Here is a 247,752-nt window from a genome sequence, read left to right on the forward strand (position 1 = left end):
TCCTTAGTATTTTTGAACTGAAACAAACAGTAAAAAACAAGGGCTTGGCCAATTTAACACTTTGGAGGTATTTTCTAGTTGGCATTCCACTTTTTCTTTTTCACAGGCCAAGAAACACAAGAGCTTTAAAGAGCCAATGGCTTCTTGCCAAAGAAAACTCAGTTGGTCTTAGATTGGAAAAAAAAAAAAAAAGAAAAGAAAAAAAATTAGAAGTGAACTTATTGTTTGTTTTTTAGGAACTGGCAGGGCTAATGACTCTGGAAGTGCCATGGGATTTGATGCGAGTGCGGAAAAGACTTAGAAAATATTCAGCAAGTTCATTTAGGCTCCTTTCATGCTTCTCAAATCCTGAGGCTTCTTTATTGCTGCTTTATGTCAATTTGACACTGCTTGATTTCAGCGCTGCTCTCGATTTTACTGTGATGGCATTACCGTGCTCCGTGTGGAGGGGGTCCTGCACTGATCACATCTGTAACATCCCGTGTAATCTGCGTTGGCTTTAGGTGATTGAATTAAAGCTTCTGGATTCGGGTGACCCCATCTGGGCATAGGAAGTTGAGGCCAGGCTGACATTACCCATGTGCGAAGCCGCAGGCGTATCATGTAAGTGAAGAGATTTTGTGATTAGCCATGAATGCATTGTGTTCCCTCCTGGAGAACGGCCGTTGGAGAGGGAATATAGCCTAGGCTTTTGAAGCTGCTGCACATCAGCTTTAGCTGGAAGGATTCCTCTCGTTAGAAAGGTGAGAGTAACTTTTCCCTCTATGTTCCTGTGCTTAGCTGCCCCATGGAGCAATGTCCCTGCAGGTTCAGGCTGTGACAGTGATGCTGCTGGAACCCCTTAGCAGCCCTGCATCCTGCTCTCAGTTCTTCCCTTTCGCTCCAGTGCCCTGTCCTCCCTCCGTCCCTCCTGTCCTGGGGGAGCTGGCTTCCCCCCAGTGCCTCTCCTTCCAGGCTGGCAAGCCCTCCTCCATCTTCTCCCTCTGCTCCTCCACCCCTCCGGTCCACACAAGCCTCGGCTCTGTTTGTGCCCACATTAGCATTTCTGCTGACTGCAAGGATTGGTTTAATTTCATGGGTGTCATTTCCTTCAAGAAATCTCTCTCTGAGCAGCAGCCCGACGAATGCCTGATAAAACATATTTTCCTACGGTAATGATTTTATGGACCCATAAGTCATGAATTTATTATGATCTCAGCCCCTGCTGCTGATTGCTGTAAAATGCAAAGTAATTAACAGCAAGCGGTAGCAGCTATTCCCACCTGGTAGCGTGTTCTTGGGTACGTTGATGGGTTTGATTAAAGTAATGGCTAAAGTGTACAGCCCGGCTGTAAAATATTAGCATGATTAATGCAGTATCCTAAATAAGAAACAAAACTAATGGGCATGGTTTAAGGAATTAAATATATATATATATTCCTCTCCCTCCCTCTAGCTATTGTTCTGGCTCATTTATGCTTTCTTTTCTGTTAAATAATGTATGGGCTTGAGGACCAGGGGGCAGGCTGGAGATGCATATTGCAGTTTCATAACATCTTAAGTGCTTGTGTTAATTTTTCACTCCTCCCTTCTCTTCCCCCTCAACCTGCCATCTCCCATCGGATAGGGGCAAAAAGATAATCAAGTTTCCTGAACTTGGCCTGAAGTCAGATGTGATCGGATTTGGATTGCAGACAGCCTGGGGAAGTGGCTTGGAGGCAGCTTGGAGGGTTGGACTTGGTTTCTGGCTTCGCAGAAGAGAAACCCTGACGCTGTGTTCGTGTTCCCATGGCTGGGGGTGATCTCCAGCCTGTCTCAGCAGCCTGCAGCCCCGAAGTTTTTCGCACATGAAGAATAACCACGTCTGTCCAGGAGCTGCAGTGCTTCTGCTGATAAAGGAATGCTTTTTCTTTCCTTTTTCTGAGCAGCTTAAAAAAGCAGTGGCTGGATATGGGTGAAAAATTAGCAAAAATAAGACTCGATATAAAGTAACCCGTGTCAGATTTTTCCCCACCCCCTGCTCCCAAAACCATGATAAATTTGATTTCTGGCATTTTTCAACGAGAAAGATCAGAAATTACTTGGGTTTGGGGATGAGAAAAAAAAATACAAAATAGGCTTTTTTTTCCTCCATGCCAAACGCCTAGAAAAATTTATTGGAAATGGAAAAAATACCTGATTGCAAAAAAAAAAAAGGCTTTTTTGACCTACACTTTTTGATCAGCTCTTCTCTTCCAATTTCTAAAGATGCATACACCAATGTCATCTAATTCCCTCTGATCTGCCTCTAAGTTTTCAGGTGTATTGATCTGCTCTAGTTTATGAAGCTACTGACTATTGGAAAGAAGAGTTTATAAATAACTACAGAGAAACGAGCTTCCATATCACAGGGGTTCCAGGTGTGGTGCTTTTGTTTATCACACAACACACATTTTTTTTTTTTTGGAACCTTTCTTAACCAGGAGATTGCAAAAGGGGAGCTCAGCATGCCAATGTCACTGAGAATTGTTGTGTTGTATTGTACTGTGCAAAAGACGCTTTCTCCCTCTTGGGATGGAGAGGTTTCTGGGTTTCTTTTTATAGATAAAATATAAACTCGGTAGTAGTTCTGCTAGTAAATACAAGTAGCCCCAAGCTCCAGAATATGTCTTGTTGGTCCCTCCAGTAATTTGACAAAGTATTCGTCCAGCAACCCTCTGAAAGGACAACATGAACAATTTTGTCGGTCCTTCAGTATCTGAAATCGTTGCGGCAAGGGGATGCTGGGCTCTGTCAATGACTGCGTGGTGGCCAGCTCTCTGCCAGTGTTGGCATGGGGTTTAGACATCTCACCCATGTTCACTGGTGGTCAAACCCAGGAATCAGACATGTTACCAGGAGGGTGAGAATGAAGTCCTCTCTGAAATTTCTACCACTGGACTTGTGATTACCTTCTCTTGGGAAGGCTATAGGAAACCTCAAAAAGTTACAGACCGTGATCAAAGGTACAGGGGAGCTTCCACGCAAGGAGAGATGAATCAAATCGAGATGTGTTGGTTGAATAGAGAGGCAGCTGGGAGAGGGGTGTGTTCAAGCCACGTACAGTCCGGAGTGGAGTAGAAGAGATGGCACAGGTGATTGTTTGCAGTGTCTTGTGATTCAGGTTCTGAGGGTTACCCAGTGAACTTATTAGGCAGAAGGTTTAAAGAAAATGAAGGGAAATCCATTTTTCTGAAGTGCATAATTACATAGGTTTTTCATTGCCACGTGCTGCTGTGGAGTCCAAAAGAGGAGAATAGATGTGAAGTGGGACTAGATAGTTGTGGAAGACAAATCCCTGGGGATGCTGAATGTAATGAAAGGGTTTGCAGCAAGAGGGCAAGATATCCCATTGCTCTTTTGCTTCCTCCCTTCTCCCCTTGGCAAGACTGTGGCCATGTGCCTATGCCCACTCTATCCTCTTAGCCTCTGAGTCCCTGTCTCAAGACGAGCGCTGGAGGATGTAATTGCTGTGGTTCAACTGACAGCACTTTCTGTCCTGAAGTGTGGATCTCCCCAGAGTCTTCTTCCACCACATAAGACCTTGTGTACTGGATGAGAAAGCACAGGGCAGGTGATGAAGGAAGGGTGATGATGCTGAACTACATCACGGTTCTCACCAGAAACATCTGGGCTCCCAGAGCTGGAGGACAGCACAAACCCATGAGGCTGAGGCAGACGGTAGCCTCGAGAGGTAAGAGCCAAACGTGTGAATCTCATCCCAGCTATGAGGTATGTTAGTGCCACAGCAAACACTGGCGTGTGAGGATGGCGGGTGATGGCTGGGCAAGGGAAGGCAGATCCTTTTCATCTCTCGTTTAGGTGCTGTTTGAGTCGGCCGCCTCAGTCAGGCAGCGTGGCTGCAGGGTCATATTTGGAAGGCTTTCTCAGCGGTGCACACATGTTAATGATGTTTGAGGAGTAGTTTCTGTGGGAGACCTGGGAGCCAGGCAGCTCTGCATATCAGCCCATTAGTATTTTTAAAAGAAAACCTCCATCCTGCAGGAACTGCTTCGGCCTCTGGAGACGTGCCAGAACCATATCCCAGACTGCACCGCATCTGCTTCTCCTGTTAGATCTTTCCCTCTCTCCTTTTATCCATCCCTTTTCCTTCCCTCCTGGCTAGAGCTTTCTATTGCTATTCTAGCCAAACCACACTTCAGCTATTGCCTTCTGTGCTTCTCTTGCCTGGAAGTTTGTACAAGGATAGGTTGGTGTTTTTTTATTTATTTTTTGCTCTCCTTTCTCCTTCTAGAGCTAATCACCCTGGTGAAATTGAGCTGTAATTCAGTTGGCAGTGGTCAGATTGAACTGAACGTATGGGCTCCAGCACATACCCAGATTCTTGCATCAATAAAAATGAACACAGACAGCCGCAAAGCGAAAGAGATACTGCATGGCCTTGTTTAAAACACATTCGCGCAAAAGCGTGAGCAACCTGAACAAAAGCTCTTTTGAGGTGGGTGAAAGAAGTTGTTATTGGGCTTGATGTGCGCAGCAAGAGGGGGAGACCGTGTTTCCCTACCTCCTCCCCCTGCCATCTGCAGCCGTGCAGCAGGTAGAGGAGATTGCATTTGGTGGGGAGGATTTATAGCTGTCATGAGTCAGTCAGAGTGTCAGGGTAAATCAAGCCTGACGTTTTTAACATCTTCCCCACACAAAGGAGGGGCAAGGGGGAACAGAGGAAGCAATTGTAATTTTATGTCTATATCCTGCTCAACTAATCAAGGTGAGCAAGAGACATGCCAGCCAGAGGAGATTTTCCTCTCGTTAGTTTGATCGTTTCTTTGCTTTGGCTTTTCCTTTCCTTTCCTTTCCTGGACTACTATAGCAATCTCCTCTGTGGAGGAAGAAAGATCCAGCTGATGAGTGCTAGAGGCTTGTAGACAAATGTTTCTTGCTCCTCTAGACTGTCTCCTGTAGTGTGTCTTTAATCAGGTAAGTGAAAACTCAGGGAAAAAGACGTTTTGGCAGAGGTTTGACTACCTTTGGCCTGCCTCCTATCTCCTCATCCTATTCAGACACCACACCTACTGCTAGCCCTGAGATGGCAGTGCTGTGGTGTACCGTATCCTCTCCTGGTCCCCTCCTACCCCTCTCAGGAGCACCTTGCTCAGGTTGGACAGGCCTACAGGTTGAGCTATGGAGCGAAGGAGTACCTACATCATGAGGGGAATCTAATTCCGGGGAATTTCCAGCAGCAGTGTGGTTTAGGAGTTGTGCTTGGTATGCCTCTTGTCTTGCCTCAGGCATATGCTGCTGCGACGCCTCCCTGTGCCTCTTACCTTGCTGCCAGCGCAGGCTGCCTCCGCTCAGCCCAGGTAGGCTAATTCCTTCTGGTGAGTAAGGAGAGGCAGGGAGGCAAAATACATACATGAATAGGTGCCTGTTCCTCACCCTTCCTATGCCACAGTCCAGAACACTGGTGTACCATATCGAGAGCATCTTGGTTTGAGTACTGGGATTAGCAGGGTGCTCTGCCTTTTGCTAGAAGTGAAGATCCAGTAGACTGGAATGGCTCGTGGCGGTGGAAAGGCTTGTGCCTCAGGGAAGGATGGTGGCTTCAATGTCTTCTAGCCCATGGCACGGGGTGTCCCAAAGGAGAGTGAGGCACAGCACGCACAGTTCGGAGCTGCAGCTGTTGAGCAACATTAAAAGCTGCATGCTGGGTCCAGGTGCCATCAATGCAGGGTAGCATCATTAAAATTCTTTGTGTGCACAAAAGTGGGCTAAGTCATCGGCAGAGGGCAGGGAGCCTCTGAGCTCCGTGGGCTCGTGCTGATTTACACCAGCTGGGGAACTGGGCCAAATCTGTCTCATTCAGTGAATGATCATTCAATTTTTTTCTCCGCTACCAAGCCCTTAAACAAAAGCCAATTGAAATCAATGGGAGACTTTTATCATTTCAGGGTTATAGGCCTAAAAAATTGGATGCTTGGGGAAAAAGCAGGCAGAGGAAGAGAAAGGGAAGAAGGAATAAATGCAGCTGTAACATTATGGCTTACAACGTAAACAGATGGGAGCGAGAAATGCTTTAGTTACGATTCTCCAGCAGCCACTATTCAGTAAAGCCGTACATGGAAATGTGTACATTGAAGAGCATGCTTCGTTATGTAAACTGCTCTATGGGCGCAAAGGGAGCCCATCCCTCTGTGAATCCTTTTTCTGCATGTCCTATTTCTGTATGTGATTAAGTTCTCTGCTCATCCATTGCATTTAGGGTTCTTATTAGTGGTAAGCATATGCTCCATGGGGTGCCTGTTACGCACAGAAATGCAGGTAGAAGTGCTGCCTTCTGCTCCCAGAAACCAACAGGACGTTTTTGCAATAGCTGGAAGAGGGGGATGTTAGTATCTTGTCCAGCCTCTGGCTGTATTTTGATAAAATCCTTTGTCCAATGACTGCAAAATATTTTGCGACTATGGCAGGGTAAATCCCCTTCAGACAGGTATTATCTGGCCTATTTTTACAGCTGAGAATTTGCAGCCTTCAGAGCCATCTAGGCGATGGCACTGTCTTCACCTTGTGATCTCCTCGGCTGAATGAATATGTCAGGATTGGTCCTTGCAAATCCAGCCCCAGTTCGAACACAGCCCTGCAGTACATCTGGGTACAGTTAGATCCTTCCTACCTCAGCCTCCCCATCCGTATAACAGGTATGACAATCATCCTTTCCCCCGGGTAAACATTTCATTATGCGATGCTGCTGAAGTACCTCGGAGGGGAGAAGACCTACAGATAAGCCTGCATTCTCATTTTGGCTATATTTGTGTGCGTGTTTTCTGCTTTAACTGCCGTTCTCTTGCTTTGCCTGCTCATTAGTTCTGCCTGAGTGCAGGACCTCTCCAAAAAATGCAGCATTGGCAGTGGGCATGAATTCTTAACGACTCCTGTCTCTAATGACAGAAACCGGGGCCAGGCAGTCAATTTGCTTGCTGAGAGCCAGAGAGGCAGACTAGACCGTAGCTCTGTGCCGCTTTTTCTCATCATGGGGTGAGTTTGCGAAATCACAGGACCATCTGCAAAAATACGCTCAGGTGTTGGCCTGCTTCTTGTGCTGCAAGGAGAATCGCTTGGGATGACAGATGAAAAGAGATGCCTCTCAGGCTGTGGAAGGTGTTGAATTTGTTTTTAAAGCTCGCTCTGGCCTCCCGCTGCAGATTTTGGCTTTTGAGCCAAAACTGGAAATCCCGAGCCTGACTTGTCCAGTGCCCTGTTGTGCTGTCCAGCTTTAATGTACAGGGAAAATATTAAACTGGTAAAAAACCCCAAACAAAACAGCACAGCGATCAACTTAAAGAAGAAAATGCCAAGGGTTCCACTGTACCGAACAGGAGAAGGACTTCTCTTAATGAGAGGCTTAAAAGTTATTTTTAGTAATGTTTTTGTTGTCTTTCATTTCTATTCTGTACTTGTATTCAAAGATTCCTTGACTTTTGGCAAATGCTTTTTTTTTCGTGTGTCAGCATTTCTTTTCACAGACTCTTTATATTTATTGAAAAACAGAAGGAAGTCTTGGCAAGTTAGAATAGGCGGGAAGGGAAGGGCAGGTGAATCCTCCCTGGGTGGCATTCTTTGTTTTATTTAATGGCAGGAGTAAGAAAGAAAGAAAGAAGAAAAAAAACCATTCAAAGTCTTGACAGTTCTTTAATTTTTGAGTCTTAAAAGCCAACCCAGAGAAAATGACAGTTTTGGTGGTGGCGGTGGTGAAATTCTGACTTTTCATTTTGGTGGATTCCTGCTGAAATGTCATTTGGTGGAATTGTTTTGTTTCTGATGAAATCTCAGTACAGACTGAGAAAATTTCAAGTCGATTCTGGGCTGCCCACTCCCTCCTAGAGCTGTGGTTATTTCTTTCAATTTGTCCTTGTTTCTCCTTTCCAGCTCCATCTTTGCTGATGCCTTTTTCCCACTCCTACTCCTGTTCCGCTAAAATTGCCACCACCAAGACAGTTAAACTGGCCACGAGGCATTTCCTTCATGGATGGACTAGTTGGGGTTGAGATCTTTGTGATTCCCAGAGCTACTGGCTCGGGCTGGCAGAGTTGCCTCTGTTTCACACGTTGTCGCTGGAAAGGTTTCATTGTTCATTGCTCTGCGTACCTCCCTCCACTTCTTGTATACAGAAAGGAAGATTCTGGCACTAGGATATTCCATGTGGCCCATGGAAGTCAGTCAGGGAGGCTGGATCTCTGCCTGTGTTGACTGGAGAGCCATTCTGGCTTTGCAATAACTGAAGTTCAGCTTCCCTGCTAGCTTTCTGTTCCTCTCTAGCTCAGATCCACTTAAATAAGTAAATAGATTAAAATGGTGGAAGCCACTTGGGGAATCTTCAGAACCACAAGCTGATCTTGGATTTGGAGGAAAGGGAAAACTGGGAGGTGTCTTGTCCAGGGGTATACACTTGGGGCTTTGCTGTCCCAGTCCCTTCTGTGTCCATGGGCCCAGGGAAATGAACTGGTGTTCAGCCTAGTTCTGATAGACAAGCGCTTGCTGAAACACCAGAATTTTGCATCTCTGCTAGTAGTCTTGGCAGAGTAGTCTGAAAATCAAAATACCTCTGGGGTCTGGAGATTTCTTCAGAGCTCCGGGGGAGCTTTTACGTGAAGCCTGTGACCTGACTTGGAGATGTGACCTGCCCATCCCTGGCCCAGAATGATCTAACAGAAATGTGGAGCCACCAGCTTTGTGGCACCTCGATGCTTTAGACTGTGACTGAGGAACGTGATGCCTGGAGGTGCTCTTTTGCTATGACTTTCCTTTTGCATGTGGGGCTGAGCCACAGGTGGAAAGTACCTGGCTGTATCCTTTCCTGGAGCCACAGACCACCTTTGGCAGCATCCCACCCAAAAGGGTGAGGTATGGCTGTAGCTCCTGGAGGAGCTTCCAAAGCTACCTCAGCCCATGGCTGAGGCAGCCTTATGGCTCCTTTAGGCTCAGGTTGAAGATCACTTAAACCAACTCCACTCTAATAAGTGTCGAGCTGCCCTGTCCAGTGAGCAGCAGAGAGGACACTGCTGGGAGGAGAAGGCGGAAGCAAGAGGCTTAGAGAAGATGCTCAGCCACCCTTGGCTGAAGTGTTTGAGATCACGTTAGAAGTGGCTGCGGTCTGGCCAAGGTGCAGTGCATTCCTGACAGGATCCACAGGTCCAACTCTGGGATGAAATACCCAGTATCCATTTGTAACAAGGTTTTTGGGGCTCTCTGCTCTGTCTTGTTGGCAGGCAGTTCCCTTCTTGTCTATGTACTTCCAGCCTGGGGAGAAGGCGTGTTGATTCCACATTCCACTTGTTCTTGAGGGCGGCTTTTGAAATCCTGTCATAATTATTCACGAGCTGTGATTGGAGCCCACGCTCAGAAACACTATTTGCATCCAGGGAGGATCTGATTATAATTGTCGCAGGGAAGTTTGTTTGAGACAGATTCTGTGTCAGCTTGAAATTTCTTGATGATGCTCCCTGGGCAGGAGAACTGTGCAGGCACAAGGTCCAAAGAAGGGTAATGAAAAGGACTGGGACTGTCAGGTTTGGGTATGGAAATTGCTTTTTCTTCAGAGAAGATGGATGTGGTAGGACTGCTTAGCTGAAGAAAGAGCAGAGCGGTAGAAACTAGATTTATCTGAGGGATCTTCAGGGTACCACTGTCTTCTCCACCGTAAAGACTTGAGAAAGGTGCATGTTTTGTTCAGGATGGTTGATTTAAATCACCCATTTTAATCATGATTTAAATCAACAAGCAGGAAATCTTGATTTAAAAAACACATTTTAATCTGTATTTTAAAGTTCATTTCCTAATGAAACATAGTTTCTCATTGGTTGGCATAATTTGGTACTATTTTTGGCAAAGCAAAAGGGGACGCGACACCCATACATATTTATTGGTGCGACTGTATAGTTTAACTTATATATCTATTCAGATCTGGAAGTTTTACATCTTTTTATTACATTGGAGAAAAGGAAAACATGTAATTTTTGATTTATTAGATACAGCTTCTTTTTTTTTTTTTTTTTTTTACACTTGTCTCAAGCTATATGAGGACAAAAATTAAAATGCAATTAAAAATGCATGAAGAAAGCATTTTGAAAGTTTGTTGTTGGTATCACGGAGCAGAGGGCTGGAATGAACCTCTGCAGATAATCTACTCTGTATGTTGGCATTGAGGCAAGATCAATTACACCTTTCCCCTCCGCACAGGTGTTTATTTAATCTTTCTGTAGATTTCTCCGGTGAAAAATTCTGCAACTTCCCCGGTATCTGTTCTAGTGAGAGAGGTTTGTTGGCGGTTTTTGTTTTTTTTTTTTTAATGTCTAAACTTAAGCTTTCTTAACTCAAAGTTAAATTATTTCTTCTTCTCCTGCCGCTGAACACAGAGAACAATTGACTGCTGTCTTAATAACCTGCTAGCTACTGGAAGATTGTTATGCCTTTGTGCCTTAGTCTGGGGTTTTTTTTTTTGTTTTTGTTTTTTTTCCTCCCCTCCCTAGGCTGAATGAACCTAGTTCATTTAACCTTTCCTTACCAGTTCTTCTTCCTAAAGCTGTGATGGTTTTATTTCTTCTCCTCTGGACCGCCTCCTGCTTTTTCATCTCATTCTGCATCTGCAGTGAAATGACTTTGTGGATGCTTCAAAAGGAGAAATCGCTTGCTGTGACATGTAGGCAAACTGTGGAACTCATTGCTACGGGATACTGTGGATGCTAAATATTAAATGGGTTTGGAAAGCGTTTTAAACAAAATAATGAAAGATGTTCCTGAGCTGTGTGTTGCTAGAAGGTCGTGTGAGGCTGGAATAAGCAAGACAGAGGGAGGAGGTGTAAAATGCTACCGCTCAGTCCTATAGCTTCATTGCTGGTTTTGGGGTGCCACTAGTCCCATGGGGGTCATGCTGCCTCCGGTGCACTGCTCTGCATTCGTCCCATGCAGTTGTGACATATCGGGAGCCCATCCCACTGCTCTGTTTTGGAGAAGTGCTGGGACATGCTTGTGTCTTCCTCCCGGAGCTCCTCTTTCCAGCCTTGCCAGCTTGTGCCCTCCAAGTAGCTGTAAAAATGGAGTCTGGCTCTGACTCCCCAGTCAGAGCCTCAGAAAACCTGGATGGCAGCAGGGGATGTATGAGTTTGCTGGGATTTACATGTTAACCAGAGGCTGTTGGCGTAGTGTTCTGCTCTTTCCTGTGGCAAATCCACCGCCCTGTGTGGGGTGGTGGTGGTAACTTTGCTGGAGCACCACGGTGGTTAATGCTATCCCAGGCAGGCTGTGCTAGTGCTGTAAACAGCCGTCGGGAAGCAAAATCTCTGTGTTCCCCAGAATGTACTGGATTCAACAGCTCTCCTTTTATCTGTTCAGAAAGTGCTGAAGTGTTTCTAGCCGCTCTTCAAAAGCAATTCTGCACTGCCCAGAGGGGGCTGTAATTCACGTGGGGAGCCAGGAGAAAATGATGCTACTCATCTCAGCAGAAGTGTGTAAACCACTTAACTTCTGGCTTCAGCTCCTGAGTGAGATTTAAAGGTAAGGATGAGAATGTGGTTACAAAGAATCTGTGGGTCACCAGCAAGGTAAAGGTACACTGAGAAGCCGTCCCTTTTGGAAAGACAAGGTTTGAGGAGAGCACCGCTTAGTCTTGTAGCATCTTCAAGGGCGTTCAAAAACGGCAATTGCAGTCTTTGGCTTTCCTGTTTGCTGAGACCTCATGATGCTCTGTGATTTTCATGAGAGTGCCCTGTTACTGAAGGTCTTTAGAGAACAGTCCCTCTTTGCTCCTGTCTTGTTCTTGGGCTTCCAAATCCCCCCCCTTTTTTTTTTCCAGCTCATCTTGCGGAGCACTATCTAGAAAGATCCTGCCTGGGTTTAACCCTGCCGAGGCTACTGGAGCGCAGCACTGATGGGGTAGGTCCACCGTCCCTTGGGTGAGAATGAGGCAACGTCAACATCTATGGGGAGAGCTGCGGTGTGGCTGCTGGTGGGCTGAGGATGAGCAAAGCAAAAAAGTTGCTTGTCATCTCCCAGTGATGCTTCCAAGAGGCGGATGGGTCTGGGAGAGGCTCATCACGGGTGCTGCATCCCTTGTAGCTCTTGAAAAATATTTTCACTAATTGATGTCTTTGTTTCAAGAAATAATAAAGCTGGGCAGCTTGCAAGCCGCGGGCTTGTGCTTGCCTTCTCCCTGGTGTTGATGTGCTTGGCAGCATCTTTGCTTTTGCTGAAGGAGTGTGGATTTGGTTTTAACTCTTGCTGCTCTATGAAAGTAGAGAGCATGCAGAGAAAAAATAGGTTTGCATTTTGCAGGTAGGCAGGGGATGGGCACCAAGACCCACTGCTTTTCTTTAATCTTGGGTGCTGAAGGTGATCAGAGCTTTTTATACAGACCTTTATCTGTTGGCAGCTTAATTAACTAATGGTCCCAGAAAGCTCTTACAGAACAATTGATTTTATCCACTTCAGCATCGTTATCTCTGTCCTATTGGCACCCAGGCAGTTGCACAGCTGGTTCTTGCTTGGTGAAAGCTGGGCATTGCTTCCTTTCCCGACCCTGTTTTTTATCTGTAGGGTTTTGGATTAGAGATTTAGCTTTAGAGAGAATAAAATCCTCTCTGTCTGTAGCTGTTTGGGGAACACGTGGCTGCAGCTGTAACAGCCTTAGAGTATGAATGGCACAGGGCAAGGAAAACACGATCAGTATTGTTTCATTGCTGCCTTGCCTCACTGTCTCTGCTCCACACCTGACCTGAGGACACACGTGAGAACAATACGAGATGTTCAGCCCCTTGTAATGCTGTGTCTTTTCTTTGCCTCTGGCCTGAACCTAGGTCTTTTGGTTGCTAGTTCTTGCAATTTTACTGGTAGCCCTCCTGGTGATACATGTCATGTTGAACTCTTGTGTCGTGGGAGCATGTGACAGAGAGAATCATAGCCCTTATTTTAATAAAACTTAATTCCCCTGTCTTCATAAAAATATCTATGTAAGAAGACACAGCTGAGCCCTCAGGTCTAGCTATGAGAAGGTAGAGGGAAGATCTCCCCCCGGGGTGTGTATGTGTATGTATTTAAGTGCTTTCCCAGTGCAGAGATGTGAACTCCTGGGCTCGTTGGATTTGCTGAGACTGCTGCAGTGGGAGTTGCTGGGGTGAACTGGGGTTGGAAGAGAGCTGAAGTTGGCCGGGGGGGGTGGGGGGTGGCGGGAATAAATAAATAAATACCCGAGTCATCCTCCAACTTCATACTAGGTTGGGGTTTGCATCTTTTTTTGCCAAGGGTAGAAGAAATTCATAATGGCAGCTACAGCCAGAGCAAACAGCTTTAACACGTGATAGAGGTCCTCCCCTCTCCCATCCCTCCAGCTTCTGCAGACACCTGCTCATTCCCCCTTCCACCCACCCAGCACAGAGCCCACCATTAACCCAGTGGCTCGTCACCTAGCCAGTTAAGCACATCCACCTCTGATGCCTCCATCTGTCCCCCTGCCCTTCCTACAGCATCTGTGACCCAATAGGTATCATGGCAGACTTCTTTCTGGAGCTAAACGCAATTGGGTCAGCCCCTCATGCGTGTGATACTCTGTAGAAGAGGGAACTACTTCTCTTTTTAATAAAAAAGTGATAAAATACACCAGCACACATGGTGGCATCTCCATACAGATGAGTTGATGGTTCCTCAGGCCTGGAAGTGAGCTGAACCATCCCCTCTGCCCCCACAGACCTTGGGGCAATCAGGGTTGACTTTCTTACATGGTGTAGTACCTTAGTGGATCCTTCTGGGCTGCTGGTGGTTGGGGGGGATGCTGTTGCTTCGTTTGAAACCCAGAAAGGGTCATTAAATCAACCAGTTTGGCTTCCTGCATGCTTAAGTGAGAGGGCCCCAGAAAGGTAATGGGCCGCTCTTGTGGGCAACAGCTCATCTTTGAGATTTATGGAGAAATGGTGCTTTGAAAAGGCCCCATTTCTTAGTCTCTCCTGCTGTTCTCTAGCTAAGGCTGAGCCTTGCTGTTAATAAGAGAAATGCAGACATCTCTTCACAGTAAAGGAAAAGATAAAACCCCTTTGCTTTCCTTCCCCTCTTGTCAGGAGCACCCTGCTGTTCCCCTCTGCTTTCTTCCCGTCTCACGAACGGAGTGGATTCTGTCTCTCAGTTGTGCTCCTCCCTAGAGAACTGGTTGTTGAGCATGTCCATGCAGCCATACTGTATCCCTTCAGTTGGCTTTTAATAGCAAGCAGGAAGAAAAGTGCAATGGTCTGGGAGAAAAGCAGTTTGGAAGACCTGGGGTTAAGTCTCTGTTGTGCTTTGGATTTACTGTATAGCCTTGGAAAAGTCACTTCTGTGCATCTGCTCCCTACCTGTAAGTGCAGCCTCTGCCTGCATCAACGTGGTCTGGTTGACTTCTTTAGTATTAAACGGTAGTCATGTGTTGCTTTTAACCATATTCCATCCACGGAGGAAAGTATGCGGGTGTTGGAACAAGGGTCACTTTGAAGCTGAGCCTCAGACATTTGTGTTTCTCAGGTGCTTTCAGTAATATGACCTATGCTTTATGTTCCAGGCTGGAAATACTGCAAAAGGCTATTCTGAGCCCTGCTAGCTTTAATTGAGATCCAGGCTCCTACCAGTCCTTGCAAAATGAGCCTGACACCTTGCACTCTGTTGTTCTAGTGAAAATGTATTTCTTAAGCTTTTTGGCTGTGCTTTGGGTAGGCATTTGTGGTCAGAGTTGTGCATAATCTCCATTACCAAAAGCATGGGGGCTCCGGCTCTGCAGGACTTGTCAGATGTGTGTGTCAGTTCTGCTTTCATTTTCTGCTCTGGGAAATCACTGGCCGTGCGAGAATCTCCCATGAGAAAATGCTTGGTTAAAAACTCGAAGGGACACTTTATGGCGAGCCCATGGGAGAATCCATTTCCCGAGTCTCCTCCTGTCTGCAGGGGCTATTAGGAGATTCATTTATTCTGCCTGAAGCCTGCAGGTTTATAAGCACTGGTTCTTTTCTTCAGCTGAGTTGAAAGGAACAACTTCCATCTGATTTCCTTTGGGACTGGAGCTGGCTGTCTCTATTCCTCAGTTCAGGACTGTAGTAGTGGGGAGAAGAGGGGAGGGTGGAAAGCCGGGAGCGCACCGAGAGGGTCTTGGTTGGTGCTGGACTAGGAAAACCTGCATCATGGTGAGGATGAGTAGCAAATCTTGTGATTACACGCCCAGTAAAACTTGTGCTGCTGCAGCAGCAGTTTCCTGCCAGAAGGATTAGCTCCGTTAGAGCTCTTGCTGCAGCATCCCTGGTGTAGGTGGGTGGATGAGGAAAGGGCTGAGGACATGATTTGTCTCTTGGGCTTAAGCTGAACTACTTGGCTTTGGAAGGGGGTGAAGGGGCAGTTTTCCTGGGCTGGCGCAACACTCAGAAGAACATGCTGGCATTTCTGGGGCCTCTGAATGCCACCAGTATGTTGAAGACTGCTTTGGGCTTGTTACTGAGAGATGCTATCACAAGGAAACCCACAGTGTTTGAGAGTTTGCAGAGCTCGATGCAGATCTGAGGCTGGAAAAAACAGGTGGGCTGGCTTCTCTTTCCAGTGTTTTTTTTTTTCCTGTGCCATACTCATGAAGATTGAAATACTCCTCTGGGACCTGTTCAGGTCTGAGGCTTCTCAGTCACTCTGTAGCTGGTGGGGTCACTTCCACCCTGCAGAATGGATTGAAAGGCTTTTCACTGGAGCTCATCGCCCTCCTGCACATGGATCAAAGGGTTGTGCTCCTTGGCGTGTGAGACAGAATGACGGCAGTTGCTGTGAGAGAGCAGGAAATCATCTCCAGAAAGCCGTCCGGAAAGCCTTGAATTTGGGTACAAGCCTCAGGTTTATAGGAACATAAAAGGAATCATGGAAACTAAATATGGGTCAGAGCCCCTGCTCATAGAAAAATCGGAGGGATCGCAGAGTTACCCTAATTTCTCTGCCTTTGGGTTTGCTGTACTGGTTTCAAACCTGCCTGGGATCCCAGGCTCTGAAGGAGTCCCTGGGATCCGTATGAGGAAGGAGTTTTCTGGGGAAGGCAGTAGGCGAAAGACCTCATCTAAGTGCCTGTTCTGTGAAGGTCACGTGCTGCTGAGTCGTGTGTGAGATGCTGCTGGCTGTGGTGTTCCTGTTGAGCCCCGAGGGAGGTCAGGTACCTGGAGAGGAATGAAGAGCTTCGCATGCATTATTTACATAGAACTTAAACTTTTCTTCCCTCTGCTCCCTTATCTAGAGGATTACCCTGTGTGGCTCTGCATGCCTTCCTGGGCCCTTAACAAGGATTCAGCTGCTCTGCAGTCCTCAGCTTCATCACCAGGAAGCTTCTTCACCTAGCTGCTGCCAGCATGCTTTTGGCGACCCTGGGTGTCCCGTCAGCTGTTACAGGCCATTAAAGGATTTGTTTCTTGGTGTATGAAAAGGCTTAATTCAATTCTCATTCTCTCCTGGCATTCCTCGGAGGTGAGTGCGTCCCCTCAGCATGAATCCTCCAATGCTGCTAATTGACTTGAAAGTAGCTCGTGTCTCCTTGGAAATGTCACCCAGCCCTTTTCAAGTGCAATTCCAGGCAATCAGGATCAATATGTTTCTTCAGCTAAGGGTATTAGCACATGACTGACAGTGCTGCGGCATTAGCTTATTCCTATGGACTTCCAGATGCTCATTTTTTTTCCCTGTCTCAGCTCCAGTCCCAGTAAGGGGGGACAGATCTTGGAGTGGAGCCATCCCCTGAGCTGTGGTTGTTCATGGAGCGCCGTCGGTGCTGGCTCTCCCATGCCTGCCCCAAATCTATAGGGTGCTCTCGTCTCCGAGGCAAAATCAAACTGCATCACCCCATCCACGTGCTCATCGCATCATGGCCTTGAGATGTTTCGGAAAGGCAGGGGCTGAATTTTTCTGCCCGTGTTAATCAGTGCATCGTTTTCGTTTGATATAAGAAAAGGTGTCAGCATATTTTTGCAGTACCTTTGCACAGAGAATACTGTCAGTGTAATTATCTTTCCTCAGATCTTGTGCTGCTGGGGAGGCTGCAGTCCACAGCAGAGGACTTCCCCTGCTTTCCTCATCATGTAGTGATGCTGGGGTAGTCCTGGTGCCCAAAACATTTTGATTTTTCATTAGATCCTATAGTAAGTATATATTCTCCTGCTTTCTTGCCTCAGAAATATTTGTGATTTTGTCTTCCCAGCAGCCCTGTGAGGAAGGGGGGTGCTGTTCTCTCTGCTTAGAGGTAAGGGGGTGGAAGTACTGGGAAATTAATTTAGAGGAACTCACAAAAGTACTTGAGGCAGTGCTTCTGTGAGTGAATTTGATCTGGGCCCAGGTGCCCTCTGCCTTTCTTGCATCCCTCTCTAATAAGCCTGCCACAGCTGATGCACCCGCACTGCTCCTCTGGAGAGACCTCACATCCCTTTTGCACCCCAGCTGTGCCTCTTTCCTTGGGAAGCAGAGGGGACCTCGCCCCCAGTTTGGGTGACACCAGCTCAGGGGACTTAGGAGCAACAATCCAGAAGCAGATCAATGAATATTTGAGCTTCTCAAAGGAAGAAATTGAGATGCTGAGGAACCAAGAGCCATATCCTAAGCAGATGATGTTTCTCAGACACTATTCTTCTGGGTGCCTGCCACCCTGCCTTGCAGCTAGTGGTGCTCCCAGCTCTCAAGAAAAGCTGCTTCCCGGCATCGGTACATTAATGTTGCAAGGAAAAACCCCCTGAAGTTAGCTCCCAAGCAGCAAATATTAACATAAAGAGGAACAAGGTGTGCTGCACTGTGGTACTGGGGAAACTTTGAGGGCTTCTTTACCGTGCTGTGAATTCAAGTGTCTCCCTTGCAGGGCTGGTGAAGGCATGTTATCTGCCACTGCCTGGGATTTGTAACGGCTATTGAGGCAGAGTTGGGGAATCTGTGTCAGGGAGCTGCTGAGAGCATGTTCCCAAAAGGCACATCAAGAAATAAACAAGAAAGCCTGGGAGTTTTCATCCCTGAGGCTGCCTGGGTACCTGCAGGTGCCCCTGGCTGAATTTTGTGTCCTGAAATTAGTCAGGAAGGAGTTAATGTGTGTGCCCTGTGAGACAGTCAGAACAAGTGCATCCGAAACTCCAGCAATCAGAGGCAAGCAACAATTACTAACGCCTCGGCATTTAATGTGGCAGATCGCTTACGCCCCCAGTTATATTGTGTGTTCAATTCCAGAGCACTCGGAGTTGTCAATCAGTAGGTCCATAGATCATGGCGACCTTAGCATCATGTCAAGGGGCTTCACTCCATCAGGGATAATGAACATCTCCCACCGGTTTCTTCTCATCAGTCATTTGAGATCCAGAAGTTCATCATGCAAATGACAAACAATGTTAATTTTCTGCAAATAATTCCTCCAGATGTCCATGGGATTCCAGCACTCCTTGCCCAGAACAGTAAAATATGTTTGTCTTCCTCCCTATAATTCATCACCAGGCCCACAAATCTCCCCAAAGTCTCTATAAACAAAGCGGGAGGCAGAGCACAGAGGATAATAGTTCACTGCAGATGTGTCTCGCAGTCTCTCTGTGATGCACGTGGGGAAGGGAGTGGTGGAAGAGGTCAAGAAGTTTCTTCTCAGGTGGGCTGACTTTGGCTGCACTTAGTCTTGCAAATACAGTGAGGGTGATGGTCTGAGCCGAGCTTCGCACAAACAAGTCGGTGTGGGAGGAGAAACTGGGGAGGAATATTTATGGGCTTAAAATTTAGGTCTGGCATGCAGGAATGGCTAGATCTGGAGTGAAACCTGCTGCAAACGTTGTCTTTGTCACTAGGGGACTCTCCATCGGATGGTTAGGCTTTATCATGGATCTGTATCGAGCTGTGTTTTCTGAGGAGTACCCAGGCAAATAGGCAGAATTTGGTTTCCCAAGTATCTCTTGGCTCCCTGAACTCCAGATCCAGTCAAAAATATACGAAGAGCTCAAATACAGGGAGGTTTGGGCCACAGAGCACAGAAGACGTTTTGCCTTGAATAAATTTGAAGGTAAGATTCAGGAACTGGCTCCAAGCAATGTATCTGGAATCGAGCAGGCCCACAATGAGGCAGGCAACAAAGTGGCTGTATTTTTCACTCGCGCAAGAGGTCAACAGGCAGCCAGGACGCAACTCCAAGGAGGATGGCGTGCAAATCCTGGGCTCCAGCCCATGTTCCGAGGAAGGTAAAGTTCAGGAGAGCCTGGGGGCACCCCCGTTTGCCTTAGGCTTGAAAAGCTTCTGTACCTGTGATTTATTTGGTTTGATGTATAACAATATTTAACTTGGTTGGATACAGATAGATATACGTATTGTTTTATTTGGTTGGACATGGACAAAACCATGGACATGCCCAAATGCTTTCTCCTCTGGCTACTGAGAGCACCCAGCTGTGTGCTCATGCCTTGTGTTAGCACCCATGAAGCTGTGAGTCAGCCTGGAGGCTCGGTCTTCAGTTACAGCGTGGAAGTGGCCTGGCCTGGAGACGGGACTGGCTCGGCACGGGTGAACAGTGGAGCCAGCAGCTCAAAGCAAGGCTTGCACGTGCCGGAGGAGAGAGAGCACCTGAGCCTCCGTGGGAGGTCCTGCGAGGGCACGAGGAACCTTGCCGATGGCACAGCGAGCAGCGTGCAGTGGGTGAGTCACTTAGCAGAGTACAGCTTGGAACGCTCTTGGAGCATCCTCTTGACTTCAGCAGGGCTTTGCTTTGACAGGTAGGTATTGCTGCTCTGCTCTTCCTGATCTCTTTGCCACAACCCTAGCAGGCCCAGCTTTGATGTGGCTTTTTCCTCTCCATTCCCCGCCACTCCTGCCAGCCCTCAAAGCACGCGCCTGCTCTCTCCCTTGTTGGCCTTTTCACACTGGAAGGGCTTTTAAAGGTCCCTCTAAGCAGCAGCTGCTGTGTGGCTTTTTGGGTTTTTTTGGTGTTTTTTATGATGAGCTGGAAATTAATTTCTTTTTCACTGGCATTGGACTATCTGTTCCCCGTGTCACAGTGCAAAATGAGCTCGTAACTCTCTTGACTGCCTCGTGGCTGAGTTATAGGGTCTTCTGTAGCATAGCCCAAAGGGTTTAATTTAACTGTGGATGTTTTGAAGAAAGCAGTGGAGATCTGACAGCTGTCTAGTGCTTTTGCTGTCTGTACACTTGGAAAGTTTTTTCGTAATGTTTGACTGAAAGGTTCCTTGTTTTAAATCAAGCTTAGAATTTACTGTCCTTTCCACAGGTAGGGAAGAGTGGTTTGGTTTTTTTCCCCTTTCCTTTTTCGCTTTTCTGAAGACGGTAACCATGTCTCCGTCCTCTCTAGACCAAGCATCGCAAATGCTTTCCATCTCTCCTTGCCAGCCATCTCCTATAGATTTCCAGTCACTGTTGTCTGCCTCCTTTGGACTGTCTCCAATTGCTCATACTGTCTTGGAGATCAGCATCCCAAACTGGACAACATGTTCCAGCTGAGATCTTAACAGTGCAGGAGGCATGTGAGCACGATTTGGATCGCCTACGCATGACATCCATTTTGTGCTTTGATCCTGGTTGCCCTTGGCATGATCTTGAGCCTGGTTTGGGGCAAGTGGGGTGAAGTGTTTCAGTTACTGTCTAGCCCACCTGTTGTTGTCTCCTTGTCACTACACACAGACACTAATAAGACCATCTGTTGTAGGAACCTGTGTCGTGGATCGGGGATGCTTGGGTGAGCTAATATGAAAGGACAAAAGACGCGGTCTGCTTGCAGGAGCTGAAGCTCGTTAACCCCCCCTGCAGATGCTCCTCCATATAGGCTCCTTCATGAGACTATTTACAGGGTGGTTTAATGTGCCTATTAATATGCAACCTGTGTTGAGTCCCATCTTAGCTGATTTGCCGTAGCTTTCCCAAGTGTCTGCTTGCAGCTGGATCAATGCCATGTGGGTTGCTTGTCTGCAAGTCTAGAGACTGGAGGAGCCACCGGTGACTTGGATCTAAACCCCCTGAAGGGTTTGGGATTAGTCCCTGGGCATGACACCAGGGCCTTTGCAGCCTGTTTAGTGTTCCCTCTGTATGGGAAGGAACCGGTAGGGTTGTGTCCACTGGAGCAGTCTTTGACTCCCAGAGCTGTGGAGGAGCCATGGGGAAAGAGACAAAGTCCTTGCTCTTCCCTCATCCCTAGCTCTGCCTTTTTGTAATTTCTCCTTACAACCATCAGCTGACTCGTGTTGTTTTTTTTAATGCCTAGTTTGGTTTTGGTCCTCTTAATGGTAATAACATCTTAATGACACTGTCCCGTGGCATTGTTCCTAGCAGGGAAGCATCTAATCCTATAGTATTTACTTAGTTCAATGGGTCACTGGTTTTACTGGACTTGCGTGAAGGACGTGATATGGATCCAAGTGCAGTTCAGGGGCTGGGCTATGTCTTGGGCTTTTGCAAGTGATTCTGTTTCCTCCAGCTTGACTTTGGGGTGTGGAGAACAAAGCTGAGATACCTGGTTGTGAAACAGGATGGCAGTGACAGCCGTGAGCAGGGGAGGGTTTGATCCCAGCCTGCCTGCTTGCAAAGCTAGCCCAGCTGGAGGCAGAAGGGAGGGCAGGTCCAGCCAGCAGCTGGAAAAGATGAGTAGGAGTCCTCAACCTCCTGAGGGAAGGAGGGACTGAGATCCTCCAGTTGTTCTCCTCCTCCTGTTCAGGACTGGGCCCAAACTAGAGCGTGGTTCTGACAAACCCTGAAGGCCTTACGGCACTCTAGCAGCAAGGATGGAAATGCAGATTTGTTGTGATGCACTGGCGCAACTCCTCAGGTGCTGCTTGTGTGAGCACCAGATGTGCTGCCTTTGATGTAACCTCTGCTTCGGTGGAAATGACCAAAGAAGAACCTGCAAAATCCCTAATGTTTCTCAGGAGTTTACCCCCAGATGTGAAAATAAATGCGTGTAACTGGCTTGTCTGACCTTTAACAGAGTGTTTTAGGTAATCATCTGTTTCTGGCTTCACGTGGATGCTGTTTGCACTCCAAATACTGACAAGCTCTGTGGGACAGCCCCATCTCCACCTCAAGCTCATCTCCTGGAGTCAGGCGATTAGATGAGACTCTCTTTCATCTAAGTGCTTTTTTTATCTTTCTGATTTGCAGAGGGACGCTGGCAGATAGCATCTTTAAAGGTAAGGAAAATGGAGCCAACATTTTGTGTTTCAGAAATCTCATTATTTTCCAACTAATATGCTGATTTTGGATGCTGGGCTTTGCCAGTGACACAAGGGTCATTGCTGAACAAAGCAGAAGCAGGTCCCTCCTGAAGAAGCCTGCGCAGGTAAAATAGGCATTTTCTATGGGTGGAAAACATGAATTATCTGGGTCATGTCAAGGAGTGAGGCACTGTGGGTAATTTCCCTTCGACTCTGACTTGATGGTAGCTTTCACAGGAGGAAAAAGTGTGTTTTAAGAACTTACTTGATACTGATCTGTCCGGAGTGCTTTTCCCAGGCTGGATTTGGGGAGGGATTATCTCAGATTTTCATTTAGTTCTGAAATCCTGCGTATTGGTTTTATAAACTAAAACCTCTTCGCAGCAGGTTACTGCTTCTGTCTTGTTGTTTTAGCTTGATGCATAGGAAGGAATTTAAATTTTCTGGACGGACGGGGCCCGTACCTCACCAGGGTAAACTGGTATCGTTCAAATATTTAAAGGCAGGTGCATCAATACTGGCAGCTGAGGATCTGGCTGGCTTTGATTAAAATCTGATCAAGATTACTCAGCCTTACCAAGGGACTCAGATTACCAGTCTATAAAAAGAAGAGGAGAGGACATTAAATATAAAAATAATCCAATGAAGGACACGAAGCTAAACTCATTGCAAATTGAACAATAATGAAAACATCCTCCTTAAACAGGTGGAGGGCAGCAGGGCTTGCAGGTGAGCACTGGGCTTGGAGCTACGGCTCAGGCAGAAATATTGCTGTCGGGTTTCTTGTGGCTGTGGCCTTGTCTTTTAAAAGCAATTTTTTTTTTTTTTTTTTCAAAGGAGAGCCTTGCTCATTAGAAAATCCCCAAGGAAGTATTGCGGGAGGAGATGTGGGTGACAAATCCTTTGGAAAATCCTTGTCTCTGCTTCCTCAGGAGGCCTGGGCTAGTGCCAAATCTCACTAGCAAAGAGGCGATTGAAGCTGAGGAACAGAAAATCAACTCTTACGGATTTCAAGATGTGAAATGTGCGTTTGTCTTTAGGGTTTCTTAGAGTGGTTGAACTTCAGCTCTCCCCTTCCATCACAGTATGTTTTCCCCTTGGTTCTTCATTCTTTTTTAAATATAAAGCATATTTAAGGAATACTATTATGCCATGTGATCAGACTTTATGGCTGACGACTGCTAGGGACACTGCAGCAAGCCCTTTGCTTGCTGAGTGGTCAGCAGTGGTGGCCTTTTCCAGGAGTCTGTCAAACCACTCGGCACTTGTCTAGCTTTCCCAAGATTCCTTACACATGCGGTCCCTAAACTGGGTGAAATCTGGTCTTCCCTGTGCTGCTTTGAGGTAGCTGTGTAGCTGCTGGTAGGGTAGGTAGACCCCCAAACCCTACTGAGGGCAGCAGATGTCTGTCTCCTCTTTGTGGAGCACACTGGCTTGCTCAGTGGGCTGCCTTGGATGGGAAGTACATCCCTTGCTGTTCCCCGTTGGAGACATGTGGAAGGAGATCTGTGGGGACTGCAGGGCTCGTGAGCAGTGTGTCCTTTTGTATCCAAGACAGGCAACGCTGAACAAGATGCATGGTGAGCTAGCTGGTCTGGGAGTCCTCTGGGGTGACTGGGAGATGCTTTGACTATGTGAGAGGACTCTGGAAGCCTGGAGAGTGAGACTGAGCAGACTTAAAAATACTGGTGGCTTAAACTGATGCATCTTAAGATGCCAGAGGAAAGGCAAGGGGCTGGTTGTGGGACCTCCTGGGCAATTATATACATGAATGGTCAGCGATATCGCCTGAATGCACCAGCAGCCTGTCCAGCTTTCTTTACTCGGAATTAGGGTCAGATGAGGATAAGATTGTGTTTTAATAAATATTTGCTAGCAAGAGCTTTCCCTTTCCCCCTCCCCCCTAATATTGTTAATTTTCCTTGCAGTAACACGTGCATTGTTCAGCTTCTGTTGCTCCATGTGTCGTGCTCCGTTACTCGATCTCACTCGCAGCCGCAGAGCGGGGGGAACGCTGCCAAGGCTTTTTCTGGGAATTTGCTCTGGTCCTGCTACTTCCCTGGGTGTGCTCAACTGATGTGTTTTATCTGCAGGGGAATAAAATGCTCAACTGTCAGCTTCTGAACGGACTATCAGAGACTAAGGCAGGGACCAGCTGCTCCTTCCTCTCTGTGCGTGGGTGCCCACATACACATCATGGCCATGGCAAGTTTGGGGTGGTGACTTTTTGGGAGAGAAAAAAGTTGCTAAGCAGTAAATGTGACCTTCTTGCCCTATTTTAAAAGATGTGAGACTTTGCTTAAACAGCCTTAAGATAAAGGTGCTTCCCCCACCTCAGTCCTTTCCCGGGTACAAAAATGGGGGCTACAAGCAGCTGTGATACCCTGTGGAAGGGCACCCCATTCTCTGTCTGAGATGCAGTTGTATTTTCACTTGGGCTGGGTGTGAAGAGCGTTTAAAAACATGGTTAATTGAAATGCATTGGTGAACTTTTAAAACACCTGCTTGCTTGTTGGAGACACGATTACACTTGCCCAGACTAAACCGCTGCAGGAAAGGTGGGGATGCAGTGCTCTCTGTGGCTGGCTGGGCTGTTCCTTTGTTAGCATGGGGCTGGATTTCTGATGACTCAGAAGGGAGCTCAGCTGCCTCTCGGTTATTTGCAGATCTGAAGATCAGTGATACTGTGGTTACGAAGCAGGACTCTGAGCATTGCATTGAGCAGAACAGGGACCAAAAGCCACCTCAGTCTCAAAGTGCGTAGAAAAACAAGCAGCTGAGGGTTCCCAAGTGTCAGGTTTGCACAGGGCACTCGCAGCCAAGTCCTAGAAAAATAATAAAATGGATGCTAGATATGGGATTGTTGCTGCTTGCCTCAATTTCTTTCAGGCCATGGGAGAGAGCAGGGGGAATTAAACATGTGAAGCTTCTGTTTGAACCATCTGAAATAGGTAGGAATAAGAGATTAATATTGTGCAAAAACAGGGGCTTGACTACCTGCAGGAGCTGGTGATACTGAGTATCTTATACTTTCTGCTTTGTAAATCTTTCATCGTGTGGAATCTTCTATCAAATACCTTTGTACCTAAAGCCTGAGGAATATTTGACGGGAAAGCCCCTTTTCTTGTGGGACATGCCTGCGAGCCTTTTCTACTGTCTAACAACAACTGCAGAGCTCTTGGCCACCAGAGCGGGCCAGAGTTACACTGGCACAGGACTGGTAAGCAGTGGTCACTAGTTTGAGTTGCTCCATGACCCCCTATGCCTGCAGCACCCAGGGTTGCAGAGCCTGTGTGCGCTCACTCACGATGTTGAACCTCAGCTCTGGGTGCTGTAGGTATCTCCAGGCCATGCTTTGAGCTCTGCAACTATCTTTGACCCTCTGTCCTCCCTGGGTTTCCTCTCTGAGGTCTCTAAGAGGTGGACAGGTCAGATGCCCACACCCAGCTGTAACACCCTTCCTTCTTGCCTTTCGTTTGCTTCCCTGAGAAAACAGCTTTAATGTGGTTTTGGCTCCTTTCTTGCCCACCCCTAATAACTTTCCGGCCTGATGGCTGATTGCAGCTGTACGTGCCAGAGATTTTAAAGATAACGAGTTCCTACCAGCTTGATATAAGTAGAGGGCCAGGGAGAAGACTTCATCTTTGCCCCTCTCTGCCAAGGGAGTTCAATCCTTATCAGTCCAAGAGCATCTGTGTGTGAGAGAGCAAGGAAGAAAGAGATGTTGTGAATGCCTGTGGGGAAAACTGCTTGGAGCCGGTATCCTACCGCACCCTGGAGAATCCCTCCGTGATGTGTAACTCCATGGGAAATGGAAGTATTGCTGGCCCTGCTACAGGCTGAGCACTGTGTGAGACTTTCTGTTGCTTGCTTTCACCGCAGCCTTTCATCGGAGGCTGGAAGCAGCGATGTGTGTGGTATTGCTGGCCTGACTCGGAGCAGAATGCTCAGGAACAGGAGCCTGGCACTGAAGCAGAGGGTTGCAGCCTGCTTCCCAGGGGGATGTGGCTGTTTTAGGCTCTGGCTGGTTGTCGGGGCAGCTTTCCCCTGCAACAGCACTTGCTTTTTCTGTGCAATAGCTACCGTTTCTAGGGTGGTTCTCTGGCTCATCACCCAGCTCCTTTCCTGCCCTCTTTGGCTTCTGCAGAAAGCTGTTTAATCAAGGGTGTATCAAAATCCATCTGTCTACACTGGTGTCAACAACTTAGCTTCAGGGACATTTTAAATAATTTTCTTTCCACGCTTTATAATGGATTTCATTGCTGAGGGGATGGAGAGCAGGGCAGAAAAGGTATTTTAATTACATCTGTTTGTGGCATCTTGCAGGCTTGCCCTGTCGGTTGCTCCGGCACGGCACGGCACCATTTAGAGTCCACTTTTGCCAGCGCAGTCGTGTTAGCTGGGGGTTTACTGATCACAGAGGAAAATACTGATATTTTACTCCTGACATCACCTTGGGGCTGTGCCTTCTTTCTCTGCCTTGCTTTTGTGGCATCAGCTTCTTCCACGTTAGAGGATTCCAGTCCTTCCATATCATGTCACTTAGAAGCAGGAAAACACAGTCACCTGCCCTATAGTGTGGGACTCGTATATGGGCAGAGCAGAGGTGCTTTCCTTGCTCTTACGAGAACCGGCCTTACTGCAAGGGAAGTGTTCCTTGGAACGCTTTCCCTAGCTCACATCTTGGTTTCACAGCCTGACAACATAAAAACAGCTTCCCTTTTTCTCATTTAAGCAGGGGAAGAATGAAACTCTGTCTCCAGCCAGACTGTTTGGTGGAAGAAGGAGGGAGTGAGACAGGGGAAGCTGTTGGTCTTGCTGTGCTGAAACACCCTGACCAGACCCATGAGGCTGGATCAGCACGTGCAGTTAAGTCCTGGGACAGGCAGGAGGGCGGCAGGTGCACTACAGCACGTGTTTGGAAGCGCCTGCTCACCAAAGAAGAGGAACTCCAGCTGGGTGTGCATTGAAATGCCAATAACTATTGTACCTTTACATGGCTTCAGGTGTATTTTCACCAGCGCTAAGGGCTAGTGGTATCTGCAATGCTGCCTGCACGTTTTCTGGAGCATTCAGCCGGGAGCAGCTCCCAGTGCCCATACTCTGACCCATCTCCTTTTCAAACTGTTTAGCACGCAAGAGGCAGAAGCTGTTCAAATCTGGCCTGGGGTTTGGAAGAAGGAGAGTCCAATGAGGAGGAGGGCAGGTAATTTTTTTTCTGTGACTGATAATATGTGTTTCCATTCTTGCAAAAGCTTTTGGTTCTGATTTAATAGGAAACTTAATCCTCCATATCGACAATTTTTCAATGTTGGAATGTGTTTGTGTTCCTAACAGCACTCATCTGTGTCATTTCCTCCTCTTAATAGATATAACCTCAGCTGCAGATTAGCGAAGTGTTTTGTTTGTGATTCCTAGGTGCTCTACACTTGATGCATTGTCTTCCTACAGACGCAGGGCAAACTCTGCTCCTCCCTTCTGGCTTGGGTTGCAATGATGGATTAAGTAGGTAAGTAATAGAGTGGTAATGAGATAACCACTGACATCAAGCATTAACGTGGGAATAAATGAAGTTACCATCCAGAACTAATGGCCTGAACTATCACTGGGTTGTAATTAATGAATGTGGTGGCTGAGATTTACAAGGATATTTTAGGATGCTGCCTGCATGCAGCTTTGGGTTTTATGGCTTGGTTGGAGAGAAATCAGTTAATGCCAAGAACTTAATGAATGGGCAGAAGCTGTTCTTTGTCAGTTTGTAGTGCCCCTTTCGTGCAAGAGGCTAGACTGGCACATGTGGAGTATCTGCCTTTTCTTTACTTCAGCGGGTGGAAGAAGTTAGGATGCTGTGGCCTCTGACTAACTCTTTAGTGCCTAGTAGAGGTGTTGCAAGGTATCTTGAAGGTCTTGTTTCTTCTGTTTTATTAGGGCAGGGTAGCAGGTGTCTTGGTGGAAACAGTACATTTGAAATGAACCCTCACAGCAGGCTGACAAGCTTGTTTCTACATAGAGGAGACTGTGGGTGGTGGGGATTCTCCAGCCAGGACCTCTGAACTGTGCGATGACAAGCTGCCCTGTTCTGTCCCATGAAGGTAGGGAATCTAGTTCCTGCTTCAGGTCTTCTCCTCCCTGCAGCAGTGGCTCCATCACCTGCATGTCACCCCCTCCCTCGCCCTGCGGTATCACTGTGGTGTCCCGTGTGGTCCGATGGCTGCCTGCACCCAGCGTGTGAGCCTCCTGGAGCAGGAGTGGAGATGTCCAAGCTGCATACGTGCAGTGTGCCCAAGCTCAAGGGGCCTTGTCTGGAGAGGTATCCCTCGCTCCTCACATCGCTTACTACACATGTGACCCTGCTAAACACTTCTCAGATGTGTGAATAACACTTTTTGTGGTGGTTGCTAGGCTCTTGCAGAAAACACAGCAGAGCAGTCAAAATTCTTCATGTTAATTAGAAGGAATACTCCAGCCATCTCACTGCTGCCTTCCTCATCTTTCCATGGCAACACTCTCGCTACAGCAGCCCAGGTGCTTGTGGTTGGATATAGTGGGATTTTTTGAGTCCTCTGTCTTCCAAATTGCCCCTTGGAGCATGGAAGGAACATCTGTATGTTTAAAGTATGGGCATCATGTGATACATCAAATAGCTTCCCTTGGTGTAACCATATTCCTTTTTTATGCTGTCAGGGACAGAAAACTTTGGAAACGTGCCTGAATCAAACCCTTGCAATTTCTTTGGTGGGAAGAGCTGTTGCCCTGTTTTTTTAATGGGAGAGAAAGGCGCTGAAAGAATCCTGAGTGTTTCTCTTCCTTCCCATTGGCCTGAGCCATCACACTTTCCTGTGAGCTGGAGAAAGAAGAGGGATCACAGGTCACAGCATCTGGTGAGCAACGGAAAGGACAATCTTTATTTCTCCTGCAGAGCCCAGCCTGGATGGAGCTGTGATGTCTCCTGAAAGAAGCCAAAGATGGTGGCTGGAAGGAGCTGGAGGTGAGAAGAGGGAGAGTGGACAGGAGAGGGAAAGCTCAGGCATTGCATCGTCCTCACCTCTGCTCCCTGCTGCGAAGGAAGGTGTGCGGGACACGTGAGACAGCACAAGTGGGGCCACTGCCTGCTGGGCGATGCTCAGCTCCCGGCAAGGGATGCGGTGTGCATCGCAGAGCAGAGGGCTGGCGTGGAGGCCAAGGTATTCTCTCTTCCTGCTCCCCACCTCTCCGAAACATTCTCCCTGTGTATTCTGGCACTGTTATTTCTTTCAGGACCTGTTGTACAGGCATTTTGAATGATTCTGGGGGAAAATGAGGCTCAGATGTCCAGTGATGAACCCAGCCCAAAGCTGCTCAGACACGGGGTTGCCGCTTTGCCTGGAATCGTTACGTTTCCTTGGCTCAGGCTCGGTAGTTCCCTTCGGAGCTGAACAGGAGGAAGAAATTTCCACCTGCTGGATCAGCGCAAACCAAGACCCAAACTGAACAAAGAAAGGACAGTGTGTTCAGGGATATGTAAATCCTCCTCCCCCAGCTTTGGGAAGTTTATTGCCCTCAACAAAGTACACAGTGTGGCTGTCATTCCTGAGGAGCCCAGGTGGGCCGTTATGTGACAAGGGAAAATTACCCAGGCTGTTCTGCAGAAGGCAAGTGAGCAGGAATTTTCCTCTGACCGGTTCAGGACAAAGTTAATGTAGGGGAAGCCATTAAAATTAATGCTGGTAAACAAGAATAAAAACCAGCAGGGTTGTAACAAAATTTGGACCAGATTGGGTTTCCCAGCTGTCGTGCTGCACGCCATCTTAAAGGCAGCAGGCGGAGGGAGTGGGAAAGCCGAGCTCAGAAAGCTTTTGTTGGAGGGGGCTGTGAGGTAGTGTTGGGGACGTCTGGGCTCTGGTGGCACCAGCTTTGTGGTCCAGTCTTTTTCTGGGAAGCAGTGATGCCGTTTTGTGTGATGGTCATTACGTTTTGTATCTATTCACCTAATGGTTACCTGCTCTCCTCCAGAGGCTGCCCTCAACGTTCAAGCCCTGCTCCTGGCCCCTGGGAACGTGCCCGCGTGCGGCTGCTGGCTGCCGGTGTTTTGTGTGAGGATCTCTGGGAGCATACCCTGGGCTGTGACTCGCGCCAAGGAGCTGATCCTGAGGTCAGCAGGGAAAGGTGCAAAGGGGCACGGGGATTCCCCTCTCCGTTTCATCTGCCCCAGTGTGAATGGGAGCACGCTCAGGCTGGGCAGAGTGAGGGTTACTGGGGACATCGGTCCTCTGTACTGGGAGGAAGGCTCAGGTTTGTTGCCTTGCCTCGTCCTGGTGGTGGGTATGGGCTAAATGGGACCCGGAGCATCCCAGGGAAAATACCTTGGCACAGGAGCTGTGTGTTACTGCAGTTTTCTAAATAAATGGCTTTTTCCAACCCCACACATACTAACATAAGCCAGTCAACTTCTCCAAACCTCCTAGCACCAGGTAGTCATCTGACTTGATGCTTTTGAATAGGTCAAACCTAGTATAACCAAACCAAAATTTCTAGCCCTGGAATTGAAGTAATGGCTCATATTTTCAAGTGACCACTGATTTGATGGTGGTGGCAAGAAGGGAGAGGTCCAAAAGCAGTTAGCTGCTTTCTTGCAGTGCCTGAGAGACCTGGATAGTATGATTGAAAAGAAAGAAGGCAACAGCCTCATCTCTGAGCACAGCCATCTTCAGCACAGAGGAGCAATGTCAATGCCAACAGCTATAGAAAACTCCTGTCAGTGTAAACAGCAGCAGAAAGATCCTCTGGTTCCTCAAGAGGCATCATATACCTTGTATCTCCCTAGTGAGGCTGTGTTTGCTCAGATGTCAGTGGTTTTGATGGCCCTGACCTGGATGGTCAGGTTTTGCCGGATGGGTTCAGTGCTGGTGGATTCCCGGTGCAGCAACTTGCAAAACGAAGCTGCTGAGGTAAAGGTCTGTGGTACCTCCAGCCAAGTGCAGGGAACTAGGGCTGGATGTCTGAAGTCTTCCTCATCAAAGAGATGAAGAAAAGTCTGGGCAGGTCAAGACTAATGCTGGAATGGAAGGCAGCGTGGAGAGAGGCCCAACACACAAGTCTTCCTTTGGAACCCTCATCCCTGGGGGAATCCGCAGGCTGTCTCTATGGGGAGACATCAGCCCTTTTCTCCACTCAGCTGGCAGGTTGCTGTCTCAGAGGTGCTGTAGGTGAAGTGGGCAGAGATGGAGAGATTGCTTTTGTTTTTTGTGAGGCATCACCAAAGAATCAAGGTGACAGAATTATTTTTGTGGAAGTGACTATGAAATATTTTTTCATTTTGATTATTTGAAAACTGAAACTGTTCATGGGTTTTAAAATTCATGTCCCCTCCGGGTTGCTTTGTTTTGTTTTGTTTCTTATTCCCTCCGCCTTGCTCCTCAGAGGGAACCATCCAAACCTACACAGTGTGTTATTTCTTGAGGAAATGCAATCGTTTGCCAGTCAAACCTAAGCTGCAAGTGCTTCTGGTGATTAATTTGTCTGAGAAATTTAAAAAAGCTTAGATGGAACAGAAACCATGCTGGTTCAGGGAGAGCTTTCTTGTGTTTGAAGACCCACTTGAGTGGGGGAGTTGTTTCAAAAGCTTTTTATTTGAAAAAGAAAATTTTTATAGGCTTTGTTTGGGAGTCTTGGGCTCCAGCCATTCTTCTGTTGCAGCTTCTTGTAGGATACCAAGATCTGGAGCCTGGCCATCCTGGTTCCAGCTTCCCATGCCTGCCTCGTTGCACTGCATTGCTTCACTCTCTCACAGAGTCCTACGTCTGGAGTCCTTTGCTCTCTAGAGACATCACTTCTGCAGACTGGGATGGAGGTGATGCCGTCTTTGCCTTGACTATACTTTGTACCAAGTCTTCCTGAAGAACGAGGGTCATATGGGTGCAGAGCTGTGTCTCTCAAGTGCAGCAGGGACCTCCTGCTATCGCACAGTGAGGGGTCCAAGTCCCCCTATAACGTTCATCATTGTAGTCTGCTCAAGCTCCTCACCACCAAGAACCTCTTTCTGAGGTTTCCCAACATCCAGCAAGGTTCAGGGCCAGGCACCAGAAAGGCCGATTCAGTAGTAACCACCACAAAGTCCCCTGCAGAATCTCTCCTTTGACCTTTGGTTTCCCTGTCTATAAAACAAGAATGTTTTAATGGTGGTGTGCTCTTGGAAACATGGCTTTCTTTTCCTTCATACGACAAGGACTTGTGGAAAACCACCAGGCAATGACTGAAATCAGATGAGCTGATCTGCCACATCCCAAGAATAATCCTGGGTTTCAGGGCTATTATCTCCATGGATGGCCCAGAGAGCTAGCTTGATTTTGGAGGCAACATGCCCCATGGAAACAGGACTGTGCTGGAGAGGCTTGGGCAACGGGGATGCTTCACGTGGGACGGGAGCCGTGGCAAGTGCCTGTGGGTTTGGAAATAGAGCAAGAAGGGGGCCGGATAGAGGAGCCTACCTACTCCTGTTGCTGACTGCTCTGTGAGCTGCTGGCTCTGCTGCCTGGCGCCGGCCAGATCCACAGCGTAACTGCTCATCTCCAGTTCCTGCCTCCTCTGTGCCCCACGTGCTGCTTCTCCTATAAATAGCCCGGCGGGAAGCAGAGCACAGAGCCACCGCAGATGGCCCCCAGTTCCACGTGCAGTCGGGTGTGAGATCCCAGACAGGGGCTGTCAATTCCTTGCCTTGAGCCACCCATGAAACCTCATTAAAAATGGTGTCCTCTTCCTTAACCCCCGTCACCCTCCGTTCCCACTTCAACTTGCCTGCATTCAAGCACCCTTATTAAACATGCACTTCTAAGCAAGGAGCGCTGACTTTCCCTTAATTGAGGCATAATAATTAGAGCATTAACACATTAGGAGGGTGAGACAGCATGTTTAGCTTTTGTGATTAATTATCTGAGGATTGTAATAAGTTGTTAAGACATTAATTACTCTGGCATGTTTATTGCTCTTTATTGCAGAACAGACACTTGGTAGCAGCAAGTGTGGGTTCGTCTGGAAATACAGCGAGAAGCGGGCTGGAGGAGGGAGCCCACCTACTCATCCACGGAACAGGGAGCTGCTGGTGGTGGGGACATCTTCCTGGGTGGACCTTGGTGACCAACTAGGTTTATTTTACGTCCATCTCCAGGAGGCCGCAGATGGATAGAAAAGGTATCTGAGTCCCTTAGGACAATCTAGGATTTGGAAGGTCCTTTCTGATCTTTTCACCTAGATTTTTCTCCTCTTTCAAATGAAGTGCTTCCCTCCTGATGGTTTGAGCTCCTCCTCGTTTGCATTTTTGCATTTCCAAGTCTGGTCAGTGCGGCTCAGTCTCTGTTTGGAGCTTACCAGGAAAGTTGTCTGTAATAAAGACAGGCTGAAGTTCAGCATGTCAGCAGGGGTCAAGAAATGAACCAGGGCTCCAGTGCCCTCCCTTACCCCTCCACTGGATAAATTTTCTTCTGGAGAATTGGGACTTAGGTTAGGGAGGGGTGTTGCTCCAGTGGCAGGAGAGGTTTGGGCTGCCATAGCCTGCTCTTTACACCACAAGCTGCTCTGTGGCCCCTAGACAACTCCACGCTGGTGGGTCACATTGGGTCTAATGGCAAAATTCAGGCCTGGAGCGTGGGTAGGTCTTGTATGCTCCTGAAATTCTGAAATAGAAAAAGCAGCCAAATCAGTAGGAGGACATGGTGGGCCTGTTCCCAGCCTTCTGCTGTTCCCCTGAAATATGCATGGTGCCAGACCCTCCTTGCCCTAGCCTCCCTCTGCAGTTATCTGGGCAGGGGACAGCACAGGAGACATGCTGGCAGCCCCACCTACTGTCATGGATAAATCTGGGAAGGTGATGAAAGACAAGAAGGTGGGGAAGCTGCGGGTGTGGTACGTTGATACAGATTTCCTTTGGGACCCCTTGGACCTGATGTTCCTGGTTTTCTAGGCTGTCGCTTTGTCCTGTTACTGCAACACATGCTGTCTTGGGACAGCAGCTGATGGATGCAAGGGGCAAGGAGGGGGTCTTCTCTGTTGCCTTTTGTTAGAGTTAAAACACGTAGTGACAGTCTTTGCCTCCCAGGACTGACCCAGTGGTCTCTTTCCCCGTGGCTTCCACCAGCTTGAGCACCCGGTGTCACTGTCACTTGGTTGTCTGGGTGGCTGGGGAGGAAAAACCCCTTCCCTGTGTACAGGCTGGGATCCGTCTTGTGTCAGCTGAAGGCAATCTGCTGCCTTCAGCCCTCTGAAGCCCCTGCCTGCCTCTCACTCGCACAGCCTGGATTTGGCATTTGCTGTCAGGTACCTGCTTTCGGCATTCAGAGTATGGAAAGTGTCAGCCCAGCATTTCCCACTCAGCTCCTAGGGACAAAGCAGGTCATGACTTATGTGTTTTATCATTAAAAAGATAATTTCCTTTAGATGTGTGCAATAAGACAATGGCACTGACCTGTGATCTTGGCATTGTGCAGAATTAATGGTTTCCCTTTGCAGGTAATAAGCAGCAAATGTACACATTTTGGGGATATCTGAGTTGGCTTTTTTTTTTTTTCCCTTTTAAGACTGCTGTCGTCTTAGGCCAGACTTAATTAGCAGACCTCATTATTTCCTGAAATGTAACTTGACTTCCATTGAATGAGAATTGTTCAGTGGATGGGGAGCAGCAGAGCGGTGCTGCAATATTCATATTGTTTTAATTGCAACATTAACATTTCATGCCGCTCTTGGCATACTTTCATGTGCGGCCCTTTAGCTCAATGCAACACTGAAAGGTTGGATCAGAACGATTAGGATAGAGTGACTGGATTTCTGGATTTTCTTTTTTTTTTTTTTTTTTTTTAATGAACGCAAGCCTGGATTCAATCCCTATTACTCCTTTTGTGGGGCAGAGCAGGGAGTCAAGCACCCCTGAAGTGTAAATCCTTTTTTTGGAATAAAAGATGTGCTGTAGTGCATGTTTAAATTCTCTTTTTGTAGAGCTGAAGCCCCGCAGGTACGAGCGATATGTGATCCACCAGGCTGATGGCACCTCCTGGGACTTGACCTTTACCGGGTGAATCAGAGAAGTCCTAAAATGCGTCTGGCCAGCTGAGCCAGTGTCACGTTATGAGCTGGAGGGAAAAAGACTATTTCCCACTTCTCAGTTACTTCCAGGGCTCTGGAATGCCTGAGGCTGGAAATGACACGGTAAACAGATAATGACTGGGTCAGTGCAGATCCTAAATGAGCACAGGGATTATACCCTGCCCTGTCCCCAGAATGCGGTGTCAGAAAACACTGAAGTGCTGGGCTCAGCCTCAGCAAGCGCCGCTCCCCTTCGCTGCCTTGCTGTGCACCATTCTGTGCCATACGCTTGCCGCTATTCGTTCCAGTACCAGAGAGTGGTGATGAGTGACGGGAGTTCCTGTCGAGGGCAACTCCAGGTTTCACCCTGGAACAGCCCAATGAGGGTCTCCTAATCGGGTCACTGAAAGGAGGTGAGGAAGGAAGACCAGCCAGCAACTCTAGTAAATGGCTTCTTGGTGTTGCTCTCCAGAAGCTGTATCACACTGCACGATGTGGGCACTGTTTGATTGTCTTTAAAGGAGAACCAAGAGGCTGTTGTGTCCCCTTCAGCCTTTAGGAGGAAGAGGAAGGATCACTGGGGCTTCCTCTGTCCTGCCGGGGGAAGGCTGAGCTTTGCACCCATCCTGCTGCTTGCCAGCCCTGTGCTGGCACCAGCTTGCAGGTCTGTGCTGAGCTGGTGAGTGGCTCTGGTCTGCAGCGAGGACCTGTGTGCAGAGGAAGAGGCCCCCTCTCACTCACAATAACAAGTACCACTAATCAGTCAACCTGCTAATGAGTAGCTTGATGTCTAAGTGATGCTGCTGTGAGCTCCCTGGACTCTGGGCTGCCTTCCTGGTGGTTGCTGGCAGCAGCCCGTGGATGAAACATCTGGCTGGAAGGTGAAATCTCTGTGTGGTGCAAAGGCAATGGGAGGGTTGTGGGGGTGAGGGAGCTGCTCTGCCCATCAGTGCTTCCCCTCGGAGCTGGGCATGTCTCTTCCATGTCAGGGAATGTCTGAACTCATCCGCAAGCCTGAGATGGCAATTCATGCTGGACACGCAGTGGGACCTCAGCTTGGTCACGGGAAGAATGGCAAGGGAAGAGCACACAGCCTGTTTCCAAGGGCTTTCCCAAAGGCTAATGTGCCATCTTGGCTGGCTGGCTCTCCTATCAGCCAAGCAGGCTTGAAACCTTCTCCCAGTAGGACTGTGTGCAGTGGGTACATAGCTTGGGTTTGGGTTCTCTGGTGTCTAGTAAGCTGCTTGTGCTGAATGGAGCATCTCCCTTTAACGGGATATTTATAGCATCTCTCTTTCCCCCACGCAGATTGTCTGATGTCTAATAAGGGATGATACACTACAGTTGGGAAGGTGCTAATAATGTCTCTCCTCTGTTTGACAGTCTGTTTGCATGAAATTTATAGACTCTGACTGTCTCCAAGACCTCTGTCTGTCAGATCGGGTTGAAATCTGTTCGCGGTGTCAGAAGTTGCTGGGGAGTGGGCAGAGGACAGACTGATGCAGCGGGACTACATATGCTTTGCACTTAGGAAATTAGGCTGAAAACGTGCCCTGCTCTGTTTCCTGCAGATCTCGGGGGGGCAGTTGTGGCTCAGATCACCAAATTGTGAGTTTGGGAAAGCAAGCTGGTTGTGTGGGAGGAAGGCGATGAGCTCAGGGACTATCTGGGAGACCAAGTGCTCTGCCCCCAGCTGCCTTGTGCGGGCTGCTATGCTGCGGGCGCTTCAGGCACGTTCGAGCTGCCTGGGGTGACAAGCGCCAGTGCAGAGCGTGGCCTCTTGTGGAAAACAGCCCCTGAGGACAATAAACGAGCCAGCCCAGAGCTCCTGGCTGGTGTGAAGAATTGCCCGGCTAAAGGATAATGAATGCCACGGCAGGAGACAGAGCATTTCTCTGAGGCCATTCATCCCCTTTATCACCCCGCTAACAAGCCCCAGAGCAGCTTCAGAGAGACTTCTCCGGAGCAGCACCATCCCTCAGCTGTGCTGATGGCTGGGTGCTGGGGTCAGGAGTATGTCGGGTGGCAGGAGCGCTTAGCTGGAGCCACAGCCCACCCCCCACATACCAGCCCCGAGTTTGGGTGCCAGCGGCAGGGACTGTGCAGTGGCTCTGGCTTTGCTGGCGTGGAGGTCATGCCCTCCTTCGGGCCGTGTGTGGTGCCACCTGAGAGAAACAGACATAGAAGCCAAGCATCCATCTTTTTTAAACTACTTTTGGGCAGCAAGAGCCCTGCAGCACCCTTAGCAGGATTGCTAGATCCTGACTCCCAGCTTGTCTAAGGTTTAAGATTTATAAGATTTATACAAGACCCAACAGGAGTCTGGGGCCGCTGGCACGGAGGTGAGTTGGTTCTGCTTCACTTGCAGCACAGCTGAGTCTGTGCATGAGTCTTATGCGAGGAGGAGAGGGCAGGAGTGATGTGCTCTTCACAAGAGCTAATAAAAGCTAATTCATCCCTTTGCTCCGAGACAGTAGGAAGCATTAGCGGCTGGCTGAGTGCCTCCTCCACTGCGGCAGCGTGCTGGGTGCCTCCGCCTTCCCTGGCTGGGAGCAAAGCATGTCCTCCCGTGGAGGCGAAGGCGGCTCAGTCAGCAAGAGCTGCGCCATCTGCGACTGTCTCAACAGGCAGCCCATGGTGCTATCTGTAGCTGGCATCCCTCCTGGGGAGAAAAACTGGCCAGATAACCTGGGCAGGTGAGGCTGGGAACGAGGATGATGGGCATCCCTTGGACAATCACCCACGCTAGGATTCAGCTCTGAGCGAGTACCTTCGCCCCAGGGCAAAGCTCCTGGGAGCAGAGTGTAGCACTGTCCCTGGTCTGACTGGGCTACAGGAGGCCCCCAGATTGTGGCCGTTTGTGCCCAGATAGGCTGGAATACCTTCAGAAGCACCCTGTGTGCTCACTGGTGCACTGTGTGTGCAGGTACGTGCTGTGCTGCCCAGCATGCTCACCTGCCGGAGCGGTTTGTGTCTGGGGCACAGTGCACAGTGGGTGAGCATTAAGTAGAGCTGATTGCCAGTAATTGGAAGATTTTTCTTTTTCCTCCTGTTTTCTTCATTTCTCCTCCTCCTCCAGGTTTAGCTGTAGGAGGATGCATTTTGTGTGGTTTATGGTAAGCATCCCACATCCAGTGCCGGTGGCAGGCAGGGCATGGGAGAAGGGAGGGAGAGGGGGAGGAGGAGAAGAGAAAGCAAACAAGGAGAGCCTGTGTTGCGTTTGGGAGTCCTCAACTAATGCTGGTGATTTGGTAGAGGCAAAGAAGGAAGAGAAAAGCTGCAAAGCTTTGCAGGTGGAGGGTGCAGAGAGTGCCATGATGGGTAATTGGGTTGTTCCAGCAAGGGCAGAAACAGCAGGAGAGCAAACAGCTGGCAGGGTTGGTTTGGAGTGTGTTTGCAGAGCAGTGGCTCTGGAGCAGAGGAGGGAGATTGGTGTGACATGGAGCCAGGCGTCCCCTTGAGTGTGAGCAGCACAGCAGCAAGAGGATTATCATCCTAATTTTTTCTCTCCGTTCTTAGTTGGTAGGTCTCTAGGCATTTAAAAGGAAGCTAATACCGCAGATTGGAAAACTTCACACCTCAGGGCTTCAGAGATTAGCTCAGAGCCAGCCCAAGGAGCCAAGGCCACCGCCTGTGAGTGCTGAGCCCCCGTCTCATGCTGTCCTCCTGGTCCCAAACAGGCTGCGCTGCGGACCTTGGCCTTTCTCCCAGGCCCATACGCTGGCCAGACTGATGCTGGGGAGCTCGTTGGAGGCCAGTCATGTCCCATAGGGTGGTGGCAGGACACGTTGCCTCCTGTGGCCACATGTGAGCAGCTGGACTGCTTCTGGGAGGCACGCACCATGGCAGGTGAAATGGCCCTTCGAAGCGGGGTTGAATTTACAGGGGTGTGCTCTGGTCCCAGGCTGGGAGGTCTGGCGCCTGCCGTGACCTCTCTCTGCGTTACGGGAGGAGTTCACTTACAATCTAGAAACATCTGGTGCTTTTTCTTCTTTTCCCAGCACCATTAAATGTCGAGTTGAAGGGAAACACAATACATCACCTTCTTCATGGGCTGCCATTCAGCCAAGAGTAGCAGAGATTAGCCTTCAATCACACGGGGGCTGGAGCTGAAGGAAACCTTCCCAAAGACACACTGGAGAAACATTTTCATTAGCGGAGGAGAATCTGACAGAGCTGAAGTGCCCCTTCAACCTCAGCTGCCGGACCTCTCCCCTGCCTGGCGTTAACAGGATAAGGAGATGCTAACTGAGGAGCTGGTGCCAGCTGCAACACTTTAAGTGCTGTCTGCATCCAGATGTGAGAAACAGCTGTGACAGCAAAGCTTTTATAGCCTGGTGGGAGTGGCTCTGGTTTTTCTCCTGCCTGTCCATGAGCACTCACTGCTGAAAGCAAGCTGGTGCTCTCCATGCTGTCAGTTGAATGGAGGATGTGGGTGTGCTAGATTTCAAGCCACTTACCTGAATGGGTACCCTAGCCAGAAAAAGATGTGCTTGGGTGACGAGATCCATAGGTCCAAGAGGCTCTGCCTCCTGCAATAAGTTTTGCAAATTTAACAGGGCTGCCTCTCTGGTAGTGGAGGCTTTAACTGCTTCGAGGAGAACTGTTCCACAGCCCACTGTTGCAGGCATCTGCTCTTAGTCAGCATCCCTCCAGGGCAGTCTCGATGCCCAGGATTCGCTTCTGCTATTGATGCCTCCTTTTCGTGGGAGAAACACACCCTGCACCCCAGCTGGGTGCCTGGCACAGATCTGTCTGTCCGAGTTACTGGGAATTAACCAGTAGCATCCCTGCAGTGGCGTCTGCCATCCCCCACCTCGCCTCCCTGGGGCTGGCAGTGCTCCTGACAGAGGCAGGCTCTGTCTCTTTCACTCACAGCTGAAGGATGCCTTGCCTGGTCCTATCTCCCAGGTTGGAGGGAAATCGTTTTAATTTGTGTGGCACACTCCTTTAGGGGGTGGGGCGGTGGGGGAAAAAAACCCAACAGAAACTGGCCATTCTGGGTATTTTTAGCTCTTTGCAAAAGACCACTAACATCTCTTTCTCTCTCCCTTTTTTTTTGTTTTGTTTTGTTTAACTCCCTGAAGACTGTCTGCTCTTTGGGGCTGCCTTCGATACTGCATCATTAGCATCACATCTCTGCAGTGAAGGTAAGCCAGTGCTCAGCACTCCCCAGGACTCTGACTCACAGGGAGACTCATCTCCTCTCCTTGCTCTCTGGGTGCCCAGCCCTCTGAGAAGAGACTCCCTGGCTGGGAGGGTGACGGGCTTAGAGATGTTCACATGTCCTGGGATGGGTTTTATCAGGAAAGGAATTTGAGCTTCCTGAGATGGAGGTGACACAGCCTGGCAGTAGGGCGTTGGTTTGGGACACAAAATTGGGTGGCTTCTGGTTTTGGAGCGTTCTCACAGTATGGTACCTCTCATTTCCCCCCTCCTCCCTTTCAGAATTGAGAACAGTCAAAATTAGAGGAAAACCTGGCTCCTGAGCATTTTTCCCCTCCGGTCCCTTCACCTGGCTTGTTTTTCTTGTTCTCCTACAATTTCAGCTGGCTGAGTTTCAGTGCCAGCCTATTGAAAGGAAAGGCACGTGCTAGCTTATGGAGGGAGAGAGACCCGAGACAGGATAAATCTGGAGGCAATGAGATTGGGGGGAGGCAAGTCAGCTGCTCTGACACTTTTATTATGGAGCCAGGCTGCTTGGGAATGAATCTTTGTTGAAGCATGTGTTGCTGGATGACATTTCTACCAGGTCTCGGCAGTAACCTTCGCCAAGCCTCACTGCCCAGCCCTGCGTTCGCCTGTTCCTGAGACGAGGGGAGCAATTGTCAGCTGGAAATGCCACAGGCAGCAGGGCTCGATGGTGCTCGATGTACCTCTGATGAGTCTGAAAGCACCTGGACTTTGGCACCGCAAACTCTTCAGGCTTTGGTGACTTCAGCTTACAGATACATATGTTGTTTTGCAAAGGAGGTGTTGGCTTCTGCATGTGTTTCTCATTTCAGAAATGGCAAGGATACAGCAGAGACCAAAATGAAATCCTCCTTATTGTCCAGAAGGATGGATAACTGCAAGGAAAGATTATTCCACAGCGCTGGAAAAAGAAGATCTACTTTCTCAGTGGTGAGGTACTGGCTCTGCTTCATACAGAGGCTGGAAGCCAGGGGAGATTTTGGGTTACAAAGAGGGCTGGGCAGCGTTTGCTGCCCTCCCTGCTCCATTCCTGTATCACTGTCAGCTTAGATTCCATATCAAGAGGGTGATGTTGTGGCTGGCGGCGACAATAGCAGAATGTCACTGGCGGAGGTGAAATCTTTCCCTCCATGAAGGTACTTTTTCCTTTCCCTTCCCCATGGCTTACACCAAGAGCCGCTGGCTCCCAGTGCCAAGCGGGACATGTACACGTGCTTCTCAAGGGACAGGGTATACTGTCCTGAGCATCACTTCTCTTGCTGCGTCGGCAAGCCGTTCTGTGTCATCGATGCCTCTTTGTGCGGTGACCTGGCACAGAGGGAAACCCCTCGTTACTGTCTGAGATAAACCGGGAGCATTGGGAGCTGCCGTGTCTGCCATCACGGCAGCATTGCACAGAGCGGCCCTTTGCCATGCTGGTGCTCTTGTGCCAGCGGGAGGTCTGCCAGGGGTGTCCCTTCAGAGGCCCAGGGGCCATCTGTGCTCTTCAGGGGCCAGGCCTGAACTAAGGCAGGGTCCGAGGGGCAGGCAAACGTGCTGATGGCTCCTATTCTCTGCAGGCTGTCTCTCACCTCCTCTGAACAGGAGCTAATCTTGTAGAAGAGCGCCTGTGCCCACACCCTTCCAGCAGCTCCTCTGCCAGCCTGCTGTCCTCAAGGGCTGGTTCAGCAAAGCCTTAGTGCTGTTCTGGGTCCAGCTTTCATTTTCCAGCGGGTTACGGAGGAAAGAATGAAGGTAGCTGCCGCTGCCAGGCCATGCTAGAAAACAGAGGCAGGGGAGACAGGCCTCTGTGCACTTAAAGATCCAAGAGCTTAATCTGAATCTGGTTCTCTATTAGACCTGATCCTGTCTTGCATCTTTTCCAGCTGATGCCTGAGCCTGTCTTTGGCTTGGTGTTTGTTTTTTTTTTTTTTCTCCTTTCCCCCTTTTTTCCTCACCTTATGAAAAATGGCTTTGCCATCTGCATCTGTCAGGAGTCCGCTGAGCTGGGTGTACGGCTCAGTGAATATACAAATGTGTGGTTGGATCACGGCCCTCCCTGACAGGCCAGAGATGAATACCAAACGTGCAGGGAGAAGAGTGCGTTCCCTTCCTCTGCTGCTGCCGCCTCTGATGGTTGTTTTTCTTATCCCAAGGAGGCGTAAGAATCGCCTTTGGGAGCAGTGCTTCCTTCTGCTCCTGTTCCGCCTTGCCAAGGATCAGTTCTCTGCCATCCGTCATCAGATGAGTCCTCTCCTTGCTCTCACATCTCAGCTGCTGATGGGAATGCCAGGGAAGGGGTAACTGGTTTACCCTGATTGATTTTTCCTACCACCTTCTTCCCTCTCCCTTTTGCATTCCACCACCTAGGCCGGTTACAAGGCCATCAGCAGGCTGGGGCTTGAGGACACTTGCCTTTGCTTGCTGGTCCAGGTGCTTTTTAAGAGAGATAAGGATGAGGTAGAGGGGAGGGGATTGTTCAGCTTTACCCATGTGGCTTAAAATGTAATTTTGAATGGGAGTGTTCAGCAGCGTCATGCATGACTCCACGTAAGATGTGCTGAGAGCACCCAAGCACTCCTGCATGCCTGGGCTTCACGGTGGCCCCTTTCCCTGCTGTAGGTGACCAGCGTGGTGGGGCTCTGCAAGGAGGAATGCTCCAGCTGTGAGATCAGCAGTTGCCGTCACTCTGCAGGCTCACTCAGGTACCCAAAGGGAGCTGACAACCTGCCTTGACCCCTGTGGATTTGCTCAGCTCCTCCTGCTTCTTGGATTTCTGCAGTCTGGTACGTGAGCTGCTTCTCTGGCCTTGATGTACTAAGCAGCTTTCAGCCAGGTGGGCTCAGAGGAGCGGGCAAGCAGAAAATGCAATGAGTCTCTCCATGCTCGTGCCACAGCTATCTGGTCAAGGAGGGGAAGTTTCAGGGAGGGCATACCCCTGCTTTGGCAGAAGGAGGTAGCAGGCAGCTTGAGCTGAGCTGGTTTTTTGACAAGCAGATGGATGTTCAGCAGGGGCCCAAGAAAACCCTTTTGCTTCAGGCTAGCTGTGCGCCCTCCAAACCACAGCATTGTGCTGATGCGAAAAAAAGCATCGCTCCGTTGACGCTCAGCCTGAATTACCTCTTCCGGCACCTGATTCAGGACTCGGCGACTGTCCCCTCCAGCCACCGGCTCCCAGCAGGAGCCTGTTGCAAGCCTGCAACCAGGCAAGGATGCAGCAGGAGCTGGTGAGCAGTGAGGAAGGCGAGTGATAGCAGATTCCTCTGGTGTCTCCACACCGCGGGGCTCTTGGCGAGTGAGCGCTCGGCTGCTTTGAAAGCTCTTAGTGCTCCTGCAGGTGGGAGCCAATTTGTCTGCTTTCCTGCCCAGGTGCCATCTGCTTGTAGGATTGCCTGCACGGTGGATGAGCGCGACGGGGATGGCAAAGGGAAGGGGCTGCTGGGGTGGGAGAGATGAGCGTAAAACTTTGCCTGGGTAACTTCAGCACTTCTGGCTGCCGTTGGGCCCCCTCCCCTGCATCGCGGCGGGGAAATCACAGCCTGTCATTTGCTGTTCCTGGAGTGTGATGGGGAGCTGAGGCACCGCTAATAGCAAGTTATCATTTTAATGCTAATTTCCTACCCTTAGCTCAGGCTGGGGGAGGCTCAGCCTGGGCGAAGGGAAACCGTTAGCAGATGGAGAAGCGGGGGCATGTGTGGGGATTGTTCTGCACCCCCAGAAGGGACTTCCAGCGGTCAGATGATTAACCACCACTGGGAAAACTGGTAGGCAGGTGCTGAGGTCAGTCATGTGGATAAGGGAGGGGAGCAGGGAGAGGGATGCTTTTTTCCAAATTTCTTGTAGGGATTTCTCTAGTGCTTTAGTCTTTGGCTTGAATTTGGTCTTTGCTGCTTGTTGCCAGCCATCAGTCCAGTGTGACCCAGGGGATACTCGGGCGCTGGCTGGGCTGCAGCTGGTGGCGTGGTTGCCCTTTTAACAGAGGAGCCGAGCAGGGGTGGGTTTAGCTACTGCCTTTTTGTGAGGAGCTCCCCAGTTCAGGAGCCTGGACATATGTGCTGGGCAATGGGCTTCAAAGCAGGGTAATTTTGAAGCCATTCTTGAGATACCCAAGAGCAAAAAAAAAACCAACTTACCTTTTTGCCATGGGAACAAGGTCTGCTGCCCCAAGCTGGAGAGCTGGCAGGAGAAACCAGTGGCTGAGTTTGGGGTCAGAGAGGAAACTGAACCATTTCCCAACCCTTCCCAGAGGTGGGAATTCCCACATCCAACCTCCTGTTCAGTCTCCTCTAGCCATGCTCACCAAGTGGAAGAGCCTGTGCTGCTCCCCAGGCTGGTGTAGTTGCCTGGGAGCTTCTGGGGAGTTTGAAGAGAGGTGACTGGTTGCAGTAGGAGTGTGGGGCTTGTTTGGGATTGTGTTGGCAGGAGTCAGGGAGGTTCTTCTACCATTTCTAGACCTGCTTGGACACCTTAGGACTAAAGGGACATGAGCTCAGATGCTGTGCCCGTCTGGGAAGAAACTGGTTGCCTGCTGCTGAGGGACAGCGTTGTTTTAAGGTAAGGGCCCAGTAGTCTCCTGGTCTGTGGTGTGACACATCTCCTGAAGACCCACCAGCCTGTGCTGATCTAGACCATTGGCTTCATAATTTCCTCTGAAAGGAATATGTGGATTTTTAAAAAACCCTTTCAAGACCATTTTAAAACTCTTTTGGCATCTGGTAGAGAGGCAATGGAGCGACAAAAGCAGCCATGATAAAGGGAAGGAAAACCAGCAACTGGTTAAATGGTGAAGGGATGGGAAGCCAGGAGGGGACCATCCTGCCAGCAGGACACTAAGGCAAGGCTGTGTTAGCAGAGCAGCATTGCTCGCTGTGGTTACCAACTATCAGATTGTGGGGTGGAGCATGACTCACTTTTTAAAGGAGTTATTTCCATCTGAAAAAATGGCTCCTATCTTTCTTAGAGCCTCTCCCCTGCCTTGAGTGAGGAGAGAAAGGAGAAAGCAAAGGGCTCCTTTTTCTTAGCTGAGGAGAATCAAACAAACTTTCCTGCGAGTAGCTCAGCAAGGAAATCAGTGCCTTACGTTTTGCCAAGAATAATACAGCCAAGTAGTGTGTGTGTGGGGGGGGAATAATATAAATTGTGTTGCTTTTCCCAGTTCAACACTCTGAATAATGAGCCTGCGAGCCAGAGGGAGAGCTCCCGGGAGAGGCGCCTGTGTTGCAGAAGGACACAACAGGTGTCTCGGATGGGCCAATATCTGAAGCGATTTCTCTCTAATTTTCTACATCAGTGAGAACACAGCACGGTGCCATCAATCATAGTCAACCTCCCCTCGGAAAGCCACCTCCTGCCTCACCGTACTGCAGCGTCCCCTCTCCTCTTCTGCCCCTGGTTGGGGGACCACAGGTGTCCTGGCCAGCAGTGCCTGGCAGGCGTCTTCTCTCCCGGGGTGGAGGGTTCTTTTTTGTTGTGTTTGACCCTGCTTGCGTTTCTGCCGTTCTCCTTCCTCCACCCCTGGCACGTATTCCTAGCCAGTGCTTTACTTCCAGGCTGTATCTCCCCTTCCTGGAGTCAGAAAAGGCCAAATACCCCTTTTATCCACAATGAGGAGAAGGTGTGGAGCTGCTTCTCCTGGGAGAAGCACTTCTCCTGCTGGAGGAGTGATGGGGGGTGGTTTTGGTGCCTGTACTGCTCATCTGGGGACGGGTCGGTTGGGCTTTACAGTTCCCCTGAGGCTGCTCCTGCAAGTAGTGACCATCAAGGCATGTTCTGGGATTGCTGGTGCCTGGCTTCTTCACCCCAGCCCCAGCTCTGGGCGTGGAACACCAAAGAGAGCCATCTTTCGTGTTGGACCGGTGGTGCGATGCAGCAGCTCTCGGTCTCTTGGTTTCTCCTTTTGTGAAGTCCTCTGCTCCTTCCAGGCCTGGCCATTTTTCCAGCTGGCCCAGGGGCACCACTTTGGCAGCAGTACTGGTGGTGGATGTCCTCCTGAGCAGGCCCGGGCCAGATGCGCTCTGCAGCTGGCCAGAAGGCTGGTGGGCCGTGGATCTGCGCTCGTGGCTTGCTCTTCTACTGGAGCATGGACATAGCTGATGGATTTAATGGCTCTTGCTTCTTCATCTCTCATGTGCTAGACTGGGTGCTCTTGTTCAATTGTGGTGGCTCTTGAACTTACCAAAACCTGGCTAACTGATGCCAGCTGTCATGACACAAAAGTGGTTTGCAAGTCCCGTTTCTGGCTCCGTGGGTTCAAGCACCAGCTAGAACCAAGAACGGTGCTTCTTTCTTGAGCAGAGCCCTAGACAGAAGCATCTTCTGAATAAAGCCATGCGTTGCCACCTGCCTCTCAGCCTCTTAAACTGGCTTCTGAGAGCTGCCAAGGATGCTTTCCTTGGATCCTTGGAAACCTCTCTTTCAGGCACGGTTTCCTGCATGTTTCAACCCTGCTCTGGTGCTGTGGAGCTGTTGCTGTCTTCTGTAATAGCTACTTTGTTTGCTTCCTGATTGCCTGCCCTTTCTGTAACGAGCTGTAATTCATCCTGGTTTATACGGTGCTCGGAGATACCTGGAGCAGGGAAGGTGTACCATTAAACCACCTTCTAGGCTGCTCTCTGGGCCAGGGTTGCTGATCTTCTGGAGATGTAAAACTGGGGGGACAAGGGGGACTGGATTGAAACGGGGAATAATTACCTAGCAGGGTAAAAGGGGCTGACTGGGCTGGAAGCTACTGGGAGCTGACACACAGGTGCAGATGAATGGCTATGGCAGGCAGGCAGGGCAGAGGGATGAAAGTCGATTTTTTAAAGCGTCTGCTTTCCCCTCTTCCTCTGCTTTATAACCTGTTTTTATAGAGACTGTATGAGGAACACATTTTTTTATTAGCAGCTTGGGAGTGGAGAGTAATAAAGATTAATTTTTTTAAATAATTCCTTGCATTATCTTTTAATTTCCTGTGGCAGGGTTTGACTTTTAAATCTCAAACAGAGTGAACTGCTAACGTGCTCATCAGTTTGGAAGCAGCAGCCAAAGGAGCTCGTGACTCAGTGAAGGTGGGAGAGGTCCGAGTTGAGCCTGGAGTCCTGGCCTCTCCGGGGCTGGCCACAGTCCATCCCCTGGCCAAAAGGATCTGTTCAGGTCTGCAGTGCCGGGCTGGATCTCCGTCTCAGGAGATCTAATCCATACTGCAGCTCATAGTGTCCATCTTGCTTCCTTCTGCTGATGGTAATGATGAAGGTCCCCGGTGGAGGAAGGAGGGAAATGTGATGGTCCTGCTGTGGGCGATGCATCCTTGCTGGCCTCCGCCCAGGACAGCGTGTGCTGCTGGGACCTGTGCTGAGCTGCGCGGGGCGGTGGGCCTGGGGGTCCTCCAGACCAGCTGGGATCCTTGGTGGTCTTGCTGGCATTCAGGGGGAGGTGGCTGCAGGACTGGTGGGGGAGGATTAGGAAGAAGTAACAAGGGAGCTGCTGGAGGAGAAGGGGGTGAGGTGAGAGAGAAGAGTGACAACACTTGTGACAGAAGAGGGCTCTCTGCCCCCTGCATCAACACTCTCCGTGAGCACAGAAGAACTGATGCTCTGCTGGGCTTTAGTCTACTCAAAGGACTGGCTGACAGTGGAGCTGGACTACCTTCACCGACCCAGGGGAGCTCTCACATGCCCCGTACCCATAGCCACGGTAGCACTGAATGTGGGCAGAAGTGGTGTCCAGCACGCAGACGCCCCAGCCCCAGCTTGCTTTGACCACTGACGACCTTTCCATAGCTTGTTCTTTTTCATATGGCCGTGCTGGCCACTCGAGTTTGCTCTGAACTGGTCTCTCTGGAGAGCAAGTGGTGGAGGCAGAGAGCGGCCGTTACGGAGAGGCAGCCGGTGTGGGCACGAGCGTTTTGGCTCACGCAGGTATGAAAGCAGCTGTAGCTCAAGTGCCTGGTGTGGGCTTTGGGAAGGCAGGGGGGGAAGCTGAGTGAAGAGGGGAGCACAGTGGCAGTATTGAAAAGTGTCCTGAAAAGGCATTTTACTGGATTACCTCACTCCTGTGTTGGAATCGGGACTGGGATGAGGGTACTTGGAGATGTCTGGGGATGGGGAAGAGCCAAATGGTGCGTGAGGAGCGCTGTGACCCAGACAGCTCCTGGCTCCCTCTGACAGATGCCATCTGGAGCAGGCTTAGTGCGTGCCTGGGCGTCTGTGCTTGTCCTGGTTCTGGCAGCCTTCTGATGGCCAGCTCCGCTGAGCCGGTGTGAGAAGACTGTGCTCCCCCTCCTCAGAGTGCTTCTCTCCATGGTTGGAAGGCCACCTCTGCATCATGGTCGAGGGGTTCCAGGCTTGATCCAGCCTCGCTTCTGCTCTCCCACATCTCCCCTTGCTGGTGGGGAGAGGAGCACACCTCAGCCCACCCCCAGCTGTGAAGGTTGGCTGTCCCATGCCAGGTCATCTGGGTTTGCTGGCATTTTGCAGGGCAAAGCTGTCCCTGGCGAGGTCTGGGTCTGTGGGCACAGTGCAGATCTTGGTCTGCTTTTGGAGGCTGTGCGCTGCCTGGCACCAAGCGTCCTGCTCGCAGCAATACGTGTGGTTTGGGTTCTGGGCTCGTATTTTGGCAGCAGGCTGGGATCTTGTCCTGCTGGCCTGGCTTCATCTGACTGGATCCTCTGGTATCCAAGGGAGCGACAGAAAGCTTCGGTGTGTGTGGCTTGTGCATGTTTTGGGTGGGAAAACACATTCCTCAGTGCTCTCTTTGGATTCTCCATTTATTTCAAGTCTTGGACAAAGAAAGGACCATGCCCTCTGCCAGGAGAAGATGACAGAAGTGCCTTATGGATGTTCCTGATCTCAGGAGGGAAACCGAGGCACCAAGAGGTGGTTTGATGCCTGTACCACTAGCACCTTGGTCACACCTGCATCCATCCCTCTGTGCACGGCTGCCAGCCCCGTGTCCCGACATGCTACGAATGAGCACAGCTTCGAGTTGTGTTTCTCGGCCAAAAGAAGCATCATTTGCTAAAGTTATCAGGCGTCAGGAAAACCGAGGGGGCAGTTCCTGATTGTCAATATCTGTCCAAAAGCCGAAACCTCTCCTGTTGTGGTGGGTTCTTTTTTAGCTTCTGAAGTCTCAGAGAAAGATGGAAATAAAAAGCAGCAGGGAGAGAGCTGTTAAAAAGCTTAAAGCTGTCACAAGGCATTGGTTAGTTTATGTGCAGTGAAGTATACAAACAAGTTTTCAGCTTGTTGGTTGGAGCCAAAGAGCGTGTGTGTGGGGGGTTGTGTGATAAATATGTTTTATAGGTCTTTTATGGGATTTTTTAAAATGGCTGTCCCAATAAATTATTTACCAGGGTAATAAAAGATCAAGGAAATTGTTCCAACGGTATCGCTGAGCATCTAAATCCCAAGCTTTTACTGGGGGGGAAGGACCCTCTGAATTCCTGTGGCCTTATAAAAGATGGTCCAGGTGTAGTGCTCCTGGAGGCCGGGTCCCCAGCCAGCCCCAGTACTCAGCGTATCTCCAGGAGGTCCCGGAGGCTTGACACTGCTTTTCAGCCCCTCAGCATCTCCTCCTGGAGATGGATAGCATTTCCCTCCACTCCTGGCTCTCACAGCTGCAAATCTCTTGATAGTCTCTGAATATTTAAGTTTCCAAAAGGTCTCAGAAGCATAATGGTCCTTCCTGGTGTGAAATGGTGGGTAGAAATCACTTAGAAAGCAGCAAGGGGTTTGGAGAATGGCCTGAGCCCCTGCAGTACAGGCTGGAAAGGCTGCCCCATAGTCCTGCAGGTAATGGGGACCTCCTCCCACCGCAGACGTCTGGATGGGGACGTTTCTCCTTGCTTGGTATCAACCGCTGCGCAAGGGAAGGGCCGGGTTCTGCTCGCTGCTGGCCTGGCCTGCGTGGCAGACAAGCCCAAAATAGTCCTTGCAGAGGTGAAATAAAAAGTTCTGGCGTTCCAGCCGCAGAGTCTATAAATACATCTTTTGGGGCATGGGACCAGGCTTTAAGAAGTTCAGTCGCTCTCCTGCTTCTCCCAAGGGGACAGAGGAAGGAGAAGGCTGGGGGTCCTACTAAGGATCCCTGCCTCAGGACAGGGCAAATACTTTGGCTGCATCCCAGACTTTTTATAGTAGGCAGAATTAGGTTTAACCCCTGGTAGGGTTTAAAAGACATCCAGTTGTTAATGCGGTGGCTTTTGTAACGACTCTGGCTGAGAAAGATGCATCCCTGTGTGGTAAGCTGGTCATAAATAAATTCAGACAGGATTTTAGAAGCAATTTCTGAGGCTTGAAAGAGATCATTCTGGAGTGGCCTTCAAAAGGAATGGTGGGTGGGAAGGGACAGCCACTGTTTCAAGGTAGCTCTCAATATTCACGGGAAGGATTATTCACTGGGAGCCTTTGCAGAGGGGAGAGTTTTTGGGTATCTGATGTGTTGAAGGGAGGCTAGATTGATCTTTGTTTGTGCTGTCTTTAGCTTATGTTAACCCCACGCCTCAAGGTGTCTGCTGGCCTCTGCAGGGTCCAGGGAAGAATCCTTGCCTCCATCCATGTCTAATTTGGCTCCTGGGTTTGGTGGTGGTCCTGGCTCTCTCTGAGGTCGTGGAGAGAGGCCACATCTGGGGACAGGGAGCAGTTTTCCTGGTCAGCCAACAAGGAGCACAGGGCTTTATTTGGCTTCCTTTGGGTGCCTGCAGGCTTCCTCAGATCTTAGAATTTTCTGAAATATTTCCTCTGCTGTTACAAGGCAGTAGGAAATTCATGAAGCCACTGATCTTCCTCATTTGCTTCCCATGCTGTGTTACAGTGGTGGCTTTTGGACTTTCCTTGGTCCGGTCCTGCAGCCTTGGGGCATGGCTGTATCTCCAGCCTCTTTGGTCTAACAGAAGCGCTGGGATGGAGATCCTGGGCAGCTCCTGGATGTCCTGAGCTGTCCTTCTGAGCCGTCCTAAGCCTGGGGAGAGGGCAGGCGGCAAAAAGGGGGCTTGTTCCTCTTATCTGGGAGCTGGGCCAGCAGGAACAGCCCCATAGCATCCTCTCCTTTGGCTGGTGGCTACTAAAATTTTGGGGCACGTTGGATGCACCCTAGAAATATCGGCGCTGGTACCCACCTCTGCAGTGCGTCCCCGGTGAGTGGGCTAAGCCGGGCTCAGAGCTCAAAGCCCATGAACCATTAAGGTTCTAGTCTGGGGAAGGTTTAAACTAGAGTTGTGTGTTTTAATGGGTGGTGTTTGCTGGTGTGGTTTGGCTTTTAGGCTGGTGGCTGGGGACTAGGTTTCAGAGCAGGCTTTCCGTTGCAGGGAGCAGAGGCCGGTACGGCGTCTGATGTTTGGCTTTAAAGAAAAAAGGATACATCTCCTCATGTCCCTCTTATTAATTGTCAACGTGTCTTGCCAGTTTGGGAATGGATGCCATAAATTTACATGAGGGTTGAGCCAGCATGGGGCAGGCGACAGAAGCCCAGATGATGTGTGTAGGCCAGGCTTAACGTCTCTTCCCGCTCGCTCCAGACTGTGCAGCACGACTCCAGTGACTTCAGTGGCATTTCCTCCTGGCTTGCCTTCTCCTGATGAGAATTGGACTGCATGTAATTGAAAAGGATGGGGCACCTGCCAGCAGACTGTGAGCCACGTTCCCTTGGCAGCTTGAGATTGTTGGTGGAGGACAGAGGAGACAGGCTGGGGCAGACACCTGCGTCGGGGGGGAGGCGAGCCTCAGCATCACAGGGATCCCAAATCCATCTCCATCTGAAGCTCTCTGGATGCGGCTCCCTGTTGCACAGCGGTTGCCCATGCCCAGAGGGGGACTGATGTCTCCAGCTGCTGTTGCATGAGTAATAATTTGCTTTCGTTCGTGATCTCGCCCTCGCTGGCACCAGGACAGAAATGTGAATAACTGCTCCTCTGAGCAGCTTTCCTTTTCTGAACCAAGGACTTGATCTTGAAAAGCATTCTGTGATCTGGCCGGCTGTCGCTGACCCTGGGCTTCGCAGCACCGTATCTCCCTGCCTGAGCATCAGTCAAGAGAAGCTGAGGGAGGTAAAAGGCTCCCGGGGTTTGTGCTGTCCCGAACACTAACGAGAGCGTGGCGTACACAGACGGTACAGCAGGCCTTGGTGTAAGGCCAATGATCAAGATGCGAGGGCATTGTAAATCCGGCACCTACAAAGATGCGGGAAGCAAAGCAGGGCAGGATCTGCATTTCAAAGAGCGTTGTTTCTGTAACGGCACCCGCACGGGGAGCAGATGTGCCTGCCTGCCGCCAAGGCAGAGGGATGAAGCTGTTTGAACTACGGTCTCAGGGAGCCCACAACCACCAGCTTCACGTTCAGGGCACGGTTAAAGGAAAGCTTCGTAACCCCGCACTAATTGCATGGTGCTGAGCCTAGGAGGTGGTGCCTGCTGGGCACGCCTCTGCCTAACACGGGCTGCATCAGATGGAGATGTCTTGAAACCAGGCTTTGCTTTCAAGTGTACAAGGTCCCTCACCACTTGGCTACTAATGCCAGAAACATTTCTGCTGCTGAATTGATGCTGGCCATGCCAGTGCTAGGAGATCCCCTTAGGGAGAGCCAGCTCCTACCTCTAAAAGCCTGCGACCCAGGCAGGAGAGACAGCTGTGGGAGCAGGAGGTGAAAGAAGATCCAGTGGTGATGAAATGATTTGGTTTTGTCTTCCAGTTGTAGCAGGGATTGAGTCGGAAGCGAGTGGACAGAGCCAGGGCTCTAGCCTGGGCACGGTCACCGGATGAGGTGGGCCCCCTTCACTGCATGTGGCTTCTTTAAAAAAAACACACGGGGTTGCTTTGGCTGTCAGCTGTGGTTGTTTTCTTTTTTTTTTCTTCTTTTTTTTTTTTCTTTCTCCTGTTGGTAATTTCTGGAAGGAGAAATTCTAGAAGGTGTGTAGTTTTGGGCAGCATGGCACAATTTCGATTTCTCTGTCTTGGCCAAATCTGTGGGAGATGGAGCATCTCCCCAGTGCCACTGGCTGCCACTACGCTCCCAGGGCAACTGTTTTGCTGGAGGAAGAGGGAGCATCAGCAAATCCTCATTTCTGAGTGACTCCAGCCTGCCCTGTCTGGCAAGGGGTTGTGACAGGTTCAGTTTGCCGATGTCCCAGGGTGGTGGATGAGCACACCTCTGCATTCCTTGGCAGGCCTGCCGACATCTAGACCCTCCGAGCTGAGACCAGGAGCAGGATCCTGATGCCTGGCTTGCATTGAGACCTTGCACGCCTCAAAAGGGCTGGGAGGAGGGGCAGTTGTAAGGGGAGATGCTTCTAGGAAGCAAAACAAGATAGTGCAAGGTGGTGGCTGGACATAGCAAGGAAGACAGCTTAATGCCCCCCTGGTTCACCAAACTGAGTGGGGAGCAAGGATGGCTTTTATGAATGAAACTGCTCTGTGTTTGTCCAGGTCAGTCACATGTCCTGGTCACCACTGTGCACTTATTTACACCTCAGAGGGCACCGTCAGGCCAAAATTAAAAAAACCAAACAAACAAACAAAAAGAAAGAAGCAAAATCCCATCTGTGCCACTCAAAACGCCTCAGTTCACTCGGGCTGTAGTCCAGAAAAGCACTTAAGCATGCGTGAACACCCCCCCGGGCGGCAGCGTGCGGCGGAGGCTTTGCTGTCCCCGTCAGGAGCCAGGCATCACGGCGAGGAGCCAGGTAGGACCTTGCTCTTGACCCCTGCCTTTGCAGCATCCTCAGGAGATGCTCGTCAAGGCAGACCCTCTTGGCGATTCCTGATCTGATTGCGGCTGAGCCTAGGCTGGGAAGTCACTGTGGTTTTACTTTTGTTCCTTAATTGAGTGACCTTGCCGGTGAGAAATGGAAACCTTCCTGGAAACAAGGACTTGCTCCTTCCTGCTGGGATGACTGGAGGCCTGCAGGATGTCACCCTGAGGCAGGACATCTTTTCTCAGACAAACAGGTACTTTGGGGTCGCTGGGATGTAGAAGTGAAGCCCTTTGGCGGCGGGTCTGACCTTAAGCCAGTCTCACTTTCAAGACTGCATCCATGAAGTCTTGCTTCTGGACCAGTGGAGACCTCAAGCCCAGTTGCCAGCACTGGGGTGGCTGTGGGACCTGTGTGAAGCTCTCCTGGGAGCACCAGAGCCCGCCTTTGGGGTTCCCCTCCAGAAACGCCCACATCAGCAGGAGGGTGGTGGGGTGGGATGGGCTTCTCCTACGGCTCAGTGGATTCCTACAGAGAGCAGAAGGATGGTGAGCAGCCCCCCATGGCTGAGACCAGAGCTGGACCCAACACAGAGATCTTAAAGGTCTTTTGCAACCTAAACAATTCTATGATTCTGTGGTCACCACCATTGCCAGGCTGCTCTGGTCTGCTGCGACAGGGCATGTGGCTGAGGACTGCCCCGGCCACCACCACCACCATGGAGACCTAGTGGATCCTACCTCACGCCGGCTGCTGGCATGCAGGGCATCACATCATCGGCACGCAATTTTGCATTTGCTGTTTTACAAACCTTGGCTGGGTCATTAACGGAGGAAGGAAATAAAAAAGCAAGGGCTCCAAATGGATCCCAGAGGGATTCCCTGTAGCAATTAGCTTTATACTTGAAAACATATTTCCAGTCTTTACTGCCTACTCTCTGTATTTGAAATAATTTTCTACCCAATAAACCTTAGTAGCCCCCAAACATAATTTTAGCGATGCATTAATTAACGACAAGGCGACCCAATGGTTCAAAAGCTGAGCAAAACCCAACGCATATATTAGGCAGCGAGGCAGTATTTTTGGGATGCTTCCTGGGGCACCGCGCGATGCAAGTGCTTTATGTTGGATGTCACCTAAGGCTTGGCTGGCCGGAGCAGAGGGCTGTCTGGGATCTCAGCTGCTGGCAGGCACCTTCCACATGGGACAACCGCACTGGATTTTGGGATGTACTTCTTTCTCTTGCAGAGCTCTTGTCTGTTTTGCAGTCCCTCGTAAAGAATGATTTTGGATATCTCTTAGGCTTGGGAAGGTCTCTAAACCTGACCCCCACCCCCCCCCCCACCCCCCCCCCAGCCCTTAATGTTCCTGGTGCCTTGTGGCTGGGAGTTTCAGGGGTTAGACACGGGCGATATATACTTTGCGCTGCTGTGCGATCGCCCGCCTTCCCTTTGCTTTGATTCACGTCCCCGTGGGTGCATTAACCAGCAGGGCTAGCTGGAAATCCCTGGTGACTCCCTACCCACAGCTCCCCTGGCAGTAATTCATGCCGGAGGGAAGCACAAGCCTTGCGTGCCCGGTTGCTTCTGAGGTGCGAGCCACTTGGTCAGAGCCTGTGACAGCTCCTGGGCTGGGGAAGGCATCAGGCCAAGGGGGAATATGGACTCAGCGTGCTGTGCAGAGCTGGTGCATGTAGAGACAGGCTCCCCCGAGCCCAGTTAACCCAGTCCCAGGTCCCTCTGGGACCCACTCCCATCCAGCTTCTGCAGAATGTGGGCATGAGGAGGTTGGATCTGCTCATCGCAGGGCTTTACACCCGCAGGTCTGGAGCTGGCTGTGGGCTGGTGGAGGATGATGCACTGGTGTGATGCCTTCATCGGGTCTCAGCTGGCCACCAGGGAGATGGCCAGCTACTAGACCACAGTGACCATGACGGTGGGGACGCTGCTTGGCCGCCAGCATTGTGGAGGCCACGGTGGAGGCACCGGGAGCACCGATCCGGTGCCGCCCAGTCTCTGTATGCAGGGTAAGCTTGTAATCTCCTGCTTAAAAGATGGGAGGTAGCATTACAAGCCGCTGCCTCTGCCGGGGTTTTCAGCTATCGTGGGCTCATCCTGCTTTATCTGTTGCATGTGAAATATCCCATGTAAAGCTACGCAAAGCTGCAAAGCTACCGTAATCCTTCCTAAAGCCACCCTGCCCTTCTGTGCGAATATTATATTAGATGATATGCTTATTAAACTCGCTCAGCAGAAGTTTTACTTCCAGCCGGTGGTGATAGTCTTGAAATGCCATTAAGGTAATAATTATATCACGTTGTCCTTGATCCAGATCTTGGCTGGTAATTGTTCACGCCTGCTGCCAGCTATTTGAGTAATAGTAGGTGCAAGGGGAGGGTTGTGGCATAGCAGGTGGTGTGATCAACTGGCACCTTGGGTGGCAAGCTGGGTAATGTGCTGGGGGTGGGAGACCTGTGCTGGCTCCTTGGGGACGTTTTGTCACTGCTCTTTGCTGTTACGCTAGTCCCGGTCGGAGCATTGTTCCCAGGCCACCTCAGAGCTCCTCTAGCTTCTCCACTAGAATGATCTGGAACAGGGGGAGAAGGCATAGGGCTGTGTGGAGGTGGGACCTGGGACACCTCTCTGGCTCTCACGCTCTGGTGGAGGACCACTCCTGCCCACATATGAATCAGTGCCTCTGGCTGGGGTTGGGTGATGGATGGCAGGTTCCCCGTCCTGCCCTCACACTTCTGGGTTGTCCCCATGCCCTGGAGATTATGATGGTGCAATTTAATACCTTCATAAAGTACTTTAAGTTCTGCTGCCAGACTATGATGAACTTCATGAAACTTCATGCTCAGAGGAGGAGAAAGGGAAGGGAGGTCTTTGAAATGAGACTGCTGTGACTCATTCTTAATATTGATCTGGGTCCCTCTGGTTTGCCCAGTGTATGAAAAGCAGCTGGTTGGCCAAACCCCTGTGCTGGAGGTAAGAGACAGAGCCATGGATGCCTCTTTGCTCCTGGCTCCACTCAGATGGAAGGCTGAATTAACTTCAGTCATTCCTATGAAGTTTGTATGTTGTATAGAACTTATTTGTGTCAATTCCATGTAAATCCTTGGGCGGGGTTGTGTGTGTGTGTGTGTGTGTGGTGGAATGATGCAATTTAAAATTTAGCAAAATTGCCATAGGTGATTATTTTGTGAGTCCAGTGAACTCTATTTATCCTCCAGTCAGATGTAAGCCCGCTGCCTATCATTCATCCCGCCCCGCTCTGCCGCAGCCCTACCGAGATGATCTGTTTATCTGTAAGCCCCGTGAGCCTACAGCGCGTTGGTTCCTGGGTTATAATTGGATTTAGGAGAGATGAAAGCTTCCCCTCACTTTGGTGGTATCGAGTAAGAGCAGAGCACAACCTGACATCCTGGTCCAATGGGATTTGTAAGGCTAAAGAATCCAAAGACTTGTTGAGGTGTCTCCCTGGACTGCAATGGCCCTTCTACCAAAGAAATCGGTTCCGATTTTGCATGAAATGAGATTTCTCGGAGTGACTTGGGTTGCCAGCCCCAGCCGGAGCAGGAGGCATCCTCCTTGCTCAGGGAGATACCAGGGAGCCTGCCAGGCTGCTGGGTAGCTTGGAGAGGGATCCCGCCTCTCCTTGAACACACGTGGAGTGGAGGAAGCTGTGTGGCAGAGCCCTGGTGCGTTGCAGAGGAGGTTGGGGCTCTTCAGTGTTAAGAAGGAGCCCCAGGAGGACATGGCAACCCAACCTGGCTGTACCCCTCCTTTCAAAGATGGGATTGGAGTCTTTTCCCAGAAGCTTGTTCAGAGCAGCGCTCCAACAAGGCTGGGTCCTGCTTCTGTGCTGTCTCGGAGCTGATGTCAGAGCATGGACGTGATCCCAACCACTATAAAGTCAATAAAGATCCTAGTCTCCTTGCTCGGAACTGGATCAGGAAATGAGATGCTGACCAGGGGGTTTAATGCCCCTTTTGAGAGGGTAAACCAGGAGTGACGACAAGCCAGGAGAATTCCTTATGGCTGCGGGAGGAGGTAGCACTTCATTCCAGAGGTCAGTGTGAAATGCTGCACACCTGTTAGCTGGTAGGAGCCTCTCTAGTCTATGGCAGAAGAAAATGAGCTAGTAATCAATTCCCAAAGGCAGCTGGCTGGGTGGCCACTGAGATCATTTAGAGGGCAGCTAGACCACCTTCCAGGTCCTCAAGCCTCTCTAGCACTGGTGGCTACGCAGCAGGTAAGGATGTCTAACCCCGTTGGCAAGGCCAGGTGGAAATGGTGGCACATGTCTCTAGAAACCTCTAGATGTGCCCCAGCTCAGCCAAAAGAATTAGGTTTGGGATCTTCCTGCCTTTGCCGATGTGTCCTCCTGCCTCCAAGGCTGAGCCATCGGCTGAAGGCGATTACACAGAGGTGAACAGATGGACGTGCCACGGCCCCGCACTCCAGTGTTGGCCATCCCGTCCCCTGAGTTCAGCTTCCCACCTCTCTGAACCTCTGGAGAGCAAGGAGCAAGCTGCTGGCGGGCATCTGCCATCAGTCGTGGGTGCGGGAGGATCAGCTGGCTTAGCATGACACTGATGTAAATTTAAATCCTTCTTTTGCTCTCTCTGCTAGCAGCCCTGTATTTTCAGGAAGAAAGAGAATGGGAAACAACTTTTTTAATGAAGTAGAGCATTTAAATTCTCTTTATATTTAGTCCTATCTGGAGCTCTTTACCCAAATGAAGCAGAAAGCATTTACAGCTGTATTTTCCATCACACCAACCAAGGAATATATTCATTTGCAGTAACATGGCACTCAATGAAGTGGAAAATAAGCTCCCAAAATTGCTCTTGCTATGAAATGGTCTCAATGACTAGGAAAAGCCTGTCTGGATTCCACTGACCAGTCACTTCGGTTATGATAAAAATTAATTTGGTCAGACACCTGAGCTGGGGCAGAGTAGATGCTTGGCCCTGAGATAGCTTTGTCCGGGATCAGGCTTGGGGTGCCTCCTCCACCGCAGCTCCTGCCACCCCTGCTCTTGGCTTTGCTTGCCCAGGAGACCTGGCTGAGACACCAGTGCCAGGGCTGGCCATCGGCGGCACACGGATGCACGGCAGCTGACGCTCCATGCGTCCTGCTCCACATCTGCCACACGGCCGTCGGAGGGGACCGTGCCAGCACTGTGGCAGGGCTGGCCCAAGGTTGGTGGCAGCATCGACGCCCGTGGCCACCACGCACAGGCCAGACGTACAGGATTCCCCGTGAGCGGCAGGCTACGAGCAGAGCAGATGTAAATGGGTTCCTCCTTCCCTCTGCAGCGACCCGAGGAGGACGTGAGCGGAGTGTTAAGCAGGTACCAACTGAACACCAGCAGAGAGTTCTGCTAATTGCTTGTGATGTCTCGTCCAACTCCATCGGCACAAGCAACAATTGCTACTGGAAATGCAATTAATAATTAAGCACTCGATGCTGGCAGGTGTCAGCAGGAATCCGCGGGGCCTGGCATCCCCCGCGCTGACACCTCCCTCTGCCTGCATGGGAGCAGGCAGCGCCGGGCAGGATGCAGCCCTTTGCTGCCTGGATCAATACTGGGTAGGACGCTGATTTATGCCTTGAAGAAATAACTTGCTGGTGGTACTTCCACAGCGTGGACCATGGCTGCCTGCTGGTGGGGCTTTGGGCAGGGGGACGGGGGCCCAGCACCGCCTGCCCAGCCATTGGGACTGGTGCACAGTCCCCATCAGCATTGCAGTGGTGCTTTCCCAGCTCAATCAATCCCTGCCAGGGATGTTCTGCAGGTGTTTTCCATTCTCGCTGTACAGACGGAGTGACTTTGGGTGGAAACGGCTCGGCAGTGCTTCTCTACAGTGTCAAAGACTGGGAGTGTGTCCCCACCAGGGAGGGTGCAGCCACCACAGGGGTGACCAGGGTGTCTGGGCAGCAGGTGGCTCAACGGTGATGCTCTGTCATCAGAAAAGGAGGGCGCTGGCTCTGTCTCTGGCCAGTGTGTCCTCCAGCCAGGGACCATGGCACTCAGTGGAGCCATCCCAGTCCTGGCTAGCAGAAAGCAGCACCCTGATGCATTGAAATGTCTTGCTGAGATGTCCTGGCTTACTGCACCATTGGGACCCCCCTGCACCCCCACTTGCAGGCACAGCCAGCATCGCTTTCATTTGCAGCTCTGGCTGCTGCTTGTGATGACTTACAGCCTTCTTCAAGCTGGCGTTTGTTTTTAATTACATTTTGCCTCTGAAGATGGGCTGCTTTGCTGGTTTGGTTTTCCCCCCACCCCCCGCTCTTGTTTTTCTTTTCCCTTTTAAAGACCAACAGAGTTTAGGCTCTTTGAGAAATAGCTTCAGCTTTTAGGAAGGTGCAGAGCCTTTTCCCTGGGTAGCAAAGTGTTGATTTCCTACCACAGGGCTGAGTGATGGTGATTCCCTTATTAAACTGCACTTAGAGGCTGTGACTGTCAGGCAGGGACGGAGAGCTTCTCCGATAAGTTGGAGCTATTCATTATTAAATTATCTCCATTCACTTGAACATCTCATTTTCATTGAATTAGATGAAAAGTGCTCTAAGGCAGCTGCTGCGGCTGCTTGGAGGCTGCCAGGAGCAGCCTGCAAATATCACTGCTGGCCTTTCCTCCTGCGCTGGCTGCATTTGACCCTTTCCAAGGGGTGGATGGACCTTGCAGCTGGTGTAGATCTGCTAGAGGTAGCTGGGGAGTCGCACCAGCTGATGGCCTGACCTTGGAGACCCGGACTCACCACTCTGAGAGCTGCAGCTGCGGGGGATCAGCCTCACTGGGGAATGAGGTAGTGTGGCCCCAGGGCTGATCTCTGCCAACTTGGGAAGGGTGACCAAGGGGCCTGTCCCCAGTAACTGGGGCTGGTGTCACTGCTGGGGGGGTCTGCCCTAGTATTGCAAAGGTTGTATGTCCTGTTGTGGGGGGCTGCGACTGGGCTGGGCTGAGTTACGCTTTAAGCTTGGCTTAAAGGACCCGCCAGGGCATCTGAGGTCGCCTGAGGTGCCCAGGGAGCTGTGCTGGTGGCACAGCAAGAAGCAGGCAAGTAGCACAGGGTTGGCGGCAGGGACCTGGGCCTGAAGTGCAGGCAGCAGCGTGCTGGCTTTGCCTGCGCCCAAGGGAAGAGATAGTGCGTGGCGTGGGGGTTCATCACCTCCGTCACAGCAAAATGGATGCAGGAGCTGCCTGAGGCTGAGCAGGTCTCAGCCTGTCTAGAGGGGCTGCATCTTGGTGGCAGGTTGTCCAGTCATCTTACCAACAGCAACAACCCCGTCCTTTGCAAACCCAAGAGCTTTCTCATCCCACCACCACTCTTCCCCCACTTTCACCCCTTTTTGTCACTCCCTTTCTTGGGCAGCGTGATCACAGTCCGGGCATAAGGGCATGGCTCGCACCTAAACGTGAAACCAGCCAGACTCTGGATGCTCTGGAGAAACACCAGTGCTGGCACCGGCTCCCTGCCTGCCTGTCCCTGCAGATGGCTTTACCCCTGCTCCTACTGCCCCCTCCCTGCCTGGGCAGCAGCACGTCCCCCCTCGGGGCAGCCATCGGCTGCATCAGGCCCAGCTTTAGCCCTCAATTGCAGATGAGCTGGTTTGAGTCCTGGTGGTTATTTTTGTGGGAGGATGCCATCTGGCTGCCTGATCTCTCCGCTTTCACCTTGGCATGAGTAGCTGGCACCCAGCCCCATCGCTCGGCACCAAGCCAGGGGGCTGCTGTCTGAGCTTGCCAGCCTGCAGCTCTTCAAGGGGTTTTGTGAAGCCTGGGCCGGTTTAAAGCTGCCCTCTAGGAATGGGAGACTTTTGTCTCGAGGCAAAAGACCTTGGACATGGCACACTGTGCCCAAGCATCGTTGATCTCTGTCCCAGTCGTATGCAAAGCTGCATCTTTCCCTAGGAGAGCTCAGAAGTAGGACATCTGGCTGCTGCTGTCCCCAACATCGCAGGAGCAGGCAGCATCCCTCTCACCTATGGCAGCCTCCAACCTCACCGCTCGGGGAAAATCCCTTTGCTTTGCTGCCCTGGGCCCCATCAAGCCCTTTGCACCCCCTACCCACAGCTACCATCTTCTTCCCGGCGAGGAACCACTGGCCCCTTGGACGAGCTCCTCAACAACTGTTGCTTTTCCTCGCCAGTAAATCTCACCCGAAGAAGCCGCTTTGATCAATGCACTTGGATTTCAGCCTTCAGCCTTGATCAAGGCAGGGGGAGGGACGAGAGCGAGTACTCCCAGGCTCTTTGGGGACAGTCTAGAAAACGAAGCTCATTCTCCAAGAAAAACCTGCTTCAAAGTAAGAGGCGGTGCTGTCAGAATAAGAGTGAACCAGGCAGGCAGAGGAGAAGGAGGAGGAGGACAAGGCTACTGGGTTGGGGTTGGCAGGGCCCCAGCTGGGCTAGGCCAGGTGTGGGTCCAGTGGTGATGGTGGCATTGCTGTGGGGCTGGAGCTGCTGCTGGGTGAGGGCAGGAAACCATAGCTTGGGAGGTGCAATGGGGAGGGGGGCCCTACACCTCCCCCCCCACCATGCTTGATTCTGCTGAAAACCTGGTTTTCTTTATGCCTGAGCTTTGTGGCTCTCCCACCTTCCCCAGCCCTGGGGGCCTGGTGTTGAGAAAGTTTTCTGAACTGAGAAGGGGCTCTGTTTGCTTCCTGGGGTCACTGGTTTCCTCCCAATCTTTAACTGGTGGGGACGGTGCTGGGAGGTCGGGTTTTACAGACCTGAGGACAGCTCTGGGATGGGAGCAGAGAGGACAATGACATCTTGTTGTTTCTCCTTGCCAGCCACTGTCTGACCGTCTCAGCCGTAAAAGCTCTTTGCATTGGATGAAGGGATGCGTAGACACCGCTCTAGGTTTGATCAGATCAGCGCTTCTGACTAATGGTAATTAATGGCCGGGAGGAGACCTCCGGGAGCTTGGCGCTCCTGTTCCCCCTGGGGTGCATGCGGGAATCCTGCATCAGCAGCTCCAGCAGGAACCCCTCCCCTGCGGGCTGCATTGCCTGGGAGGGGAGAGGTGCAGAACCTGGGGGTCCCTGTGAACAGGGGAAATCACCCTCCAGCACTGACCTTCCCCACTCCGGCAATCCTCCCTTCCTGCTCCCGCTGCCCCTTCTCCTGCTGCTTTCCTCAGGTGCACACACATGCACCTCCGCCTTTCCTTTCGGCTACACGTGGTAGGCAGGAAAAGCAGCCAGCCAGATGTGTTTTTCATAGCTCCCAAGCCAGGCATAACTAAACATTTACATTTATTACCAATTAGAGGGGAAACAGACTGTAGTTTTATGTACTGTATGTGTCTGGATATAATTCAGTTTGTGACCTTACTTATGCTCCCCCCGCCCCACCCCAGCAACTAAATCTCTCTTGGTTAGGAGCAAACCCCTGGAAAGCAGCCGTGGCACCGGATCCCATCCCAACATCCCATCTCCCTGCGATTAGGAGATGACGTGGGGGCTGTAGCAGCTCCTGGCGCTTGGTGGGCACTGGCCACTTTGCAAGCAGCTGCAGAAAGCCTGTGCGGGGGTTTGCTCCTGGATGATGCCGAGCATGCCCACCCAGGGGCAGGGAGTGCCATGGTGCCGGCTTCCAGCAGGAGCCGTGTCCATCAGCCCATTACGGATTTGCACTCAGTGCTGCTGTCAATTCACGGCTGGCCAGCGCCTGAAGCCCGCGGCTCCTGAGCCAGCGTCACAGCAGCTTTTTAGCGATGTTTGAGCCGACAGCAAAACCCAAATAAATCCATAACCAGGCTTCAGGCCTCGCTGAGAGCAGAAGAGGTGGAATAAAAAGGGCATGGTGGTGGTGGTGCTGGCCCAAGCTGTTACCAGCATGGTCACGAAGGGGCTGATGTCCGAACGAGGACCGGGCACTGCCTGGCGATGGTGTGGCCCCAGGGTGGTCACCACGGAGCGGTGCCATTGCACTGCTGCTTGCTCATCTCTGCGAGGCCAGCAGCTCACCCAGCGCTGCCTGAAGCCACAGGAGCTCAGGACAGCATGTGACCAGCTAGCCTTGGACCAATGGAGGGACTCCCAGTCATGTGGGGATGAGGACTTACTGGTTCTCTGGGGAGACAGGGGTTGCTACATTGGTTCACTAGCTCTCGATCCTGCCTCTGGGCAATGGTTAAACTGCAAAGAAAAAAAATCTCTGTCCCCTTCTTCAGGCCACCATCCACTTGACAGGAGAAGAAGGGAGAAATGTGCGGTGAGAGCAGGGCACGTTGGACAATGGTGTTCTTTAAACAAGGTTGTCCCACATCCACCCTGATGCTGGGAACGTGCCCACCCCATGCCACCCCCGCAGCAGCCCAGCTGGGATGCAGGATGCTGCAGCCACTGACTGACCCCGCTCAGCCTGCCCCTGCCTCCCCCACCCTCCCCTCAGCTCCTGGCAGGTACCACAGCCATCAAGCCAAGCTGCAACATCCTGATGCCTTCCTTGCTCCTGCTTTTTTTCCCAAGAGGGTGCCCTGAACTCTCTGGCAATCATGTCTGAAGCTCACCTCTGGCTGTGCTGCTTGGATCGCTGCACCCACCTCTGCTGTTGCTCAGGCAACAACCTCTGGGTTGGATGCAGGTTTTTATTTCCCTCCTCCCTCCAGGATGCTGCTGCTGGGGAAGCAGCCCAGATGTGGAGGGGAAGCCACAGGCGATGCCACACAGTGGCTGCGCGCATCCCTCCAGCTGCTGCTGGGAACACCAGGGGGGATTTATTCCATCGTGGCGGGGCTTTAGAAATACAATATTTTATTAGAACCCTATTAAGCTGTTCAAACAGGTGATTAAGAGAAGGGTGATGTTGTGGCACAGGGTGGCAGCAGATGCAAATAGAAGCAAGGTGGGGCCGGATTTCCAACCTGAGCAGGGAGAGACATGGCCTGGCACGGCCGGAGGGCCAAGGCCAGCCCTGTGAGGCCAAGGCAAGGAACAAAAACAGCTGAGAGGCTGGACGCAGGTATGATGGGCTGCAGTATTTAGGCAGAGCTATTGGAGAGTGGAAGGGATCAGCCCTGATGTGGAAACGGTCCGACCCAACCTCAGTCCGTGGAGGACCTGTGGCTCGTTGCCCATCTCATGGGGGTGAAGCATCATCCTGCTTTCATTTAGGGAGGAGGCATGAAGTATGGGTAGGACCGCGGGTGCCACCAGCCTTTGGTCCCTTGTGGAAAGGAGCCGACACGGGATGAGGCTGCCTTGGGGAGCCTTTATCCAGCAAAGGCTGGAGAGGAGCAAGATGGCAGGTGTAGCATCTACAGCTTCATGCATGGATTTGTTCTATCATCCTGCTAATCAGTAAATGCAGGTGATCGTTCAGCTGGAGAGCTGGGTTTAGGATTGAAAAATAATATTTTTTTTATTCCTTCCCCTCTCCCTTAACTTTGCTGGAGCATGACAGGGTGGGAGCTCTTGGCAGCTGGGATATTAAATGTTTTTCCACATGGTCTCTTGATTATTAATGGATTTTAGTACTTGACAAAGTAGAAATTAGGAGATAAAAGCTATTAGAACCTAATTTGGATAATCACTGATTCTGTTCCCCCAGGAGCCTTTCTGAGAGCATTGCTCCCAATGCCACTGCCAAGGCTCAGGAGAGAAGGAAATCTCTGTTTAACTGAGCTTCGGGGGCTTCGGGGGAGCCCCTGATTTACAGCAGAAGAGGAGATGGCTTGGATGGAGCAGGCACGATCCGAACATCGCTCTTCTCCCAGCAGCCTCCAGGGATTTATAGGATTTCACATCCCTGGACACTATTTGGGGTGGTTTATATGCTGTATTTTTTTTTTACTGTTGTGTCAGTGAAACAACCCTAGAAACTAGTTTGGGAAAACAACTTGGGAGATAAATCCTCAGTGGCAGGGGCTCTTCCAGTGATGAAGTGGGCTACGGGTGGAGAAATTGGTCCCTGAGACCCTTTTCTCCTTCAATTCCCGTCTCCCTGAGTGGATTGATAATGCCAGGGGCAAGGAAAGGGCAAGGAACCATCGTGGGGAATTGTATTAAGAGAAAAGCGGGAAGGTGGCAACTGATGTAGTAACCACCGCTGGTTTCATGGCAGATCGGCTGGGAGGGTTTGTGCATCCTCATACGGAGCAGAGGCTGCCTGTAGGCTGGGAGAGCTCTTTTAAGAATAATTTGACTGATCTCTCTCCTTCTTTCTTTCCATCCAGTTGGTCTCTGCTCCCGGCACGCATAGTAGGAACAAAAGATCTGTCTCACAGCTTTGTCTGGGTTTTGGGTTGTTTTTTTTTTCTTCTTTTTTTTTTTTTTTTTCCCCACAGAGCTTTGTCCTCCAGGGAGATCCCTCCAAAATTCACCAACCATCTCAACCTCAGTCCAGGAGCAGAGCCACGATGTCCCCTGGGAACCCTGTCCCGGGGGCAGCGGGGCTGGGGGGGCTTCAGGGTCCAGCTCAATGAGGTAAGTCCTGCAGCCAGGCTCCTGGCCATTAATCAGCGGTGGCCCTGGCCCCAGCACTGCTGATTTACGCTGGCTGTGGTGGCACCCCGGGGCAGGGCACGTGTATTTAATGGACGGGGGTACCGCTGCTGGCAGCAGCAGCTCCCAGCCCTGAGCTCAGGGCGGAGAAAGCAATTTGCCGTCGGCATCCCTGCTCCCCTGCATGTTTCTCCACCTGCAGAACGGGATGCTGTGAAGATATTTTATTTGATGGTGTCTAAAGAGGTCTTCAGGTTCTCCTTCAGAGCCGGGAGCAGCTGGAGGGCACTTGAGGAGGTCAAGGGCTGGTGCAGGTGGTGGGGCTGGGTGCTAATGGGTGGGTGAGGTTATGCTTCTCCATCTTTGCTTAAGGAGGAGTCAGTGGGGAGGGAAGAAGGGAGATGAGGAACTTAGACTGGAGCCTCCCAAGGTCCCCACCAGCTTGAGTCATCCCAGGTCCTCACCAAGCTCCTGGGGGGGCCACAGGAGGGTGGCTGGGACCTCTCCCGCATGCCTGGGCTGGCAGCAATCTGTCCCCCTTCTTCAGAGGCTGCAGCAGGAGGCTGAGGAGGAAAAGGAGGAGGGAGGAAGAAGCTGAGGTCATCATCATTTCAAGAGCCTGTTAATTGTTCCCCCATGCTCCCTAAGAAGTGGCCATTTACTGCAGGCCTTGTAAATCCTCTCCGGAGAGGGAATGCCACGGAGCACGGCATGGGAGGATGAGAGCCCTCGATAGCTTTGAAAGTGCAGAGAGATGGAGCAGAGAGGAAAAACCCAGCTCACCGTCAGCGAAGGGAGAAAATAGACCAAAACAGAGAGAAACTGAAAATGTGCTGAAGCAGCTGATGACAACCCAAACAGCAGGAGAAGGCTCCTGCCTGCCAATTAACGAGGCTCTGGTGCTAATTTGCCACCTTGACTGCACTTCTGAGCTTGTCAGGAGAAGGAGGGAAAAAAAAAAAAAAAAAGACAAAGCTAAAAAAGAGACAGCGAGGTTTTGGTCGCCTCTAGGCTGTGCAGATGTCACTGGGCTTTGGAGAGGTGGGGGAAGCAAGGGACACGCGTGGTGAGCCCCCCTCCCAAGCCTGGGGTGGGAAGAGAACAATGACGGGTCTCTGTGGGCTTGTGCTAGCAGAGCAGCTCCAGGCCACGGCACTAGCTGACCTGGGGATCCTGGCTTTCCAGGGATCGCCTGTCACAGCCTGCTTGTTTGCAGGAGCATCTCCGGTACCTGTGGCAAAACTCCGTTCTAAGGGAGAAGCTGGAGCAGCCCCGTGCTGGGGCGGAGAGGTCCGCAGGCAGCTTGCCATCGCCTGCCTCCCCCAGAAATGCTGTCAAACAGCAAAACAGCTCTGTTGGCAGCTGCCTGGCGGTTATGTGCGGCTAACGAAGCCGGAGGAGCCCTGAGCAACACGCTCAGCGTGAAGCCTCCTGCCAAGCAACATGTCTGCTTTCTACTTCTTGCCCGCCCTGCAGCCCAAACCAAGAAGGCAGAGACCACGGGGATGAATTTCAAGCAAAATCTGCACCAGTGTGCCGTTCATGTGGAAAGAAAAGGAGAACCTGCCAGCACGGCGTGTTACCTGGAGCCTCCCCTGCACCCCCTCCTCCCCCGGGGATGTTTTATCCCCTGTGCATCCCATTCTCTTGGCAGGTAAAAGGGGGGAAACTGAGGCACGCTGGAGCAGGGCTGCAGGCAAGGATGCAGACTTAGCCCCATGGCCTCTGTCCGTCTTGGCTTTTTGTGTCAAAACTGTCCTTGCTATTTTGGCGCAGCCTGAGGTGGAGATGCTCTCGGCCATGAGGCCAAAGGCACCACCTCATGGCATGCAGGGCTGGCGAGTCAGCAGGTGCTATGGAAAATGGGTGAAAAGACAGGAGGAGAAGAAGAGTGCAGGTGAGATAGCTGGAGCTGTGAGCTGTTCGGTTCAGGTGTAGCCGATCACAGCCCGTCACCAGCTGTCTTGGGGCTGGGAGAGGGAGGTGGGACCAACCCACACCTGGAAGCCATGAGCCAGGATGCTGGTAGGCAGAGAGCACTGTGGATAATCCTGTCCTGCTGCCAGGGCTTGGGGCAAAACAGCCCAGCCTTTCCCCAGCCTCCTTTTCCCTGGCAGAGCTGCTAAACAAACGTGTCCGGAGGGAGCTGGAGTGTCTGCGATGAAGCGAGTGAGGAGCTCAGCTCGTTATTTAAGAGGCAGCTTTCTGGCTTTCATGCTGCGGAGAATATTGTATAAATGCAGGGGCTTGCAAGCCAACGCCCAGGTAAGGATAACCCCAAACGTACTTTTAAAACCTCATGGGTTTGACTGGGAGCTCCCAGGTCAGGGTGGCACACTGGCTTTTGGCATCCAGAGGCCAGATGCTGCCAGTGCCGGGTGGCAGCGCATCTCCAGCCAGCCCCGCTGGTGCTGGTCTTTGCAGGGGAAAGTGCTGCAAGGTAATCAAATGCTGACCTCCATTATTAACCTCGTCTTCTTAATCACCTCCATCGAGTGCCTTAATTGCTGAAGAGGGACAGGAGGACCTGGCTGCTTCTACCTGGGATTAACATGCAGCCTGGCAGTCCCCTCCCTTGGGGGGAGCACACTGCTGCTGCCACCTGTCCTGTAACTCGCCCACTTACCCCCAAAAAGGGTGGAAATGGTTCTCTCCCCAGATAAGCAATTTATCAGCGAAATTCAGGGAACCGCTCCCACCTTTTCCTCCACTCGGTTAAAAAGGTGATGCAGCCCCCCGGGGCGGGGAGGGTTCAGCATCACTTTTGCTCCTTGTCTGCTGGCACCCGTGTTGCCCGACGGTGGATAGTGTGCTTTGCTGGGAAGATGCCGTGCCAGCTGCTGGGCTGGGAATGTCACACACGGCCTCATTCCTGACGGGAATCAGCGACTGGGGCCAAACTCAGTGCTTTTGGGCAATACACAACGAAATCTGGATCTGGGGGGGGGGGGGGGGGGGGAGTGTTGCAGGGCAGGGAGTCTGCCAGCCTGAGGGGCAACCACTGAGGATGCAAAGTTGATGATGCATCCCTCCAGCTGCCTACCTGCCCCTTTTTACCTTTTTTTTTTTTTTTTTGCATTAAATTTAAAGTGGACAACCTCCATCTGCCTATGTCCCCCACATATGGGACTGTTATGCTCAGAGCATCACCTGCCTGCCCCTGGAGCCAGCACTGAGGCACAGAAACCTGGGCCTGGGGTCAGTCCCCCGCCAGTGGAAGCTGCTCCACCATATCTTGGTGGCTCCTCGAGATGCTGCCAGATGTCCCAACAGCTCTTGCATTCCCGTTCAGGTGGCTTTAGGATGTGTGACTGGTTCAGGGTGCTGAAAAGCATGGTAGGAAATGCTTGGTCCAGAGGAGGCAGAGGATGGAGCTGAGGAACATTACCCCGATGCATGGCCCACGTGACAGTGAGGACGAGAAGTGATGTGGTGACCCAGAGAGATGCATAGCAGAAGCTGAAATGGTCTTTCTAGCTGTGAAGCCTGCGGCTGGCCATCCCGCCTGTATCCTCCTCAACCCCAGGCAGATGTCTGCCGGCTTCCCCCAGGGAGCAGAGAAGATGTCTTTGACTTCTCGTTTCCTCCGGGTGTGTTTAATTGCCCGATTATTTTTTTTCCTTTAGGACAAGGGAGGAGATGTGGGCAGAGGAAGACAGATGTATGGAAAAAGAGAAGTCCGGGTGACAGGTTGAGGCATGCTATAACCACAATAGCTAGCCTGATGGATTGATAGATTAGACAGGGAATATAAATAGCAATCATGGTTTATCTACTCCTGTTTTATTTTTCTCTCACCTATCTCTTTATCTCTCCCGGTGTTATTTTCCTCCCGCTTATCTCTTTATCTGTCCAGCCCGAGAATGGAGGAGAGGGGGGGACAGGCGGGTGGCATAAGCGGGATGGATGAGTTTGGGTTACCACCGCTTTTGCAGCACCCAAGCAGGCAAGTTTTGCCAGCCAGGGAGAATTAGGAGGCGGACTCAGATCTACACACAGATATGCTTTTTCCGCTCTCCCCTTTTCCCTGCCCATCCCCTCTGCCTGCACCTCCTGCTTTGGGGATGCTGTGGGTCGGAGGGTCGGCTCCTTCCTCTCTTTACCCTGTTCTCTGCCAAGAAACGAGGGCAGCTGCCGAAGCAGTGAGCTCTGCTTGTCTGGATGCCCAGTGTTCCCATCCGACAGCTGGGCAGTGCCGCTGCTTGATATGCTGGTCAGGCACCCACCGAGCACAGCAGCAGCAGCAGGGAAGGAGGGAGGGGAGCCACACAGCGAGGGAAAAGCCAGGGCCAGGGATGACAGTAACTGTTCTCTTTGGGCTTTTTTTTTGGGTTTTTTTGTTTGTTTTTTAATCTCAGTTGGTTTTGGTTGCTCTTTTGCTCAAAAAAGGCATTTTTTTAAAAAATATATTAAACAGATACATTTTACTAAGATGTCTCTTGGCTGGAGCCACTGACAAGAAATGACACTTCCCCAAATAAATAGGCTTAAAAAAACCCCTCCCAAACAAAACAAATAAATACATAAATAAAACTTTTTTTTTCCTTTTTCTTTCTTTCATTTTAGGTTTGTGGGGTTTTTTTTGCAAGGAATTGCGGCCCAGAGGTCTCCGCCGGTGTCCGTGATGGCAGCGTCCACAGGGCAGGTCCTTCCCACACAAGGGTTGACAATGCCTCGGTACCGCAGCAGGTGCGAGATGCTCATGGAGAGGCTCCAAGGGAAAATCTGCCAGATCTCGGGGGCCTGCAGGGTGGTCCCCCTGGCGCCGTGTGTGACGGCACAGCTGCAGGAAGGATCGTGGGGGGTGTGAAAGTGAAGGCGCCGGTAGAAACCTCTCTTAAAAAGACTACAAAAGTTGGGGCGCTGAGCAGGCAGCCACTGGAGGATCCTTGTGGCAGGTTGGGCATCTGCTCCTGTAGGACCACCAGTTGCCTCTGGCTGAGCCACATCACCCCCGCCCATCAGCACATCCCTTCAACCACTGACGGGGTGGCCGTGCTGGCATTGTCGCCACACTCGGAGCCAGTCTGCGGTGCCTGAGCCATCCCTCCTCCATAGTCCCGCTGGTGTCCTCCATCCGCTCGAGCCCTGCATCTCTTTGGCCAGTCGCTGGGGGTACCATGGAAGCACGTGGTTGGCACTAAGGTAAGGCCTTGATTTAATTTTTTTCGGGTGGTTATTTTCAACCCCTCCCAGGGAGTCCTTTCTCCCGCCCCCCTTGCTCTGAGATGCCAACAGCCCCGGCCGTTAGCTGCACAGCTTGCCCATCTCCTGCTCTAGTGCGTTGGGCAGCTTGGCGTTGAAGGCCCTCAAGGAGGACTGGATCCTCGTCACCTCGTTGTTGGCTAGCTTGAGCCTGTGGCGGAGCAAGCAAGTGAAGAGGTCGAGGCGGGTTTTGCCAGGGGGTGACAACCTGTTCACCCGGTCCCTGATCTCCAACAGCTGGAGCATGGCCGAGTCCTGGGAGCCCTGGGTGTAGGGGTAGTCCAGCTGAAGGATCAGGTCACGAATAGCGTCTGGTTCAAAGGGCAGGCTGTAGCCGAAGACTTGCAGACTGTTGATTTTCATGTACCCCAGGTTCTTGGAGGGATCTGCCATCTCCAAGGGTTCATAGTAGATTGTCTCGTTGGAGCTGTCATCCAGAGACTTGATGCGGCTCCGCAAGTAGACATGGACTGTTTCAAAGAAGGTCTTCCACTTGTTGCCCAAGGTGAGCGTCCAATTTTGGCACTGGGCAGAGGCATCTACGTTAGTCCTTTCCCAGTCTGGGAAGCTGCCCTCATTGATGGGCATGAACCAGCTCTCCGAGTGGCTTCCCCCAAAGGGGTTGACGTAGATGGCCATGACGGGCTCCAGCGTGCTGTTCTTGGTGAGGCAGATCTGCAGGGAGAGGGCCAACATCACGTGAACAAGCCCGGGCTTGTACTTGTTGCTCTTCAGGGTCAAGAGCATGCGTTTCCTCCAGGAGGGGTCGAACCAGCTCCCCAGGCGCATGTCGTTGCTGATGAAGATGGAGTGCACCTCGATGCGGCTGTCCCGTTTCTGCAGGAGGTACTTGAGCTCCAAGTCTTGCAGGTCCGTCTCCAGCCCCAGGTAGTGCTCCAGCGAGTCGGCCACCTCGGGGCGGCAGAAGCCTTGGGCGAGCACGTAGCCGTGGTTGCAGGTCCCGCAGCGGGTGCTGTTGTCCTCGGCACAGCTGGCGCAGGCCGGCCCCTCTCCCAAGGCACACGGTATGGACCCCTGGCAGGAGGGCTGGTCAGAGGGACACGTGCAGCTGTGGCTTTCTTCCAGGAAGGTCCCAGGCATGGTGGTCTCACTGCAGTACAGTAGCGACTGTGCACGGCTCCACCAGTAAGGGAGGGACCTGGTGGAGAAGAGACACGGGAGGAGAGATGCTTACATGGCATCTTTTGGGGTGTGATGGGCTTTCCCTAGGGATGGAAGAGCTGCCCACCTCATTGTTCATTTTTCTGCACTGCTGGTGGACCCTGTGAACCCCCATTTTCCACCTCCAGCCTTGGACCCAATCTCTCAAGGCCACATCCCAGGGTGGCAGAGCTGCCCCTGCTGCCTGCTCGCCCCCCAGCATCCCTCCAGCCAGGTGGGAGCTCCTCCAGTCCCAGCCATGGGTCTGAGCCCTCCTCGGGGCTCCAAGCAGTGTCCTCGGCGTGGGATGGGGATGCCATGGCACCATACCTTTCCTTCGGCAGTTTGAAGCGAGGTTGCCGGTGGCAGCGTTTACTGAGGTTGAAGAGCCGCCGGATAAGTCGGTGGGTTTTCCTGGAGAGCAGCTTCAGGCTGGTGCCCAGCTGCTGATAGCGGTGCTGGACATCCAGGTCCATGGCCCAGAAGTGGGAGATGGCTGTCCTGTTCAGGAAACGGTCCCCAGGGAGCCTTTTCACCAGGGCCTGAAACTCCTCTGTGTGGGGAGAGAGATGGCATCAGCAGACCCAGGAGAGCAAGCAGCGGAGGTAGGGCTGGCAGCAACCTCCCTCCACATAAGCTCTCTTCACAGGGAGACCACCACCCTGGAGCCTCACCACCCAGCCTGGGCTGCTCCCCAAGGAGGGTTTGCAGGGAAGGAGATGCTTGGTGGGGTCTTCCCAGCCTCACCTGACTCCTCGAACTGGCCGTGGTGGCTCTCCCAGGCTCGCTGGAGCTGGACCAGGCTGCTCTCCAGCGCCTGGACGTCGGCCTCGGGGCAGTTGCAGCGAGGGAAGGCGGGCTGGCACTGGCAGTGGCAGTCGCTCCGGTGGCACACCAGCTCCCCGGCCGAGCTGCAGGCGATGTAGCTGAGGGCAGCCGCCACGAACCTCTCCCGCAGGTAGGAGGGAAGCACCGTCTGCAGCCCTGCGAGCGGGAGACAGACCTGGGAGCATCAGGGCACCGGCAGAGCCCCTCGAAAACACCGCCTGGGTGAGGAGGGAGTGAGCCTTCCCCCGGCTCCCACCCTCACATGATTATCATATCAATTTGCTGTGGAGCCGCTTGTCTGGGTTCTGCATCGATCTTGGCTCCTCTTGGCAGACGAGCAACAACCTCATCCTGCCCAGCTTTGATTATTTTCATCCCCTCTCCTCCCCAGCCCTTAAATTAAAAGCAGCATCTCAAGCCAGCATCCTCCCCTGCGGCTCACTGCGCACCCGCGAGCATCCCACCGTGGCTCCTGGCCGTCCCCACCAGCCTGGTCCTACCTTGGAGCTGCACTTTGTTCTCAGGGCTCTGCACCAGGACGGAGCTCACCGAGTCCAGGTTGTCGTAGTTGCTGCAGCCGAGTGGTCCTGTCCGTGTTTCGGTCACCTAAGTGGGGGACCCACAGGTGGTCACATAGGAGGGGACCCAGGGCGCGTGCCACCCCACCAGAAGTGCTGCAGGTAACTCCTGGCCAGGCTTGCCATGCTCCACTCCTCGTGGCAAGGCGATGCTTGGAGAGGAGAACTAATTGCCTGCTAATTGGCTTGTTGACAGGCAGCAGCCCAGCCTGCAGCCCGCTGAAAAATGTGCCTTCATTAGCGTGCCCAATTTCCCATAAATAATGCGGATGTGTTACCTTTGCCTGCTGTTCCCCTTCGTCTCCCCTCCCCGGGGGATGCTTTAGGGTCTCGGCCAGGTTTGGGGGGGGCTGCTGGCGAGGCCTGGGGCCACCGTCTCCCCGTGCTGCCCTCTCCCTCCCACCCTCACCTACCTTGATGGCAGCCGTGGCAATCTGGATGTGGTGGAGCCGGCGCAGCGTGCTCTCTCGGTCGATGAAGTAGGAGGCTGCCAGCTGGTGCAGGGTCTCCAGCGAGACCCCCGAGCTGTTCCCAGCCCCCCCGGCAGGCTCTGCTCTCCGGCTCAGCTTGCGCTTGTCCACAAAAATGGTCAGGGACTCTTCTCCTGGGGGGACATGCAATGCTTTGGGGGGGCTGCCGGGCTCCCCCCCTCCCCCTTCTTGGCCATATTTCTCCTGTAGTGCTTATTTTCCCACCTCCCTCCTTTGCACGCTGCCTTGTGCAAGGGAAGCGAGCGCCCACCAGCACTCACCTCCCAGCGTGGCAGCGAGCAAGAAGTGGGTCCCATACTTCTTGATGAGGCTGTCGGTGATCTGCTGGGGGCTGGGTCGGCGTCCCAGCAGACGGATGTTGCGGATGAATTCAGGGGCCAGGGGAAGCGGCAGGCTGAAGAAGTCTTTCCTCTCCAAAGCCAAATTATTCACCTTCCAGCGAGCAAACTCTCTGCAGGAGGAGCGCAGCAGGACAGGATTGGTAGGCGGAAAAACTCCTGTTGGGACCATCCCGACCTGCCCATCGCCGCAGCAGAGGTGAAGGACCCACTGCATGCACTTGCCAGCTATAGATCCAGCCAGGATGAAAGTGTCGTCCCTCCCTAAGCCATCGATGGCAATAATGAGCTACAAGCGGCGGAGATGCCTGATATTGATTAACCAGGCACCTCCGGCAGGCATTAATCACAGCCCGGAGCATGGCTAGAGCTTTTTCCAGCCCACTGGTCTGGATGGGACTCATCCATCCTCCATCCTCATGTCTATGGGTTCAGGTGAAAATCAGACATCTGGGGGTTTCATGGTTTTAAGTATTGGCAGCTTTCTGTAGGAAGCTGGAGGCATTGGGATGTGGCGGCGTTGGTGGCAGGTCCCCTCATAGCCCTGGAGGATGTGAATGAATGTGCCTCCCTCCAGCATCACCCAGCCCCCAGGTGGGGAGCCACCAGCCTGCCACTGCCTCAAGCAACCAATGCCCTGTAAACAACCAGCGGCCAATTTCAGCCTAATCTTCAGCATTTTGCCCTAATTAAAACCAGGCGGCAGCTTTCAGACAGTTTAATTAGGGCTGATTGGGAAAGGAGGGAGAGGGAGGGGTGGATGGATGGATTCAAAGCAGCTGGAGGGCTTGGTGGATGCTGTGTTGCCTCCCATCGTGATTTTTGGGCCCAGAAAGTGGGATGTTGGGGCCAGGAGCGGAGCTGGGGGTGAGGGAGGAGGGGATGCTGCCTTTCCCCTTGCACGCGTGCTCCCTGGGTGCTGGGGCATATGGAGCTAAGGGGCCAGGAGCCCTGCACCAGTACCCCCCTATCCCATCCTACAGAGAAAACAAGCCTGGAAGGCTGCTAGCTGGTTCTCTGCCTCAGAGGAGGTGCGAGCCAGCTGCTGTCCCTGCGGCTGCTCCTTCCTGTCCCACCACCGTCACCCGCAGCATCCCCAGAGGATGTGGGTCCCTCAGCATGGCAACGTCAGCGTGTAGGGAAGCAGCAAGAGGAGGTCTCCGGGGCTGCATTACAGGGCTGCCATCCTGGTACCCACGTCAGCTCCCCTGGGAAGCAGCGGCCAGGCTTTGTACCACTGCCAGAAGCCCCCGGGGCTTGGCACCAGTGAGAGGAAGAAGGGAAAAGGGCTCGTTAGCAGGAGGTGACAGTCCCACTTAGTGCCGAGAGGCGGTGGGGTGGGTTTCCCACACCGGCTGTCAGGGGGCAGCCCTTTGCCAGTGGCAGCGGACCCCACTGCTGCCGAACGTGGTTCTCTACTGGCAGGAAGGCCCCTCCAGCATTGGCTCCCATGCGTGTAGCATCCCACTGCTGCAGTCTGTATGGTGACGGCACTTGGGGACATGCCAGGGGGTCAGTCGCGGTGGCTTTTTGTGAGCTTCTGCAGCATCCCAGCCCCAGATGGCTGGCAGCCCAGGGAGGCTCAGTAATTCGGCACAGAGGTGTCTTTGTGCACAGCAAAAGGACAAGGGAACATCCCTCTGTGCCTCCCATCGTAAGGGCTGACCACACATCAACCTACACACGAAATCACTCCCAGTTCAGGGCAAATCCTGCCTGGAGCCCATCCCGGCCATGCCATGAGCACCTTGGGAAGCTGCTGTTCTATTCCCTGGGAAAGCAGCATCTCACATACACCCACCCACCATCGCTCCCGATGGGTAGCCTCCTCCTGCACGCAGGGGCCTGCTCGTACGGATTAGTGGGTCGGTCTCTGCTCCGCCGTGCCCCCCGCAGCCCCCCACACCACAGCTCCCTCCCGGGGTGCCCAGGGCCTCTCACCTGTAGATCCTGTACCTGGTGGTGAAACCCTGCCGGTAGCGCTCCATGAAGTCCACGTACTCCTGGGCTCGGTAGAAGGGTCCCCGGTCGGTGAGGAGCCAGTCGAGGGGTGCTCGGCCGGATGAAGAGGAGGATGAGGAAGAGGAGGAAGGGGTCGCGGGGGCAGCATGCTGCTGGGGCACTGTGCCGCCCGCCCCGCCGGCCACCCCCCAGCGGCAGCACGCGCTCAGGGCCAGGAGGGCCAGCGGCCACGGGAGCATCGGCGGTGGCCCGTCAGCTCGCGGGAGGTCCTGCCGCCCCATCCTGCTGCTGCCCGGCTGGCTTCTTCATTCTCTCACCCCACGGCGATCCTCCAGGACAGCCCTGCCCTGCAACGGCACCGCACGAAGCGGGGAGCCCCGTGAGGCCACTGGTACCGGGTGGCCACGCTGGACGAGGTGCTGGGGGGGCCAGTTTGGCATGGATCTACACCAGGTGCTACCACAAGCAAAGGGAAGGTGGGGTTTGATTTGGAGAGGCTGCTGCTGAAGGGAAAGCTGTGCTCTGGGGAGAGCCATGTGCTGGGCATGGACCAGTCCTGCCACAGGAGGTAAGAGTTTATGGGTTAGGGGTGCTGCCTGCTGCTGAAGTTAAATGAAATCCTTGCTGGTGGCTCTTTGAGAGAAATTTCTGGCTTTCTCTTTCTGTTTTCCTCTGCCATGCATCAGCCCAGTGAGCCAAGCTTGCTGCTACAGGGTGCCCACGTGGTGGGGAGGGTGGGCTGTCTCTGCACCTTGCACCTTGGGGATGCCCATCACAAGCATGTGTAGCTCATTTCAGGAGGGGTTAAAAAATAATAAGCATAGGAGACTAGGAAAAAATGAACTTCTCCAGGTATGGGTTGAGCCACATGTGGCTGATGTTAGACTTTTCTTTGCGTCCTGCTAGTGGCTCAGATGATGGATGGATGGACGGATGGATGTCCACCTCAAAGTTAGATGGGATGATTGCAGTGATGTTTTGAATGCAGCTTGTGTTTATTTTAAGCCAAGACCTTTCTGCTTTTATAGCCCAGCATATGGCAGTATCTGCGGCAGTAAAGATGGAGCTTTGCTGGGAGCAGCAGCACTGGGGCCAGAGCCTGAATTTGCAAGTGAAGGTGGGAGATGGGGAGTTGCAAGCTCTGGCAGAGCTGGGGCAAGGTGAGGTGTCCTGCCAGGCAGCAAGAGCTGTTTGCCTTAAAACAAGGACCCTGTCACTGCAGAGCTTCCAGGGAAGGTGATTTTTATTCTGGGAAGGTGGCTGATGGGGGCCCAGAGCCCAAACACTCACCCCTGCCAACCACACACCAGCCCTGTGTTCTCCCAAGTGGGGCTTTGCCAGATGAATCATCGTGCTTTAACATGTATTATTATTTTTTTATATTTTTTTTTCTCCCTCTCTTCTATTTTTAAACCCTTAAGGGTGCACTTTGGTTACGCTTTCTCAGCTTCTCACTCAGCCCTCAAGGCTGGGGCCCTGTTAATTTTAAACAAAACCTGAGATTTTCACATCACCAGATTGGGGATGCCAGGGCAGCAGGGCAGGCAGGAGCAGGCAGAGCAGCATGCAGGGTTTTTTCTGTCCCCCCTCCTGCACCAGCTTTCCCTGTGTCACCCTGGTTTCTCCCAACCTTGCAGGCAGCCATGTAACACCCTGGTCATTGCCGTCCTCTCCTGGCATGTGGAATCCCCCACGACCACGACATGGCCAAATCCTGGCTCAGGTGAGCAGGCCCCTGTGCCGGGGGGGTGGGGGAGGGCAGGGGGACCAACAATATCAGGCTGGTCTCCTCACTCCGCACCTTGAGTGCAGGGGGCACCTGTCCCCCCTGCAACGCAGCAGGACCCGATGCTGGCTGCTCACGGAGCTGCCTGTGCACTGCCACGCGTGGGTGATGGCTGAGGCTCTTTGGCTGCTCTGAAACCCTCCCTGCCTGCAACCAAAGCTGGGCCAGGGGGAAGCAGGCAGCCGAGGTGCAGGCAAGCACCTTGCTCTCCTCCCCAGGAATAGCTGCAGTTAAAATGGAGGTGGCCCAGGGACTGAAGCAGTGTGCAAGGCTCAGGATCAAACCCTCCCAGCCCCCCCACTGCCTGCAGCTGTGGGTTCCTGCTCCTGTGCTGTACAGGGTGACACAGGGAGCAGGGACAAACTGCCGTGCCCAGGAGGGCATGGTGGGAGCCAGGGCCTGGCAGCAAACCCTATGGATGGTTTAGATACTGACCATGGGCTACATCCTCCATGATTTGGTCCCTCTCTCTTATAACAGGCAGGAAAGCAGCGCTCTGGCTCTCAGCTGAGAAGCCGAGGTGAAAGCACTCCTTGAATAGCATCTTTCTAAACCCTGCTCTTGAAACGCACTGCTTGTAGCATTAAATATGGCTGTGCCAGCAAAACACCTTGCTTAAATAGGTGGTGTGCCAGCTAGCCTGCCTGTTGCACCACAAACAGGCTCGGCACGGCTGATGTCCTCGTCCACTGTCATTGTCTGTGGCTTTTAGGTGACTCCTGACCACCTCCAGCCAAGGTGGGGCTGGGCCAGGGGCTGCTCCCTGGCTGCCTCCCTCTGCCCTCTCCCTCCACCCAGGTCCGTACAGCCAAGGAGATGCTTTTCCAAAAGTGCCATGGGAGACTGGACTCATCCATCACCACTTCACACCACCACAGACCAGTATGAATGGTGTCACACTGGTCACCCTGCTGCCCTCCCTGGGGCTTTCCTGGTGTAAATCAGGAAGATATAGGAGTATCCTTCCTTTGATTCAAAGCATGGAAGGGATTCTTTTGGGGGACATCAGGCAGAGCACTGTCTCTTCCAGGAAGCCCTCCTGGGTGCTAACAGCTTCCCACCGGCATTGACCAGCCCCTTGCCACCACCAGCATGGGGGGCACCCCCACATGCCTTCCCCAGGAAGGGCTCCCCTTGCTGCCCTTCCCCTCCAAAGCCCCTCTCCCACCTCCCCACCCAGCACTGCAGCTCAAGGCAGCAAACCTCTTCTGGGTGACCATTGTGGGGACAGACATTAGGGATGGAGCTACCTTGGGCCACCTCTTCCTTAGGCTACAGTCCCCAGCCCAGCTAGAAACCACTTCAGCCTGCTCTGGTTCCTTCCCTGGGGAGCTTGTTCTGAGATTCCATGTTGGGCATGGGATGCTTACTTATGGCCACCTCATGTTTTACTACAAAGCAATAAAAAGTCAGAACTGAGTATTTCCAGCACTTGACTGGGGCAAACTGGCACAAACCCAGTGAAGGTCCCCTCCTGACGTGCAGAGTCCCTCAAGCAGCAAAGTTTCCAACCTTGCTAAATGAGCTCTTATTTACACCTGCTTCTTATTTACACTGTGACTGCTGGCACCTCTGAGGCGGGCTCTTGCTTGGGGACAGGTGCTGACGCACACGAGCATCCTTGCCAACAGCAGCTTGAAGCCCCAAGTCAAGCAGGAGCAGGCAAGCCACCACAGGCAGGAGAGCCTGCATGGGAGCTGCGCCGTGTGACATGGCAAACTTATCCCTGAGGAGCAGCTTTCCTGCACCATCGTTAGCTGGGCTAATTTATTTGCTCATATCGATCAGGGGTTATATAAAATAAGTACATGCAGAAATTGTTATAGCTCCATATAGTCCTTAAACCACACAGCTGGGGGGGGGGCCCTCAGATTTTGCTGGAGGACTGCTGCTGCTGCTCTACAGGGTTGAGGGCCATGCGTATTGGGGTGCACCCCCACCTGCTCACACCAGCATCTCCTGGGATGCTTGCATCCTTCCTGGGATGCTGGGGAGAGCATAGCTTTTTGGAAGCAAGTAACCCCCTTGACCTTAGTACTAAAGCTGGAAATAACTTTCTAATCACTTTTCCTTGATCCAAAAGAATGAAGATTTGATGAGAAGCATCTGACTACTCATCTATTTTTTTGATTTAGGGTTTTGCATCATAGAAGTTGGAAAAATTCCAGCTTGTTAATTTTTTTCCCTCCCCCTTCTATAAAAACCTTAAAGTGAAGGAAGAAGAGTGCAAAGGCAAATATTCTTGGCAAACTTTCCCAGGACCACAACCTCCTCCCTGATCAAGTCTTCCTGAGCTTGTTACAGCCCTCTGCATCACTGTTGCCTGCAGCAGAACACCCTGCTGTCCTTCCAGTGATGGCCAATACACGGCCCAGACTGTCACTCATCACAAGCTGCATCTTAAAAACAGCTTGTTGCAATTTGTAGAAGTGCCTTCCCACCCCTGAGATGGCAATGGGATTGCTTCCGTGGTGGGTGTCCTCACCCAAAATGGCTTGAGAGGCCGAGGCAGCTCAGCATGAGGTGCTGACAGCGATGCTCGAGTGCCCGGCAAGCAGCTCTACTGAGCTGCAAAAGCTTTTCTCTACTGCCCTTGGAGCAGACTGCAACAGTGGCAACATCCTGCGGAGTTATGCCAAGGTCCGGCTTGCTTCCATGCTGATGGCATCTCCGGAGCCATGCGCTCCACCACTAATTAGGCAGAGTTCAATAATTAAGACGTTAGCTAATTGTCAGGGACATTAGCATTGATTTCTGCCCTTTCATGCTGCAGGAAAAGGATCTAGAGATGTATAAACTGGGAAGTGTGTGCTGGGAAGAGGCTGCAGCGGTGTTTGCTGGGTGCTGTGGGGAAGCACAGCATTCCAGACAGACTCTGGCACTACCACTGTAAATGCTGAGCTGAACCTCAGAGCAAAAGCAGCACCCGATGTCTGTGCCAGGCAGCGCAATACCTGCTGGTGGCAGAGCTGTGGGACATGCCCAGCCATGGGGGGCTGGTCCCTGGGGCACAGCAGGCGCAAAGGCACATCTGTGCGGGAGCAGGGAGCGATGAGGATGGGTCTTGAGCTCCCCGTGGATGCCTTTTAGTGGGAATTAATGTCAAACTTAGCAGCTGAGTCACCTTCTCATTAAACGTGGGAAAGCTTTATCAAATTAAGGCCACTTAAAAGAGCCTGGGCAGAGGCTAAGTGCAGTTTAGTTTCTGAAGTGGATTGACTCAGCCGAACTGCGGCTATGTGAATTCACGCAGGCGCCCAAGGCACTCCTTACTCTGCCACTTGCACCCCTCAGGACAGCCGATCCCAAAGGGCTCAATCCTGCAGGATGCTCAGCTCCTTGCTCGAGGGCCACCAGCCTTGCTTGGTGCTTCGTGGGACCCACCTCCCTTGCAGCCAGCCCTGCCTCTGCCTGCCTGCGCTGCTGCCTCCTCAGCTCTGTGATGGTTTGCAACAAGCTGCAGCCACCAGCCTCGCGTCCGCACACTCCTGAGGAAGCGCCAGGGCCTCATTGATCTGTCGGGGTAATTAAGAGACCGAGCCAGGCACCGCCGGAGCGACAGCAGCATGGTAATCACTGGCAAAGTGGGCACGGCAGGGTGCTGTCAGCCGCCTGGCACCCAGCCTGCAGAGATGTGGCTCCAGGCAGCGAGCGTGGGGACAGCCACCTCGGAGCCTTCCATCCCTGCCTGAGCAGCAATGGTAAAGACCACTATGGCAGCTGTGAACCAATTCTCTCTACGCTCCTTCAGACCACCCTCTGTGCCTGCTCAGTCACTATTGCCAAGTGATTTCACATCGCTGCCTTCCCTCCCGGCCCCAGTTCATGAGAGTGGTTTTAAAAAACCTGCAAGTCTTGATGACTTGGGTTCCTTTTATTAGCTTTTCTCCACATCCTTGGGAGCAAGACACTTGAAGACAAGACTAAAGGAAAATAGCAGAAAATCCCAGGACTCGGGGAGCTAAGGATTTGCATAAGACATCAAATGATATGAAGCCTGGGCTGCCATCAGGGGAGATGGCAGCTGCGTGTAGCATGTCGCACCAGTGCCATGTGTCTGCCCTCTGGCTTTGCTCACCCGAGACTTTCACACCCACAGGCAAAAAGCTTCTTAAAAGAGCAATGTGCAGAATACAACTCCCCCCAGTGCGGCGATGGCAGCAGCAGCACTGGCTTCCCCTGCCTTGTGCTGAGCTCTCAGCCCGGAGCATCCCTGCAGCTGGGTCTCTGGGGCTGGGGGAAGAGCATCCCTGCAGTCCCCTCCCCAGACAGGATGTCTGCTCCCCCCCAACAGACCCCACAAGCTGAGTACCAACCTCATGTATAAGCTGGAAGCAGCGCAAGGTGAGGACCGCTCCCTCCCATCCCTCCCTTGCCTTCACACAGGTGACAAGTGTCACGGGTGGGCAGTGATGCATGGCAGTAGCTCAGCATTAGCAGCACAGGGTAAATAAAGCGGTGGGTGGCAGGTGCTGGGCAGGGAGGAGGAGGAGATCTGGGGTGTCACAGTGGGGCCACCCCCCTTCCCAGCACCCCGCTGCTTCCCAGGTCTCAAAACCTGTCCCTGACCGCCCACCAAAGCCAGCTCCGCTTGGAAAAAGTGCAGGGGCCTCCTCACGACACCTCCGGGGCTGGCAGGGACCCTCGTGGCTGCTGACAGAGAGGGGACACTGACACCTGCCGGCGGGTCCCCCCGGCCCCGCACACCGGGCTCGCCGTGCCCAGCCCCGGGACCGCGGCGGGGACAGCGCGGGCACACACCCCCCAGCCCCGCTCCGGGGCAGCGGCCGCCGGTCCCCCGGTCCGGGGCACGGTGAGCACCGCTGTGCCGAGAGCTGATGCTCCCGAGCCGGGGCTTAAAGAGCCAGAGTTTTGCTGCCTACTGAAAATATATATACACATAAATCAGCGTTTAGCGAAGGGACTCGAGCCCCGCAGCCGGGACCCCCCCCCCCTCCCTCCCTCCCAGGGTTGGTGACAGGGCACGGCGCTGGGAACCGCACCGCAGCCTTGGAGGCGAGCAAACCCCCGGGAGAGCGCCGGCCCCGCAGCAGGGAGCGGAGCCCTCCCGCCCGCACCCGGGGCACCGGCTGCCGAGTTACGCGGGCCCGGCGCAGAAGTGCGGGTTCCGCAGCTCCGGGGGCATCTCCCCCGGCGGCTCCCCCCGAGCCGCGCACACTGCGCGGGCAGCGGGTTTCCAGCTTCCCGGGCGTCTCGCTCCTTCAAGTACCCGGTTCCACCGGGCCGGTCGCAGCACCCCCGGGCCGGCCCTGCTGGCCGCCGCAGCTGGGCACTGGGAAGGGCTCGTTGCTCTCCTCTACACCCGTCCTAACCGGGCGGGTGGCGAAGCGAGCCCGGAGCGAGGCGGCAACTTGACCAAGGTCACCGAACGAGCCGGCGGCGGCCGAGCCGCCTCTCCACCGTCGCGCACGGCGGCACCCGGGATCCCCGCCGTGTGGGGTCACGGCTCCCCCCGCAACGCTCCTTCCGCCTCCCGCCGGCGGAGTCTCTGCGCCGGCTCACCCCCTCCTCCCCCGGCCCCGCACACTTACCGCAGGCTCCGGCTCAGCGCCGGCGGGGCGCCGGCCGCCTCTCCGTCCTGTGCCGTCCAGCTCCGCTCCGCCTTAGCGGCCCCGGGCCCTGCCCCGCCGCCTCCCGGCCCCCCCGCGCCGCCCCATCGCCGGGCGGGCAGGCGGCCCCCGGCGGCCCCGCCACCATCCCGCGCCCCGGCCCCGCCGCTGCCGCCAGCCCCCGCCGGGTCCCGCCGCGCTCCGCGGCCGCCGCCGCCGCCGCCCGATAATATATGCAGGGGCTGCAGCCAATAAAAGGCGCCGCTGGCCTCCCCGCGCCTTCCCATTGGCGGGGCCGCCTGGCGGGGCGTGGCGGCGCGGCGCGGCGGGGGACACGCGTGGAGCGGCGCGGGGGCCGCGCTGCGGGGGCGCTCGGCTCGGTCACCGGCCCGCCCGGCCGCGGGGGGTCCGAGCCCTGCCGGCCCCCCATCCGCCTGTCCCCTCAGAGGGGCTGGGGGCTTCCCCTGAGGCTGGGGGCGGTGTGCTGGCACTGGCCTCCTCCGAGCTTGAAGGGGTCCCGGTTGGGCCGGTTGCACCATCGATGCCGGTAAATGATTAGCGAGTTTCGGGATGCGGATGCCACGCGTCGGCCCTTCCCAGCACGCTGGGTTTACCGTTCTCCGCTGTTTTCTTTTTAAATTTTTAATTTCTCTGTCTGTATTACTGGCGCCTCCTCCCAAGCCCTTCCTTCGCTCCCTGTCATGTGGTGGTAGGTGTTACAGGGGCGCTGCTCCTGGGGGTGCTCCCTGTTCCCAAACGGGAGCTGGAAGGACCTTCCTGGGGACACTCTGACTAATGCAGTTGCACCTCTTTTTCATGAAAAACCCCTCCTTTTATATGTCCCCTTGGTGAATGAAAAGCAGTGAAGGAGCCTGCTGGAGGCTTCCCAAAAGAATTTCCCCTGTGCTCCCAAAAAGGAGGGCCGTGCCCCATCCCACAAAGCACCGCTGCTTGTTTTTCCTAATTTTTTCTTATTTATTTATTTATTGTTTCTACTGGCAGCTGCAGCCGGTTGGTGCTGGAGGGGGACAGTGCTGCTGAAGCACACCCTGCTGCATCCGCACCATTCCATGCTTAGTTCAGTGCTTGGCTTTGGTCACCAGTGAGGCTGGTGTTGAAAATAGGTAGTTCCTGGTGAGCGTGGTTTTTCCTTCCTAAAATATAGCGGGCGATTGGGAGGGTTATTATAAATCAGAAAATCTTGGGGATAAGCACCCAGTGTGGTGTGTTTGGGACACAGCACTGTCCCCTCGCTGTGCCCGTGCTGGGGCATGTTAAGCTTCACAGCTGGCACGAATGAGGAGGAGAAATTTGAGGAAGGTGCTGCAAGGTGAGGGGGAAAGCTCTGTCAAAAAAACCAAAAAAACCAAAAAAACCACGGTTTTTTTTAAAGTAACGGTTATCTAGTGTGTGGTTTTCTTTGGAGGCGCCAGGCGGGATGGAGCCATGCCCAGCACAAGGAGCCAGCATGGAGCTGGGGGGGGTGGGAGCTCCACTTCCAGGGCAGCGATGCTTCTGCACCCCTCCACTCCAAGGGGGAAAACCAAACCGGTGTGGCCGTGGCTGCGTGTTTCTGCTGGCGTGGGGCCTGGGTCTTTCACCCCACACTGGGAGGGGAGAACATTTCCCACCAGAATGTTTTGGCTGCAGAACCACAGGTCTCTGCAAGAAGGTTTGGTGTTTGGGCAAAAGCTGCTGGTGCTGCTTTGAGTTCACTTAAAAAGAGTCAAAATAAAATGCATCCAGTGCAAAAAGAACCAGCAAGTTTGGGGCCAGCCCTTATGCTCTATTTTTTTTTTTCTTTTTTTAAAAACCACACAGGCTTGTGGGCTTTGGAGGTTCATGATTTCTACTGGGATTGGGAACGTCTGTGACTTCTGCTGGGAGTCTGGTGGTCTGGGACTTTGGAAGTCCATGATTTCTCCTGAGATTTTGGATGTCCAAGACTTTGGAGGTCCGTGACTTCTGTGGGGATTTTGGAGGTATGTGATTTCTCCTAGGATTTTGGAGGTCTGACACTTCTCCTAGGGCTTTGGGGCCTGTGGCTTCTGCTGGGATTTTGGAGGTCTGGGATTTTGAATGTCTGTGACTTCTCCTGGGAGTTTGGATGTCCAAAAACTTGGAGGCCCAGGTCTTCTGGCATTTGGGATGCCTGAGACTTCGGAGGTCCATGACTTCTCCTGGGATTTTGGATGTCTGGGACTTGGCAGCCCATGACTTCTGCTGGGATTTTGGAGGTCTGTGACTTCTCCTGGGAGTTTGGATGTCTGAGACTTTGGAGGTCCATGACTTATCCTGGGATTCTGGAGGTCCGGGACTTTGGCGGTCTGTGATTTCTCCAGGGGGCGGGTACCTGTAAATTAACCTCAGTGCAGAAGGGGGCAAAGGTAGCCGGGCTGGGCTGGGCCGGGCAGCACCGGCACCCCTCCCGCCACCGCAGCCCTCCCGGGTTTCCAAGGGGTGCGGGGAAAAACGGGGCAAGCGGAGGCGCGGGGCTGGGGAAACCGTGCCGTGCCAAGCCGCACGGGGAGGCGCGGGGTCGGGAGCCGTGCCCAGCCGTGCCGTGCCGTGCCGTGCCGTGCCGAGCCGTGCCGAGCTGCGCGAGGAGGCGCGGGGCCGGGAAAACCGAGCCGTGCCGAGCCGCGCCGCGCCGTGCCGAGCTTGCCGAGCCGTGCCGTGCCGTGCCGAGCCGCACGGGGAGGCGCCGGGCCCGCGTCCCCGCCCCTCGCCGCCGCCGCCCGCCCGGCCGGCCGGCGCTGGGAGCGCGGCGCGGGGCTCCAAGATGGCTTTGGCCGGGCTCTGCTCGCTGCTCGCCGGCTGCTGCCTGGCAGCGGGCAGCGGCCCCGCCGAGGCGGCGGCGGAGGCGGCGGCCAAGGAGCTGGAGTGTAAGCTGAAGAGCATCACGGTGTCGGCGCTGCCCTTCCTGCGGGAGAACGACCTCAGCATCATGCACGGCCCCTCGGCCGCCGAGCCCAAGCTGCTCTTCTCCGTACGCAACGATTTCCCCGGCGAGATGGTGGTGGTGGATGATCTGGAGAATACGGAGCTGCCTTACTTCGTGCTGGGTGAGCCTGCGGGCGGCGGCCGGTCTGTCCCCCCCCGTTCCCCCCCGCCGGCAGCGGGCCCCGAGCATCCCCGGCTGCCGGGCTCCTCCCTGCGGCACCGGCGTGCGGGTCCCCTGCGGCTGCCCGGCGGCGCTTGGCCCCGCTGCAGCGCCTCGGCACCGGGCGGGGGCCGGGGGGATGCTGCAGGCCTGGGGTGCTCGGTGCACCCCGCCGGGGCTGTCATCCGCGGGGGTTGTCCCCAGTGCTGGCAGGAGGCCCCTGGTCTGCCGCCAGCCTGGAGGTGAGGCTTTCTGCTTTGTCTGCCCCCGAGCAGAGGAGCAGAGTCACCTTTCCCGCAGCCAGCTGGAAAAATACGCCGGTGCCCAGCACTTCCCACCCCGCCTGTGCTGCTGCCTCCGGCGCTCCCGCTCCCCGGGTCCGAGACTTTGGCCTGCACACGGCTGGGGTGGCTCCCACCGGCTCTAGCTACCGGCTCTAGCCAGGCCTCGGCGCTTCGCCTGCTGCGCCAGGCTCCCCTGCCCACCTCCAATGGGTTTCTGCAGTTGTCTTCCACCAAAACCCGCTGAGAATTTGCCCCGTTCTTTACGCTGGGGTCAAAGCAAGGCCTCTGCTGCTTGTGCACGGGGACCCGCTTCCCTCCTGGCCACCTGGGACAAGTCACCAAGATTTCTAATTTTCAGTAGCATCGGTGCAGAACACCCTTTTCCTACCACCGCCCGCATGTAACCCCCTGCCCCGCGCAAATGCCACCGTTGCTTTCCTGGCAGCCCTGCAGTGGCAGTGCACACCCCCTGCAAGCTCTGCCCACCCGTCACTGCTCTGGCGGCACATTGGGTGCCCTGAAATGCCACCCTTGTCTGGATGTTGGCCCAAAAATGAGGCGCTGGCACATTGCTTTGTGTGGCATTGCCCCCTCTGTGCCACCCTTGTGTGTGGGCAGAGCATAGCGGTGGCCCCCGCCTGGGTCTTTTCCCTAGTGTTTCATCGCCTCCGTGGCCCCTGGACTCCTCTGTGCACAAAAATGCCCCCAGCCCACATGCAAAAAAGCCCCTGGCCCTGGGTGCTGCGTGGGCTGGGGGCAGTGCTCACTGCTGCCTGGCCATCCCCCTTCTCCGGTGGGAAAGGCAGAGGCAGGCAGGGGGCTGTTGATGCTGTGGGGCGGGGGGGGGACACCCGGTGATGGTTTGCTTGAGGCTGGGGGGCTGTGCAGGAAGGGGGGCAGCTGGCTGTGCTGTTTCTTGTCCCCTGGTCCAAGCCCTGTGCTGCGGGATGCTGCAGCAGAGGCCGGAGAGCGTTGCTGTGGCAACGGGGCGGCAGCGCTGCGGATGCAGGGGGACGCGCAGGCATGGCTGCCAGCCCCATGCCACCTTGACGCCCCAAAAGCCACCTGGCCACTTGTCCCTTGCCTCCTGCTTGGACCCTCTCCCAAGGAGTCGGACCCCAGTGGGCCCTGGGATGCTGCCAGTGGGGAGCATCTGGGTGGGAATGTATGGCTTTGGTTGGGCGGGGGTCCCTGGGCATGAGCCCTAGCTGGTACTGTGGGGATTTCCCCGAGGGTTTTTCAAATCCACGATGTGCCATGTGCTGGGCAGTGCAGGAAAGCCCCCACTGCACCCAGGGCTTGCACTGATGATGCCAGGCAGGGGTTTGCTTTCGCCTCCTTCTGCTTGACCTGCCATCAGACAACTAACAGGACAGCTGGCCCCATGTCAGCAGACCCAGATGTCCCTGTGGTGGCTGGGCTCTCCTGGGCATTGCCACCTGGGACGTCAGTCCCCGGGAGCCTGTGGGTGCGCAGGTCCCAGCATGCAGGGGTTTGGGCTTTGGAGGCACAGAGGTGGTCCCAGTACATGTCTCCCCACCCAGGATGCTGGGGCTGGGTTGGCAGGAGGGGACACCTTACAGCCCCCCTGTGTGCCAGGGTTTTGACTTTATGACTCCTTGGAAATGCTGTGATATATCTCCCTCCCTCCTGCAAGGTAAGGGCTGGCCTTTGAAGCTGCCATGGCCACTTTGCCATGTGTGCATATTATTATTGTTGTTATTGTGCTGCTTTGCCATTTGTGGGTCATATTATTATTATTATTATTATTATTAGCCTGGGCACTGCTTTTGCATGGCAGAAGCCCTGAAGTGCATAGAGGGCTTGCAAGACTCAGACTTGGTAACTCAGGGGCCGCATCCTCTGGAGCTGGAGAGCCCCCAGCCCGAGGAACCAGAGTGCATCACTGCTGGCACTGCATACTTGGTGGGGACGTGGCCATGCTGGGTCGATGCATGGAACCAGTGTCAGCAGCTGTTTGCATTTCCACAAGCTCTGGTGCGTGGGTTGGAGGGTGCATTTGAGCATCCTTCCAGGAACCTGGCTTCACGCGGTGCTGATTGCACCATCCCTGGCAAACCCCAGACCCATTAACTGTGCCCACCTTGTTGAGTTCAAACAAATCATAATGTGTCAGAGCGGTGAATAATCTGCACACCCACATCTGTGCCTCTGAGCCCGGTTCAGTGTCTCAGCCTGGGGGAGCTGGGCAGCTGTTCCTTCTGCTTGTGATGGTTTCCAGATCCAGGGCCTATGTGCCAGGAAGGGGTTCCTGAGAGGAGGGGAGCTGCCTTGCTGGTTGGCAGGGGCTTGGCCCAGACCCCAGGGCTGCCCAGGGGCCTGGGTTTGGGCTGGGGGCCCCATGAAGGGCAGGCGATGCTGCACAGTTACTCCTGGCAGTGGCACCTTCGCTCTGCCACGTGGGCTCTCAAGCAATTCCCTCAAGGTTGCACCGTGACTCAGTTTCCCCGCAAAGAGGATAGGAGCATGCAGGGAGCTGGCTGTGGCAGGCTGAGACCGTGGCAGGGGAAGGGGCAAGGGGAGCCGCTGGGAAAAGGTCAGATAGGGGAGGCCAAGGGTGGCTGGGTGTCACCCCCACCAGCCCTGGCTGCTCCCCTCAAAACCACTGCAAATAATTCAAGTGCTTTCAAGCTCGGCCAGCATTGAGGGAGACTGGCATGAGTGGTCTCTCCTGCCTGGCTGGCACCTCCCTGCCATGGTGGCCAAGCTGGGCATCCCGTTGACGGGCACGTGGGTCAAAGCTTTTTCCCCCAGCTAGAGATGTGCTGGGGTCTTTGGAGAGCCACGTACGGTGCTTGCTAAAAATAAAGTGCCAGGGGTGTGTGTTGCACTGGGCACCCCAAAACCAGCTGTCACTCCTGACCCCTGATGAGGTGCTCTGGTAACATAATCAACTTAACGATGAGCATGGAGGTTGTGGGCATCTCCTCGTTGCTGGTGGGTAGTGTGGCAGGGACTTCGATGGACCCCTCTGCTGGGGTTTGCCTGTGCCAGTGGGGATGATGGAGAGGCGGGGGCTGTCCTGCCTGACCTGGGGGTCTGTGGGGGGAAAGGCACTCAGGAGGACTGCTGTCCTTCCCCTTCACGCGTTTGCTTCTCCCTGCTGCGGGTAGCGATGAGCTGTGACTCTGCTGGGGCCTTGGGGGGATGCGCTTGCTTTGGCTTGCCTTGATCCGCTGCCCCGCAGCTTTAGCTTTATATTTGTCTTTACCCAAGAGGGTGAGGCATTGCTTACTGCTCGCTTTCCATGCACCGTTTTGGGGTCTCATATCCCCCCCCTACCACACAGCCGTCCCGGTGCCAGAGGCAGGTGTGCGGTGCTCAGCCCTGCCAAACGTTCCTGTGTGCCTCCAGAAGCAGAGGGATCGTTTCTGGGATTATTACCCCTGGTTTAAGGAGGGGGGGAGGCACTCGGGCATCCTTTCAGCTGCTTCGTAGCTCCCTTTGCTAATGAACGGAGCATGTTTTAATTGTGCTGGCCACCTCCTTGTGCACGTGCTGCCTTGCTGTCTGCATTTGCTCCGGAGCGGCTCGCACGCAGTCCCCACGTGCGTCGCTTTTCATGCTTGTGTCCATAAAACCCCACATTGTTTTATGTGCCTGTCTTCAAAGGGACTCTGACACCATCCCCCTGTTTTGCTGTGGGTTTTTTTTTTTTTTTTCCCCACCTCCTGAATTTTTGGGAAGTGGCGAGGGCATGGGAGCCAGGATGAGGCTGCTCGCTGCTGCGCGCCGGGCTGCCTGCATTTAAAACCACCCATTTTCATCCTGCTTTAAATCAAGGAAACCTCCATTTGAAATGAAATGGTTGCCTTTCATCTTGTTTTGTGTTTGTTGCACTAGCTGTACTTTTTCCTGAAGGGAGGCTGAGTCTCGCTAGTCGGTGGCCATTAAGAAATGCTAATTAGCAGCTCAATATTCCCTGTCCACTAACCTTCACACCCCCTTCTTCCTTGCTGCTTGGCTCGGCAGCATCCAGCTGCATTTGATATGTCATTAACTGGATTCACACTCCTGCGGGCTGCTAATTTTTTTGGGCCTTATCCTTCGCAGGTTATAAACTGGTGAGCAGGGTATTTATTAGCATCCTGGCTTCCCACAGCCCCTCGGGCTTGGCAGAGATTTGCGATGCAATTAAAAAACGCGCAAAAGACGGTGTCTTTGACTCCTTTGCCTCTTCTGTAATGCACTAGATATTTAAAAAGTGAAGTCTTGAAATACCTTTTTGCATGTAAAAATCGACCTGAGGAATGAGAAAGCGGAGCCGATGGGTTGAACCCTTGCTTTCTGGGTGCCAGATGATTCAAGATCTTGAAATACTGGATGGTTTTCTGTGTCCTGGTTTTTGTTTTTTTTTTCCCTGAGTGTGGAGGAGCCGAAGGAACTTTTTCTGCCTCACTGGGTTCCAGCCCAGCTGCCGTGCCATGAAACGGGGGCAGCACAGCCCCTCTCCCCCCAACTCCCCCCGCTCCCCATCGCCCTCACGGGAGCCTTGGCAGCAGAGGATGGGAGAAGGTTCTTAACTTCAATGACTTTAATAGATTATCATAAACTCAGGCCTTAATACAAGCTGTCATGATTTCAAATTATCTTACTTTTAAATTAAATAGATTCCTTTTTAAATACAAAATCAATTCTAATTTTTTAGAGGGGTGAGATTTTTCAAAGGCACCGGTGAGCTGGGCATATTCAACTGCTCTTGAATATCTCCCCGAAATATCTAATCAGTTTTTTTTTGTTAAATCTCAGCTAAGCTCTTGGCTCTGCTGGTGGATGCTCTGGCCATGACTTCCCTGGGTTAATAATGGGATTGCACTGGGGGGGGGGGAATGCGAGACAGGCCACCACGGGGATGTGGGCTGCCACTAATCAGGGTGACGGGCCACCGGCACGCCTGCCCGCCCCAGCTCTCCTTCCAGGCTGCACGGGGAGGCGGTGAGATGTGACACCTGTCGGCTCTCATCCTCATCCCACATGTCTCCCCGTTGCCGTGGACTGTGGGAGGTGGTGTCCCCCTCCCCGTCTGCCCTCACCCCCAACTCCTAAATGACCCTGGAGGAGGGAAGCAGGAGCCAAGGGGCTGCAGGGTTGCATTATCCCTTTTTTTTGTTTGTTTTTTTCTGCTCCCACTTTCATGTCAAGTGAGAAGAACGTCCCGTTGGGTTTTGGTTGGGGATTGCTTGGTTTCGCTCCTCTCATCTGGGTCTGGGTGCTGGTGGCATGCAGGGTGGCTCTTTGGTCTCGCCTTTCTGTGGTAGGAAAGTGTTTCTTGGGGTGTTGTGGAGCCAGTCCCCAGCTTGACTCAGTGACACCCCAGGATCACTGGCAGAGCCCCTCTTCCCTGTCACACTTCACCATCTCGTGAGACCAGGACAGCATGGCAGATCGCTACGGTGGGGCTCGTCCCACTGTGGGACCCACAGCATCGCTCCAGTGTGAACCTTGCACCTGGAAATAGGTGTAATGGCAAAATAATGGAGCAAATATTAAGAAATTCTTAAGTACCTAGAGAATAACCAAGTTAAATTATACCAGAGGAGCTCAATTGCCTTGCTTAGATTGATTGAATTACTAAATGAGCCTGACTAATGGAATGGAGTGGATATATCGGACTTTTACTCAAGATCCTGAAATAATTTCTCTAATAAGATTGTGAGCCATTAATTGAACTTGGCTTTGATCCTGGACACTGTCACATGCACTGAAACCCGGCGGTATGATCTATGCTCCCGTGTGCCTGGACGAGGGGGAGGCTGCTGGCACCTCCCCGATGGGTGGCTTGGAGGGCAGCCAAGGTTTTACCAGGGGGTTCCCAGCTCACCCACGCCAGGACCTGTGGTGTGGAATGGACCCCAAAACACCCTGTCTTGGAAGCCCTCCTGCCCCTTGGCAAAACCCACCCTGCCAGTGGGATGTGCTTCGTTCCCCTCTGCTGCCAGCAGCTGATCGCCTGGCCAGGGTCCTAAACCCAGTTCCCGTTGCCGCGGGGTGAATTTGAGATGGATGCTTGGGGTTTACATCTACTGCAAATCCAGGAGAGACACCTTCTTCCTACATCCTCCTGGAGTGGTTGCTGCTGGTGGTGGGACATTGTCTGTAGCATCCAGGGTGCTGCTGGCTGCCCCATCTGCTGTGTGAGATTCTTGCCACCAAGGCCCAGGGGCTTAAGGAGCTTCCAGCAAAGTGGAGGGACCTGCATCCCTCCATGCATCCTGGAGCACCTGGTGGGACAGGACAGGCTCATCTAATAGGGTTTGGGTACAAACCATTGGTGGGACCTTGTTCCTGCCCTTACTCTTGGCCATGCAATGTAAACTGGACCTCTCCACAACCCTTTTCCAGCTGAAAGATGAGGCCAGAGTGGATGAGGTGACCTGCTCAGAGCCACGGAAGCACTGAATGTGCTCCCATGCCTGGTCACTCCCCGTCCTGCAGGCAATGGAGCCCAGCACCAGCCCCAGCTATGAGCAGGGACAGCCCTTACAACCCAGCAGCCAGGATGGAAAATGTTGCAGGGAAGTGGACAAAGTGCCCCTCAGCTGAACAGGAGGTAACTGGTGCTCAGGAGGGAGGCACAGGGTGCATGTCCCCATCCTTATGGACACCTTGCCCCCATGCCGTGCCCATCACCAACCCACTGTCTTACTGGGAGCAGAGGTTTCGGTGGCACAGCGGATGTAGAAGGCCTCTTGTATATTTTTTCCTTAACCAAGGAAAAAAAATAAGAAATAGGGATTTTGTCTCTGGGAACGGGTTGCCACAGCAACCATGCATCCAGCTGGCTCCAGCTGCAGCGGGACTGGGAGGGGATCTCGCTGACCCAGAAAGCAGCAGGGGGGAGCGGGCCGTGGGGCTGCTTGGTGTATCCGTGGTGGGTACTGGGGTCTGGCAGTGCCTGGCAGGGCAGGCAGAGGACCAGCCCTCAGCCAAGGGGGCTGCAGGGGGCCTGGCCCCCTGTTTTGGCTGGATGTGCAGAGCGATGCTCCCGGCTCCCTTTAATCACTCGCAGCCTTAATTTCTCAGACAGCATCCATGCAGGGGTGCTCAGGCTCATTCATGTTCCCACCCTAAGACTTGTCACAGTTTTGGGAGATGGGCTGCCTACACGGGTGCTCCTCAAAGACCCTCAAAGCTTTGCAGCATGTTTTACCCCCTGGAATTGGCTGTGGTCCCAGGGGTGAAGGGGAGCCTCGGGCAGCCGTGCGCCTCAGTGACGCCGCTATTTTTTACCTCTGCCCTTCTCTTCTCATGCCGGCAGCATTTGCTTCTGGGCTGCATCTCATTTCTTACTGTTTTATTTTATATTCTATCTTATTTTTTTAATGGTTGCTTAGCTAGCTAAACGGAGGCTCTGAAATTGACTCTTTTGGAGTCTTGCTGCAGAGCAGTCCTTCAAATAAAGGAATTTTAGCCTGGCAGGATTAAGGCAGTGTCTGGATGGTGACGGCTCTGTCATTTAAGACTGGTTGTCCTTTTGCTTGCAAATTGCCAGGCTCTGGGTTCTCTGCAGCCAGCCTGGCTGTGGCCGGTGGCTCACCCCAAGCAATAGCACTCCGAAGGCTGGGGGATTTGTCTGGATGAGAGAAGATCTTTTGATTGCCAGGTTCTGGCTGCCCTGCTATGGCTTAACGCTGAGAAAGCACCCGGAGGAGGGAGAGCTTCCTCCCTTCTCATGGGCCATGCTGGTATTTCTGATCTTGTTTTGCTGCCCTGCAGCGGGGGGATGCTAGGGATGGATGCTTACACCACAGCGGCGGCGCTGGGCTCTTGGGGGTCTGGTTTGGGATGTGATCTAAGCTGACCCCGTGCTTTGCTTTGTTGTGAGGTCTTGTTTGCTAGTGTTGGGTTTGGACAGAGGACTGAGCCCATCGCCTCCACTGTGTCCTGTCTGCAGAGCCTGAGATCTGCTGGGGAGCAGGCAGGGGCTTTTTTCACCATTTATAATTGAAGTAGGGCTAAAGGATCCTTGAGGGACCCTCTAGCTGGTGGTGGCACATCAGTCACAGAAATTTGGCATCTGCAGCCCCAGTGCAAGAGGAGACACAGTCCCTTTCCTGGCCAGCTCTGAGGCATTTCAGTAATTAGGATGACTAACGAGCGTAGCAGAGCAAGCAGCTATGGGGAATGCAGAGAGCTGGCTTTGCTCCCGCAGGGAGCTGATCCAGCTGAAAACTAACCTGGTGGAGGAAAGAAGTCGGAGAAGGAAGCAGGAGATGTTAAGGAGACCCTGCCTGTGCCCTTGCTTGGACACATCGCTTCTGCTCAGCCTGGAAAGGGCTGTGTTGCCTTGGGAGTGCTCCCCAAATTGGGTCTGCGGTCCAAGCAAAACCATGGCTTGGTCGCCAGAGCCCTCTGGTGTGGAGATCTGCCTGATGGGCAGGGGAAACCAGGTACGGGCAGGACGCTGAACTTATTTTTTTGGAAGTGGCACCTCTTTTCCTCTCTCCTGCACCCCTACCCTCCTCCCCTGCCAAGAATCCCGGCCACGATGTCACCGTCACAACACAGTGGCTGCTTGGGAAAGCAGATATTAGCAATCCTGAAATATCCCGGGCACAGGCTCTTGTGTGATGGGAGACAGTTACCATGGAAACCTCCTTCAAATAAAAAAAAAAAAAAAAAGAAAAACCCCCGAAATTTAAAGCAGCCCTTGTAGCTCAGAGGAACTGTAGACCTTATTATGGGTTTTGGCACACCCCCCCTTTTCTTTTATTTGTTCCAGCTAAAAGCTCCGGGAGACAAGGCAATTAATTTGAGCATCCCAAGGGGAGCAAGAGAGGGAGGGCACAGCGCTGGGAACCAGCTGCCTGGGCTGGTGGGCTCCCGGTGCTTCCCAGTGCCGCTGCCCCACAGCTGCCAAATGCCCTTCCATAACGGTGATCCTCCAACACGGAGGATGCAGCAGGGTGTTTTTTCAGAAGAGGTGGCTTAAGGCTTAAAATCTTTCCAGCTTTGTAGGTGGAGGGTTTGGGGGGAGCGTTAGTGCAAGCAAAGGGTTCATGGCACGGCAGGAGGAGTGAGGATATGGGAAATGACTACAGGGCACATCTCCAGCTCGGGGACAGGTGGCTCAGGGCAGGACAGGGTGATTTGTCTTTAAGTGTGTGGCATCCGGAGGGTAGTGCCCTTTCTCCTGCTGAGAAGGGCAGCGTCATGGCAGGGGGGCCTCTGTGGGGAGTGGTCGAGCTGGCTGGCTTCAGTGGGGAAGGGGAGATGCCTGGGAGAGGAGACACTGTGCTCCCTAATTCTCTCGCCAGGGTCAACTCCGCAGCTGTGGCCACAGGGTCCTGGGGGTGCTAAGTCTGGCTGAGTGCACGCTTTAAATTGCTGCAGTGCTGTCAGCCTGCCTTCTCCCCTAATGATGTCCCCAGTGTCCATAGCCACTGGGAACTCTCCTGGAAACAACAAGTTTGGACTGGAGAGCCCGCCATGCCTCCCACTGCCCCGGGCTGGCCCTGGGCTCCTCTGGCCACTGCTTTCCTGCTGGCAGTTGTGCCGGTGTGGAACTGTTTTCCCATCCCAGAGCTGCATCTCCCCAAGCTTTCCTCTATTGCTCAGCCAGGAATAGCTGGGCTCTGGCTGTCACCGCTTTGGGAGGGCTCTGGAGAGGAGCAGCGGTGGGACTCAAGAGCTGACACACTGCCGTGGCTGTCTTGCTGGCAAAAGGGACAAACCAGGGAGTTGGTCTCTGGAGATGTGGCACACGTGGCCTGGGAATTTGGGGGAATTACAAATGTCTCTGCTGCCCCATGAGTGGGGAGGTGCAGGGGTCTTGTCCCAGCTAATGCCATGGCACACAGCTTTAGCTGGGCTGAGCTGTGTGCCCAAGCATCCACAACATCCTTCCAGGCAAAAATCAAACCAATTTTATTGGCTTTTCAGCAGGAGCCACTCTCTACCTGTGTGTGCCATGCTGCTGGCGAGCTCTGACCTGGTGGGCAGGAGAAAGAGCACAGCCCCCTCAGGAGATGGTGGAAATGCCTGTGAGCCGGGGAGGGGAGTGCATCGAGCCTGCTCAGTCAACCTTGGACCTGGGCTGGCTTCCACAGCTTTTTATTGTCATTTTCCCCTTTTTCTTGCTTGTTGAATAAGACACATTGCTGGCTAACAGCTGGAGGACTCAGCCTCAAGCTGCCAGCCCTGAGCATCCCCCCCCAGTCCCCCCACACCTACTGGTAGAAACTGGGGTGAAGGGGTACCCACAGTTACCGGGGCTGGGGGCTGAATGAGTGATGTGGAGGTCGCCAGGATGGACGTGGTGCACATCGCCCCATGGGATGATGGTGGGGTGATCAGCCCGAGCTGGAGCTGGCCTCCCTGTAATTAAAGCCCAGCGCTGGGGAAGAAGGGCTTTTCACGTGCTGTGGGGCAGAAGGCACCATGAATTTGAAACACAGCCGTGCCAGCACCAGGAAAGCATCGAGGTGGTGGGAGGGAGACAGGAAAAGAAGGACCATGGAGTGGGAAGAGAGGTGCAATGGCAGGAGATAGTAAATAACTGGAGGGACCACACGAAAGCTAAGGGGTATTGGGAGCAGTGGTGGAGAGTGCTGGTGGAGCCGCTCGCTGTGGGTGTGAGCCGCAGCATCCCTGGTGACTTCTTGAAGCTGCCATGCATGGAGCCCAATGAAGTGCCCTTTGGTGCTGATTGCAGCAGGAACTAACTACTGGTTTTGCAGCGGGTGGCAGCACCTGTGTCCTGGGAATAGCACTGCAGGGGCCATGGCTGTGTGTTCAGTGGGTTTCTGGCCAAGGAAGGGCGGAGGTGGCAGACTGGCTCACTGAGCCCTGGTCTTGGCAGCAGCCAGAGCCTGCAGGGTTAAAGCAAAGATCTGGCCATAAATGCAGGAGTTTGCAGTTACGCTCTCGAGATAACGAAAATCCAGCTCACTCCTTGCCTTGATTTAATTTTGTTTTCTTACAGAAATGCTGCTTATTTGCTAAAATGGGATGCTGCTTTCCTTTGGCACAAAAGGAGCAAGAGGCAGCCACCTCTTGCTCAGAACCATCCCCACCCTGGTCACAGGGATGCTGTCCTGACTGGGGCAACCCTCAGCACTTGGCTGGGTAGGAGCATCCCAGCTCCATCCCTTTTTTATGGACGTCTGAGATTTTGGCACTGGACCAAGAAAATCACTAGATTTTCCTCCTTTTCTTTTTTTCATGCAACTGCAAGGGATCTTTTTGCTCATGGTTGTGACATTGGTGTTTCCTTTTCCCTACCAAGGTTGTGAGCCCTGCCTGAAAAGACAGGCAGGTAAACACTGGCAGGGCCCTGCTGCTGTGTGATCGCGTTAAAGCTGATGGGTGCTGAAATCGAAGAGCAGCGTTACATAATTTGGACTGCAATGCAGAAGTGCTTGCTTAATTTTTAATTATCCAATTGCCGCACATACGTTGTGCTCGACCTGGGAAGCAGGTTGACCCATGGGCACATGGGAGGGGGCTTGGCTGGCAAAGATGATGGGAAAGCCTTCCCTGGTGTTCCTGCCCTTGCCGGCACGGTGGGAAGAAACGTGTCCCCGTGGCACTGAGGCACAGCAGGAGCAGGGCTGAGCTGTGGTGGCTGGGAAGGATGCTCTGAAGCCACCCCAGGGACCAAGGGGTGTCCCACTGAGCGCTGGGAGAGGGGATGCAGGTCTGCAAAGGTTGTTGAGGTTTCTCTGGTCCACCGTGTTAGATAAATGGAAGACATTGTGGTTGATTTGCATCCAGTTTTCCTATAGCTGCTGGTAAAAGAGTCCCAAGTGCCTCCTGGTGTGGGTTTGTTGGGATGTGGGAGAAATGGTGAAGGAGCTGTCATAGGCCTCAGCTGTGAAACACTGTTTCTTCCCCTCCCTATTTCTCCCCCTCTTTCAAATCCCTGCTCTGCACTTTCTATTCTTCCTACAAAGGCAGCTGCCTCGGAGCACCTCAGGCTTCAAAGTTCCCAAAATAACAAAGGTTAAAATAAATAATAAAAAAAAAAAAAAAAAAAAAAAAAGAAAAGACTTGTCACAAGAGCAAGTCAGTGCCCCACTTGCATCTGGGCTTGGAGCTTCAAAGTGGCTGCAAAAAGCCCCTCACAGCATCCGTGGTCGGGCATCTCCATGCTCGGAGTCCCATCTTCATCCTCCTGAAGTCACAGGAGATTTTGCAGTAGCCGGGATGAGGCTGTAGGTAATTGTATCCACTGAAAACGGCGGGGGGTCCTGCTGCTTTTGCTGCTTGTGGGGGCACTCTGGAGAAGGTCTTTCACGGAGGAGAGGGTTGTGGTGGCTGCTTTGATGGGCAGGTCCATTCGAGTGAGGTGGGTGTCCCTCGGGGATGCGTCCTGTGGCTACCAGCCCTGTCTCCTGGCCAGGCAGGTGGGCAAACAGCTCATCGGCTCCATGCTCAACGTAATGCTTTGTGCTTTTGCTGGCTCCGCTGATTTATATAGATCATCAATATGACAATTATATACACCTGCAGATTTAATTACCTCCATTTTTGTCAGGCGGTGCCAGATTTATGCCTCTGTTCAGTTCCTGTAAATCTGAAACAAGCTTGACTAGACCCAAAAGTCCTCCCATTGATCACTGTGCACTTGCTGGGCTCTGGCCCTCTTGACAAGCTCTTCTTTCAAGAGTGATAAATTCAAGATGCGCAGTTAACTTTTTCCCCTTCTACATCTTTCTTCCTTCTTTTTTTTTTCTCTCCTTCTCCCTGTTATCTTTCAAAGCCTCTCCACAAACTTGAAAATGGAGCTTGAAATCAGGTAGGAGCTCCTAAGCACTGAGGGGTTTGTGACATGAGGCTGCAGGCGGTAGTAGTCCAAGGCTGGCTTTTCCATCCCAGTATGGGGATGGAAATGACGACGATCCACTGGTGAGGATTCGTCCTGCCCACAAGACCAGCATTGTTCCCTCCAGGGGAGACGGGAGGAAGAGGACTACTACCTCTTGGGAAAACTCTTGGCCCTGCTGTTGGCAGGAGAGCGGACAGGGTTATTTTGTTTCACCCCCTAGGAGGGCCACCTTGTACCTCCCATGGCCCAGAAGAATTGCAGGTCCTGGCTCTCCCCCCAGGAGATGAGCAACGAGCAGTCGTGCTTGTTTCCTGTGCTGAGCGTGAGAATGCCAAAATAATGTCTAATTTCCCTGACCTCTTGGCCTTGGTGCAATAAGCACTTAAACAAATTAGTCTGCAGGAGCAGGCTGAAATTTACCCTTGAAGTGAAGTCCGTGTCATCATATAATGCGTCCCCCCCGCCTCCCCTGCCTGTCCCACCACCGCCGCTGCCTGACCTCGCCTGTACGATATGCTCCGATGTCTTGCTAAGTGCCTGGCAGATGGGCTGGAGTGGCTGGCCATTACCCTCCCTGCCAGCCCACGATGGATATAAATAGCCCTTTGCCTCCCCATGAAAATCGCTGGCTGGCTTGGAAAGCTGAAGGTAATCTGGGCAGGTGTCTTGGGTCTGTAGGGTCTGACGGCGTGGAGGGTGGGCATTTGGAGAGGGTGAGTCGCCGGCCAGGTGTTGAGAGGCTGTCTCAGTGGAGGGAGCTGCCTTGGGGTCTCCTTCCCGCGGCGAGGCAGTGCCTGGAGGAGCAGGGGTCTCAGCTGCTCCTGAAGGGGCATGTGGCTGCGAGATGCATCCTCGAAGGGTGGCCTGGGGAACGCCTAGCTGGCTTTGCAGCCACCCTCCGTCCCCAAAAGACTGGGCAGTGTGGAAGGCAGTGAGTCTGCGGTCCCTTGGCATCTCCAGCCATGGAAAATAGCTGTTAATTTGGGGAAAAAAATGTTAAAAAGGCAGCTCATGTGGCGTGGTCCTTTCCCTACTGCTGAGGTCTGTGCTGCAGGGATTCCTCCAGCTGGGATTTACCTCTGGGCTGTCTGGCTTGATAGGCACTGGTGGCTCTGTCTTCCCTGGGTTCCTTTCTCAGGGCTTTCACACTCTACGGTGGATGAAACAGGGCCCTTTGTTAGGTTTTACATGCCTAATCTTTGCAAAGTGAGAAATGGTGAATAATCATTGCCTTTCCCACCACTCCACTGGCTGCATGATTTTACCTGCTTTTATCATGTCCCTGCTCAGTTATTTGTTTTCCTTGCTGAGGAGTCCTAACGGAGCCCATTTCTCCTCTCTACAAAGTTGTTTGCAGCATCTCATCTTCCTTGTACCCCTCCTCTGAACCTCCCAAGCTTCGTCTCCCGTGTTAGGAGATGGCTGACCTGAATACCGCTTGCAGGATTCGAGATCAGCTTGCTTTCACCAAAGTTGAATTTCACCTGCCCACTTCCTTGCCCACTTTCCTCCAGCACTTCACAGCTTTAGCTTTGAGGAGTCTAAATTTAGCGTTGGTGACCAACTTTATCATTCGCCTCCACTTCCAGAGCATTTCTGAACAGCCAAGGTCCTGACAAAGATCTCCGTGGGGCTTCTTGGTAACCTCCTTTTATTGTGAAAACTAACTTCTTACTCCTCTCCCACCTGGTGGGCTTCAAGAGGGCTTTCCATCTTATCCCATCCCCACTTCCACATTTTGGGAAACTTTGAGGGTGGATTTTGACAAGAACTCTTTGAAATGAGTCCACCAAACTGGATCACCCTTATCTACTAGCTTACAGTGTTGAGCGACCCATATTTACCCACGCATCGACTGGTTCCTCTAACAAAGTGTCCAGTGCAGAAGTAGAATTTACTGGTCTGTAATTTACATGATGCGCAAGAGCTATTTTAAGAGCTTGGGGTCTCCTCTGCTGGCTTTCGCTTCTCTGCTTGCTCACCCTTTCTGAGCGATAGCTGTCGCATCGGTGGAGTTCAGCTGCTGTCCTCCTCTGTTGCTCATAGGTGAGCACCATCTGGGCCGAGGGCTTCGTGCTCTCCAACTCACTGATTTGCTTGGAGATCATTTAGCCAGGACAGTAATTTTCCATGGCTGATTGGGAGCTTCTCCATCATTTGGGCTCTTTCCATGGGGACCTGGGTTTCCCTCTGGAAGAAGTGATGTGATGGCATTGCAGGGTGGGATATCAATTACAAATGTCATCCTTTCTGGGGTTTACATATCAACCTTGCATCTTGTAGGTTTTTTTTACACGTTCTCTTTATTTTGCTTTTGCTCACCGTCATGGTGTGGGGCTTTAGGTTTTTCTTTTTAACATGACCATGTCTCCCAAGTGTTGGTCCAGGAGGTGGATTTGCTTTTCTTTCCACATCTCCTCTGTAGTTCACGGTTGTGGCAGATAGGACCAAACTAACAAAGCAGGAGCAAAAATCAAACCAGGAAACATCCCAGCCTGCCCATTGTTTTTCCCAGCTTTTGGTCAAAACTGACATACGTGGTGGAAAAATAACCTTGGAGGGGATGTTGCACAGGTGCAGTTGGGCAAGTCTTTGTGTCTGCAGGGAAGAGCAGGGCAATGGGGCACATCACGCTGTAAGGTCAGCAGCTGCAGAGCAAACCTGGTCGACTCAGGGCTATCCATGATGAATCAGTGTCCTCTCTGCTCTGGAAACAGCCACATGGCACAATGTCACTCCCAGAGTGATGAAGGGGTTTGTTGTTAAAGAAAGGGATGGATTGGGGCCGTGGCATATTCGGGACAAAAATCCCAGTTCAAGGCTAAAGCTTTGAAATGACGCTCCATGACGACCTTCCCAAAAGCAAAGGCACCCTCTGTTCCAAGCAGAAACCTGGTTAGCTGTCAGCCTGCCCGTGACAGCTCATGGCTTCATGTGCGCCAGCCCCACGTGCAGACGTTGCGGTGGGGTGATCTCTCTGACCTAGCCAGAGGGTGGCTCCAGGTACAGCAGGTGCCTTTTCCTTGAGCCTTTAGGTTCTCCCATGTCTATGGGTGTTTTGGAAATTTTGCCCAAGGTGCCCTCTCCCATGAAGCATGTTCCTAATAGGTAAAGTGAGGTTTGTGTTTGCTGGTATGGAAAAGTGCTGGTATGGAAAAGCTGGATTGTCTTGAAAAGGCAGAGTGACCTACAGAATGAGCTGGTTTTCCTACCTGAGATTGGAGACAGGGAAAAAAAAAAAAAAAAAGAAATAAAATACAAATAGTCAGTGATGAATGGGATTTTTTAAAACGGGCCCATAAAAACATGAATATTATCTCATGAAAGATGTATCACTAAAACCTTGGAAGTAAAACCGAGTTAAATATCAGGCTATATGCTTTGACATCTGAATTGATAGGAATCAAGGCCTGAGGTCCCAGCAGAGTGTGATTGACTTATGGTGGGAAGGTTTCCTGAGTTACTCCAGCCACCGGAGACCCTTGGAGGAGTGTGAGGCCGGAGCTGGCTTTGGCTGAGTTAGAGCCCTTTAAAGGATGTGCGAGGTTTAGATACGGAGCGAAAGCCTTAGCTAACGGGGAACTTAAATAAAAACACAGTCAGGTTCCGGATGGAAAATAAGCCAGGTTTAAATGTTAACGAGGAAATCTAAGTCCAAGTCAAAATCTGCGCTCTGCTGTCTGAAATGGGTCTGCAGAGACTGGCATTATGGCAGAGTTCATTTGACTAATCGAAGGCGTCTATTAGTGCAAAACGCTTCCAAGTGGAAAGGGAAATTGTTTTGCTGGGGTTTTGTTGGGTTTTTTTCCCCATCAAAATGCTAGTGTGCATTTTTTAGAAGAGTTGCTCTCTTTGTGTGCCACAGTGCCGGGTCTTGCCAGGGGGACGAGGACACAGGAGCGGGTCCATGTTGGTGCTGGGCTCGGGGACTACGGGTTCAACATTGCACCCAGTCAGGTGCAGAATTGGGCTGTGACAGAGCTGTCCCTTCCCCAAACTGGGAGATGCAGAGGTGCTGCCTCCAAAATCACTGGGTTTGCTTTGCGTGGGGCAGCTGTTCCTAGGGAAATGAGGTTATTTGGGATGATCAATAGTGAAGCAGGTGTAAACCCACCCACCTCCAGCAACTTCATCTGGACTTTTGTCCTCTGCTCAGTTTGCTCCTCTACAGCCTTTCCTTCCCCCATCCACTCCCTCGCAGATGGTCTGGGAGGAGAGTAGCCATGGCCGTTATGTTGAAAGCATCAGCCGGTGTCTTTTGGGGCTGCTGCTCCTGTAGATATGAAGGACCTGGGCCACGTTTGATACCAGGTGAAGGCGGCACAGCCTAATTAGTGGTCTCCTACTGTTATTAACCCCTGACTCAGGCAGGCTATTTTTTAACAGAGGTGCAAGAAGTTAATGCTAGCACTAATGGCTTCATATCCAAGGCCTTAATGAAAGCCATGCTGGGACCAGGCCTGTCATCAATATCTCTCAAACTTTGAACTTGAAGTTACTCTCTCCCACCCTGCCCTTTCTTTTTTGGCTCTCTGCCCACTTCCCCACCTCCTCTGGGGTCTCCTGGCCTGGCGGTACAAGCTGGCTTGGCACGGGTGGCACCTGCCAGCCCCATGGCAGAGCTGAGCCCCTACGGCATCCAGATAAACGGCCCCACGGGTCACTGTGGTGGCTCCCACCAGGCGATGAGATGTTTGCTGGAGAGCAAGACAAAAATACAAGTGGAATGCAGTGGACTAGGAGAAGAGAGAACGAAGAGATGCTGTGTTAGGGTGGAAGCTTGGTCTTGGTCTTGGTCTTTGTGTTGTCTTGGTCTTGGTTTTGCTTGAGCCAAACCGCAGGAGAACTTCACAGGCACAGGAAAGCATTTGTGCGTATAATTTTTTCAAGCAGAAATGGAGTGGGGTAGGGGCAGGTGGTGTGTTGCTAAGACTGTCGAGGAGAGGAAGGGGAGGTCCAAGGATGAAGCTCACTTATCTGGGTGCTGCCTCAAGAGCCTTGCCCCAGGGCAGGAGGAGAGATGGTGGAGCAGCCTTGTCCTGTCGTGTGATGGAGGGGTAGTAGCCTGCCAGTCTGGGGTGGTGGTGGTTGATTTCTGGGATGTTTTGCTCCATTTCTAACACTTTTGACTTGTGTGTGATGCAGCTGCAGGGTCGTGTCGTGATGTCTGGTGGGAGAGGATAACGTGCTCAAGCTCTGTGGCTGGATTGTGCTCTTTTTAAAACAAGAATCCATTTTTTATGGAAATACATTTTACTTTTTAAAAATAAGCTGGTTTAAATAATTTTGAAATTATGACAACCTATTTTAAGGCTTAAATTTACTATAATCTATTAATCATTTAACTTCCATCAAGGAGCCCTCCTCAAATATTAATGAGCTGAAGGGTGCTGCTTTTTCAATGATGTGTCAGATCAGGGGGAAAACATCTTTAACTCTAGCTTTCTAAATGTCACAATGTCATATACTTAGTATCTATTATTTTCACTCTTTACAATGGAGCAAATGCTGGTATTTACATTTTTCCAAATGTCAGTATGTTGAGTTCCTGTTGTGCGTAAAAGCTCTTGCCTTAATTACTCCTAATTTCACGTTAGCAGGCAGGTGCGGGGAGAATATTTTCTTCTATTTGAGCTAGTTCATTTGAAGTCAAGAAGCCGTGGGGAGCTGGGGAAGCAGGAAAGCTTGTTTTCCCCTTTCAGCCCATGAATAAAGACCAGGTGGGAGAGGAGGAGATCTGCTTTTTCAAACCCTCCTGGCTCCCAGAACCAGCTTTTCAAAGGGATCTGTGTGCCTAAACACACAGCTCAGCGGTTAGAGGGAATTTCAAAAGTGCTTCTGGCTTCCTAGATGCTTTAACTCCTCCTGGTTTTACTTCCCGGTGGCATGGAGGAGAGCTCAGCATCTCTCTGCTTGGGACACTTGAAGCACACTGATTACCACCAGAAATACGGCCCGTGCTGAGCAGAAACAATCTGCCAATTCACTTGCTGCAGCTAATGTTTCTTTTGATTAATAAAATCACTTTGGGAGGATGAACCTGGTTCCTGATGCAGATTCCCCCCGGCTCCCCCCTCCCCGGTAGCTAGCTCACTTAAAGGCAGCCTAATGAAATTAATTAACAGTAAATTTAAAACGTTGTTTTTCAGCACTGTAATTGAATTCCAGTTTTCATTTGAAGGCAGCATGAAACAAGCAAAATAAAGATGACAATTTGCAAATTGAGCCGGGCTCTTTCCCCTTGCCATCCAAACACTCGGCTACAAATGGGATGGAGGGGATGGGCCTAGCTGGACCATTCTCACAGGGCAGAGACAGGAGGGAAAGCTGCATCTCACTGGGAAGCTCATCCTATTTATAACAGTCATTCCAACACATGCAATTGAAACTTGTATTTTCAGGAAAAATAACTAACAGACAAACGGCAGGCTCAAGGTGATGGCTGAGATCAAGGTGATCCGAGATGGTGATCTGGTCTGAGATGGAAGTGGTGGTTAAAACCCCTCTTTCCTAGGGATGTGCTGGTGTCACCCTCCCTTTTGCTAAAACCCAGCTGTAGGATGTCCCCAAAATGTTGGAGCTGGCCAGGTGAATTCAGTTTGATTTGGCATTTAGCGCCCTGCAGCATGTGTTGTGTTCCCGTTCTCAGCTGCTCCTCCTGCCTGGGTGTCCTCTGCTGCTGTCACTCCTCAGCCCAGCTCTGTCCATCTGTCCCACGATCCCCAAACCCTGAAGCTGAAGGTACTTAGGGGAAGCTGGGGTGTTTGGGCAGAAGATGCAGTATGTCTGCAGATCTCAGGGCTGGGTTCTGTGTGGGGAGCTGTAAAAAAATGGTTGGAGATGGAAAACCTCTGAATGCACCTCAATCAGAGCCAGAGCTGCAGGTGCAATTGCAGCCACGTGCATGTTTCTCCATTCACAAAGGATGGGAAATATTTTCTGTCTGCAATAATTTGCAACATGATCCCCGTGATCCCACTGGTGCCGCTGAGAAGTTGTCCTATATCCTCTGCTCCCCGTGGCTGGAGCTGCGTTTAACATGAAGCACGCTGGTGTAACCCATCCAAACTAGGGCTGGAAGGATGCTGCCGGGCTCCCTGGCTGTGGCTGTGAGATGCTGTCAATAAGTGCTCTGTCCCTGCATCACATCTGGATTTTTTTTGAGGGGCACACATCTGAATTTTACCTAGAAATATGATTTTACTCCACTTTCATCCTTCAGGTTGTAGGTTGTGTAGGGGCAGCTGTGATGCTGGCGGGAGGTGGCCGGAGGGTGTCTGCTGTGTGTCCCTTGGTCCCTCCACCCATTTTTTGGGACAAGGCCAATCTCCATCAGCCCCCTCCTCCACATTTCCCACCTGGCTGGCTTTGCTTTTGCAGAGATCTCAGGCAACACGGATGACATCCCACTGGTGCGCTGGCGGCAGCAGTGGCTGGAGAACGGCACGTTGCTCTTCCACATCCACCACCAAGACGGGGCCCCCAACCTGCCTGGCTTCGACCCCACGGACGAACCCCAGACTGAGTCAGCAGAGGAGGAGCTGAGGATCCTCCACATCTCTGTCATGGTACGTGATGGGAAGGCAGCCCCTGATTAGGTGTACAGAAGCCTGTAGAAAACATAGGGACTTTTGAAAAGCCATACATTTCCCTATCTGATTCAGCTGCCTGGGACGGGGAACTGAGCCCACCTTCAGGGGCTGGTTAAGACGCCCCAGGCACCTCTCTGAACGATGCTGCTTGCAGGGTGCTTTAACAGCAGGCTGCTTTAAACCTCTCCCTGTGTTTGCATCTCTTTGCAAATATGTTTGCAGGGGTGCCTTTGTCCCCGGGGTGTGCTGGGCTTTGAAGGTCTCAACCACCTTAACCCAGGGTTAATTCACATTGACTTTGTCAGGAGCCCTTTGCCTGGCGGATGATGCTGGTGCCTGCTGCTCTGGTGCGCGGCGGGTGTCACGGTGCCACTGGGCACTGTCACCGCCGCTTTTATCAGCGCAGCAGCCCCGTGGCTGCAGTTTCGCAGCATGCAGTAAGCAAGAACATTCCATGTGCCGAGGCTGCATGGCTCTCCTCCTCTCCCCAGATGTGCCGGGATGAGGTTTCGATGGCAGAGAAAAGAAGGCGAGACAGAGATCGGTGTGTCGGAGGTGGATCTGTGGTTTGTTGGTTGTGGGGGGTTTTTTTTGTTATGTTAGAAAAATTTTGAAGAATTCTACGATTTTTGTGCCACTGGAAGATAATTAGCCGGAGACAATGTGTTGCCGAGGCTGCAAACAGGCTGTTTAATGGTGCCTACTCTAATGAGAGCATCAATAGCTCTTCCAGATTGCAGCCCCAGGCCAGGTTTCTCCTCCATCATTTGTGCTTGATTAGTCTCGAGGAAAAGAAAACAATCACTGGCAAAACCACCCCCAAAAACATTTTGCACAGGTATCTTTCTTTTATGGTCCACTCCCAGCTGCTCTTGAAAGGGTGCATCACCTCGGGAGAGGCTGGCTGTGCTCTGCTTCTTCGTCTTGGTCTTCTTGGGTACCGCTGAGTCCCAAGATTGAGACAGGAGTGCCTGCAACAAGGCTTGTTATTGAGCTGATGACAAGGATGTCTGCAGCTCATTGCTCATACCAAAATGTGTAAATACAGAGTGAATCCTCCCTCTCCCCCTTTTCCCCCATCACTCTCAGCTCCACTCCGGCGGCGTCCTCACACCCTGACAAATAGAGGGTGGCTTTTATGTCAGGAGTCAGGATCACGTGGAGTTTTCAAGGCTGATTTTCTTTCTCTCTTTGTGTGGTTGCCAAGAGAAGTGTGAGCGAGGGGCTGTATCCATCATGACAGAGGTCTGCACGTGGACCGTGTGAGATGCGCTCCCATGCCTGTCCAGTGCAGGGCTCCTCTCGCAGCCATCATACGAGTACCAGGTGATGGAGGGATGAAGGCAGGGTGGGATTTCTGTGCTCCCGGGGTCTGAGGCGGTGGGTGCCCTGACCCCATCCAACGAGCAGTGAGTGGAGGGGACTCCAGTGCTGGTTTTCACCCTCCCTCCGGAGCCTCTTGAAGTCTGGTGGCCACAAGCTGCTTTTCCTCAGGGGCAGTTTGAGCTCTCAGACTATCAGGGCAGAAGAAATACAATTTCAGTTAAATAACAAATTTGTTTTGAGAACCCGCAGACGCAGTCCTACACAAACGGGTGGCCACCTGACCTGAGCTCCAGCTTGGGCTCCCGTGTTTCCTAGCACAGGTGTATGGCAGAGCTCCCTGGTGTTTGGGGGATTTGATGTGCGTACAGAGGGCAGCAAAAGAAAGCCAGGAGTGCCCCAGTATTACTCCCACCTCCTTGTCACCCCATCTGCAAATGGACCCTTCCTCAGGGTGATGGAGAGCCATACCATGGGAGGCCTGTGGTGGGGATGGGGATAGCCCTCACTTATTTATGGATCAGAGGAACTCAAAGGGATTTGAACATGATAGAGAATCGGGCCTGGACTTTACCACTAAAAATGCAGCATGAGCATGGCCAGGTATGAAGCCAGTGCCAATCTGCAGCCCCAGAGAGAGATTTCCCATCCTCCTGGCTGCAGGCTGCTGGCCAGAGAGATGCCGTGTGCCGGCCAGCCCCCCTGCCTCTGCTGGACTCCTTGGCTTCTTAACCACTGGAGTTTCTTTGCGTTTTCTTTGTAGTTTTTTGTGTTTTTCTTTTTTAAAAGAAAGTTTGGAGAGAGTCTTGGAGGGTGCATCGCAGCTCCATTATCCCAGGAATGAAAGAGGGTTAAACCATAATGGCCGTTAAAGCTTCTTTTCCAGCTGGCTTTCCTGCTTCTCATTCAATAATTCCCTTAATGTTTTATCCTAATGGAGCCGATTATTACTATTTTTTTATTTTATCAAGATCACCTATTGCATGGAAAAGAGGAAGGGGGACCAGAGCTGCGGATGGACGTGGAGCTCTTCACTCTATTATTATCATTATTATCATTATTATCATTATTATCATTATTATTATTATCAGACTGGGCATGAGGGCTAGCTTGGGCTTTCGTCTTGCTGCCTCTGTCTGCGTGCAGTGATGATGTCTCCGCAGGAGGGTGACCTTGGGGATGGTGGCGAGGTGGCAGAGCTGGATGCGGTTTTAGGGTCTGTCTCTGCGGGGCAGGAGCTTTTTCAGTCTCTTCCCCCCAGGCATTCCCCAAACCATGCTTCAGTCATCTTGCCGTCTCGAGCCTTGATCTCCTTTAATCTGTGCTGCAATTTCTGCTGGATACCCTGGGAAAATCTCCTAAGATTGAGAGTGACAGCACTGAAACCGGTTGGAAATGGGTCAGAAAAAGTTGCCCGTAGGAGCATTTGCCTGGAATAAATCTGATCTCTGCTTTCAAAGACGTGTTGTGGGAGAGTGAAACAGAACAGGCTCTGCTTTAAATACTGCTTTTTCATGCCTCACTCGTGACTTCAAAGCTTGTCCAGCTCGAGGCAGGCTTCACCTGGGAGTGCTTGGACAGCGCTGGGTGCCAGCACCTCTTATCGGTGTGACCAGGCTCCTCACCGTTGCCTTCACTTTGGCCCCCCCAGAGCATCCCCGGGGCATTTGCATCCCCGGGGGGTGGCTGGCGCTGGTCCTTGGCTAAGGCCTGCTCACGTTTGTGCCCGCAGGGAGGGATGATCGCCTTGCTGCTCTCCATCCTCTGCCTGGTGATGATCCTCTACACCCGCCGGCGGTGGTGCAAGCGGCGCCGGGTGCCGCAGCCCCAGAAGAGTGCCAGCGCCGAGGCGGCCAACGAGATCCACTACATCCCCTCGGTGCTGATCGGGGGCCACGGGCGCGAGAGCCTGCGCAACGCCCGCGTGCAGGGCCACAACTCCAGCGGGACGCTCAGCATCCGTGAGACGCCCATCCTGGATGGCTATGAGTACGACATTACCGACCTGCGGCACCACCTCCAGCGTGAGTGCATGAACGGCGGGGAGGACTTCGCCAGCCAGGTCACCCGCACCCTGGACTCGCTGCAGGGCTGCAACGAGAAGGCCAGCATGGACCTCACACCAGGTGGGGATGGGGCAGTGGGGCATGGGCTGAGCTTGGTCCTTTCCAAATCATTTTCTCTCCATTGCTCCATATACACGTTTTCTCTTGAGCATTTTCCCTGTTTCTCTGAGTCTTTGTTGCCTGTGAGATGTTGGTGGCACTCTGAAAGCACTTCCATTGCTGGGAGATCTTACACCCAGTTGAGAGCAGCCCCTGCTGAGTGGGATGTGGCTGGCAGCTTGGAGGGGAAGGGCTTTGGTTCCTGCGGCCTGATGGAGAACCAGAATGGTGTCCTCTCTGAGCTACCCTGTGGTGACCTCCAAAATTCCCTTCTGTGTCTCAGGATTTCCAGTGTCTTATTCAGCTGAGGTTTTTAGTAGTAAAACTATACTTGCCATCAGTATGATTCAGAGTTAACGCTGTCTTCTGATCACCAGCAGGGATTCCCTGAGGCTTGTAACACACTTGCTTGTGGGCCATATTACTAAACAAGCCATCCAACTGGAGCTTTCTCAACTGAGACATGGTTTGGGAAGACCATGGTGTGATTCCTAAAGCTCTCCAGGGGTTTTCTTTACAGACCTGAGTACGTAGAAGTGCCCTGAGAGGCTGAATGTTAAATCTCAGCTTTTGGCTAGCTTGGTGGAGGTGCCGGTCCCCCTCAGGCTTTGAGGAGCTTGTGAGGGTGCACTGGAAGCAGCTTGGCCCCATGGCCACAACACCCTGGTTGCCTCATACAGATGCTGGAGATGGATCTGGGCAAATCTCTCTCTTTCTCACCTCCCTCCTATTTTAACATCTTTATCCCTGAAAGATTTTGCCTTCAATTCTTCCTGCTCAGGGAGTGATAATGCCAAGCTGTCCCTGATGAACAAGTACAAGGACAACATCATTGCCACCAGCCCCGTGGACTCGAACCATCAGCAGGCGACTCTGCTGTCCCACACCTCCAGCAGCCAGCGCAAGCGCATCAACAACAAAGCGCGAGGTAGGGGGTGTCCCTGGGATGGACAGGGTGCTCTGGGCTCCCACCCACCCACGGTCCAGCAATTTTCCCCCTCCTGGGATGGAGAAAGGAGGCCAGTGTTGGGTGAGAGCGTGAAAAGGAGGGTTTGGGTGGGGGGAAGCAGAAACAGTGGTGTCTGCAAGGGTGCAGATGATGTTGGGTTGGTTGGATGCAAAGATGCAGAGGGTGTTTGCCACAATAAATATTTTATTATACTGGCGTGGCCACAGGGAAAAGTTGCAAACTAATGGGAGCCATGGCAGGGGGCATGGCTGTGTGTGGTGGGAAGGGGAGAACACACTATCCCTGCTGCGCCTGGCAGACAAGGCTCCTGGTCTCCAAGGCAAGGCTTGCCCTGAAGGGGTGATGCAGGATGTGATGGCTCAGGGTGGCATGGTGCCAGCCCTGCCATGACCACACTCGGTGTCCCCTGCAGCCGGCTCAGCATTTCTCAACCCTGAGGGGGACTCGGGGACGGAGGCAGACACCGATCCCCAGCTGACCTTCTACACAGATCCCTCACGGAGCCGGAGGCGCAGCCGAGGTGGGTGCGGGCACGGAGGCGGGTGGTGAGCCGTGGCCCCTCTTGCCTTGTTTGCCGTTGCCTCTCCAGGTTTGGAGACTTTCCATCAGCAAAAGATGGAAATCCAAGCATGATCTGGGCTGCCGTGGGCAGGTGCCGGTCCCTGCTCCCACAGCGGGCTGCTGCTGCTCTCCGGTGGAGTTTCTCAGCAGAGGAGGAAATTTATTCTGATTTTTTTGCTGGAGGCTTCTGCTGGGCTTTGGTGTGTATTAATGAGTAACATGCTTCAGAGGCTGTCCCGTGAGCTCCCGTGCTGCTGCTCAGCGTGGTGCTGCTGCGAGTTTGCTCCAGCATCATGCATGTGTGAGCTGTATGTACAGTGGAGGATGGGGACAGGCTTGTTCCCCAGGCGGGATTCTCACCCCACTGCCCTGCACCATCCCTTTGGGAGGTTTTCCATCCCTTTGGGAGGTTTTGTCCTCTGGGGAAGAGAGTTTGTGTCTATTTTCCCTTTTTAAGCCTTGTTTGCTGGATGGTGCTTTGTTTTTCTGGGAGGCTGGTTCAGGTTTTGTTGCCGCAGGAGATACCCACTCAGCCCCCAGCCAGCTTTTTCCACTCAGCTTCTTCAGCTGAGAGATTAAAAGTCAAAGACCTGTGTGCCCTGAGCAGTTAGGGCTCTGGTGCTTTTTCAAAGGATCCAGGAGGCTGTTGTCATGGCAAAATTAACCTGAGAGAAATGCCGAGGAGGGAGGAAAAAAAAGGGATATTACCTTTCTTCTCAATATCTCTGCTCTGCTTTAAGTCCTGATGCTGCAAAGGTCTTGGTGTGCTGCAGTGCAGGGGTATGGGAGAGCCCAGGCTGCCAGGTTCTGGGGAGACCCTGGTCGCAGCAGACTGGAGGGAGGGTCCTGCAGCAAAGGCTGCTTCATGCTTTCGAAAATCCAAAGCAACTCTGCTTGGTTGGATTGATGCTGGATTTCCAGGGGACTGAGCAGGGACTCTACACCCTGAGATCCCCTGGCTGCACCCCAAGATCTTCCTGGGTCCCTGAGGTCACAAGTTTGACTGTGCTTTCATGTTTTGCAGTGGGGTCCCCCCGGAGTCCTGTGAACAAAACCACACTGACCCTCATCAGTGTGACGAGCTGTGTCATCAGCCTGGTGTGCTCTTCCCACATGAGCTGCCCTCTTGTTGTCAAGATCACCCTCCACGTCCCTGAGCACCTCATTGCTGATGGTGAGCACCCACCCCATGGTCTTACCCCCCACTCCTGCCCCGTTCTGTAAGCTGTAATGGAGGAGAGGAGGGAATGATGGAGAGAACAGATGCAGGATGGGTGTAGGTTGGAGGGGACAGGCATGGATTGGAGGGTACCAGTGCATGACAGAGGGGATGCATGGGATGGAGGGGATGGGCACAGGACAGAGGGGATGGGTGGAGGACAGAGGTGGCTGTTGTGGGATGGAGAAGATGGCTGCAGGACAGAGGGGACAGGTGTGAGATGGAGGGAACCAGTGAGGGAGTGACGGATGGAGTGGTACCAGATGGAGGGCATGGGTACAGGACAGAGGAGACAGATACAGGATGGAGATGGTTGTTGTGGGACAGAGGTGATGGGTGCAGGATAGAGGGGACAGGCATGGGATAGGGGGTATCGGTGTGGGACACAGGTGTGGGGCACAGGGCTTGGATGCAGGGTGGAGGAGATGGGCGCAGGACTGAGGGGACCATTGTGGCGTGGGGGGGACAGGCATGGGATGTAGGGGATGGGGATGGAATGGAGTGAACCATCAGGGGATGAAGGACATCACTGTGGGATGGAGGGGACAGGTGTGGAGTGGAGATGGCTGTTGTGGGACAGAGGGGACAGGCACAGGGGTGGAGGTGGCTGTCACAGGATGGAGGATAGGCATGGGACAGAGCGGGCCATCACAGGGCAGAGGAGATGGGCATGGGTCAGACGATTCACTGTGGAACAGAGGGTGCTGCTGTGAGACAGAGGGCACTGTCTCAGGATGAAGGGGGTGGACAAGAGATGAAGGAATCCATCATGGGATGGAGGGGACCATCACGAGGTGGAGGGGACCATCATGGGATAGAAGGATCCATCACAGGATAGAGGGGACCATCATAGGATAGAGAGATCCATCACAGGATGGAGGGGTACCATCGTGGGATGGAGGGGTCTATTATGGGATGCAGGGGACCATCATGGGATGGAGGGAACACCAGCGAGTCACCGCTGCTGACTACCCTTTTGCTGGCAGGGAGCCGGTTCATCCTGCTGGAGGGGAGCCAGCTGGACGCTAGTGACTGGCTGAACCCGGCGCAGGTCGTCCTCTTCTCCCAGCAAAACTCCAGTGGGCCCTGGGCCCTGGACCTCTGCGCCCGGCGCCTCCTCGACCCCTGCGAACACCAGTGTGACCCCGAGACTGGTAGGTGGTCAAGCAGTTGGGTGGCTTTGGGAGGTCACCTCTGCTCAGCCCAGCTTTGGTGGGATAATGCCTTCTTGCCTCACTCCACGTGCAACAACGGAGCTGCTGGGTGCCCCGTGTGGCTGCAGGCTGGGCTCAGCGGGGAAGCACGTGGAAAGCTTTGTCCTCCCCTGTCCCTCCTGTCCCCCCCTTTCTCCATAGGTGAGTGTCTCTGCTACGAAGGTTACATGAAGGACCCTGTGCACAAGCACCTCTGCATCCGGAACGAGTGGGGAACGAACCAGGGGTGAGTGCGCTTGCCGCGGTGCGCCCGGGCTTGGTCCGCCCTCGCACGAGCTGCTGGGCTTCAGCAGCCATGTAGTGGGGCTCTGGCAAATGCTCTTGGGGGAAAGAATTAGAAGCATCTGGGTGAATAGTAAGGCCAGCGTACGGCAGGGCTCTGCAGCAGGTCTGCAGGAGGCGAGGTCTTCTATTCTTGGAAATAATCAGAGATGATGTGGAAGGGGCCATTGCTAGGTTTCAGAGTAAACACCCCCTGGCGAAGATTGAGGCTGCTTCTCTTCCCCTTGCGGGCACTCTCCTCGGCATCCTGCACTTCACGGGTCTTTCAGTGTGGGTGTGCAGGGCATCAGAGGAGGGCTGAGGTCAGGCTGAGGTCCCCGGTGGAGGATGGAGGCTGCGGGCTGGGGACACCCCATTGAAAATTGGGCAAATTAGATGGTTAGGTGCCATGGCCTAGAGGGAGCAGAGGAGTTGCCATCTGCTCCACAGCTTTGCACTCATGGAAGTACAAAGGGAAATTTTTCTGATGTTTTGGCAGCAATTTGATGGGGGATCCCAAACATTCCCATCTCTCTGTGACCCTTGGAGGATGCCCCATCTGGTCCTTAACACTCATGGATCTCTGATATGCAGATGGGGACTTCCAGGGATGGCTGGAGGTAGTGTGCAGAAAGCCAGGACACCCCCAAAACCAGAGGCCTCATGTGTACCGCCACCTTCAACCCCCTTTTTCCCCCCATTTCATATTGTTGTACCACAGCTGGATCTGCGGCAGCGGCAGCCCCGCACGTGGCAGGACGCCCTCTCTGAAGTTATTAGTCTTCACAGCGGGAAGAGAAAATCATCAAAGGCTGGGCTTGGCGGCACCCCTGCCGTGCTGCTGTGCCAGGGGATGGCAGCTGCGGGGAGCTGCCTGCGCCGGCCAGCCCTGGCTGCATCCCTTTGAACTGGGGCCCAGGGAGAGCACTGCTGCTCTGTCTCCAGCCTCTTCTCTGTTTTTTTAATTTTAAAAGCAATTTAGCAATTAAACCCAGTGCGGAGCACCAGCCGTGGGAGACAAGGGCGGCTGTTGTTGTGGGTGCCCTGGGCCAGGCTGGGGATGAAGTGATGCTCATGGCACAAGTGGCCCCATGCTGGGGATGTGATGGGTGGTGTGGTCAGGGTCCCCAAGCCACTGTGAGGTATTGCTGCTGGGGTGGGAAAATGCAGGCAGAAATACAGCTCCCTGCCCTGTTCCCCGCCAGGGGACAAGTGTCCAACAGGGATGTCCCCAGATCCCCTGTGCCCAACTAATCAGAGAAACTGAGCCATGGGACTGGGCTGTGGGAAGGAATATTCCCCTTGCCAGGAACTTGCCTGTTTTGGGATGTGTTGTGTTTAGGGGTGTCTCACAGTGGGTTGGAAAGAGTCCACGGCCACCCACAACTGCACATGGCTTTGGTGCCAGCCTGTGCCTCAGGCAGATTTGCAAGGTCATGGGTCCATGACCTTGCAAAAAGCAAGAAGGCAAATGACTTTGTCCATTGAGGCAGGTAGTAAAAATGGTTAAGCATGGTGGAGAAGCATTTGCTCCCTTCCCCTGTGCTTTTCCTTTGCTCCTGGGTGTGGGTCTGCATCTTCACACTTTTCCTCCAGTGCACAATGCTCTTCTCTAGCTTCTTCTTCCTAATCTAGCTGCTCCGGCGTCTAAAGGGAAAGTGGAGAAAAAGCTGCTTTCAGGTGAATTGGGACGAAACATAGATGGTAACAAGAAGGAAAGAAGCCAAGGCCAGGAAGGACAAATCCACTCCTGAAGCCCTCTGGACCTGTTTGCAGCTCCGGACCTAGCTTTAGTCTCAGCAATGCCAACCCAAAGGGTGCTCAGGACCCACTCTGTTCCTCCAGGGGATTTAGAGTTGCTTTTCAGACCCAGCTCCACCCCAGTGCCCCCATGGGGGCCTTCTGCTCATGCTTGAGCTCTGCCTTTCCTTCTGCAGCAGTGTTCATACCTGGCCAGGATACATATTGTCTTGGGTCTTATCTCATATAGCAGAGTTGGCTACGGCAAGTTACACGCAGTTTCCAACATACTTTTCTGTTTGGAGCAGAGAAACCTAGCAGGTCTCTTTTTCTCCAAAGTGCAACACAGCCCTAGACCATGGTGGGGCCACTGAAGTCCTTCTGCCCTTCTCTGGGCTCTTGAGAAGGCTCTGACACTGCAGCACAGGGGCTTTTTCAGCACCACCCTTTCAGAGCTCCTCTTTTGAGCTGTTTGAAACCAGGGTTATGTTGTGTTTCTTCCTTGAACTTGTCAGGTTTTTGTTTCTGAAAATGGCAGCAGCTGAAACCACACTTCACCACCACTGCCTGCAGCTTCCACTGTAGATAGGGGCGCTTGAAAGCATGCCCACACTAAGCATTGTGATGCAGAGGCCAACCTGATGTTTAATGTGTTTTTTTTCTGCGCTGTGATCTGTTCCTGATGTCCAGGTGCTGCTTGGTGCAGCTCTGCTTGCAAGGGCTTGTGATGGTGGAGGTATCTTCTATCTGCCTAAAGTGTCCCCTGTGAACCCTTGGCCTCCACAGGGTCATGTCTGTGATGAACTCTCTTTGGTCCAGCAGAACTGTCTTGCCAGAGCCTGTTTAACTGAACGACTTGTAGCTTTAACCTGGTGTTTACGTTTTAGGGGGTGGAAGTTGAGCTGCCGGGCTACGCTGTCTTTTGTTGCCCTCACCAGCTCGCTCCCAGCTCCAGCCTAACCGGCTTGTCCACAGGCTCACCTGGAAGAGCTGTCTGCAAATCCTCTACTCTCTCCCCGCAAATTCCAAGGCAAGATCGACTGTGCCTGAATCGCTTCTGACTGTTTGTCTAAGACGCTCTAACCCCTCCAGCACTGGAGCGATGTGCTGCAGCCATGGGTGGCACCAGCAGGCAGCAAGTCCATCCCCAGAGAAGCCACGCTAGCTCTTAGCAAGGGGGAGGTCACCAAAGCAGGACCTGGGGGCTCTGCCAAATCCCTCGATGTGCTTGGGAGCGATGCAGACTTCCTAGGGTGGCATTTTGATCTGAAAACTCATTTCAACCCTTTGGTTTAGATAGGTTTGCCACTGGTTTGTTTTTATTTACAGCGATTATGGGTTGACTGGGTGTCTGTTCAGTCAGCAGCATCTAATTTTGCTCATGGAGGCGAGCTCATCTTTGAACTATTATTGGCGATGGCAGTGAGTCTTTGTGTGTTGTGTGTATTTTGGGTACCGTGCTGAGATCCATGCCTCTGCGGTACGTCTTTTACCCAATGCATCCGGTCCCTAAATCTTCATCAGTTTTTCAAAAAATAAAATCTTTTTGATCATAGGTAGCAGATACATTTGATCAGCTGGGGTGTTTTTTTTGTGCTGCTCTTCAGCTGTTTTAAACAAATCTGGCTGGTGCTGTTTGTGTGTTCACAGCCTGTCTTCCTACTTTGATATGCATTGTTAATTAGCTGCTTTTTGGCTCTTACTCTAATGTTTCCCAGGTAGGATGCAGTTTCCAGCAGCCCAACCAACCTTGCCTCATCTTTGCTTATCAAACCAAATTCCTGTGGTTACTTCATGGTATGACTTGACCAAAAGTCTCATCAGCTCATTCTGCCTTTAGTTAATAAGCCGTTACCTGCCCGCATTTGTACTTCTTCATCTCAGCCCTTAGATCCATCGTGCCATGGCCCATGACTCATCCCCATGTGCGGTTCTTGCCTGGGTGTCCTTTTCAGACACCCTGATGAGATTTAAGAGGGTCTGCATTTAAGGAGTCTTTCTCGACATGCCCTTTCAACTTGTAACGGGCTTCACCCCAGCATGGGGAGCTTTTAGGTCACGTTAAGGCAATTTGTTGAATGTGTCTGGCTGGGCACTTTCATCCTCTTCTAGCAGCTGGCAAGCGAGGGCCACCCCAGCCCCACTCCCAAGCAGGGTGAGTTACCCTTCTCTCCACCCCACAGCCTGGCATCCTGTTTTTCCAGCAAGAGCCCATGACCTGCTCACCTACCTCCCCTTCCCACAGTGCTGCTTCTCCTCTGCATGCGGTTATCCCCCTCCCTGGCCATGCACCTGCTCCTCCTGTCCCAGCCCCACGCGCTATCCACTCCCCACCCCACAGAAGAGGCAGGGACATGCTGAAATAACAAGGACAGCACTTTTCCTGCTTAGAGTCTTTTTTTTCTCTCCTTTTCCCTTTTTTCCCCCACCCCTTTTTCTATATTTTTTCCCCCTCTGCCTCTCTCCATCCCCTGCTGTGTGCCTCGGCTTTGCGAGCTTGAAGGACAGCCAGATAAAAAGCTCCTCTTTCTTTCAGATCCTTTCACCAAACCACCCATCCGCCTCCTCCTCCTGCCTCATTCTCCTTGCAGATTTACGGGCAGCCCAGGGAGAAAGTGCTGGCATTAGCATTTTTAATAAAGAGCTGCTTGGAAGGGATGGCAGGGGGTGGGGAGGTGGGAAGGGGAGAGGCATAGGCAGCTGAAACCCAAGCAAAGACATTGCAAAGCAAAACAAAGTCAGGGAGGAGCCGGGATGGACGTCGCTGGCATGAGAAGTTGGCAGTTTGATGCTCATGTCACATCTGCTCTCTGCTCGCCCCCCATCAGGGTGGTGTTGGGTCTTCATGGGTCCCCACTTTATTGTGGGGAGTGGATCCTGGGGCTGCAGAAGGGGTGCAGGCAGCGTCGGGATGCTTCTGGTCCATTCACCCTGGGCTTGAACTCCTGAGCCACCAGCGAAGGGATGCGGTGAGCACATTTGTCCACGCACTGGGAGCTGGTGCTTTGATGCCATGATGGGGTTCAGCATGGCCATCTTCATGCTGCTCAACAGGTGGAAACCCCCAGGAGCACAGGGGGTCAGGCAACCAGACATGAAGTCGCATATTTCATGTGTAACAGCCCATCACCTTCTCCTCCAGTGGCATTTCAGCTGCACTCAGGTGCAGTGACTTCTCAGTGCCTTCAGCAAAGACCGTCTCCTGCAGCCCCTTCGACCTCCCTTGCCAAACCAGCTGCTCCACATTAGTTGACCGTGGTCGCATCCTGCAGGCACCAGCCTTTGATTCCTCATCCCACCCATCTTGTCTAGAAGAGCTTTGCAGGGAGCAAGGACCAGCAGGAGCACAGTTCTTAACGCTGGAAGTCAGTCTGGCTTTGTCCCCTTGGGGATGCAATTCAAGCATGGCCAGCATCCTGTTGAGGTGGGTCAGAGCATCACCAGCAGCATCAGGTCTGGAGGCCTTAGCAGGTATTTCGGGAGCTTCCACTGAAGCCCAGATCTGGAGCAAAGCATAGCTGATGGTCCAGCTGGAAAAAGCAGAAGCCTGAAGATCATCCTGGGAATGCACTGGCAGCGCTTTGGCTGTGGGAACTTGCTGACTGAGTGTGGGGAGTTTGCTGGTTCTCAGCTGCCCTGGTGTTCCCCTGTGGTGTTGTTTCAGACACCTACTCAAGTGCCAAGGCTTGCAGGGAGCTGAGAGCTGTCATTTCTGGCCCATTTAATCCAACCTGACGAGGTGCAGAGCTGCTTCTGATCAGTCCCACTTTCCTTTGTGAGCTCTGAAGATCATGCAACCAAAATACCTGCCAAGAGCAACAAAAACCACAGCAGCGAGGTGCCTCCAGTGATCACAGAAAGCAAGGAGGGAGACAGCCGTGTGGGCACAAGCTTGCATGCATGGGAGAGGGAGGAGGAGGTGAAACAGCGGCAGAGGCACAGCGGGGAAAAGGCAGTGATGGAGGAGGTGAGGTGTGCCTGGGGGAGGAGATCTCGCCCCATCCTCTGCAGCAGAAGGCACAAGTCAGCAAGGGTGCATGGGTGGAAATGTTGGCACTGAGCTCTTGAAGAGCCTCCTCGGAGATGAGGATGGGTAAGTGCCTCTTGTTGAGCTGGAGGTCTTGTGTGGAGACTGTCTCGGCTTACCCACAGAAGGTACCATGTCCTCGAGGACTTGGTGGTGCCTGGCAGCATGAGTTGTCCCTTGCCTCCTAGTCATGCAGCTAAAGGCTGAACATCCCTTTTAATGGGTCTTTTTTGATCCCAAGCAGAGGCAAAGTGGGGCCGGCTGGGGAGATGCCACATGATCCCTTCCTGGAGCGTGGAAGCTTTTTCCCCAGCTTAAAGCCATCATCACGCAAATTTTAGCCACGGTTGGAAATTGCACCCTGGGTTGATGCAAGATTGCTTGGGCACTGATTTCCACCCACCAGGCAGGTCTAAGCTCACCACCTAGCATGTCCTGGAGGTGTTGGCATCCATGGGCTGCCAGATGTGCCATCTGGCGAAGGTCCAGCAGCCGTGACGCTGTCGCAGTGCCTTTCCAGTGCTGAGCTCCGCCGCAAGCCCAGAGCTGCTCTTCATAACTGCTTTTCCATCCAAATCAATAGGGAACAATACGTTGCCTCTGCTTTTGTTCCCTGCCCGGTGTGCTCCCGAGAAGCAAGAATAAAACCCATCTGCGTGAACGCTGGAAGGTAGAGGCGCGAAGCATTCAAGGTATTGGTGAGACACAAGGAGCACATCGCTTTCTGGCTGAAGCTGACCTCATTCAGGGCAATCCGATCTGCGGGCTGAATGTAATCCCCGCTCCCAGCCAACCGGACGGGAAAATGGCATTGTATCCCAGCGAGGAAATGAGACGGTGCGCTGTAATCCTGCAATCAGGATTTTTTTATTTTTTTTTTTGTCCTTGCTGAAATAACTTCAGATTAGAAATTAAAGTGCTTGTGCAGGAGAGCTGTAATTGCCTCTGGAGAAAATCCCTGGGCTTGTTGGCGGCACCTGATACTCTCACCCTGAATTCTAACAGCGGCAATGTGACAGGATGGAAAAATCTCTTTCTTTCCCCAGCTTTGAGCTCTTGCAGAAGGGATTTTGAGCTTTAGGGTTTGGGAGTGGGGTTTGTGTTGCCTGATTGAAAGCCTACCCATGGTCGGGTCTCTGTGCCTCCCCTTGCTCTGCTTTGTCGGCCTCGCTCTGCAAGCGATGCTCTGCCAGTGGGGCTGTGCCGCTGGGGATGCATGTCCTGTGGTATCATGGCCCTGGGTGTCCCAGCGAAGGGCACCAGCCACCGAATTGTGGTGGCACATCACCTTGTGCTATCTAGGGTGGCAGAGATGGAGGAGATGGGGCGATCAGCTCTCCAGCCTCCTGCTTGGCTCCAAGCTCCCAGCTTGTCTTCCAGACCCCTTTGCAAAGTCCCACAGGGGCTGAGGCTTGCTCAGCTCCGCTCCTGGAACAATGAAACTGAAGGAGAATGAGTCAGGTGGTGAAGCTGCTGCCCTGGTCCTAACATGCTCCCTTCCAAAAGCCTCACAGAGAGGGTTCAGCTGCTTTTTGGTTTTATTTTTCCATTTCGATGGCTGTGACACAAATCACTAAAACGGGGGCTGGCAGGGCGGTACGCAAGCATGCAGAAGTGTGAGGCTCGTGAATGTGGGGGCGACTGGAGTGCACTGTGCCCCAAAATAAAGGATGTGATACACCACTGACCCATTGGCAGGTTGGGGCTGGGCGAGGATCTGATGTTGCAGAAACCCCAAAATTAAGATCTTGGATGTAGGGCTGTTTTATCACCTTGTCCTGGCTTGGTTTGAGCTGTCTTGTCCCAGGACCCCTCTGCAGGTGAGCTGTGGGCTAAGCAGGGGAAGCATTTTAGGCTGTGAGTGGCAGCAGGGACATGATGCTGGTGTGATGCTCTTTAGTTTCTCTTCCAGGCCTTGGCCATACACCATCTTCCAGCGTGGCTTTGACTTGGTGCTGGGCGAGCAGCCGTCCGACAAGATTTTTCGGTAAGTGGTAAAAGCAACCTTTGGAGCTCCAGAATACAAGTCAGGGCATATTGGCAGGCTGGTACCTCAGCTGGCAGTGCTAAGCATGGCTGTCCTGTGCCACCTCCTGGGGACATGCAAGCAAGGCTGGGAAGGCCCAGGTGCCATGTGGGATGCTGGATGCCCAGCAGCTAGTTCCTCCTCTCCGTTTCCGTGTGTGGTGAGTGAGGTTTAGGCTCTGAAGGAGGATTTCTACTGAAAAGGGAAGTGCCTTTCTGTTGTTTAGTTTTGTTTTGTTTCAGTTTGGTTTTAAATTACCTAAATTACACGTGCTTTTTGGGTGTCATTTGGGTGCATTCAGAGGAGCCACCCCACTTTATGCTGCCCATCTGGCTTTGCTCAGGCTGGCATCCCTGCAGGGCAGGAGAGAGTTTCAAGGGCTTGGGTTTGGGTAGAGGCAGCCCTATGGGCTTGGCATTTCCCTCCATGCCAGCCTTTGCTGCTCTCTCTGCCAGGTTCACCTACACCCTGGGGGAAGGCATGTGGCTGCCGCTGAGCAAGAGCTTCGTCATCCCACCAGCCGAGCTGGCCATCAACCCCTCGGCAAAGTGCAAGACTGACATGACGGTGATGGAGGATGCAGTGGAGGTCAGGTAGGTGCGATGGCGGGGCAAGGGTGTTTAGGAGGCATTTCAGCAAATAAACCAGTGGTGTGTCCCTGGAGTGAGAGGACCAACCCAAAGCACATGGAAGTTGATGACAGCTGGGACCTCCACCCCACGTCTTGCAGGTGGAGATTAGTATGTCCATTAACCTGCCTCTCTCTGATGCCTGTAAAGATGAGCCTTTGGAGGTAGCTCTCTTCGTCTCAGCAGCTCCTGCATGCCTCTAAAAACTTGGTAGCTATTCAGTTTGCTGTCAGCCCAAGGGAAACCTGAGCTCCACAAAAACTCATGCAGCAGCTGTGGTCACGCACACATTTGCAATGTCGCACTGGAGCAGTGACACACCTCCTCCTCCTCCTCCTCCTCCTCCTTGCAGGGAAGAGCTGATGACCTCCTCCTCCTTCGACAGCCTGGAGGTCCTCCTTGACTCCTTCGGCCCTGTCCGGGACTGCTCCCGGGACAACGGGGGCTGCAGCAAGAACTTCCGCTGCATCTCGGACCGCAAGCTGGACTCTACCGGCTGCGTGGTGCGTGGCCCCCAGGGACCTGCCAATCTCCTTTGGTGTGAGCACGGAGGGGGAGGGCGGAAGGGGAAGGGCTGCATCCTTCCTCCCTTCCCATTGCCTCGGGATGGATATTTTGGGGTTGGTTTTGCAGTGGGAAGAGATGTTTTCAGGCTGGCATCTCCTTCATCCCTGCCCTGGCTGCACGCACACAGGCGGGAGCAAGAGCGCATCTGCTTGCTGGCTTTCTGGGAGGTCCCACATCACTCATGTGTGTCCCCTGTCACTACCACAGCCACTTTGCTGTGCAGGGAAGGCGTACACCCTGAAACAGAGTGGGGTGTGGGGCTGGGGAGTCCTGCTGCGATGCCACCGGAGCTGGACATTGGGGTGGGGAGGCTGTGAGCGTGGGGCACATGGTGGGTTTCGAAAGGGTAGCATTGCTTTGGTGGTCACCAGAGCTGGGTGCTGGTGAGTGGGGTTGATGCCAGCACATTACCTTGGTGGGGGAGCTTGGGGGGGCTCCTTTTCCAGGGGCTGCACTGTCCCCAAGGGCTGCAAAGAGGCTTTGGTGCAGGAGGAATATCTGCAGCCATGGGCGATGTTGCTGCTGTCTGTCCTGCAGCCATCCAAGCATCCCTCAGGCTGCGATTTCCAGTGCTGGAGCCCTCCCCTCTGCCTCAGCCCCAGGGCCAGGTTTCTTCCTTGGGGGCTTCACCTCTTGCTTCCCCCACCCCTACCAGTGCCCGACAGGACTGAGCCCCATGAAGGACGGCACAGGTTGCTATGACCGTCACGTTGGTGTGGACTGCTCAGATGGCTTCAATGGGGGCTGCGAGCAGCTGTGCCTGCAGCAGATGGTCCCCCTGCCCGAGGAACCCCTGCTCTACAACATCCTCATGTTCTGCGGGTGAGTGACCCATCACCGCCCTGGCCACAGGAACATCCCCGAAGTGCTGCTGTACCTTGCCGTTGCCAGCCTGAGCTTGTAGGGTTGGGTGGGAGGGTCTCCTCTGTTCCCAGCATCCCTACTGGGGTGGCCTGGTGGCCCCAGTCCCTACTGGTGGGGGCTGCAGTTGACGGTGTACCCTGTGCTGGCTTCCCAGGTGCATTGAGGACTACAAGCTGAGCACGGATGGGCGGTCATGCCAGCTTATCTCGGAGTCGTGCCCTGAGACGGGGGACTGCGGTGAGCCCCGTGAGATGCCCATGAACCAGACACTCTTCGGGGAGATCTTCTATGGCTACAATAACCACTCCAAGGAGGTGGCCGCGGGGCAGGTGCTCAAAGGGACGTTCAGGTGAGCTGGGGACATGGGGAGGTGACCCCAGCAGGGTCAGACCTCACCATTCTCTCCAAGAAGACATGGGAAGCAGCCTGAGACCGGGCCTTAGCAGACTGCCTGGTGCATCCACATCTGGCCAAGCTTTGCAGGAGATGGAGGGGCTGGTGAGGAAGGCGCATCTGAAGCTTTCCATCTAGAGTAGACATCTCTGTAACCTGTACCCAAAGGAAAGGCTTGGTGCTGGGTGGCTTTTTGGGTTGTGTCTCCAGCTGGTGGGGATGATCCCAGGCAGTTCCCCAGTCCTCTAGCCCTTCCTTCCTCTCTGCAATTAACTTCCAGGCAGAACAACTTTGCCCGGGGACTGGAGCAGCAGCTGCCAGATGGGCTGGTGGTGGCCACGGTGCCCCTGGAGAACCAGTGCCAAGAGGAACTCTCTGACCCCACACCCGACCCTGAGTTCCTCACTGGTGAGTGAGTCCAGCCAGACCTGTGCTTCTCCCAGCAGGGTGGCTGCTGGCATGCCTGGCTTCAGCACCTACCCCTCCCAGGGGATATATCTACCATGGGATGTACTTCATCTGGCTTTAGCATCTCTTGCTCACCTGCAGCAGCAGCAGTGGTAAGAGCAAGGCATTAAAAATGAAGGAGAGGGAAAGGCTGTAAATTAATTGTACAGTGTAAAAGCTCAAGTGTCCATTGGATATTTTGGGTATTTCAAAGAGGATTTTTTTTTTTATTCAAGGCAAAAAGGTTTTCCAAATACTTTTAATCTGATTTCCAAATCAGAACCCCCTTGCTGGCATAACAAAGCATTCAAACCCTGCTGGAACAAAACTAGAATGTTTTGGGTTGTCCTGCCAGAGCATCATGGGCCATGAGCAATAGGGTTATCATGGATTCCTAGACAACCTTCAAGGACATACTTTTCTTCCACCGCTTTGCCAGCACCCCTAAATAGCCTTTGTTTCCTTGGTACTTTTACTGTTGGCTGAAATGGCTGAGGACACCAGGCAGCTACTAAGTGAGGGATGTGGATAGTAAGGTCTTTTGGAAGGTGTCTGCTGGGTGGTCTCATACAAGACCTTGTGCATTTGCTTTGTTTGGCAGAGCTCCCAGGAGGGTTTTGGGGAGCACCCATGGGCTGGACCCAGGGTCTGGTGGGTGCTGGTTGCCCTGACCAGGTGCATGGCGAGGTAGCCCTGTGCGTAGGCAGATGCAGGCAGGGAGGAGGGTGCTGACAGGTCCCAGCAGGGCTGAGCTACCCCAAAAAAGACGTGTTGGTGGGTCACCCCTGCAGCCATGGGGATGCTCAGCCCTGGATGGAGGACACCTGCTTCCTGATGGGGCTGTACTGCCTTTGACGTGGTTACCTGGATGTAACGAAGGCACTGCCACTGGGGCCTCAGCATCACAGCAGGATTGGTGGGACTGGGACTCCACTGGCAATTATGTTGGTGAGGCAGAAGCCAGTAAATTACCCTATTCATTTCCCACTACTCTGCTGGCTCTTTGTGGCTGATTAAGGAAAAAAAAAAAAAAAAAAAAAAGAAAAGAAGTAAAATCTTCCCTGCTTGTTGGTAAGTAGATCTGGATATTGCTGTCAGTACACGAGAGGCAGAGCTGCTGAGTAAGGAAGGGCTGGTTTTGCATAAACACTTTGCAGTGAAGAGCTGCTGGGAGCAGCCAGCACCAAAGGGAGAGGCACTGGAAGGCAAAGGATCTTATCCTGCTTATCCTCTGCCTTCGTTTCTTGTTACGGAGGGGGAAGGTGCCCGTTGTCATCCTCCTGAACTCCTGCTGCGTGGCTGTTTAGCAGCAGTTTGCCACTTCAGCGCCGAGCAGAGGTGTGTATGATGGCTGTACGGCAGCAGAGCTGTGAGGGAGGAGGTAGCTGTGTCCTGGCATCCTGCTGTGGCACACCAAGGGATGCTTTGATCACCAAAATCAGAGCCGTGGGCACCCTTCAATTCCTTTTCTGGGGCTTTGTCCAAAGCTCGGTGGCCTCTTTATCCCTCATGGAAGCTGAGCTGCCATGAACCTCAGCTTGTGTCTTGGGCAGGACACAGTGGCCGGCCAGCCTGCTCTCCATGAATTTCTGGCTCTCATAATGCCAGTGTTGGGGAATAAATGGCTGAGGAACAGAGTGTCTTCGCCTGGAGAAGAGAAAAAAAACCAGGTCCTGCTCAGCCCCAGCGTTGCCGTAATGCCTGAAGGGACCGTGAGCATTGACAAGTGGGGTCTCCCCCTGCACAGGTGTCCCACTCAGCTCAGTCCTGGACAAAAGGGACCCAGGGCCTCTTGGTTGGCCATGCTTGGGCACATGGGGCATGATGGTGACCATTCCTAGGCCTGCAAACAGCTCATTAAAACATGCAACTCTCATTAGTGAGATAATTAGCACACCTGGGCATGTCTTGGGAGCTGGTGGTGGGAAAGAAGCAGGAGGGGATGCAGGAGGAGGCTCGTTATCTTCTGACACAGAGCCCCAGACGGCAGGATGAAACAAACCCATGTGTTTTCCTTCAAAGCCATGATTTTAATTGCTGGGGAGCAGCTGACCCTCAGCTCCGAATGCCTGGCTGCCTCCCTGGGGGGTGTGGTGTATGCACAGTCCTTTCCCCTGGCTTCTTCCCCCCTGCTGGCTGTGCTGCCCCAGGCCCAGCACGAGGGGCTGCAGCCATCCCGGTGGTGAGGCATCCCTGAGCAGTGGCGCTGACCCCCCATGTCCTTCCTCTGGCAGGGATGGTGAACTTCAGTGAGGTGTCCGGGTACCCCCTCCTGCAGCACTGGAAGGTGCAGTCAGTCATGTACCACGTCCGGCTCAACCAGCTGACCATCTCCCAGTGTAAGTGTGCGGGGCTGGGGGGGAGAAGGGAAAAGGGGTGGCAAGAGGACACACAGCCTTCTTCTGGCAGATGATGGGCTCAGAGGCTGGTTGCCCATCACAAGCATGCAGGGAGGTGGCAAGGGCTTGGGGTCCTTTGGGATCCGAGCATCAAATCCCATCTTCTCCCCAGCCTTCAGCAATGCGCTCCACTCTTTGGATGGGGCCACATCCCGTGGAGATTTCGTGGCACTGCTGGACCAGTTTGGCAACCACTACATCCAGGAGGCAGTGTACGGCTTTGAGGAGTCCTGCTCCATCTGGTATCCCAACAGGCAGGTCCAGCGGCAGCTCTGGCTGGAGTACGAAGACATCAGCAAAGGTAGGAGCCCTGCTCATCCCCAGGAAGGGTCTCCACAGCCACCCCATGTGAGCAGGACCTGGGTTTGCTTTCAGCATTGCAGGGAAAGTGCCCAGCCCGTGTCAGGGCTGCATCCCATCTCATCCTCTTATTTACAGCTTGCTCTTGCACCCTTTAATGCCGGCCAAAGGACTCCTGTGGACTACAGCACTTGTTAGTCCAGGCCAGAAAGGAAGATAAATACCCACTTCCCTAGGGAGATGAATGCACTAATCCCACCAAGCCATGCTGCCTGATTCTGGACTTAACTGTTATTTGTCTTTAATCCCGTTCCTCCTTTCCTTTTGTCTCCACCATATCTGCTCTCTACCACTTGCATCCTGCGGCCAGACTTTTTTCCTGCTAATGTGTTTTCTTCTCCTAGTCTGTCAGTGCTGCGCTTTTAATGTCCGGAAACCAGTTATGAACTGGGAGGTTCACTGTGGTGCAGGGGACATCTGGCACTGCTGCATCCCCTCCGGTGCCCTCACTACAGCGAGGTGTGACAGATCCCCAGTGGAAGGGGGTTTTGCAGGGAGGCAATGGCTGGTTTGGATTGAGCTTTCCAAAAGCAGAGGCAGCCCAATGCCTGCCTGCTGTCACCAGCACATCTCTTGTGCTTGCCTTTGCAAAGTTGCCTGCAGGCATTTTGCTGCCTGTGCTGGGGAAGTCGGGTTGCACCACCAAGGCTTGAGCAGCAAGCAAAAACCAGCTCCCAAGCCTGGACGTGGGGGATGCTGCGTGGAGCTGCTTCTTTTTAGGTGACCTTGGTTTGCTGCTCCCTGCCCAGGAGCTACCAGGTGCAGACAGCATGAGCTCAGAGCTCACAGGCACTGTGACCACCACATCATCTCCATTATGAAGCTTTATAATTCTCAGTATTGGCACCAGCCTTTGGTGCTGCTCTTGCTGTGTCCCGGCTGTGGAGACATTTGTTCTCTCTCCAAGGTTCTTGTGTGGGAAAAGCTTCTTTCTGAGCCTGAGTCTGGATCCTGTGGGCTCAGACCTCCTGGAGTGTGGACTTCTTCCCAAGCCCACCTGCGAAAATACAGACCCGTGGCTGTTTTGCTATGGGCTGTCTCCAGATGTAGCATCTTTTGATTGCAAGTACTTTTTTTTTTTTCCCCTCCTGCAATTTCCTCCTCTTTGATTTTTTTCCTGCCTGGAGGCTTTTCAGGTCTGGCAGTCTCTTTCCACCCACAGTATCACATTTCGGTTTCGCTCTGGCACCTGCCACTTTCCCTCCTTTGCTTTTTGTTTGCAAACGTCAGGAGCTGGATATCGATTGAGAAATTGCAAGAGACAAATCATTCCCTAGCTCTTCTGCCTTTCCTCAGTGCCTGCTAAGCTGCAATTCACAGCCAGCTCAAAGCGATGTGTTTCCAGCTTGCTGGGGGTGTGGAGCAATGCTCTTGTACCCCGGGTTTTAATAGCCTTGCTTTCTTTGCAGGACTCTTGAGGATAGGCTAGTGTTGGCCCATTTCTCAGCAAACCCTTGCAACGAGATCTTCCCACTGAGCCATGGACGTGCTCTCCAGCAGCTCCCTGCAGCAGCCAGCCCGTACCAAGCCACCACCAGCGATGCCCTGAGCCTGCCCAAGGGGCAAGGCTTTGCCTGGGCATCCTTCAGCTTCCTCTGACACCACCAACCACCATCAGTGGTCCCTCTGGGCCGTTTTTTCTTAGGTGTAGAGCCAGGGACATCCTTTGGCAGGGATTTTGGGTGAAAAGCACCGTTCCCCTGCATGGCAAGGCTCGCAGCAGTGGGGTGATGTGAGCCAGGGCACAGCAGTGATGGGCAGATTCCACTTTCTTGACTGCTGTGCCAGGACTTTTCCCCTTGTGTCAAAATATTTCCTGGTATGGGAGCACTGGAGAAGAGCCCATCAAGTGCACAGTCTGGCTCACTGCCCCATGTGGCAGGGACACGGTGGCAGTCAGCATCGGGCAGCTTGGCACGAAGCTGGGAAAAGCGTAGACAGCGGCGATGCTTTCCTGCTGTAAATCTGAGCCTGCTGGACTGCAGGGTTGCCTGAAGGCTGGCAGGCTAAGACCTGCAGATGTTCCCCTGTGTGCACAGGGCCTTCAGTCTTGTCACAGGTTGGCTGGGGGTCTGTGGTTCTGATGGATGTACCTGCCTCCACAGACTGGTCGGGGTTGGAAGGGACCTCTGGAGACCATCTAGTCCAATCCTCCGCTAAAGCGGGTTCACCCAGAGCAGGTTGCACAGGGTCACATCCAGGCAAGTTTTGAGTGCCTCCAGAGAAGGAGATTCCACAACCTCTCTGGGCGGCCTGCTCCATCTCTCCATTTTATTTTGCTTTGTGATGATGCTAAGCCCTTAGGGAAATACCCTGTTTCCTTGCCTAGCTGCAAGTTTGCTCACCTCCATTATGCCCCAAGACAGTGAGAAGAGACATGATGAGCCAGGCTTGAGCCAGCTTCTGAAAGGGAACCGTTTTCCATCTCCTTTCTCCTGCTTGGGGACTGAGTACAGGAGGGGCAAAGCAACTGAAGAGGGGCTTGGTGGCTTGGTAGCCATCTCAGGAGCTTTCTAGGCATCTGGGCATCGTGAGGCACTTGCAAGTCTTCCCTGCTCATTCTGAGCTCTTTGGTGCTGCTGGCTGCAGACCTTTGGGCAGGGAGGTTAACAAGTCAGCATCACTCTGTGCACCTCGGTCTGATGCTTGTCCTCTCTGGTCTCCAGCACGCTCTGTTGCATCACCTTTGGTGCAGGTCCTTGGGAACCGGGGGAGCTGGGTGAAGAAGGCAGCTGTTGGACCAGGAGAGCTTTTGCAGCAGAGTGGTTTGGCAGGGGGGTTTGGTGGGGCATCAGCATGGAGTTAAGGTGTCCAGCCAGGTCCTTCCCGAGTCTCCAGCCGTATGAAGGAGGCTCCCTCTCGTGGAGATGTGCCGCAAGGGTGCGTGTCCCAGTGCCGGGTGAAGGGCTGGGGAAACTGAGGCATGGGGAGACAAAAGGACATAAGACAGCAGAGGCCAGGGTGGACTTTTTGGTCCCGATTCCTCCTCTGCAAACCAGTGAGTGTTTCATCCCTACAGAGCAAATGGGGAGCTCTTAAGGATACAGAGGGTCTCTAGGCAGCACTGCCTCTCTCCTGGGTAGAAGGCAGGGCTCTAGCCCCCTCACATCCCCTTATCGATGGCTTGGAGGCCACCCTGGTGTCCCTCTTTTCCCCCTTCTCCAGGTAACTCCCCCTCGGATGAATCAGAGGAGCGTGAGCGGGACCCCAAGGTGCTCACCTTCCCCGAGTACATCGCCAGCCTCTCCGAGTCAGGCACCAAGCGCATGGCAGCCGGCGTGCGGATGGAGTGCCAGAGCCGCGGGCGCTGTCCCTCCTCCTGCCCGCTCTGCCATGTCGCCTCCAGTCCCGATATGCCAGCTGAGCCCATCCTGCTGGAGGTCACCAAAGCAGCCCCCATCTATGAGCTGGTCACCAACAACCAGACCCAGCGGGTGAGAAACCACTGCCTGGGGGTGGTGGGGTTGGCATGGAGGTGGCAGGACAGCATTGGGGTGGTCTTTGCAGGCAGCTTTCCCTGGTAGCATTATGTCAAGCTGTGGCAGCCCTTGCCTGTTGGGTAGCCTTGCTCTCCAGGGTGGATGGACCATGCTGAACCCAATGGGGGATGGATGAGCACTGACTCAAGTGGTGGTGAGATGGGAGTTAACCTGCCTGGGTGCTTACCCAATTTTCATCTCTCCTAGCTCTTGCAGGAGGCCACCATGAGCTCGCTGTGGTGTTCGGGCAGCGGGGATGTCATTGAGGACTGGTGCCGCTGTGACTCGAGTGCCTTTGGGGCTGATGGGCTGCCCACCTGTGCGCCTCTCCCACACCCCATGTAGGTCTCCATGCATGTCCAGACTGGCCTCGTGGTGTGATGGGACGGGGAGGAGCTGGTGGCAATGGCCAACGGCATGGTGGCAGGAGGTGGTGGGGCTGGGGTGGATTCGTGGGACAGGTTTGCAAGTGGATGGGGGACCTGGAAATCAGACAGTGTGCAGAGATGCCGTGTCTTTTCTAAATTCAGCTGAGGACTGGGGAGCTCTTTCTGGATCCATCCCCATAGAGCAACCCCAGGGAAGGAGCCCTTTGGGCCAGCATGCCCAGAGCCACGGTGGGAGAAGGGGGAATTGCTCCTCTCCTGAGGTTGCTCTCTCCCATGAGTTAATGGCTTTGAAGCCCTTCTTCTGCGACAGAGTAACGCAAAAACAGTCCCTACAGACTGCCCTACAGAAGCCAGCTCGTTTCTGGCGCGTTTGCATGTGGTCCGCACAGCAGAGCGAGTGGCACTAGCAAACACACTCATGCTGCCTTTTGCACCATGCTGAGGTTGTCCTCAGCATCATCTCCCATACTGTGTGCCTCAGCCTAGTGGTTTTGTTGCCTTTTGAAGGCACAAAAGTGCAGCAAGGCGGTGATAGACATGGGTGAAGGTGAGCATGGGTGGGCAGTGGGGACAGCTGGTAGACCTTGCCCTCCTGAGATGCTGACTGGCTGGCATTGCCTCCCAGCTTGCGGCTCTCCACCGTTCACGAGCCCAGCAGCACACTGGTGGTGCTGGAGTGGGGGCACTCGGAGCCCCCCATCGGGGTGCAGATCGTTGACTACCTCCTCCGTCAAGAGAAGGTCACCGACAGAATGGACCACTCCAAGGTGGAGACAGGTGAGGGGGGACTCCGCTGGTTCTCTCTGGGGAGGGTGGGATGGAGATGTTGGAGGAGAGCCTCTGCCTCCCTTTTTGCAAGGGGATGCTGCAACATATCCAGTATTCTGTGGAGGAGAAAGCAGCCCCTCTCCTGCCTACCGTGCTGCAGAAGTGGCAGCTCCATGCCATGGTGATGAGCCTTGCTGGAAAAGCAACAGGTCCATCTCTGCACCAACCTCATGCATGAGCCTTGGTCCCCCTCAGCGCCAGGCAGCATGGTAGCGGACACAGACCTCGGCGGCTCTCCACAGCCCCGGGGACACCTGTGTCATCACCCGTGGTACGTCCTCCCCTCTCTCCCTAGAGACGGTGCTGAGCTTCGTGGACGACATCATCTCTGGTGCCAAGTCACCCTGCGCCATGCCGGCCCAAGTGCCTGACAGGCTCTCCTCCACCATCTCCCTCATCGTTCGGTGCCTGGAGCCCGACACCACCTACATGTGAGTCACCTTCCCTGTGCCATGGCAGCGCCCTTCCCCTGACTGTGGTGCTCCTGCCTGGTGCTGCCTGTGTTTGCATGGTAATCCAGAGCTTCACCTTCCTCCTTCTCGTTCAGGTTCACGCTCTGGGGAGTTGATAACACAGGCAGACGCTCCAGGTCTAGTGATGTGACGGTCAAGACCCCCTGCCCTGTGGTAGATGACGTGAAAGCTCAAGGTGAGATGGAGGGAGCTTCTGGACTATGATGCTTGCGACAAGCAATAGGGAGTTCCCCCTTCTAGCATGTCCCTACACAAGTCGCATGAACTGGCTGTAACACCACCTTCACCCATGGTGGCCCAAGTGCTGCTCAACATAGTGTTGAGGGTTGGTGTGGAGGGCAGCAGGACATATACATCCTCTCCACAAACAAGTGCAGAGCTACTCTGTGCTGGTGGAGGGGTGGGAGGGTGGGTGGGGGGGCAGGCATTCAGGACATACCAGGATAGCCAGGAAGACCTGCCTGTCCTGCCTAGAAAGCAACTGGGCAACTGGCAGCGTAGGTGGTGGCTGTGCTCAAGAACCCCCAGTTGTGTGCCTGCTCATAAATAATGGTGTTTCACTAACAGTACCTGATGACGCCACCTGTTTCTCTTCCTAATTGGACCAAACTGCAGGAACCTAACCTGGACTGAATCTAGGGAATGCCATCTACTCTGTTGCTCATCCATTGGGACCTTGTCTTGATATGACATAACTCATAACTCAAGGAAAAAATCTTGGCTCTGGTCTTTGTTTCCCTAGAGCTGAGCTTTAGCCTGGTGGGCTTTGTTCATGCCTTTCCTTGCACCTCACTGAATACCCCATGTCCTTCTGCCCAGAAATAGCAGACAAGATCTACAACCTCTTCAATGGCTACACCAGTGGCAAGGAGCAGCAAACGGCCTACAACACACTGCTGGACCTGGGTTCCCCTAGCCTGCACAGAGTCCTTTACCACTACAACCAGCACTACGAGAGCTTTGGGGAGTTCACCTGGCGCTGTGAAGATGAGCTGGGGCCCAGGTAGGCTTGGGAGCTGTTGGTCACCAAGGAAGGTGGCTGTCTGGCAAATCTCATGAATTTGTTTGATGATAGAGCTTAGAGTCTTACAGTGGGGCTCCTGTTCTGCTGGATGTTGTGCATATGTTTGAGGTCCAGCCATCTCCCCTGAAGAACCATAAACATAGGACAAGGTGGAAGGCAGTAGACCATTATCAAGCCATCATCTTTGTCCATCCCACCAGCCCTATGCCATCTCTGGAGTTTTGCCTTGTCTGTTCATGCTATACAAGGTGGGAAGGGGATGGGATTCTCTCTTTCCCTCAGTAGCTGCTGCCGCAGGAAAAGAAACAGAAGGTCTTGGGGAAAAATAATGCACGTTTGAGGAATGGAGGTTGTTGTGACTGAGAGGGAGAGGGAGTGTGGTTGGAGAACCTTGTTAGGGAAGGGATCTGGGCATTGATGGAGGGAAGAAGCCACAAGGAGGTGGTTGTACCTTCAAGCTTGCTGGAGAAGGTGACACAGAAGAGCTTGGTTGTGGAAGCTGCTGGATGAAGTGCTTGCAAACACACATACATGTGCTCAGCCATACCAAGGTCAGGCTTGGCTTTCCTCCTTTTCCTGGGCTTTGGCTGGAGCTGAATGCATTTCTGTGTGTTGAACTCACTGTCACTTGTGGTCCAAGGCAGGAAGTGGATTGACCTTGGGTCTGAGTTGCATGTGATCCCTCCCTTTTGATCCATGTCTGTGGTTGTGTGCGGTGATCTCAGGGACACGAGTGGTTTTGGTGCCCAAGCAGTGCTGAACTGCCACAGCGGGTTTTGGAGGAGGTTGCGCTGAAACAGCCTGAGTGAGCACCGTGTCCTTTCCCTAGGCCAGGTCACTGCAGCCCCCACAACTGTCTGGGGATGGGGTACCTCATGCCCGGGGCTTCCAGAGGCAGAGCCAGATGTTCCTTTCTCCCCCTGTCCTTCGATGTCTGCTTTTGTCTGCGTAGTTTCCCGGTAACGTGGATGTTTCCAGTCAGTTTAGCAAGCTGGGCTGGGAGATTGTGTGGGCTGCAGTGGTGTTTCATAACATCTGGCCTCCAAAGAACCAGAGCCTTGAGCCCATCTGGAAATCAGGATTACTTCAAATGTACATCAACAACAGCTCCTACCTATGAAATGCATGGCCTCCACCTTACTCCCCTGCCCCACCCCTCCTCTTGCTGGTCTCGCCGCTAGCTGTCTTCCAGTTCTGCTTCTCCAGATGATCAACTTGTGGATTTCTAACAGAGGATTGGAGATCCTCCGTGTACTTTGTCTGTCCTCCAAACCTCTGCTAGGTGGTCAGAAAGATTCAGCAAATAGCTGGTAGCTGTCTTGCACTTAGTGTCTTAGGTGTGTCTCCTAGTTCATCTTTGGTGGGGAACTCCTAAGAGATCCTCCATTCCTGGGGCAAAGCCAGGGTCTCTCCTCTTTCCCCTCTTCCCACTTGTGTTCTAAGAAATGTGAGCTCTTTTGAGGAACAGCCTCAAAGCTCAGCAGTGACATCCCAGCGCGTCGAGTCTTGTTAAGACTGAGGCTCCCACCAACTCCTCTGCCCAGGGTCGCTTCATTCCCATGACACCAAGTGGGATCAGCAGGCTTGGACTTAATGTCTCACCTTCATCTCAAGCCCAGCTGTGGTGATGCCACTCTGTCTCCATTTCCAGATGTGAAATTCAGCCCCAGTTTGCACAGACCATCTGACATCTGTTGTGATGGTTTGCATGAGGAGTACATAAAATTCCTTACGTGACAGACTGGAGTCATCCGACAGCCATCGACGAGGCTGAGCATGGCTGTTGCTGCCTCAGTGAGGAGACCAAGGACCAGCCACAACACTGGGTGGAAACGGCCTCCTCCAGCCCTGCGAGGCAGAGGTACATTGGCACGGAGCAGCCAGAAATGCCACTGAAGTGCCCAAATGTTACCGTGTGCTGTGTGAATCTACGAGCCAGAGGGTTAAGTCCACCCTCTGGAAACGCTGGAGCACTTAGGCTGGGATGACGCAAGTTGCTGATGAAGTGTTTGCAGCTCGCGCTACTTGGAAAGAGGCATTTAGGCAGCTGCAGAGGGTTCTGGTGATGACAAATCTTGGAAAGCAGACCTCCTGTTTGATCGTCTGCGAAGGCAAAGCATCCAGACTGGTGGTGACAGGACAAATCACTTGCAGATGACATTATTTAGCCAGCAGACAGAGTGTTTGTTTGACTGTTGCTGATGCTCCTTTGAAGTCGTGGATGTGGACCCACGCAACTGACTGACTCTACCGTGTCCCTCCTCCTCCAGGCAGCCACGCTGCCTGCTGGATCTGCTTGTTTGGGGTGTGCTCACCTTCCTTCTTGGTGACGCTGGCTGTGGACTGAGGGAAGCGAGGGTGTGTGCACATAACTTTTCTGGGGTTTCCAGTCCAAGAAGGGCTGCAGAGAGCCCTGGATTTTGCATGAGGAGAAGAAATGGAGGGAAAGGCAAGTCATTTTCTAGCAAGTAATAAGTGACAGTAGGATTTGAAGTAAAGTCTGGTTGGTGTCTATGGGCTTTGAGCCAAAATCTGTGGGAACATATCCAGTGTTCCTGTCAGGGTACCTGTGAAGCTGGAGAAAGGCAAGGTGCCCCAACTGCCTTCCTAGGTGTCTAGATGTGAGGAACCAAGACAAGTGAGAGACTGGCTACCTTCTCGTGGCTGGAAGACTGGCCAGCATGTGTGGCTTTCTCCAGCGTCAGCACCATGCAAAGTGCCTTCATCTCTCTGCTGGGCTCTGGATGTGAGCCCTGGGGCTTCAGTTGTCATGTGGCTACAGAGCTGGACAACCTCTTGGTGGCTCCAGGCTGGCCCCTTGGAGCTGCAGCTACCTCTGTGAGGGACCTCTTGAGGTTTTCCTCTCCAGAAAAGCCCAAGGATGGCTCTGGCTGGGCCTGTAGTAAATTAATTCTTCTCTAAGCAGCTCTCCCGTGGTGCAGCTGGCCTAAGGAAGGTGTGGAGAGGTCATGGATGTTCCTTCACGGTTGGTACATGTACCATTGGTTTGACAGCTCAATCACAACACAGCCAGGTGCTCCACACACAACCCCTGCTTATCCAAGTAAGAATGTGACAAAGAGGTTGGTTTTTCCCTCTGACATCACGATTTGTGCCTCTGCTGCCTGTTCTGTGCTGGACAGATGCTGAGTTAAAGCTATCAAGGGGATATATCTTCTCTTCCCTGTCTATACTCACCCACCAACTGACCTTGAAGCTGGCTAGGAAACTTACCCCAGTTCCTGAGACCCAAACTTCTGTCTGGGTTTGCAGGCACATGTGCTTCTCACCTTCAAGACCCTTCATTTGAATCCATTACCTTCACATCTGCCAGGTTCCTTGGAGATCACCCAAGGATCACGTTTAAAATAAGCATAATGTGTTTTATCTGAACAAACTGATTTTCTTGATAAAAGCATTAGAAGCACAATTTTAAAAGAAAAAAAAAACGTGAAGAGAGCACAATTTAGGTCATATTTGGCCAGGATGCTCTGTGCCCTTCTGATACGTCATCCAACATGAGGGGTCGGTAATTTAGCACTTCTTGCTACCAGGACCCACACCAAAGCTTGTTGCCGTGGGAGTACTGTGTGTCTGTCTTCTGATGATGATGGATTCTCCCTGGTCTTCCTCTCCCTCTGTCACCTGGCCACCTCTCCCAGCTTCCTTGGCTGGGTTGTGGCTCTTTCCGAAGCGCTGCTGCCATGACCCGCCTTTCCTTGTTTTGCTCTCTGCAACTGGAAGATGCAAAATGCACGTGCGAAGAACTGGGGGCCTCTGCCACATCCTCTGCTCTCCCAGAGCTTTTGGGGTCAAACCTATGTTGTATGCCTCTCATTTATTCCTTCTCATTTGCATGCTGTTTTGTAGGATGTTTCCTAAACTTTTGCTAAACATTCCAAGCCGTGTACCAGGGCTACATACATTGTATCACTGCTTGCGATACTGAATTTTATGAGGATTGTAAATTTTAGCTCACCTTTAGCTTTCCACACAGACCCCTGACAAGCCAGCTCTGGTATTTTTAGGTTGGGTTATTTCCACACACACACACACACACCACCACCACCCCTAAATCTCCCTCCTGCTCAGTGACGTCCTGGCTTGCTGGTTCCTAACTGTGCATTTCTTCTCCATCGCGTCCCCTTCAGCCACATGATGTCAATGACGTGACGATCCCAGCAGGCCTGCCTTTTCCCTGCCCTTCCTCCCATGTCACTGCAGATGTCCTACACCAAGCTATGGGTGACCAGCAGAGTTCCTAAATGTGCAACACATGCACTTCATGGAGAGGACACACGTGGTGACACTGCCCTGGGCTGGCCACACATGTCATGCCTGACACTTTTCAGCATTTCTCCCAACTGCCTGCAGTGCTTTTGGCTCCCACTTTTCCATCCTGTTATGTCTGGGGTCTAGTGGCTGCAGCGGTGACTGGTGATGCCATTTGAGTCACTGGTGATGTTCATCCCAAGGGGTGTGGAGGGGGTCACAGCTGCACCTCTGACTGTCCCCTCACTATACCCTCAGCAAACCTGGCCTTGTTGTGGGGATGATACAGGGTGGAAGAAGGGGGCACAGGGAAGTGTAAGGTGAGTCCCAAGACCAGTGCAGCAGGTCTAGCGTCACCGTGGTAGCATGGGCATCTCTGACCCAGGCAGGGGCTGTCCTCACGTGCATTAGACTTGCAGTGCTGCCACGGGGCTGGAGTGTCCCCCCAGCCCTGCTGTCCCTCCTCATCCCGACAGCATCAGGCTCCACTCAGCTGCTGCCCACAGTGCCCAACTCTTGGTTATCTCTCCGCACTCCAGGAGCTTCTGAGTTGTCTTTAACCATCTTTGCTTTTCTCTCCTCATACGCTCCTCCTACCCTTCCCACCATCCCCCCCGTGGTGTCTGCATCACCCCCACCGCCCCCTTTGCCCGTCCATCCGCCCCCTGGCATCTCCCCTCGCCCACCCTCACTGCAGGAAGGCTGGCCTCATCCTCTCCCAGCTGGGGGACCTCAGCAGCTGGTGCAATGGCCTCCTGCAAGAGCCCAAGATCAGCCTCCAGCGTTCGTCCCTCAAGTACCTCGCCTGCCGCTACAGCGAGATCAAGCCCTATGGGCTCGACTGGTCGGAGCTCAGCCGGGACCTCAAGAAGACATGCGAGGAGCAGACGCTGAGTGTCCTTTACAATGACTACGGTGATAAGGACTACTGAGAGTTGCGGGCGCCCGCTCTCACGCTGGCCTTCCCACAGGCGTTTGTGAGGGGTTTATACACAGACCCATGGCGAGGGAGGGTGTCGCTGATGTTTCTGGAGGCAAAAATTTGTACCGGGGAGCAAAAGCAGCTGCTCTGTGCAGGACTGACTCAGTATTAGTTTCTTCTTTGACTTGGCCAAAAGCCTTTCTAGTTAGAAGTCTTGTGGGACCCAGTTTTCTTGGTTTTGTTTTATTCATTTTGCCAAGAGGTTCCTCAGCATTGGTGGAGAGGGCAGATGGGGAGGGCACAGCCCTCTCCTCCTGCCCCATCCCTGCCCTGACTGTGGGGACCATACCTAAGGGTGGGGGACACTGATCACCGGAGAAACGTGGTGACACAGGCAGGATGAGAGAGCAGGTGATGCAGGATTGGGAAAATGGAGGCAGGGCATGCAGGTTAGGTTGAGATGCTAGTAGTTATGGCTGAGAAAAACAGCCTCTGGATGTCTAAGAGGGTTGGGATTTTTTATATATATTTTTTTTTTAATTCTAAAGCATGAGTCTGGATGAGACCTGGCCAAGTGATGGTGCCATTGCAGGGCAGGGCTGGTGTGGGGTCACCAGCTGGGGTGAGGAGAAAGGGGCATTGATAAGCCCATCTCCTCAGGTTCTTCTGTCATGGTCAAAGGCCACATCTGCTCCAAGATGCAGAGTCCTCCAGAGCAAAGGCAGCTTGGCCTCAAGGCCAACTTCATGAGCTTTCTTCTTGTGGGACCACATTCCTAGGAAGTCAGCTTTAAAACCCCTTCCATCATTGTTTTTTACCCACCATAATAAAGACTTTGAAGCAATGTCGAAGTACTGCTCAGGAGAGCCCCAGCCAGGGAAGCAGCAGCCAGGTGGCACAGACGAGGCCACCTTCTGCACCAGCCACCCTGTAGCTATGGAGTAGCCCAGGCTCTGCATGGTGAGGGGAGCACAGGGTAGCATATCCAGATGTGGTGGTGCAGGGTGGTCCTGGAGGTCCTGGTCCCAGAGAGGGCTCGGTGACACAGTGAGGTGGGCAGACTTCTTCTCAGAGTGTTGCTTGCCTGTGTTCAGGCTCACATCTGCAACTCTCACTGGTGACTTTTTTTTTTTTTTTTTTTTTTAAAAAGAACAGGGGTTGTCCTGGGACACTGAGCTTGTTTCAGAGCACACTGTGCTCCAAAACCCTGTTACTATTGACAGTGTTGGAGGCAGCAAACGGCTTCCTTGCAGCTTCAGCTCCTAGCCTGCTCTGCAGAGGAGGCACCTTCGAACTTGCCAGCTGTGCATCTTTGATCTGGACAAGCCAGGAGCCCTACAGTGGAATTTTTACAATGCCTCTTCAGAGAGAGAAATTTCCTTTTCATTTTTTCAGTCTTGGCAGGACCAATCTTCAGCTTGTCTCTTATGATTTTCTGCCTCATTCCTCCCCTACCTGCCAAGGACATGGCTCGAGTATTTACAAGGTGCTGAGAAGGAGATGGCTCTGGTCCGCAGCGGGTCACAGCTGACGATGCTGCATCACGGTGTTTGCTCAACAGCAGTTCAGTATCTTCCTGCAGGACCACACAGTGCTTTGCTCTTCCCTTCTGAAGGGCAGAGCTCTCCTCCAGGGGCAACTGGCCTGGACTGGGGAGCTGCTGGGAGCAGCCACTGGCAGACAGTATTACCTGGGCATCCCCGTGAAGGAAGTCTGCTGGATCTTTTTGGCTTTTTCTCACATGTTTCTGCTTGTATTTTGACGTGCCTGATGCTGTCAAGGGCTTGGGGCTCAGAGCAAGACCGGTGCCGTCTCCATGAGCAGGTATATGTGGGCAGGTGATCTGTGCTGAGCTGTTGCTCCTTTTCCTTTCAGCCACTGGCAGTCTTGGCCAATATGCTTTGGTTTATCCATTTGCTTCTCCCAGCAGATGCTGAGACAACCTTTAACTTCCAGCCGGGCAGCCATCCAGGGATAGGCAAAGGGCACCTCTGCTCAACGCCTCAGAGGGATGCTTGAAAGAAGGCTGCTCTGGCAAGTTGGTTACTCGCCAAGTAATACCGCTTACACGGCCTTGATATGAAACGCAGGCTGTTTTCCTTTGGGTAGCAGCCTCCTCTCTTTTATTGCTCACTAGGTACAGGAGCAGTGCAGTCTGCCGGCCATTCGCTGCGACGCTGCCAGGAGAACCCTGGACACCTCATGCATTCACACCTGCCTAGGTTACTTTTTCATCCAGCCTCAAGATTTGCTCTGTGGCTCTGCAGATATTTCTGTTCGGCTTCTGCGCTCACATTTCAAAGCCCTTCAGCCCCACAGTATCATCTGCTGGCTGAGTGGACTCTGCTCCCTCAGCACCAGCTTCCCCATGGGCTGGGAGATGGACCATCGTGGAGGGTGAGGGGAAAGCCACACATCCAAAGTCCTTCAGCAGCACCCTTGCACTGTTGGATGGGACTCGGCATCCCCATCCCGTGACGGACCACGCAGTCTGCTGGTGGGGCTGTGCTCTGCCTGGTTGACTGCCATGGTGTTGCTGCACCCACTGTGCCGGCAGATCCTGCTGGCATGGCATGTCTGCGGGGCCATTTTCATGATGGTCCTGGCTTTGTGAAGGCTCCCTTCGTTTCCTCACTCTGGCTTTGCAAGTCAGAATTTTGCCCAAACCTGGATCTTCTTGCCAAAATGTCTCAACTAAGACATGAGCCCATCTCAGACAGCTGCCAGCAGCCTGCCGTGGGAGCTCAGACCTGGGCAGGGGGTTGCACCATGGCTGAAGACCTAGCCTTGGGTGAGATGTATTGCATAGGGCTTGCTCACCCAAAACAGCTGCAGGCAACCCCCAAGGTGTCCCCTTCCCTGCAGAGCTGACACCATCTGCATCTGCCACAGGGTCCTACTGTTGGGTCTGCATAGTATTTTCTCTCAGACTCCTGGTTTTTCCCATGCTGCCAACCACACAAAGGCTGGAGAAGACACCGTTTTCCATCTATTTCTGCAACCTCCTGAGCCCCCCTGCCCTCTCTTCTTGTTTTATTTCTGAATTAATGAGCAGTCATTAACTTGAGATGAACCTCTGGGTCATTATCTTTTCTTTGCTGCACCCGTCCCCTGTAATAGCATTACTACCTTTTACTTGTCGTGGAGTTATTTAACATATAAAGATGGTTTGGTCCTTTTCTTTACAAAGATGGCTACAATTCATGTTCCTTGATGTTCTATTAAAACTCTAATGTGACGTTTTACTACTGTAGATTGAAAGTAGGGTGCTTTAGGGTGGGATAGCCATGTGGCAAGAAACATAAAACCCTTCCAGATTACTTTAAAAAAAAAAAAAAGGTTTTAAACAATGGCAACAACAACAACAACAACAAAACTTTCATTGTAACACTATGTAAAACTCCAGATGATAATTTAACTGACTATTAAACGGAGCTGTTAGTAATCTGTGGCTCTGGCAAACTGGAGTGTTTGTTTATAGTTTTGGTCCAGTTGATGTCATCTTTTGGTAGCGGATGAAACACTCCCAGCTTTTGAACACGCGTGCGTCCTCACACAAGTTTAGCATTAGCCCATCTGCCCAGAGGGTTAGCCAAGTCCCAAGCCACTCAGTACACACAGCCGGAGCTGGGTCCTGCCTTGCCGACCTGCTCTGCCAGGCATGGGAAGGTGCACATGCCTGCAGGCACCTTCAGGTTTTGGAGGAAAGACTGTGTTTAGACATCCTTGGCAAGGGGCTCTCAGTCCTTGCTTTGCAAACCTCTGCAGATGCCGGGAATTTGGAAGCAGAGTCCAAAAAACCTCCTTTTAGCCTGTTTTTTAGTATATGAGGTGGATGGGATGGTGCTGTCTGGTGGTCAACCACCCCCTGAGAACTTCCTGGTCCATCTGGCAGACTTTTGACTAGTGGCATTACAAATATGAATGTCCTACAAGTGATGTGAAAATCAGTGCCCGAACAGAGGTGAGAGCTGCAAAGGGTGCCTTAAAAGTCACTTACAGTGCATGCTGTGCCTAGTGCACAGGCCATCGGGACTTGTAGGGGCTGGTCCCATGGCCAAGCCCGGTGTGTGTTGCCACTTGCCCTGCCAGATGGGTGGGAGACCCGGGGAGAGCCGGGGATTACTGTGGGTGGGCAGACAGGATGCCTGGGAGGACACGGGAGAGGGGGAATTTAGGGGCTATAGCGCACAAATCCATAGGAAACCAGACTTCATTAAGTTTCATGGAACAACTTGATTTTTTTTTTTCGCTTCCCACTGCTAAATTGCAGGAAAATAAGCTAAAAATACACCCAATACTTTCCTTCCGCTATTTTCCGTGCAGTTAAGTGCTGTGGCTGCCACTGGCTCATTGCACAATAACCCATGGCTGTGGAACAAGGCAGGAGGAGAAGGAATAGAAGGAGGAGGACAGGGGCTGTGTGGCAGCAGGGCACGTGGTGGCAAGCCTGAGCTGCTGGGTAAGAAGATCTTGACACAGCTGGCTCATTGCACCTTCACCAGAGCCAGATATCCTCAGGGGTTATCTGGCTTGCAAGTGATGGGAGTTTGGAGAAAGCCACCCCAAAAAGGGTGGAGTGGACTGTAAGGGATGCATCACTAACACGATGGCAGCTTTTTAGAAAAGATTTGGTAATATGTGCACATGGTGGAAGGGTTACTCTTGGCCAACAGTCCCTGTTCATCCTCAGAAAGCAGGTACCAGCAGGATTTGCTGCATTTCAACACATGCATGAATGAGGAGGCACCACTGAAGCCTATGCACACAAGGTACCATGTCCCCATGGTCCTGATCACTGACTTATTTCTTAATGACTGACTGCGTCGTCTCCTCCATCATAACGGCAACATAAGACAAAGTTCTTCAGATCCAGTTTGTGTTGCTGAAAGAGCCGCCGCCCTGCTCAACCTTGTGTCCTCATCATCTTGGCGTCTTTTGCCTTGAGGCTGGGTGTCTGGCAGAAAGGAGAGAATGGGATGGCAAAACAGCCCTCACTTGGCTACTGCTGCAGACAGCTGCTCTTTTTGTTTTAAATGCAAGACATACAACTGAGGTCCTGGTTGCTTGGGGCTGTAGAGCCCCTTAATGCTCTGTCCTTCATGGGAAATAAGCTGGCCCCGGTGGAAGTGCATGATTTGGGGAGCTTTGCCCCAGAGAGGACAGCCAATGTCACCAGGAGATGCTGTTCCTCCTCCGGGGAGTGATGGGACAGTCCATGCAAAGACCAGAAGCGAAGAAGAGGCTGGTGCAGAGCAAAAGGAGGCACATGGCCATCAGAGATGGCTGAAAGGCAAGGGAGTGGGATTTTAAGACAGGGCAAGGGAAATCAAAGACGAGGAGGAGGGAGACTCAGGATGAGTTGATTGTCCCTAGTAGGAATATAGCTCCTCTTTGATTCTGGGCATCTCCGTCCAGGCCCTGACCCCCTGGACACGGTGCAAGGGCCAGCACTGAAGGCAGTGCCCACAGCCCTGCCTGGCATCCCCATCTTCGGTGCAGGCAGCCAGAAGGACCAAGGGCTTGCTGGGGCCTCACTTGCTTCCAGCAGCAACGCAAACCCAAAGCCCCTCAGCTTGTGTCAATTAAGGCTGGGTACGTATGGCTCTGATTGCCAGCGACACGACAGGCACCCTGGCCGCGGCAAGGAAGGACGGCTGTGCCGTGCATCCCCAGGTGCTCCCTGTCCAGCCTCCAGCGCAGCACCAGGCACCCCGTGCTAGGGGCTTTTCCTTCCATTTTCTCAGCCCATTGCTCCTCTCTGGGGCCCTCGATGTGCTTGTGTCAGCCCCACAGGAGGAAAATCAGGATTTCATCGCTTTCCATAGCCTTGGAATTGCCCCCTTGGGATCTAGCAGCCCCCCAACCCACTGCAGGTGCTTCTATTTTTCAGTCCTTTCCAAACTTTCCACTTGCTCAGCTGTGACTCACCTTCTCCTCTGCTTGCAAGTGAGGCAGACGGCAAAGGAAAGAGAAATAGCTCCTATCATGGCTTTGGCCCTTTCAAACCCTGTGCTGAGCTGCAAAACAGCAAAGGGGCTCCTTGAGGGGCTATCTTGCGCTGTCTGATGGGGGGAGAGGCTTCAAATGGCCCCAGAACTGGTCTGTTAGAAATATAGCCTGGATTTTGTTAGCTGCCATTTGTGTATCTTTAAGCATCTTTTTTGATTGTCTTAGGTTTTAATTCTCTTGCCAGGGTGCCGCATGACATGTCTCTCTAGCTCTAGTGTGAGCCGCCCTCTGCTCCCTGTCCCCAGGGAGGTGGTGTGTGAGTACACACACACTTTCCCTACCTTTAAGGTGAGTTAATTAACAGAAAGTGGTGGATAATGGACCAGTTTGTGGCATAACCAGCAGAAGACCATCTGCAAAAGTATCCTTGCAGCTGGTGGCATAGTAAAAGCTACATGGGTGGCAACCTTGAAGAGGGAGGGCATTGGAGGGGGGTGTGTGTGTCCCAGCTCTAACCCCAAAGGAGCTCTCCCACTGGGCTGGGACAGTGCTGGGAGGGTCTGCAGTTTGGGGCAGGGGAGGGCATGCAGGACCAAGGGTGCTGGGACCAGCAGAACCACCTCCCTCCCCCAGTCCGGCCACACTTTGGGTGAAGCAAGGAAGCAAAAGACGTTGAGGATGAGAAGATTATTTATTTTTCATAGATTTTTATAAAAAATAATTATCAAATACAAAAAAATAAAAATAGCAGCAGCCTCCGTTGTGAATAAAACCCTAATGGGGACAAAAACCGCTCAGTGTCGCTATAGAAGAACAATATTTCAGTATGTAGAAGCTATCTGTTCAGGAGAAGCACAAATGTCTACCAGCCAAGCCAGCGCCTCTGGCCACCCCCAGTCCCCCTGTCCATGGGCCACAGTCCCTTTCCTGCACCCACTCATAAACAGGGACGAGCCATTGCTGAGACCAGGATTTTCATGCCAAAAGGGTAAAAATTTGGCATATAAATACACATTCATCCAGGAAATGCTGACACCAGGCACGGAAGGGTTTGGCATGGCAGGTGCTGGGACAGATTTCTCCCTCTGTGTCTCACCCTCATCCCACGTCCCCATCACCTCACCCTGCTGGGGGCTGCCATGCCCCCTGCTCCCACTGTGCCAGGACCCCTGGCTGTCCCCTTCCCTGCACTCCTGGAGCAGGATGGGCTGCACCTCCTGGGGACATCGGGGCTAGAAGAGTATCTCACAAAGAGCTTTGGATTTGGGGGGGTTTTTTTCATTTCCTTGGGTTGTTTGAGCGTGTTTTTTTGATTGAAAAGTGAACATCTGTCAAAAAATTACAGCTGTCAGCCAAACTGACAGTGTGTTTAGGTGAAAACCCCGGGGTGTTGTCACTTGGACATGACAGGAACAGAAATGTCCACGTGTCCCTGCTGCAAGAGGAGATGGGGCCCATTGCCACACACCCTCCGCATCCCTACCTAGACCAGGGCAGGCAGGAGGTGGCATGCCATGCGGCGATAGGGACACTTGGGATGAGGAAAAGTCTTGGAGAAGGACAAGGCATCTCCTGCCTGGATGCTGGTGGTGTATCCAGGCACAGAGATGTCCCTACTCATGTCCTACAGCGAAACATAACTTCGGGAGCTGCCTGACAAAAGGGCTGGCGGGGGAGCTAGCAGAAGCCAGAGGATGCCTTGAAAATCCCCGGTCTCTCCACACCGTGTCACCCTCTCTCCATCACTCCTGCACCGGCCAAACCCTGGCGGGGAGCCCGGCACAGCCCGGGCGGGAGGAGGCAGCCGGGCATCCCTGGGGCTCTTGGTCCCATCCTGCAGCTGCCCCCGGGGACACCGCGGTCCCTGCTCCTGCTCGGTGGCCCCTTCTCTGTTTTCCTCTTTCTGCTTCTTAGCAGCTCAAAACCATCAGCCATAATCCCAGCTGGAGCCGGGCACCTTCGCTAACCGTTGCCTCTGTGGGGCTGGGTTCAGGCTGCCAAACTGAACTTCTGGGAATTAACTATGGGGGCCAAAGCTTCTAGCTGAGCTTCTTTGGGGCTAGAAGTAAATTTTCACTTCATGCCTACGTGAGCAAGAGATTCGTGAAAGTCAGCAACTGTATGTCCACTGTAGATTGTAATAAGGAAAATCTTAATGGGAAAAGATGATGCTCAAAGTCTCCTGACAGGTTGTTCGGGTCCTGTCTTTCCTTGCGTTACAGGGTCTGGTCTCTGCTGAGAACTGCTGAAAACACTGTTGAAGCTCATGTTTGGAAAGGACACATGGGGAAAGAAAAGAAGGACCACCTCATCATCCTTCATTCAGAGCATCACACAGCTACTCTTCATTGCCCACTATATCCCTCACCTAGTTGGATACACGGTGGGCCAGGGGGAGTGAGGCAGAGAGGGATCATTGCGTATCTGCTCCTACTGGCCATGCAGACATCCCCATGGACACATAACCCTTCCCAGAGGGCTCTGAAATAATAGGTGATGGGCATCTGTGGTGCCCAGCAGCGCTCACTGAATCTGCCGTGCTCACCGGGGCGATGTAAGGGCAACATCAGCGTTTCTCCTCAGCCTCAAAATCCTGACCCAGGACCCTAAGCAGAGCAAGGCAAAGCATCGGCAAATCCCAAGGGCAAAAACTTGGTGCCTGCAAGATGCCAAGAGCACCCTGAGGTCACAGCCTCCATTCCGCCTTCCTGCGGAGCTCTCTCCTGGCGCAGCCTGGGTGTTTGGCTTCTCTCTCTGTCCTCCTTCCAGCTCCCTCTCAGCAAGGAAGGGGGAATTCCCTGCTCCTCCTCCCCGACCTGCACTTTTCCCAATGGTTTGTACTTCACAGCAGCATGAGTGTGTGACAAAGGATATCCTTTCTCAGCTTCATCAAAAGCAAAGAAAATATAATATATATTTATATATATATTATATATATGTGTATATATATATAATTAAGTTTAAATATTTGCAGAGAGATCACAACTACCTCGACCTTGCTAAAAGAAGCCTGTACAGCAGAAGGGGGGTGAATAATGACCAAATCCAGAGCAAAGACAGACACCCAGACACCAGACCAGGACAGATGTCCATGGCAGCACCAGGGCTCCCAGCCCACAGCTGAGGCAGTGCTGCATCGCTGGCTGAGCCCCTCAAATGCGCATCGGACCCCTGTGTCCCGGTTGGGTTTGGGAGGGAGCAGCGATGGGGAGGGGACCGCCATGTGCCTGCCCTCTCATGCCACAGCACGCTGGCTGCTCGGTGGCCTCACCTCGGCCCCTTTGTGTGCAGTCACCAACCCCCTGCCCTGCTCTTCCTTACGCCTGCTGCCCCCTTGCACCCCGCCGTTCCCCAGCAGCCCCCGTTGCTGCCCCTTCGCTCCTCCGGCACTCGCCTGACCGAGAGAGGCCCTTCGTGGTGCTGCTACTGGTTCTCCTCGGCAGCCGGGTCACGGCACGTGCATTCGTCCTGGTCACAGTCAGCAGCAAACGGGATCACCTGGGAGGACCGAAGGGAGATGTAAGCCTCTGCTTTGAGATCCCTGGCCCCTGGCACCCCTATGCCCCTGCAAGCCCCCTCCACCCTGGTATGGACAGACAGACGCTTTGGGCTGCGCCTTGATGTTGTTGGTATTGTGGAGGCTGCCAGGCTCCACGCTCACAGAGAAACGGGCTCTGATACAAGCTGTCCCCGGCTGAGTTTTCCTTTTAGCCTTTTCCTTTTTGTTCACTTGTGTTTCAAATTTTGCAGCCGAGGATCAGCTTGAGTCTTGTGCCCCAAATGTCAAACCCTGGGGAGAAGCCTCCCCTGGTGGGTGTGAGATGTTTGGACTAAGGCTGGCAGTGATAAGGCACCTCTAGATGTCAATTTTACTTCAGCGGCTGTTAGAAAGCCCCCCTTGCCCATGTCCGAGCCCATGGACCTGTCCTTCAAGCTACTTGTGGCTCTTCAAGGCTCAGCAAAGCATGAAGGTAGCATAGGCTCATCTTCTGCAGCTCCTGGAGGAAAGCAACCAAGCTCCCAGCTGCTAAGGCTGGCCTCCATACTACCTGATGTAGGAGCCAGGGTAGATGCATGGGGTTCTTCTGCACTATGGATCAAGAAAACCCAGGCAGGCTGGAGGCTGCTTGAGCAGGAATGGCCTTCAGTGGGGCAGGCAGTGGGTCCGTCTAGGGCCACCCACAAGCTGTGCTGCTTTGAGACATACCATGTGGGTAGAGAGGCTCATTGCACATTGCTTTTTCTACACAACAACCATATGTGGCTGAGCAAACTTATGTCACCTTAGCTGGTGGCAGCAGAGCAAGGTGGGAGGGCACCAGCAGAGCTTCTGGCTCCTAGTTAACAGTTGCCCAGTCATGAGCCATGGGAGCTGAGAAAATAGTTCCCTCCAGAGGTTTTATACACACCAGGCTCAGAGCCAGCAGTTTTTCTTACTGTGGAAGCACATTTGAGTTTTCACAGCCTGGGTCAGTGAGAGCTGGAGTGGGTTTTTGGTGTTTAAACTGCATATTCTTGCATCTGCCTTAACAGAGACGTGCTGGTGGCTTGTGCCACAGGAGATCTGGGACCTGTGGGGAGCATGAGCTGGGTCTGGGTCTCCTGAGAGCCATGGGACTGAATCCTCCCGCCTTCCGCTGCAAACCTGTCCTTTATTTTGTCCAGAGATCCAGCTATCTCAGACCTCCTGAGAGCCGTGCCTTGCTCTGAGATGTCATGATATCACTATGGGGGTTTCACTCATCACTTGGGTGTTAAGCCTTTTCTCTCCTATCTCAACTGGATCTTCCCAGGATTTTATTTTTCCTTTTCTCTGTGTGTGTATGTGTGATGAAAGGAAAAATGATTCAAGCTCCACAACAAAGATGAGAAGATCCAAATTCACATATTTTTGCAGTGAGAAATTATCTCATGCCCTGTGATTTGTTTTGCTGTTGGATATGCTTAGGAAGGATGGGCTGTGAGTACTGGATAGCAAGTTAGGTGGGAGGGGAGGTTGTGATGGGAGACAAAGAAGGGTCTGTGTAACCCCAACGCCAAATTTCTCCCTCCACAATATTCCTCCCTCCTTCACTCCCCAGGAGAATTGGAAGGGAAAGACAGCCCACAGCGGACGCCAATGGACCATCCCCCAGATCCCCTGAGATTGCTCAATTATATGACAAGGTGACTTCTGACTCACCGTGGCTAGCACTACATCCTATGGAAGTAATTTCTCTGGGACTCATTTCCCAAAATGAGAGGGAATCCTGTGAACCTCAGTGGGAGCTGGGCTGAGCTTTCAGTGCCGCTGGCCCAAGTTCAAACCCCGTTGTTGATCAGTGGGATGATGTCTATCAGCTTCAGCTGGCTTTGGTTTAAAATCATGGGTTTGTTCTCCATTCGTGGGAGAATTGCATTGCAGGCTCGGTTCCACGGCCAGCAAAGCCAAAGAGCATAGCTAGCAGTCACCACTCAATCCTAAACCCTGGCCAGTGCCACAGAAGATGCTCACTTACCTTCCTGGAGGACAGTGTGGAGGAGCAGCAGTCACCCCCGTCATACTGGCAGTATGCCCGGTTGTTGATGGTGTCACACCAGCCGTCTGCTTGGAAGGGCTAGGCAGAGAAATGAGTCTTTGGTGAAAGGGTTGTTCAAAAGCATAAGGTTGCCCCCAAAAGCAGAGATCCCAAGAGGGCCCAGCAAGGCCCAGCTCCATCATACACAACCCCCTCTTCAAAGCTAAAGGTCACTAGAAGACTGGTATCCCGGCTGGTGTGTATGGAGTAGTGGGTGCTCGGAAGGCTGCAGGATTCCCGAGGACTGGGGAATTGTGTCAGGAAGCAAGAAAGCAGAATCGCTAGAGCCTGAATGCCACAAGTCCCCATTCCCATCTCATTCAGTGCTTCTCCATGGAGTCCATTGCCACCCAACTAGGAATCCGTTCACTCCCTCATCTGCTCATCCACCTGCTCACACCACTCTCATGTGTCCCCACTTTAATCCAGCTCTCTGCACGTTCGCAGCTGGGGCAGGGCTCTCCAAAAAGCTGACCCAACTCTTCTCTCCAACACCCCTCCTCCCAAAGAGCTTGGCTCTGAAGCTGAGCTTGGTGGCCTGGCTTGGGCAGCTAAGTACAGAGAGGCTGTTACGAGGATCAATAGAACATCTTCTGCTAGAGGATCAGTCTCAGGAAGGCAGATGCTTTATCTCCCTTGGACTACGAGAAAGGTTCAGCAAAGTGAGGAGTCTTCCAGAAGTACTTGCACTCAAGCCAAGCCAAGCCAAGCCAAGCATCGGCAAGTGCTGCTCGCAAGGACTAAAACTTTTCTAGAATGCTCTTTCTTCGGCTCTGACTCCAAGGAAAATGTCCCCACATTCCTTGAGACTCTCCATTGGAGGCTCCAGGTCTGTCCACAGCACTTGGCTCCACCTAACCTTGCCAGGCCAGACTACAAAGCTGCTTATCTGGTGACCATCTGGGACAAACAGAAGGGATCTTCATTAAGCACTAGCTCCCTGCGGGCAAAATCCAACTCTGGGTTGAGCAGAGAGGGCACCAGCCTACTGGTAACCAGAAATACTGGCAACATGGCCACCTTCCAGCTTCAGCCATGGCCATCTTCCTCCTCATTTCTCTTCTTTGTGGCTCAAATCTCACCCTCTGTAAGGAAATCACATGGTTGAGTGGGGGTGGATTTTGCGTTGCCAAAATAATGGTGGCTCCTCTTCGCGTGGCACAGCCCGGTGCCCTTTGCTGCTCTCCTGTGAGTCACTGTTGGGTCTGCTGGGACAACTGGGGATTTGCAGAGCCCAGCTTGCTTTGGTGTAGCTCAGATAAATGCTCCATCGCTAACAAGCCTTCTTTACTGAGAGCTCTAACACAGACATAGAAAGCTATTGCAGGAGAATAGCTTTGTGTCCAGAAATGTTAAATGGCACGAGCAGCCATTCAGAAATCCATTTGATTGTTGTTTAGTTACATGAGTCATCCGATCAAAGAGAAACAAGCAACTGGGGCTGAGAAGCAGCCAACGAGGGCTGAGAAATAATGCTGTGCAACTGGTGCAGCCAAACAACGTGCATGTGAAGCACTTGCAATGAACTGTCGAGAATGATCTGCAGCCGAGGTTTATTTATCACAGATACTCATTATCAGTGCCAAGCAACAACCGAGCGTGCTAGCAGAATGGGGAGGCCATTCATTAACCAAGTGATTAGTAATGAAATGCTTCTCCTGCTCCAGGCTCTGTGATGGTAGCTACTGGCCCAGCAACCATGGCCAACCTCCAGGAGGAGTGCTGTCATCAGAAAGGGCTCTTGGAGGAAACCTGGCCACCCCTTTGCCCATGGAAGCAGCTGACCAGTTTCATTGGATCTGGTGGTCCCTAATGACTACTGGACTTCAGAAAATACCCAGACCCAGCCTTTGATGGACACTTGCCTGTAGCACCCCTAAACCCAACGACAGCCAGCTGAAAAAATGTCACCACACCGCAACAGCCCTGCCATCCACTGTGCTGAAGCCAGCAGGCGGGATGGGTGATAATGCCAATAATTCACGCAAAAAAGCCATGCCAAAACCAAGGAACTGATGTGGCTTTTTGTCATCATGACTCACAAGGAACAGAAAAGGGCTCAATGCAGGCTAATGTCACTATAGGAAGTAGCAGCAGGAATTGTGGCAAACCACTGAGTGAGTCTGTGCTATCAGCACCACAGTCCCCACACCAAATACAGGCAGCCACAGAGAGACTGCATTTGCCTGGAAGATCTCACAAGAGAAGAAGAAAAAATGCACCTTCCTGCAGCTGGGAAACTGAGGCACAGCTGGGTTAGGTAGCTCACTCAGAAACAAGAAGGGATTTGGCTCCCATCATTGCTATCGCAAAACACGTCTAGACGACACCAAGGTGCAATTTCACCAAGACAGCAGGGTTAACGCTCCTTTTCCATTGAAAAGCATCAGTGGGTCTTAAAAGATGGTTATCAAAGAAGGTCGCTGAGCGACAGGCAGCTTTGAGCGCCGGGAGGGCCAGGGCAGGGATGCTGGGGCTGGCCGGTACAGGGATGCAGGCAGGGGACCGGCCAGGGCGGCTGGCAGGGAAGAGCTCTTCTGGGTGTGATTTGCCTTTGCAGCAGTCCACACCGTGGAGTTTTTCCTTGAGCTTTGCTCCATATGTCATGAGTCACTGGCAAAACAACACCCGCTGCTTCGGTAGTTTCCATATAATTATGGGGAGGTTTGCCCATCCCAACTGCACAGGTCTGAAACAATTTCCAGATCTTGCGTGCAAGGTGGGGGGATGACAGAGGCAGGGACAGGATGGGGAAGGAGAGGCTCTCATTTTCTCTCTACACGTATTAGGGCTAATTGCCCCCTCCTCTCAACCCGCCGGAGCCCGTACCCCACCCTAAACAAATACAGGCTTCTATGGCAACACTTGTTGGGGAAACTTAACAGCTCATGCTCCAAATTACATTGGAAAAACATATGAGGGGAAAATAAAAAATGACTAATTGGATTCAAGGCTCAAAAGAGCCAGGTGCAGGGTTTGGGGACTGCTGTCCCTGCTCCTTGCTCAGTGCCTGGAGAATACAGTGACTCCCGTTGCTTTACCTTGTCAAGAATCTCCAGCTGGTTCACCTTTGCAAGCAAAAAGAGCAAAGTAAGGTGCTGGCGGGTCACCCTTGAGGGCACAAGCACCCTCATGCTTGCATCAGTCTCATTTTGGTTTTGCAAGAGCCATGGCAAGGGAGGACATGGGCAATGCAATGTACTAAGAGCACGTGATGTGAGAGGAAAACCCGTACAAACTCTGCACTTGAGCCACGTGGCTCTGCAGGAAGCAATGCCAGCGGTGGTAGAAGGGAGGTTTGACCATGCTGGTAACTTGCAGCAACACCTGATGATGTTTTAAGGTGGTGGCAGGACAGAAGAAAACACCAATGCCCAACCATGCCAGGCAAAGGCAATGGAACAGGCAGGGAAATGGCCAGCTGGGTTTCAGCCACCAGAATGTGCAACCTCTAGCGCAGAGGGGAGAGAGTGCTCCTTGAAACGGCTCTCAGAAACTGGGAAAAAAACAAAGAAGGTGATGGCTACAACTGCTCCACACCGTGTTAAGTGACAGGAGCTGCTCGGCGAGGTGATGTGCCACTGAGGCAGCCCGGGAGCTGGGCTGTGTCAGCGAATCTCCCTGCTCACGCCATCCATCTTCCTTGTTTATTCAGACGGGAGCTTCATCAGGGCATGTGTTAGCACGTGGAGCTGCAGCAGCTGGCACCACCAGGCCTGAGCCCAGCGCTGCCGGCATAAAAATAGTAACCACGAATCAAGTGCTTGGCAATTTAAATAGGCTAAAAAACCACATGCTCTCAACGCTGGGATAGGCACAGATTAAAAGAGAAAAAGTTAAATTAAAAAAAAAAAAAAGAGGGAAAAATATTGTAGGCAAAAGAGGGATGTGAGAAAGGATTAGTTATATCCCACCACATCCCAGGCAGAAGCCTCTCAGAGGGCTCGTGGCAAAGTTTCTTTTGAGGCTGCTGGGAGATGCCATGCAGGCAGCAGTGTCTATGCAGTGTTTTTCCACTGTCCCTGCAGAGTCCCCGAGGCCAAGCTGGCTGGTCCCTCCCCGGGGCTGCCATCCTGCCTGGCGGGGAGCCCCCAGTGCCATCAGTGAGGGGGCAGGTCCAGACACTTTTCTTTAAATCCACCTTGTATGTAGGTTATTCCCTGCAAAAGAGCATGAAAGGGTGCAACGGAGTGAGTGAAAGATAAAGCATGAAGAATAAATCACAGATGCCATCAGTATCACACATATTTTGGTGCTGTGTCACGGGCATTTGGTGAACATTATTTCCCAGGAATGCGGGTTTTGCTCTGGCTGAGCAGACCTGAAGGCCCAGTACCTTGCTTTTGGCGATGACCAGTTCCAGATGCTTCAGAGAAGGGGGGGGGGGGGGGGGGGGGGGGGGGGGAAATAATTCAGCATGCACCTGGCCAATTGTGCAACCATGTCAGCATGAGCTGACAGACTCTCCTGCACTGCCATTGGGGTGGAGAGTGCTTGCAATTCCAATCTGCCTGTAGCTAGAGAAAGCCCAGATCCCAGTTTCAGGGGATCAAGTCCAGCCTTAATAAGCAAAATATTTCCCCCCAGCCTTTGGAAGTCTGTGCAGGTCCCCGAGCTTTGCAACTGTGCTGATCTCACCCAAGTAGGGTGCATAGTTTGCTTTTGTGCTGCTTCTAAGTCAGCATGGATTTTGCTGTCCTTTCATCCTTGCCTTTGGATGTCAGTATTTTGGGCATTGACTTTGGACCATTTTCATACTGAGACAACCACATACAACCCTGCAGCTGAGGAGGTGCAGGTACCTTCATCCTTCCCAGCTGTCGCTTTCCAAGCAGCCTCAGAGGAACAGGGGAACCATCATGTCTGCATGGAACAGCCCTGGGAAAGCTGCTGCGGCCACCATCAGACCCACATCTTGTGCATCAGCTTCATTGCTGTTAATTCTGCTCTTGAGATGGATGAGTCATTAGTGGTGGAATTAACTGGAGGAGACAGGGATGTGGCTGGGCGATAAACCACTGCTGGGGGAATGTCTCCCTTTGCTGTGCACATGGTTCTTCCAGGAGCCTTGCAAGGTCTTCAAAAGCAAGCCCCCAAAGGCATCAGCATGTACCCAGCACCAGAAATGAGAAGGTTGTAGTAGCCAGGGCCAGGATCTCACCAAGCACAGCTGGAAACCCCAGCCCACTTACTGGCAGAGGGCTGTCAGTCCAAACCAGGGCTCACAGAACTGCAGGACATGAACCTTGAGTTGCCCCAGGGCTGGAGACCCCTGCAGCTTCAGGGGTCTGAGACGTGCAAGAGAAGCCAGGTCCCAGGTGCAAGCTGCTGCACATGGGAGGGGGGAGCAGGCAGGGGGGTGTGGGGAAAAGACAGCACCAAGAGGCTGCAGCAGCCCTTGGCCAGGGACAGGCAGGGGGCAGCTTCTCCCTGCCGGATGCCTTTCCTTCCTTCCCACTCCAGCCACTAGCCAAGATATTTCAGAAAGCTCTGGGAGATCCCTGGGAGGACTTGAAGGGTAGGTACCCAAAGCTTTGTTAAAAGTCTGGTTCACTTAAAACCCCTATGCATCCAGCACCCCCGCTTGGGTCCATGGAAATTCCCACTCCCATCCCTACCCGCATCCCTCCAACATCACTCCAAACCCATTGTTTCCGTACAGAAAACTGGGGCCGGTGTCAGTCCCTTCAGCCACAGACATGGCAGGAGCTAGTTGAGGTGATGCTATAGCACAGTGTCCCCAGGACACATCCCTTTCCTTGCACACACACACACTCATGCTGGTGAGGCAGAGAGCCCGGCCATTCTTGGCTCCCCCTGCTTGCCCAGGGAAGTTGACTGGGAATGCAGACTGTGGGAGGAAACGACAATGTTCATTGTTTGGATTAAATATTTTTCTTGGCCCTTGCTCTGTTGCAGCATGTCTTTTATTTTTTTTCTTTCTCCCCTCTCCCCACCCCCCCCCCCCCCCCCCCAACACCCCAAGCACATTCACTTTCCCTCTCTCTTTCCTGAGGCTCTCCGGCACGAAAGGAGGAAATCAGCTCTGAAAAACACGGAGAGGGACAGAGAAGGAGCAGGGCTGGCTTCTGCTCAAAAAGTTTTTTGGGATGCCTGGCTGCTCTGAGCCACTCTGAGCAGCGAGCGAGCTCTACCTGGCCCATCGCATCGAGAGAGGCGAGGCAAGCGCTGCTCAGGGGAAGAGAGCTCTAGAATCTGGCAAGAGGCACCCCAGACCAAGTGTCCTGAAGAAAAGAGAAACAAATTCCTACGGACCCAGTGCTTCATCTACCATTTTTGTGTCTCCCACTTTCTGTGCTGAGCCATCCTTCCACTCCTTTTGAACCATGGCAGCTGACTCTTGGAGCCACATGCCTGGAGGATGGCTTGCTTGGAGACATCGTGGGCCTACCCCGTCACCTCAGATGCAGCCAGAAAGCAAAATGGAGAAATGCCAATTGTTTCTGAGCTTGCTAGTGTCCCCAAGCCACTCACTCATCAGCTCAGCACGCAGACAATTTCCATCACATCTCAGATCTTCAGGAACATCTGCTTCAGCTCCAACATCCTTCTCCTCATGCATCACTGAGAAAACAGAGGCTTGTTGCTCGAGAAAGTATTCCATATACCCAAAGGAACGCTTCAAGGAAGAGGTGACAGACTGGAAGGCAGCATCCTGCTGTCTGGTTTCAGCCTGCGTGCCATCACTTGTAGTGCCATGCCAAAGGCAACAACAGCCCCGCTCCCAGCAGCTTGGTCTGCAGCTGTAGGTGTTCTTCAGGACAGAGGGAGCCCCTTAGACATTGGTTTCCTGACATATCTGGGCCCTGTTTTAATCAGTCTCAATCGAGTTTGGAGAGAATCAGTGTCCGAAGGGGGATGGAGAGTACAGAGGTAGACTGCTGCTTGTTCTCCGGCCCGAGTACTGCTGTAGATGACCATACTGGGAGAGCAGGTCCTTGCCTTCATGGTGTCTGAAAGTGCTTCTGTGTCCCAGGCCAGGATTTGGCTTGGGCACACTTCTGCTGCAGAAGGGAGTATGTGGCACTTTGGGCTACCAAAATGGGGATGCAGTCCTTTATCCCTGTCCTGCTCTGTGCCTCAGGGCCCCCTCGTCTCGGCAGACAGCGATCTGGAAAGGTCTTTGTAGAAGAAAGAGATGGAAAGCTGGTGTAGATGAACATCACACCAGAGTGGTTCTTTGCTTCCACAAAAGCATGTGTGTTCATGACTTGTTCATGGTGGGGTCCTTAGCCTTGCCCTTTTTACACCTTGATCTCAGTTCTAACAGGAGAATTAAAACAGAAGCAGGAAAGAACAAGTGAAGGGGAGCAGAGGAAGATGCTCCTGGCAAGCATGGTGGCTCCCGGAGATAGGTCCCCAGCACTCACCATTCCCAGGACTGCTGCTGCACACATGAGAGAAGCCAGGACTTCAATGCCACGAGCACCAGCCTGCAATCCTGCCCTCAGCAGCTCGCCCGCTGCCATGGATTAGATCTCCTGCCAAGTCATTTGTGCAAAATATGTTGCAGGATAGAACGGGTTATGGAAAACAAGCCCTGAAAACCACAAGGGCCTCCTGACCCACTTGTATCTGGTTTCTGCCAAGTTCTTGTTACAGATCTTAAACAGAAAGAAAAACAATGTACGAGGGATGAAGGAGCTGAAGGGGAATGAATATTCGTGTTGGAAGAGCAGTTGGCTGGGCTGTGCTTGGGGATGTTTGTTTATTATCAGAAGCGACTCATTGATTTTTATTTCAGCGGGTGCTTTCAGTGGCTTTCCACTCACTCTGTGTCACTGACTGCACAACTGTGACCTCCAGGAGAGGGGAAAGTGGGACGTGGACAGGGATGGAGGGGTGGCACCTGTGCTGCAGAGGCAGAGAAGTAGCCATAGGTCAGGGCATCCCAGGTGCCAGCCAGCCTGCACAGTAAGGCTTGGGAGAGCTGAGGCTGCTTCCACCCCTTTGGGTCTCCACTACCACTGGTGGTGTGCCTGGATGCTGTGGTCCTACCCGTGCCAAAAGGACCCCATCTTCTGGGGCTCTGTAAGCCTGTCCCTGCAGGCAGGAGAGTTGTGCCTGTCCCATGTCCTTGCACCATGCTGTTGTGTCTTCGATTTATTTCCCTCTGCTTCATTTCTTAAGAAAATAAGGTTTCTGTAATCCCACTCTACATGTGTGCAGGGGACAGAGATCTCCTCACACTTTGGGAAAAGTATGCTTCAACTGAGATTTTTGGAAGAGGAACAGATTTCTTTGGGCTCATCCCCTGGAAGGCTGTATCGCACGCTAAGCAGCCTGTGCTGCTCATGCCAAGATCAGCATGAAAACGTACCCAGCAGGTATTTAGAGAGCTCCCCATCCTGCCTTCCACTTCCCCAGCATTAAGGGCTTTGCTTTCACCAGTCGGGGCCAGGTCTGATCCAAAATGACTGCTACCTGCAGTCCACACTCCTTGTGCTCCCCCACTATCTGTCCTTGCTGCACTAAGCATGGTGGAAGGTACAGCTCTGCCTGGTCCTTTCGGTATCTGTTTGTGGCCCCGATGTCCACTAATTTGTTTAATCCCTTTTTGAATTTGAAGCTGCTACTCGTCCCTGCAGCCTCACAGGGCAGCCAGAGTCTCACTGTGTCCAAAGCACTTCCCTTCACCTGTTTGAAACAAACCCCATGTCAGGGGTTTCTGCATTCATCTTACCCAGCAGCTCTGCGATTTGATAAACCTCCAGCATTCTGCTCTCCAGACTGAAGTGTCCCAGCTGATTTAGAGTCTCCTTGAAGGGCAGCTGTGGCATCCCCTTCATAATTTTGATTGCTCTTTCCAACTCCACTGTGTCCTCTTGACATGTGGAGGCCAGCATGTCACATACTATCCAAAATTTGAATGTACCAGAATCTAGGACAACTCATCGAGTCCTGTTTGGTCACCTGGATCACATGGGCTTTAGACTTTGGCTTTGGTGAGACACTTGAAGCAATAGCAGTCACAGTGTCTGCCTCTTGCCCGCTTGCTAGAGCAGCAGTCACTTCCAGTAGGATCTTCTCTGCATTTTCAAAGCCAGACAGCCGAAGAGTGCAGACTGGATAAAGGTGTCATGAAATGCTCCCACCGGGACAAGAGATGGGACAGAGTGATGATGTGAGCATCACGAGAGGATGGCTAAATTCTGGCCATGCTGTGTTACCTAGTTGCTCTGGAGGGTCTCCTTGGAGAATCTGGGGTGATGTAGCCCTCATTGCCTTAAGCCCCAGGAGAGCAGAAGAGGATCTCTTTCCTGGAACAGATCATGCCACCAGCATCCATGTTTCTGCCTGGTTTCCTGTGCTGAGCTTTGCCGTGGTACAAAATCAGAGTCCCCCCAAGTCTGGGTGGAGGGACAGTCAAAGGGCCCCAGCCCCACCGAAGGTGAGGAGCAGAGGCAGCTAGACCCCAGCTGCGGTGCTTTGCCGAGGGAGCGAGTTGCACCCTGTGTCCCATCACATTAAAGCACCGCAGGACCCCGCTGTTAGATGAGGCTTCCCACCATCCCTGTTGCATGTGCCTTCAAAGGGGTTAATTCTGGCTGACAAATGCTGGACACAAGCCGCAGATGTGCCAAGCAAGGGTTTTGTGCATGCTGGTGGAAAGAGCCAAGGATCCATTGGGGTCCTTGACTACCTGTTGGATCAAGAGACTCAAGAACAACTTGCAACCACAAACATACTTCTACCCCTATTGCATCATTTCCACCGTAAATACCTCAGGAAAGCCACCAAACAGGGAATGGTTTAGTATTTTATGCTCATGATAACATGACCAGCAGCACACACAAGGGCAGTGAGACCTTGTCCTCATGTGGGGAAGACCTGGGAAATTCCTAGTAGCTCATGCTCACAACAGCTTTCCAGTATGGCCCTCCTTCACCCAGGGTGTGAGGCAGAGCCAGCATCTGTTCCCCCAGCACACAGGCAGGGCTGCTCAGAGCACAGCACAGCAAAGCCAACCTCAACCAGAGAAGGCACCAAGTCATATCAGGAAGGAATTGCTACCCTACGAGGCAGACCGCAGCTGTAGTAGCTCTTGTCCAGCTCCAACCATATCAGCATGAAGCTCTGCCTCCAGCTGGTCTGTCCAAAACACGCTGCTTCGAATCCCTTGCAGTTAACCTTTTGCTAGCTGCAAGCAATGATGATACAGAGCTGGAGGTGGGGGCAAGGTCAGCATGTTGTGAAATGTATTGGATGCCCAAAAAAAACTGCCCAGATTCACCCTGATCACTGCAAGAGCAGCCTGCCTTTCCTCTGAGCGTATTTGAGCAGGACGGTGGTGGTTACTCCATCCTGTGGTAACACTGGGTAAACACGATGAAGATCAAGTAAGTTAACTTTTTCACCTAAATCACAGCCACAATGTGAACCACAGGACCTTCTGTGGTGGGAGATAGGTGGGAGCAGAGCTAGTGAGTTGCACAGACTAGGAGATGCTCTATAACAGCCACACTCAGGCATAGACTATTTTGGACCATGGCAGGAATAGTCCAATGGATCACAGTACACACTGTCTCCTCCTCTGAAGTCAATGGCCTCACTTGGGCACAGGAGAAGGATGGCTGAGGAGTGATCACCTCAGGATGGCTTGGGAGAACCTGCCCCAGGTGTTACAAACACCTCCCTCACAGCAACCGAGCACACCACCAGGACCATGACTGCCTCCTCCCAAACCACAGCAGTGAGGAGGGGTTCCTCTCCTCCTCCACTCCCCTCTCCACCCAGGCCCAAGCCTCCTCCCCCGGTGCTGCCATCTGTTTTTCTACTGATGGCAGGGGATTAGGTGTTCCTCTGGCCCTTGAGAAACAAAGCGTGCTCGGCGCTAACTTGTATTCCTGACGGGCTCCTGGAAGGGTTTGCATTCCTCCCTCCCTCACGGAACTACGTGCCTCCCTGCTCCAGTGATGGGGAACTTGGCAAGGCGCAGCGAGAGACCGGGAGGCAGATGGATGACCAGATTAATGGAAAGAGAAGGGAGGTGGGGAGAGGAGCGAGAGGGATGAGCAGGCAGGCTGATCCGCTGCCAGCATACAATAAAGATGAGCGAGAATCCCTCTAACACCATTGCACAGTGACCTGAACTTTCCAATGCAAGGCAGGGCTCCAGCTGGGGCTGGGAAGGTTGAGCCTTGGCTACTGCTCCCATGCCCCAGCCTGAAGTGACTCCATCAGGGAGAGATGGTACGAGCAGCCAGGTGGCTTGGATTTCTCTTACGTAGGGTTGTTCCCTTCACTGAAGTGTCCAGATGAGAAAAATTCCTCGTCCAACACACACTTAGCAGTTAACGGAGAGACAACAGTGGAGGCAAACAGGGACAACGGTCTCCATTCTACAAGTGGAGATGGGTGACTCAGACTTGAGGTGACCTGGACAGTCCATTGGAACAGCATTTCACTGCCCAGCAGACAACAGAGGCTGGGCTCCTAAAGGAGGTGCCTCCAGTGAGGGGTTACTGTGAAATGAGGAGGAACCTGGGACTAAGATGTCCCACGGATATGACAAGTCAAGCTGAACCACGTCAGACCACCAGCAGGGACTATGTTCTGCAGGGGCAGAACATTTCTTTTGCAGGTATATGAAGGGAAGAACATAAAAAAGAGATGGGGGGTGGGGGGAGCACCATGCAGCAAGGATTAAAGGTTATATTCCATCTTTATCCAGCCCTTGGTGACTGATGTTCCCACATCCCACGAGAAGTTGGGTCCCCAGTAAGTGGCCTCTGAGAGCTGCAGTGCCTTTGGTCATGAGGATGGAAGCAGGAGGAGAGTAGGAATGAGGATGGAAGCCAGCACAGATGAGGTGGAAAGAACATTCAGGGCATTTTCTGTGGCCAAACAGGGGGAATGGTAACATCTCCCTTCTTCCCAGTGCCGAGCAGCAGCTCCCAGAGCGATACTTTGAATGAGATGGTTTTGGTAAGAGTTACTCTTTATGGTGTAGTGACTACTATAAAACACATGAGAAAAAAGTTGTCTAGGAAGACTTGGCTTATCAGTCCAACCTTAACAACCTGCAGCACTGTAAAAGAAAACTCAATGAAAAGAATAACCAGACACATACGTGAGAAGTGAGGAGGAGGACGACAGAAAGGAGGTGGCTGTGAGCTGTATCAGAAACGAGAGCATCAGGGTGAAAGAAACTATCTGAGGATTAATCTTCATTAGTACTACAGTGAGTGACTGTGACCTTAAAAATAGGCTTGTGCTGATAAAACTTCTAACGAGGAAGAAGGCATTGTTCCACCAAGGAGGATCAGGATATCTGATAAATAGTTAGACGACCCAAAGGACTAGAGAGAGAAACAGGATGACATTCGCTCATATAAAATCGAAGGGCAAGCTCTTGTACCGATGGTAAAACATCTGCTGTTAGCTTGGAGCTCATAGGTTGGCACCAAAGGAGGCAGAGAAAGGTCTGGGTGTACTTGTTAACCTCGGGATATCTCAGAGCTGCCAGACTGATGCAACTGCACAAATAGCAGAGATAGTCCTGGGTCCTATCAAAAGAGACATTTCCAGCACAAGGAAGCTTTGTACAGGGGCTTTGGTGAGACCTCAGCTGGAAGAGTATGTACTGTTTGGACATTCCTGATGAAAGATTAATTGAAAGCAGAAAAGGCATTAAAAAGTCTACAAGAGTGATGAAGATCATGGACTTTTCATCTTCTGGTAGGACACAGCAATATTTTTTGCTTTCTTAACCTCCTGTGTGCTAAAACTGCTGTTTAGGATTGCTTTCTAAGAGTAAAAGGGGATGACAGCATCCAGGAACAGAAAGAGGTCATGTTGGCCATAAGCACGTTTGGGTGGCCAGTGAGAAGACAGTGATGGTTACTGTGAGATTCTGGGGCTTCAGATAGCTGATCCCCGCCCCCGCTCTCTCTCTCACACACACACACATGCACACACACACACACACAATTCAGGTGGCATTTTTCATCATTCCCTACAGGGTCTCTTGCTGAAGACACAGACCCAAGGTGAGGTGCAGGAACCATGGAGGAGTAAAGGCTGGGGTCAGCCTAGTGTACCTGAGCCTAAGGGAGCATCCTCATGCCTGTGTTGGCCTTCTGTCACCCAAGCTGTGCAGGAAAGGAAGAAGGCGCACCTCGCACCCCATCTGTTTCTTTTTGGGAAGGAACAACTCCCAGAGAGCATAGGGAACAGTTCTCCCTTGCTAGCAGAACCACAGAGAGCATCACCAAACCATCTGGATTGCTCCTGCACATAACCTCCTCCTACTCTGAACACATTGCCCCAGAGCCAAGCACTGGAGGATCCATCACTAAGCTCTGGTACTCAACCATCAGACATCTCTCCAGCAAACAGCGCCTCATTCCCCTACGCTTGCAGCCCCTGCTTTGCAGTAGACACACACAACACAGCTGTCGAGTTTGGGAAGTAACTGCTGCACCACCTGTTGACCATAACATTTCCTTCCCGGGGACGTGCCCCCTGCAGCATTGCCTTTTCTCCCACACTTCAGCTGACAAAGAGCTGAGCTAGGCAGAACCGGGGAGCAAAAGCGATCATTTGCATTGAAACGAGCACAGAAAAAAAATAATCAGCAAAACCCGAAGCTATTTTTGGTGTGCAAACTTCATTTACATTTTCCTTTTTGGTAAAAATCCCAAATTTTCAACATACAACATTCCAAAATACCGCCGCCCCCCCCCTTTTTCCTTTTATCCTCAATCATAATAACAACTAGTGCTTGACAAAGACTGCCTATTTTTAATTTCCTTTGCGAACTGACTCCAAGCTGCCTATGATTTTCTCCTGCCTGGTCATTATTCAAAGCGAAATGAGCGGCTAACCAATTTCTGCAAGAAATTCTTTGTCTGCAGATTCTTCAGGAGTGGTTTGTTTTGCATGTACAAGGCTGGAAATCCTAGTTGTTTTGGTTGGACGTGTGAGTCACGCAGGGCTTTTCTGGATCCGTGTTACTCTAGAACTGCGGTTCTGGTTAAGGAAATATTCAGGCTTGGAGTCAGCATGGACTTTTTGGGGATACCCCTTGCCAGTGAAATCCTTTTGCTAGAACATTCTTCCCAGGCTGGCCAAGAAGTAGGCAGGGAAGGAAATGGGTTTTTCTGCAGCTCTCTCTCCCCAGCATTGCCCTGGCTGGGGGGGACCATACCCAAGGACGCTTGCTCTGGTCTCTCTGTTCAGCCAGCAAGCCCTGGCGCAGCTCGGAGCAAAAGTCAAAGCTGTCCGGCTTTGTGCTGGAGTGAGTCTTCACTGCCAGGAGCTCTCCTACAAGGAGCAGGCGGCTCCTGCTGTGGGCAGGGTGGCTTACCTCGCACGACTGGATGCAGTGAATGACAGAGGGGTCTGGATACCACCGCAACCGGCCCGTGCAGACGATATGCTGAGAAGAGAAGGAGAAAAGAGCTGTTAGGTGAGGCAGCAGAAGGAGGGCGACAGCCACCGATGCTTTATGGAGGTGGAGGGTCTCTCACAACACTGCATTGGTCATCGTGGTGCAGAACAGCAGCACCTCCCTGCACCTCCGCCCAGTGGGAAACCCTTTGAAGGGCATCAAACCCAAGGCAGCTGCACCTGGTTCACCCACAAACCAGGGCACTTTCTTCAAGGCAGAGGCTAGACAGACACACTTGTATGTATATGTAGATAAACCCCTGGGGGGAGACAAAGGGAAATGGCAGGGACCACCAAAGAAGTGGGTTTGGCTGGCAGTACCACCTCATGGTGGCTGACTCGGCCACGAGCTGCTGCTGGGAGGAAGCCGCTGAGGCCCATGCGAGGCTGGAGTCTGCCACTGATGCTGGATTCACCAGCTTCTTGCTTGTACAGGATGCGGGGCTCAGCCCGCCATCACTCAGCGCCTGCATCAATTTCCTCACCAACCCCTGCTGGGGCCCCAGGAGGACTCACCTCCCCGGACCTGGCCTGGAGCAGATACACCAGACTCACATTCACTTGTGGAGCTGAGGTTATCGCTGGTATTTACGAGGCACAAACTCAGCTGTTGCAGCCAAATGGACACAAGAGCAAGATGTGAAGGGCTCAGTTTCGCCGCGCTGGAACGCGCCCCCCGCTCATTCAGCGGGGGTTTGTGGGGAGCACTCATGATTACACAGGGGGAGGAAAAGCCCCACCACACAAGCAATTTCCTCCTTGTAAAGCTCAGGCAGACTTTGAAATCTGAGGCCCCATAAAACGACGGCTGGCCTGTGAAAGTGTCCTAGGATGCCCTTCACAGCACGGGACTCGCACAGAGGGGCATGTTTCTCCTAGCCTCCCACTTGAAATGCACAGCATCAGGCAGACCAGCTCCAGCAGTCCTGGGTGGCATGGGGATGGGGCAGCTCTTCCCACACAGACCTGCTGCAGGTCCTTTCACTACGTGTTCGGTTGAGACCGTGATGGGGCTGGGGCAGGATGAGGTCCTGGCCATCCCCAGGCAGTGCGAGGAAGGCAGAGCCGGAGGGAACTGCCGTCAGATGGAGCAGAGGCTGAGGATGCTGGCTGAGCTAGCTGCCTCCTGCTTCAGCCCTGAGGCTGTTTGCATCCTAGTCCTACTGGGGTGATTCATATCTGGTTGTTGTGCAACTTGAATAGCATTTTAGCATGCTCATATTAATATACTCATATTCCAGGCTGAGGAAATAAGAGGCAGAGGGACAAACCTGCTTGACTGTGGGGTACAATGAATCAGAGCTGAAAGCAAAACAAGACCATGCCCTCCCCAACTGGCCTCTGCAGCTCCCTGTGTGGTTCACCCCATCCTCTCCATCACCTCAGGAGCATGGCAGCTCCCGGGAACTGCAAGCTGTTGAAGGCTTGGAGGAGCAAAGCAGGGAGCAGAGGCAAGAGCCAGGGAAAAGAGGAAAACAAGATGGTCCAGGGAGAGAGCTCCTGGCAAGGGGGAGAGCTGCTTCTTAAAATAACGCCTCCCCTCCCCTCCTCCTCTCTGCAAAATGCCTCCCTTGCACGAAAGCCCACAGTGGTGGTGAAAGGGAAGCCAAACACCACTGCCTCAACGGGCCAAGCCATTCGATCCCTCAAAGGCAAGGAATCCTTCCAAGGCTCGTGCTTAACCATCCCACACGCCCCAGGCATCCTCACCCCCCCGGTAGCAATCCATCGTGGGTCTGATTCAAGGCGACGTACAGTAGTATCCACAGGCATGATGCTGGGCCTCCTGTGGGTTCCCAGGAGGAGGGGAAAGCATTTGGATGGGAGCACTGGCCCCTGGGAAGACTGCTTTTCTTTGTTCCACCTCCTTTCCTATGCATCTCGTTTTTATTTTAAGAAATACTATCCCGGCCGAGCTGCTTTTTGGGAAAGTCGTGCCTTGAGGATCCAAACTATTTGAGCTGTTTTGCCTACAAAATGAGTAAGAGATAGGGAGAGAAAGGCTCCCCCATTCCAGCAAGCAGAGGCAACCGGCCGGCCAGAAGGTCCTGGCAGCCAGAGACACCTTTCAGCTGACAGTGCCCTGCCTTCTCCCTGGCAGGGAGATGCCTGCCTGGGGTTGCATTTCTGCTGCCAGGTTATCGGTGACCCAGGCTCACACCATGCCAGGGGTGGCCTTTGCTCTCCCAGCACACTGGCTGACAGTAGCAGCAGCTTCACAGGTTTAGCCATGTGGCACATCCTGAAAAATCAGTGGGATTCCTGCATTTAACTTCGCTCGCTGAGGTATCCTGCAAGTCTTTGAAAGCTGGCCTATGAGCTGATAACTTATGCTGAACCTAGGGGTGGAAGAGCCGGCGGCTGTGCAGTAGCATCCGCAGGGGAGGGAAGAGGAGAAAGGAGTGGTGGGAGGGAGGAGGACCTGGACACTGGAACATGGTTATGGGGAACAGCAGGTACCTCCAGAGCGTGCAGCCTAGGCAGCTCCCTGGAGAGAGCCAGCCAGCCCTGAGCTCATTATGCTGCTTGTCTTTCCAAGTCTTACCCTTCTTCAGACAAAGTAAAGAGATTTTGGTTATAAAAAAAAACCTGATAGAGAGGAGGGGAGCTCCCCTTTATGCTGCCAGCAAACCCCCTGCTAGAGGACCCCCCACTTCCCCGTTTACCTGGACTCTGGTGGGCTGCAGACGGTGATCCATAGTCTCAGCAGTTACGTTTTCGGGCAGTATGACGGGGTCGCTGGGAGGTATGATACAGGAAGGTATGCACACAGCACCTGTGGCATGAGAAAGAGCCTTGAGGGATTCGTCAGGAGCCAGGCAATGATGTTTACAGGAGGACACCAAACCCACACATGTAGCCTCCTCACTGAGGGCAGAGACAGACATAGAGGAGACCCTTTTCCTCCCAACTTGGGATGGCAATTCCTTCCCCAGATCCTGAATTATGCAAGAGCCTACAGGGGTTGTAGCCAATTCCTTTCTCCCAGATGACAGGAAAATTGAACACTCCCTAAGAGATAGATTCAATCCCTGATGGCAGTATGTGGGATCCAGCATGAAAACATCTGACCTAGATGCTATGGGATGTTTCTGGATGCGTTAGGAAGCACCTTTCACAGCTTTTCTACCACGCTGAATTCCTACTGCCTTCCTGGGACCCAGGAAGGGAAAAAACCAGTAAAGAACACCTTGGAAAAGCAGCTGGATCCCAGCCCTAACCCCAGTCTCACATCGGGTCTGTCCAAAGCTTAACCTTAGCAGCCCCTGCCCTGAGACTGGCCTCAGCCTGGTTTGCTCAGGCCTGGATGACCGGTGGTTTTGTTTTACAGGGATACAGGCTTCCTCAAGTGTCCTTGTCCAGCGGGATGCCAGACAAGATGTGACGACCGTGACTGAGCATTGCAGCTTTTCCTGAAAGCACAAAGCGACCAAGTCCTGAAGAAAGAAACGGATGATGTGGTCCCTCATCTGGTGAAAGTGCCCTGTTACACACAATTGTCACTGCAGCTTTTATCTGGGACCTGCCACATTCAATGTGCAAACGCCAGAAGCAGCAAGTGGAGAGACCCTGGGGGTGGGGCAGAGGGCTAGAGATTAGCAAGATGCAAAGGGCTGAGTTTGCCCTACAGATGTGTTCCTGCTCCTTCTGCAGAAAGATGCTTACGCTGGAGCCAGCTTTAGCTTTGGGTCTTGCCCATAAAGTACAACCAGGGCATGCACAAGGTTAAAACCACCCCGCGTCTGCGTTTAGAAAGAGGATAGAAAAGAAAGAAAACAGGATCTTTTCCATAAATTTCCTAGGGATTAGTACAAGAAGAGGAGTCATGGTGACCTTCAGCTCTCTAGGAGGGCTGAGTCAACATAAGGCTTAGTTTTATGTTTAGCTTTTGTCTGCCCTCACCTATGCTGTGCCCCTGCTCGCACTTGTACTCCACGAAATTCAGCTCTGGGGGCGGTGGGCAAGTGCCTTGTAAGCTCTCACACAGTTTGAACTCCTCTGTCCATAAGCCCTCCTTGGTGCAGATGATAGGAACCTGCAAAGCAGAGGGAGAGCAGTTGGTGTTACCAGCAGCAGCAGCAGGGCTCACCTGCCCGGCCACTGCCCAGCTCTGGAGGGGAACAAAATGCAGGGACCCCCCCTTCCCACCAGTGAAGTCCAGAGGGAAGCTCTCAAGGGCAGCTGCATTGGAGCCATCTGGTCCAGCCTATGCATGCTTTACATTACTGACCAGAGAGCAAACTGTTTTCCAGCTGCTGCTGGACCCCACCAGAGGGAATCAACCACACTTCTTTTAACAAGATCCTTCCAGCAGGTTGGATGGAAAACCCGGGTGGAAGAGGTTGGCAGGCAGCATCTCCATCCCCAGGCAAGCCCCTGGCTTAGCAAACCCGCTGCAGCAAGACTGCCCATCATCCCAGGCACATGCATTCACAGTAGCTCCCAAAACCTGCTGGAAACCCTCTACTTTTGCTTTCTGACCCTTTTCACTCAAGACAAGCAGGCTTGCTTAGGACCACTGCTTTTTGAAAGGAACAGGAGAGCATCCCCCGGCAGTGGTGCACCCTGTACCATGGCTGGTATGCAGCAAGAAAAGCTTTGGGGTTGCAAGGCAACTGCTGTTCGGGGGTACAAGGGCATTTGGCCCTGGGGATGGCCAAGCTGCAGCGGGGCCCCCCTGTGCAGCAGGACAGGGAGCTGCTTTCAGGTGCTCGGCTGCTCTCTGCCTGCCCCAAAGTCACTCACCTGTTGTCCCTGCGGCTCGCAGTTGAGGACACACTGGCTGTCCAGCTCGAAGCCCCGAGTGCAGTTGTACATGCCCTCAAAGACGGGAGGGGGTGGCTCGCACACCACAGGGACACAGCGTCCCTCTTCCCACTGCCCACTCTCCAGGCACTGGACCTTCAGAAACTTCCTGGGGAAACACAGATGCCAGACTGCGCTGCAGCATCCCAAACCAACCCCACCCTGGCTGCACCAAGCATCCCGCGGAAACAATAGCAGCCTAGAGACAACCAAGCCCCCCGCATGTGGCTTTCCTATGCCATCCCACCCCTGACCGTGGGTAGGTCCCTCCTGAAGGGACAGTCCACGGTCAACCAGGAGCTTTTCTTCCCCTTGCTGGGGGGATTGCACTGATTTAGGGGCACTGGATGCTTTCTCCTTGCACTCACCACCCTGTTGCTCCCCACCTCTCATGGTGCCCCTAAACCATTCCTCTCTGCCCCGAGCCCCTGTGTGTCCCAGGTTGCTTTGTCCCATCGCCAGTAGCTACATACTTTGCTGGATTGAGTGAGCCTCCACCAGTAAATCCTGCTGGCCTGTGCCCAGCTACTCCTGAGGCTCCTCTTTGTACTCCAGCCAGATCTGTCAATCCTGCTCTCGCAGAGGGGCTGTTTGTACCACAGCAGACCAACACCATCCTGTGCTGCTAAACCAGCACAGGCACAAACTACTTGCCAAAAAAATGATGAAAAAAAAAAGAAGAAGAAAAAGTCCAGGAGCAGAGCCCACCCACTTTTCAGTCTCCTGTCCTTGGCCGCGACAGAGACACCGCACCTTTGACACAGAGGCATCAAAACCCCACGAGGTATTGGGCTGGCTGGGGACCGCTCTCCCAGATGAGGACATGTCACTGTGACCCCAGACTTTGACATGCAGGATTTGACAGGGCTGATGGGCTTTACCTGAGCCAGTGCCGACTGCTCCATCCTTAATGAGACTTTTCCCCACCCCAGTGTCCCTTATTAGCTTGCTCCATCCTTAATGAGACTTTTGCCCCTGCCCTCTCCCACCACAGATGCCAGCAGGCGGGGCTCCAGGTGCCACGGTATGGAGTATATAACATGCCACAGGTACGCAGAGAGGGGTTTAACTGGGTTAGAGAAATCCCAGGGAAGGCAATAAACTGCCCCTCCTTTTGAGCAGCAGTAGACATTGTGTGGGGCCCCCCAAAACAGTGCACAGCACAGGGTCACACAGCCCAGAGTGGTTAGGGGACCCTGTCTGCATCCCACCACCAGACCTAGGGCAGGAGCTGGTGTCCATCCCCATCACATTTCTGCTGGGAACTCCTGCGTGGGAAATTTAACAGCTTTTTGAAACATTGTCACCTTTTTAATCATTTGCAGCTCTTAGAGATTCCCCTTCTCCCTTCAGAAATCAGAGATCTGTTTTTCCTGAAGACTGTATAAGGGGGACAGCAGGTTCCTGCTGTGGATTCAGGCTCCAGCAGGTAACACGGAGGCAGGCAGGGGAGGGGATGCGGCAGGCCCACCGGAGCAGAGCTCTGCACAAATCTTGCCATCAGACCACACCAGGAGCACAGCTGGCCATGGTGGGAGCACCAGAGCAGCAAGTGGTGCTGCAAAGTGACCCCAAGAGCAGCAGCCTGGAATTGACTGAAGGGAACTGCAACTACGTACTGTTTTGGAAGCGTGGTGAGGAGGAGCAACTCTGGATCCCATTCTAGGCACCCGCGGTTTCAGCCCACCCCTGATTTAACTTTCTCGGTTGCTCACCCTTTCTACTGGGACAGTGGTCACTGCTTTTTGAAGATGTCCCTGTCAGACCTTGCCTCCTCCAATATCTGAACATTTTGGTTTGCCCACCTTTAAAGACAAGCAAAGGCACGTGCCAAGAGGTACTGATCTGTGCTGGATGTCCAGGTCCTTGCTGCACTTTCCCCCCTCTTGAAACAACTTTCAAGGGGAAAATCACCAGCAGTTAAGCTGATGGCATTACAGCAATAGGAATCACCAAAACAGTGATGCCTCAGGCAAACACTTTTACAAACCAGGAGCATCCCAGCCACTTGTTGCTTCTCACTCCCCTACTTGCCACCAGGGTATAGCCCATGCAGCTACTGCACCTCCCTGTTGCTCCTCTGCCTATTCAGAGGCCCTCTGCCAGGAGCTGCAGGCAGACCTGGGGTAGAGGGGCCGAGAGTGGAGAGGACGCGCTGCAGGAATTGCAGTTTGCACAGGTGCACACTGTGGTTTGCAGCCCCATCATTTTTCACCAGGAGTCCTTGTCTTGATGTGGCACTGGAGCAATGCCAGCAGGGGAAGAAGCTGCGCACAGCCTCTCCCACCTCTCCCCAGACCTGCACCCTCCTCCTGGACCCTGGCCCTGGGGGGAGAAACTGCATTGCTCTGGAGGTTCACTGCACTGCCAGCATCTCTGCTAGGGAGCTTCAAACAGGGCTGGCCTGGGCTGACCCCAGGGTAGAAGGTGGTGTGTGGACCTCTGCCGCATATATGAAGTGAGCAGATTATATTAAGGCACAGGGAAGGGGAGGGAGGGGCTTTTTAGAAAAAAATATTTTTATATATAGATATATAAAAAAACCCCAAACCAAAACACAACCTCACAGCAGCTTGAAATTTCCCGACCCCTCGACTTCTGATCTGGGTTAGTAGCATTTCTCGAGGATTAACAAGGAAGCCAGGAATATCGGAGTCAAAGCTTCCCCCTCCAACTGGGCAAGCGGATGCCTTACGGGTAGAGGAGGCAGGGGAGACATCTGAGGCCAGCAAGGGCTGCATCTGATGTGAGGGCATGAGCCCTCACCCAGCTCCGGGAGCTGAGCGTGGAGGAGCCTGGCTGGGATCCAGCCATGTACTGGGGCAGCCAGCTCAGGGGGACTGGGTCCACCATACAGGACCAACGATAAACAAGCCTAAAGCCTCACGTCCCAGGGCAGGAGACTGATGGCTTCAAAAAGAATAGATGGGAGGGAGGGAGATATGCTGATAAATTGAAGGAAAGCAACACCAGCTTGCAGAACCTTTGCTGCTGTGCTCCAAACAGCCTGGGCAACCTGGGCTGTAAATCTTCATCAGAGATCTTCGGGGTGGAAGTGTCACAGCAGCCCGGTTGACAGCCTGTGTTTTCTTTACCTGGCTGTTCGGCTCCCTCAGCCGTGCGGGTGTTTGCCTTTTATCTGGAAGGAGCCAGCTGTGGGCAGCAGCTGCGGGTGCCCCACGCCTTTGCACCCACCACAAATGTACAGTGGCTTGGTGCCCTGTGGCACTCCGGCGCTCCCGGGTTAGGTTGTCCTGCTTTGCCCGCTGCGATCTTTCTGATGCGTTTCCAGCCCCTGGTCTGCTAACCTCCTTCCAGTCAGTTTTCTCCTCCACATTCTCCCACCTCCCCCTCCCTCTTTCATGATCTCTGTAGTCATTGAACAGGGAGAGAAGGCAGAGGGGCTGACATCTCCATGGAAGCTCATCAGGGGAGCAGTGCTGCGGTCCCTTGACCTCTGGTCAAAAATGCAAGCTGGGACTTTCAAAGCTGCCTAAAAGACCTGGGTGCCTGGTGGGTCTTTGCTGTATTTCCTCAGGCTAGCAGAAGGGGCTCAACCCCTCACACAAAGGTAGCTTTAAGATCCCCAAATCTCTCCTCTTCAAGGAATCATCCCACACTGGGCAAGTGAAACAACCCCTCTGCCAGGGGCTGACCTTTTCGGTCCCCAAACTGAGAGCATCCTCTCAGCTTTAGCGGGCTCCTCTAAAGGATGCCCTAGATATTCCTGTTGGAGACCTGCTTCAAATGACACTTCAATGATGGAAGCAACAGCAAGGACAACTGAGGGGGTGACATCTATTTTCCCTGAAGTATCAGACCCCTGACTTTCAGGCCAGCTCTTTCAATGCTGCAGCTGTGGACGAGGCCAGCCGCTGCTCCTTGACAGATCCGGGTGGGTGAGTTGGTGCTGCCTTTGGACAGATGCTACCCAAAACCAGACAGCTCCCAATACAAAGCTCAAATGTATACGTTAAGTTCCCCTTGTTACCATTATTTTGGAGTTGGATGTGAAATAGCTTGGCAGCTGGAAACCAGGCTGTTATGCGGACTCTCCAAGCTGAAAACAGATTTCCTTTAGGAAACATCAAAGCTTTGCCCTTCATGTCAGCATCATCATTCAGATGATCCTGCCAGCAGAAAGGCAGCAAACCCCTGGCAGGACCTTGATTATAAAACCAGCATTTCCTCCAGAATCCCTTGTTGACAAACAGTAATTTCTGAAGGGCCTTTCCTCACCCAGTTTACTAGATAAAAGCATCTTCTTGGAGACAATGGGTTTCTTCATCCCCTTTCTTTTCCACTTATGCTATGGGAAATGAATTTCATCTAAGATTGCAGGAGCTTTCTAAGCATCCTTACTGCCCATGTGGTAAAATTCAACTAATGAAACAGAAGTGAGGGGCTCACATGAGCAGCTGTGTCCGAGAGCATCACAGCTTGTACCGAGACAGCTGGATCCCAGCCACAGCTCAGGTCTGCTGGGCACTGTCGCCCTACCACCCAAGGAGCAAAGCCCCAGGCCTTCGGTCCCCAACCCAGCTGTAGCAACCGTGGTGTTTTAAGAGGTGAATGAGAGAAAAAGACACTGCAAAAGGCTGATCAAAAGAGCAGCTAGTCAGGAGGCAATGCTGAGTCCTGGCTGGGTTGAATTTCCTCTTGCTGTGCCTGTCCACGGGGGATCCAGAGCCATCCCTGAAGGAAAGGTGCCTGCAAGCAACCCTTGAAGGCAATGACTGAGCTTCTTATAACAATTCTGTGAGAATCTGAGCATGTCTTTCACATAACAGAAGAGAGGGCTGATCCCTTGGGAACCCACAGACACTCAAAGCCACCTCTCCATCTTCCCTGGAGAACAGTCCGAGCCCCACAGCTGTTGGCAAGGCCAGCTGGGGGTTGTACTCTCTCCAGCATCCCCCTCTAAAAAGAACAAATCGCTAGAGCTAGAAGAATAATCCAAAGGGAACCTGACTGTATTTCCAAGGCTGAAGTGGTTAGCTGGCATGAGAAGTCTTCAGTGTCATCTGGGGATCGTGCCTGACTTTTGTCCAATGTATAGTACACAGAGCAAGTCTTGCTTTCTTATGCCCATCAATATCTGTACGGCACTAAATCCCTGAGCAAGGCTGGTGCTTGCTGTGCTGATGGCCAACAGGGAGACAACAGATCAAAAACTCGGTCTGTTGAACCCAGAAAGACTTCAGAAGACCCCACAATTTGATTGTCCCCATCATCAGCGGAGACCCTGCTTGCACACCAGCACATCAGGAACCTGCACCCCACCAGTGCTGGTCCCTTCCAGAGTTCTCCATCACCTTCAACAACTCGCCTTCTCCAAAACTGGACTGAACAAAGCAAGCAACCTCTCACTCTGGCAGCTCCCATCCTCCGCCTGCCAGGGCTGAAGCACCAGAAGGATTTCCAGCAATCGACTGGCCCGCTTACTGGCTAGTGGCTGCTACTCACTACATGGGCCAAGGGGTTTGTACTTATGCTGAGCGAGCATATACCCAGAGCTCCAGATGAGACAGTACGCTGACATTTACACTTCCAAGGAAAGGCTTTTGCTTTGCATCAGGCCACTCAAAAAGCAGCTAATCTGCATGACAAGCAAGCAACAAATTCTCTGTTTCTGTTAAAGTTTTTTCTGCTTACCATAACAGGATCGTACTCTACCATCAAAGATGTTAGATGAATTAGTAGTAGTGATAATAGCAAATGTGAAAATGCTATGTCACTGTGCATTGCTATGAAAACAAACCGCTTTGCATGATTTTCCTTGACTCGTCCCACGGGCTGCTCAGACCCATGGTGGTTACACACACATCAGAGGAGCCTTGGGAACTCCCAGAGGGCATCTTTTTTATGAGCAGTCGCTGCAGCATGACTGTGATGGCCTAACTTTGCAAGCTGAGTTGATCTGATTGCATGCCCAGCGCCTGAAATGCCACAGGCAAGCAAGTTGCTCTGCAGTTTGCAAAGCAGTCCATGTGATCGTAGCCCATAATCATAATTTGCCCAGCTCCCCTCGGCCCAAGAAATGCTCCTAACACTGCAAAAAACTGTTTACAGAAACCACTTCCTTCATTACGAGGCAAGAAATTTGGCAACTGCTTCTCAGCGCACAACAACCCTACCCCAGAGCAAAGTAGAGACAAAGTCTGCATCCAATTAAAACTGGAAGGGGGCATTAAACAATTAGCACATAATTACCTGATTTGGGCTAGCATCAAGACTCTGGGGAGAACCCAGCCAGTGCCAGGGAATCTGTAGTGACCATACCCGAGGGGGCTTCAGCTGGAGGCATCGCAGACATAGTGCTGCTTACCCCCCAGCCTCCCAATATTGGCTGGGAACAGGGCTAGTGAATCACCAGGAATTATTCCCTGAAGCATCGGGAAAAATCTTCTCTAATTGAAATGCCAATGCTTGAGATTAAATTCAGCCAAGATGCACAGGGGGTAAAATGTTAACCCTGACAAAAGGCAGTCATTCATTCTTACAACACCCATAGCCCTGATTTATGTTTTATCGCTTCTAGGAAAGAGAGCAGCTCCAGGAATCTTCCAGCATCTTATTACATCTAATTACCTGAGAGCCTGCAAACACTTCTGTACAGGCTTCATTTTCACCAAGTGACAAGTACATTGAGGTGCAAGGGAGAATTCACGTGCTTTAATTTAAGGCACTTAACATATGTGTGCATGTAACAGCAGTTTACACCTTGTTCCCACCTCCTTTCACCTAAACCAGGGGAATGCCGCTTGCATTTCAAGAAATCTGCATGACCAGAGAGAACTACCTTGTATCCATCAAATCAGACTGCCAGCATACCATCACCTCTCTTCCTTGCTCCCGTGGGGAGAAGAAGAGGAAGGCAACTGTGATAACAGACCCACCACAGACTTACTTCTTAGGTTTGCCTGCTGCGTTCTCGGCCACGTGGTATCCAGGCTTGCACTTGTAGCGACAGACCGAGCCCACATCGTGGTTCCCTTGCAGGCACCGCGGGACCAGGAGCTTGGCATTGGCCACAGCAGGGGGTGCATCACACTCCAGCTTGCAGTAGGCTTCGGGGAGCGACCAGAGACCATCCTCCAAGCAGGTCAGCCACTGGTTTGTTCCTGACCGCAGAAGAGAAGTGTGTTGGGGTTAACAGATGACTCAGGGATGGAGACCTGCTGAGGGAAGCTCGGAGCAACCAGCAAAAGTCCTCTTGCTAGAAAGCATACTGCTGCCAAGGGAGGCAACAAATACAAAGACCATGGACTCCATTGCATGCCTGGTCAAGCTGGGGCAGAAACTCCCTGAATGCAGATAGAAGCAGGGAAGGAACAACTCCTAGGGCATGGAGAAAGGATCTGGGTTCTGCAAATCTCCCCCAAACCTTCATTTAAACTTCTCCCTCTCTGGTGATGTCTCCGCATAACCTTCTGTGGGCTGGGGGCTTTTGTGAATGACACCTGTCTGTCATATGTAGTTCAGCCCACCTTCATTCCCCCCAGGTGCTTTTTGCAGCTTGTTCTTCCTACCCTTACAAGCGGTCATACCCTGAGCTACATGTGCAGCCCAAGATGGGAAGTGCCAGGAGGACAGCGGGAGACTTAAACTGGTGTGACTGGGAATTCAAACCACCCGTTACTGAAGCTTTGGGTTGAATATTACAGCCCAACTCTTTGTTGTCCCTCTAAAGAAAAAGTCATTTGGTAGACCCAGCTAATGGGTGGCCAAAACTGCACAGCTCTGGGTGTCTGTGGTAAGTGTCCAGGACTGCATCACCCACATGGTGGGGATGATGAATGGTTCACTGGGAACTGCTAAGCAAGAAAAAAAAGCTGGACTGGAGCAAATACTACTCTTCCTGCTGAGAGGTTTGGATCAGCAGGTTCCCAGTGCGGCCAGACTGCTCCACACTCCCTTCAAGAATCAGTTTCTTTTGATGGGGTCACTGCTCTGCCTACAACTGCTCTTGGACCATGCCGCCGCTCATTGCTTGAGTACCTGGCAGGCTGGCACTGCTGAGGGTCATCCCCCACACCCGAGCGCCGTGCAGCCGTGTCATCCTTTCCTTGCCTATTCTTAGCATTTACTAGCCTTGAGAGCCTGCCTGTAAGGGGAGAGCCTTTGGGGAGAGCAAGCATCAAGCACGTCCCTGCCTCACCAGCTCAGCCGAGTCGGCTGGACCTCAAAGAGTTCACCCACACGGCTCAGCAGCCTTGGCCAAGCGCCACCAGCCATCGTGTCAGCCACCAGAAGTCACCCAGGGCTATCCACCGAGGGGACGCCTTCCCACTGGGAGAGCACAGCAGACCTCCTCTTGACTTCAGGGGGAACCAGAGGCAGCTGTGAGTGAAAGATCAGATGAAAGCCCTGCCCTCAGCTGACCCACCCAGGGCAACAGGCATCTTTTTGGGCAGGATGCAGGCTGTTGGGTCGTTGTTCACGTGCTACCCTTTGATCAGCCCACGCTGGGGATCTGCTGGCATCCCCCCTGTCATGAAATGAGACCTTAATTCTCCGCAGTTTTTGCTCCTTAGATTTAACTTTGAAAAAAAGAGGGGGGGGGGAAAGAAAAAAAAAAAAAAAGAAAAAGATTTTCATACAGTTCGGCTATAAATGTCTCCATAAAATAGGGCACCCATTAAAATGATTTGTTGTATGTGATTGTTCAGAGCGAAGGCACTGGTGGAAACTCACATAAAGTCCCAATGCTTGAAGCTGTCAAGGCAATTACTCCCGAAATCCCATCCAGCTCAGCCCTGTATAGACAGGAACAGTAGCTCTCTTTCTCCGCCTTGGCTTAAAAACATTCCTGCGGCTATCGATGGAGTCGGCAGAATGAAAGCCAGGCCATGGCATGTCTGGGGGACTGCTGTGTGTCTGGGTGGTGAACATCTCCCAGACTGCTCCGCAGCTGTGGGCATCAGTCTCTACAGCTTTATACAGCCCCTGGCCTCCTGAACCACAGGCTTTTCCACCGCCACCAGGCACTGAGCCACTTCTGGCTCTCTGAAGTCCTCCCTGTCTGCTCGTGCTGGCTGCCTCCACGCTTCTTGACTCCTTTTTGCCCATAGTACTGGAGGCTGCCAGACCTCACCGGCTATCAGAAGACATCCCTATACCCTGAGGTGGATGGATAAGGGCTGCCAGCCAAGGGATGGGAGTCAGAGGGAATAACCCCACACTATGGTATCTCCGCTCAAGGTGGTGGAAGGATGCCCACTATTTCAGGAAGTGTCAAAAGAGCCCACCTGCCTAGAAGAAGCCAAAATAACTGGGAAATTCAAAATAGCAATGCTCTGTTTGACCAGCTTAGGACAGGGCACGGAAAGGTGGCACCGAAAAGGGTGGTTAAATCTCTCAGCGCTCCAGACCATACCTTGAAGCTTGGCTGGGTGGATGCAGGAGAATGAGCATCTCTGCAGGTAGGTGGTCCCCTTGGGGCAGGAGAACTCAGCGTAGTACACGTGGGACTGGTCAGGGACACTGCAGTCGACAGGGTCACAAGTCACAGATCTGTCCCACTGTCCCGAGTTGCATGTCAGCACCACCTCCTGCTGCAGAGAAAGCAAGGCTCCATCAGAGTCCTGTGAGTGAGCTTTAACCTACTGGTTTGCCACCACAGCAGAAAGGGCTGACCCAGGGCTCAGGACAAGGAGAGCTTTCCCCCAGTGCCCCCTTTCTCCCCGCTCTAGACACGGAGTCACAAAGCCCTTACCTGTTCATGGGGTGATGTTTGGGGTGTGAAAGTGGTGAATGACCCTTGGGGTAACGTGCAAGCCACCTGCACAAGAAACCTTCTGATTCTCGGTCTGTAACTGCTTGCATTCCAGAAAATGTTAGCTGCATGCACGCTGTCTGAGCAGTGCCAGAGCACTTTAAGGGAAAAACGAAAATCCCTTCAAGATACACTACCCACCTTCTGAGCTACAAGTTATTCCCAGCTCGGTGTGCTGCAGTTTTCCCCTCTAAAAGATCAAATCTTACTTCAGCTGCTGACAGGCAGCTGTCCTGTTGATTGTTTTTCCCTAAACGCACCAATTCTCATGCCTCAGCCCACAGACCCCACAGAAATCAGAGGTTTGTATCACCTCATTTACAAATCCTAAATACATGGCCCATCTTACACAGCTGAGGACTGCATGAGAACTTAACCCCCAGTGATTCCACCACTAAATATGATCAACGTGTGCCACGGACTTCATCAAAACAGTGGTGGGTGACCGTGTGCCGTGAGCAACCTGGTCTAGTGAAAAGGTGTCCCTAGCCATGTCAGGGGGGCTGGACTAAGATGATCTTCTAAAGGTCCCTTCCAACCCCAACTGTGATTTCCACTCCCAAACCACTAACACCATTCCTGCAGGCCTCTTTACCAGCTGAGTACAACCACGCTGCTTGGACAATCAAATGTGTGACCTGTCCTTCCAGCCAACATGTTTTGATTGAACCTGGACGTGGTGACTCTGAAGGACATTGCTAGATTTGGGTCTGGTACTCTTGGGTGTGCAACAGGATCATGGTGTAGCTGATCCAAGTGGAGAGGATGCTCAGGGGAGAGTTGCGCGCATTTTCCTAAAATGCCTCAAGATGAGTAGGGTCACATAGCCAAACCAGCAACATCACTGGAGGGCTCAGGGCAGGGCGCTCGCAAGCTACCATCTGCTGTGACAGCCACATCGTGAAGCTCTGTCCAGAAGTTTCCCATCTCGCTGCCAAACACAGGAAAACTGTCACCCGAGGCAGATTTATTCTGTGCGGTTTCATTTCAGAGAACGGGAACATTTTGTTTTCCCTGGGCATGCCTTGGCCCACAGAGCTGTGTGGCCGTGTAATTAATAACCTCCCCCATGACGAGGGGCCAAGCAGTGCATCCCCAGCTGCCCCACTGCACTTCCCAGCACCCATCTCTCCTTCGGCACACACCGATGGCTGCAGCACGGGAAACCTGCCCGCCAGGCACCACGAGTGCTTGCAGCTCTCCAAGGAGAGGGAAGGTCCACCCTGCTGACATGGCCTGACTCACCTCCATCTGTCTCCACCCCCTGTGAGTTCACGCTCTTGCTCAGGCTGGCACGGGGACCAGCTCAGCCCCGGAGACGCCTGTTCCCCCTCCAGGAACAGCCTAAGGATGGGACACACTGTGCCCACAACCCTGCCAAGGTGACTGCGCAGACCCAAGGAAGCTCAGCTCCCAAGGACACATTGGTCCCAGGTCTCCTCTCCCAACAGCTAAAAGCCACGCTGGTTTGTAGCTTTTACAAGACATCCCCCAGCCCTATGGAAAGCGGGACAAACTCTTTCATAGTGACCTTTGCGCTGCCCTGCTGGCATGGGCAGCTTTATTGCAATGCAACACAAAGGAAGAAAAACTCTCCGTGCTGTCGGCTGCCTCTAAATATAGTCGCTCCACAATGACTTCATTTTTTCCTGAGCCACTAACTTCAACTTTAAGAGAGAAAACATCCCAGGGATGTTTAACCCTCCCAGCAGCGCCGATCTGGAGAACAGAAACGTCTACCTCTCCCTCCGTGGGAGTGCATCACCCTGGTTTAGGACACCCCCTGCAGCAGCTTTTAGCCTGGCAGAGCCATGGTCTGCAGGCAGCACTGGGCTGGGAGATCTAGGACTGCAGCGAGGGAAGAGAGGGCTCTCCAGAGCAGGACCACCAGCACAGAGGTCCAGCACCACAGCCTCCATTGGGATGGCGTTTATTAAAAAAGAAGCAAGGAGGTTAGGGCTGGAGGTACGAGGTGTCCTGGGGTCATTCCAAACCACTTCGTGGTGGTTAAATCTTTTTTAACTAGCACTCAGTCCAGCGAGATGTAAGGTCGCCCCCACCATGAGGTCCACTCACCCGCGTTGAGCCCAGGCTCTTCCCATTGCCAGAGCGTAGGATGAAGCCCTTTTCGCAGGTGACAGTGCACGCCATGTGCCGTGGGCTGTTGGAGGTACAGTTGAGGGTGGCAGCGTGAGCAAGCAGCGCCCGTGTGCAGCTTCCCGATCCTGCACAGGCACCGTGGACACAGCTATGGGGGAGAAGAGGAAAGAAATCAACAAGTGGATCCCCAAGGCTTCTTCAGCAAGGAGGGCTTCTCTCCAAGTGGCAACTGGATGGGATGCTCAGCAGGTCACAGATACCTACAGAGATGTGCACCTGACAATGATGCCAGGAGGGTTCGTTTTTTTGGACCTTGGCCCAACCCCAGCCGACACCTTCCCACAGACCATTGTGTCCTTCCAAGCTGATGGAAGGAGGCACAGCCAACAATGGTTCTTCCAAAATCTGTGCTGTCTGGTGGGACTTTTCTGCCTACAGCCAGCTCCTCTGCCCCAGGGCGTGCTGACTATATTGCATGGAGCCCGCACACAGCCTGGCACCAAAGGGGCTGGTGGTGCTCACTGCAAGTGGACCAAGAGAGCAACAGGAAGGAGGTGACAGGGAGAGGGCAGGCAGATGACATATCCAGCAGGGCCACAACTCTCCCATGGCCAAAATGGGGAAGTTGGTGTCAGGTGGTCCTTCTCAGGCAGCACTCCTGAACGCACAAGGAGTAAGGCTACCAACAGCAGGCATTGTAGCACCCTCCTGAGAGCTGCAGCTTTTTCAGCAGCAAGCTGGTCTCTACCACGTGACAATTTCTCATCTCCAATGTGCTCAAATCATACTGGACACCAGAGAACTTGTGGCAAGAGACCTGAAACTGCACTTTGCAATGCCGTAGGGAGTACACCTCACTCACATGTGTCCTCCCACACATACTCCGCTCACGCATGTCTCAGACACTAGTGTTTGGGGACAGACAGTGAGCAGCAAGAGATCTGCACTTCCCAAAGGCAACAAAGCCCAGACAGTAACACTGGGTGTTTCTCCTTCCTGGTAATTTCTGAATCCCACCTCAATTTCAGTCAGCCTTAGCTCAGAATAAGACAAGATTTGCAGCAACAGGTGGTCAGGAAAAGATGAAGAAACTTTTTTAAAGCCTCTGCTGATAGAAGGGTCACGGGTATGTCAAAACCTGTATTAGACATCAGAGAATCCACAGAGGATTCTCCACCTGCAAGGAAAGAAGAAAGCTGGAGAAGAAACCTCTGCAGACATTAGGGAACCATCCACAAGACGTTCTTCAAACTGTGTCCAGTCCCCTCCAGACCTGGCAGCAGAGTTGCCTGAGCTTCACGTCCACACAGCTACACCATGGCCTGTGATGGAAGGGAGGAACTGGACATTCTGCAGCTGTCTCCTCCACCCCACTCTGCTTTGCTGGTCTTCAGCACCTCTGCTCTTCCCACAAGCCCATGTAGCATTTCAAGCCTGTCCACGTTGATGCCATGCTCTTTGGGATCAAGACCATCTCAAGACACACCTGTCCAGCTCTACAGACTCAGCTGTGGCCACCAAGGTGAGATGTGCACCACCTCAAGTTACAGAAGGTCCCAGGGAAGCTTGCTATGTGTCACCTGTCCCTTGGGAATAGACAGCACCCCTCACCACAGCAGCTTCCCACCAGGGACCAGCTGTTAGGTACCACTGAGTTAAGCATCACAAGTAACCCCCTAGTGGAGTGCTGGCCAGAGGACTATGGCCTCCATCAGTGAAATGCAGCCAGTAGATTAATTACCAGAGCATGGAACAGGCTGCCCAGAGAGGCTGTGGAGTCTCCTTCTCTAGAGACATCCAAAACCTGCCTGGATGTGGTTCTGTGTGACCTGCCCTGGGTGGACCTGCTTTAGTAGGGGGTCGGACCAAATGATCTCCAGAGATCCCTTCCATCCCTGACCATTCTGTGATACCTGGGATAGAATAAGGCCAAAATATGGGGTTGACACGACAGCTCCCACAGGAAAACGCCTTGGTTATCTGGTGGCTAGGCTCTATCTTCTACCAGGTTACATAGGTGCAAAAACTGACATCAGCCCTCCTGAGGCAGGGGCCAGAGGTGCTGCAGCTTCAGGCAATAACTGGGGAGAGAAGGGAGGGAGCTGTACCCGACTGCCTCCCCTCTGCTCCCTGCTTTGCACGGGACTGCTGACAGCTTTTGCGCGCTGCATTTCACGCAGGGGAAGCAGAGGCAGCCTTTGCCTCTTGCCTTCGCTCAATCTCTCCAGCCAAAGATGCACAGCTAGAAATCCCACAAACGACATACACACACAAAAAAATATAAAAAAAAAATTAAAAAAAATATTGGTGCCGACACAGACATTAAGAGAACGCAATGTGCTGTTGACTCTGGACAAGTCCACCGAGCCAAAGACACGGTGGAAACCTGTAGGCCACAGCCCTGAAAGAGCCGGTGGGCACAGGAGGGGACCACAAAGAAGAACAAGAAGAAAGGGGCTGTTTTTTCAATGCAGACCTGTTTATGAAGTGAGAAATGGTTTCAGGGCAGCTGCTGCAAATTCTTTCACTAGCTTATATTTCCATTTGCTTCCTTTTTAAAGAATTTGTTTTATGAGCACAGCGTTTGTCAGGTCATTAGCTTCTGAGGGCATCTGGTACCAATTGTAGCCCTCTCCCCTCCCCTCCCGCAGTCACCTTCTCTGGGCAGTTGCTTTGCTCCCTGCCTGTGCCCCCGGCACACGCATGCACACATGCTGCCGTCCCCGACTCCACCTCCCCGTGACAGAGCCACTGTCCTAAACCTCCTCATGTGTGTGTCTCTGCACGCGCGTGTGCCAAAGGGGCTGAGCAGCCTTGGTCCCGCATCCCATCCTCTTCCTTACCAGCCATGGGTATGTGGGGAGACGCAGCTGGTGTGCAGCATCCCTCCTACCACAGTGCTACATCGACACAGCACCACAAGGAAGTCCTTACCCCTGCGTGCATCCGGGCACACGGAGGTTATCTAGCCAAATCACAGACCACATGTTTAGAAGTGAAGCTGGGACATGAGCAGCGGGTTCACTGAGTGGCTGTAGGCTACAGGTCAGCTGGGTGGCCACACCAGGACCCCAAGACACATAACTTGGTCTGCTCGTGATGTTGGGTTGAGTTACAGAGTGTGCACCCATCACAGCAGCGGTTTGAGGGACAGTTGGTGGCACCCGCTGGGCACATCCAGCCAGGCCAAGTGCTTGGTTGGAGCAGCTCTGCTGGCACTGGTGGAGCAGCAGTACGTTGTTATTACATCACAAGTAACAAAGCACTGATCCTTTTCAGCACTACTGGGTGTATTTTGGTTTTCTACCGGCTCAGAAACATAACCAGCAATGCTGGTATAAAGTAGATTAAAAGATCAGCAAGTTTCTTACTGTATTATTATATATGCAAAACGTTAACTAGATTAGTTGTACATAAGGGATTGATAATTATAGGGCATAACATCAAAATCTTTCTTTTTGTATACACCACACAAATACGCACACATTCTTTATGTGCATATAGATATATTTCAGAAATCACTAGCTTTCTCTTTGCCCCAAAAGGTAACTAACTTATCACCATTTGCTCTGTGACTAACCCACAAATACACACTGGGTTTTATTTTGGAAATGATCTGAGACCTACCAACTAAGTTCTGACAAGTTGTTCTCATCCTATATGTAGCTTTGAAGTCTGGTGCTGCTATTCCAGACTTGAAGAGGGGCTCAAATCACTGAAAGCTGTCTGATTTTCTCAAATATATCAGTAAGCTTAACAAAAAAAAAAAAAAAAAAAAAATATATATAATCTCTACTAACAAACTTTCCCTTGATGACTTCTTTTATTATTATCAACATCATCATGACTATCAGTGTAATACTCTGGGCCAAGACAACCTTGAGCCTGATGGCACAGAAAAGCAGGCAGGAAAAAAAAAAAAAAAAAAAAAAAAAAAAAAGCCATGTAGCCCGGCCCCCACATGCCTTACCAGGGTTCGGGTAAAGTGATGGAATAAATCACTGCTCCCAGCCGCTGGAACAACCTAACGAAGGCTGGACGAGGAAATGGTGCAGTTAGCCCAGTTCTGATCTCAGCATGAAGGAGCTCTTTCTCCTTTTGATGATAAATGAAATTCCTGTATCGCAGCTGCAAACTCCTGACTTTTGCCCATTTCTGATTCAGGCCGTATAAGATGCGGGACAAGCCAATACATTGGTGGTTGTTGGTTTTTTTTTTCCTGCATGAAACTTCCAAAAAATTTTCCATTTTTATCCCAGCATCTTTTGAAACTCAAACTAATGATTTGTCAACAACACTTTTACAAAATAGCAAGATTTTTCTTCTCTACTTATTCCACATCAGCACCAGCCTGCGTGATTTTCTGGGCTCACCAAGTCCCATAACTCATACATCAAAGAAAGTTTCAGATCTGGAAATTTGTGAAATTCTGCCTAGCAATGACCCTAACTGCTCTGGAATGATAAGAGCTTTGTTCTGAAATGTGACCAGTTCTATAAACCAGAGCATAACTTTTCCTTTGAGATCCTTCATCTTTCTAGAACAAAAGCAGGAGGCAACTGCCAGCAATGAAGCACATGGAGCCAGAGGTGGCAATGCTGGCAGGGAGACATCATTTTATTGTGACAAACCCCAAATCCTGAAAAGCTGCAATTTTGCATTTTACAGCAATTATTTCATGGAACCCAGAAAAATATTGACGGATTTACCCAACTCAATGCTAAGCCAAGCCAAATACAGTGCAGCTGCCTAAAGTATAATAAATCACCCATAAATTGCTGTAGTATCTACCCAAACTTTCAACCCAAAGATTGCTGCTAAAACAACCCTTATCATCAAGCTCCAACTCTAACAGGGGAAAATCATTATAAGAAGTTCATCTCATGGTGCAAATTTTTGGGGAGGGGGGGGAGGTTATAGAAGATGTTGATGGAAGGGTAAAGGCTTCAGCCAAATCTCCTGAAGTTAAAAGTAGTCACTGCATGTAGTCTGGTGGAGTCTGAATTGTAGCATTGAACACCAATGAGATAAAAAGTGTTTACCCCAATGTGGTCTAGCAAAAGAGAATAGCTAGGAAGTGAGAAAACGTGTTTTGGAAATACTTGGGAATTTCTCCCTTCAGGCATGTTTCTCACGAAGGGGAAAGGTCTCACTTTTCCAGTAAATCTGATGGCAACCGTCCTTGTGGGAGCAGGCTACGTGTACAGACCCAACAGTGGTGATGCTTCTTGATTACGATCTTCATTGAGGTTGCCATCTCAAGAAAAGCTGTTTGCTTCTGTACGTGACTCCTAAAGAAACTTGGCAAAAAATAACATCCCTGTGAGTCATCGGCTGTCATCTACCTCACAGAGAAGAGGCAACAGTAAGATGTCAAATGTCCTGTTGGCTCCTCCATAGCCGTAAAGGCAAAGGGAGAAGAAGCAAGAGCTGTTCGATCTTCATATATTTTCCAATTTCTTTCCATGTTTTTTTGCCGTTTGCTACATCAAAACACATTGATAGAAGCACAGAAAATGAGGCTGAATGGGATGTCACGTTTGGTCCAGTCAGCTTCCCAGCTGAGGCAGGACAGACCATACCTGCATCACTCCTGAGGGCAGCTGGCCTGACTCCTTCCTGAAGGCAGATGGTCCACCTGCCTATTGCGAGGCCAGCACACAAGTGGGATTTACCTGCCAGTATTCCTCGAGGGTGCATATTCAGCTGTTCCAGAGAACACCTTTATCCATATCTGATCCCCACAACAACAGACCGTACCTCATTTCTACCACCTCCTATCTTGTCCAGAGCAATTCACTTCTGATCCACATCCATCACCACGATGGACATAGAAATAGCAGAGGGATTTCAAAAGGGAGCTGGCAAGCAGAAGCCACAGCTGGACTGCAAGACTTATGCTATAAGATTTAAGGAGAAAAACGTATTTATCACGACAGAGAGAAGATAAGGAGAGGATCTGATCACTCTGTACAGACACAGATACACAGGAAAGTCACCTGCTGACAGGAGGCACTTAGACCTTTCAACAGGGATGGAGCAAAAGCAACAACTTTCATATTGAAATAGGAGGCAAATTCCTCCGGAGAGGGTTACTGGATATAGAATAGCTCAGCAAGGGTGATGGTGGACTCATCACCTCCTGCAGCCTGTAACGTGAGATAAGAGAGCCTTCTAAAGGACATGTTTCATCCAGTTTCTGTGAAAAATGCCAGTGCCTGTACATGATGCTAGGGAAAGCAAGGCAGAATGGGGGCAGGCTGGCGGCAGTGGTACACTGAGGGCTTTGCAGGCAAACCTCAGGGTCTCCCAGCACTCGTTCCCTTCTTCAATGGACGTGGGAAGGAGGGAAGGGTTTGTGGGATTCATGCAATGCCCGTACTGGTAAGAGAATAAGGAATCAAGATCAAGCTTCAGGGTTTCGTCAGGAGCCATGCCAAGGTCAGGAAGAAAAGCTGCCTTGCACCTCACACAACTACTCTGTGTTGCAATTCACCTTCCCTCAATGTATTGGGGGTTGGCCATTCTTGGAACAAGTTTGTCAGACCAGGTGGCCCTTTCCATGAGGTGACACCAAGCACCTCATTTCTAAGCTGGTCAGCTGCCATGTTGGACTAGGGATCAAATTTGTGAAAAGCCTTTGTGTTGGGAGATATTTTTTTTCTAGGTGAGACTAGCCAGTGTCAGGGAAAGACAGAAGATGCCTTACGCATCCTAAAAGAAGCCCATATGCAAAGCATTAAACTCCAGAAGGTGACTAGGCTGCAGAGAGCAAACAGAATGGGGCAGCCCACGAAAATAGTCCCTGTGCTCCGAGGGCTTCCCTTGTCACCTCCAGATGGACACTGAAGCCACCAGCTGAAGCAAATGATCAAGTCCTACAGTAGAGCCTTGGCAACTGCTGCTCGTCAGCCAGCCAGGGACCCACCAGAGAAGTGCTAGAGGTCAACGGGATTTAATGCCAGAGGAGAGGCACCTGGAGAAGTCTCAAGGGCAGAAGCAGAGGCCGAGGTGAGCCCATGCCGCAGGACAGCTGATCCTCAGATTCATTCTCAGGAGGCGTTTTCCTCCAGGCCAAGGAGAAAGGATACGCGTGGTGCAGTGCAGTCACAGCCTGTTCTGATGAGGCTGCATTTGCCTGGAAGAGGCAGGGACCAGACCTTCAGGCGATACGTGAGGCAGACACAGCTCCCAAAGCCAGCTGCACCACCCCTGCAGAGCCTGGGCAGACACTGGGAGGATGGAGTGGGGATGGAGGTACATCTTGACCCAAGCACGGCTCAGCCCATCAGAGGTGACCTTGGTATGCCCACATAAGGGTCAATCCACTTTGTGCATGGTCCCTGACCACAGGGCACCCTAGACCAGAGGGAAGGAAATGAAACACCAGCATCTCCACCCAGGGTCCCCACAAATTTTCACCCGAGCACAGACACAGTTCACAAGTTGATCCTTCATAAATTTGGCAGTTGAAAGAAAGAAAACAAGCCAAATAAAACCTACTTGGGAAATGGCCCTCTTCTCTTTCCTGGATAAAGTTTAGCAATTGAAAACATGTAAACAATGCCGCCCTCCATCTTATTTTCTCTCCCCAGCTTCCACTCTCCATACAAAAGGAATCTAAACCAGACTCCTCTTGATGCACTAAACCCACTTTTGGGGGAGCAGAGGAGGGCACTCACACAGGAAAGACAAACACAATGCAGATTGCATTCTGTAGCACCTTTCCTGTTAACTTGCCAAGGCATTTCCCAGCATATGCTAACATAAAATAAAACACACTCAAAATAAAACCAAGCTAAAAATAAACATAACTGAGGAAATGAAAAATGTTCCCCTAGTTCAGTATATATCCTGTACCAAGGAAAACAGAAGGAACTGTGGCTCTGTTTTAAAATACAAAGAAAAGGATGAAAGCTGGAGAGTTTGAGTTTCCTGGGCGGAAACTCATTAAATGTCTGATTTCTACTTGACCTCGTAAAGTTGTGATTGCGTATAAAAAGCAAGGAAGAGCCCTGAGCTGCTGGCAAAGACAGTGGAGACGGGGCTCCTGGTGCTGGTAGTGAGGTACGAGGGGCCGACACCGTGTTACTTTAGTCTGCAAGTGCTCTCAGTGCTTCAAGCGGGTCTGAAAGCAGAAGGCAACTCTTTTTTTTCAAAACAAGGGTGTACTTTCCTAGCCTGCTGCACCCTGACCTGCTGGAGATGGCTGCATTTCATCAGCAAAAACATAATCTCTTTCTTTTCCCCAGCCTGCAAAGCACTTCGGGATCTTTCAAGATGAAAGGTGCTACAGAAATACCAAGCCGTCATATATTTATTATTTTGGCAACGAGCATTTCTAGAATCAAGTCAGGAAACCTCGTTTCTTTGTTGCTTTTGTTACTGTCCCTTTCTTGGGTTATTTTAGGAAAGCACTCACATGCATGTGCTGTATATATGAGACTGGGTGCATGTGAACACTCAATTCAATTCTTTACAGGAATAATACAGATCTTCTGTGATCTTTTACAGTCAAATGTCTCTCAACCTCTTAAGATTTTATATTCCCAGATTTTTATAGGGGATTTTTTTTCCCCCCAGACTCCACCTGCCTTATAAGAAATGGATTATTAGCTGTTAAAAATAAGAATAGTGCTGTACAATAGTTTTGGAGCCGAAACAGATCTTAAAAATATAATAAGGGAAGGATACTTGGATGTTTCCTGACTCAACAGAGGCAGATCCTTTATTATTAGCGGGGCTACTGGAGGCTGTAAGCCTAACCTCCCTCTAAATATTCAAGCCTTTTGTCCAGAAAAGCAATGCTATATATAGCATTTCCTACTCCAAAAACTCTGGGGATCTGATTTACTCCAAGTGTTCGCTAAGGGCATGTGAGTAACCTGCAACTCAACATAGCACAGCTAAGCCAAGGCCACAGGGAGCCCACGGGACAGCAGTGAGAGGAGGAGGCGGAGAAGACACAAAGATCCTGCTGGGTCCTGTCATGCCCATGCAAAGGGGACAACATGCAACTCTGTGCACTTTGGTGATACAGAAACGGGCTTGTACTTCATCTATAATGAGATTTTTAAGAGAGAACCATCTATTTCCCCCTCTGTTTGTCCCTATAGGAGCTTCTCCCCATCCATAGGTGATGCTCAGCTGTGTCCGGTCAGTCTGTTCCTCCTTACAGATACTTCCGAGGGGGAAGCTCTCAAGCAATGAGGGCGCAAAATTATTTTAAAGGATAAGAAAATGTAACTGAAAAACCACATCAGTTGGCTGGGGTCTTAGAAGCATGTGTGTGCATAGCTGTAATGGCTACCAGGAGGAAACGGACTGCATTTCAGGTGGATGCTGATCCTTTAATGTAAGGCTAGGAATAATATTTATATGCTGACTCACTAAGATTTATGTTTCTGTATAAATCACACATGCACTTAAAAAAAAAAAAAAAAAAAAGTAAAAAGCAACTGCAGAATATTCATGGCTTCCAGAACTCTACATAAATCAATTATACTGTGATCCCACAAGCTTTTAGACAAACACACGCACACTCATTTGTTATCAGGGATGTTCGTCCATCCAGGGCCATCAACAGAAGAAAAATGACAGTAGCAGTGATGCGATGACCCGAGCCAAAGCCCTTGACTCTTAATATCCCCACAGCTCCAGCAAAGCTTGGACCCAAAATCAGTGTTCTCAGTGGTATGGTTTGAGTAATTGGCTGCACCAGAGCGCTGGATCGGCAGCACGCCTGTAACTTCAGGGAGCCCGGGGTCCCAAAGCCAAGCCACACTTGGCGGGTCTGGCTGTCGTCAGCCCCACTACCCCTCTAGGACAGAGCTGAGCACCATCCTTTCATTTCTCTTTGGGTCATGCCTCTGCTCAGCATGCTCTTTCTGCCACCTTTATTTAGTCTGGTTTGGACCATGGTCCTTCCCTGTCCTTTCCCCAGCACAACCCGCTCAGAGAGCGGCACCCATTCTGCAAATGCCACCTCTCGTTTGCAGCTTTAAGATGACAGCCTGCAAGGGCTGGACATCAGTAAATTAAAAAGTTGTTGCTACTATTATTGTTATCACCACGTTACAATAGGGCAGTGTGAGACTTGGTGAGGAGCCCGGGATAGATGGGAGCCAGCACAGAGAGGAGGAGGACAGCTTCATCCCCACCTCCCACAATCTGGGGAAGACTGGAATGGATAGAGATAGAGCTTGCAAAGCACATGCTGAAGAAGCCAACATTTCAGCTTCAGCAGCAGCCCTCAGTGGTAACCTCAGCAGAGGGAGCTTGGTTTTCCTACCAAGAACAGTCCCTTAATCCAGTTTTGTGCAGATGCACGGGCCATGTGCATAATCACACACAATTTTCCTGCCTTCCCCCCGAGCCAGCAAGATAAGTAAGCCAAGACTCATTACGCTGGATTTTCCAGCACCCCAAAAGCCACCTGAGAACAGTCCCAAAACACTCAGTGAGTAGATGAAAACTCCAGAACTGAAGCACAAAGCCCCAAAGGAGGGAGGCATTCTGCGTGCCAACTGGGAAGTGCTCCAAGGAGACCATACCTGCAGCACTGATCACCATGTCCCTCTTCGTGTTGCAGGAGACAGGTGGTGGGCTCAGAGGAGCCAGGCTGAGCTGAGGTCCGCAAGGCCACGGCTGCGATGCCCACGAGTGGGGAGGAGAAGTTGAGCAGCACTGAAGCAGCCTGGTGAGAAGGGTCCTCCTGTCCACGAGTCACATTGATGACAAGGGGGTTGTGCTGGCATGACAGGTCATACGTCCCTGTGAGATGGAGTAAAGAAAGAAGCCACTAGCTCAGCTCCAGAGATATTTTCTCTGGTTTTGATTTTCCTCCTCTGCTCCCCGCCACATCCCAACAGACTACCTCGGAAGCAGGAGATGCTGCAGGGTGGGGGACAGGGGATGTAGCACCCAATCCAGTGAGATATTGCAGTAACGGTGGGGGTTCCTGGTGTCCCTGCTGGGACAGCACAGACTGGTGCCACAGCCCATAGGTTGCTCACCCAAAGAGTGGTTCAGCCCATCTACATCGCTCAGCTGGACAGTGACCCTCGGCTTGTGTTGGTTGCTTGGGATGGTGCCATCAGAGGCCAGGAAGACCAGGAGGGAGGTGGGCACCGCAGGTCTCTCAAAGCACACCTGGACAGGAGGGCAAGAGAGACCCTGAGAGCGTGCATACCTAATACAGCCGTTCTGATCCCATACATGCAAAAGGGAGAGAAAGAGGGAGCGTGGGGGGAGAGCAGGAGCAGCCTTATGGGGTCAGCGGCTGTGGATGTGCAGGGCAGCAAATGGGTGAGAAGAAAGTAGGGAAGGAAGGGTGCAGGGACAATCCTTTCCCTCCTGACTCCCCTTCGCTGCATGTATCAGTTCAGCCTCACCACAAATTTATGGCATCTTCCCAGCTTCCACACTTGCTGCTCTTATAATCCAGTAACTCGTGACTGAGACCTGGATAATGCCTTTTCTGCCCTCCCTTCACCAGGCTCCAACTCCCACCCCACATGGTGCTGGCTGGGCAAGGAAGGCACCCAGAGAACACAGCTACTAGCACTGCCACCGAAATATTCCCATTTAAAAAAAAAACAAACCCAAAGGACAGCCCCAGTACCCAGAGTGACTGCAACCTATCCATCACCCAACACATGGCAAGATCTATAGGAAGAAGCCCTGTCTGCTCAGAAAGCCAACAGCTCCCCACTTGTCTACAGCCCCGAAGGCTACAGGAGGCAGCCAGGAAACTCACAGCATCAGTCACGGCAGGACAGATGTTCTTTGGAAGTAAGAAGATAGAAATGTTTTTCTCCCCCACCCTGGTACCCCCCCATCCAATGCAGAGATGTGTTTTGAGCAAGATCCACCCCATGGATTGTTTTTGTTGAGTGCTGATGTGGAGGTAGCCCAGAAAATCAAAGTGAAGATGTATTTGGGAGGAGGACAAGTCCCAGCTGGCTGGGCACAGCCCAAAGAGCAGACTGTGGGAGCGGAGGGGACAACCACACAGTTTGTGATGGCAGCCCAGCCTCAGGGTGGTGCATGCCACGCCAGGCATTGCTCACTCATGGGAGCAGAAGAAAACCTTGGACTTCATCCCAGGGCTCCCACCCTGCAGGGAGGTGCTCGGCAGCAAACACCCCACGAGCGAGTCCCCACCATTGCTTACATGCTGGCTTGGCCAGGGCTTGCTCTGATGGAGGGCTGGCCCGGCTGCAAGGAGCGGACCAGGAGGCTCAAGCATTTTTGTTTGGTACCTCCCCACAGCCTCCCTTGCTGAGAAAAGTAGGGAGAGATGAGAGAAGAAACAGGAAAGCGAGAAGGGAGGAAAGGAAAGCACGAAGAGAAGAAAGCCGAAGAAGAGCCAGCAGTGCTCACAGCCTGCTCGGAGGAGCCAGCCGGGACAGAGCTGCAGCTGGGAAGCTCCAGAGGGCCAGCCGGATTTTACCCAGCCACCTGCTGCCCGCTCCTCCCAGCGTGCTTCCTCAGGGGAGGAGAGATGGTTGGAGAAGTCAGGTGAGGCTTTCCCTGGACTACACAGCTTAAGGTGGAGGGTTTAGTCTTTCCCCTTCCTACAGTGGAAGAAGCCCTACTTGGAGATGAAGGACTCTGGCCACAAATTAGACCAAGAGCAGCTGACCTGCCTAACATCCCAAATCCTTTTTTCTTTTTAATACCTATTATGTGCTTGGCCACAGCAGGCTATCTTCTTAATTTTTCTCCCTCCCTCTCCCCCTTTCTGTTTAATTTCCTGCATGTTAGACATCCTGACTTAACTTACAAGTGATTTTGATTTCTCTGCTCATTGGATGTGTTAGAAACCGAGAACAAAGCATGGCTGGAGATCTGCAAATCCTAACGATTCCCATCTGCAGACAGACCCAAGGTACGTGGTAGATGCTTTGTCAGGTGGCAGACACACACCCCTCTTGCCCTCAGCCTCCTTACAGCATGTCCCAGCCTTTCCCTTGCTCATTGGTGCCACCTCTTGAGAAACGCTGGAGGAAGCAGTTCCTACCACCTGATGAGTTTTGTGGTGTGGCTTTCACCCGGGTGACACAGGTGCAACAGCTTGAAAATGTCCATGGGAGTTGGTGGCCATGAAACAAGATGCACACGTGCGGACACATGTGCACGAACAGCACCATTCCTGTCTGGGCAGGCGGGTCTGCTAGGCGAATTGTCAACAAGAAGCTGTCTTTCCTAACCCAATATGTTACCAATCAGCCAAACTCTATTAAAAAAATAAAAAGGGGGGGGGGGGGAAGAAAAAAGAAAAAAAGAAAAAGGGCATATTTATTACTAGTCCATAAATAATTTTATGGGCGGAAAATAATAGCACTCCTAGAGAGAGCACGGAGAACCAGTAATGAAAGTCTTTAATATAAACATCCATAGAGGAAGAGAACTGACCACAAGCTCCAATAAAACTGGAACACGCTTTAACCCCTGGTGAGAAGTGGAAAGCGAGCTTTCATCTAGGTAGGGCAGCGGGGGAGACTGCTGCCTTCTCGCTAGCAATGGAAGAAAGGAGGCACATTTGTCACGGCCAGAGACTGAAGCCGGAAAGTAGGTTGCGAGCACACAGACAGGGAAGAAAGGAGGGGGGGGGGAAAGGCAAACCAGCTAAAGGAAGCTCTCTGGAGACACAAAGGACCTCAGGGGCCATAACAGTGTTTATTGACTCAGGTCTGACGATTCACCAAGTCGTCCGAGCGCCTTGGGAAGAGGCCCTCGGCCTGGAGCAAAGCAGGGCAAGGTGCCCCTTGAACCGCGGAGGAAGCAGCGCGCCAGGGCCCAGCTTTCCAGCAACGCCAAGCAACACCCACGAAACCTCTAAACTGTGTCTGTGGTCAGAAAATCAACACTGTAAAAGCCACATTGGCCTAACTCTCAGCTCTCTGTCCTGCTCCTCTGCGTGTCGGGACAGAGAGGTTTGACCGTTCCAAACTGTCCTCCCAAAGGCAGCCCCCGAGCCCCCCTTGGGCTACCAGAGCACCACCCTGGGCACAGAAGTGCCTCCTTTGGTTTGGAGTCACTGGGGAGCAGGAGGACCTGCATGCCCCAGCCAATTGCTGTGGGCTCGGGAGCAGCCTGGAGGGCTCTGGTCCCCTCCGGACGACAGACTATATCCAACCTTCTCCTGGTGCTCTGCACAGCCCTGGGAGCAAAGGCAGCTAGGACTTGAAACACAGCTTGCACCCACCCTTCACGGGTGTAACGGCACAGCCTGATGGCAGGGGACAGTCAGAAGCAAGTTGTTTCTCAGCCTCAACACATTTTTGTGGGCTTCTGGTTTTAGGCACGCTCTTTCTCCTGGCACTCTGCCCCAGGATGGGTTTGCTGTTCACAGTGGGAATGGGGTAACTACATAAGATCCAGCCACAGGCATTTGGGGTTTGTGAAGAGTTCATAGGATACCAAGTCCTATCTGAGCAGTTTTTAAGACTGCTGTAGCTCCTACAGGACAGAAAAGGATGGGTCTTTGTCACCGAAGTGCTGGGACAAAGACAATCAAATTCTTCTGTGCCTGATTGCACGTCCTTACTTACCTTGAGCCAAACTCCTCCATCACCCACGGGCATCCTCTCCTCATCTGGATCCTGAGCGTTGTCTTGGCTGGGACTGCAGGGGAACCAAGCAGCCAGGGAAAGGTCCTTTGGCACATCGTGAAGGTGGGATTTACATATCTGAAAGGAGAGATTTATTTCAGCACAGAAAGAAGCAAGGAAAGTGAGAGAAAGAAACACCACCTACAAAACCTCAAGGAAGAGTCAACAAACACTGAGAAGGATCCCAAGTTGGTTCCTAGCATGAAGACATGATGTGGGTCCCTAAGCAGGAGTGACGTGTCACCACCCACACGTGTGCACAGGGGGCCTTGGCCATTTTGAGGTGCTGTAATTATGCTCTTCAAGCACCCCATGGCATCCGTGGGGCTGAGTAAGAAATAATGAGCCAAGCTGTGAGATGGTAGGTAATGCCACAGCCTCCTGATTTTGGCTGGGCTGATGAGATCCAAAGGTGTCATTCATGTCCCTGAATACCAGTCTTCTGGGCATTCGATACCCTGTGGTATCCCAGACAACCCCACAGGCCTGGCAGATGTGTGTCATTCTAGAGGAGCAGACGCCTGAGCCCAAGGCATCTCATTAGACATGTACACCTGTCTAATCTAAAAGCAATTTAATCACGCTGTAGGTCTCAAGAAGGTTGTTTCTTAGGTCAATAAAAGGCTAAAGATGACCTCTCTATGTATTTCTTGCTCTTCAGCTTTCTGGGGAAGAACATACACATACCACACTAACACTAATCAGATGAAATCCTGTCCTAGACCTCCAGGCCCTGCTCCAAAGCCCGTATGAAAGATGGGAATTCTCCCATCGATTTTTCCTTGGCTTCAGATCAAAGAGTTTGAGAGCAGCACAGATGCTGATATATGCATGGTTTGATCCTTTCAGGCCCTGACCGTACAAGGTATTAGACTGACGGGATTTTTTTTTTAAACCAGCAGTAGGACTACTCACATGCTCAAAGTTGTGCATTTAGCCGGTGGGACAGGGGGGTGTCACTGTTTAGCAAACTGCATGGTCAGGCGAGGTGCTCCCTGCCTTGGTGAAACACCCCTCCATGTACTGCAGTTCCTGGGCTTAGGGACTACTGAAAGAGGGGGGTGAGAAATGGCCAGGTCTTCTACTGGCTCCCTGCATGGGAATACAGTAACCACTGAGCCCTGCTAGAGCTGCTTTGTAGGTTTTGGGTTTGCCTCAGCACACTCCTGCAGCAGTGACTTCCCCAGCTTTACTGCGCGGGCCTTGCTAGAAAAGTTTTTTTTTGGTTTTTTAGGCCATGTCTTCACTCACCTTCACAACAGGCTCTCCAGTGACCAAGGAAGCAGGGCAGGACTTCACATCCTGATGGGAAGCATAGGCTTTGACTGCCCACAGATCCACATATCCATCAGGCGTGTAGGGACCACAGTCCAGGACACTGCTTGTCTTCTCAAACTGCTCACACACCCCGTCCCCATCATGCACGTAGCACAGGCTTGGTTCCCCTGCAAGGAGAGCAGGGATTACCTGCTTACAAACCAGACTCCAGGATCATACATCTTCTGCTGTCCTAGGAGGCATGCTGACCCTGGGATTTCCCACCACAAGGCCCTGACAAGATCTATGGCTCATTCCAGCTGCAAATCCACATTTTGTTGCCTGAGGTACATCACCCCTGCTCTGAGGAGCAGCATGAATAACACACACTTTTGACTCTGCTTCAAAAGGATGTCTCAATCCATTTGGACTCACCAACACAGTTGAACCCTTTTTCCTTTTTACACTTCCTGGAACAGCCATCTCCATCCAGCAAGTCCCCATCATCGCATTCCTCCTCCAGGCTCCTAAGGAGACAACAGCCAGATGTGTTAGCACCACCCTTGACTCAACACCTCTGCGCTTCTGCCCAGTCATGAGTGAGAACCCCTAATTTTGGTTCCATTTCCACAGAAGCAGGGAGAAGAGGAAGGACCACATGTGGAATAAGGTAGAAGAGAGAAAATACCACATCTTGCTAGGTGATCAAAAGAGATTGTAAGCACAGCATATGGGAGGAGGCATGACTGTACTGTGACTTTCTTATAGGACCTGAGGCAAGAACTACAGGGGAAAAAATTAAACTATATGCAACGAGGGAAGTAGAGAACCAAGCATCAGGAAGACTTGCTGCTGGAGAAAGCAAGTGTTGGAGAGGGCAGGAGGTTCTGAGATGGGGCTTGTGTTTCAGTGGGAGCTGGAGAAGCGGGAGGCAGGAGAAAGGGAGTGGGAGGGAGAGGAGGTTAGCCCAAGAGGAGACAAGAATCAGCCCCCAGCTGACATGCATGGCATCTCACAAGCAAAAAAAAGCCCACGTAGTTTTCTTGAAAAGGTTCTGTCCTCATGCTGTAGAAAATACACCTGATGGGAAAAGCTGGCAAAAATGCCTCAATTTGTACCTATTATAAAGTTACATATGCCAAACACCATGAGCAAGAAAACCTTCAGACATACATCTTGTGATGCTCACCCACCTCCCCCTTCATCTAACAGGGAAGATCCACTGTGTCCCATCTTCCCACTTTTGGCTCACTTCCACAAACAGTACAATGGAAAAAAACTTTCACAGACAAAGCTTCCCACACGAAAATCTCAGCTGCTATCTGCCTATTCCTGCTCCTCTCACTTTTCTACCAACTTTGACAATGGAGCCTAAGGGGTTGTTCACTCTGTCTAGACCAAGGCTTCGGCTAGTATGAATTCATCCTAAAACCGTAGCAGATGACACCGCTCCAGCAGCTAGCCCTGCCGTAAGCCTCTGTACCTTGCTGGGTCTTGTATAAAACCACAATCCCTCCTGCACTTGCTTCAGTTACCCACTTCCCTCACACTTAAGAAAGCCGTGTTCAAAGGAAAGCGATTCTGAGCAACCTGGAAGTTGAAATGTGAAAAAGCTGGAATATGGAAATAATTATCCCCAGAGAGAGCAGGTGAACCGTTGGAGTCTCTCAGTGTGGAGGCAGTGCACCCCTCATCATTTGGGGTCTCTAAACAAAGATGAGACAGCTCTCTAAAACCACCACACTGTGTGGGACTGAGCTTGCTGCAGAACCTGATCCTGCAGGGCCACCACTGTGTGCCCTGGGCAAGAAGGTATATTGGCCAGTCCCAAAGGCAGGTAGGTCCCTTTGGGGTCAGACTGTGCGGCACTTCGCTGAGATGGGCCAGAATCCAAGCACTGCAGTCCAACATGGAGTATGTTCAGGTTGGACCTCTCATCCAGACCCTGCTTCTCAAAAAGACCATCCCCTGGGCATGTGGCAGTTTACAAAACACAAGCTCTATCATCCAGACTGATGAGGGATTCAGTGCCCCATCTTCAGCCAAGCACCCATGCGTGGAGGACCAGCCCGTTGCTTCTTGCTGGGGCAGGATGACTTGGCAGCATAAAGAACCTCAGCTGAGAGCTTGAGTTTTCCGACTTACGTGGTCACCTTGCCATCCCCACAGTAGGGTGCTCCATGGACATGGATGAGCGGTGGGGAGGCTTCTCCTGAAATCGTCCCAGAGACTGCCTGTACCTGGTAGCGGTACACCTGCCCGGGTGTGACTTCCCTGCAAGAACAGAGAGGACTTGAAGAAGAGAGCAGGAGGGAACAGCCCATACATCTGCAACAGATTTGCTCCCCACGGCTACAGAAGTCACGTGCCTGTGCCCGGGCAGTATCACAGTTTGACATATGTCTTCGTACTCTCAACTGCCAGAGACAGAGACTGTGGGAAGAGGGTCTCTGCCAGGTCGTGCAGGGGGGGCTGTTGCTTATTTCCCTGGGGTCTGAGCTGGGGAGAAGCGGCATTAACTCGAACAATCATTTTATTGTGTTGATGGGGAAGATATTTCCGGGTTTAATAAGCTCTTTCTAGTTAGCCTGGGCTCACGGGCAAGGGTCACGCTAGCATGGGGGGTCTGCAGCAAGCTTCCCCAACGCCAAATAGGGAATCAGCTCACGGTATTGAATGTGGCAATTGCTGGGGGCCGGCGGGGACGACACCAAGACACAAGCAAAACCATCTAGAGGTTTAAAGGCACAGCCCAAGGAAGCCATTTAAACTGTCCCAGCCACCCAGTCAGCCTGTGACAGCGTGGCCTCATCACTCACGTGTCAATGAACTGGCGGTGCGCCTGTGCCGGGGTGGCAGGGGACCCGCTTGCAAATGGGGGGTCGCGGAGGACTCTGTACTGGATCAGCTTGCAGGCGGAACAGTGAGAGCTGTGGGGCATGGAGGTCAGCAAAGCCGTGTCTATTTCCATCCTCTCGTCAAAGGTGTAGATTTTGACTCCGTACATCTTTTTGGGGATGTTGAGCTTCACGGTAAAGGGGACATCACAGAAGGTGTCCAAGGGGCCCAGGTGGATGGACTCCCCCTGCTCCATCAGGACTTCAATGTCAGACAGCGCCTTGGGAGAGCCCGTGGAGAGGTACGTGGTCCAGAGGGTGAGGGAATGGGGGTAGACGGGGTGCAGGAAGCGCAGCTCCAGGATGCAGCCATCCGGCTGAGGGCACGGCACAGTCATGTTCATGTGGTACAAGTGGAGCTCTGGACTCCAGGCCTGCAGGCTGGGCTCACAGGGCTGATCCACATCAGGGGGGCCTGAGCAGAAGGGACAAGGGGGAAGCTGATGAGAACCAGGTGAAAGCTGACCTCACAGGGGACCCAGAGGGGCAATCCTCCCCCTGCAGTATCCTGTAGGTGCTTAAGCATCTCTGTGCCATAGCTGCACACCCATGTAGTCTTGCACCCACCACAGGCATGTGCCAGAGCTGGTGGCATCTGCCCTAACGTCCTAGAAAGCACAAGACTTGGCAGATCTGGTGTCTCACAGCCCTCTAGAACAGGGGCGATGGTATCCACACTGCAGTTGGTCACAGTGCCATGCTCTAGACACATCCTGGACACAGCAGGGGGGATGTGAAGCTTGCTCTGTAATCTCATGGGCACAGAAGGCTTGCCAAGGGCACCTGGATGCTGAGTCCCAGTGGCTCTGTAAGGTTGGACCTCTCTGCTATAAGCAGAGCAGACACTGAAGCTTTCTACAAGGCACGTGCTGGAACAGGTCACAGGCAGGAATGGAGCAGGCCCAAAGCAAGCCAGGGAAGCAGCTGTGGAAGGCTGCTCTTCCACCAGGACCTCCTGAACAGTGCCCAGGCTGACCTCAGCTCCCCAGCCTGCCTCCCACAGTGATGGATTAGCACTCAGCAAAGACAACCGTATCATTGGGCTTTCGGTCCCAGAAAACATCACTGGAATTCACCATCCTGTAGTAGAAACACCCTGGTCTTCATTAACCACTGCAAACTTTTCTTAGGGCCCAGCATCAGTTCAAAGCCTGCATCCATTTAACCATTAGTCTCCTAAAACCCATAAAACCTGTCTCTTTCTCACCTGAGCAAATATTCACTTGTAATAACTGCAGGTCACGCATAGGAGAAAACAACATCCAATAATTCCAGAGGCAGTTTGAATCTGCCAGTGCATCAGACAGGCAGGGGAAGCTGGAACCACTGACAATAAAGGAGCTAAGTTTTGATTTATTTGGTATTGCTGAATAAGCACAAATATTATTCTTTAAGTTGATCCCTGGCTCCCCCCCCTCAACTTGCAATGCTAGCAAGAGATGCTGAAAGAGTTTTCAGACATAGAATCTCAGCGACGTCCCAACTCTCTTTTCTCAAACCATGGGCTGCATCCCAAAGGTGTAATAATGTCCAAACTGCACTTTCTCTACAGCCACCCCAGCACATTTACAGTCACCTTCAGTGGCCCAAACGTGCAGATGCACAGAACTAACAGATCCTCTGGCTCCACGTGGTTCAACAGCAGCACGTGCACCATATACAGCTCATGGGATATTTTTCACCTGGTCTCCTGCCTCCTCTGCTTTGCCTGGGCAGCATGAAAAGCCCAACATCTCCTACAGCAGCTGCATGACCCTGAAAGTCACCACCATGCCCACAAGGTGGGTCTCTAAACCAACATCTGCATCTCGGCATGAGAGAATTGTAACACATTGCTGTTCACCTGACCAGCGAGGAATTGCATCCAACCCAGATTACCCAGGACCTGGTACAGACTCAGGGGGACTGAGCAAGGAGGTCCTCTCGCTCCCTTTGGACAAGGCTGCATCAAAGCCTGTGGATGCCCCTGAGGTTTTGAATAAGATCCCAGCATCTATGTCACAAGACTAATTTCAATGAAATGCCTCTCTGACCAGTATCTCTCATTAACACCTTCCTGGGCAATGACTGGGGTTAATATCAGGGTGTATTTTTGCCCAAAGCCAACTGGCAGTTACCAGGCACCTCCCGGGCACCTAGAAGTCCTTCCTGCACTAAAGAGCCTCCCCAACGAGGAGACAACTCACTCTCTAAAAGAAATAAAACAACTTATTTTTCTTTTCCCAACAAGATCTCATCACTGTCTGGGGGCTTACAGCCAGGGAAAGAGAGGAGACATTTACCTTCTGCTTCTTCTGGGGTCCAGTAGCCAGAGGAATCACAGACCCGAGGGGAAGAGGCCTCGTGCACGTACTGACGGAAGGTGCCATCCTCCGCACAGTCATCACAGAGCGTGTCCTGCTCCCTGCAGATAGAACAACAAAGCCATTGGCATGTCTAATCATGACTGGTTAATTTTCCATCGACGTTTGCCCGGGCAGGATCAGATGGGAAGTTGGAAAAGCAAAGCTAAGCTCTCAGGAAGCCCCTGGGCATATCAGCCTGCTTGGAATAAGCTTCAGCAGAGACAGGAAAGTAAGAATGACTGTGGGACAAGCTGGGTTTAATCTCTCCTTTTCTACATGCTCTCTAGGTAGGCTTGGATGAGCCACTGAATCACCTTTTCGTACCCAAACTGCTTGGGTCTGTCTCTGCTAAACCCCAGGGTCAGGTTTTGGCTTCCACCACTACTGCAATACAAATCGGTCATGATAATGTCAGTTAGAGGCTCCCACTGTGCCCTCCAGGAAAGAAAAAGGCACTTTTCTGTGCTAAGGGCCAGCTTCAGCCCCTTTCCTTGACCAGTTCATCTCTGGGATGTAGGACCCCTATCCCAGACCAGCGTATGAGCAAGAGCTGGGGATGGATCCGAAGACCCAGTGCCTGCCTTCTAGACCTGTGGTTTCCTGCTCCCAAACCACTCCATCCCTCCCCAGAAACAGTTTGTTTGGATGACTCGAGGCCACCCAGCACTCAGAGGCTCTCATGCCCAGAGGGTGACAGGCACGTGCTCTTGTTATCCCTGGGTGAAAGGCCTGTGATGGAAAGCACCAGTTCTTTGAAAAGGCAGCCAACACTGATCCAAGAGTGTCCCAGCTGCCCTCAAACAGCCCTTTTCTTTGAATTGCAAGGGACCACTTTGTCAACCGGCTTTAAAACTAGTTCAGGAGCTCTTCAACATGTGCTTGTGGTCCCATAATAAAAGCGTAGACCTGGTGGAAACCACAATGTTTTAATAAGAAAGGCTGCTGAATAGAAGCACTGGTGCTATATCCAGGTCCTGGTGACTCCCTGATTTTGGGGAGAAGGAAGACAGCCGCTGAGCACTTGGGGCCATGCACTGCTCACCAGCCAAACAACTCTGGTTTCTCGGCATCGTTTCTCTGGCCTGAAAAATTTCCTGACTTACCCCCAGTTAGTTACACCGTGAGTCCGTGACAGTGCTGGGAATGAAACCCAGCTCTTGCGGTTCGAGCTCCCTGCCTTAACCACAAGGCTGCATTTCCTCCTGGTAAATAGCTATTTTATACAATAAGTGCTAAATGAAGCTCATTTTTTATTCCATGATTGCACTCTGGGGTTTAAGAATTGGCTTTGCCTCCCAATGCTCTTTGGCTTCCCTTCCCAGCACCCCGACAGCAGAAAGATTATGGCAGAGCCCATGTGCCAGCGGGGCCATTGCAGCAGCCCAGCTCTTGTGTCTGAGGGCTCTGCTGGAGATGGCTGGGGAGGAAAGGGGATGGTGGGGTCTGCACCACAGAGGATCCCGAACCCCTTCTAGTGGGCGCCTGTGCAAGCCCAAGCCCATCGCAAATTACCTCTCGTGGATGACACCGCTGATGGGAGGCAGCCAGTAGATGCTGAGGGAGTCCTGTGTCTGCCCCGTGACCATGGGAGGGATCGGGATGGGCGCGGGCTTCTTGCTCTGGCCCCAGCGCTGGTACACCAGGTCCAGGTAGCAATGCATCCGGGCCACTTGGTTAGGGGTGAAGGTGTTGGTGCAGTCATCATCTGGGAGAAGAAAGGCCAGGCTGAGAGCGGCAGGGATCGGCCAGCGGGGCATGGCAATGTCCACCCTTCCCGATCTCCAAACTCTTTGGGGGGGACCTCTGGGGAGACCTGGGAGATACCAGCATGTGGTGGCTTCTCCTGCCAGGACCCTCTGGTGTCGTGTGTCCCCAAAGCCACAAGATGGCACTGCCTCAGCAGCTCCACGGCCCTGCACTTGCTCAACACCAGCTCTACCGCCTGGCCAGTGCCACCACCCGCCTGGGACACTCGGTGGGTCAGCAGGGTGCGACAGAATTGCTTTTCAACCTTTCGTCCTCCTGGGCTGCCAGGAGGAGCACCAGCCCTCTGCAGCATGCCTTTGGAAACCGAGCCAAAAGGGCTCAACTCGAAAGTCCAAAATTATAATAGCAGTATTAATAGCAATAATAATAATAATAATAAATAATATGCTTCAGGAGTGGAGAACAAAGGCACACCACCAGGCAGACAAGCCTGGCCTCAATGCACGTCCAGAGACTGGCAAGAACGGAGGGGTGGAACCAGCCTGCAGCAAGAGAGGGGCTAAGATGCTCCTGCAAGCACAGGCTGCAGCCTGCCCCATCCCAGCGGAGCAGGGGGGACCACATCAGTTAGGAAACGAGGGAAGGGAGTATTGGTGGAGGCGGATGGGAAAGAAACCCCTATTTCTAGGGAAGGTGACCCCTTAAAATTTTCTAATGACGATGACTCGTTACCTGTGTAACTCATGTAGTTGTTGAAGGGTGTTCCTGTGAAATGTGTCTGACCACAGGTGTCGTTGGTGGGGTCTGGATCCCGACAGAGTTTACTCTTCGGGGTGGGGGCAGTGTCAGCACAGAGATCTCCTGTCTCCATAGATGGAGTTGTCTCCCTGCAGGGATCGTCACAAGATTCCCGCTCGCTCACTCCCTTAAAGACATGGTACAGCCCCAGAACATGTCCCACTTCGTGGATCATGGTGTTTGTGTGGCCGTGCATACCATAATAAGCAGGGTTGAGAACAACTCCACCTGGAATTGCAAGTACAGAGAACATCACCCAGAGACACAGACAGCAGGCACTGCCATTACTCACCTGTGCCAGGTAAAGCTCTTTTCATTGCACTTGCAGATCATAAATGAGGTGCCAGATGGAGACCTGGAGATGGACCTTCTTGGAGGATGGGAAGAGGATCCTTTGCCCTCTTGGTGTGGAATGGTGTGGGTGGGTTCTCTCCCTTTTCTGATCACATCACTCCCCCAACATCTTCAATCACTTCAGCTACCGCTTCCTTCTGTCTTTTGCATGTTTATAATTCAGTGTCTGCTTTGGTTCACGCTTACAACTCCAAATAAGGGTTGGAGCCAGGGCATCAAACTGAGACATGCTGTGAGGTTACAGGGACGACCCTTTGAACCAGAGGATAGAAGACCTTCCCTAGCCTAGGCAGGTAGCTAAAGCATGCCAGCTCCCATGGCAAGTGAGAACAACGAGGTGCCTGGCAAAGTCCTGACACTTGGCTGTGCCATCTAGAAGCCACCTTCAACACAAGTCCATATGAAAATTCAAATGCTCTGCCTCTGACCCCTAAGAAAACATCAATGATCTACTGCTTCAACTTCCAAATCAGACCCTAAGGAGTAAATAAAAACTCCCATGAAGTGCTGTTACAATGCACTAAGCTTCTATCACAAACCTGACCCTAATTCACTGTGTATTTTAGAGTGGGATTTCCTAAAACGCAGTTTCTGAGGATCCCTTCCTCCCCTTCAGAGGGGTCTGCATGTGGGCAAGGTGCACCAAGTGAAAGCCCTTCAGCCATCACAGTCCTACTTTCCACTGGGGCACCCCAATTCCTTGACACAAGGGGGCACGGAGGGGCAGCTCATCTCCAAGGCACTTCGGTGCTGGTTCAACTGTCAGAGATGCTGGGGCATGGGTACAAAGTCCCACCGAAACTGTGCAGAGCTGCCACCTTGTACTGACAGCAACAGTAGGGAGCTGGGTAGAACCCATGCTCATCCTGCCTAAAGCTGTCCCTTGGCTGCAGGACAAGGTGCTTTTCCTCTCCTGCCCACCCGTGTGCAATGGGAAGAGCCAGGATCAATGATGCTGAGGAAAGCCAGGTGGAGCAGAACCTTCCCTTTGCTCACTGCCAGCATCTCCAACTCCTGACCTGGGACGCACACCCTGTACCGACAGCTCTGTACCACACCTGCTGGGGAAACTGTCCCCAAAGAATACTCAAGAACCAGACACAGCTCTCTTCTCTGGTCTCCTTTTATTTATTTTGCCCAAAAGAAAATCCCTTTGGAAAATCTGCATTTTTCTCCCTGCTTTGAGGCTTTTCATTGACTATTTCCTCTCCTTTCCTCATCTCGTTTCCTTGCTCCATCCACTTTTCCATGCTGCCTTGCAGTGGAAGCGCAGGGGTTGGGGAATATCAGCAAGATGAGGGGGTAAAAAGCAGCCCCCAGCACATGCTCAGGTTAACTCCAGGCAATACCTCCATAGCATGGGAGACTGGTTTTACCCAACTACTTTTAACCCAGACAACTTGGATGGCAGTACGGTGAATACTTGTCTCCAGCATAGCTTGTTCCCTCCTTTGCAAGGCCCTGGAGGATTTGCTGTGCCAGCTACCTCACAGCAGAGCCTCTGCTACTGCATCTCTGCTGCTGATTGCTGCCCCTGCCAGCAAAGCTAAAACTGGCGGAGAGCCACCATGTGATCCTGTCTCCAGCCACAGCACAGGCAGTTTGAAATCTGCTTTTGGATCAGATCCGTGCACTACTAGACTACCTCATGTCCTCAAATACAGGGCATTCCTTCAGATCATGGTGTCCCTGGCAGGACACCAGCAGGTCTGCGACTCCTCTGGTGGAGCCATGCTGGGTGAACATTGGGTTAGGGCTGGAAAGAGGCCTTCAGAGATGCCCTGAGCAATTCTCTTGAGCCAAACAGGGTTGCAAGAGGGTGAAGAAATAAGGGTGGCCTCTTCTATGGAGTGTCCTATGTGTGTGGCTCATGGAAGGGCTGAGAGACACCACAGACCTGTCAAGTAGCACCATTTCTTAGCTAAAAATTCCCATTTGTTGTTCTTGCTCCCCGCAGTGTGAATCTTAGGCACAGGGCAGCTTGTCTTGAGGCAAAGGATGGGTCACAAAGTAGCTGCATTCCCTTTCTCCTCAGCTGTAAAACAAAGCACAAAATCTTGCATCCCATCAGCCAGCTCTTGACCCTTTAAGTTGACTGGAAATGAGCCACAAGAAGGTACAGAGGTTGAAAAAAACCTTCGGGGACCTTCATGTTGTGTCCTGTCAATCATTAGGCTTTTGCAAGGCATCCCCCTCTCAGTTACCACACTGGTAAATACTATAGATAGCAAAGGGCATCCCATTGATGGAGAACCCAGTGGGCACATAAAAAAAAAAAAAAAAAAAGCTGCTTCTCATTTTAATCAAAACAGGGCATGAGAGAAGAGAGAACAGAAAGAAAAGACATCTCTGCAGCCAAACCCAAGACTGAGCAAGGCAGGGGGGTGCCTGCCTAAAGGTCTGAAAGGAGGAATGCACACACAGAAGGAAAATAGTGTTCGTAAACAAGTAAATGAGATGTGAAAGCCCTGCACCCATCCTGCAGCACTAACCACAAGGAACGAGTCTGAGCACCAGGGGCACTGGAGGCCCTGCGACCAAGCAGTCCTCCTCCCAGCAGAAACCAAATGCTCTTCCCAGGCAGGAGAATAAATGAGATTCCAGTACAGGGAGAGAGAAAACTGTCATGGGAAGGGATGCCAATGCTGGGATACCCTGTCCTTCCCCCGCCCACTCTGCTGGCTTCCCCATCCCATTCCTTCTCCACGCTCCACAAGGACAATCATATTTTTAATAAGTTTTTTTACAACTAATTAGATGGCAGGATTAGAAACGGCATGAGAACTCTGCCTTCCTTCCAGAATGTCCCTGTCCTTCCATTCCCTGCCCCCACAGCTCCCTGATGAGCTGGGAGAGCTCCTAGCTTTGGACCAGGAAGCTGTATTTCCTCTCTGCAGGGTCCTGGCTGTGAAGGCAAGATGTAGCAGGGTTCATACATCCCAACAAGACCAGCCTCCCCACTCCCTTCTCTGCAGGCCAGGCTTCCCTCCTCACCTCTTCCTCCTCCTCCTGCCCTGGGAGATGGGCTAAATTGAGCTTTAAGTGACCTCTCCCTCTCGTGTCCAAGAACCAGCCCAAGGAGACCGCCAAGGTCAGCATTTATACAACCAAAATAAAAATTTCAGCATCAGGTCCCATGACATCAAGGGGGCCCAGCACTCCAAGGCAGGTGAACCAGAGTCTTCTTTGGATTTGCTTACCCAGCCAAGCCCAGGAAGCTGGAAAGCTTCAGGTCTGGCCTCACAACGTCCTTCTCCCTCCAGACCAGACCTAAGCTAAGTTGCAGAGCTGGTAATGTCCTCAAGACCAAGCCTCAACTGTACTCCAGCAACAAGAGATGCCCAGTCCATCAGTACAGTGAACGATTAGTGCTGGTGTGGATCCCACTTCACCTTCACTCACACATCCCGTGGGAGCTCCCAGCCCCAGGACATTGCCCTGCTTCTAGTTACAACCAACGGCGATGCTGAAGGATGCTGGTGCAAGCCAGCCCCCAACCTGCTCCTGGGTCAGGGCTGCTGCAGAGGACACATGCTCAAGCAAGCATGGGATCTTTTAAACAGCAAACCACAAAGCTGAACCTGTATCACAGGGCCAGTCTTCCCCAGACACTGAGTCACAGCAATGAATGGAACAGACGCATGACAGTTAGTCAGACAGGAAGATGGCCATGCCTTAAGGTACCTTTGATGGAACGGCTGGCCCTCCGTCAGGATCCAGTGACCTCAGCCAGATATATGAGCTGGCCTCAGCTTATATAACTACAGAAAGTATTTATAACATCAAATATTCACAATTCCCTCGCCTTCTGACCATGTTCATGCAAATACAGTTCACATGCAGCTACGCATGAAGTTTCAAGCGTCTGCATTATTACATCGCTAGGGTTTTTGAGGCAAGGCTTTCCACTGCAGAAAGCTAAGGTTTTTTTTATAGGATAGGAGTTGTTCGACTCCTTGTGTTTTGTAGTTAAAAAGATTTACTTCTAAGTTCTCATAAAATTCATTCCAAATTCCAAGCAAGAACTCTGAATTCAAGAGCAACTCGCTGATTACGGTGGAAAGACTGAGACAGACAGTATGGTTAGAGGGAGCAGTGCAAACAGACCTGAGACCTTCTACCTCTGCTGCTAGCTGGCTGCAAGCCGTCTTTCTCTAGGACCTCCACAGCAGCTCAAATCCTGCCTATAGAAGTGTCAGAGACCAGTTCAACCTCTGCAGGTCAGTAATTATCTTTTAAGCTTCAATAAATGTAGTTGCTGTTGGTTGGTATTACTACTGGACTAAGACGGTAAAACATCCCTCAACCTTCAGAAAGGCTGCCTGAAATTCAAATTTACTCAGGAAAATAATCTGGAAGAGAGCAATAGATCTGTAAGTCATCAGCATAGGAATGGTCACTTAATTTATGGTAGTCCAAAACAAGCATAGGTGAGAAGAGGATGAAAAACAAAGTTCACTGAAGACTTCCAGAAAGGGAGGAGCACCCTCCTGAAAAATACGCTCAGAGTTCATGGAAGAATGGTTTCTAGGGAGCTCAAGGTCCAGATGGCAGATTAAAAAACATCTAGAGAAGAACTGACGGAGAACAGTTTGGAATTTGGGATAAGAGGAATTGCTAAAATAGAAGAAGGGAACGCACTTGGAGAGAAAGTTTTCACACTACTTCCCTTGAAAACGTCTAAGAAAGTCCAGTTCAGAAAGAGTAAAATCTGATCAAGAGTCTCTGGAGCCAAAAGGCAGGTGAGCTTCTTGGAGAAGTCAAGTCGAACTCAAGGAACCAATTTGATTCAGGAGGAGAACCAAAGTACAAGAGTGTCTGTATGTACGCAGGGAAAAATCAGTGGGAGTGGCACGGGGGGATCTTGGAGACAGACCCCCCTCTTATGCAAAGACCTGTCTCCACCCCTCGTCACTGTTAGGTCCTTAACGCTCCAGAGATTTTCCTCAAATGACTAGTCACTCCTCCAAAAGTTTTCCTTGCTCTTTCCTCACTACTTTACCCTCACATCTACCCAGGCTCTCCGGTAGCCTCTTGTGAGAGGCTTTGTCAAGAGCCATATATTTATGACCTGCTCGGTCCTAAGTCCCTTCTGTGCTGGACAATAATATACATTGCGCGTAGGACACTCGATGATGCGGTAGAACCTACTGTTTACGGAGAAACAAGCTTAAATCGAAAACCAAGGACAGTCTTGAACCAGCCTTCAGTCTGTACCAGAGCCTCACAGAAGTTCAGATCCAGCTTCATACCTCACAGCGTTGGCACCAGAGCCAAAGCAACACCCCTTTCCCCCTGAACCTCCGCAGCAAACCCCTGATACAACATTTCCAGATGGTGCCACCTCTTGTGTCCATGGATGGAGAAAAACTGTGAGAACGGAGCAAAACGCAAGCTTTTGATGAAAACAGTCACCCAGATCACCCCTCCATATAGGTCCTTGTGAGCCATCGGGAGTGGTCTGAAAAGAACACGTGTGGCTGAAGCACTTGCTGTAGTAAGATGACTGTCAGGCTGAGCCTTGGAAGTGATTTCTGGAAGCTGAAGAAATAAATTTCATGGAGATTTGCCTTCCTCAACAGGCAAATATAGCAATAAGCTATTGAAAAAACAGTCCTGAAACTCATTGAGGGAGGGAAACTGGCAAAAAAGAACTTTAAAACAGGTCTTTAACAGCCGTGTAAAACTTTAAAGGCTTAAACATCACGCACTTGTAAAAGCAGAAGGTCTAGGTCTGCTGTGCAGGTGTCAGGAGTAATTATTTCCAGTTACTTACTGAGAAACACTTTAGATGTTTTGACTGCAAAGTGTAAAGAACTTTGCCAGAAAACTCTGACATTGAAGAAGTGGAGGGAGCGGCAGGAAAAAGAGAGACAGCAGGAACAGGAGCAAACACACAATACATTTACATTCTGGTGAAGCAGCTGCCATTTGGACTGTTTGGTAGCCTGCCAGGGATGATGACCTTAAAGGTCTGCCTTGAATTCACCGAAGCCAGGGAGAACCTTGCCTCTAGCAGGTAGTAAGCCAATTTATAAAAACATAGTTTAATTTGCTAGTCATCCTCACATTTGCAACTGGATTCAGAAGCGGCCAGTGCTCACTACCTGGTCAGCTCTGGACTCATTCAAACCTGGAGCCGCAGCTCTGAAATCACTGATACTCCTGGTTTATCTGTTTGTCTTTACATGCTGCAAAGTGAAGTTCACCATTTCCAGGATCCTGAAAGCTAGACCAAGAAGGTCCCCAGAGAAGCCAAATGTGAGTCTAAACCCCTCTCCAGAGCCTGTGCTGATGGTGAACCTGCAGCTCTCCCCAAGCTCTCTGTCCCACTGCCTTCACCATTAAATTTTCTCATGACAACCTGGAAGCCCCTTGTCAGGGCGTGACCTCACCACCTTTCCCACATGGACATGGGGAACAGGCGGCTCCTTTCCTCACAGCAGCAGCTATTGGTACACCCAAAGCCTGTTATCATAACCTCCTTATCAAACATCCTCAATATGGAGCCAAATCATGGCTGCCTCTTTTTGCAAAGTCAACCAAGAGAGAGGAAAACCAACAACCCTGAGACCACATGAGGGGGGTTACTTACTTACCCAGGTGACTAAGGGCCTCTTTATCCCACGGCCAAGTGGCAGCACCAGCCAACTCTTCCCTCACCGAACTGGCAAAGTAAATGTTGAGGAAGTGGGTGCTGTTCAGCTGCAGTGCCTCCTTCAGCTCCTTCACGCTCATGTACGCCCTGCGAGGACAAGGGAGAGGAGATAGTCAGCATAGACTTCAACAGACCAAAGAGGAAAAGCAGGAGCCACCCACAGATAGCCTGGAAAGGGTGCAGCAGACCTGGACGCCCCATTCTCAACTCTCTGAAGCCAACAGCGTTGTGTAAAGCATGGCAAATTCAGCAAGTTCCAAGACTATGTCCTATGACACTACTAATTCTGCTCTGTAAGGTGCAAGTTCTGCTAGTGGGAGGTTTGAGTGGGAGGCAGTCATGCAAATCTTAGTAACTACAGCAGCTTTCTTGATGAGTTCTACTCTTAGAGAAGGTTTTCCAACAATGGGGAGAGAAAATATCCCAGAGAATAGCATAAAAGGAGCAAAAAATGGGAGGAGACACAATGAGAGAAGGAAGGAAAGGCAGAGGTCAGTCCTGCTAGGAAAAGAGAAGGGGTTTGGCATCAGAAGAGCGGAATGTGGGGGAGGGGAAAAGTGCATTTTCCTCAAGGTGTTGGGAAAGAGAAAGAAATCCAGAACTCCAGCAGGTTCCAACAAGGGCTTTCAGGGCTCATCCCTGATGCAGGGCAGGGCAGGAATGGACATCAAAACCTTCCTCTTGGGAGAAGGGAGGGTTTTCCAACAGGGGCCAAGAAGTCTCTTCTCCAGCTTCTCTAGTCTGTCCGGAGCAGCTCACAACCACAGCCCTCCACTAGAACTCCTCCCCCAAGACAACCAGTATGCCAGAAGTGGCAGTGCATGGCAAGAACAAGGGTCCCTGCCGGGCACAGGCACATAACACACCAAGAAACATGCTGCCTCGCCCCATCCCTGTGTATTGTAGAAGGAAGAGCATGAGCAAAAGGTATCTCTGACTTTGCTCCAAGGAATGTCTCTTCCAGCTCTGCTCAAAACAGACCTTTGAGAAGAGCACTGTCTGGGTCCCCCCAGCACTGAGCCAGCAGCAGGACCCTCTTCACGTGAATCTGTCTCTCTGCACGGGATCTGAATCCTCTCTGAGAGGAGGTCTGGGATGTCTGCAGGAGCCAGGGCAGGGGAGCACAGGAGCTCCCAAAATAAGCTTGAAGGGGAGAGGGGGACATCTCTGGAGATCCATCAAAGGGCATGGTTAGTGTGAAAAGCCTCCTAACACTGCTGGCTGTCTCCTCCCATCTCCAGAGCTGGGAATAAAGAGTTGCAGGAACAGAAAAAAATACTGGAATGAGGATATCCAAGACATCCGTTTCTGAAGGGCACAGGGAGGTAACGGGCTGGGAGAGGTGAGTAGGCAACAGGCATTGCAGCAGAGTAGTAACACCTGTGAGTGTGTCTGGGTATCCATGAAATTACCCTCACAAAGCGGTGTGTGTCTCAGCACTTGGAGGAAAAAAAAAAATCAACACAGCAGCCAGGAAATTTAGGTTTCACTCTCTCCCCTGCGTGGTTGTTTCTGCACAGGTCAGAGGTCTATAGCAGATTCACTAGTACACCAACAGTCCCAGTGTTGATCTTTAGGGAGTTCATGTCCTCAGCAGTATAAAACAATCAGCTTCTAACTTAATAATAACAGTAATAACGCCAGTAATAATAATAGTGGGATTGTAGGGCCTTGGGCTGTGCTGCAAAAGCCAGATACTCTTTTAAATCAAGTACTACCATTTCCACCATCAGTACCATTAACCTCATGGGCTGAGACAGGATTCGGACAGGTAGCCCTGGAAGACACTGTATCTAAGCCTTCAGAATCTGAGGACCATGGCCCATGGTTTGTGAGGCCATTAATTTAAGAGATTCTAAGCAAGGAAAACACTCATGGAAAGGCTTCAAATACATCACTGTGGAATGACGATGGAAACGCACTATTGTGGAAATATGTCATAAGAATGACTAAACCTACAGCATGAGGCCAACAGCAACATTAAGGTGGTGGAAAGCATTTCACTTATTCCCATGCTTCCAGGAGCAATTGGCATCTTCGAGCTGCACGGAGAGATTCTGAAGGGGAACACGATCATTTCTTTACACTGGGCTAGCTGTCAGGCACACCCACTATATTTGAATGAGCAGCGTCTGTAAAAGTGGTGGCCGGTAGCACATTCCTCACTACATTGGGTCATGAAAGGAAGGACAAAGACCCAAGCACGGGCTAAGGGAAAAAGGTGCATTCTCATCAGAGATGTGAAGTGAGAAGGGAAACCAACGAGAGATGCGCAAGTAAACTGTTTGCGATGGCAAGATCCCTAGTCAAGTTGTACCAAGAAACTTGTTTAGAAAAAGAGAGGTTGCTACAGTAAATGGAAAAGGAGGAGGAAAAAGTGGAAAAAATAGAGGAGCAGGATTCCAGAAGTAGACTAGAGCAGGACAGCATGAGCAACAGAGCTTGGTAAACCCAAAGGTTGCTTCTCTGGATCTGAAACAGCAGAGACTTTCAGAAGCCACTGCTGACTTGGGAGGTGTCAGATAATCAGGATCTGCTGACTCCCTCTTCTCTACCAGTCAGCCCCACTAGGCCATCCTGGGCTGAAGACATCTCACCTACCTTTTCTCAGCGACAAAGCAACTCTGAAACTTCAGCTACTTTAGAAAAATCTTGGCTGGACTATATGGCAGAATTTAAGGGAGAGATGAGATGACCAGCTTGTCTTCACCAGGCCCTGAGATCTCCCACCACAAAGCAGCATTCCCAGAACATTTTCCTCAGCCACATCAGCTTGCTGAGAGAAAACTCTCTCAACCGGAAACGGCAAATGAGGAGAACATGATCTCCTCCTGTGATGTCTCGCCTGAGCATCCCAGACACGCGCCACGCTGACGCCATCCCTTCAACCCAACCAAGACGGGAGCAGGCCGGGAGGAATAGATAGGGAGAAGAATAAATAAACCTGAAGGACATATTTGTGGCATGACTCGGAAGGAAGAGAAGCAAAAGTTTCATAGAAATAGAGCATAAGGAGGGGGAAGGGGGAGAAAAAGTCTCCTTCATGCACCAGAGCTGCTCGGGGGACAGACTTAAAAATAACGTTGATTCCTGACCTATGATATCTTGGAAAAATAGCCCCAAACCCGTCCAGGCTGTCCAAATTCCGAGAGCTGACGTCAGCCCTATTCAGAGGGATATTCCCGCCGCCCCTCTTCTGGAGACATGATGTTTTTCTGGCTGTCGCCTGCTAGTCCCTTGACACTAGCAACATTTTTTGTCAACCCTTAATTATAAATAACCGTAATTTCCTCCATTGAGAGATTTGCATGGTTCAAGGCCGTGTCGGGGTAGAGGGAGCAGTTCCAGCATGGAGAGATGCTTAGATGAGTTGGATGGAGAAGGAGAGGAAAGGACCTCAATTTCACCCACTACGCCATGGAAAGCACAAACATCCTGCCGGTGTCCCCGAAAACACGAGCAAGACAAAAACAGCTCTAGAATGGGCAACTCCAATTCCCCTCAATCCACATTTCCCACTGGCACCCTTAGCTTAGACAAGGAGCATGTAACTGGCGTCTTTGCCTGTTGCTTACTGCCAAGGTTATGCTCTCCCTCTTCTTCAGCACTTCTGTGATCTTCCCCAGGGGGAAGGCAGAGCAGCCTTCGGTCTCCACAAACAGCTTAAATGACAGCCCTCTCCACTGCTCCTCAAATAGCTTCCCAATGCCTACAAGACCAGAGTATTCCAAACTAGGTGGTATTTACAGCAGGGTGAGCACTGCAAGCCAACACAAAAACACAAGGAAGGCCAGAAGAACACATGAAGGTACAGCTATCAGTTGAGAAGAAAAAAAAAAAAAAACAAACAACCTCACACAAACAACCCCAAAGAATAGGGCAGAGAATAGAAGAGAGACAGAAAAGGACCATCAGGTTTGCCAGGTTCAAAGCAAATTATTTTCCCAAGAGCATCCAAAACTCACTGGTGAGCAGCCAGCTGCATGGTAACAACACTTGGACCTAGGGAGTATTTGAACCCCTGGGAGAGTGGAGTTTGCAAGAAGAGTATGTGCAATAGTAGAGAGAGATTAGGGGTGGGAGGGCTACGAACTGCCATTATTAGAGATGGATGTGGGCATGAACACCATCTGAAATGATGGCATTTGAGGGAATGACTCCAGATATGACAGCCTCCCTCACAACAGGTGCTTGCCTGTGATATTGTTGACTTAAAGTTCTGCCAAATTACACTAGCTGACTATCTAAGGCAGGCTTAGGCCCCACGCTGTGTACTATTTTACTTGTGAGACTCACGGTTGACAGAAAGCAAGATGGGAAAGCAGCAGCATGGTGGAGCCACACTGATGCTTGCGGGGTCCCGGTGCTGGGTCAAGAACACGTGGCTCTGTATGGGACATAAGGATGTGCTGTCATTGTGTGACATTTCTTACTATCAAAAAAGGAAAGGAAAGCGAAGTCCAGCAGCTTCATCAACCATGTCACCAGAAACTAGTGGAATTAGACTTATAACCACAGATGGAGAGGATCTTCACAGGCTATCAACTCTGACCCCCTTGTTCAAAACACGTTTAATTAAATCAGGTTGCTCAAGGCCATGTCCAGCTGAGGCCTGAACAGCTACAAGGTTTCCCAACCTCTCTTGGCAACCTGTGGTACTTAACCACCCTCATGGGAAAAAAAAAAAATAATAGTATCCTGATGTCCAATACAAATTTCTCATGTTTCAGACTGAGGACAGGAAGCAATGGACACAGTCTTCTCAAAGCCCTGCCCCACCTTCTCTGCGTCATCCCATCATATCAAAGGGAAGAGTCGTCAAATAGCTATAGCTTTGCATGGAAAACTACTGCTGCGCTAGACCTTACCACACTAAGGTCTAAAGACCCAAAGCTTCCTTTCCAAGCAATTGAAAAATCATGCTCCATCCACGATCCCAGGCCTCTGTGTACAACTCTCACATCCCTTTCTCATGTGTTTCCTTGGGGGAGACAGCATCTTTCTACTCATGGTTGTAAGTTAGGCTCTGAGCTGACTTGGTCAAAGGAGAAAACCTGACATACTCTGTAGAGACAGAGTTGTTGCTACTTTTCCAGGCAGCAATTTCTGGCAGCAGCAACAGGACCACTACTGGTGCATAGGTGGGAGAGAGGTGGGATTTGCTAATCTGTGGGGCAGTAGAATGGACAGCCAAGCTGTAACGCAAGCCTGATGTGGTTTAAGGTGGGAGAAGAAGAAAGCAGCAGCACTTTTTAGTGACAGCCATATCACAACAGGAAGCCTTGGGGCCACAAAAGTGGCCATTACCGGCAAAAGATGGCACTTCCAAACTAAAAGCAAGGCCAGCATGTACCCCACAGCACGATAAATCAAACTGAATTCTCTGGGTATTGCAAAGGATGCAGTGTGTAATGCCACAGGAATTCCACTGCAACTCAAAAATAGGAGTCTTTTCCCTGTAGACATATCAGAGGGGATGTGGGAGTGGGGCTGGGTGGAAGCTGTCCAAGTGCCCTCCGTGGACAGCTGGAAAATACTTGAGACCCTGCCAGCTCCAGCTAGCCATACAGCCTAGTGAAGTCACAGGGGATTCCTGGCTCTTCTTTCATGCCTTTCAACCACCACAAGGGAATTCCTCTTCCTACTCCCCCAAAACTCTGTTTGACAAACAAGGAGTCCCTCAGACTTCCCAGGAATGAGCACCAGCCTGCCAATAACATTTTTGTGTGTGGACAACGTTAGCCCAAGGCTGCAAAGGGTTAATGCAATGTGCAGCAACCTTGCTACTGAGGCAGCAGCCACAAGCCCAAGAGCCACAACTCAATCCATGAAGACAGGTGCTGAATCAGGCGGCACAGATATTTTCAGAGAACAGACTCTCTAAAGTCTCCTTATCATCAGCAAAGAGAGATACTCCTCCAGATAGCGAGCCAAAGTGAACATCATCCAATTTACCCCACCAAAGGGCTCCTCTCCATGGTGACTCTTTAGGGGGGGGGGGTGTCTAAAGATATAACCCTCCAGACTTGTGCTCACTGCTTGCATACATGAATCATCCTGGCTAGAATTTGTGAACCCTCTTCCCTGTTCCCATCACACAAATTCCCAGGTGGTGCTCAGCCTTGCCTCCTTTCTGCCCCGCCGCAGGCGGACAAAGCCCACTAGCACAGGATGAGCAGGACATGGTACCAACTTGGTGCAGCACACAACCCAAGATGGATTTCTCTGTCTGCCTCCAGACTGGGATGGTGGGTCTTGTAACCGCAGCTGCCTGCCACTCTGGGTTTACCTGCCCTGAAGTTTCTGGCATTAATGCAGCTGGGGCAGGGGATGGTGTATTTTTAGCCAAAAGCTTAAGTCCTTCTGTACTTGTTAAGACTACTTGCATCCCCATGACCATGGTCTAGGAGCTCTGACTCCAGTCCAGCACTATGCTGGTATGCCACAAACATCATTGCCAGCATCATGACAAGTTGGCAAGGCAGCAACATCCAATGACTCTCACCTGGCCAGGCTCTGGTAACACAGCCAGATGCAAAACACATGCAAGAGGTGAAGTGAAGGCTGAGGAACAACCAGACATTCCCCTGGGACTACAGGAGGCACAACACTGCTGGAATAATAGCCTCTGCAGTCCTCAGGAGTCTCTCATCATCTTCACTGCGTGGTGGACTCCAGCCAAAGAGCATTTGGGTACACGAGGGACAAGGGCATCATGCATCTCCTGGACATGCCTGCAAAAACCCACCTCCAAGGCATTGACAGCATGAGTAAAAAAACAGCAGCCATCACTGGCAGCACTGCTTAAGAGACACTTTAAAATTTGCATGAGTCACCTAGTATCAAGATATCAAAGAGGGTGACAGGACAAAACACTCCAACGCAAGGGCTTTCAGCATCAGGCGTTTCCCTTATGCATGAACAATTCCTGTGGGCTTCAGAGATAACCCTCAGTCTCCGCGTGGGAGGTGCATTTGGTTTTGGGACTGAAGCAGTAGCAGATGCTGCAGGGTCAGGGAGTTGCACTGGCAAAGCTGCAGATGGGATCAAAGAGACGAGTTGTGGTTTGAGGCTGTGACCCTTCCATATAGATTTACTGGGGAAAGGGACCAAGAAGGCTGCAGATCTAGCACGCAGCAGGCAAGCTCCCAGTTTCATCAGATGGTAGTAAGCAACTTCTTGAGGTCAGATTTGGGAAAGAAAGACAATAACATTAGCGTGAGACCAGAAAGCCCTGCAGGGCATTTTGCCCTGAGATAGACTGAAGAATAAATGCTGCTAACAATGGCATGGCCCAGATATTCCTGGAAATGTTCACTAAAAAGTTATTCATTAAATCATCACTGAACTAGCCAAAGGCAACGCTATTTTAGACCTGGTTTGGGTAAGCAGCGTAGAAATTACGGAAGAGCTGAAAGAAAACTTTGCCAGAACTAATAATGAGTTGATTCAGATTAATTTAAACGGAGGCATGAACACAGGTCTTGAACTAAGAATTGAAAACCAGGGCTGACCAGCAGACATGACCAGACTGCCAGACAGAATGGGGTGAAATGGGAATGCCCTGAAATCAAGCTGACTTCTGTGGGGAGGAATAAAAAAAAAAAAAAAAAAAGACAGACAAAGAAAAAAAAGTAGAAGACCCTTTTACAAATAAAAAAGAGCAGAAAAAGGAAAGAGCAGATCTGCTGAACAGGGAAGGTGGAGCTGAAGCTTAGTGTACTTGAGATGCATCCCTGGACAGGATTAACATGGTCTCCAGCTTTATTCAAGATTGTGAGGCAAAATTCAAGTTCCCTTTTTGTGGGGTGGAAGAAGATTAAAAGCATAGTACTGGAGTGGAGCTCAAGAAAAAGGCAAAAAGAGGTGGCAGCAGCTGGGTGGGAGCTGAAGTGCCACTTGGACTGGGTGGGAGGGTGAACTGCCGGGGAGGTGGCAGCGAGTCCCAGTTCTGAAAGGGGCAGGATGTAGGGATACAGAAAAAGGGGCAAAAAGCAGTTTGGTTTGGAGGTCGGTAGCAGATGCCTACTGTAAGATCCCACTTGGAGACAACCCCTCAGATCTTAACATAGAGGCATTCAAGAGGGCTTCCACAATCACCATAGTTGATTTCTATACATCCAAAGTTCTTCTTAACGTAGAGTGAAGCCACAGTCGGGCATCAGTGAGTTGTCTTTGCATCTCATACCATGCCAGGGGACTTGGCTTTGAAAATCCATGTTAATTCCTCCCCACCAGCCTGCTCAGAGACTGTTTGCTTTCCTGCCACACGTTGCTTTCCTCTCTGGATCTCGTTAGAGCTCCATTGATGATTTACGTACAGGGCAAGAGAGCAGTGACCAGTTTTAAGGCTCTTTGCACATGGCACACTGATACTCATGTTTTGAGAGTTGCACCAAGGATGGTCACTCCATTTGTGTTGAATACATGAGGGTCTCAGGAGAGGTTTACCCCAAGCCATACTCTTGCTGCATGATGGGCATCCTCAGGACACCCATACCAATGGGTGCACACCCCCTCGCAGATCTTCTGACCTCACCTTCCAATACTATCTTCAGATACAGCCTCCTCTCGTGACTTCTTTCTGGAGGTTTTGCAAATTTGAGGTTTATTTTGGTGGTGCTCCAGCATCTGTATCATCAGCCACCCCTGAGATCTCTGGCCAGTGCCACAAGAGTGCGGAGCTCCCTCCTCTGAAGGAACAGGGATGTTCAGCAACAATTCCTTCAGCACAGATTAATCACGTGCACATCAGATGCTTGGATCATTGAAAAATCACTGGGTTTGTGACTTTTGTGCCCTGCTGCCTTACTGCCTCACTCAGCTATTCGCTGCCATGCATACAATGGGCACCACAGCTTGTCCAGCCCTAGGACATCTTAGGGGGAGGTAAGGTTTTTGAGAACCACTCATTTTGACCCAGGCACCAGAACTTTGTCCAAGTTGCATTTCAGTTTTCAAAAAAAATTCTGATGGTTATGCTTACTTGATAGACCTATAGACTCTCCTGAGGTCCTGGAGGAGCCCGTCCCATACTGCAGAAAGCACCAAGCCCAACCACCAATGATTCTAAATGGTCAAACGGTCTTGGTGCCCAACGCAGAAGCCATTACATTATGATCTCAGGATAAAGTCCCACAGCATTTGCTCTAGGGATAGATGTCTACACTCTCCCCAGGGACAGGAACCCACATGTTCCCCTTCACCTGCCTCTAATTAAATTCCTTTAAGAAGGGGGAACAAATCCACCACATTGCCTCCTCCATTCCCATCATAAATAACCACTCAACATCACCACATTGCTGGAAAGGAAGGGGCATCTATTCACGGTGGCCTCACCAGAGGAAGCATCTAGACATGGCCCCACAGCACAGACATCATCCCCAGCAAGAAAGGGCTTGGAGAGTGACAGGGCAGCAGGAAGAGAGACCGCTGGGCTGGGATCAGTGCACACGGCAGAGAAACCCCGGGCTGTGGGAGGGAGCAGAGGGCTGCAGTGAAGCTGATTGAAGGAGGCATGAAGGAAGACAAACAAGGGAAGCATGGCCTCTGGCTCGGCAGGGTCTACCTGACCTCTCTTCCAAGGGGCCACAGCAGCTTTCAGCCGACGCCAGCAGCCAGCCCGCATCCTGAGCGGTGCTGCTGTCTGGTGCAGACGGTGAGCAGCAAAGCCCTAATCGGAAAGGACAGCTGGATCGCAAAGCTCCTCCTGTGCTTCTTTGCCAAGATGTGGGAGCCAGGGCCGGGACTCTTTTCTTCTGCACTGCTGTTCCCCCATCCTCGGTGCATGCCCTGAAAACTAGAGCTGCTCTCACAGGGGACAACCGCCAACTGATGGGTCCCAGCCCTCTGGGTCACCTCCTGAGGTGAAGCTGCCAGAGCTGTAACCCACCATATCACCAGTGCTCAGCAGGGGCACACAGGACCCCTTTGCTGTGCAGTATATTTTAGGACTGGCACAGCTCTCGCCTCCCATGCTCGGAAGGCACCACCAGCAATGCTGCTGTGGGGCCGTCCACTCTTCCCACCCCTTCTCCTCCATATTGTCAAGCCCCTGCTCGCCAGCCCTCTATCTCGAGCTACTTCTTACCCAGAGGCAACCTGCAGAGATGCCCTGCCATCCCACCACATTCACACCCCCACAGCCTTATTTGGGGTCCACCACAACACCAGCAGCCTCAAAGGGCTTCCTTCCCAGGGCAGAGAGACTAGGACCTCATCTGTGCAAGGTCACCTTCCCAACAGCTTCCCTCATACAAACACAGAGCTGTAACATCCCTGTGTAATTCAACATGGAAAACCCTTGTGCCACCAGGAACAGACCCACAAATTCAATTTCTTACATTTCTGACATTACAAAATCATTTCTTACAGCACTTCAGCCCTAAAGCATCATTTGGTTCTGCCAAACAACCAAAGCCTGTACACACTTGAAAGTTAATACAAAATAAACCAAATGTTTCCCAAAAAGCTCCCACAGGAGGCTGGCTGTGAGCTTCTGTTAACACTACTGATTCACCCCATGAACCTTCCTTTTATCCCCTCAGGGAGGACAAATCCATGCAAGTCCCATAAACTTCCTGGCTTATGTGACAATTCTTGTGTTGCTTAAGCATAATGGGCCATCAGCTTTCCCCTGGGATAAATTTGTCCCGGCAATCTGCGTTTTAGTGCTCTACATCTTGGGGGAGTTGATAGCATTTGGGGTTTTTTTTAATGGGAGTCGGTAGCCATGATCAATTGTAAAAGCTCTATTTCCACGGAAATGGGTATTTAATAGATTTTTGAAAATGGTGGTTATTGACCCAATGGGCCTTAATGGCTTAAAAACCATCTGATTGTAGTATGTAAGAGTAAATGCGTATGATTTTCAAATGCGTACTGGAATAGGTAGTAAAAACCCTTTTAAATTGCAGGGACCTGGTCAGTAGGGAGTTTCCATTTGCTTGTTTGGCCTTTCTATTTGTATCAGAGTGAATCATGGCCACATCTTCCTCAGAGAGGCTTACCGTTCCCTCACGGGTGAGATCATCTTAACACACACGACCCACCTGAGACCCATCAAGGTGCAGGGATGTCTTTCATTAGACTGGGCAGTGATGTAGAGTCAAGCTTCCAGAGCGGCAGGGCTCCCAGCTGCTCTCACGGTGGGAGCAGAGGACACATGGACCAACTTATGCTCCATGGATGATGCACCCCCATTGACCCCAGGGAGAGCTCCGTGGGAGCTGAAAAGCCACGTGTGCCTCAGACTCCTGGGCTTCAACTCAACCTACTGGGTGCCCAGTTGACAATCCTACAGAGGAGTGCCCAGGCAGAAATCTGTGTTTATCCTGGGGTTAGTGCACACACCCCAAAAACATCAATAGGAGTGAACTCCAAAGGAATGTGCTAATTACTAAGAAGTAACCCCAGCAGCAACGAACAGACTAAACACTGGTATTTATTTCATGGTGTCTGAGTCCTGACTAAACACACCCCCACCACTAAGACACATATTTAGGGTTATCAACCCCACCAACTCTCCAAGGTCTACAAAGGCTGTAGTTATTCCCCACCTCTGCCCATCACAGGGGCAACTCCCCTCCTCTGGCTGCCTTTTTCATGAGGAACACAGATGCCCAAGATTTTTATCTGTTTGAAACCAGACTGTGGGTTCAGGCATTGCAAAGTGGAGATCCCAAGCCATGCATGTGCAGGACAGCAAGGCTCAGTACACGCCACTGCCATAGAATAAGCCAGACAAAAATCAAGGACCAAAACCTCCCAGATTTTGAAGGGACATCTGTCTTCCCACTCCTTCTTAATTTCCCCTTCCAAAACCCAACGAAGCAGGAATTAGAGTTCAGAGCCACAGCCTGTTGCTTCTCTTCGTCAGTGGAATAAGCAAAGGAGACAAATATTGCAGGTCAGCGCCTGCTTCCATCCCAGCGAGGTGTCCCTCACTGCCATCCCCAAGTACAAGTAGGTCCATAACACAGCGTCCCACCTGCTTGCAGCAGCACTCACCTCCACCCCCTGGACCCCAAGGGCACACGAGGAAGGAGCAATGCTGCTGAACAAGTGTAGGCTCTGAGGGCAAACCCTAGGGCTTGTGCTTGCCTGGGTGACAGGACCCTGCCCAGCTGGGCTTTCCAGCTGTGCCCAGCACTGACCCCTCACTCTCAGGAGGCACAAAGGAGGCTCAGACCACCACAGTGGCCTCAGAAAATGCATCATCATTCCCGCAGAGCACATGCCTGGACATCTGAAAGACCTAGCAGTGTTCCTAGCCAGTCAGGAAGCTACTGCACATCTACAAGGGCTGCAAGAAGACAGGAGCTGCCATCACAAGACATCATGCCTGAAAACAGGGAAACAGCAGTGCTTAGGGGAAGTTGATGGGAAGAATTCAAAAGCAGCAGAATTAAAGATCCAGTTTTGAACCATTTAGGGGAAGGAGCAGAGCCCCGCCAGGGAGAAAGGCAGCAGAGGAGCAGCTTGGGGAAGGAGTGGAGCCCAGCATTGCCCTGGGTGGCTGAGCTCCAAAGCCCAGCACAGGCAGCATCCCAGCTCCAGCGCACACCGCCATGCTTTGAAGCAGCTATCCACTGCGCAGGGCAAGCACTCGCCTTCTTTTGACAGTGTAGGTGCTGGCTGGTGAGACACTGGCATTGCACAGAACATGTGTGAGAGATGTCAAACGAGAAGCGCTGGGGGAAATGGAGAAGCGTGTTTGCAGCCCCTTGCAGGTTTGCAAGGCAGAACTCAGCAGTGGCACGTTATTCTAGAGCAGGCTCCAAGCTAAACAAAGCCAGTTATGGTTTACTTTATGCCTGGATTGTTTATTTCAAAGCAAAATCAAAGACATCCCAGGCCAGGACCAAACCTTACAGCACTTTTTAGCTGTCTATGGTTGCATAGATAAGCCCTGTCCCGCCTAACCCACAAGAGTAGACCTGTAAATCAGCTTCTCTTACTTTTTGCAGCAAAGTTACAAAACAACATTCCAGGTTTCGGGAAGTCTTAAGGTCTCTGCAAACAAGCCAGTGCCCCAGGAGCCAGATTTCATTGACATTTTTTATAGCGCATTTCATAATCTGCTGAGGAAAGGTAGAGGAGGTAACAGCGGTGGGTGCAGCGCTCCTGGCCTCCCCCAGCACTGTGTGGGCTTCACACGGCTGAGCAGCCTCAGTGCCAGGAAGCTCAGCAAAGCACCCCAGACAAAAGGGAACTGCATAAATGAGAGCACAATTTTTAACCTTGCATTTAGCCAGGACTAAGCAGCTTCATCTCCTTTCATTAAATGCCTCTCTTCCTCATCCAGGGACCAGGAGGCAGGAGGCCAGAGCCCCAGCATCAATGGCAGCACCTCATTGCTGCATAACTGCAAGGCAAGATGTCCCAGACTTCTGTGCCTCAGTTTCCCAAGCTGAAGACCTAGGATTATCATTGACCACAACACAGGCAGGTGTTTGCAAACATCTTAGATGACATGACCTTTGCCGCGCAGGGTTTTGAAAGAAGCCTAGTCAAGTTAAGCACCCACATCCCACTGCTGTTCAATGGAAAATAAGCATCCAGGTTTCATCAGGTGCCTCCTCCTTTCCCACCCACCTCCCACAGCATCCTCCATAGGACAGATCTCACAGAGCTGGTGGGAAAGAGGGAGAGCTGTGGACTGGATGAGCGTGGTGAAGATGACCCTGCAGCACATGCACCAGCGAGGATGTGCTACACTACTAACGAAAGGTCCAGCCAAGGAGCTGGCAACGATGCACATCACCACCAGTATCATCATCAGCGCTAGGTCTCGAGAGACAGAGTGCTTGTGGAGCTCTGTGCTAGGACCGGTTGAGGCTGGAGAGAAACATGGACTAACTTGTAGCAGGAGACAGCTCGGTCCCCTCCGGAAAGAAGGCATGGCTGGTACAGAGGGGCAAGACCACAAACTGGTTTCTACATGCATGGGGGCTGCAGAGCCCCTAGCTTGAGCTGAACTCCAAAAATTGTTCTGGTGCCCACCAAGTACCAAGCAAAGGTCAGTCTCTTCTTCATCCAGCCTCCCTGACTAGCGGGGTAGCAGGAAAGGAAAGACGGGCACTGCAAGGCTGGGGAAGGATGAGTGATGCAGGCGGCAATGGGCACGCCCATCCATCAGTGGGGCAGTATGGGCTGGCAGAAGACCAGGCTGCCACCCTTCCAGTCTCTGACCTGCCTCATCTGTTCAGACTGGAATCTGCTGGGCACTGGCAGAAGGACCCTTTAAAAGGGCTGACAACAGTGGATCGATTTGCTGAGCAGGAATGATGCTCCCAGGGGCATTAAGCTAACAGTGACTAGCTCTGCAGGGGGAACCATGCAGCCCTGTGGTCAATAACCCCACCTCAGGCACTCTTCACTGTGGTGGGAACATCCAGTCTTGCTAAAAGATCCAGAACTTTGCTAATTCACCCTGGACTTCTCACCAAAGGAGAAAAACTTGCAGCCTTGATATCAGTCAGGAAAGGGATCGAGACAGAGAAAAGGAGGAAAAGAAATCTAATCAAGCCAAAATCTCTCCACTGCTTTTTATGTATTTTTTTTTCTTTTAAGGGGAAAAACCAAGTCCCAAGCCTCCAACTTATTTTTAGGTCCAGGCAATTGGGTGTCCCAGTCGGAGCGCGGTGCGCACAAGCCAGCATTCTAAAAATGCCTTCCTCGTGGATATAAAAAGGACGTGAGATAATTTATTGGGGAAGTTTTGTAATGTAACGATCATACACTAACCACAAATAAAAGAAAAAAAATCCGAGGCTTTCTCTGGTCCCCAGTACAACCCTTGGCAGGCAACAGTCGCAAAGGGTGAGCATCCTTGCCCTCCCCCAAAGCCTCCCAGCAATGTCCCATGCCTCACACCATCCTGGTGAGTTTGGGCTCTGCTGGCCCCATCCCCCCTCGCCCCATCACCCTCTGCAAAGGGGCAATTTGATTTCCTAAATAATGGTGGTGGCTGGGCCAAGGAAAACTAAAAGCAGTATGTTCACTTAATGACTCCAATGGCCGCAGCTCAGCCTGCCAACCCAAACGGGGATTAAATCATCCCAGAGACCCCGTCAATGCCAAGATGACGGTGTCCCACCGGCTGGCTGCCGAGCCTCTCACCACCCTGCCGTTTCGGTTCCTGGGGTCTCGCTAGCCAGGCCAGAGTCTTGGCTGGCATCCTCCATCCATGGGCAAGGGTACAGTCGGACAAGGAGGAGCCCTGGGGAGGGATGAACATCAAGACAAAGAGCGACACTCCCCCAGCCATCAAACACATGCTGTTCCTTCACAATTGCCACCCTGATACAATCGGCCCCCCTCAAGTGAGCCCCCAAGGCAGTGGTGTTTGCTAGAACAATAGCTCACATCTGGGACAGCTGTTTTCCCCGAAAGCACCCAGGCTGCCTACAGCCACTGGGCAGGGATCGTCTCCCCTCATCCACACACAGATTGTGCTCTCCCTCTCCTGAGAGGACATGGTCACCCCTGGGGGGACCTGGCAGGTTCCTTGAGGAACACTCTGCCTGGCAGCTCCATCCCCACAGGAAGGCTTGCAGGAGCCAGCAAAACTCATCCTCCAGGAGAGGCTTATTGAAAATTAACTCCCGAGTCTTCTACCTTGGGAAGAAAAGGAACCAATTACTGGAGATTTTCTTTTCTACATTCAGCACCCCAACATGCATGGAAAAAGATTTGGGCACATCAGCAGTATGCTGCAGCTCGCTACACAGAGCAAGCTGCGTTGACTAGCACCAACCACCCCTTGGACCTGGACACCTGTACATCCTCATGCTCCTCTGCTTCCTGGGGTAACATGAGAGAACTCTGGTCCCACCAGGAGCCATTGTGCTGAGCCCTCTACTTTTGACTAGTGTCCCCAAAACCTTGCATAGTCCCTTGGATGGCTGCACCTTGGTGTCACCTCCACCCTGGAAAGCAGTCCCTCTAGGCTGATGCCATTTTAGAGGGGCCAAGTCATACCCTGATCTTGCCACATGTGCCCTAGAGAGTGTGCCTCCATGCTGGAGCTCCCATCACCACCTCCTCTGCCACTCCCAACCTTCTCCTCATAGACCTCTCATCATTTGAGATTCCAGCCCACAACTACCCTTTCCTTTTATCTATCAACCCACCCTGGAAAGGTTAGAAACTCCCTCTCTCACCCCTTCATGAGATGAAAAGCCCTAAAGAGGCCTTTGGAGTACCCAGCTCATAGCCTCATTTATAATAACGTTTGAGAGATGCAAGGGACACAAGGACAGACAAGTGCATCAGATGGAAGGAAAGGAGCAGCCTTCACAGCAAGCAAGGAAACAGAAAGAAAAAATAGGACTATTAAGCAAACAAAATATATCTTGCAGGGACAGCAAAGGCAGCAGCCAGAGGCCAAGGTGGGCAGTTCCCCAGCAGCATAAATGCAAACATGCTGCAGAGCTGGCCAGGTCCACAGTGCAGGCACGGTCTCACCACCCTGAGTCCTGCCTCTTGGAGCAAAATCCCACTGCTGATATGACCTTTGGCACAAAGCAAAAGATGCTTACTATGGAGTAATCCATGCCAAATACCCTCCAATCTACTTTGAGAAAGTCAAAAGCAAATTTGGAGTCTTTGTCTCCAGGCTAGGACACTGGGCAAGCTGAGTCACCGAGAGACAAATTCATAGAATCATGGAATGGTTTGGGTCGGAAGGGACCTTCACGATCGTGCAGTTCCAACCCCCTTGCCATGGGGACACACACCTTCCACTAAACATAGCCTCCAAGTCCCAACATGAGCAAGCAACTTAGTAGACATCCTGCCAATCCAACAATCCTTTCCATCTTTGCCAAGTATTGAAAGCAGCAATCAATGGGAAAGCTCAGAAAGATTGGGCTTTCCTACAAGTAAAGAATAAGGGGTTTTTAGGAGCTCCAATCCAACCACTCTCATGAAACTTTAAAGCATCCACCAAGAAACCACCAGACTCCATCAAAAATCCCTGTTTGTTACTGCACCTCCCCAGTCCCAGCAGGTCTACTAGAGAGAAGCAATAAGCCCAGAAACCAGTGAACCCACCACTTTGGTGTCCCTAGAGGACCCATACCCTCATCACCACACTTACAAGCCCTAAGACCTGAGTCCAACGCTAGAGGCTTGGTCCTTTGGGAACACGAAGCCAATATTTGGGTACAGGCCAGGGGGATTCCAAGAGGTGGCAGAGAGCGCCAAAGCTCCAATCCTGAGCAGGGGCATCTCTTAACTATGCTTTCCTTGTAGGAGCATTAGGCAAGCAAATAGTCTCTTCCACACCACACTTGTGAGTTAGATGGTTTGCAGATAACACACCCTCTCCAATCCATCCTTCAAGTGACCAACAACCACAAGCAACAAATTAAGGTGTTTGCAGACACCTACCCATTGAATCTGTGCTCTGCAACAGTGTTAGAGACCTCAGGTTTTATCCCCAGGGCTTATAATTTTGAAGTGACATCACACATACCTGCCCTCTTTTATAGTGAGAAAGATCTGCTGAGGTTTCCTGTAGCAAGAAAAGGTGGAAAGGAAGTGAGCAGCTAATTTGGATGTTGTTTTACCATCTGGTTGGGATTAAAGCCTGGGCAGGTCAGCTATTGCCCCAAGATACCATCCTGCTCTCAAACTGACACCTGCTATGCTATCAGTACAACCACATTCAGCTGAACACCTCCTGACAATGGGCTGCTCCAGTGCTGAAGAACAGCTCGGAGTGATTTGTTCATCCTCGGGGGTTGTCCACAAAGGACACTCAGTGAGGTTAATCTGGACTGGCTTTTGAAGACACCACTTAAACAGCAGAGGCTCCCAAGCAGCTTTAACCCAATTAAGCATCCTTCCCTTAGGACGGGAGGCCAGCTAAGCTTGCATTAAAGCCCATCAAGTGTCTTGTTAATCAGGTACTCTTTAATATCACAGCTGTGGTCATCCCTGTGGAGGCCACCAAGGGGCTGGAAACGCCTTGTCATTTTTCACCTCCTTTTGTCACTTGGGTGTTTTCTGCCATTACTTTGGGTACTGAGATGAAAGGCTCAGCTCTCCACTTTGCTCTCCAGGCTCTTCTCCAGTTTTTCTCTTCGCATTAACTGTGTCACACACCAGACTCTCATTGACTAACTGCCGGAGGGGGACCCTCACTGGGTGTTAATTGCTGTTAATGAGCTGTTGCTGCTTTCCTTCCAAGAGCACCAATTACAACAGCACTCAGGCAGTGCAAGAAGATGCATGTCTGCAGCAAATCAAGGCAAATTTTACTCCAGACCCTGGCATTACACTACCAGAAACTCCTGGAAAATGCTTGAAATCAGGAGGAGACTGGGTGAAGGATGACAGCAGGCAGCTCTCCTGCCACTGCCTGGCCCCTTGTTCTTCATGTGGTGGGTCAGGGCGAATAAGAAGTCCCTGACTTGCTTCCTATGGCTCCTGTTGTGGTGCCTTGCGGGGATGTCTACACTCAGCTGCTCACCTGAGCTCTCCCTCGAGTCTCCCTCACCCACAAGAACACAGCCCCACTGGTGGATTGTACACAGGGGTGGTGGCCCAGCTGGCTTAGAGCATAGTGGGACTTGTGTCCCACATGCTACTAAAGGAGGTGCAAGAATGACTCAACGAGATGGCTTGATGGTCTGGGTGTTGTGCACAGAAACGCCGCCATCATTTCACAATCATTTCCTATCCCAGAGCTGGGGGCAGCTCCTACCTCAGCTGCAGCGGGGTCTATCCCTACCAGAGCTTTATAATTCTTCCTTCCCAAGCCCATTTCCCTCGCCTGCTAAGCATGGGCGAGGGTATACACTAGCACGAAGTGTGGCCCTAGAAGTATGCTGAGATGTCCACCAGCTAAGAAGCACTAGAGCTACTGCTGTTCCTAAGGCTTCTCACTCCGGTTGGCCTTTCCCAAAGCTGCAGCCCAAGGAAAGGAGATTTTAAATGAGGGATGTGCTAAGATGGTAAAAGCTTTTGCATGAGCACTTAAGGTCATGTGAGTTAAGACAAGGTATCGAGACCCTTCACCAAAACAAACTGAATCTGTTTACAATGCTAGTAAGAAATTGCGCAGTGTCTCACTCTTCCTCGTTTGGATTATTTTCAGCTGTATTAAGAAACATTTGCATCCAAACCACTCTTCCTGAGAGCCTGGAAATGAAATACAGCAGAACTGATCTACTCCATCAAAACAGATCCCAACATTTTTGTCTTGCCACCTTGATCTGAAAGGAGATCTGGAGAGCGCTGTCTGCAGTGGGGTTTCCCTCTCCCTCGGCTCTCCCAGATCTGCAGCTCCCTCCTGGGCTCTGAAACACAGGTCTGCCACAGCTATGAAAAAGCACAGGCATCTCGGTGGGGCAGCAGCCAGCTCGCTCCCCTCCAGTTACAGACCGAAAACTGTTGTTCCCATTGAAGCACCTGACTCCTGTTGCACCGCGTTTCCGCAGTCTGTTAAATTTTATTTCACGTTATTTCTCCTGTTTTGGCTTCCACCCTAAAAATCTTCTCTAACTTCCCCAGCTGCCTTGCTCCTTATAAAAGTTCATTTAAGTGTAATACCGTACGAGCAAACCCAAAGCTCTGCCTGAACAAAACACCTTGCGCTAAGGTTGCCTGGTTGTATATCTCGGGATTCATCCACCAGCTTTGGGGGGATCAACACTGACCTGGCCATGCCCTTGTTTTTTCCCAAACCCACGTTACCAATTTCCCAGTGGTTCTCCCACAAACATATAGATTAATCCCCAGGAGCCAGGGTACCCTCAGCAGAGATGAGCCCCGGCGGGGGGGCGGGGGGGGTGTCTACCAGCACCTCTGAAGAAGCCACCCAAAGGCAGGTCAGAATTGCTCAGCAGCAATTCTGTGTCTAAATTCAGGATTCAACTCAAGCCCCCAGGTTTCCCAAATGCCAGGCACACTGGATTACGTTTTTCAGAGCTTAGCCTACAAACTGTCAATCTCATCTTCTGCACAGGCCAATGAGGTCTGCGGAAAGAAAATTGCAAAAGATTTGTTATTTCCCTAGTGTTCCCATTTTCCCATTCCTTTCCCACAGAAGCAAGGTTTTTGTTTTTGTTTTGTTTTCTTTTCTTTTCTTTCCCAGCTTTCAGGGGAAAATACTGACAAATGGAAGCCCTGATTCATACCAGCAAAAATTTGGCCTTTTTTAATTTAAGGTGGAACCCTTCTTGTCTGAGGATGAAAACATTTCTCTAACTACACCCAGAGAGCAAGGACCGAAGCAAAGGCGAGCGGCGCTGGTTGCTCGTGGCCAGCACCAGCGGAGCTGTTGCACAGGCAGGAGAGCCACCATGCAGGCAGGGCAGGACAGCTGCCCAGCTCCCCGTGCTCGGGAAAGCGCTGCCCATGCTCGCTCACAGGGATGGGAAACAAGGGAGGCACAGGGCGGTGATGGTGCTTGTCACCAAAGAGACTTCCAGGGGTGGGAAAACATCTTCTGACTGGGTGCTCAGGCAGAGGCATGGTGTGAGGCTCTGTGGCCAGGGGGATGTGTTGGAAGAAAGGCTCCCCATCCTCCTCCCGTGTTTTCTCAGATGACCGAAGGATGTGTGAGAAAGGCTCAGGAAGGGAGGAAGGGAAGCGCTGCTCCTCTCCCATCACCACCGCCTGAGCAGAGACACCTCCATCCCTCCTCCCTCTGTGTCCCACTTGGGAAGCACCAGAGAGAACAAGCAGGCTTGGGAAGAAAGGATTTATGGCCACAGCCTACCTGCTCCCACAGCCTAGGGGAAAAAAAGTGAAGGAGAAAGAAGATCAAAGGAACAATATGTTCCTAAAACCCTTTCTTGCAGCTTTTCTCCCCAGGTGCTGCCACCTGCACTGCACCTCTCCCGCTCCAGTAGTCATCTCTGCCCATCACTGGGAGCCAGCAACAGGGAATGAGCAATTTGCTCTGACACTGAGACAGAAACAGCTTAAAAAAAAAAAAAAAAAAAAAAAAGGAAAAGCCATGACTTTTTTTTTCCCTTCCCCTTCTCCAGCCAGAAAGCACATTTGGCAGAGCCCTGAGTGCTGGAAGCCATCAGCGGGGCTGCTGGCACTTCAGAGGCTCTGAGGAGGAGGGCAGGTGTGTGCAAGCCACTGACCGCACTGAGGACACTGTCCCTGCTGCCCCGGAGTCCCCCATCATGCTGGGGGATCCCCTTCTCCATCCTGCCTCAGCTGCTGCCTCCAAAGGGCCGCAGGGAAAGCAAGGGTCCCCTAACACCATGGGTTGATGCTCCATGGAGTAATGTGGGTTTTGCAGGGTTTTGCACCTGTGGCACAAGGTAAAGGTACACGTCCTCCTCCAGCACTGAGCAGCCACCCCATGCCTTTGACTGAAGAGGGGGATTTTCTCCCCCACCACCATTTCGCTTTGAGGTGTGGGGTTCGATCAGCCCCTGCCTGTGCCCAGCCAAGGACATCACCCTGGCAGCATCACTCCCCAGGGTGAGGTTTGGGGAGGCTCCCACACAGCAACCCACACCTTACCAAATCCTGCCACTCACACCTAGCATTGTCACCTCCTTCTTCCCCCCCCCCCCCCCCCCCCAGCACTCAGGCAAAGGCATTTTGAATATAGATTCAGAAATCAGGCTTTTAGACAGGTCCGGGGAAGGTGGGGAAGGGGCAGCAATCACCCGCTTGCATCCCATGCAGGGGGCTTAGGGGGAGCAGCACCTTTTGCACGGGGCGGCTCTGCCCCACCCTGGGAATGCCCACAGTCCTACTGGTGTGTCACCAGAGACTGGCAGCTCTGCACTGGGAACCCCCTGTCTGGGGGAGGGGGTGTCCCCATCAGCCCATCCTCATTTTGGTGGGGAAAAACATTTAACGGCAGGGCATCACAGAGGGATTTACTCGCCATCGATGGCAAGCACACCCATCCTGGAGGAAAATGCCCCTCTGCCTTCCTACACCAGAAAGCCACCAGTAAGGAGCAACACCCAGGTGCAGAATGGGTGTCAGGAAGAGGGTGTACCCCATCCCCTGATGTGCCACCCCCCCACCACCCAAGCCTTGCACCTACCGCTGAGGTGAGTCAGGGTCGAAGCAGGTTCTGGCCACGTCGGTGGCCCGTGGGTCGCAGCAGTCACCATCATCGAAGTCGTCCAACATGTTGTTGCACTCCATGTGGCAGACGCCATCGCGGCGCTTCCAGGAGAAGCAGCGGCCAGGCCGGCGGCAGTCCCCGCCATCGTAGCCAGTCAAGGGATGCTCGCACTCGGGGTCACAGCGCTCGTTGCCCACCTTGCTGGGCTCGCAGCCCAGGAGGATGGCACGGCGGCGCAGGGAGGAGTTGCGTACCTCCAGCAAGCTGAGCTGCCAGGAGATGTTGTAGGGTCGGAAAGCTTCACTCAGTGCCTGATGTTGCCACCAAACCTGCTCCCGGCTGACCGTTGGCCGCCCACCATCATCCTCCGCCAGGTTCACCACCCGGTACCGCACCACCTTCCCGCTCCGCAGCGGCCAGTGCTGGTTGTAGTGGGAGACCAGCTCCACATTATCACAGGCAGTCTGCCCGCAGGCAGGGGGGCCCAGTGGCTGTAGGACAGGGGACAGCAGGGATGGCAGCACCCGCTGCTGGGGGAAGGCACCCTCCCGAAAAGGCATCCAGAGCTCCTCCAGGGTGGCGAAGCCAGTGGCCAGAGCCAGCCCTGCCGCCCCCCCGGCTGCCCCCTCTAGGAAGGGACGCTGGAGATGGGGCTGGGACAGGGCGCCTTGCCACAGGGCCAGCCCAGCCAGGTGTCCCCGGAAAGCATGCGCGGTCCCCCAGGCGTCCCCCCCCAGCAGCAGCGTGCGGCAGGAGGCCATGAAGGTGCTGTGCAGGGGTCCCCGCTGTGCGCCAGCACGGCCCACCCGTGCCCCGTCCACGTAGAGGGCCATCCACCGCCCGTCGTAGCTGGCAGCCAGGTGGGTCCATGCCTCGGGGCGGTAGCGGTGGTAGGCGGTCACCTCAGTGGCGGTGGCTGCCCGGTCCGTGCGGAGGGAGAAGAAGAAACGGGCATCCTTCTTGCCACCGAGCTGCAAGGCGCGGATGCCCAGTGCCCAGCCCTTATCGCTGGCCGTGTGCGAGCAGTTGTCAAAGACACCTACAGTGGGGATGGGGATGGAGAGAGAGGAGAGCTGGTGAGGACCAGAGAGCATTGCAGCTCCTCCCCGGCACACGAGCCGGGTCCTTGGCAGCAGGACAGCTCTTGGCAGGGCTGCAGGGAGGCTCCCGCTGCCGTGGGTAAATGAAGGTGGCCAGAGGCTGGGCAATAGGTGCTGCACCAGGGGGGACTCCTCATCCCCCATCCAAAATCATTTGGATGAGCAGGTGGAATAGCCAAGAGGGACAGCAGGGCCAGAAAGGTGGGATTGGAGAGGGGAGGAAGAGCCTGGACGGGAGGAGAGGCTGAAGAGCAAGGTGTTTCTGAGCTGCTCTCTGCAGGAGCACTCCTGCGGGATGGGATTAGAGGCTAAGCTTTTTATCTGCAGGCCAAAGCTTTTAAGAATTAGAGCACAGCAACCCAAAGCAAAACAGCCTCCTCCAGGGACTGCTTCCCCGACAGCTTCCAGGCAGATTTACAGCTTTCCTTTATGCTCCAGTTTTCCTCCTAGTCATGCATCCAGCGCAGGCGGGCGAGGGTCAGAGGGGATGCACTCCCTCCAGCCAAGCAGGTGCACTCCTCAGCCCCTAAGGTCTCCCGAGCATAAATCCAGCCCCAGGAATAGCTTTGGGATCAGCCTCTCCCTGTGTGCCCAAGCATGTTGCAAACCTGTGTTTTAGGCTGGGCAAGACCTGGAGCTCTGCTGACTTTCCCCAAAACTCAGGCTGCTGAGCACCCATGGTCAAGAACCAGAGGCTCACAGGCACCGAACACCCTTGGGAATGAATGGCCATAAGGCACAAATACTGGCAAGGGCAAAAGGACCCACTGCTTGGAATAAATGCTTCTGAGCTCCTGAATCACCACAGCCAGGACATTCACGCAGGTCATTGGGGTGAGTGAGCTTGAAGGCACACTTTGAGCCTCACCGGTGGCATCTTCTGGGAGCCCCACCGTCTCTCAGTCACCACCCCAACAAATCACTTCCAGATGCAGCGGTGCCCTGATGCTGCTGAAACCTGCTGCTGCACCTGGAGGCCCTTTTTGTATTACTGCTGAGGTATTTCTTATGCTCCAGCCTGCTTTTCCCTGCTGCACTAGTTCTCCTGCCCCTCACCATGCCACTTCCATTGCATGCACTGCCTGCCCATCTCTGTGACATCAGGGCATCATGGGCCAAAACAAGGCATTCCTGCCCTGTCCCACTGCCTCACCTGTCCCTGGGGACGCTCAGCATGACACTCTGGGGAAACTGTACCTGCTGCCAGGGTTGCAAAGAGGCTGGACAGAGGCAGAGGTGTAGAGGAGCAGGAGTTCCAAGAGGAGTAGGATCTCCTGGCTTTCAGCCAGGGGATGTGACTAAAGCCAGGTTACCATGACCCCACATCTCCCCCACCAGCCCTCATAAACGTGACTGGCAAAGGTCACATCAAGCCCCACCGCACCCCAGGAAGCGGCACCCCTCCCTCCATCCACCCCTTTCACCAAGGGCGAGATGGGTGGTGGCCTATTAGCCATCCCATGGTCGTAACCACCCTGGGCACGGATCCCTGCCACTGCTCACTACAAAGGCAGCCATGCACAAAGGCTCCGTGGGCGGATGGGCTTTGGCCAACTCTTGTTTTCTGGTGGATTGTGAAAGGGAAGCAGAAAGACCAGAGGAAGCTGAGACAAGGAGAAGCCAAAAAAGCAGGAGACAGGCAAAGGAGCCTTGCAGGCGTGAGAAGGCAAAGCTGGAGAGTATTTTTGGGCTGGGTGCTGGCTGACAGGTGCTTAGACCTGCATGTTTGAAAGCCATCTTCTAGTATTTGGTCCTCACCAGGCACAGGGCTTGGTACCTCCTCTCTTAGGAAAATTTATGCATTTCACCTTGAAGTGATTTAGAGTGCCCCAAATTTGATCAAACACTAAGGAAAATACAGGGCAAACAGTGTCACGGGTGGAGCAGCCTTCTGGGGTGAGTGTGAACTAGCATCCTTGCAAACCAATGAGGAGCCAAGCCAAGCCTGGAAGTGCCTGACAAGTTCAAACCTGGCCAAAAGAACCTTAAATGAGCCTAAAACCAGGTCTGGAGACTTCATCAAAGGGATGCAAGTAAGGCCGACGTCAGCTCTACAACAGGGGCAGGAAAGCCACCACAGCAGAGGCAGGTGTTTCCTAGACATGGCCAGGGATGCCATCCTGGTGCAGTGGCAGCAAAGGAGCGTGCAGGCAGAGCAGCACCTTCCAAGGCTGGAAACCACTGCAGAATGGTGAAGCAGAGCCATCCAGCACCAGGTGCTGACATTTCCCGAGGGCCTCCACAAGAAACCACCAGGGAACCAGTTTCAAAGACCTTGGAATCTGCCAAGGAACTTGGCCTTTTGTCCTGGGGCAACCCAGCAGGAAGGGGAAGAGCTGTTTGCAGAGGGGGTACAAGGTGATCTCCTCAACACCTGTAAGTGCAGCTCTCCCTCTGATCCATCAGGTGGGAAAGGGGATCTCTAACCTGGTGTGCGATGTCCATCAGTGCTTAGGGTGATAGCTTTGGGGTTTAAAACAAGCATTTAAAACAGTGCAAAAAATTAAGAGAAATGTGTCTGCCAGGAAAGGTGTCCTATGGAGAAAAAGCCTCCAAAGAGACAAAGTGCACCACTTTGTAAGGACCACACTTGAAGTAGCATCTTCTCCCACTGGGGCCAGGAGCTTTGAAGCACAAGGCATAGTTCAGCCATGCTTTGAGACTCGGATACCAGGGGGAAATCAGCTGCTAAAGCTCTGGAGGGTCTGACGCAGGCTATGAGCCCCTAGCTGTGCCATGAGAGCAGCTGGCCTGAGCGGATGGTCACCCCTTGGGACGTGCAGTGGTGAGCAGCTTGGGGACCTGAGAAGGACACCTGGGCTTAGAAACCACAGCAGTGTGGGACTGCCTCTGGTGAGGGATCTTCTGACCCAACAAAACCATCTTTCATGTGAGTAAAAACAAACTTCAGCCAGGCACAAGGGGAAATCCCTTTGGGGTTTACAGAAGCAAAGCAGGGATGGATGGAGAGAAGACAAAAAAAGGCAGAAAAAGAAAGGGCATCACATGAAGGGACTCTCATCTGCTGCCCAAAGAAGGATGTGGAAGAGGGACCACTCTCCTTCCCTGGGGGTGACTGTGGCAGAACATTGGGGTTATACCCCAGCAGAATCCCTCCCATGCAAGAGGGGCTAACAGGTATGAACAGCTCCACCCAGGGTGGCTCTAAAGCAAAATGTGACATGTACAGGAACAAAGCCCCAACCCATGAGCCTTTAATCCAAGCAGCAGTCACACCAGCCAACAGGACAGTTTGCTTTGCCTGGATGAAGCTGCTCAACCTGGCCTTATTTCCCTGGCAATGGTGCTGGGAGATGCTCAGCTCTGCCCTGCTTTCCTCCCACCTTCCCTACCACATGGACACCTGGAGCATCTCCAGCTCCTCCACAGCTTTGGACCACCTCACGGCTCACTCCCCTCTCTCCCAACGGAGCAGGAGCAGCAGATCAGAGGCAGAGCCAGCACCTGTCGAAGGGCTGGCAGCTGCCTGCATCATCTGCTCGCGTGAAACACCAGCAGCACTGGCCTGTCCCCCTTCACCACCCACACCCACCCGGGTTCCAGCTGTAGGGAGACGGTGGGAAAAGGACAGTGACTCAGACAGCCGGGGGTGCCGGGGTCTGACTCAAACCCTGGAGCTCGAAGGCCGGGGGATATTACCCAAGTGAGTGCCAGCACCCACTGTCGGTGCTTTCAGCACTAACAAAGGTCCCACCCTCCACAAGGAAATTAATTAAAAAAATAATAATAATTAAAAAAAAAACCACCACACTGGCTAGCTGGGAAAAGTAAAACCCAACACCTGCAGGCCAGACCTCCAGATGCAAACAGCTGCGCTGCCGATGTGATGGCTGGGAAGTGTGCTCCGTGCATCCCAAGCCACTGCCTGCCAGCGGGGAGGCAGCAAGGACCCCGGTGGGAAGGTGGACAGCAAGGGGAGCGCTAGGTAGTTTCCTTGTGCACAGCTGCTTTTCCCATCTGCCACCCAGCCTCTAGCCTGTCCCTCCCTCTTCCAGAGCAAAGATACAGCTCTCACCTCTGCGAGCCGGGAAGGGAAAATAAGGAAATGGGCCAGGCGGTGACCAAAGCAGGGGGAGGTTCAGAGGAGCGCTCGCAGGCGGAGGGAGAGTTGGGATAGAGAGAGGGTTTCCCCAACCAGTCAGCTTGGCTGGGGCAGCACAGAAACACAGCCCCCGCTGTGGGGACCCCAGACATCCCATGAGAGCTGTACATCTTGGCACTGCCACGCATTCCCAGCCCTGCCCGGCATCACTGTGCTGTCCTGCTGTGCTCGTGCCCTGCCACAAACACCCATCCTGGTGCAGCTGCATGAAGCACCACTGCAGGAGGTGACATCTGCCCCACTCTGTGCCTGTGTGCCAGTCCTCTCCATCTCCTCAGGCTCTCCATCACAGAATCATTGAATCGTTTAGATAGGAAAAGACCTTTAAGACTGATCCCAACCATTAACCCACCACTGCCAAGCCCACCACTAACCCGTGTCCCTAAGTGCCACATCTGAACATCTGTTAAACACCTCCAGGGATGGTGGCTCAACCATGTCCCTGGGCAGCCTGGTCCAGTGCCTGACAACCCTTTCAGTGAAGATGTTTTACCCAATACCCAATCTAAGCCTCCCCTGGCACAGCTTGAAGCTGTTGCCTCGTGTCCTATTGCTTGTTACTTGGGAGAAGAGACCGATCCCAACCTTTCTCCTTTCAGGCAGCTGTAGGGAGCAATAAGGCACCCCCTGAGCCCCCTTTTCTCCAGGCTGAACAGCCCCGGCTCCCCTAACCGCCCCTTATCAGTCTTGCCCACCACCTGCCTGCCTTAGCAGAGTGATGGGGTGATTCCCGGGAACGAGGCACCTAGGGCCACCCCTGCCCCGCAGCCGCCCCGCTGAGCCCCAGGACCCCGCAGCCGCCCCGAAGAGCCCCGGGACCCCGCAGCCCCCCCGCAGAGCCCCGGGGGCCGGCAGCCGCCCCGCAGAGCCCCGGGGGTCCGCAGCCGCCCCGCAGAGCCCCGGGGGTCCGCAGCCGCCCCGCTGAGCCCCGGGGGTCCGCAGCCGCCCCGCTGAGCCCCGGGGGTCCGCAGCCGCCCCGAAGAGCCCCGGGGGCCGCAGCCGCCCCGCAGAGCCCCGGGACCCCGCAGCCGCCCCGAAGAGCCCCGGGACCCCGCAGCCCCCCCGCAGAGCCCCGGGGGCCGGCAGCCGCCCCGCAGAGCCCCGGGGGCCGCAGCCGCCCCGCTGAGCCCCAGGACCCCGCAGCCGCCCCGAAGAGCCCCGGGGGCCGTAGCCGCCCCGCAGAGCCCCGGGACCCCGCAGCCGCCCCGAAGAGCCCCGGGGGCCACGGCCCGGGTGCGGGGCCGGGGCCGTGCGTGCGGCGCGGCTGCCACCGTGCGGCCGCCCGCCCCGGGGACCCGCCGGGAGCCCGGCCAGGCGGGCGGGGAGCCCGGGCAGCCGCGGCCGCTGAGCCCGGCGGGGAGCCCCGGCGAGCCCCGGCCTGCCCGCGGCCCCGGGGTCGGGGCGAGGGGGAGGGACGGGGGAGGGGGTTGTCGGGCGAAGCGCGTCCCTCCAAGGGACCTTCCAGCTCCCGGCGGGAGGAGAGGGAGAAACCAGACAGGAGCCGGGGGGGGCGGGCTGGAAGGACGGGGCGGGGGGGAAAGCGAGGGGAGGGGATGTCTTAGGGTTTGGTCTCAAGGGAAGGAGGACCATTTCACGCCTGGGGTGCTGCGGACGCGGGTGGGGGCGCGGGGTGTCACCTGCCACAGCGGAGAAGGCAGGTGAGCCCCCCCCACGCCTCCTCCGCCCCGGGGGGGGAGGTTTTGGGATTGGGGTCGGGTCCCCATCCCTCCCGCCCGCCCGCCGGCGGGGTTTACCTGCGATGATGGCCGGGTTGCTCTGTCCGCCCTCCGCCTTCACCCACACCTCCAGGGTGAACTCCTCCCGCGGGATGTCGGGCAGCGCCTCCGGCCGCGCCGCCAGCTGCTCCCGGCCGCCCGAGAAGTACAGGGCGGGCAGCGGCCGCTGCCGGGGGGGGCTCGGCACCTGCGGCCCCCGGCCCCGCAGCCTCTCCCTCCGGCCCTGGCCGTCCGCCTCTCCCCCCGGCTCCTCGCCGCCTCCCCCGGCGCCCCGAGGTCTCCGGCTCCGCGGCCGCTCGGAGCTCGGCGGGGCGGCAGCGCCGAGCGCCCCGTGCGCGCCGGGACGCTGCGGGTACAGCCCGTAGGGGTGATGCGGAGGGGCGGCCCGGCGGCCCCGTGCCTCCATCCCGCACCCGGAGACCGGCGGAGGCTCGGGGGGCCGGGGGTCCCCGCGGGGCAGGCTGAGCAGCGCCAGCAGCAGCGCAGCCAGGGGCGCCCCGCCGCGCAGCATCCTCCTTGGGGACGAAGTGTGTTGGGGGGGGGGGGTCGGCCCCGGGGGAGGGGGGCGCTCAGGGGGGCGGCGGGCGGCAGCGCCGGGGCATCCTCCCCCGGCCCCCGCCGCAGCCGCTGCCCCCAACTTTTCCCCGGCACCGCTCTCCTCCCCTCTGCTCCTGCGGGAGGAGGAGGAGGAGGAGGAAGAGGAGGAGGAGGAGAAGGAGGGCGAGAGCACCGCGCCGGGGACCCCCCTTCTGCCTGCAGCCGGGGTTCCCGGGGCACGGCAGCCCCTGCGCGGCTCCCTGCGCTGCCCGGCTCTGCCTGCGGGAGCGGGGGATGCGTTAGACGCCCTTATCTAGAAAGCCCCGAGGCGCTCTGCTCCCCCCCACCCCCCCACCCCCCCCTAAGGAGGGGTGTGGAGGGGGGGGCTGCCTTATTTAAAGATGATTATGTCCAATCTAATAAACCCCTGTGCGGAGCATCGCCCTCCCTTTCCCTCCGCCCTCCCGGGCGCTGCTCAGGATGCTGGCGGGGAGGGGATGTGGAGGGACCAAACGGGCGCTGGGTCCCATCCCCTCCCCGCCCCGGCGGTTTTGGGGCAGCACCTGCCCTGTCCTTGCCGTTATCAGCGGTGGCAACCTGGGCTGCTCCTGGCTTGGCCCAGTAGCCTTCCCCACAGACACACTCGCTACCTCTCTCATTCCTCCACTTGGCAGTCCGGCACTTGGTTTCTTTTCCTTCTTTTTCTTTTCTTTTTTTTTTTTTTTTCCCTTATAATTGTGGTTTTGTTGGGGTTTTTTCTTTCTAAGTTGAAACGTGCCCGTGTTTTCTCCTGTTGTAGCTCGGGGTGTGATATCTGCCTGCCCACCTTGGCTCCATCCTCCATCTCCACCAGCTAGGGGGGAGGAAAGGAAGGTGAAAGAAGGGGACACCCCCCGTCAGCCCTCCCCTGGTGAGGGAAGAGATGGTCTTGGGTCAGTGTGTGCAGAGAGACCCAGAGTCCTCCTGAAGTCAGAGATTTTGCTGCTTTTTCTCTCTCTCGTTTTTTTTCCTTCCCCAAACAATGGTCCCATCTGTTTGACACGTGCAGAAAGGTGGGCTGGAGGTCCCTTATCTGGGTGAGAGGGAAAGAGCCACATCCAAAAGCCGAAAAAACCCGTATTGATGCATCAAGGGAGCAGGCAGCAGTGGGAGATGCATCTCACCCACCACCCAGTCAGACAGTACAGCACTGGCATTGCCGGGGAGAGCTACCCGGAGCATATGGGTGAGAAAACAAGCCCCCTAAAGTTTCCTCTTGGTTCCAGAGGTGCCATCGCACCAGCACACAGTGTGGGAGAGTAGGAAAACTTCAGCACGGAGATTCGGCAAGAAGACTTTTTTTTTCTTTTTTTTTTTCTTTTTTTTTTTTTTCTCTCCCAAACACTATCTGTGGCGGTCAGTCTGAAGCAGGGTTGCCAGCGAAAGCTGGGAGGCCCCTTCCAGGGTACAGGCTTTCAAACCAGCGAGGCAGGAGGGAAGGGATTTAAGAGCAAACAGCAAGAGCTGGCTGCATGGGGTTGGGATTTTTTGTCTTCTCAAGGTGGGAGGGTGATGGGAGGAAGCTGGGGGGGAGTTGGTGCTTCAGTGAGGGGAGATAGAAAAAAAAGGTGCTGGAAAAACTTGAGGGTTAGGAGGGGTGAGCACAGTGCTTTGCCAGCCCCCCAGGAAGGAGGAAGGTAGGTAAGGAGAGGTAAGGGCATGGTGAGGCTGGGCTGGAGGAGTGTGGAGAGGGAGGGAGGACACGCAGAGGGCGAACCAGGCCAGGTGGAGTGGGGTTGGCTCATGCAAAGGAGCTTGAGCGGCTCTCAAGGACCTTTTGGGCGTGAACTACATCCAAGCACAACAAGAACACCCATCGCTCCCAGGGAGGTGGTGAGGTCTGCGGCTCTCCTGCCTGCACCGAACACACCAGTGCCCACCCGCCAGCAGTGATGATGTGAAGATAACCCAGCTCGGGGCTTGGCACTGGTGGGGTGGCCCAGCAAGAGTGTTGTCCTGGGGCCAACGCCAGCAAGTGTTGCTTATAGTGCGTATTCATTCAGGAATGAACTGAGCTCCTGATAGCCCTGTCTACCAGGGCCTGATAAGAGCGGATCCCACGGGACAGCTTATTTTGAATGGTGGTGACCTTATTAAGCGGTTATTAATCATCTTGCCACACAGCACCCTGCCCTACTCAGTCATCAGGCTGGGTACTCCGAAGAAGCAAGTCCACGAGACCTTCAGCAGCATGTGCTGCCATCCCAGAGGTTCAGCAGCACTGCCTTCTCAGGGACAGCCTGGCTGGGTTGAATCCAGCACTGGAGCCATAAAACCCTCCAAAAATGTACCCAAGCGAGGCCTCTATATATAGGCTCTGGCCTGGGCTAAGCCACTCACTTGACAAAATGACACCCACAAATAGCTCCACTGTCTGTTGGGCTGGTACGCCACAGGAGCTGCAAAGGAGGAGTGAAAGCCCACCAAGGAACTCGCTTTTTGGGGAGGAGATGAGCGAGAGCAGAGGAAAGCTTCCCGGCTCCCCCTGCCCTGCCTGCCTGAGCCCCAGCCTGGCGGGATTGAAGGAACCAGCGGAGCAGGCAGCCGAGTGCATGAATCATTGCGCCGCTCTCCATCCCCACACAGGCAGGTTCTCCCTGCAGCTGCTGCCAAGGTGGGGCCCGGCAGAGGCTGGGGAGGATGGGGAGGGCAGGACTGTGGGCGCACCTGACCCAGCTGGGTCAGCATTTGGGGAGCAGAGATGCCAGGATGCTGTTCCCATCCCAGCACCGCTACAGGCTACAGAGCAAATCCCTGCCATTTGGGTAGGTTTTTTTCCATAAAAAAAAAAAAAAAAAGGAGCAATTAGCTTGACCAATGTGAAGATTTTGCTGCATGTAAAGTGAAGACTGGCCCCGGGGATAAGTCAAGGGACTCGAAGATGGCAGAAGGGTGGCAATGTACTCTCGGCATGTTTTCTGTCTCTCGGTGAAGCAGGGAGGGCATCTGTTAGAGGTCTCAGCTCCAAGCCAGGCTGCCTTGGCTAAGCAATGCAATGGCCCTGCATCTTCCAGGGATCCCTGCATGCAGCACCTGGATGGAGATGCTCATCCCAGGCAGGGTCCAGCTGCAGTTCAAATCTGCTGATTCTCAGGAGTAAGAGAAAGGATGCTGGATGAGAGGAAGGAGGAGGAGAAAGTGGTGGTAGAACATAGTTTTGGCTGGATATTCCTCGTCGCTTCCCCATGCATTGTCCTTCCTGGCACACCCCTGCTCTGTGGACCCTCTAGGCTGCAGGTTTCTGCAGTCGCGTTTTTTGGGGTGCGGACTGAAGCAGGCAGGCTGCTGGTGCTGGGCAGGAGCAGGGGTCCCACGTCAAGGCCCCAGCCAGGAGCCTCTGGAAGGAGGCAGGGGGAAGCCGGGAGCCCCATCAAAGTGTGATGCTGAGCTGGGGTTATGGTGGGGTGAACCCACCATAAGAGCGGGGTTCTCAGTGCAGGCTCAGCCCGTGCTGGGGGAAAGTGAAGAGCAGCATTTTAGATGGAGCTGAGGCTGAGCTGTACTTTTCCCCACGCCTGTCAAAAGCCATCAACAAAAGCCTTCCTCTCGCTCCACTCCTCCTGGAGAAACCACTGGCAATCTCAACATGGAAATAAAGGCTCTGGGAGAACCCAGCTTTTTTGTTCATGGCCAGGCAGCCAAATCCTGCAAGTCTGCAACAGCAAGCCTCAGCAATCAAAGCCATGAGCAACAGCTGACCCCGCTCAGGGCACAGCCCTAGCCCTCCCTCCTCTCCCTTCCGAGTTTGCCTTCTTTTCCCAAGCAGATTAGGAGCCTGTTCAAACGTGCAGGACCCCCAGAGGTCAGAGATGCTGGCCTCCCGCACCAGAGGTTTGCTTGGGAACTTGCAGAGTTTCCTGCTTCTGGTAGGTCTGGAGATAAGCCCTGGTGTGTAGCCGCTGCTGATGCCAGCGCCAACAAGAGCCTACAGTCACACAACGAAAATCCAGCAGCAAAACCTCTGGAGTCCCATGTCTTGTGTGCCTGAGCCTTGCCATTGGGCACAACCTCTAAGGGACAGGAGACAACTGGGAAGGCCTCCCACAGGCTCTTTTGCCTGGATTCTCCAAGGTCTGATAGGAAGGCTGGACTCCCACCACCCCATGACATCTAGCAGGGTTTCCCTGTGCTGTTCAGCCCCATGAGTATGGTGACAACGGTTTCTCCAAGCCCCTCTG

At 52.5% G+C, this 247,752-nt stretch overlaps 3 protein-coding genes and 3 long non-coding RNA genes across 11 annotated transcripts; 4 read left to right on the plus strand and 2 right to left on the minus strand.

Annotated features, from left to right (window-relative positions):
- The first annotated feature begins 27,014 nt into the window (after positions 1 to 27,014).
- On the plus strand, positions 27,015 to 34,498 carry LOC119155553. 2 transcript variants are annotated; one of them, XR_005106753.1, is made up of 4 exons: positions 27,015 to 27,351; positions 27,564 to 27,654; positions 28,074 to 28,237; positions 33,119 to 34,498. It is a non-coding gene; the product is annotated as an uncharacterized LOC119155553 (long non-coding RNA). The 2 variants fall into 2 exon arrangements; XR_005106752.1 differs by lacking the exon at positions 33,119 to 34,498 and adding an exon at positions 29,065 to 29,822.
- A 5,675-nt stretch (positions 34,499 to 40,173) lies between these two features.
- Positions 40,174 to 47,261, plus strand: LOC119155815. Of its 3 annotated transcripts, XR_005106850.1 has the most exons (4): positions 40,174 to 40,345; positions 40,948 to 42,667; positions 42,990 to 43,153; positions 45,523 to 47,261. It is a non-coding gene; the product is annotated as an uncharacterized LOC119155815 (long non-coding RNA). The 3 variants fall into 3 exon arrangements; XR_005106848.1 differs by having other exon boundaries at positions 40,948 to 43,153; XR_005106849.1 differs by having other exon boundaries at positions 41,201 to 43,153.
- A 6,659-nt stretch (positions 47,262 to 53,920) lies between these two features.
- LOC119155738 lies at positions 53,921 to 56,379 on the plus strand. The gene is made up of 3 exons (XR_005106829.1): positions 53,921 to 54,021; positions 54,166 to 54,286; positions 55,853 to 56,379. It is a non-coding gene; the product is annotated as an uncharacterized LOC119155738 (long non-coding RNA).
- A 13,417-nt stretch (positions 56,380 to 69,796) lies between these two features.
- On the minus strand, positions 69,797 to 84,547 carry BRINP2 (BMP/retinoic acid inducible neural specific 2). The gene is made up of 8 exons (XM_037404804.1): positions 84,398 to 84,547; positions 77,039 to 77,406; positions 75,020 to 75,210; positions 74,682 to 74,872; positions 74,191 to 74,296; positions 73,610 to 73,846; positions 73,193 to 73,415; positions 69,797 to 72,860 (listed from the first exon to the last, which is right to left on the minus strand). The coding sequence occupies exons 2-8, from the start codon at positions 77,338 to 77,340 to the stop codon at positions 71,744 to 71,746; spliced, it is 2,367 nt and encodes a 788-aa protein (XP_037260701.1). The 5' UTR covers positions 77,341 to 77,406; positions 84,398 to 84,547; the 3' UTR covers positions 69,797 to 71,743.
- Positions 84,548 to 87,152: 2,605 nt separating this feature from the next.
- Positions 87,153 to 144,112, plus strand: ASTN1 (astrotactin 1). 3 transcript variants are annotated; one of them, XR_005106836.1, is made up of 24 exons: positions 87,153 to 87,480; positions 107,973 to 108,160; positions 111,240 to 111,633; positions 112,454 to 112,600; positions 113,055 to 113,162; positions 114,228 to 114,377; positions 115,409 to 115,576; positions 115,778 to 115,862; positions 123,577 to 123,651; positions 124,146 to 124,283; positions 124,672 to 124,822; positions 125,542 to 125,708; positions 125,905 to 126,099; positions 126,424 to 126,551; positions 128,825 to 128,929; positions 129,102 to 129,290; positions 132,515 to 132,783; positions 133,036 to 133,169; positions 133,843 to 133,994; positions 134,341 to 134,476; positions 134,593 to 134,693; positions 135,338 to 135,521; positions 140,512 to 142,560; positions 142,667 to 144,112. XR_005106836.1 is itself a non-coding variant. In XM_037404806.1 (23 exons), the coding sequence occupies exons 1-23, from the start codon at positions 87,198 to 87,200 to the stop codon at positions 140,744 to 140,746; spliced, it is 3,882 nt and encodes a 1,293-aa protein (XP_037260703.1). In that variant the 5' UTR covers positions 87,153 to 87,197; the 3' UTR covers positions 140,747 to 144,112. The 3 variants fall into 3 exon arrangements, 2 of the variants coding, with proteins under 2 accessions (XP_037260703.1, XP_037260705.1); XM_037404806.1 differs by having other exon boundaries at positions 140,512 to 144,112; XM_037404808.1 differs by lacking the exon at positions 113,055 to 113,162 and having other exon boundaries at positions 140,512 to 144,112.
- Positions 144,113 to 149,678: 5,566 nt separating this feature from the next.
- On the minus strand, positions 149,679 to 243,509 carry PAPPA2 (pappalysin 2). The gene is made up of 22 exons (XM_037404433.1): positions 243,017 to 243,509; positions 236,016 to 237,078; positions 213,921 to 214,066; positions 206,902 to 207,195; positions 205,975 to 206,167; positions 204,400 to 204,521; positions 202,040 to 202,532; positions 201,366 to 201,494; positions 199,656 to 199,747; positions 199,215 to 199,408; positions 197,904 to 198,041; positions 194,361 to 194,496; positions 193,899 to 194,118; positions 183,339 to 183,493; positions 180,847 to 181,041; positions 178,378 to 178,591; positions 171,408 to 171,576; positions 170,565 to 170,697; positions 169,328 to 169,437; positions 166,579 to 166,650; positions 152,187 to 152,285; positions 149,679 to 150,186 (listed from the first exon to the last, which is right to left on the minus strand). The coding sequence occupies exons 1-22, from the start codon at positions 243,507 to 243,509 to the stop codon at positions 150,112 to 150,114; spliced, it is 4,935 nt and encodes a 1,644-aa protein (XP_037260330.1). The 3' UTR covers positions 149,679 to 150,111.
- Between the last annotated feature and the right edge of the window lie 4,243 nt (positions 243,510 to 247,752).

The sequence above is a fragment of the Falco rusticolus genome, chromosome 11 (assembly GCF_015220075.1).
Source record: "Falco rusticolus isolate bFalRus1 chromosome 11, bFalRus1.pri, whole genome shotgun sequence".
Lineage (NCBI taxonomy): Eukaryota > Metazoa > Chordata > Aves > Falconiformes > Falconidae > Falco > Falco rusticolus.

Coding starts and splice junctions, on each gene's coding strand:
- ASTN1 (XM_037404806.1), top strand. CDS start 87,198: ATGGCTTTGGCCGGGCTCTGCTCGCTGCTCGCCGGCTGCTGCCTGGCA. Junction 115,577..115,777: donor CCAGTGTGACCCCGAGACTG/GTAGGTGGTCAA, acceptor CTTTCTCCATAG/GTGAGTGTCTCTGCTACGAA. Junction 134,694..135,337: donor AGATGACGTGAAAGCTCAAG/GTGAGATGGAGG, acceptor CCTTCTGCCCAG/AAATAGCAGACAAGATCTAC.
- BRINP2 (XM_037404804.1), bottom strand. CDS start 77,340: ATGGGGCGGCAGGACCTCCCGCGAGCTGACGGGCCACCGCCGATGCTC. Junction 75,211..77,038: donor ACCAGGTACAGGATCTACAG/GTGAGAGGCCCT, acceptor CTCCTCCTGCAG/AGAGTTTGCTCGCTGGAAGG. Junction 72,861..73,192: donor TTCAAACTGCCGAAGGAAAG/GTATGGTGCCAT, acceptor CTTCTCCACCAG/GTCCCTCCCTTACTGGTGGA.
- PAPPA2 (XM_037404433.1), bottom strand. CDS start 243,509: ATGCTGCGCGGCGGGGCGCCCCTGGCTGCGCTGCTGCTGGCGCTGCTC. Junction 169,438..170,564: donor CGAGCAGGGGCACAGCATAG/GTGAGGGCAGAC, acceptor CTCATGCCACAG/GTGCTGTGTGCATACCTTCC. Junction 150,187..152,186: donor CCACACTGTCCTCCAGGAAG/GTAAGTGAGCAT, acceptor CGGTCCTCCCAG/GTGATCCCGTTTGCTGCTGA.